This window comes from Aristolochia californica, unplaced genomic scaffold (assembly GCF_029961685.1).
Source record: "Aristolochia californica isolate CCGP_79_NKW_82.1479 unplaced genomic scaffold, dmAriCali1.0.hap1 SCAF_6, whole genome shotgun sequence".
NCBI lineage: Eukaryota > Viridiplantae > Streptophyta > Magnoliopsida > Piperales > Aristolochiaceae > Aristolochia > Aristolochia californica.
In genome coordinates, this window is record NW_027182257.1 from 43,242,701 (window position 1) to 43,453,354 (window position 210,654).

General features: G+C 38.5%; 23 protein-coding genes and 1 pseudogene across 38 annotated transcripts; 13 read left to right on the top strand and 11 right to left on the bottom strand.

Annotated features, from left to right (window-relative positions):
* The first annotated feature begins 340 nt into the window (after window positions 1-340).
* LOC137934382 (AP-3 complex subunit delta-like) lies at window positions 341-3,310 on the top strand. Its single transcript, XM_068778670.1, has one exon. The coding sequence runs from the start codon at window positions 477-479 to the stop codon at window positions 3,144-3,146; it is 2,670 nt and encodes an 889-aa protein (XP_068634771.1). The 5' UTR covers window positions 341-476; the 3' UTR covers window positions 3,147-3,310.
* Window positions 3,311-4,639: 1,329 nt separating this feature from the next.
* Window positions 4,640-12,634, top strand: LOC137935469 (lycopene epsilon cyclase, chloroplastic-like; the record flags this gene model as incomplete). Its single annotated transcript, XM_068780118.1, has 10 exons — window positions 4,640-4,825; window positions 6,787-6,958; window positions 7,491-7,626; window positions 7,711-7,821; window positions 7,947-8,029; window positions 9,600-9,668; window positions 9,811-9,918; window positions 10,303-10,434; window positions 11,641-11,746; window positions 12,310-12,634. Coding segments are annotated over 5 exons (636 nt in total), but the record flags the coding sequence as incomplete, so codon positions are not given.
* A 3,535-nt stretch (window positions 12,635-16,169) lies between these two features.
* Window positions 16,170-17,114, bottom strand: LOC137935470 (uncharacterized). Its single transcript, XM_068780119.1, has one exon. It carries the CDS (start codon window positions 17,112-17,114, stop codon window positions 16,170-16,172), a length of 945 nt encoding a protein of 314 aa, XP_068636220.1.
* Window positions 17,115-19,159: 2,045 nt separating this feature from the next.
* On the top strand, window positions 19,160-20,416 carry LOC137935471 (inactive protein RESTRICTED TEV MOVEMENT 2-like). The gene is made up of 2 exons (XM_068780121.1): window positions 19,160-19,280; window positions 19,377-20,416. The coding sequence occupies exons 1-2, from the start codon at window positions 19,160-19,162 to the stop codon at window positions 20,414-20,416; spliced, it is 1,161 nt and encodes a 386-aa protein (XP_068636222.1).
* A 6,342-nt stretch (window positions 20,417-26,758) lies between these two features.
* LOC137935472 (probable carboxylesterase 8) lies at window positions 26,759-28,229 on the top strand (annotated as a pseudogene).
* A 1,245-nt stretch (window positions 28,230-29,474) lies between these two features.
* Window positions 29,475-30,905, top strand: LOC137935473 (protein RESTRICTED TEV MOVEMENT 2-like). The gene is made up of 2 exons (XM_068780122.1): window positions 29,475-29,604; window positions 29,701-30,905. The coding sequence occupies exons 1-2, from the start codon at window positions 29,475-29,477 to the stop codon at window positions 30,903-30,905; spliced, it is 1,335 nt and encodes a 444-aa protein (XP_068636223.1).
* Window positions 30,906-31,157: 252 nt separating this feature from the next.
* Window positions 31,158-46,903, bottom strand: LOC137934056 (alpha-amylase 3, chloroplastic-like). Its single transcript, XM_068778256.1, has 13 exons — window positions 46,382-46,903; window positions 46,128-46,258; window positions 45,600-45,654; window positions 44,762-44,884; window positions 43,516-43,636; window positions 42,210-42,568; window positions 40,833-41,503; window positions 36,820-37,009; window positions 36,343-36,449; window positions 33,137-33,386; window positions 32,007-32,129; window positions 31,668-31,835; window positions 31,158-31,584 (listed from the first exon to the last, which is right to left on the bottom strand). Exons 1-13 carry the CDS (start codon window positions 46,652-46,654, stop codon window positions 31,426-31,428), a joined length of 2,730 nt encoding a protein of 909 aa, XP_068634357.1. The 5' UTR covers window positions 46,655-46,903; the 3' UTR covers window positions 31,158-31,425.
* An 891-nt stretch (window positions 46,904-47,794) lies between these two features.
* Window positions 47,795-57,745, top strand: LOC137934076 (uncharacterized). Of its 2 annotated transcripts, none has more exons than XM_068778290.1 (7): window positions 47,795-48,038; window positions 51,013-51,111; window positions 51,728-51,757; window positions 55,726-55,827; window positions 56,201-56,308; window positions 57,123-57,177; window positions 57,578-57,745. In XM_068778290.1, the coding sequence occupies exons 2-7, from the start codon at window positions 51,020-51,022 to the stop codon at window positions 57,626-57,628; spliced, it is 438 nt and encodes a 145-aa protein (XP_068634391.1). In that variant the 5' UTR covers window positions 47,795-48,038; window positions 51,013-51,019; the 3' UTR covers window positions 57,629-57,745. The 2 variants fall into 2 exon arrangements, with proteins under 2 accessions (XP_068634391.1, XP_068634390.1); XM_068778289.1 differs by having other exon boundaries at window positions 51,728-51,756; window positions 55,716-55,827.
* An 852-nt stretch (window positions 57,746-58,597) lies between these two features.
* Window positions 58,598-60,206, top strand: LOC137935474 (pectate lyase-like). Its single transcript, XM_068780123.1, has 3 exons — window positions 58,598-59,455; window positions 59,531-59,634; window positions 59,735-60,206. The coding sequence occupies exons 1-3, from the start codon at window positions 58,598-58,600 to the stop codon at window positions 60,096-60,098; spliced, it is 1,326 nt and encodes a 441-aa protein (XP_068636224.1). The 3' UTR covers window positions 60,099-60,206.
* A 2,957-nt stretch (window positions 60,207-63,163) lies between these two features.
* LOC137935475 (pectate lyase-like) lies at window positions 63,164-64,672 on the top strand. The gene is made up of 3 exons (XM_068780124.1): window positions 63,164-64,039; window positions 64,125-64,228; window positions 64,309-64,672. The coding sequence occupies exons 1-3, from the start codon at window positions 63,164-63,166 to the stop codon at window positions 64,670-64,672; spliced, it is 1,344 nt and encodes a 447-aa protein (XP_068636225.1).
* A 3,813-nt stretch (window positions 64,673-68,485) lies between these two features.
* Window positions 68,486-70,362, top strand: LOC137934109 (probable carboxylesterase 8). Its single transcript, XM_068778341.1, has 2 exons — window positions 68,486-69,845; window positions 69,964-70,362. The coding sequence occupies exon 1, from the start codon at window positions 68,630-68,632 to the stop codon at window positions 69,617-69,619; it is 990 nt and encodes a 329-aa protein (XP_068634442.1). The 5' UTR covers window positions 68,486-68,629; the 3' UTR covers window positions 69,620-69,845; window positions 69,964-70,362.
* LOC137935477 (uncharacterized) lies at window positions 69,981-70,310 on the top strand. Its single transcript, XM_068780125.1, has one exon. It carries the CDS (start codon window positions 69,981-69,983, stop codon window positions 70,308-70,310), a length of 330 nt encoding a protein of 109 aa, XP_068636226.1.
* A 670-nt stretch (window positions 70,363-71,032) lies between the features above and the next one.
* LOC137935478 (probable auxin efflux carrier component 8) lies at window positions 71,033-72,422 on the top strand. The gene is made up of 4 exons (XM_068780126.1): window positions 71,033-71,337; window positions 71,430-71,498; window positions 72,081-72,166; window positions 72,244-72,422. The coding sequence occupies exons 1-4, from the start codon at window positions 71,033-71,035 to the stop codon at window positions 72,420-72,422; spliced, it is 639 nt and encodes a 212-aa protein (XP_068636227.1).
* Window positions 72,423-76,712: 4,290 nt separating this feature from the next.
* LOC137967216 (mitochondrial outer membrane protein porin of 36 kDa-like) lies at window positions 76,713-79,106 on the top strand. Its single transcript, XM_068813728.1, has 6 exons — window positions 76,713-76,872; window positions 76,947-77,014; window positions 77,353-77,463; window positions 77,613-77,699; window positions 78,143-78,351; window positions 78,464-79,106. The coding sequence occupies exons 1-6, from the start codon at window positions 76,824-76,826 to the stop codon at window positions 78,768-78,770; spliced, it is 831 nt and encodes a 276-aa protein (XP_068669829.1). The 5' UTR covers window positions 76,713-76,823; the 3' UTR covers window positions 78,771-79,106.
* Window positions 79,107-79,818: 712 nt separating this feature from the next.
* LOC137967215 (hypersensitive-induced response protein 1) lies at window positions 79,819-84,010 on the bottom strand. Of its 7 annotated transcripts, none has more exons than XM_068813723.1 (7): window positions 83,743-84,010; window positions 83,537-83,603; window positions 82,006-82,209; window positions 81,098-81,218; window positions 80,879-80,970; window positions 80,662-80,758; window positions 79,819-80,534 (listed from the first exon to the last, which is right to left on the bottom strand). In XM_068813723.1, the coding sequence occupies exons 3-7, from the start codon at window positions 82,192-82,194 to the stop codon at window positions 80,173-80,175; spliced, it is 861 nt and encodes a 286-aa protein (XP_068669824.1). In that variant the 5' UTR covers window positions 82,195-82,209; window positions 83,537-83,603; window positions 83,743-84,010; the 3' UTR covers window positions 79,819-80,172. The 7 variants fall into 7 exon arrangements, with proteins under 7 accessions (XP_068669824.1, XP_068669827.1, XP_068669822.1 ...); XM_068813726.1 differs by having other exon boundaries at window positions 82,006-82,206; window positions 83,743-84,009; XM_068813721.1 differs by having other exon boundaries at window positions 82,006-82,220; window positions 83,743-84,007.
* Window positions 84,011-84,924: 914 nt separating this feature from the next.
* On the bottom strand, window positions 84,925-93,133 carry LOC137967213 (serine/threonine-protein kinase PBL34-like). 2 transcript variants are annotated; one of them, XM_068813718.1, is made up of 6 exons: window positions 92,149-93,133; window positions 91,151-91,488; window positions 90,925-91,060; window positions 88,205-88,344; window positions 87,893-88,016; window positions 84,925-85,895 (listed from the first exon to the last, which is right to left on the bottom strand). In XM_068813718.1, the coding sequence occupies exons 1-6, from the start codon at window positions 92,333-92,335 to the stop codon at window positions 85,378-85,380; spliced, it is 1,443 nt and encodes a 480-aa protein (XP_068669819.1). In that variant the 5' UTR covers window positions 92,336-93,133; the 3' UTR covers window positions 84,925-85,377. The 2 variants fall into 2 exon arrangements, with proteins under 2 accessions (XP_068669819.1, XP_068669820.1); XM_068813719.1 differs by having other exon boundaries at window positions 84,926-85,895; window positions 88,205-88,341.
* A 1,591-nt stretch (window positions 93,134-94,724) lies between these two features.
* LOC137934328 (heat stress transcription factor A-2b-like) lies at window positions 94,725-102,173 on the bottom strand. Of its 4 annotated transcripts, XR_011109162.1 has the most exons (4): window positions 100,142-100,230; window positions 96,095-96,156; window positions 95,948-95,990; window positions 95,742-95,831 (listed from the first exon to the last, which is right to left on the bottom strand). XR_011109162.1 is itself a non-coding variant. In XM_068778611.1 (3 exons), the coding sequence occupies exons 2-3, from the start codon at window positions 100,409-100,411 to the stop codon at window positions 95,040-95,042; spliced, it is 1,062 nt and encodes a 353-aa protein (XP_068634712.1). In that variant the 5' UTR covers window positions 100,412-100,547; window positions 101,968-102,173; the 3' UTR covers window positions 94,725-95,039. The 4 variants fall into 4 exon arrangements, 3 of the variants coding, with proteins under 3 accessions (XP_068634712.1, XP_068634711.1, XP_068634710.1); XM_068778611.1 differs by lacking the exons at window positions 95,948-95,990; window positions 96,095-96,156 and adding an exon at window positions 101,968-102,173 and having other exon boundaries at window positions 94,725-95,831; window positions 100,142-100,547; XM_068778610.1 differs by lacking the exons at window positions 95,948-95,990; window positions 96,095-96,156 and adding an exon at window positions 101,968-102,173 and having other exon boundaries at window positions 94,725-95,831; window positions 100,142-101,285.
* Window positions 102,174-102,885: 712 nt separating this feature from the next.
* Window positions 102,886-146,790, bottom strand: LOC137934051 (uncharacterized). 3 transcript variants are annotated; one of them, XR_011109154.1, is made up of 22 exons: window positions 146,412-146,790; window positions 144,615-144,873; window positions 138,250-138,355; window positions 137,967-138,096; window positions 137,430-137,703; window positions 136,750-137,108; window positions 134,265-134,347; window positions 132,948-133,104; window positions 126,376-126,565; window positions 120,516-120,756; window positions 118,727-119,170; window positions 115,284-115,341; window positions 114,957-115,044; window positions 113,926-114,000; window positions 110,526-110,609; window positions 110,299-110,442; window positions 109,309-109,390; window positions 104,842-104,924; window positions 104,566-104,620; window positions 103,909-104,024; window positions 103,702-103,777; window positions 102,886-103,631 (listed from the first exon to the last, which is right to left on the bottom strand). XR_011109154.1 is itself a non-coding variant. In XM_068778247.1 (21 exons), the coding sequence occupies exons 1-20, from the start codon at window positions 146,686-146,688 to the stop codon at window positions 103,950-103,952; spliced, it is 3,264 nt and encodes a 1,087-aa protein (XP_068634348.1). In that variant the 5' UTR covers window positions 146,689-146,790; the 3' UTR covers window positions 102,886-103,777; window positions 103,909-103,949. The 3 variants fall into 3 exon arrangements, 2 of the variants coding, with proteins under 2 accessions (XP_068634348.1, XP_068634349.1); XM_068778247.1 differs by having other exon boundaries at window positions 102,886-103,777; XM_068778248.1 differs by lacking the exons at window positions 102,886-103,631; window positions 103,702-103,777; window positions 104,842-104,924 and having other exon boundaries at window positions 103,915-104,024.
* A 458-nt stretch (window positions 146,791-147,248) lies between these two features.
* On the top strand, window positions 147,249-161,703 carry LOC137934181 (lysine-specific demethylase JMJ31). The gene is made up of 15 exons (XM_068778436.1): window positions 147,249-147,380; window positions 147,481-147,558; window positions 148,215-148,298; window positions 148,414-148,581; window positions 149,123-149,191; window positions 152,125-152,251; window positions 152,413-152,485; window positions 152,657-152,773; window positions 153,006-153,125; window positions 153,315-153,333; window positions 155,827-155,905; window positions 156,548-156,903; window positions 157,799-157,914; window positions 158,002-158,095; window positions 161,376-161,703. The coding sequence occupies exons 1-15, from the start codon at window positions 147,303-147,305 to the stop codon at window positions 161,430-161,432; spliced, it is 1,635 nt and encodes a 544-aa protein (XP_068634537.1). The 5' UTR covers window positions 147,249-147,302; the 3' UTR covers window positions 161,433-161,703.
* Window positions 161,704-165,016: 3,313 nt separating this feature from the next.
* On the bottom strand, window positions 165,017-168,023 carry LOC137935083 (protein indeterminate-domain 12-like). Of its 2 annotated transcripts, XM_068779732.1 has the most exons (4): window positions 167,869-167,886; window positions 167,618-167,821; window positions 167,104-167,503; window positions 165,017-165,860 (listed from the first exon to the last, which is right to left on the bottom strand). In XM_068779732.1, the coding sequence occupies exons 2-4, from the start codon at window positions 167,781-167,783 to the stop codon at window positions 165,155-165,157; spliced, it is 1,272 nt and encodes a 423-aa protein (XP_068635833.1). In that variant the 5' UTR covers window positions 167,784-167,821; window positions 167,869-167,886; the 3' UTR covers window positions 165,017-165,154. The 2 variants fall into 2 exon arrangements, with proteins under 2 accessions (XP_068635833.1, XP_068635832.1); XM_068779731.1 differs by having other exon boundaries at window positions 167,618-168,023.
* Window positions 168,024-169,834: 1,811 nt separating this feature from the next.
* On the bottom strand, window positions 169,835-175,659 carry LOC137934566 (protein TWIN LOV 1-like). The gene is given in 8 exon segments (XM_068778991.1): window positions 169,835-170,167; window positions 171,513-171,576; window positions 172,290-172,345; window positions 172,458-172,537; window positions 173,389-173,453; window positions 173,556-173,763; window positions 174,611-175,184; window positions 175,186-175,659. Coding segments are annotated over 8 exon segments (1,239 nt in total). The 5' UTR covers window positions 175,228-175,659; the 3' UTR covers window positions 169,835-170,017.
* A 1,460-nt stretch (window positions 175,660-177,119) lies between these two features.
* LOC137934567 (mitochondrial import inner membrane translocase subunit TIM14-1-like) lies at window positions 177,120-180,770 on the bottom strand. The gene is made up of 3 exons (XM_068778992.1): window positions 180,624-180,770; window positions 179,413-179,591; window positions 177,120-177,406 (listed from the first exon to the last, which is right to left on the bottom strand). The coding sequence occupies exons 1-3, from the start codon at window positions 180,624-180,626 to the stop codon at window positions 177,250-177,252; spliced, it is 339 nt and encodes a 112-aa protein (XP_068635093.1). The 5' UTR covers window positions 180,627-180,770; the 3' UTR covers window positions 177,120-177,249.
* Window positions 180,771-182,441: 1,671 nt separating this feature from the next.
* On the bottom strand, window positions 182,442-201,655 carry LOC137933957 (putative ion channel POLLUX-like 2). Of its 2 annotated transcripts, none has more exons than XM_068778099.1 (24): window positions 201,249-201,655; window positions 199,972-200,051; window positions 199,259-199,416; window positions 198,731-199,017; window positions 190,961-191,032; window positions 190,403-190,478; window positions 190,196-190,294; window positions 189,748-189,902; window positions 189,450-189,554; window positions 189,190-189,276; window positions 187,862-187,946; window positions 187,259-187,406; window positions 186,548-186,624; window positions 186,374-186,454; window positions 185,891-186,079; window positions 185,663-185,776; window positions 184,776-184,868; window positions 184,550-184,676; window positions 184,408-184,484; window positions 183,719-183,766; window positions 183,543-183,612; window positions 183,345-183,418; window positions 183,026-183,136; window positions 182,442-182,940 (listed from the first exon to the last, which is right to left on the bottom strand). In XM_068778099.1, exons 1-24 carry the CDS (start codon window positions 201,332-201,334, stop codon window positions 182,836-182,838), a joined length of 2,604 nt encoding a protein of 867 aa, XP_068634200.1. In that variant the 5' UTR covers window positions 201,335-201,655; the 3' UTR covers window positions 182,442-182,835. The 2 variants fall into 2 exon arrangements, with proteins under 2 accessions (XP_068634200.1, XP_068634201.1); XM_068778100.1 differs by lacking the exon at window positions 201,249-201,655 and adding an exon at window positions 200,675-200,817.
* Window positions 201,656-204,564: 2,909 nt separating this feature from the next.
* Window positions 204,565-209,340, bottom strand: LOC137934090 (transcription factor UNE12-like). Its single transcript, XM_068778309.1, has 7 exons — window positions 208,752-209,340; window positions 208,088-208,183; window positions 207,141-207,263; window positions 206,376-206,441; window positions 205,873-205,938; window positions 205,393-205,470; window positions 204,565-205,080 (listed from the first exon to the last, which is right to left on the bottom strand). The coding sequence occupies exons 1-7, from the start codon at window positions 209,031-209,033 to the stop codon at window positions 204,850-204,852; spliced, it is 942 nt and encodes a 313-aa protein (XP_068634410.1). The 5' UTR covers window positions 209,034-209,340; the 3' UTR covers window positions 204,565-204,849.
* Between the last annotated feature and the right edge of the window lie 1,314 nt (window positions 209,341-210,654).

Sequence of the window (210,654 nt, forward strand, 5' to 3'; positions counted from 1 at the left end):
GTGGAAAAGAAACCAACCGGTTCATAAATCTCTTTTCGTCTCCTGTGTTTTTCATCAACTTGGTGTTGCCGTCAGCAAATGCTGAAGAATCAAAGGGAAGGGAGTTCACTCACAGGAAATGTACGATCAAACGGGCTATATGGGCCTCTTAAGTTGGATATAACTCTACAAGATGAATCAATCCATTGGATATGGATGCTAAACCCCCATTTTTCAGAATGAGAGCAAGATTAGACCAAGCCCATTAAAGACGAAAACAATCGGAAGCCCATTACGTAACCAGCCACTCTATTTTCCCCGCACATCCTCGGGGAACAGAGAGAAATGTGGAGAGCAGATCGATCGCTCCGGCTCTCTCCGAGATCCAAAACTCCACTTCTCCTTGGGGAAAACAGGGAAGACGACGGCGAAAATCCCCATCAAATGAATTTGGAAACAAGATAACATCCAGAGTCAGGACTCTCTTTATAATTCTCATGGCGTCTTCAATCATGGATTCCCTCTTTCAGCGATCTCTGGATGATCTCATCAAATCTCTCCGCTCCCCGGTTGCTCCTCCCTCAACCATCATTTTAAAAGCCATGGATGACATCCGTCGGGAGCTCAAATCGACTGATCTAACAATGAAATCCATTGCCCTTCAGAAAATCACGTATCTATCCTGTCTCCACTCCGTTGACATGTCGTTCGCCTCCTTCCACGTCGTTGAACTTATGAGCTCGCCTCACTTCTCTCATAAAAAAATTGGGTATCTCGCCGCCTCTCTGTCTTTCAACCAGTCCACCGATGTGCTCCTCTTGCTTCCCAATCAGCTTCGCAAGGACCTCACCAGCCCTAACGTCTGTGAATCCTCTCTCGCGCTCGAATTTCTCTCGGTTTCGGGCACCCACGAGTTGGCTCGCGAACTTACCCAGGATATCTTCGTTCTCTTGTCATCTGCTAAGACACTTGTTCGTAGAAAGGCCATCGCCGTGCTGCTCACATTTTACGACAAATATCCGGACTCTGTTCGCGTGACATTCAAGCGTTTGGTGGAAAACTTGGAAAGTTCGGATCCTAATGTAGTCTCGGCGGCTGTTGGGGTATTCTGCGAATTGGCTTCCAAAGATCCCAAATCGTACTTGCCGCTGGCCCCGGAGTTTTATAGGATTTTAACTGATTCGAAGAGTAATTGGGTTTTGATCAAGGTGATTAAGATTTTTGCCAAGCTTGCCCCACTCGAGCCGAGACTGACTAGGAAGGTCGTGGAGCCCATTTGTGAGATTATGACAAAAACTGGAGCAAAGTCTCTTATGTTTGAATGTATTCGTGCGGTGGCGTTAAGTTTGTCGGATTTTGATTCTGCTGTGAAACTTGCAGTGGAGAAGATTAGGGAATTGCTAGAGGAAGAAGACTCCAATTTGAAATGCCTCGGTTTGCAAGCACTCACTTTTCTTGGGGAGAAACACTTATGGGCTATTGTGGAGAACAAAGAAACTATCATAAAGTTTTTGAGTGATGCCGACCCGAACATTAAACTGGAAGCATTGCGTCTTCTCATGGGGATGGTATCTGAAGACAATGTGGAGGAAATTACTCGAATTTTGTTGAAATACGCACTTACGTCGGATCCTGATTTCAGTCATGAGATTCTCGGATCCATTTTGGCGACCTGTAGTAAACAGGTTTATGAAATTGTAGTTGATTTCGATTGGTATGTTGGTCTTCTTGGGGAGATGGCGCGGAACCCACTTTGTAAAGTGGGAGACGAGATTGAGCGTCAGATGATTGATATCGGGTTGAGGGTTAAAGATGTGAGACCACAGCTTGTTGGAGTTGCTCGGGGTCTTTTAATAGATCCAGCATTGCTTGGTAATTCATATTTATACCGAGTAATGGCTGCAGCTGCTTGGGTGTCTGGGGAGTATGTGGAGTTCTCTCAAAACCCACAAGAACTTGTTGAAGCCTTGTTACAACCACGTACTAATCTTTTGCCACCACTGGTAAGGGCTATTTACATACAATCTGTATTCAAAGTTCTATTATTTCTTCTACATTCTTATTTTGAAGGTTTTGAGATTATGGGATTTGAGGTTTCCATGAATTATGAGGCTGATGAGATCTCCAATTCTAGAGTTGAATGCAAGGATAGTGCTCCTAAGGAGACTTTCACATATGATTCGATTGTTTATTTGTTAAATTTGATCAAAATGGCTCTAGAACCACTTGTGTCATGTGATGAGGTAGAAGTGCAGGAGCGAGCATGTAATGTAGTTGGCCTGATTCAGGCAATAGAAGAAGCAGGTTATGAGAAACAAGAAGGGAAAACTTCACAAATTGTTAAACTAATGCTCGATGCCCTCAGTGAAGAACTGGGTCCAGTCTCTTTAAATGCTCAAGAGAGAGTTCGGGTACCAGATGGGCTTACACTCAAGGAAAATCTTGCAGACTTGGATAGTATGATAGGAGATGAGTTCTCACTTCCTAGTACATTTTCCATTACTGGTCATAAAAATAAACAGATTGAAGGTCTTTCCCTAAGTGAACCATTGTCTAAGTCCACATCTGTACTGGATGAGCTCCGGAAGAGACATGGGTTATATTATCTACCTGCAGATAAGGATGAAAATCCAGCAAATGACTATCCTCCTGCAAATTACGACCCAGTTGTTGAAGCTACTAGAGAGCTTGTGAAGCTTACTGATCAATCATTAACCACAAAGAAGCTGAACCGTGTAAAACCTCGGCCAATGGTGGTAAAATTAGATGATGGAGATGAAGCACCGGTTGTAAAAGTGGTGAGGGACTCTAAAGATGATCTGCTGTCCGGTGCAGTGCGAGATTTACTGCTTTCTGATGAACTAAATCCTAATGCCAAATCATCCCAGGGGAGAATGAAGGAGAAGTCACCAATTGCTGAATCTGTTTCTAAAGAAAACCTGGTTGAAGTAGGCAGTTCCAGGAATGGAAATCCAAGTTCAAGAAAAAGCAAGCACCGGCGACACGGTAAAGAGAGACATAAAAGCCCACGGAAGAGTGAGGATAACGAAGAGAGGTTGTTTAAAAAAAGTAATCATCGTCACGGTAAGCACAAGGCTCGGCACAGAGCAGATGACCCTGTTAGTGTAGCCCCACAAGCTCCAGCCATCCAGGATTTCCTTTTGTAAAATTTGGTAACTCCAGGTACATTGTGCAGTGCATTTTCTTGTTGTTCTTGTTGTTGCTGCTGCTTTGTAAGATAGTTTTGAATTTTCCGGTGTGTACAGATATACATTGTCACAGAGAATTTGGAATTGATTCTAATCAATATTCACTGCAATGGTTACTTGAATTGTTTATACTCAAGATAAGGATTCTATGATTCAGGAGGCTTGGTCTAGAATTTCCTTTTCTGATACAAAAATGCTCAAGTTACATAAATTGTGCTTTCTCTGTTTGATGTTGAATGCTACAGTGTTACTGCAGAAGTTGGCTTGGCAGAGGGATTTTGACATATTTATTTTCATTTTTTATGAAACGATGCTGATTTTTATTAAGACAAAAGCTCAAAAGAGCAATTTACAAAGGAGAGAAGCCTTCCCAAACAATGAGAGATTGCTGGAAAGTTCCGAATTTTGCTAATTTATCAGCCAAAGAGGGATTTTGACATTAGTAGAAAGTTTCCAAAGAAGCTTTCTTGTTGAGGAAACCATCTTTGTAGGACCAGATGCTTTTCATGGGAGGGTGGTCATTTTAGTCATTTTGTTCTAGAAGGGTGCTTTTGTCATTTCACTTAAAAGGATAATGGCTTCCATCAGTTTCTACAGTAATTGGTTGATGTCTGAGGGCATTTGGTCTATTTCTTTGGTCTATTTCTCATGTGTACACAAAATAGCATTAGCTTTTAAAAAAATAAAATCGTATTTATTATTTTATTTTTAAAATAAATATTAGTACTATTTTGTTTGGTACTTAAAATAAAGTTGGGAAACTCGTTGAGTTGACTCGGAACTCAATTGAGTCTACTCGAATCAGATAGAAATATGAGCAAGTTTTTGTAAAAATTGGCCATACAAATCAGAGAGGTATTAATTTTTTTTATCATATCAAAATAGTTAAAGGGCAGAGGTATATAATTAATTAAATATTATTATGTGTTTTTCGGAATTCATGTGTGATTAAGTGCCATAGAACCTGGACTAAAGCAGTTGGTTCAGTTAACCGACTCTTGTCCCTTGTCCGAACCATGGGTCTATTAGACTCAACGACCCTCTAGGAGGAACAACCCCTCCCCCTAAATTAGGTCAATGGGGGAGGGGCGGAACAAAGAAGGCGAATTGATTTTTAAATTTTAATTATTTATATTTATTTATAATGTTAAAATATTTATTTATAATGTCTCCTTTTCCTCACTCTCTGAAGCTTCCCACGCAACGGACCGGATAAATAAACAGAAAATCTCTCTCCATCTCTCTTCACTTCGACGTGTCTGCTTCTTTACTCTACTAGCGAATCAAAATCTCTCTGTGCATTTATGCGCCATCTGAAACAGCGGTTTCTTGCTTACTTCGTCTAGTCTCTGGCGTCAATGACGTGTATTAGCATCCGCCATTCCGCTGCTATTGCCGTTTCTTGCCCCGATGGGAACTTGTTCTGGCGGAGGCGGGGCTATGGCGGGTGACGACACTGGGCGCAGAACAGTCGTCGGAATGGACGGCTGGCGCTCCGGCAGGAGGAGAGCTGTGCGGTGTCTGTAAAGAGCGGTTTTGCTGACGAGGACTATGTGAAAGCTGGAGGCTCTCTTATGCGGTTTGTGGAAATGCAGGAGCAGAAACCTATGGAGGAGCAGGGGAGGATATCGGATAAGGTGAGGAAAGCTTCTAGACCTTTTTTTTTTTGGGCGTTTGATGTGATTAATCTTCTTTAAACTTACTCGTTAGCATAATAATTTGATTAATGGAGTGGTGGATACTTTAATCAAGTTGTTCATGGAGTCTGTCACTTTTTGTTATTTTTGTATATTACCGTAGGTTCCTGATTTGGTAGGCCCATCTGCGTCGCACTTTTTTGTTGGAGTGAGACATCTGTACGCTTAGAGCACTGCTTGAGACTTGAGCGCAAGCCGTGGTTCTGTTTCCTTGGATTGATCCATCAGTTTTCCTTTGAATCTTCGTTCCCTTATTCTTAACGCAATGGTAGTACTCACATTGAAATCTTTTCAGCCTACGCGATCGGTGTCCTAGGTAAAGTTTGATTGCCTAGTGACAGTGGTAACCAGCAGAGCGAAGCCCGTGGAATGTAGTCTTTTAGTTTTTTCTGAATCAGGATGACGTCTCGCTGCCAGCCATAGTATAAAAAAATAGTAGATACCTACTATTAGGCTTTGGCGACGTCAAGGTCGTCAACTAAAAAAAAAAACAAAAGAAGAAAAGTTATGTCCTGTGAGCCTATGTACCCTTCTGGAGATTCAACGCGCTCAATTTTAGTTTATCGTTCTCTTTCTGCTCATAGCTAGTGGACCTGCGGTGATCTGCAAGAGATCCGTATGAAAGGATTCCTTACAGGACGTATCGTCTGAGAAAGTAAAGTCCATGCTTTACAGAGAAAATGAAGATTTCTTTAGGAGATCAACTGGCCTGGTCTTTCAGAACTGTTGGCGACCCGAGTTTATTCTAGTTTATTTCTTGAATTTAAAGGTGGATATCTGTTCAATCAAGCGGACCTTGCTGGAGCAAAGCTTTCATATTATCATGATAAACCAAATTTAACCCTTTAATGTTAACAATAGGCTGGACATAGTTCAGCACATTGCTGAATACCATATGTATCGCTTTTGGCGGTTCCCCATGTGGTATTCGGAGGTCAAACCGCCCTGAACCCCCTCCTGCGAGGTCTGGTGCTCTGATAGTATTTGTTAGGTTTAATTCAGCTATATTTAGGTTGCCTATTGTAAGACTCACTTTAGAGGGTGTATATTATGGTTTTTTTCCAGTTTAAATTATTGATTTAACTTAAGAAGAACTTATTATTAAATTGAATAGTTAATTTATAAATTGGCAGAGATGAAAGTTTACCATGTGCTTCTCACAGTACGCGTATGCTCTTGTAAATAAAATTCATATCATAGCTGATATGACCAAAAAATATTTTCAGGTAAACCATTAATAGTCTGTAACTTGTTTCCAATTAATCTAATAAAAAAAATTTTGTTTTGTTTTTGAACGATTAAAAACTAGAAACATTGAAGCACTTTAATCTAATGGCTACATAATATCTATACCACATTTGTTTTTGAAATGATGCTAATATCTAAACCACATTAATCTAAAATAACGAGCAATCAATTTTATTTTCCTTTAAAAGGCAAAACTTAATAGAATAAACAATATTGAAGTGATTAGGACATCAGTCCATAAATTTGGTTTTGATTAAACGAGACAGTATTCACTGTTCGGATTCAATAATTAATTGCACAAGTTTACAAACACACAAAAATAAAAATAAAAAGACCAAGTGATATTAAGTGCATTCTGAACTTAACAAAAGACACTTATCTTTATTGTCCTTTTAATACTGTCAAATATATTTGATATCTTTACATCATTGGCTCACTTTTATGTTTTCTGTTATTTAGTTTCTTATAAAAATATTTTACGTGTGCAATTAGGATCTTTGCTTTTTTGGGTACTTCATACTGTACATGGACTGCGGTTTCGAGAGTTCTTTTTGAGGAAGGCCAGAATTTTATTCCTCTGATTGATTAGACTTTGGAGTCTAATCATTGTTTTAGTCGGTATCATAAACATCTTCTGTTGTTTTATCTTGCAGTTGCCACCCATTCCTTCTGGTGAATCTATACTAGATTTAGTAGTGATTGGATGTGGTCCTGCTGGCTTGTCACTGGCTGCAGAGTCAGCTAAAAAGGGTTTAAGAGTTGGCCTCGTGGGGCCTGATCTTCCATTTACAAATAATTATGGGGTATGGGTGGATGAATTTAAAGGTATTTATTTTGCTGGTATTTCTGACCTTAATAAGTTTGTTTTAATTTTATTTCTCCTTTTCCGAAGAATATTTGCTTTGGGTATAACTTCATGTACTAGGCATTACATCTGTGACTCATGGTGTTATTCTATTTGTAATTTATATTTACAAAGAAAAGATAAATTCATTTCTATGATAGGAAATGTCAGCTTTCACAATTATTACAAAGATGGTACTTGGGGGCCATTAACAAAGAAGAACAATACTCATACCTCTTTAGAAGAGATAAATCTATACCAATCAAATTGATTTCAGTTCTGGTTAATACCCTATTTTCTGAAATATCTAAGAAATGTAGACAATCTAAACGGTCATTCTATAGGCAGTATCTCTTTGTCTATGTTGATATAAATATATGATGGATATAGTGAGAGTACCGATAAAAATCCTGGACCAGCAAAATTCAAATCAAGTTCCAAAGTTGAAACATAAACTCTGATTTTCGCATCTTATTGTCTGTATATTGAGTTTAAAATCCTTTCTTTTTGCAGATCTTGGGCTTGAAGTCTGTATAAAGCATGTTTGGCAGGACACAATTGTATATCTCGATACTGATAACCCAGTTGTGATTGGCCGTGCTTATGGTCTAGTTAGTCGGCACTTGCTACATGAGGAGTTGATAAACGGGTATATGAATTTCCTCAGTCATTTAGTTAGTACTTTTAGATTAGGATGTTCCATAAAATTCTTATCCAATAAATTGTTCTTCAGGTGTTTTGAATCAGGTGTTTTATATCTTAATTCAAAAGTGGAAAGGATCACTGAAGCAAGTGATGGGCATAGTAACGTTGCTTGTGAAAGTCATATTGTGGTTCCTTGCAAGTAAGTTCAACTTTTAAACTGAATATAATTGCAATCCTTCCTCATTATGTCACACTGACAAACTCACTATTCCTAAAATAACTGCATAACTAATGATAACTTAATATTGGCTATTGTTGCATCAGATGCAGCATCAGGAAAACTACTGCAATATGAAGTTGGTGGTCCACAAGTTACAGTGCAGACAGCATATGGTATGGAGGTTGAGGTAAGTCATAACTTTGTTTTTTAATGAATGTGAATGTGTTTCTTTGCCTATTTTAAATCTTTTGCATATTCATTTCTCACAGTGTGATATTTTATCAATACAATTTTCCTTTTGATACTCCTTTACAAACTAATAAAGTGACATTCCAGATGTGCATTTAGCTTTCTAATCATAAAAATGTAACCTTATGGCATTCATTAAATGTTTTAGCATCCACCTCCATCCCCTAATAGATATGTTGAAGAGAAGAGAAAGTAGAAAATCTGGATATTGTGGAACTGGTCTACAACCAAACTCAGTTGAATTTTCAGGCACAGGCTGGCTAACTGTGCAGTAAGAATTACCAAACCATGAAAATCGCCTTTCCTGATGAAGAGAGAATTGTTGTAGATGCTTTCATATCATTGAAGAAAATATGTGGATCAAATATTTCCAAGGATACCTACCCCTGAATAGAAGAGAGAAATTTCAAGTCCCTGGAGATAAGCCCCAATTTCCATAAAAACTATCAGTTTTCTCTCCTACAATCTGAAGAATTCCTTCCTTTCCACTGGAAACTCGATTGAACCAACTTAACTTAGTTTTTTCTATTGAGATTCTTATTCTTAGCTGCTAAAAGATGTGCTTGTGCACCCATACAAGCATTGAGTCTGAAATCCTTCTAGCAGTACTTGTCAGCACCATGTTGGAGTCAAGGCCTACTCGTTTATACATTGGTTTTGCATCCAGTGTGTCTCATTCTCAAGTAGGTTGCCTCTTTACTTGTCATTAGTTATGATTACTCGGTTTATGGTCTCGTTTCTAGGTTATTTGAACTTGTTCCTATTTTTGTTAAGTTCTTGCATAAACCTTTAAGCATCTTCAATAAGAAAGATAATGTAAAAGAGCTGGGTTAGGTAAGCTGCTTCGTTGAACCATCTGGGTCATTAGTTCTGTAGTGCTCATAATGGCTCTTTCAGTTGATAGCCCTTATCAGGCATTATCTGAGTATCTGGCTTCAACAAATGGAATTCAATCATGCATCAGTCTGTTATTTTTTTTTAAATGTAGACCAGTTCATTATAACTAGTTTCTAACTTGTTTGAATGGTCAACTTTTAACCTCCATCGGTGGTCCAAAGCTCTTATGAGAGGAGGGACCACTTTCATCAAAGCAACTTAATCCCAAGCTTTGCAATTTGCAACACTTTTTATCAAAACAAGTGTATTGGACCACTTAAGCCCATTATTTTCCATCCTTCATACAGATTCTTGAAGAATATCATGGAAGTTGTTCTTGTTGATGGCAGTGCTAACGGTAATTTAAAATGACAAGAAAGTCAACCCAGCAAAATTTGCTCTCTCTGTTTAGAAAGTATGCTGTGGTCTAGACTCTTTGTTTGAGACATTTAGCCACTTGGCTGATTTTTAAGCCTTTTTGTGTGTGATATGTTATACTCAAAAATTTAAACCGCCTTGCAATACATGTCAGCTGTTTTACCTATTCAGTCTATGAAAGCATGTTTTGTAAATGTTAATATTTTGGCATGTAACTTCTCGCTCTCTCTCTCTCTTTTTTGTGAAACATTTAGGTGAAGAATAGCCCATACTACCCTAGCTTGATGGTTTTTATGGACTACAGAGATTTTACAAAACAAGAAGTAAGGTGCCCAGAAGCAGAATATCCAACTTTTCTATACACCATGCCTATACATTTTTCGGGGTCTGAAGGCTACATTCTAAGTCCATATTTTCGTGTATCTATTTGTTTCAGATATTCAATTGATTGGAATGTTATTTCAGGAAACATGTTTGGCTTTAAAACATGCCGTGCCCTTTGATCTGTTAAAGGAAAAACTTCTCTTGCGATTTGAGACCATGGGAATTCAAGTTACTAAAGTTTATGAGGAGGTATGCATCTGTTGTGGTTTAAGTCATTTAGGAAGAAAAAAATGGTTTAAATACAACTCTTCTTTTTTCTCTTATCATCATAGAGTTTTTGAAAGTTATATATGAAAGAAAGCATGTAAGGCTTCTCAGAAAAAAAAGGACGAAAATGGCATTTTTGTAGTTACAGAAAAAAGGACGAAAATGGCATTTGGATGTTCAGAAATAGAAAATTGTACAGAAAAGGAAAGACATTTTTAGAGTTACTTCTCTGTGTATACATTTCTTTAGGCTTTGCTTATCAATTCTTTTGAGAGAGCCTTCTGCATTTTTCATCTCCAGATTAAATTTACCGATTAGTTTTCCTCTTTGATATATGTTGTTAATGTTTTCTTGGTCTATTAGTAGGCTGCTCAGTTACAAGATCCTTATCAGAGGCTCCAATTTATGCATCCGCAATTGCCAACATACTAAAGGGTGACAACTATTCTAATCATGCTGCTCCATGGAAAAAGAATGTTCAGAATGTTTCACTGCAAGGTTGGTCAGGATTTATGAGTATAGGTGTATGACAATTCACCGTATAATAGCTGTGTCTCTCTTGTCACCATCTACAATGAAGATATTTTTAGACTCTCAGAGTATACAACTACCATTTTCCACAATTATCTTTGTATGTTTTGTGTGGCCTACAAAAACAACAGAACAAAGAAGATTAAGAAGCTGACAATTACCGCACCTTAATGTTTGCAACTATGGGAGATCAATTGTGTATGATTCACTTTGCAGAGTAGGAAACTTTGAATATATGACGTATTTTCCTCAACATAGAAGAAGGGTTTATTTAGTCAACCCACAATTGTTGGAGCAAGGTTCTGATGATGAGGAAAATGGATTCCGCACTGTTTCTAGTCTAATCCAGCTTATCTAACAAATGACTGAAAATGTAATAGGAAACTAGAAGAGCTTCTAATGAGGCGCATTATCTCCCACTGCATACAAGCTGCTGTATCTAAGACAAATAGATGGCATATAGTGTTCTGTAGCTTATTGGATGTATTGGAAAATCAGTAATTGTTTTCCACTTTTTAATGGCTAAAAATAGTAAAAGGAGAGGTGGGCTGTTTTCAGCAGAATTTTCTCCAGGGTCTACTATGTTTTATTAATGAAGGTGACAGTTCTGCTTCTACTTCTGTATGAATACAAGGTGAAACTTGAGTATGTCATGAAATGTTTCAAGTTTCTCATTCAATCTGTGGATACGAGCAATGCTTATAATATTAAGAGTTGTTTCTCTTCTTTTTTTTTGTCTTTTTTGGATTGTTGAACAAATACCATCTAAGAAACACATCAGAGATTGCAATGTCAGAACCTGCCATGCTTAATTTTCCTTTTCTCTTTGTCAAAAACTTAGTAATCTTTTTACTGAATAAATGTAGACATCTATTCCTGAATAATAAAATAAAAAAGAGCATTTTTGTGTCTTAACTCAAAATGCTGTATTTTCAGTTCAATTTTTTATGTCTAGTCCCTTCCTGACTTTCTCCCACTTATTGAATCTGTTGGACACTAGCTCTGTTAGGAGCATATCAAGACACATTTGATTGTCAAGTCTCGTTTCTGACATTACTGCCTGAGGGCGGAATTAAGCTTTAATTGTCCAAGTTTATTTTTTTACATTTTTTTCTTGAAGAGCTCTCACCAGTTTTTTACTGCTACTCTGACTGTAAATTTTTTGTATGTTAGCATGAAATACTCTTTGGCCACAAGAGAGAAAACGTCAAAGAGCTTTGCTGTTCGATATTGAAGGCATCAGAGCATTCTTCCAGACTTTCTTCCAGTTACCTGATTGGTAAATGATGCATAAAACTCTTTAGACATTATTCTTGTCATAAAATATAATTATTCGTTTCTTGACTACATTTTTTATTTGTCGTTCTTTTGAATGGTAGAATGAATTGCTGTACTGCATGTAACTCATCAATGTAACCCATTACCAACAATGACTTTTTTTCTGCACTCATTTTCTGCTAGATGGATTATAGAGATCAAATCATATAATTGATTGTCATCTCATTTTGCGAATATTGAGAAGGAGAATCCATCCATCATGCCTGAACACGATGGATCCCAGAGATTTCTCTTTTGCTAACTTATCATACCATGCAGGCCTACAAATGTTGAACTAAAAGCCTCCAGTAGTCAGTGTTTCTAAATAAAGTCACGTTGACTGAGAGTTCTTGATTGGTTCTTAGGCTCTTCATTAATGTTTCTGTTTCTTTACAGTTTCTCTACTGTATTTTGTTTTACTGCTGTTGTTTGTTGCAGTTTATCCACCATTTGATGCTTGTGTTGATGTACTCCTCTTCAGTCTTGTGTTTTAGTTTCTGCTCACGAGATGTATTCCCAATGCAGGATGGTGCAGGGATTTCTAGGATCGGGTCATCTCAACTGGTTCGCGTTGTACATGTTTGCTGTGGCACCAAACAACATGAGAATGTGCCTAATAAGGCTTCTCTTTTTTTATCCAGCCGGAGCAAGTTTAAATCTCACTCTAAATTTGCTTCTGTTCTCCCTCGTCCTCTTCTTAGGAGCTATCTTTCTCGTAAGCAGATTAATCCTTGTATTTTCCCCAATGTATATATCTTTGTCTGCAAATCACACCCCTCATTTTTTTTTTGGCCAATTAGATTCACGCCTTGTATTATACATACTTTTACCTCCAATCATGTTGATCAAATTCCAGAAATTAGTGTCTCATCTATTAAAAACTCTTTATTTTAGAAACGCCTCTTTTTCCTGTCAAAAAAGGGATTTGTTTATGACCATGACATACAAACGAATAACCTTGGAAAAAGTTCATCCTTTCATTAACTACGCTGGCCAGATTCCACAAAACTTGCTTCCAGGCGGCGAGATTTGTTTACGACCTTCATGATTCTGGTTTAGTTTAAGAGAGCAAACATAGACATTACTGAAATATTCTTCCATGAATTCCTGAGCTAACGCGTAAATAGAAATTGATCCCATCCCCTCGCATCATCTAAACGTCTTTCCTATTTGCAACAATCAAACAAATTCTTTTTGCAGTTCCCAATTATACAAAACCAACGGAATCAAGTCTAAAATCACTCTCAACGTTTCTTTCAGCATCGATTAGCTAAAACGGGCGATCTTCTTCGCCCCATTTGCTGCCTCTGGAGTCTCCGTCGTCTCCCGTTTTCCAGATGCTCGAACTTCATCAAAATTTTCCCATCGTTTGAAGGAGGAAAATGGAACTTTCAAAGGGCCTCGGCCGAAGCGTGAACTTTGTCGCGGATTGGATATCGGAAAACGACGACACTATCCGACTTTTCTCATTGTCTCGTTTGGGGCGTCTCTTTGCTCGTAATTTGTCATAAATGGATTATAAAGGGGTGAGAGTTATGACTTTGAGAATTCATGAAAACCAGATTAATTTGTAATTTGAGAGGAAGGTGGCATTAATTCTACATTTTTCAGAGAGATGAGATTAATTACCCCCTTTTTCGCGAAAAAAAAAACGCTGGAATGAGAAGGGAGTCTTTATCTTCTTCCTCTTTTACAAACTAGACAATAAAAATCATTTATAATTATGATGAAGTAATTGATATTCTTGCTTCATTCAGTCTCCTACTGGATGTAAACGACAAGATTTGGAAGAACCACATCTTGGAGACGGCATAACTAATCAAAGTTCACAACTATTTATTTATCCTGCAAAATGAGGTCATCGTTCATAGCCCTCCTTTCCTTTCCTTTCTTCTTCACCTTTCGAATTCAAAGTCTAACATTAAATAATGTAACCAAACCGTGCCAAACACGGCAGGAAACAGAAAAAAAAAAAAAAAAAACAGTTTGTTACACAAGACGAAGATGGTTCTGGGTTTGGTTTTCATATTCAAATCGGAGAGGTCAAGAATAAGACGCTGAACGTCCTCTGATCGTTCTATTATATTCCATGATTCCTCTGTACAGCGCCAGTCTATTGGGTGGTATCTTGTTCAACGTCTCATGATCCGTCTCATCTTTGTTTGCAGTGACGACATGCCGCCCGCTAGCGGCTGTCTTTGATGGCCGGAGATTCGTTTTGTGGGAATATTTACCGGTTGAAGATGATTCGATGCTTGCGTTCTCAGCGAATCGGACCTTCTTCTTTTGTCTGTGTTTATCTGCGCCTGAAAGGGATGCACGAAAAGAACAGATAGACTTTAAAGAAAAGATTGAGAGGATGTATGAAAGAGAAAGCTGTTAATTTGATCGTCTGGAGTTACACAGACGAGGAAATCTCTGCAAATTGTTGCATGTAGACGAATGAAGAGACACAGGAACACATCAGAAGAGAGATTTTGAAAGACATGAAGAGAGAAAGAAAAATTCTTCCGATTCCAGAACGAGAAAATGGAATAAAACCCACATCAGTTCCATAACCGAAAATATTTATAACAAACGCGGCTATTTTTTTTTTTTTTCCCATTTCCCTGTTTCTCAAACCGTAGATGTTCTGATTTGTATTGAAAAGAAGAAACACATACCCAGTTCGAGTTCGACCTTCTTCATGAACTCTGCAACGAGTCGCTTATGCATTTGCATGGCGACCAGAACGACGCTTCCTGAAATGGCGACGACAGCCATGACTCCGACACCGTTGGAGCTTGTCATCCCTGAAGAAAACAGACTACTCGGATTCATGACAACAATGAAGAAGAATCCCGTTCTTCTATCTCGGAAATCTCGTACAGAAGAGAGAGAGAGAGAGAGAGGAGGAGGAGGAGATAAATGCACTGGGATCCGAGGAAGAAATAGCCAGATCAGGTTTTGACTTTTTTTGGACTTTGTTTTCCTACCCTCCAAACTCTAGGTATTGACCGTTAAATTTAAACCCTTGAAATCGTTTTTTTGAAGTTTTTCCTTCTTCCCAAGGGTAGGCTGTATTAGCAATTTTTTTTGTAAGGGCCAACTCGGAAAGGGAATGCCAAGAGACGGCTGATTGGTTAGATTGGAAGAGATTGGAAAGTCTTGCAGTTTTGGTATTTGAAAGTTGAAAACCAGAGAAGAGTTCGTTTCAAGTACTTGTTACATCAGAAAAGAGCAAAAAAAAAAAAAAAGCTTTCTAGAATATAGCTTTGATGAGGCGTGCCATTCTTCAATTGCCATTGCTGTCAAATCCCATACCTTTACCTACCCTTAATTTGCAATCAAAATGGGCAAATGTATCAACTAATACATCCTATTCATATTAGATTTTTGACTCCCACTACCCAATATATCCATCACTTCTCCTCCCTTGGGGTGATCATCGAGTGGAATCCAATCCAACCAAACCCAAAGACTCTAGGTTCGGAAGAGACGGCAAAGAGACCTATATTTCCAACCGGCGGGAAAGGCTCGGATTAGGAGGAGGCGGAAATGGGTCGGGTTTAAGTCAAATTTACCTAACATAAAGAATAAACAATTTGTTTTTTCTGTTAATATGTCATTGTTGAATTTCTGGAAAAGAAAGATACTTCATTGATTTATTGTAATTTTAGTACAATGAGTCTCTATTTATAATTGAGGAAACAAGTAGAATCCATTTACAATAAAATTACACTTGTCTTAGTTTCACACAAAGTTAAACACTAAAAGATAAGTCCTAAAATAATTGAATAACTGAACATAAAGACCTCCTCTTGTGAGACTCACCACATTAATTCTGGCTATGTGAGACTTCTTACTGTGAGCATCATATAAGACTCTTTCATATCTCATGTAGAAAGTATAATGAATGATAAAATATTTTTTAGTTTGACAACATAAATATAATTTTATTTAAATTAATAATTTATTAATTAAATAAAATATTATATGTAAAATAATATATAATAATTTAATTTATTTATAAATCTTTTTAAAATTTATAACATAAATTTTTTATATTATTATGACTTAAATTGATAATTATTTTATTTATTCAAATAACTAACTAATATGAACTTTCTATGTAATTTAATTAAATAATTATAAATTTATTAAGTTTTAATTTATATAATAATCATCAATTGATATATAATAAATTTAATTATTCAAAATTAAATAATATGTACCTAAATTAAATAAATTTTCAAATATTTAACCTAATAATTTTAAAAATATATTTATGTTATTTAATCTAGTAATAAAAATACACAATGTCAGAAATCTAGTTTTTTTTTTTTTTTTTTTTGTAAATGTTCAACACAAATTACTCTCTGGCCATGAATTAACCTCTTCTAAATTCAGATATCTTCATCTTTTTGCTTCTTCTCCAGTTTCAGTCGATCTGCAGCCAAGGAATCCACAATGGGGCGAATGACCAATATCCCCTCCCCCACCAAAGCGCACAGCAGTATGGAGAGAAACGCAACCGTAGGGAGAACATCCAAGGCACTCTCATGGGGATTCCAGAAAACGGAGAGGAGGAGGCAAACTGCTTGCGTGGGGATGGCTGTAAGGACGGCCAATGCGAGGCCGTAGACTCTGACCCTGAGGGAGCGGTTGATGACGAGCTCCACTGTTCGCCAGCACACGATCATGAAGCAGACGACGTAGAGCGCCCCGAAGGACACAAGTAGGACTGTGCTGAAAATTGGGTATGCGCAGAGGACGTGATGCTCTTTACTCCCTTCGTTGACTGTAGCCTGGGAGTGTAGACGGAGATAGCCGATTAGCATCCCATCCCCGAGCAACAGGAGCACCCTTTCGGAGAAGAAGACGAAAAAGGTCTGCAGGAGGAAGAGAGGCAGACAGGAAAAGAGCAGGAGAGTGAGAGCCCGGAGGAGGGTGTGCTCCTCGTTGTCGGGTTTTCGCAGAGAATCGTTGAGAAGAAACAAAAGGGTGATGAAAAACGCCGGCTGAAACATCCCCTGAGAGGCGACGATATAGATCTTGCAGAGGCCGACGTGGCGGATGACGGAAACAACGGGGAGGATGGGAAACCGAATGAAGTTCCCTCCGCGGAATCGCGGGAGGCGGAGGAGCTCGCTAGTGGAGAAGAGGAGGGCGGAGACGACAAGGAGAAGGCGGACGGGCCACAGCGAATTGAACTCGCGAAGGCGGTAGCACTTCCTGGTCTTATGGTGGAAGTGGAGAATGAATGCGACGGAGAAGATGGAGAAGATAATGAGGAGCGTGATCAAAGACAGAACAACGAAATCGCACACGGCATAGCTCGGGGGGGCCATCGCCCATCCGGTGTTTTGACCCAGGAAGGGCTCTCATTTCAAAGTTTACATCAATGGAGGATTTTCTTCTTCTTCTTTCTTCTCTCCTCGTCCTCTGCTTCTTCTTTTTCTATCTGTGTTCTGCTTTCTCGTCCAATGTGGTGGCGCTGTTGCAGAGGGTGGCAGTGGAGGAGAAATTCTTTTTTCTTTTCTCTTTTCTTTCTCTCTTCCTTCCCAAACACCTGCACAGGCTGGTAACGGGGAAGACTCGTGGGGTTATTGGCTGTGCGTTTAGACCGCTTCATTCATGGATTTTCCTAACTGAAGGGATCGCCATTTTTTCTCCAAAAAAACGAAGAAAACTAATAGGAAATCATCCAGTGGGTTTCCTGTACATCAGACTATTGAGAAGGTGATCAACGCCATTGGAATTGGATTTCAGAAAAGATTAATGGTTTCAGATTGTCTGCCACCTGAACTCCCCTCTTGTTGCTCTAACGACCAGCAGAAACGAAAAAAAAGATTGTGAAAAAAGAACGAAGAAAGATTATCTAATTTCGTCCGCCCGTCATTCCTTTCTTGGCGCGAAGTTCGCACGGCGGAAAACACTGCAAATCCTCCGATGCTCGACTACCAGAAGATTATCTAAAAAAAGAAAAAATGGGCCTAAAAAAAGCCATGAAAACTGCTGCAAATCTCTGGTTTTGAAGAATCAGATATCCAACTCCAGATCCAGTTGGATCTTTCGCTGGAGAGAACTACAGACAGCTTCGGCAACGTAAACTCATTACAGATTTAGCATTTCCCCCCCTTGTTCTTTGCGCTGAAACTTCTGAACTAGAGAATGCGACTAGCTCTATAAGTGATCTCCCGTTTCGATCAAGGGGAGAACAGTTGACTGACGGTAAGTTTTCGATTTCTTGTTTTTGTTGGAAGCAACTGTAGCTACTGAGTTTTGAATTAGAAAATGGAAAAAGATAGAATCTACATTCCTTCAATTACTTATTTTCGGGGACATTAGTGCCTCATGTTTCCTAAACACATTTTTCTAGCTAAAAATTCTTACCGGGAAAATCATACAATTTTTCAAGTAATATTTTCTAGCCAAGATGGATTGGAAAACCATATGAATTTTTTTTAAATAAGTATTTGACAATTGATGTTGTAATACTTTCGGCACAAGGCTATTTTTCATAGTAATTTTGTACTTAACATATTATTTAACTAAGAATGTATCGGATAAGTGTGGTAATGTAAGAGATTAATGATTATTAATTTCTATTTATTTTCCTGAAAAAGTCAGTAACAAGCATTCTATGTTGTAAAATATCATTTTGAATAGAGTAATTAGTAAGTGTCACCTAGTATGAACAAACACTATAGGTGCAATCACTCACTTGAGATCATGGTCCTCCTCATTAGTTATATAAATTGATTTCTAAGTCCAAAACCACTTGAAAAGAAAACCCCCAGCAAGAGGCTTCATTCAAGCAATCTCAACATTTTGATCCAAGATTCGCTTTCTAACAGAGAAACCACAACAACAAGTCCTTCAGAGTTTCAGCACCCAAGTGGGATCAATCAATCTCTCCAACTGGGATTCTGAGAATATATGAATTGGGATGATTGAAAACTCACCTATTTGATTGCTTCTTCAGCAAGCAGTCGCAGAGATTTGTGTTTATACAGATTCGTGCAGCTGGGAAGTCGTTGGCGGCAAGAAGAGAATAAAAGCAGAGGAAAACCATCTGATGCATTCCAAAATTCAATGCCTTCAATGCAGACAAGTAGAGATCGTGCCGAAAAAGCAAAGAATTCTGCCTTTCCCAGTTTTACATGTTACAGATGAAACAAAATTGAAATAAGAATCTGGCATTCCTCGAGCGCAGGAAGCTGCTTGCCGCCCATTTAGAATTTCCAGAGAAGAAAGAAACTCTCCCGGCAGAAACCTACATAAATTGAATTTCTTCTGCAAGTTTCTTCAACGGTTTGTGTTCTGCAATCCCAACAACTATTTTACAAGCTACAAAATCAGTTGTTTTCTGTTCTTCAACCTACCCTCGATAATGCAAGGTACATCAGGGCCTGGCCAACCTGCCACTCCGCGGGTGGTTTACGAGGACTTTCAACCTAACTCTGGTTGGACACAAGACTTCAATGTCCATATCCTCCTCGTCGCTCTACCCGGTATGTTTTGTGACTCTCCCCATTGCCCACATTTTCTTTCTCTATTGAAATGAAATGGAAAAATCGGAGATCACCGCTCCTTGCTCTTGGTTACAGGTTTCGAGAAAGAAGAAATAAGGCTGCAACCGGATAACTTGGGCAACATTACGGTAAGCGGCGAGAGGCGAATTGCACCGAACAAGGTCAGGAGGTTCAGGCAGGTTTTCAAAGCGCCAGAAGACGCAGATGTTCTCGAATTTAGGGTGAAATGTGTTCAAAGTCTGCTGGTCTTATTTATTCCCAAGAAGGAGGTGGAGAAAAAGGAAGAACCCCGTGAGGAAGTCGCGACTGCTGCTGCTGGGGACTCTGGGAAAGAAGAAGAGAAAAAGTCTGAGGAACAAAAGGAAGAGAAACGAGATGAAGCTGGTAGTGATACCGAGAAAAAGAGTGAGAAAAAAGGAGTGGAAGAAAAAGATGGTGAACACGTTGGCCCAAGTAAGAAGGAAGGAGATGAGAGAGCGGAGGAGAAGGAAGAAGCGACGGGACAAAAGGATAGTACAGAGGAGAAAAAAGAGAAACTGACAAGAGAAGAGGGTAAGAAAGAGGAGAAGGAACAAGTGAAGGGAGAAAAGGTTATGACAGAGGAGAAAAAAGAGAAACTGAGAACAGAGGACGGTAAGAAAGAGGAGAAGAAAGAAGAAGTGAGGGGAGAAAAGGGTAAGATAGAAGAGAAAAAGGAGGAAGTGAAAAGAGGAGAGAGTAAGAGAGAGGAGAAAGAAGATGCAACAGGGGAACAGATGGTCGACAGAAAAAGTCGGAAAAATGATGCAATGAAGGAAAAGGAGGGGGAGCAAAAGGAACAGAAAGATAGGATTCAGGAAGCAGAGGCTAAAAGTAAGAAGAAAGATGAGGGAGAAAAGAGAGCAGAGAAAGAGATAAAAGATGGAGAGAAGGCAGAAGAAAGTCGAAAGGGGTGGAAAGAAAAAATAAACTGGGATGAGATAAAGGAGAGGATTGAGGACAAAAAAAGATGGTTAGAGACTGATTTCAATGAAAATCTGCTGGAAAAGGCAAGGGAGAATCAGGCACTGATTGCAACAGCAGTGGTGGCATTTTTTGTCGGGATATTCGTCTCCCGCAAGCTCAAATTCAGTTAGTACGATCAGTTCCATCTGTTATTGTAATGGAGTGAATATAGCTTGCAAGTGTGTATAAGCAAATGAATGAGGACCATAGCAAGACTGCATGGTAGCCGAGTAAAATAACATTTGAATAAAATATATATAATTTACTTATGTCAAATAAAATGATGACAAAAAGTTAAAATGTAAATTATAAAAATATAAAGTAAGTATAAAATTAATTTTATATATTTTCCAATTTTAGGGTTTACATGCATAACTACAAGTACCTATTGATAGAGATAAGGACAAAGATAGTGATAGATATAAAGATAACTAGTCATTGAATTGGAGATAGACTCAAATTAATCATACTAATTTTATTTTTCATTCTTATATTCTACATGGTATCAGAAATTTCAATCGATTAATTATCGAAAACAGCCCCCGTAACTATAGCCCACTGCCGCTGCCCATACCTAGTGCTTTTCTCTTCCCTTCTTCGTGCAATCGCGTCGGATTTTGAAAAAAAAAAAAACCTGTCACCGACCACCCTCGTGTCATTGCTGGCCCTGCCATTGCCACTTCACCCAACATCCTTTGTCGCCGCCTGCAGGCGACCACCCTCCTCTGTTTTCAAACTTCCTTGAGTTGTCACTATTGCTCTCCTCGCCGCCATCGTCCGCTCCTCCGACAATCTCCCTCGCTAGCACAGCACAGAACCCCCCACACTTCCTTGCTCTACCTTCACTCTTCTATCGTTGCCAATTTCTTGCTGAAATTGGTCCACCTCGTTGCCACTGTCCGCTTTGTCGACAACTACCATCGTCAGCGCCGCAGCACAAACCCCCCCGTCCACTCAGTTCTACATTTCGTCAAACAGGATCGCTTGTCGCCAAATTTTCACCTCTTTCGCTAGCAATATTTGCCAATCAACCGCAGCCACAATCGTTGCTCTCCTCGCCGTCACTGTCACGGCCGTTCACCCCTCTAGCCACAGCACTGACCGCCCCTCCAGTGTCATCGCGCGTCTTGGTAGCACCGAGATGACCTAAGGTCGTCCCACGCACGCGTGAGTTTCACACATGCGACATCATCCTATTCAGACGATGCGATTTTGTCTGCCCCAGTCGCCTCTAGTACCGTTGTTCTTCCTTCAAACGATGCGATTTTGTCTGCCCTAGCCACCTGCCACTGCTCTACTCAACCACCTCCAATGCCGCTGCTCTTTCCAAACCACTTCCCAGAACAAACATCCTCTTTTTTAAGATCAAGATTGGACTTTCCACTCGGAGCTCCATCTTGACGGGGCATGATAGAAATAAAGATAAACATAGTGACAGATATAAAAATAATTTTTGATTGAAATATAGACAAACCTGTAGAGTTTGTAATTTTATAGATAGTTTACACCGATAAATGATAATCACGACACCGTGGTTGGAATTTTGGGTGTTAACAAAAAAATTGCTTTATATAGAAGGAAGTAATGGCTTTCAATCGTCTCAGTTGTACATGACTCTTTGTTCTCAACTACCATAAACAAATCAACTGACGCCAGACCAGACTACCAGTCTCCCTCTCCCCCAGTTCTTCTTCTGTGGGAACTGGGTGTTGAGCACGGTGGAGTCTGGTCCATACCTGCGAGTAGGACATGAAGGGTGTTCATGATTTTAATTTGCCCTTTGGCGTAAGCTACAATCAAGGGAAAATTAAAATCTCCCTTGGTTCGATTTGATCTCTTCTTCTTCGTGGTGTCTTCGGAAAACAGAGAGCGGAAGAGAAAAAATCAGGGCTTTTGACGCTGTTGCTGGAAATACAACAACGCGGTACTCAGGTTGACGCCGGAAGAGCGAGGTTGTCGCCGGAAGAGCGAGGCCGTCGCCGGAGGAGCAAGGTCGTCACTGTTTTTGTCCAGAAACAGCAGCTCGGGACGTCGTCACTGTTTCTATCCCTCGGGACCGTTCTCGCCGTTGCGAAAGGAGGCTGTTGTGCCTCGTCGTTGCCGGAAGAGAAGGACTGGTCGACGCTACAGAGAAGGGTCTCTGCTGGTTGTGTAAAAGGTGAAAAGAAAAGATATTGGTCTCACTTGTATTGTGATTCCTCTAATTGAAGAAATAAGAATCCTCTGCAGCTCCCGTGGACGTAGGCAATTTGCCGAACCACGTAAAAATTTGTATCGTGTGATTACCTGTCTCTTTATTGTCATCGTTTTGTCATAACAACTGGTATCAGAGCTGAGGTTCGGCTGAGGGAAAAATGATGGCTGGAGACGAAGTGAAGGTATCGGGGATCGAGAAGTTCGATGGCAAGGACTATGGATTTTGGAGGATGCAGATAGAGGACTACCTCCATGGGAGAAAACTCCATCTTCCACTGTTGGGGAAGAAACCGGAAAAATGGAGGAAGACGATTGGAATCAGTTGGATCGACAGGTTATGGGGATTATTCGGCTAACCCTATCGAGGTCCGTTGCATACAACGTCAGTAAGGTGAAGACGACTATGGGTCTCTTAGAAGTCTTGTCAGGTATGTACGAAAAGCTTTCAGCGAATAACAAAGTTTATTTGATGAAAAAGTTATTTAATTTGAAGATGGTAGAAGGTACATTTGTTGCACAACATCTGAATGCTTTTAATACTATCACAAATCATTTGTCATCTGTTGAAATTGAATTTGATGATGAGATACGTGCACTGATACTATTGGCTTCATTGCCAAATAGTTGGGAAGCCATGAGAATGGCTGTGAGTAATTCTGCCGGTAAATCAAAGTTGAAATATGATGATATTCGTGATTTGATTTTGGCTGAGGAGGTACGCAGGAGGGATTCAGGCGAGACTTCGGGTTCGAGTTCCGCATTGAATGTTGATTCTCAGGGGAGATCACATGATAGGAACTCAAACAGAAATAGATCAAAGTCAAAGTACAGGAGCAAGAGTAAGTCAAGGCCTGGTCAGCAGGCAACTTGCTGGAACTGTGGCAAAGCTGGCCACTTAAAGAGAAACTGTAAAAGCCCTAAGAAAACCGAAAATGATAGTGCAAATGCAGTAACTGAAGAAGTACAAGATGCACTATTGCTTGCAGTTTATAGTCTAGTTGATGATTGGATACTGGATTCAGGGGCCTCATTCCATACATCCTACCATCAGGAGATAATGCAAAACTATGTTGCAGGTGACTTTGGGAAGGTATATCTGGCTGATGGAGAAGCCTTGAACGTGGTGGGGATGGGAGACATTGACATTGCACTCCCTAACAAGAACAAATGGACCTTGCAAAAGGTCAGGCACATTCCTGAATTGAAGAAGAACCTCATTTCTGTTGGGCAACTTGATGAATGTAGCCATTCAGTGGTGTTCTCAGATAACACCTGGAAGGTCACCAAAGGAGCATTGGTACTGGCTTGGGGTAAGAAAACCGGTACACTCTATTCAACTACTGGTATGATTAATACTATTGCTACTACCGTTGCAGAAAGCACATCAGATTTATGGCATTGCAGGCTTGGCCATATGAGTCAGAGAGGTATGACAAAACTGATGGGTGGCAGAACATTGAAGAAAGAAAAACTGGACATTGTGCACACAGATGTGTGGGGACCTTCCCCAGTGGCATCCCTTGGAGGTTCTCGTTACTATGTCACGTTCATTGATGATCATAGTAGGAAGGTATGAGTTTATTTTTTGAAGCATAAATCTGAGGTATTTAATGTGTTCAAAATTTGGAAGGCCATGGTTGAAACAGAGACAGACTTGAAACTGAAATGTTTGAGGTCTGATAATGGCGGTGAGTATATTGATGGCGGATTTAAAGAATATTATGTAACTCAAGGTATCAAAATGGAGAAGACCATTCTTGGGACACCACAGCAAAATGGAGTTGCTAAACGGATGAACAAAACCATCAATGAGCGTGCTAGAAGCATGAGGTTGCACGCTGGATTACCACCTACTTTCTGAGCAGATGCAGTCTGTACTACAGTTTACTTGATCAACAGAGGACCATCAGTTCCGTTGGATTGTGGATTGCCAGAGGAGCCCTGGAGCGGGAAAGAGGTCAAATTTTCTCATCTTAAACTTTTTGGTTGTCTTTCTTATGTTCTTGTTGATTCTGATGCTCGTAGTAAACTTGAGGCCAAGTCAAGAAAATGTTATTTTATTGGCTATGGAGACGAAACATTTGGTTATCGTTTCTGGGATGATCAGGGTCGAAAGATTATAAGAAGCAGGAATGTGATTTTCAATGAGAAGATTGTATACAAGGACAAGTCCAGTACAGTTGCTGAAGCAGCTCCTCAGGAGTCCGAGTTTATGAGATTGGATGACCTACCAGAGGCCACAGTGCAGTGCAAAGATGCAAGTGACGGGGAGAGTGGGTCCAGTGCACCCACTCCTATTATTCCTCAGTCAGATCCAGAGCCGTCCACTCCTACAGATGTAGTTCACAGGTCAGTTAGGACTATTCGGCCTCCACAACGTTTCTCACCTATTTTGAATTATATTCTGCTGACAGATGGTGGAGAACCGCAGAGTTATGAAGAAACCTTGCAAGATGAAAATTCTAGCAAGTGGGAGTTGGCAATGAAGGAAGAGATGGATTCCTTGTTAGAAAATCAGACATGGGAGTTGACTGAACTTCCACCAGGGAAGAAGGCATTGCACAACAAGTGGGTGTACCGGGTGAAAACTGAGCATGATGGCAGTAAGAGGTACAAGGCTAGACTTGCTGTAAAGGGCTTTCAGCAGAAGCAGGGTATTGATTACTCTGAGATTTTCTCTCCTATGGTGAAGATCACAACCATCAGGTTAGTACTGTCCATGGTGGCTACTGAAGATTTATTTCTTGAGCAGTTAGATGTGAAAACAACTTTTTTTCATGGAGACCTTGAAGAAAACATCTACATGCACCAACCTGAGGGGTTTGCAATACAGGGAAAGGAAGGTTCAGTTTGCAGACTGAAGAAGAGCTTGTATGGCCTGAAGCAAGCTCCCAGACAATGGTACAAGAAATTTGACAGCTTTATGTCCAGTGCAGGTTACATCAGATGTCAGGCATATCACTGTTGCTATGTTAGGTATTTTGACAATTCTTACATCATTCTGTTACTGTATGTGGATGACATGCTTATTGTAGGGGCTAGTATTGATGAGATCAATAATTTGAAGAAGCAAATGTCAGAGCACTTTGCAATGAAGGATTTGGGAGCTGCGAAGCAAATCCTTGGTATGAGAATTGTCAGGGACAAAGTCAGAGGCACGTTGAGACTCTCGCAGGCTGAGTATGTGAAAAAGGTACTCAGCAGGTTCAATATGGATAAGGCCAAACCAGTTGGCACACCCTTGGGCAGTCACTTCAGACTCAGCAAGGATCAGTCACCTAAGCAGAGGAGGAACTAGATTACATGAGTAAGGTTCCTTATGCCTCAGCTATTGGTTCACTTATGTATGCTATGGTTTGCACTAGACCGGATATTGCCCATGCAGTGGGAGTTGTGAGTAGATACATGAGTAACCCAGGAAAACAACATTGGGAAGCTGTGAAGTGGATTATGAGGTACTTAAAAGGCTCCTCCGATACGTGCTTGTGTTTCTCAGGAAAGAGTTTAGAGGTGAGGGGCTATGTTGATGCTGATCTAACTGGAGATATTGATAGCAGAAAAAGTACAACAGGGTTTGTTTACACTCTGGGTGGTACTGCAGTTTCATGGGGTTCAAATCTACAGAAAACAATTTCTTTGTCTACCACAGAAGCTGAGTACATTGCAGTATCAGAGGTTGCAAAGGAAATGATCTGGCTACAGGGCTTCTTGGAGGAATATGGCAAGAAAAATCAGAAGGGCACTCTCTACAGCGATAGTCAGAGTGACATATTCCTTGCCAAGAACCCAACACTTCATTCCAGGACAAAACACATTCAGATTAGGTATCATTTTATACGATCATTGTTAGATGATGGACAGTTGGCACTTGAAAAAATTTGTGGAAGTAAGAACCTTACTGATATGTTGACAAAGGGTGTTACACTTGAGAAACTGAAATTGTGCGCAACTTCAGTTAGTCTTCTAGCATGAAGACAAGAGTAGTGAGTTGCAGAGGTAGTAGATATCATGTTTGAGGAAGAGGGTGATATAGTGGGTGTACCAGTCTCCAAGTGGGAGAATTGTTGAGCACGGTGGGGTCTGGTCCATACGTGAGAGCAGGACATGAAGGGTATTCATGATTTTAATTTGCCCTTTGGCGTAAGCTACAATCAAGGGAAAATTAAAATCTCCCTTGGTTTGATTTGATCTCTTCTTCCTCTTCGTGGTGTCTTCGGAAAACAGAGAGCGGAAGAGAGAAAATCAGGGCTTTTGACGCTGTTGCTGGAAATACAGCTATGCGGTACTCAGGTTGCCACCAGAAGAGCGAGGTTGTCCCCGGAAGAGCGAGGTTGTCGCCGGAAGAGCGAGGCCGTCGCCGGAGGAGCAAGGTCGTCACTGTTTCTGTCCAGAAACAGCAGCTCGGGACGTCGTCACTGTTTCTGTCCCTCGGGACTGTTCTCGCCGTTGCGAAAGGAGGCTGTTGTGCCTCGTCGTTGCCGGAAGAGAAGGACTGGTCGACGCTGCAGAGAAGGGTCTCTGCTGGTTGTGTAAAAGGTGAAAAGAAAATATACTGCTCCCGTGGATGTAGGCAATTTGCCGAACCACATAAAAATTTGTATCGTGTGATTACATGTCTCTTTATTATCATCGTTTTGTCGTAACAGTGGGATGCCATCGCTTCCATAAATTTCTGCACAGTCTAATTCGTCGTTCTCCGAATTCTTCATGGAGATAGAGCAGAGGGAGAGGGAGAGGGAGAGCGAGACAACCGAGGACGTGTTCGAATCAGTCGTCGAACCCTCCACCTTTGACCCTTACATGGCCACGAGCTTAGTTCGAAACGAGGATGGCTCCCTGACGCGGCTGCCCTTCTTCCCCACTTGCTCCCCCGTCGGAGAAGACGAGATCCCACCTCCAGAGCCTTCTCTAAGGACGTTGTCTCCAACCTGAACCATAACATCCGGCTGCGGATCTATAGACCTAATTCGGCTCCTTCCGAGACTAAGCTTCCCATACTCATCTTCTTCCATGGCGGGGGGTTTATTTGCTTTAGCCCCGCGACAGCGGGTTATCATGTGCACGCGGAAGAAATGACCTGCCGTCTACCGGCTATCGTCATCTCCGTCGACTACAGGCTGGCGCCTGAGAACCCCCTCCCGGCGGCGTACGACGAAGCCGTCGCCGCCGTCGAGTGGGTCCGAGACGAGAGCGCGCAAGAGCCGTGGATACGTGATCACGGCGACGTCTCACGCTGCTTTCTCATAGGCAGCATCGCGGGAGGGAATATCGTCTACCATACGGCGCTGCGGACACTGCAGACCGATCTGGGTCCGGTTGAAATCCGGGATTGATATTTATCCAGCCATTCTTCGGTGGCGTACGCCGAACGGACTCCGAGCTAAGGCTCGCCAACGACATGATCCTTCCGCTGCCGGTGACGGACTTGATGTGGGAGCTGTTGCTACCATCTGGGTCGCACCGAGACCACGAGTTCTGCAATCCGATGAATGGAGCGCCGCCGGCTGAGGAGATGGGAAGCCTGCGAGGAGTCTGGTATGCGGCCATCTGGGGGACCCTCTAAGCGATCGGCAGCGAGCGTTTGCGAAGATGCTGGAGGAGAAGGGAGTGAAGTTGGTGACCCAGTTCCGGGAAGGTGGTCACCACGGTGCGGAACTCTTTAATGCAAGGGCAATGGAGACTCTTGCCATGGACGTCAAAAGCTTCGTCTCCGGATTCAGCAATGGAGTCAGTAATATAACCTTGTAATTAACAGTTCGAGTAGTTGATTGTGAATGATTCGCCGCCTCTTCTTCTACTTGCTTTTCTCTGTTTGGATTCAAAGACATGCAGGGGCTCTCAGTGCCGATTTTGAATAGGGATTCTGATCCTAAGAATTGGGAGTTCTTATATTATAATTAGAAGAATCGAGGTTCAACTCGTGTATGTCCACAACCTTAACTATACCCATTTAAAAAAAAATAATCACACTATTTATAAAATGTCTTTACTTCAATATGTTTAAAACAATGTAATTACTTCATTATATTATCACTATGAAAATTAAAAAAAATTAATAAATTTCAATGATGAAACATGAGATATTAAATATAATTCAGTGATTTAAATTTCATTTTCTTCTTAAAATCTTCTTTACTGAATCACATTTTATGCTGATTCCAGATTTGCACCTTTCTGTTTCGATTCCAACTGATAGAAACTGAAATAACGTCATTCGTACAGTGAATATGTAGCAGTGTTGTGATCTTCTCCTTTTGATATGTATAATTATTGTTAAGTTTGCACCAATATAATTTATCGAGTTCTCAGACTTCATGAACGACAATCCTTGCCGCGTGATCATGGTGACTCCTATAGAGCGACAAGAACTGGAAAGCAGATAATTCCAGATAATACCCAGCAAGAGGCTTCATTCAAGCAATCTCAACATTTTGATCCCAGATTCGCTTTCTAACAGAGAATCCACAACAACAAGTCCTTCACAGTTTCAGCACCCAAGTGGGATCAATCAATCTCTCCAACTGGGATTCAGAGAATATATGAATTGGGATGATTGAAAACTCACCTATTTGATTGTTTCTTCAGCAAGCAGTCGCAGAGATTTGTGTTTATACAGATTCGTGCAGCTGGGAAGTCGTTGGCGGCAAGAAGAGAATAAAAGCAGAGGAAAACCATCTGATGCATTCCAAAATTCAATGCCTTCAATGCAGACAAGTAGAGATCGTGCCGAAAAAGCAAAGAATTCTGCCTTTCCCAGTTTTACATGTTACAGATGAAACAAAATTGAAATAAGAATCTGGCATTCCTCGAGCGCAGGAAGCCGCTTGCCGCCCATTTAGAATTTCCAGAGAAGAAAGAAACTCTCCCGGCGGAAACCTATATAAGTTGAATTTCTTCTGCAAGTTTCTTCAACGGTTTGTGTTCTGCAATCCCAACAACTATTTTACAAGCTACAAAATCAGTTGTTTTCTGTTCTTCAACCTACCCTCGATAATGCAAAGCTGGAGAGACAGAGCAAGGCTTGGCCAACCTGCCACTCCGCGGGTGGTCTACGAGGACTTTCGACCTACCTCTGATTGGACACACGACTCCAATGGCCATATTCTCCTCCTCGATCTACCCGGTATGTTTTCTGACGCTCCCCATTGCCCACATTTTCTTTCTCTATTGAAATGAAATAGAAAAATCGGAGATCACCGCTCTTTGCTCTTGGTTACAGGTTTCAAGAAAGAAGAAATAAGGCTGCAACTGGATAACTTGGGCAACATTACGGTAAGCGGTGAGAGGCGAATTGCACTGAACAAGGTCAGGAGGTTCAGGCAGATTTTCAAAGCGCCGGAAGACGCAAATGTTCAAAAACTTAGCGGGAAATTTGAACATGGACTACTGTTCGTGACTATTCCCAAGAAGGAGGTGGAGAAAAAGGAAGAACCCCGGGAGGAAGTCGCGACTGCTGCTGCTGGGGACACTGGGAAAGAAGAAGAGAAAAAGTCTGAGGAACCGAAGGAAGAGAAACGAGATGAAGCTGGTAGTGATACCGAGAAAAAGAGTGAGAAAAAAGGAGTGGAAGAAAAAGATGGTGAACACGTTGGCACAAGTAAGAAGGAAGGGAATGAGAGAGCGGAGGAGAAGGAAGAAGCGACGGGACAAAAGGGTAGTAAAGAGGAGAAAAAAGAGGAACTGACAAGAGAAGAGGGTAAGAAAGAGGAGAAGAAGGAAGAAGTAAGGAGAGAAAAGGGTATTACAGAGGAGAAAAAAGAGAAACTGACAAGAGAAGAGGGTAAGAAAGAGGAGAAGAAGGAAGAAGTAAGGAGAGAAAAGGGTATTACAGAGGAGAAAAAAGAGAAACTGAGAACAGAGGACGGTAAGAAAGAGGAGAAGAAGGAAGAAGTGAGGGGAGAAAAGGGTAAGATAGAGGAGAAAAATGAGGAAGTGAAAAGAGGAGAGGGTAAGAGAGATGAGAATGAGGAAGATGTAAGGGGAGAAAAAGATAGCAAAGAGAAGAAACAAAAAGAGAGTAAGGGAGAGGAGAAACAAGATGCAACAGGGGAACAGATGGTCGACAGAAAAAGTCGGAAAAATGATGCAATGAAGGAAACGGAGGGGGAGCAAAGGGAACAGAAAGAAGGGATTCAGGAAGCAGAGGCTAAAAGTAAGAAGAATGACGAGGGAGAAAAGAGAGCAGAGAAAGAGACAAAAGAGAAAAAAGATGGAGGGAAGGCAGAAGAAAGTCGAAAGAGGTGGAAAGAAAGAATAAACTGGGATGAGATAAAGGGGAGGATTGAGGACAAAAAAAGATGGTTAGAGACTGATTTCATTGAAAATCTGCTGGAAAAGGCGAGGGAGAACAAAGCACTGATTGCAACAGCAGTGGTGGCATTTTCTGTCGGGATATTCGTCTCCCGCAAGCTCAAATTCAATTAGTACTATCAGTTCCATCTGTAATTGTAATGGAGTGAATATAGCTTACAAGTGTGTATAAGCAAATGAATAAGGACCATTGCAAGACTGCATGGTTGGTAGACAACTTCCCTGCAAAAGGGTTTTCAATCAATAAAATAAAATTCTGTTGTCTCCAGCACTCACAAAGTGTGAAAGTTCTCCTTTTTCATACCAGAAAAAACACTAATATCAGACGATTCATTATCAATTCCAAATAACTTTAAGAACAAGTAATTTCATCAGCATTTTTGCATTTCTCTCTGGTAAAGAGGATCCCAGAGTCTTCCAAAAGTATACATACAAGAGGCAAGCCAACAAATACAGTTCCCTTTTCTTCTTGTGGATTCAGAATCAAGCCAAATGAATCAATCATACATGAGTAACAAATTTTGTTTGTTTAAATTTTAACTGAATAGACTTATCTTACCCCTCAAATTAGGCTTTTTTATTGTACAACAGATTTACATTTTACATGTCAACGGCGGACAGTAAAGGATAATCTTTAGACTGCTTCCCAGACCTTGTAATCTCTACCCTCAGCAGCTACGACCCATTCCTGAGGACCACTGGGAGGATCATAGTGACCAGGACCGATCTTCATCTCTACTCTCTCGTCAACGTTTGCCGCATAAACATCTTGATCTGCCTTGATTATCTTGACCTGAATCATAATCATAAATTTGGAGTTACAAAGGAGAACGTGATTTAATTCTTTCAAAATGAACTTGATGTTTTGATACATACTGTACTCCGACAGTGAATCTTAGACCGATGCCTGAGAGAGATCAGTTTTGCAATTTCATCCCGATAGTGAGAGGAAATATGATCAAAGAAGACAGCAGGCGTTCCAGGATGTGTCAGGATGTAGGCATACCCTTGCATTTCCTTTCCAGACGGGAATCTCCAATGACCCTTTACCAATATTAAATAAATCAGCTAATAAGACAAAAAAGAATCAACCAAAAAGTACTCAAAACAGCACATCCCTTTACTTCAAGTTGAGTGGCTTTTTGTTTAGAACATAATCCCAGCATTAGCAATCACAGGTTCCAAGCACCAATATGACAGGAAGAAAATACAAACCTGAGTGGACCCAGTATCATGATTTTCAATGAATGTTACTGCACGGGATGGCCACCACCCAACAACCCCCGGGGGTTTTCCTTTTTCATCTGATAATCGCCAATATTCACATTTTCCCAGAGCCTGCTCACAAAACCCAGCAATGCAGCAATCAAAATGGTATAAAAAAAAACAGATTTAATAAAAATGCATCTTCAATACAAAACATTATTAACTTGTCAGTTGTGAATGTTAACATTTAATGGAATACTCAGGAAGATACATAAATACATCATTGTTCATAGAACGGTCACCATGCAAAAACTGCACCCATGATGAGGTAATTACCAGGAATCATTCTTCCAACCATTTCACTGGAGATACGGTATATTTAGATCACACAAGCCAGCTTTTTGCACTTTCAGGGCATGAGATTTCACAAATAAACTAGTTATGCTACACATACAAGTTAGATATAAAGTTGGGTCCAGATCCATTCCAAAATGACTAGCCGAAGTTAAGAGGTTCTTTCATTTAAAAGATGATGATGACAATAATAACAATAATAAGTTGCAAAGATTAGAAATAAAGCAAATTTGTCAAAAGACCGAACCAAGGGGGTCAGAGTAATGGTTTTTTGAAATCCTAGGGTTAAGAGTAATCCGCAATTAGTAAAAAATGAGAGTAATTTCAACATTTTCCTCTGGGTAAGAGTAAATTGCAATTTGTCAAAAGTAAGAGTATTTTCAACATTTTATAAACAATATCAATTGAATGAAAGAATAAGCACAAAAAGGTGAATAATAAAGATCAAGGATTATTCGGAAAATGAAGCAAATGGAGATGGTATCTTAGTTGCCCTGTCCTTAGCCAATATAGTCATGCGTAATTGGTACGCTGCATTTGAGCACACCGTTGCCCATCATAAGCCTTTTTTTTTTCTTTGACATTCAATTAGGATTATATGTTTTGAAGAATCCATCAAGAAAACTTAAATTCATGGCATAATGGTTACATACAGGCACAACTATTTTTCAGAATGCACGAGTCATAATAGAAAAGACCCCCATCCTGAGCTATTAAAATCCGGTCATCTCAATCTAAACAAAAATGTTTAAAAATAATTACTAGATGGACCAAGAGGGTCTTACCGCATGCAGGATCCCTTTCGTAGTAACATCAAATGCACCAGCTGTTCCATTTGTAGCATTTATCCAATCAATGATCCTCTGTCTGTGGGCGTCCTGATTGGGATCCATATTACCGTATGTATAACTGAGCGAATCCCAATACTCACCCACTGCAAAGTTAGGCTCAGTGGCATCCATATAATCTTTAACATAACCACCCCAGAATCCTCTCACAAAATCCAGTCTCCACCCATCATATCCAATATCTTTCCTGCATTTCACATGTAACAACTGTGAACAACAGCCAAAAGAAGGCATGTCTAAATAATAATTATAATAATGAGGAAAAAAAATTTGAATGGCAAAATAATGATAACTTATAAAAAAGAGGGAAGAGACAAACACAGAGAGCCTTTTTGAATGGTAATAACACAGAAAGAGAAAAAATAAAAATGAAAAAACATTCATGGAAAAAAATACTGTAAGTGGAGGAGATTCTTCTGCACACAAAAGTGTTGCAATGAAATTGGTTAAAAAACTAAGAAATGGAAAAGGAACTATGAATGTCCACAACCTCATCAAAATAAGTAAGACTCACCCCAAGGAGCATACATTTTAGGGCCCAATTGATAACAAAGGTTTAGTCCCTTCCAACAAAAGAAAACAAGGAAAAGAGCCACTAAAGAGTCATGGACCTTTCATGAGAACCTGAAACTCGTAGAACCACTACATTTAATGAGAGCAGATATGTCATACAGATATTACTGACAACAATCACAAGGGTGGCCTCCCATAACAATTGGCCCCCAATCTATAATCAAAGTTTAGCAGTGAGGAGGGGGGGACGGGGAGAGAGGAGGCCTTAGCCATTAAAAACCTTACTTTTGTGCAACCACTGTAAGGGGGAATATGAACTCCAAAAAAGATCTAGACCACTCTGGATTCATTGTTGTGAGCCACAGCTGCCACCCTTTATGCCATTTAGCATTTCAAGCATTTCAAGCAATCAAGTTAACCTCATTGCCAACATGAGCCTGAGTTTGGCTATTGAAACAAACTGCTCTAATTTAGGATTAGGAGAAGTGCATGTGCACCTGACCCATGTTCACACAAACGCTTATCTATGACTGTCTATTCCTATAGGAACAAGAGTTTAGCTGCATGAGCTTTGAAGTCAGCAAGCTTCGACTTGCACTTTCTCTCAGACAGACACCACATGAATAATCTGTAAGTTAAGCAAACTAGCTAACAAGCTGATCTATAAGGCATACCCACACTTTTTGCTCATAAGCTTGCCCCTGGGTCAGGAGCACAACAGCAAGTGCTTCAGGTCAGTGCAATCGGTGAAAAGAATAGTTATTTCATTGTCTACCCTTTATCTCTTTCCTTTAGATCAAGCTTTTCCCTAGAAAATAATTCATAAATAGAGCTGTCTAAAAAAGGGAACTTGATAGGTACTACTTTGTGCCTTCATACTTTGATGTTTTATGCCGTCTTGCCAACATCCACTAGTATGATCTCTCCTTGGAAATGCAAGGGGATTTGAAGACTGTTCTTCAATTGGCATGCAGCAAAAAGAGAATTATAATCTTAGATGGATTAGCTAAGCAAAGATTTCCCACGCTGTGAGCCTCATATGTAAAAATTTGGAATGCTGAAATGAAACCGTTAACCATTCCCTCTTAAATTGCCTTTTACCTTTCAATGTCTGGAGATCTTCAGCTCATCAAGGTGGATTGAACTTGTGCTTTAGAGTCATATTTAAAGGGGATATTCAGTTCAATATGTCTGCTCTGGCGCCCCCTACCACTTGGTAAGATCGTGCAATGAAGTCTCCTTGGTCATTACTCTTCAATGCATTTGGAGAGAGTCTCTGATAAATTGCACTTTGGAATCATAGTAAGATCGTTTGCAAAAAATAGTAAAAGATTACACTAAATTTTCTCTTGGTTTGATTTCATGGAAGAATTCAAAGATAGTTCTAGGATCCAGAAAATTAGAAACTGCTTGCTGGCCTATCCCCACAAAATATCCAACAAACTCACCTTGGAACCCTCAATAGCCAGCTCAGTCAAATCAAACATCAACAGCAAAAAGGAATCCAGGTCCAGCTAGTTTCATTGGCACGTTTAGAGAGAATAAGGAGAATACCACACGTTTAGAGAGAATAAGGAGAATACCACCCTTACTCCGGGACCTTGAAATAGTCAACACGATTCAAACAGAAACTTGGAACTCATACTCACCCCCCCTTGCAGTTGAAGGAGATTTGAAAGCGATTATAAGCTGGTGGAAAAACAACAGTTACCTTCCTTGGATTCTTGGCATTTCTTTGAGGGAATCCAAGAATTGGTGCATACACATAATTTTTCTAGGAGGCCTGGAAAAAAGTACTGCATCAGCAGATTGTATTGCAGTAAGGGCCCTTCAGTTCTCTGATTGACACGACTCATTACTATTTTGCTCGTTTGTAAAATTTCTTCCTCTAAGAAAATCACAAGTTTCTCATTAAAAAGAAATTTCATCAATGTGTTGAAGAACTATGTAATTTTCTATTGAAAGTACCCTAGTTTAAAATTGTGTGAAAAGAAGGGACTTGTACATAATTTAGTTAGAAATGTGGCATGCATGTAATTGGAGAAGAACTAGAGTGCTAAATTATGCAAGTGTGGCAGGAGTGCAATGTCGTTGGTGTGGTAGGTGTATGAATTAAAGAATCTTCGTAGTGTGATAGTGAGGTAGGTGGAATAGGCACCTATAAATAGACCCTATCACCTTGTTCAACACAACCAAACCAATTCTAAATCAGAGTGGAATTCTATTCTTCTCCCCCTACTTGCTCTCTTCCTTCTTCCTAGAACTCTCCTCCTCTATTCTTCAAATTCTAACACTAGGAAAAAGAGAAAAAGATCTTGCTACCACAAAGGTAAACTTGCTTGGGTATAAATGACCTAGGAATCATGCTTCAATGAGAAAATTAAACCAAGGACATTATAGGTTAGGGCTCACACTAAGAATTTGCAATATCCACTAATATTCATCTGTAGTAACATTGCCATCAAAATACAAGCAAATATTTCCACCCTAAAAAAATCATTTTGTTAAATAACAAAGTTTATGAAGTTACACAAATAATGCATATTAACTCTAGAGAATGATTCATTTCCATTTCCATTTCCATGTCATGCAAAATCAAGAAAATAAGGGAAACTGACACGTCCACAAACCTTAGCCAGTTCAGCCACTCCTTTATATCTTTCCTCACAAAATCCTGTGAATGATCTATGTTTGGAGCAGCATGAAAATTGTCTCCACTACTTTTGTTGCCCCTGCCCTGTATACAGAAAATTATGCAAGTACCCACTTCGTTACCATAACCCAACTTGGTCAAATAATTCTTTGCATCAGCAGAAAAATCACCGGTATTTCAAAAGAAATATGGAAATTTTTTGAGAAATATAATGAGAAACCAAGGATGTTCTCTCATTGTAAGGGAAGGTCTCCCCTCATGTATCATTGTTTGTTGCAATAAAATCATCAATCTTTCAAACCAAAAAAAGAAAAAGAAAACAAGGATGTTATGTTGCATTGAGTTTCTACTTGAATTATTCCAGGGCAGAGAAACTGTCATTTTACCATATGGCCTTGGTTTAGTTCATTAGCAATGTTAAAAAATTCTGAAGAAACCTTACAGAAATGCATACCTGGAAATGTGGATCATCAGCAACAACTGCCCTGTCATCCCAATTCAACCGACCCCCAAAAATGTTCCACACACCATTTTGGTTCTGAGAATGAGCACATCGGTGATTTAAGACCACATCACCAAGGACTTTAATACCCTCCTCATGCAATCTATTCACCAAACTCTTGAGATGTTCCATACTTCCATACCTGGAGGTCAAGAGAGTATAATCATGGAACAATTCTTTTAAGACATAAATCAAGTGATATGAGAAAGATGGGAGTAATAGCAAGCAACTTTTAATTTATTCACTTTAATGCACTGAAAACCCTTTTTTTTCCTTTAGTAATGAGATGCTTTATTAAGAGGCACCAGGCCAAAAAGGAGATTACAATGTCTGACAAGGAGAGCTTATCACAATGAGGGATAGATGAAAGACTCCTTATCTGGCTAGCGAGTCAGCCCAAGCATTGGCCGAAAGCAAAACATGATTCCAAAAGATTACATTGGACACAAGGTCCATAATTTAAATAAAAAAAATGGTGCAAGTGCCAAGGGAGGGGGAATGCTTAATACACCAGTTAATTACTGATAGGATATCACCCTCCAAAATAAGATTGCCTTGAAAGTGTTCTCTGAAAAGCCTGAGCCCATGATCAAGAGCAGGCAATTCAGCAATAATGGTGTCAGAAGTGCCGAAGAGACCAGCAAAGAAGAGCAGACCCCAACCAGTGCTTGATCAGAAAATCCCTCCATAGCCAACAGGCCCCGGGTTTCCTCTGGAGCTGCCGTAAAAATTCAACTTGATGCTACCCAAGAGGGGGGGGGGGGGGGTGTGGAACCCATGCTGTACCTTGACTGGTTTGGGGTCAGTTAAGGAGGCAATTTGCACCCACTTCCCACAGCTGAATCCAGCTTCAATTGCCAGAAGTGCTTCTCAGTAGTCAGCCATGAGGCGATGCTGTTCAGAGCTTTATGGAAGGCCTCACTAGGAGAGTTGGAGAGTTGTATTTGCCATGGAAGTGTCGTTGATTATGCTCCAGCCAAATTGACCAGCAGGTGAAAGCAATGCAAGCCTTCAACATTGTTCAATCCTTCCTAGCCAAAGTCGTTGACAGCAGCTGAGAGAGGAAATCTGGCACAGCAATCCAGAGCGCATAAATGGAGCTCAAAACAGCAGAGGAAATGAGACCAAACAAGCCAGGCAAAGAGACAATGGACCAGAATGTGATTAATTAATTCATCCTCGCAGTCACAGAGATGGTAGGAAATATGTGGTCGTGGATTGGGGGGGGGGGGGGGGGGGGGGGGGTGGGTGGGGGGTGGTGAGGGAAGGGAGGGAGCAGTGCCATGCTTATGGAGGTTGTCCATTGTCAAAAAATTTCCATGGAGGGAACTCCAAATGAAAATTTTGATTTTGTTGGGGGGAAGCCTGCCACTAAGATAGTTGAAACAGCTTTTCACAGAGAAATTTCCATTTGTGTCCAGGGCCCAAAGAGGGAGGTCAACACTCGCATCCACTAAAAGCATTTTTAAAATACCAGTGTATTTTGGTTATTTCCTATATTTTGTTTTAACCTAGCTTATGCTTGTTAGGTAGATAATGTTTTCATTCTATGGTTCAAGTTTCATTCAAATAAGAGGTTTATTTTAGGAGATTGGTGATTTTTTGTATCTAGGGGCATTTTTGTCCTTTTCATAGTTATCACTTAAACCCTGAAATAAAAAGGAGAAGCTCATGCCTTTCTGGCACGAACTTCAACAGCAGCCTAGGCTGCTTGCTGTTCTCTTCTTCTCCCCTCTTATTTCTCTCATTTTCTTCCTCAAATCTCTTAATTTTCATGTTATCAAAGCAATAATGCCAATCTTGGGCAGATTTCTTCCAATTTTGTGGATCTTTTCTCAATCTTCAGCAACTCCATTGAAGGTTCTTCCAATAAATTTGGACTGGTTGGGTAAAAATCTCACCTTTTCCCCTTTTCTGCCTGCCATAACCTCTTGGTTAGTGGCTACTACTGTTAATTGAATGACTATTGGGATTTGAAGTCATTCAATGCTCTCTACTTGAAGCATAGCTTCATTCCTGCCTGCATCATACCCAATACTGCTTCCATCGTCAACCTAAAAGCCTATGTCATCCTAATTTCATGTAGTTGGTTCAATTTGTGGTCTTAATTGTTGACTATGAGTACTCTGGATTGCTAATTGGATACATTAATTATTGTTTTCCCCTAGATGAGTTGATATTCGGGCCCACTTGCCTTTGCAGGCAAATTAAATCGGGGAAAGTGATTATACTGCTTATTGACACCATATTGAGTTAAATTGTAATTGTTTTGTAGAATTGAATGATTGAATCCAGCACACGAATTGTTGTCCAAAGAACATCTGAGAGCTCAGACAGAAAACACTCTTAGCCTATTCAGATAACTACAATCCAGTTGAATGGATCAAACTATGTGAATTGGTCAAAGTTTGTTTTGATGTATTTGAAGGCTAGAAGGATGGCCAAATAAATTAAAGATGATCCCCCTGTACCAATTATTGAAGACAGAGAAGCAGAAGACAATCTAGTTATGACCTGGTTGATGAACAACATGGAATCACAATTTCGTCACCAGATTTTGAGTTGTAGTACAGCAAAGGCAATGTGAACTACCTTGGAGTCTATTTTATCTCATGAAAGTAATTTGTCTCAGATCTATGAATATTAATATGAAACACAGGGATAGATCAGTGACATTATTTCACTCAAATGAGGGGGGAGTTACAAGAAATCAGCACCTTTCATCCATTTACTGCAAATGTCGAGGATATTCTTAAGAAGGAGAATCAGATTCAGGTAGCTAGGTTTCTAGATGGTTTGGGCTCTGAGTATGATACCATTTGAACCTAATTATTGGCAAATAAGGATGTAACCACCTTAGAGCACCTTTAATAGAGTTTTTCGAGTAGAAGGTGCAGTAGTAGATAAACATGATATAGATGGAAGTTTATCAGATGTTACTGCTCTTAACCTTCAATAATCTACTGGTAAGCCTGATGGTCAGTTTCGTGGTGGGAATAACAAAGGTCGAGGTTGGTCTTTCTCTACCCGTGGTCAGGGTAGAAACGATTAGAGGGGTTCAAAAATGCATTCACCATGGTTGGTCAAACCATATTTTTTATATGTGTTGAGAGAAATTTGGTAAATTTACCTGGGCCAATTCCATAGTCATAGAAAAAATATCACTTCTCCCACTTGGTCTTATAAAGAGATTTAATAGTTAGTACAACAACCAATTGACTGCACCATCTACTACGTCTCCTACTACTGAGTCTCATCCTTTATCCTATACAAGTGCCACAATGACAAGTATAGGTATGACCGCACTGAATGTATCTCATTCTCCCTCTTGGATCATTGATTAAAGAGCCTCTACCCACATGTCAAGTATGTCCTCCTTATTTATTTTTTTGAAAGGTAAGTATGTCCTCCTTATTTCAATATATTAATCCTTCTTCTTCATATCATTGAGTTACTTTAGTTGATGGGTCCACCTCTCCCATTTAGGAGGATGGTACTATTTCATACTACTCAACAAATGTCCTTAGACTCAATTCTGTTTGTTCCAAAGTTTTCAATCAATCTTTTATTTAAAAGTCATATTATTAAGTCTTTAAATTGTTCAGTAACATTTATCTTACTACCTGTGTTCTTTTAGGACCTGCAGACGAAGAAGACGATTAGTTTTGGAATGAGAAGGGAAGGTTCTACTTGTTGGATAATGTTTTTGTTCCCCGAGCTTCAGGATTTTTAGTTTACTAGGTTTTCCTGGATATAAACTCTTGCAGGTATATGTGTTCAAATCTACTGTATAATAACTAAGGCAGAAAAGAAAGTTGATAATGTATATGATAGCGTGCCTGTAAAAAAAAAATGTATATGGTAGCACACAAAAACATATATAATCTTTGAAGAACTCAAAAAAGCTGCAGAGAAACCAGCAATTAAAATAACAGATAAGAAGGGCATAAATTCCTAAGTGTTACCTGGAATTCAAGTTATATAAATCCCTTGGCATGTAGCCCTCTGGTGACACAGACTCTGTGGGTGGAGGTAACCATACTATAGTGAAACCGAGTGAAGACAACTCCTTTGCTTTGTCATCAAGTTCCAAATACCATCTTCCTGATTTGTGAGATTCCCAATTAAACCCCTGACAAAGTATTTCATATCCCGAACCTGTACCTGAACATATCTTTACAGGAGGTATCATTATCTCTGTACCAGATGCAGGTTCTGCCACAAACGTGGGCTTAGAGCTTCTAAAGATGCTATAAGCTTCTGCAGCAAGCTTCTCAATTTCTTGAAGGATCCTTTCTTGGGCAACTTCGAGCTTTGACTCTGGGATCTTATCTGAAGAAATATCACTAACCAAATTCCTTATCTCCTTGATTATTCCATCCGTATAAGCACCACGAGAACTTGCATTATCTGCCTCTTCAATCTTTTCAGATGCAGAGGTAGGGGCAGATTTGGCTACTTCAACAGTATTCTGTGGGTCAGCATTATGCACTTGGGTGCCACCAAGAGGGACAAGGAAATCACTGCCCTTGTTATTCAACCAGGTGTACTCATTAATCTTGAGGACGAAAAGCAATCCTGCAAATTCCTTATTGAGAGAGAATGATCCCCAACTTCCATCACCAGTCCTTTTTGGCTGTTAACAGAGTTCTTGGTAATGTAAGTAATGAATGCAAGTAGAAGTTAGGTGTGCATTTAATTTTATTTAACTTAAAACTACAGCTATTTTTAATAACTATTTTATGAATTTCAACTATATTGTTGAAAAATAAATGTAAAAAATAGAGTGATTTTTACATTTTTTTTTTACTGTTTGTCTCACACACAAGACCATAAACCTGGTAAGACTTGGCCAAGACTTCACATTAATTTCCCTGCCCCTATGAGGCACTGAGCCAAGGCTCAATCGTGAAAACTAACAGACTGCATCATGCACATATAAAAAGGACACATAAGAGAAATGATAATTTATCCAAATCCCTATCTACTTTAATTTTTTCAGGAATTTGCAATTGAATTTGGGCATCTTGAGATCTGACTTATCTACAACACTAACCTTGGGATTTTATCAGCAAGGTTCCTGTTTTCCATTGACCTATGATGTGGGGAAACTAGTTGTCATTATACAAGTAACAAAATGGGTGTACTTCTCCTTTTGCATCCAATAACGGGTACAAAATTACTCAAAAGCAAAGAAGTAAATGGCATTTCCATTGCATAGTCTAGTTGTATTTGTCATGCAAAATAAATAAATAAATAAATAAGTCAAGTTGTTTCCAGATCTGAGTACTTCACGTGCATGCAGTCATAGTAATAAGAAACATGGTTTTCTAAATGAATACCTGTAATACCGTCTGAAGAGCCTTTTTCCTGAAGCTCTTAGTTCCAGGTGGATGTGGGCCATCAGGTATCTCCCAATCCTCCGTATCTCTGACTCTACTGACACCCCAGTGAACCACAACTTCTCCAGGTAGATCGGTATCAAAATGCACAAGATTCTTCAGCACATCTACACTGCGCTGAATGGATACTGTCAAAAAGTTTGTAACTGGCTCTTCCTTTAGGATGGAATATTCCTCATAGAATCCCTCAAGATGCTGATTCTGCTGCTTAGGACTTTTTGCTTCACCAGCATTATCCTCAGCTTTTGATCGAGATCCTTCAGGATTGAACATAATGCTGTATATCTGACCTAAAGCCCCTGATGTTCAAGAGAACCTGTCAAATGTCAGTAATTACCTTGTTGGCTAAGTATTCTCACAGGACAAGATAGTCAAATAAAGTTAAATTTCTTATACTCTTCATTTTGAAATAAAGGGGAGTAGCAAAAAACTAAATGATGATATCCCACATGCAATCATGACAAGATTTCACAATTTTATTGTGAAAAACTGATTCTAGCCACAATCATCTTTTTTGGAAATTGAAGTGTCCAGCATGTCAAGGCAATGTCTCCTTACGCCGAGAACGATTTGTGCTTGTTTTGTATTTGATTTGTCCCAATCATCTACATTCTATTACTCTTATGTGTCTTCAGGTAATTCTAGAAAACTCTGGCTATTTTCTTGAAAATCTATGAGATACTGCCTGACCACCCAAAACAGTAATGCAGAGAGAGTGCAAGACAAAGTAACAGATGCCTCTACTTACTCTCATGGTAGACATGGCAATTTATAAAATATTTAAACTAAATTAATTGATTAATAAAAATATATGTATGTATATGTATGTATATGTGTGTGTGTATATATATATATATATATATATATATATATAGAGAGAGAGAGAGAGAGAGAGAGAGAGAGAGAGTAATATCATGCTACTTTGAGAAAGGCTCAGCACTTTGGCAGAAGTAACTAAAGCATCACCTCACCTACAGGAAGGAGATAATAAAAATACATCTTCATAAAAAATAAAAATAAAACCTACAGGAAGGAGCAAACCTATGTTTATCAAACCACCTCAAAGCTGATGAAATCTTGTCAAAATAATAATAATTTAAACCAAACTCAGAACATCAAAACAAATAAAGATTGTTTAATAAAATTAATCAAGTAAGATAACTCAAGCTGTCTACAACTCAAACAAATGACCTCAATTTTCTAAAAGATGGATCACACACTCAGTTTATTTGTGAAATCAAATAACCTGGCCAGATACTGAAGCCTTTTGCTCCACCTACAGTATTTTTATTTTCTTCAAGACAACCTGAAAGTTGTATTTTGAAGTCTCTCCCTCGGTGCTGAAACCAGGCTCCTGTTTCCTCTTCCTGTATTTAAAAATAAAAATAAAAAGCAAAAGAAAAAGACATTTGTTCTTAGAGGTCTCAAAAAAGTCCAAACTCCCAAGCAGGCAATACACACAGAATGTAGGACAAAATCATTTAGAACACTCACAAACATTTCCAAAACTGAAAATACAATAATGTTTAGTTATAAGCAAGCACATATGAAGCACTCCTCAAGATGCTCACTAGATGAAGTTTTGGCAGCAGCAATTGAACTATCATAACTGACATAGCCAAAATCCACCACGGCATGGCCAAAAAATGCACTACAAACTTTCATGTGTTTGCCACATTTGCCTGCATGACTACATTGATGCACACTGTACACTCTAGGAGGAGAAACTTCAGTAGTGCCCACCACATCTTGATAGCATAAGCACCCAAAACTTTTTGGTAAAACACTGAACACAATGAAATGGAAATGCTTCAATAAGGAAACATTTCAGTAAGGATGCAATCCTCACTAGAGCATTCAGTGTTTCCTGAAGTGTAAATGCATTCCTGGGCAAGGCAAGCGCATGCTTCCGTAAGCAGTCAAATGAGCATCAAAGCATGCATACATACACACCAAACATATAAATGAGATGTGGCACATATTTGGACATCTCAATGGATTTTCAGCTATGCACGTAGCAGATAATCAAGGCACCTTTCAGGGCAAAAAGACTCCAAATTCCATGACCATTTATTGCAGTTGCCATTATATTTAATGTGGAGATGAAATGCTTTCTTTTGTTTGTTTTGATCTATATTTGAATTATAGGAAGAGCGTATTAGAAATGCTCTTCCTATCTTTTGATTCATGTCGTGAACTTCTGTGCCTTCTAGGTTGCATTTTCTACCACATCAAATATGGTCACGAAATAAAACATACCATAGGTTCATGCAGTCAAGGACACTTATCATAGTGAATATGTTACATAACCCCATCTAAGGGAAACCTTAAGAAGCATAGTTTTGTTTCTGGACATTGCTTCATAGATGTGTTAGCAAGCCAGTTACTAGACAAATCCCATCATTTCCCAGTTTTTTGCTTCTCCAGATCTGATTGTAACTATGTATCCCACTTTAATTGTCATTTAAAATTTAAGGTCAGAGAACTAGAACCTTCAGTACAAAATTTATAGCCGCAATAGAACTGTCAACGTCAAAATTGATTTGTACTGAATGAAGCAATTGCCCTTCCAAAGTAGTTGAAGATTTGCAGAGTGGTGTTTCTATCGCATAGTCCTGAAAATGAAAGGAACAAACAAATAACTAATGTAAATTTCCAGGATTGTCAATAAGCCAAGTGAGCCAAGCACTTTCTGAGCTCAAGGAAAATGCTCTAGTCCAAGAAGGACACGCACACACACATAAAAAAAAAAAGGCATTCCAATTTCCAACCATTCTTTCAAATATTTATTGGATAGTAAATATTTATTCGTCCCATTCTATCAAATCTCTTTCTCAGCTGTGACAGGGTTGACTACATGAAAGTTAAGATACATCAAATGGTTTATACTGGCCATCAACCAATCTGAAACAGCCCTCTTTTCCCCGGAATTGAGAATAAAAATTAAATATTAACTGGAGGGGTTCATTTTCAAAAAAAAAATTCCTACAAGGTAAGCATACATTTCATATGCATGCAAGCAATTGGGTGACCAATGTAAGTGCCTCGGAAACACCTGGGACAAATGACCTAACAGACAACAGTGAATGAACTGCTCGTTATTTAAAAAACTCCCATAGATCTGATGGCCTTTGTCCAACACAATGACAAAGACTTCTCAACTATGGTCATCCATCTTGGCAACCATCAGGTGGCAAGCGCAGGCCACCTACACAGCCACCTGTGCAAAAATGTTGCTCTCAACTTTCGTTAGAACAGATCATGTCATAGTAGAACATCCATGCTCCAGCACGGCCACTAGCAAGAAAGAAGAGAGGGATCCATGTATACCTTAATAGGAACAGAACCTGCAGGTCTCATTTCAGGAGGAGCTTGGTCCCACTCACTGCAAAGTTCCAAAAATTATCTCAGGCTTCTCAGGAAGAAAAAATTAATCATACCAAACCCCAAAGATGACAAACATCTACTTTCATTTCCACCCCGTTAATCTTATAATGATTGCCAGTATCTTTTAATAACAAAATTGCTAATGCTAATATACCTCAAAGTAATCTTTTAATTATATAGCCTCCATGATTCAGACCCATGAAACATGATAACTGCACTGATCATTAGACACAAAACTTTCATACATGGCTAACACTGAAATCAGTTTTAGGAATTGTAACCAACCCAAGGAGGAGCTCAAATAAACAAACATGTAATCCAGTTAAATCTGGTTTTAACTGTCACGGCCAAGCAAACTGTTGAAGAGCTCCACAGTACCGCCGCTTACCTTCTCTACCTAGCAGTATCCATGCTATTCAACATTTAACTTAATAAAAGTAAAAAAAATTAAAATGCATAAAAATAACGCACTTTCCATTATCATCGGCATAAGTCACACCCCAGTGCAGAATCCATTTCCCCGGAAGATTACACCCCACAGTCAGTTCCCTATTCTTCTCATCACTTCCTCGAGCCAATCTCACTGAAATTCTCCCCTCTACCTAAAGATTACCAATCAGCAGAGGTTCAGAACAATGCCCAAAAAAAACAAACAAAAAAAAGGTAAACATAGAAATAAACAATTAACTAGGATGTATCTCCATTTACTACTTGTTCCCACTCACAGTTTGTGTCCGCCTCAGCGGAAATGTTTCCTTGAACAAGACAGGAGCATCCGCGTCAGTTTCCACTGAAGCCGCCTCTGTGAGACTTGACTTAATTACCGGAAGAATCAGATACCGCGAACTAAATTTACAGAAGCGAACAGAACCACTGAAGAGAGAATAATCAGGGTATTTGAAGGAAGAAAAACCCAACTTCTTCTTGGATTTCCGCGACAGCTTCGAGTTCTGTATGTCAGAGAGGCGGATGACAGGCTTCAGCCGCACGGACGACATCTCCAGAGATGCGAACAAGAATAAAGGATCTGAGAGTGGCAACGGGTTAATTATACAGGTTAACGGATATTTAGGAGTTCATGTGGCTATGGGATTCATATATAAAGCTTGTCGGAGATCAACAATTAAAAAGGTATAATGATGAAGGCGTAAACTCCGAGTTACGTATCGTGCTGCAATGTCACACTTTTTTGGAGAGAGAAATGACTGCAACTTGATTAAAAATCCTTCAAACGAGACACGACGCGATTTTGGAGAGAGTGTCGGTGCTGCCAACGGAGACAACCCTGTTTATTTTGAGAGTAAACGACGAATTGGTGTACTGTGAGTGGCCTGCATTGTCTCTGTGGGCGTGGAAATAAATTATCTAAGCATATCACTTGGGTTCAATTCTCATAGGGTTTTCTCTAATTTTATAACTTTGTTAATTTTCATGTCTTATATTGCATGCTTTTGTTTTTTAGAAAATTATTTGTTACAATGCTACATGAAGATCAAAGGAGCCATGCATGGGTTTAAAGTTTACGTAGCCTCGTGCCCTCCCTTACCCTAGAGTTGGAGTCTGGTTGCAGTTAGGGGTGACTTCGAGCATAACCGAACTCCAACTTATATATGTTCAAGTTTGACTTGATCTAAATAGTTTGAATTCTATTTTAGCTTAGAGCCAAAAATTGGAATCTTGCTCGGGCCTAAAATCTTTAACCAAGTTTGAACCTGAGTTTAAGTCGGGTTTGAGCTCTAACCTATATTTAAAATTTTAAAAAATTAAATAAAATTACAAAAAATAAAGATAATATTAATATAAAAATGGTACCATTGAACTTTTTAAGGTATTGTAGAGGAATCCAAAACTTTGTAATAGAGCATATTATTTTATAATAACCAATTTAATAGACTTAAAAGTGAGAGCAAATACCTCCATCAATAATATTTATTTTAGTAACAAACAACAACATTAAATATTGAAGCACCTGTGACGAAAACAATTAGAGTAAAAGGTATTTTCATAAAAATATATATAATAACGAGTTGGCTCACGAGTTAGTTAATAAGCCGTAACGAGCTTGTAAAAAAACGAGTTTTTTTCGTGCCGAATTGCTGTACCATGTTTATCGCATCTAATTCTATCTTCCACTCGGCCGAACTCAAGCATATGGACCGGAGAAAAGAAATTTGACCTTTATTTCAATACAGAATCGGGGTCTTGAGTCAGGGTTGGCACTGAGCCGACGTTGGCCTAAGACCCTCCCTCTCTCTCTTTCAGTCCCAGCTTCACTGCCGTTCAGCCCTAATTCACTCCAGCCGTTAAGCAGTTCCTCCTTCCGCTGTAGCCTCTCGGCTCCGCCCTTTCTCGCAGCCGTCCGAACAGCCGGCCACCCAATAGGTAACCTCATCTTCTCCCTGTTATTTTCCTTATTCTCCTTCTTCTTCTTTTCTTCCCCCTCTAATCCTTCCGACGTTGGCGATACTCGATTCAACGAGTCTTACAGGAGAGAGTAAAGGAAGGGGAAGGAGTGTTTTTTTTTTTGCTCCCTCGTTGTTTCTTCTTCTTCTCTGTTCAGTTTTTGGGAACAGCTAAACCCATAAAAAAAACTAAGATAATTTCTCTGATGAATTAAATTAATTGGTCGTCTTACTCGTTCAGTGGATCAATTTCTTCATTCTGGTGATGATCTGAATTTTCTTTCTTGATAGATAAATGGAGCGTTAAATTCCTTATTTTCATTGATGATCTTTCCCCCATTTGGCGTTCCTCTCATTCTCCTTTCTTAAGGTCCTTGGGATCGTTTTACTAACAAGTTGTAATCATGGTCATTATACTAAGTGACCAGCTTCATAATAAATGACTCCAGTGAGTTTTCTTTTATTTTTATTTTTCTGTGTGTTTGTGTGTTCTTTGAGGGATGATTTGGCCCGACCTGGAGATCGCTGAAAAATGCTCGAGCCGAACCGAGCTCGAGCCTAGGTCTTAGGGGTCGAGTCGAGCTTACATGAGTTCGGCTCGCTTGGCTCGGCTCGATGCTACCCCTTACATGAAGAGGATTCATTTGTAATGAGAAAATGAGTCGATTTGACTAGGCCAATCAAGGCGCTATTTTCTTAGAAGCACTAACATGTTTTCACTCTTTCCTGGACCTCAATATCTAGATGCTAAGATCTTTTTTGATGTGTACTTAAGACCTCATATGTATTCATAAAGGAATTTAGTTATATATATATATGCTCTGATTTTATGCTGTTTCCATATATGTTTTGTTCTTAACAGCAGAATTAAAATAAGAATACTTCATCATGTGTTTGCCTATCTGATATTGGCATAGTTTCTATAAGCTCTGTGAGCTTTTTAGGCCTATTTCTGGATCAACAATAAATTTGAAACGATATACATCCCCATGGTTCATCTATAAGGTAGTTGTTTTCCAAAGGGTCTGCCCATTCTGTAAAATGTAATACTGAGGAAGAAACTATTCTCTCCATTGTCTGTACAACTGTAACTCTATGTTAGATGTGGTGGACTCTTTATGATGTGTAGGAAGGAGAAAATCATCCACATGCACAACATGCAGCTAGGGCTGGGCTCTGTGAAACCCGACTCGACACGAACCAAAAACCTCGGGTTTGGGTTTTGGGTTTTGGGTTTCACCCCACAGGTCGGGGAAAGAAAACCTGCTGGGTTTTGAGTTGGGGACGGATTTCTCCAAACCTGACCCACGGGACGAGATGGGGATATAAAATGGTATAAGAAATAGGTCGGGGATTGGTCAGGTTCACGAGGATGGGGCAGTGATGGGTCGGGTTTAAGTTGGGCTTAAAGGGACAGTGCAGGCATGGTCGGGTTTAAGTTGGGTTTATGGGGATGGGGCAGGGATTGATCGGGTTTAAGTCAGTTTTAATGGGATAGGGTTGTCGGACTGTGATGGGGTCAGGGTCGGGTTTGACATTTTTTATATTTTGGGGTTTAGGTTTCGGGGTCAAGGTTTTGGATTGGGTTTGGGTTTCAGGAAACCCAACCCCGACCCTACCTGTGCCCACCTTTAATTGCAGCAGAGCTGTGACATGATCTTTTAGCTTGTTCTTGCAGCACTGAATCCCAAGTTTAGTGCATTTGAAAGCAAACTGAGGTGAAATCCAACTGGAGTCACTCTACTAGCCTTCTGCCCCAGTGGGAGTAACTCATTTATTCTTGTTTGCTTTAAGTAACCAGAATATCGGCCTGGTTGATGTGGATTTAAGTAGATTTTCAACTGATACGAGCTGGTCAGCTTTAACCAGTGGCTTTGGAGGGAAGCTCAAGTCATTGACATTGCAAGGGTGTGAAAGGTCATACCCAAAAAATTTGTTCATGCTGGCCATATGCCTAATTTCTAAATTGGTAAAAAATTTTGTGTTTATCTATTGCTGCCACTGCATGGAATCTGTGAAAGGATTGTAATAGGAGAATATTTGAGAACAAGTAAATGACATTAGGAGTAGGAGGAATCATTGGGAAAAACATAACATCCTTTTTTTAACTAGCAAATTGCTGGCCAAAAACTAGAAAGCGGTTATAAACTCATTTACTTATCACATTGAAAAGCTTACAGGGTGGTCACCTCCTGTTGGCTGAAACTCAAATTTGATGGTAATTCTTGAGGCTATACTGGCCTGGCTAGTGGGGGTGGAGTCATTCTCGGCAAGTAGTATTCTTCTTGTTTTCTTTGCTCTCTTTAGTCACAATGAGTCCACATAGGCAGAGCTGAGAGATCTCTTACAAGACCTCAAACACTTCATTGGCAAATTTGTGTCAGCTCTTTTTGTTGAAAGGTAACTCTACGGTGGTCATCAGAAAAGAAGGTGCCTCCAAGCCCATCTTTGACATATTTTGATGAGATTGAGCATCTTTATAGATCCTTGACTGTGACATGGAACTACTGGCCCAGATTTGCAAACAGTATTATGGTTTTTTTGGCTAGGGAAGGAGGTAACCTATAACACCTCACTGTTAGCATCTTCCATCCCCTTTGATAGTTTTGTATCTTGTTCCTCTTTCTATTTGGTGGAGCTGTCTTAGTTTATTTATTTTACAGGTGACTACATAAGCAACTTCCTTATGTACTCCTTGCTCTTTTAGGAACTCTTTTAATTCCTACTTCTCTTCTCTAAAAAAAGCTGATACCTAATACACCATGTCTATGTATATTCTGTGAACAATGATACTCTCCTTTCAATATGTGTACTTCACAGAGGATTTCAGTTTCCTTTTTTAGTCATATGAGTATGTCATGATGCTCTGTGTTGTTTTTCATTTTCTTTTAATTTCCAGTAATGTTCATTTTTTTTTTGTGAAGATATATATTAATGACTTTACATATTTGTAGGAGTGGTATGGACAGTCATAAACAGGAAAAAGTTCAAAAATTCGAGGAATTTGTTGACAGCCGCTTAAAGCCAGACCTTGTACGTGCAATTGCCGAAAGGTTCGTGGGAATCTGTCTTCTTTTGCATTCTCTAATTGTTGCGATCAGTTTTTAGTCTTCATACCGTGTTCTACAAGAGTCGGTGCATGACCAGGCTTGCCATTGTAAACGTGTGTTTATGAATGGCACTTGAAACACTTTCTAATTAGTTTTTTCTGATTTTCTGGTGAGTGAACCAAATATGAATGTACCATCCTCCATCCCTGCATCACTGCATCCTTCTCTTGGGGCTGTTGTAGAAGCACTAGGAACAGATTCTCTTGTAGAGTCGGTGCATGTTTGTTGTCTTTAATTTGGTGGGAAGGATGTAGGGATGCTTGAGTGCAACCCATTAAAAAGACCTATATCATGGATTTAGTTTCACAGATAAATGTAGAATGTGAACATAGCGACTCAAAAGTGTAATTCAGTTCTAGAAATTCATACAAGCATTTCAATTTCAATTGTACATTTAGGCACTATACTGGAAGTTGTAATTCAATCACATATAAGCATGCCTGGTAACTTACACATAATATTTATGACAGATTTTTTTTTCAAAAATATTTATGACAGATTTCTTCAAAGTTGATTTGCTTTGCAATGGGAACTTACTTGCTGCATGCTATCTTTACAGGGACAAGATCTTTGAAAAGCAGAAAATTTTGTATCCTTGTGATTTTTGTTTATTATAGTTGTTTATTTCTTTATTTATTTTGTGAATATTGAATGGAGGCCAAGATTTTTTTCATTGGGGATAGGTTGAGATTGAGTTGAACAACTGCAGCTGTTGAAGCTGTACTTTTGAAATATCTACTTCATCTTATTCTTTTTTTGAAATGAACTTCATCTTATTCTTGATGTGCTTCCTTCTTGATTAAACATTTCTAGATAAATTTTTTAGTAATTTGTAGGTAGGATATTATCTATATTACATTGCATATAGAACTCATGTGAGTGAGCTTTCACAGGACGTGTAGCATATAAAAATCTTAGGTGTACCATTTGAAAGGACTACAAGGAGGATTTTCATTTAAAATATTTCATATGTAGGTGATCCTCATGTCAAGGGAGGGTAACTGCTGGTTATATAGATAGCGAGCAATGATATTTTGAGTGAGAGCACCAGAGAACTGAGGACGTAGGAAAAAAGGTGACACATCAAAAAACGTCCTGCCATCAGTGATAAGCAGCAACCAATCAGCCTTCCTGCGAGGAAGACAAATCCTGGATTCCGCCCTCGCTATGCATGAGGTCATGCACCACTACACAAAAAAGGTTATCCATGGAGTAGTTCTTAAACAGGATTTTGACATGGTAAGTTGGTCATTCCTTGACTCCTTACTAAAAAGATGAAATTCCCGGTGAAATGGAGGGTCTGGATACAAAAGTTGCGTATCATCTGTAAAATTCTCTATCCTCAATCAATGGAATGACAAAAAGATATTTCAGTAGTACAAGAGAATTCAGACAAGGAGATCCTCTCTCTCCTTTATTATTCAATGTTGTTAGTGGGCCACTTTGCTTAATGATTTATGCTGGACAAGAACAGGGATGGTTCTTGGGGCTGCAGCAAAGGAAACAGCAGCAAAGATCCCAATTCTACAGTTTGCAGATGAGAGTGTGATGCGATGCGCGTGGGAATTAAAACATATATTAAACATCAAAGCAATACTGAATCTATATGAGATATGTCCAGGTCAAAGCATCAACTCGGAAAATCAGTTATAAGAGGCATTAATCTCAGTGGCTTCATGCAAAATCAAATGGCTCGAATACTTGGCTGCTAACTACTTCAACTCCCGTCAACCTACCTGGGCTTACCATTCTATGGTAAAATATCCAAACATCATTAGCAGCCATTTATAGACAGATGCCAACAAAGATTGGATACATGGAAGGGACAACTACTTTCACAATCAGGCCAGACAACACTAATCAAAGCCACCTTATCAGGCATCCCGATTTATTACCTGTCATTACTATCTTGTCCAGCAAGTGGGTATCAAAGCTAGAAGCACTCTAGCGTAGATTCCTTGGTGTGGCAGCTCAAGTCAGTTCAAGTACCCACTGGTCAAATAGGATAAAGTTTGTTCACATAAAGAGCATGGTGGATTGGGCATCAAAAGAATCAAAGTTATGATTGAGGCGTTTTTAGCAAAGTGGATATGGAGGTATTCCACCGAAAAAGGGGCACTATGGAGACAAATAATTATGCAAAATACAGTGGGAACCCCCAGAATTGGGCTACCACTCAATGGCCCTCTTAGCTCACAATCTCACATTTGGAAATCAATATTGAAATGGAAACGAAAATTGGAGCAGCACCTTAGATTCCATGTTAGAGCTGGATCTTTAGTCAAGTTCTGGACCGATTTTGGGATTGTGGATAGGCCCCCTTGTTTAAAATTCCCAAGGCTCTTCACACTAGCCTGAAACAAACAGATTTCAGTACTGGAATCCAGAGATTCAGACACAAGTTCAAGATGGAATCTAAACCTAAGGAGGAATCTAAATGATCCAGGAGCACAGGAAGCTGTGAAAATACTAGCACTATTGGGGGGCACATTATAGTTCAATAAAGCCTTGCCCCTCAAGACAGTTCTTGGTGGGCTCTTACTACAAATGCCAGATTTCCCCTCCCCCCAAAAACCAGTCTACCAGGTACCAACTTGGTATGGAAGCTTGTGGCTCCATAGAAGGTAATGCAATTCTTATGATCAGCCTCTCATGAAAAGATACTCACCTGTGATGAATTAAGGGGGACAACAGATTGTAAATTCTTTATGCAAGCTATGCAGTGATGTGGAAGAGAGCAGCAATCACATTCTGATGCACTGTTACTTCGGCAGGTCTATTTGGAATGCCATACCTATCAAATATGGCATCCATCTGTGCATGCCTAATTCACTTGGCCACCTCTTCCAACAATGGCTCTGGTGCCCCATAGCCTTCTGTGGGAAGGTCTTATGGAAAGCAGCTTTAGAAGCAATTGCTTGGCACCTATGGCTAGAAAGGAATGATAGAGCATTTGAAGCCAAAAGCTGCTCAGTGGGTGGAGTGATAGAAAAGGTAATCCCCAATGTATTACTATAGGCAAACAGCCTATATGGCTTACCCCCCTTCCCAAGCTCTGTCATTCGAAAGTCATTCAATTCGCTGCCCCTAGACCTTCAGTGCTGACAGAATGGCAACCCCTTCCACCACCCTGGCCTAAACTGAACTTTGAAACCTAGGTCCAGCTGGAGTAGGAGTCTTCAGAAGCAGCCAGGGGCAGATTTTATTGACCTACTCTGCTCCAGCCAATTGCTGCACATCAAATGAAGCAGAATCCATAGCTCTCTTGATAGGCCTAAAGCTTTTCAAGCATCGACTCAGTGGCCTCTAGTCATAGAGGGGGCTTCAGCTTGTTCAGTGGATGGGGAAGCAAAAAGATTTCTGTTCCCTGTAGAAAATTTATGATGAGATTTCTGATGTCCTTTGAGTGGTGCATTGCTTGGAGCAAAGTGCCCAGATCTGCCAACTTGGTTGCAGACAAACTCGCTAAATCCGGAGTCTCCAAAGCTATCCTTTGCACCGGGGTCTCTCTTGATCTTTGAAAAAAAAAAAACCTTGTTCTTGTATCTTATGTTGTATTCTATGATGTATCCTTTGCTGTACTAGTCTTGCTTTAGCCTTCTTAATAAAAGCTTCGCTCCATTTTGAAAAAAAATAGAGATAGCGAGCAAGAAGATCAATAGAGTGGTTTTTATTCTAACCAACATTTCCCAAGTTAAGCTATCTTTCCAATGGCAAAAGTGTTTTGCCATTGGATCTTCGCCAACCAGATTAAAAGGAGATTAGAGGAGAAAACTAGTTAATCTCTTTGGTAAGAAAAATTGAGAAAACATTGTGACTGGACTCAGTTTTACTGAAAAGAATGGTTATTATATTTATTGAAAAATGTAGATTTTTTTGTTGTTGTTTCTCATACACTAGTTTCTATTGCAAACACTTGATGTTTGAAAACTAGTGAAAGAAAAAAAATATCCTTTGAAGCTTATCCAAATGGGAAAAGGTCAATATGTATCTATTTCATATGAGGTTTTCTTACTGGTGCCACTAATCCTCTGTAGTTAATGACCCTCACAATGGAGGGGAGAAATAAAAGGTGATCAGTTTATATGACTCTATGGTCATCTATTGGTGGTTTTTAGGTAGAGATCTTGGGAACAAGCTTCACAGTTGTCAGGGGTATTTTGGGTGCACGGGCAGTTTCCCATGATTGCCATGTTGGTTGGTATTTTGTACTCTGGCCCATTCATTTAAAAAATAAATACTTTCATCATTTAAAGGTGGACTTTTTTAAAATTATGTGCCTGCCCAACTTTACATCAAGTTCCCTCTTAACTTTTGTTTTTGATAACGGAAAAAAGAACTTTTAGATTATTGCAGTTGGTTGTCATTATTTCCCAAGTAAGTGGCTCTTTACAAAGTCATTTGTATACATTGTTTCCAAATATTTTATCCTAATGATGTGAAATAAGGTTTATGTAACTGAATAAATTTTGGGACCACTGAAAGTTCGGGGTTTATTGGCTGTCTGGGTATTTAGTACTGGTCTCGTTGTTGCTTGACCGTGTCCATATTTTATAGCTCAGATTTGAAAAAGAATATTGAGACCTTGGAGAAAAATGGAGTTACTAGCCTCCGTTCGTCGGTCAATCTTGGTTCAGAAGTCTACATGCAAGCTGATGTGTATGTCTCCTATGCCCTACTATAGCAAGCTAGAGGGACGAGTTCTTTATCTATGTGCTAGTTCAACCTTCTTGAAGCCGTTATCATATGTGTTTTGGTTTAGAAAAAATCAGTTGCTACGTGTTTCATTTCCCTTTTTAATCAAATTTTAATTGTCTTGTTTTTCCTGTAAAACATGTGAATTGCTTTAATCTTGCTTCATAGAGCTAGTTTGTTGGGTTACTGTTTGCAATTTTCTTTGTTACATGAGAGTTATGATAAGCTGTTCTGTTTTCTTTCTTGAAATTATTTGAATCAGAATCATGGAAATATTACATTGGTTGTCAGCAAGCTATACTATTTGGTTTACTTTTTCTTCTTTTTATGCTCACAGGCCAGATACACGTCATATATTTGTAGATGTAGGCATGGGATTTCATGTGGAGTTTACATGGTCTGAAGCCTTGGAATTCATTACAGTAAAGCAAGCAAGATTAGACAAGTAAATTTCTCTCTTGCTACTTTGCATGTATTTAGTCTTAATTTCTTGTGTTTCTATTTGCTCAAGTTGGGTCCATGTTCATTATTCCCCTCTTCTTCAGGAGCTTTGTCAATGATAATTTCTCTCATTGTTATAAAAAAAGTCGGGTCAAGTCCATCACTAAATAGCTAGGATAGCTTTAATCCTGTATCGTTGTGGGATTCTTAACAATACCCCTTGTGCATGGGCCTTCTTTATGGCTGATTTATGCTCGTTTACCATGTGAAAATTTTCAGGTGGGGTCTATGTAATCTCAAATCAAAGTATCTAATTGAAGTTAAAGTCTGATTTTATTTTGAGATTATCCTAACTCTATTAAAAATAACAGGACAATTTCAAAATAACTACAATAGTTTCAAAGTTTGTAGCGATTTATGACCGGCCAAAACCTCTCTCTTCTACCCTCCTTTTCACCATCTTAACTGATATTCTAATGTACGTGAGAGAAACATGTTACCTCCATTTTGTATTGATTGGTTTAATCCTATATATACTGTACACAGATAGGCACCATCTTTGCTCATTGAGTGATAAGTGACTTGCACTAGAACCTAGTATTTGTTGATTCATTGGTTTTGGTGGTGCTTAGTGTAGATTACACATGGTGACCTAAGAAACTGATTGGCATTAGGGCTGGCCAAGAGCTTTTTAAAGTCACTGTAGATCTTTCATACCTGATATTTGTTTTTTCAATTGAAAGATCCTCTTAAGAAAACAGAAAAAAATTGAAGCATATTGATTGATGGCTGGGAATTATTTTCTTCTGATTCTGCAGGCAGTTAGAAGAGTATACGCATTTAATTGCAAGTATCAAAGCTCAAATCAAAATGGTATGTCACGTAATTTGGAAAACATTTTCTTCTTTCACCTTATTTTTTTTATTTAATTTCACTTGGACATGATTGGGTTTTTATGAGGAACGACTATCGGTGCTGATCAATAAAGGGTGAGCAAGGGTCTGTTTGGAACCCTAAGAAAAGAAAAGAAAATGAGAATTTGATTAATATTATTTTCAAAATTAATTAGTAAAAATGTGATAATAATCAAATTCTCTTTGTTACTAACTATTTTTGGGAATAATAATAGTCAAATTTTTATTTTTATTTTTTTCTTTTCCGGGTTCCAAATAGTCATTACCCGAATTGTAATTAATAAATTTTTTTATTTTCTGATGTTTTCTCTTGGAAAACCTTTTGCTAATGCTTTATGAACATCCAACTGCTTTGTCAGGTTTATGAAGGTATTCGTGAGCTGCTGCAAATTCCTGCTTTGAGTGGGTAATCCTCACCACAAGAACAAACAGCTCAATTTAACCTGTTGTATCCAATTTTTCTTTCTTTTAAGAATGATTTAATTTTATTATAATAATAATATCATTATAAATCGATGAAAATAAGAAATATGTTAAACGAACTGAATTCATGGGAAAATAAATAAATATAACATAGGATTAGGATTATTTATTTTATATTTAACAATTAAATTAAAATTTTGGTATACTTAAGTTTAGATGAATGTGCCATAATTGAAGTGTTTTAACTACTTAATTGCAGTTCTATAAACTAATCACTCTATCATTTGGCTGAGTCCATTAAGATTGATTGTAAAACAAGACTATTTTACATGTTCATGATATCGTGATATGAGGGTTCGTTTGAAACTAGCAGACGTGTTGGAATAGTGATGTTGCGATCGGTCACAGTTGGGTATTTTAGTAAAAAACCCTTTATTGTATTATATTTGTTTTTTTTATAATTTTAAAATTAAAGAAAATAAAAAAAACAAATGAACATTAACACGAATGTTGATAATGAATAAATATAGAATTATCAAATTTAAAATTGATTATATTAAATTAAAAAAATAAAATCCTTGCAATGCTAACTAACCCCTGAATTCGTTCCCCTGCTCGTTGGATCTCAAGTTTTTGTGGGTGGACTGGGTTTCCTGGTTTCGCTGGATCGTCTGTTCTGCCATTAAAATCTCCAGAGTAAAACGAATGCTTCTATTAATAGTAAAAAAATGCTCCCCTTTCTTCGCTATCTCCTACTCTTCTTGTTCTCTCTGTTTTCTCCTATAAATCCTCCTCTTCTCCTCCGTCTCTCTACTCCATGCAGCAACCGAAGAAAACACTATGACCTGTTGATCATCTTTATTGGGTTTGATGATCAATCAGGTCTGGTATTCAATTCATTCTTCGGCGATCTAGCACCAGACCTTGTAGATCACTTCAATCCAACAGAGACGAGCATGGAGTCAACCGGCTGCAAGTTCATAGTGCTCCTCTCGTTCCTCTTCTGCTTGGGCTTAGATGTGATGCCGGTAGCCCGAGCTCACATTGCAGTCATGGACGACGTCTGGACAAAACGAGCAGAGGAGGCGGAGGTGACTGCTTTGGAAGCATATAACCCTTTTCCAGATGAACTCACTCAGGAGACCAATATCGAGGTCCACCAAGCTCTGGATCGCAACAGCACCAGAAGGCATCTGGGACACAGGTACAAAGGCCGTTGCCTGGCCACCAACCCCATTGATAGATGTTGGAGGTGCCAACCCGGTTGGGCTAAGAACAGGAAGAAGCTCGCTCAGTGTGTCTTGGGCTTTGGCCGAAAGACCATGGGCGGCAAGTATGGCAAGATCTACGTCGTCACCGACTCCTCCGACAACGATATGCTGAACCCCAGGCCAGGAACGCTTCGTTATGGAGTTATCCAAGACGAGCCGTTGTGGATCATCTTCGCTAGGGATATGATCATCCGACTGAACCAGGAGCTCATGATCAATAGCTACAAGACCATCGACGCCCGCGGTGCCCACGTCCACATCGCCTACGGCGCCGGCATCACCATCCAGTTCGTACAGCATGTCATCATCCATAACCTTCACATCCACGACATCGTTGTCACCAACGGAGGGATGATAAGGGACTCCACGAACCATTACGGGCTGAGGACTGCCAGCGACGGCGATGGTGTCTCCGTGTTTGGATCTGTAAATGTGTGGCTTGATCACCTCTCCATGTATAGATGCAAGGACGGCCTCATCGATGTCATCGAAGGCTCCACCGCTATCACCATTTCCAACAACCATCTCACCAAACACAACGACGTATGCTTCTAATAATTTGAGATTGAAACGCGATTGAAATCCTACATTGTATGACGGTGGTGGTCGTTGTTGCAGGTGATGTTGATGGGAGCTAGCGACGCCTACTCCAAGGACGCCATCATGCAGGTCACGATTGCATTCAATCACTTCGGAAAGGGCCTGATCCAGAGAATGCCAAGGTAAACCAGACGATCGATCTAGTATCCTTCATGGTTAATTTGTTTGATGATTTTTTTATTTTATTTTCTGTAACTATCTTGGTTCGAAATGCCATAACAGATGCCGCTGGGGATTCTTCCATGTCTTGAACAATGATTACACCCACTGGATCATGTATGCCGTCGGCGGAAGCAAACACCCCACCATCATCAGCCAGGGCAACCGATACATCGCTCCCCCAGACTTGGCGGCCAAGGAGGTGACAAAGAGAGACTACGCGTCGGAGAGCGAATGGAAGCAGTGGACGTGGAGATCAGAAGGAGACCTGCTCATGAACGGTGCTTTCTTCCGTCAATCTGGTGCTTTGAGGAACAGCCGCCACTTCTCCAGCCAGGACTTCATCAAAGCCAAGCCAGGGAGCTACGCTCCGAGACTCACCCGCTTTGCCGGTACAATCGTATGTAAAGTAGGATGTCCCTGCTAATCCATGCATTCTGTCTAATTTGGTTCAGAGAGAAGAAGACGAGAGAGAGATCCAGAGAGCGGAAGACTATCACGAACACGAACTGATCATCTTTGATTCATTTTTTTATTCATTCCACTAAAATTATAATTACTTTTTGTTGTCACTGGATCGTTCACAATCAATTCTTCAATTTTCAAGTAGACGTTTTTGAGGCTCCAACAGATCATTCATTCACTGTTTCCAATTTTCCGTCACCTGGATTTTTCATACGGACGATAACAACGAAGCCGGATGATACCCACCAAAATGGCATAATCACGATTGATTATTGACCCAAGTTTTGAGTTTTGATTAAAAAATTTATTTTTATATACGGATTTTTTTAAGTAACCAATATTTAACAAATTTATCCAATTTATAAACTTAATTAGAAAAATATCCAATTTTAAGAGGTCAATTTGCCACATCATCATTAACTGCCACCTTGGTGCCATGTCAGCAACATGAGTTTAAGTATTTTAATATATTTCTTATTTTTACATAGGGACTACAATAACAATTTTAGAAATTTAATTACGAAAATATCCAATTTTGATGGGTCAAAACACCACTCCAAATAGCGAATTTACCACATCATCATTGACTGTCACCATGGTGCTTTTTCTTGTGTCACGTTGGCGGTCTCGGCTAATGTGGCTCGTTGACTATCAAGCGTGGCAAGTCAATATTTTGACCTAGTCAAAATTGGGTTTTGATGAATAAATTTAGAAGATGGGTATTTTACTATTTTTTTAAATGGGTATTTCTCCAAAATTATTTTTATATATTTAATCAATACCAATTTTAAAATAGGTACAATGGAAAATTTTAATACAAATAATGAAGTAAATCAAAGAAATACAAACACAAAAAATAATGAAAAAAACAAGAAAAATAAGATCACAGGCTTTTACCTATAGGCATGTGGGTGTGACAATAATCTAACACTGAAATATATTTATTATTTTGAAGTGGGCAGTCATTTTGGAATAGATATTGAATAAATTCAACAAAATATTTAAACCCGTTTCATGAGGAGTACTCAGAGTAGTCCCACATCTAAAATATGTTTTGATTTTATTGAGTTTTAAAATTTATTAGTTTAGGTAGTAGGGCTTATTTGAGGGTTAATTAGTCCCATGATCTCGAAGCATATTTAATACATCATTTTTTGATTTGGTTGCACTATCATAGAAGGCTTTTAAGTGACTAGAAATTTATTAATTAATGGAAATTTTCAAGTAAGAGCTCTGATGGTGGAGGCTACTGACTTTGGGAAACTTAATTAACAAAACGTTTCAATGTTGCAATATGTGACTTTTGTGAAATTGGGTCCAAGGTTTATCCCAAAATGATTAGTCAAATTAGAAATCTTATTTCCTACTAATGAATCCACGTCTCGAAGAATATTTCATACGTCATTTTTTCCCACCACTAATCTAGAGGTTGATTTAGTAATACCATATACACAATCCAAGGGATTTATATGAGCCAAAGGGTAGCACTCTCCTAGAAGGCTCTTATGTGACTGGAAATCTCTTAAATAATGGAAATTTTCAAGTAAGAGCTCTGGCTGTGGAGACTACCCACATTGGCAAATTTAATTAGCAAAACGTTTCAATGTTGCAATATGTGACTTTAGTGAAGTTGGGTCCAAGGTTTATCCCAAAATGATTAGTCAAATTAGAAATCTTATTTCCAACTAATGATTCCACGTCTCGAAGCATATTTAATACGTCATTTTTTGCCACCACTAATCTAGAGGTTGATTTAGTAATACCATATTTACAATCCAAGGGATTCATATGAGCCAAAGGGTAGCACTCTCCTTGAAGGCTCTTATGTGACTGGAAATCTCTTAATTAATGAAAATTTTCAAGTAAGAACTCTGGTGGTGGAGACTACGCACATTGGCAAATTTAATTAACAAAATGTTTCGATGTTGCAGTATGTGACTTTAGTGAAGTTGGGTCCAAGGTTTATCCTAAAATGATTAGTCAAATTAGAAATCTTATTTCCAACTAATGAATCCACGGCTCGAAGCATATTTAATACGTCATTTTTTGCCACCACTAATCTAGAGGTTGATTTAGTAATACCATATATACAATCCAAGGGATTCATATGAGCCAAAGGGTAGCACTCTCCTTTAAGGCTCTTATGTGACTGGAAATCTCTTAATTAATGGAAATTTTCAAGTAAGAGCTCTGGCTGTGGAGACTACCCACATTGGCAAATTTAATTAACAAAATGTTTCAATGTTGCAGTATGTGACTTTTGTGAAGTTGGGTCCAAGGTTTATCCCAAAATGATTAGTCAAATTAGAAATCTTATTTCCTACCAATGAATCCAAGTCCCATTCTATTATAACTTTAAACACATAAATTTTCTACATAATCAACATTCCTACATGATCTTGATCAAGCTAATTATCACTAATCGTGTTACGTAAAAACGCTTTGTAGTTTTCGGTTTAATTCAATTCACTCCCCACTTGAGTTGCCATTCGAATGGCAAAATTATCTTATGGAGACTGTAAATGAGTAAAGATAAAAATTAGATGATAGAATGAGTAATCAGATAAATTACTGACAAAAATGAGTACTAATTTTAGTTGGTTTTGAGGATTACAAAGATTAATTAGGTCAAAATTAGTGTAAATTATGAAGAACCACGGTCTGTAATTAGCAATTAGAAAGAGAGGACGGTCTCAATTTCAGACAAAGAACGTCTCTCAACGGCTTTGAATCTCTCTTCCTCCTTCCTCGCCTCCTTCTTCTCTCTCTTTTTCCGTCCTCGTTTGATCGACTCAGTAATTCCCCCCTACAAAAACCAGAAACCTCTCTCACCTTCAAATCCCAAACTCCTCTGTTGTAAGCCAAGCCTAGAATTATGCTCTGAGGAGCTTCAGGTTCTCCTGGTTGGGTCTGGTATTCTTTGCTGAAGTTGAAATCGCTTATCAGTGGCCTCCATACCTCTCCTTATTGCCACGACCCAACAATAAAGAGCAAACAAAGAAGAAAACCCCGAAAAAAAAAAGGATTATGAAAGAAGGAAAAACAGACGAATTGCAATCCGTGATCAAGATGAAGTTGCTGCTTTCTATCGTCTTCTCTCTGGGTTTGTGTCTGCTGCCGGCATGCCGGGCTCACATGGGAGAAATGGACGACGTGTGGGCGGAGAGAGCAAAGGAGGCTCGAGCTTCTGCTCTGGAGGCGTACCACCCGTACCCGGACGAAGTGAACGATGATACCAACGTGATGGTCCATCAGGCGATGGACAAGAACAGCACCAGGAGGGAACTGAAGAAGTACTCTGGTCCCTGCTTGGCCACCAACCCCATCGATCGCTGCTGGAGGTGCCGCCCCGACTGGAACAAAAATCGTAAGCTGCTCGCCAAGTGCGCCCTGGGTTTCGGCCGGAATACTGTCGGCGGCAAGTTCGGTAACTTCTATGTCGTCACCGACGCCTCCGACAACGACTTGGTGAAGCCCAAGCCGGGGACTCTCCGTCATGCCGTCATCCAAGACGAGCCGCTGTGGATCATTTTTGCTCGGGACATGATCATTCGGCTCAACGAGGAGATGATCATGAACGGCCACAAGACGATCGACGCCCGCGGGTTCAACGTGCATATCGCGCATGGCGCCGGCATCACCATTCAGTACGTGAAGAACGTCATCGTGCACGGCCTCCATATCCACGATATCGGCGTCGGGTCTGGAGGGATGATCAGGGACTCTCCCACCCATTACGGATTCCGAACAGCCAGTGATGGCGATGGCGTCTCCATTTTCGGCTCCACCAATGTATGGGTTGATCACCTCTCCATGTCTAACTGCAAAGACGGTCTCATCGACGCAATTGAGGGCTCCACGGCCCTCACTATCTCCAACAATCACTTCACCAACCACAACGAGGTATGATCCGCGTACAATACACAACAAAGAAAAGATAAACAGAGGAGAACCCTTGGAAATCTCTCTAATGGAGGCAATGTTGCAGGTGATGCTGATGGGTGCAAGCGACGCCAATTCTGCAGACGCCATCATGCAGGTCACATTCGCATTCAACCACTTCGGAAGGGGTCTGATCCAGAGAATGCCCAGGTAACGAACCAGATGATGAGCTTCTTTTTAGGGTTTCTGTCATTTTGTTCTGCAACTAGTGATTCCAACTTTGATAACAGATGCCGTTGGGGATTCTTCCACGTCTTGAACAACGACTACACCCACTGGCTGATGTACGCTGTGGGTGGAAGCAAGCATCCCACCATCATCAGCCAGGGGAACCGATTCATTGCTCCCCCTGATAACTGTGCCAAGCAAGTAACAAAGAGGGACTACGCGCCGGAGAGCGAATGGAAGAAGTGGACATGGAGATCGGAAGGAGATCTGTTCATGAACGGCGCTTTCTTCGTCCAATCTGGGTCTCCAAGGAACAAGAACGAGTTCTCAAGGCAAGACTTCATCAACGCCAAGCCTGGATCCTACGTCGGAAGGCTCACCCGCTTCGCCGGCTCATTGACCTGCAAGGTCGGACTTCCCTGCTAATTCGTTTCTTTTTGTGTTGAGATCATCTTCGTCCGTAAGGACTCAACGTAGATAGTAGAAAGATCAGAATGAGAACGATGACTGCTCTCAACCCTTGATCTAAGAGAATATCGAATGCGCGAGAAAGAGAGAGAGAGAGAGAGAGGCGTGAGTAGCATCAGAATTATATAAAAGAAATGTATGCCAGAACTCAACTGGTTTTTGTTTTATTAGCTACAATTAGCTCTTCAGGTGTTCTTCTTTTGGAGGATGAGTGTGAGTTACTCTCAGAACCTTAGAAATGAAGAATTGTAATTTCATCTCCTTGATGAAACTTCTGAAACCATGAGCAATTTGCTTGTTTCAAACCCTAAATTGATTTTTTTTTTAACTTGTCTACAGTTATCTGTCTACAATGTTCTTCAAAACCATTCGATTATTCAATTGGTGAGATTGTGATATGTGACAGTGGTGGAGCCAAGTCTTCTACCATGCCTTGGATCATGCAAACCATATTATACCATATGGAGCTCTTGTAGGCTCCATGTGTCATTTATGTGCCAACTCCTTTGCTTGTATAGTGCTTAAGTAGCATTTTCCTTTAATTTGGTTAGTGGCTTTGTGCAATCGACTTTATTTTGACCGTTGATGGGGCTTTAATCATAAAACTCGATTAAGATTTTGACAATTGGCGGACTTCTTGATTAAATCTCCATAGTTTAATTGGAAGGAGCTTCAACTTTGACCATTGGTGGACTAGTGATCAAGTTTCTTCGACATTGGTCGTTGATCCACATCGTCTATTAGGGTTTTAATTTTGACAATCAAATTTCTAGGCTCACATACAACCTATGTTATTTTAAAGGTTTTTGTGATAGTTGCATTCAGAACTAGAGCAATCCTTGCACATTCTAGTTATAAACCTATGAATAATCCAAAAGGCTTCCAAGATGGCAATGGTTAATGGATAGAATGAGTAAAAGAAAATTCAATTACCGATTTTAATAATCCAAAACATATTTTTTAAATTTATCTGGTTTATTTAGAATAGGTAATAGATGCTTAATTTATCTTATATATAAAAATTAAAATATAAAATGTAAAATCACAATAAATTAAATTATATACCCAAATACAAAAGAACATAAAACAATTTAAAATATATCAAAATATGAATTAAGCATATCACTAAGTTATCTTTAGCTAAATTCCTCAAGTAATCCTCTATGTACGTACAAACTTTTTTTTCCTTATATACTTACAATTACGAAAATTATATATCAGTCTTGGCGACTTTTGGGTATTCAGGCAATTAGAATTGAAATAACCTTTACTCGTATTTGCTAAATCCTTGTAATTATATTGCATAAATACTCTTATTCCTTATGTTTTCTTTTTTAATGAATGAGAAAATATTAGATCAAATATTCTAATAAAATTGTTACCCTTACATGTGAAGGTGGCTAGGATATTCACATTGACCATCATTAGGGGTGGCATCGAATCAAGCCGAAACCGAACCTACCTAAGTTCGAGCTGAGTTTGATTTAAATATTTCGAACTTGAGTTCAACCCGAGCCTAGCCTTGAGCCTAAAATTGTAATCGAGTTCGAGCCCAATAATTTTAACCATGTTCGAGTTCGAGCCAAGTTCGATCTCACACCTACATTTAAAACTTTGCATAAAATATATGTCAAATAAACTATATATAAAATTATGCATACATTTTACATAAAAATGGGCAAAGCCTGTGCTGCACATGGAGTGCAAGCAACAGACACCCTAGGTAGGGAACATGGGAAGATGGATTTTACTGATCTTTCTACTCTCTGGCTTTGGTCTTTGCTCGAAAGATGTGAAGAAACAATCAAAGACTTAAAAGCATCTGTGATAGAGGAGCTAGTATTGAGATTAGCAGATCACAAAAAGCCTTTTGAAGTGAACATTGACTCATTAGAATACGCGATCATTACTACCCAGAACGAAATTTCAGTCGAAAGTAGGATAACTACATACGGTATATATCATCACAATGTTCCAATAATAATGTACCTAATCACATGTTTGCATGTACCAAAGTGATGAAAAGTAAGTTAATATTTCAGAATAAAAAGGTATTCCCCAGTAGTAATTTCATTAATACTTCTCTACAAATGAACTCTGGTTTGGGCATCAAAAGAATGACTTCATTATAAACGAATGGAACCTCATTTGAATGTCATCGTTCAGAAAAGAGAGTATTGACTAGAACTAATGTCAGAGAAATATTTTTACATTTTAACTGAATTGGAAGTTCACCTGTGTCAAATACATACTAGATTATGGATACAGATATACAAGAAATCCGTTCAGCTATACAAGAAACCTAATGGAAGAATGAGAAACAAGAGAGAAGGGATGGAAAAAAAAAAGGAAAGAAAGTAGAAACAACCAAGCTTTACCTGGTTCGCCCAGTACAAAGACTTGATGAACTTTTTGTCTTGAGTGGGAGAAAGAAGGGAGAAAAAAAGAAAGAAGGGAGTTCCGAACTTGATTGATGCCTGCTAGACAGAGAAGAAGATACGAAAAATGTTTTTGGTTGAAATTCAAAAGACTGTAAAACGAAATGGGGAACTTAGGCTCTGGGTGTCCATTTTACCTGACTTTTTGTTCGATCGATGCCTGCTAGACAGAGAAGAAGAGAAGAAAAAAGTTTTTGGTTGAAATTCCTTACACTAAATGAAAAACTGAAGAAAGAAAATGAAGAACTAAGGCTAGGGGTGTCCATTTTAACTGACTTTTTGTTTGCCGTTTATTAAACAGAACAAAACTGAAATAAAAAATCTTAACAAATTATCTATTTGGGGTAATTCTACCCAATCTTTTTGTGATCGCTTTTATTGTTCTCCTGCCAACTTCCTGCTCTTCCATCCAGGTAATTGTGGCGAGGAAGAAGACTGGAGGAAGAAAGCTAAGAGGAAGATAATTGGAGAGGAAGAAATCATAAATGGCTATTTTGGCTCACTAGAGAACTCTGCTTCTTGACATCCCAAATTCCTGAAGAAGAAGAATGAAACCAGTTGAAGTCACTCTGGCCCTCATTAAGTTAACGAATTGGCTTGCAAGCTTTTGAACCGAACCATGATTCGCTCGCGCTCTGTTTGTTCACTTAAACAAACCTAATTTGGATATCGAATTCAATTCAAGATCCAGATAAACTGAATCGAACCGAGCCGAGCTCGAACTGATGGTAGACCGGTTCGATTTGATGCCACCCCTCTCCATCATGCACATCAAATAAAGGTATTATTGAATATATTGGGGCCACATGTTTCATTTCCTTTTCTCTCTATTTAATGCCCTTAACAACTATGTGCATAGTTGGCATTGTTGATAGCCTTAGGGTTGGCATCTTTAAGGAATCTAAGCTTCCAGTCCCTGATTCTCATTGAATGAATCTCATCTCCTTTCCCATTCTTTTAACCATTTAAAGCCACATTTATTAATCTTACCACCTACCAATCATCTCAATATTTTCATTACTCACCAGCATCCAACAAAGAGCATTAAAAGAGAGTAAACCGAAATGAAAGATTAACCCATTTATTTACATGGTCCAAGACCTTCAACACCTGATTTGATTAAGTAAAGTTGAATTAAAGCCAGATTTTCCTTGGGAAAGGTTGATTTAAATATTGATTAGCATTAAGAAACCCTTGCTTTGGACATGTTTCGAATTTACAAAAACAGGCCACCATGAAACATCTACCACCTCGTACCAGAGTAATTACACAAATTACTCGGCTACATATTCGGATCGGCTATGGATCCTTGTAGACTCCGTCGCTTGCAGAGTTCATCTTGTCACCCACAGTCGAAGTTCTATAAACCCTTCAAGACTCTGAAGCAGAGAAGAAACTACCTCACTTCATAAAGAGAGAGAGCGAGGGGGAAGAGAGGACGTTTGTTTGATTTCTCTGCAACTTAACTGCGACTGCAATGGAAGAATATGGGTCAGTGAAGAAGACTTCCAGTCCGAAGGACCCGTACAAGTTACTCAGAATCATCCGGAACCCCGATGGTTCACTCACCAGGGAGGCCGTCATGCCGGTGGTTCCACCGGGTGGAGACGATGACCAACTGTGCATATCCAAGGACGTCCCCCTCAACAAAACGCACGGTACGTGGTTCCGGATGTACAGACCTCGGAACGCAGCCACAGGTGCTAAACTGCCGGTCATAATCGACTTCCACGGTGGAGGCTTCATCGTCTTCAGCGCCGCCACAGCCCCTTTCGATGCCTCCCACCGGCGAATTGCCAGCGAGGTTCCAGCCATCGTGCTCTCCGTTGAGTACCGCCTCGCTCCGGAACACCCACTTCCGGCGGCCTACGAAGACGCCATGGAGGCACTGAAGTGGGTCCGGGACAACCACGCGAACGATGAGTGGCTCTGCCACCACGCCGACGTCTCCCGCTGCTTCATCAAAGGCAGCAGCGCCGGGGGGAACATCGCCTACCACGCCGCGCTGGAATGCTGCTGCTTCTCGGACGGTTTACACCCGGTGAATATTGCCGGGGTGATCTTGAACCAGCCGTACTTCGGCGGGGAGGAGAGAACGGAATCGGAGCTCCGGCTGGAGGAGGACAAGATCCTCCCGCTTCCGGCGAACGATCTGATGTGGGAGCTAGCTCTACCGCGGGGAGCCAACAGGGACCACGAGTACTGCAACCCGTTGAAGGCCGAAACGGAGAGGCGACTCGAGCGGCTGCCGAGGTGCCTGATGAGAGGTTACAGCGGGGATCCGCTGCTCGACCGACAGAAAGAGCTGGTGAAGAAGATGCAGAACGATGGGGTGAATGTGGTGGCCCACTTCAGGGATGGATTTCACGGCATTGAGATCTTTGATCCGAATCAGGCTCAGCAACTCGTGGTCGACGTTAAGGGTTTCGTTTTGGCCTCTCCCTCTTCTCCTTCTTGTAGTCTTTAATTTTCATTGGGTCAAAGAATTTGACCGAGTCAATTGCAGTTGGCTCTCCTAGTTTCTCTCTCAAGCCTGAATTTTAATCAAATTTGCTCCATTAGTTGAAGGGTTTAAGAGGCTAATTTGTAATCTTTTTCTCATATAAAAGATATTAATCAGGCTGCCTGATCCCTAATAAGCTCTAAGCATCAAGAGAAGAAAGAGGAGGAAGCCTTTTGAAGAAAAATTGCAGGTTTGATTACTTCCCTTAATTCATGATTTTCTTTTAAGCTAATTGGAATGCACTCAGCTGGTATAACCCAAGTCAAAGAATTTAAAATTAAGAAGAGAAATTTGTGTGCATTTTGTAGTATCCACCAATACCAACATGGAGGATTCGAAGAAATCCGACCACAAGGAGACGAAGGAGAAGGGGGAGAAGGAGAAAGAAAAGCACAATGGAGGAGGAGAAGAAGAGAATTCGACTAAAGATAAAGGGAATAAGAAGACTGAGAAGGGAGAGGATAGAAAAGAAGTGAAGAAGAAGAAGAAGGACAAGGATGGCGAGTGCAAAGAGAAGACTATGGACACAGAAAAGCTGAAGCTTAAGCTGGAGAAGATTGAAGCTAAGATGGAAGCTTTAGCAGTAAAGAAAGCAGAGATTTTAAATTTGATTGAGGCGGAAGAAAAGGTCAAGCCTGATGCTGCAAATTATTAGAAAGAATTTGTGGAAATAATGGGTTTATACCTATTTTCTCTTTTGTGGATAATCCATTGTAATCCATTTGATGGAGTGTTTTAGGTAAATAAAATTGGAAATTAAAATGATATATCTAACAAAGAAAATAATAAGAAAAAGGCGATGAATGGATGTGTTCTCCACATAGTTGTGCCATGTGAAGAGAGGAGGTTTAAGACAGAAAATAGATCAAAACCTGCTAGCCCTGGTTGAATCCCTTCTTTCAAAATTTCTCTCAGGCCATAAAAAGAACCATGAACAAAACCAGAAAGAGAAAAAGCAAATAAACAAGTCAGGTCAGTGAACTAGCAATTCATAAGCCCACAAGAATCAGATGAATTGATTTTCTGTAGCAAATAGAGATATGCCTGTTCTTCCAGGATCATATTTCTTCAAGAAACCAAAATCTGAAATTTTCAGTACTCTCAACCTGCTCCCTAGTCCATTATTTTTAATAAAGGATGCGGATGCTTTATGTCACCCAGAGAAAACAAACAATACCCATCCATCCGGTCTTTGCTTTAGGAACTCATGGAAATAGACACGAGGTTCATATACAAGAGTCTAAGACAACAGCAACTTCATGAGATCACAAAACCTCCACAAATCTCTCCCCCTTTTAGTTGCTCGATCATCATATAATGATTTCCTTAGCAGACACCTACCATGTCATTGAAGCGCTGGTCCCTCTTGTTGTAACCATGGCATACATATCAGTAAAATGGTGGCAGCTTTTCAATCCCGAGCAATGTTCAGGAATCAACAAATTTGTTGCAAATATATCAATCCCACTTCTCTCCTTCCGAGTCATCGCCAGCAACAATCCATATCAGATGAGTCTGAAGATCATACTTGAAGACTCACTACAGAAGCTCTCGGCCCTTTTTGTGTTAGCAATCCTTGCCAAAATTTCTCCCATGGGTAGCTTAGATTGGTTAATTACTGGATTTTCTGTTGCGACTCTACCAAACGCATTGATCATGGGAATTCCACTACTCAATGCTATGTATGGAGATGAAGCGGCAGAACTGTTGTACAAATAGTTGTTTTACAGAGTATCATCTGGTACAGCCTTTTGTTGTTTCTATTCGAGTGCAGGGATGCAGGGGCAACAAGTGCAAATCAACATGATGAAACCCCAGGTACAAACTCCAGTTTCAACTTCTGGTGAAGACCAGCAACTTTTTCTTCTTCCTGAGTACATATGCACTATATTGAACAACCATAAGCAAGCATGCCCTAAAAAAACAATGATCAATTTTAATATAAATTGGAAGGTTTATGGCACATGTATTTCAGATCATGTCCCCAGTAGATATGGCGGTGCTACTAATTCATGAATAAGATTTTTTCAATTTTAAGAGTTCTGATTATTTTTTCTTTAAAGCTTCTTTCAGTCATTTGGAAGCCTCTTTTCCTGTTAAGATTTCAGGTCGAGAAGTTCATTACATGACTCTCTCTCTCTTTCCACTGTAGTTGAACTGGAGGCTCAAGAAGGGGCACGAACTCAACGACTGTAGCAAGGCAAAATTACATCCACAAGTTTAAAAACTAAGCTCATTCTATCAATGGTCTGGAGGAAACTCAAAAAGAACCCAAATACTTATGCGACTTTGTCTGGTCTGTCTTGGGCATCTATCTGCTTTAGGTGGGATACTAGACTTTTGACTTTTAGAAACAACTAAAGTTTATGTGGTTTAGACTTCAAATTGATCAGTTAACCAAGTGATAAAGTTGAACCTATTTCAGGTTTGGACTAAAGCTGCCCGAGGCCATTGACAAATCTGTATCAACTTTGGCAGATGGAGGACTAGGAATGGCTATGTTCAGTTTAGGTGCAAATACTGTCCTAGATATGAGGACAAAAAACAGGTTTAGACCAATTCCTAATGTGAATCCTCATGCTTTACAGGTCTTTTCATGGTTTCACAATCTAAAATTGTAGCATGTGGGGCATGGATGGCAGTCTTATCCATTGGAATAAGGTTTCTACTAGGGCCCTCTGTGATGGCAGCTTCCTCCTATGCTGCTGGACTGAGGGCTAGACCGCTAGATGTAGCAATTGTACAGGTACGTACAGTGCAATCTTGATAGAAAAACGAGTTCCACATGATATAGGCCATACTTCTAGCAAAATAAGAAAAAACAAACGATAGGTCATACCACTTTAAAGTGTCCTAAAATGTTAAGAACCATCTCTCTTACATTATGTAACACAAATAAGAGATTCACACAAAAATCTTCTTAAGACAATATCCAACATAACTCCAGATATCAACAATTACGAAATGATTCACTTTTTCCTTTAATGATGTAATTCAACAACAGTGGTCATCAATTAGCAGCAATAAATAAGTCATGTCATGTAGTTTGCTCCTTTGCCATTAAGACCAGCATAATTTATCAAGGAATGTAGTTTGTGGATTGAGTGTTGGTAGAAGGGGTCATTAGTGTGATGGCCAAATAAAATTTGAATAAAATTAGAGGACTTTGTCATCAATGTACTACTCTTTCTTTTTACTTAATGTCTCTATACACTTCTATATAAGTAAGCAATACATAGAGTTAAGGATTTGATGGAGAGTGTAGTTATGATGACTGACAGAGGTAAATGAAGTTTAAATCTACAAGCAGCCTCTACATTAGCCCTCTTTTGAATGTTGAAGTTGTCATTTGTTATTGTTGACCAATGTGCAAGTCTGAGCTTTTTCATGTACACCTAGTCATCAAAGTTTATTGAGGAAATACTAAATGAGTTGAGAAAAGACATGAAAATATTGAACAGTACCTAAGGATTCATAATTCTCACAAAGAGGCACGTGCATCAATATTCAAGCAGAACAGATACCCTGTGTTGCCAAATATTTATCCCTGTTTGTTCCAAGTGATCAATTTGGTAGCTAACAACTGTGGCCTATATAAAAAGGAAAGAATTGTTCACATTCATCCTGGAACAGGGAACATTGCAGATTTTTGAGCTTGACCTTTTGTGCAGTCTATGACTGCTTGCCCCTACAATTTTTTTTTGAAAGTTGGACTTGTGCTCCAAGTGCAAGGGCGGACCAATGAGGAAGCCGGATTTTTTTGCATACATAAAGATGACTTAACCATTTGTAGACAGAAAACTAAGCATCCCCTAGTTCCCTCGTGCTGCCCCTCCCCCTTTCCCCCATTTTTATTGCAAAGCAGTGGTGGTTCCTGCAAAGTAGCATGTTGAAGCAGTTTTTTTTTTTTTGGGAAAAGCTTCCCCTAGTTTTCCTTTGGTGACCCCCTAATTTTTTTGACACAATGTAACAAGTTGAATTAGCCATTCAAGGAAAAAACTTTCCCTAGTTTTCCTTTCATGACTCCAAATATTTGGTTTAAGGGAAAACCTTATAAATAGTTATAGGAGAAAACCTACGTGATAAATTTAATGTTTTATATTATATATTTTATACTTTTTGACATTTTAACCAAAAACAATAATTGATAACTTAAGTTTTTTTTTTCTACCATGGCCCCCTAGGAAAACTTTCTGTTTACACACCTGTCCAAGTGCACAGTAGGATACTCATGTGAACCTGTTCCAACTACATGGAATAACAGGTTAGGCAGATTATTTTCCCCTGTTATAAGCATCAATAGTTTTTAACACTTTCAGACGAGAAACCTATCATTAAGATTTCCTTCCGACATAGCCTGTATATGACGACTGCTCTGATGGTTGAGATGTTCTGCATGCAAATGAGCCTGCACTCCATGCCCACACAGTAGAACACTCCAGTTGACCTTGGTAAATCAAAGTACATGGAATTCCATTTTAGACATAACTATTTGACTACTTGTGCAACTTCTTAAACTTATTCTTATCACAAGATGTGGGTTTATTTCCACCAACTTCCTCAATCCTTACCTTTTCAAGGAAACAGCCACCAAAACCTCATTGTTTGTAATATAAGTTTTGTATATGAAAATAAACAACTACATTTCAAGGTTTTAGCACATCAAACTTCAAACCTACATGCCAACACAATTAAACAACGAATAACAGTATCATGATCTTTAATTCAATTTTTCTTTCATACACTAGTTTACACTTTTTTTTTGTGAAATAGTGCTGAGTTATATTAAAAGGCTCAAAAGAGCAAAATTACAAGGAGGGGGAGCCGTCCCAAACAATGAGAGATTACTGGGAGGAAACCAAGAGGGAAAAATCACGGGCACCAACAATGCAAACCGCTTATAGAACAAGTCGAAGAGGGTGGATGTGTTTCCCTTTTAATGCCCAGCCCAAACTGGTTATATGCCTCTATATATTCATTCTTCCAACCTTCTCTTAGCTCAGAAGAATATCCGTACCACTGCCTGCAAATCTCAGAAGTTAGTGTTTGAAGACTAGCATGAGAAGACCATAAAAATTTCAAGGGAAAATATTTCAGGTAATCTATCTAGAGGAATATTGAGAGGGGCGACTTCATAGAAAAGCAAAACTCTGTCAGGGATGGTAAAAACAGATGATGTAGATATCCAAGTAAAAGAAGAAGCACATAAAGGAAGTGGGCAGATCTGAAGATGGTTGAACCATGCTACAAGAAATTCTATATAAGTAAATTGAAACAGCGGAATGAGTGCCAAGCAATGATTTAGTCACATAAGGTGCCTACAGTCATTGTTTTTGGTAGTTTTCTGTTAGTTGGAAAATAGAGACAATTCCAACTCCAAAATCATTCCTCAACTTAACATGCAGTCTCACAGCCAAATCTTCTAGTTATGACATTTAAGCATATCTAACCCAAAAAAAATTATATATCCATCCAATTTCTTTTTGTTGTTAGAATCTGACTACAGAAAGATAAAGAGGTTCTCATTTTTGTACTCTTCAGATGGCCCGTCAACAGCTCATCTAAATGCATGGAAATAAAGATGAGCGAAATAAACCAAGACAATTAAACTAAACCCTTGAGTAAAGGAACCGTCTTGACCATTCTGTTTCTATGCCCCTTTAAGAAATTGGTTGGAAAAAGAACCTAGCCTGGTCTCTTTTTACTAAAGAATTGCTCCCCTCAAAATGAGGAAGTTAACTTTTACTTGGCCAATCGTTCTCGTCAGCTTTTAGACTGCCTATTTTTCAGTCTCGCAGCTGTACATAAAAAAAGTAAATTTCTACAAAACAGGGCCCATCTGTTCAATACAAGATTAGTATCACTATATGACCCCATTCATAATCTTGTCTTCCTGGGTACGGATAACTACACATCAGCAGATGTTCAGCCTTCGTAAGGTCACGGGAGGAGACTCTACAGAAGGCGAAAGGATCAATCGCGAAGCAGTAAGCAGTCAGTATTTACCTAACGTCTCTAGAGTGGTTCCCCTCACAGTAAAATAAATGCACCTGAATTTGCAAAAGTAGCTCAATCTATCCAGTTTTTTTCATGATCCTCCCCTCGCTTTTTTCATGCTTCATTACCACAACAGCACCTAAGAGTCGATTTTCTAAGGTAGACTAAACAGATGTTTTCAGAACAAAAAAAAAAAAACGAAAACAAAAGAAGAGAAGAAGAAAAAGAAAAAAAGAAAAAAAGAAAAGAAGGAAAGGCGCTTACTTGCAGACAAGAGAGCAGCGGAGGAGATCGACACAGTCAAGCTGCGAGAAGATACGGTTGATGAGATCAGCACATGGCCGAAGAGCCGGAGGAGTGATTTCTCTCTCCTCCACTCTTTCACGCCCTTCCTCTCCACTCTTTTCTTCGAGCGTCCCGCACCCACTTACTGCATCTGAATTCTGGAGCCAATCAGCCATCACTATGTGCTAGCCTTCCTCTGAGCTTTGACCGGGAAAAGCAATAAATACTGGAACACGCCCCTGGAATGGCAAAATTAATCTCACCTCCTCACAAATTTTAAATTATTTCAGTACTCCCATTTTTTAAAAATATGACATTAATCTCTACTTTTATTTTTATGTTAGCTATAAATATTTTATTTTTATTTTTATATTTTTTTAAAATTACTCCCTTTTTCTTACCTCGTTGCAATTTTATTTCTTGGATAGGAACGTGGGCCGTACGATCACGATAAAAGATTTAATCGAAAGGCCGAGATTTAAAAGAAGATCAACGGCTTCGAAATGTCCACGTTTTGATATTGAAGAGGACCCACCAAAGCCTGGAGGAATCGAATCTTATCAGCATCTGCTCTTTTGTCTTTTACTAACAAAAGAATGGATGAAAAGGGGAGAGAATTGGTCGCCACGCTTTCCCAGGCATTTCTTCCAGCAGCTACTTCAAAGTGTAATTATCGACGGTTAGTATGCCTCTGATCTTTTCTTTAGTAGATCCAACGGGTTAGATAATTTCTAAAATAACTGAAATTCCAGTCTCTATTTAGGGTTCGGTTTCATTTCCGCGCTCCGTTCTGCCTGTTCCTAACCCTCGGGAGCGAAATAGAGAAGTTTTGAATCACTCACCGTCTTTCCTTTTCTCGAATTTGATCCTTCTCCACGTCGCAGCAATGGTGAATGGGCCAGGGCTGTACATCGACATTGGCAAAAAGGCCAGAGGTATGATTTTTGTGGAATCTGTTTCGTTTTTTGGACTTCGCTCGTTTTTAAGCTTTTTTTGTTGGCTTTTTTAGATCTTCTCTACAAGGACTTCCAAACGGATCCGAAATTCAGCTTGACGACCTACACTGCTAATGGAGTTGTGAGTTACACATTCTTTTTTTTTTTTTTAGGTTAATTCTTTTTAGGCTTTATAATAGCTGTTATTTGATTGACGGTCTTGAGGTTACACTTTTGTTATTTGGTGCATCTTGGTATCCTGTTTTTTTTTTTTTTTTTTTTTGTATTCACAAAGATGAGGGATTGCTATTTATTGGCTGTCGGAATTTGGTATCTAGTTTTGAGAAAATTTCTATTTGTTTGGCACTTGACTGGATCGGTTGCACCGAAGGAGGGGTTGGATTATTGAGAGGGATGAGCGTATCTCATCCGTAACTTTCGGATTATGTTATTTGTTGACAGTTAGTGTGTTATTTTTAGGCAATTACGTCAAATGGATTGAAGAAGGGTGAGATCATCTTGGCAGATATCAATACTCAGATTAAACACAAGAATATCACAACTGACATCAAAGTGGATACGAACTCCAATGTAAGATGAATTCGTTGAGTATGTTATTGTGCTGCCTATCCATTTAGTAGTTTCACATTGAAAAAGAACTACTATCTTAGTTTTGTATTAGAAGTATTTACATGACAACGTTGCATGTGTAACTAAGACTGTACAATGTTTCTTTTCAGGTTTTTGCTACAATAACTTATGATGAAGCTGTCCCTGGACTCAAGACAATTTTCCGTTATACTGTTCCTGATCAAAGGTCTGGCAAGGTAGGACAATTTTTGTCTGTTTATCTCTCATTCGTTAGTAAAATTTTCTCTGTTTTATCTTGGTTGTTTGTTATTTTAATATTCTTTCTCAAATATCGTAATGCTATTTTTCTGTTAGTATTTATCCAAAAAATTTCTAGTCATCTTTTTTTTTTTCTCCCTAAAATTCTTTGTTCAGCTTTCTCAGCACTTCTGTTCTGTAAGTACCCTCTGTGTTGGTTCATGAATCTGAAAATGATGCCATATATTTGTTTGAAAGATATTTAAACTCGCTCTGTTTATGTAGATGTGATATAATTCTTTTTGAATCTGTTCCCAATTGTTATACCGTAAGTTCAAACTTCATGTTTTACAAGTTCAACAAAAACAAACGGTACTATAGAGCTTTTGGTTTCTCACATTTGTAATACTATTGGTTGTTGATGTTTCTTGCTTTGTTGCAGTTGGAAATGCAATACTTGCATGATTATGCAGGTATCTGTGGCAGCATTGGGCTGACTCCAAACCCAATTGTTAACTTCTCAGGTGTATTTGGCACCTCCGCTGTTTCAGTGGGTGTTGATGTGTCTCTTGACAGCACCACTAACACCTTGGGTAAGTACAATGCAGGGTTGAGCTACAGTCACTCGGATCTTGTTGCTGCTTTGACATTGTGAGTATCATTTTGTTGTTCTTTTCACTCTCCCCCTTTGTACTACATGTAGGTCTGCAATTCTTTGCACACATTTGGCTGTACGTAATTCTGTAGTTAACTGTATGTGTAGGAATGACAAGTTTGACAACCTTACTGCTTCATTCCACCGAGTGGCATATCCTGAAACAAATACCGCAGTTGGTGCGGAGATGACACACAACTTTTCAAGCAACGATAACACCTTCACCATAGGAGTCCAACATACTTTGGATCCTTTCACTGTGGTAAAAGGCCGGGTGAACAACTACGGTAAGGTCAGCACTCTGATCCAGCATGAATGGAGGCCAAAATCAACCTTGACCCTCTCTGGAGAAGTTGACACGAGAGCCATTGAGAAGCCCACAAAGCTGGGCCTGGCACTAGCTCTCAAGCTTTAAGGTGCTTGGATGCTATAGTCTGAAATGAGAGGTAAGGTAGATGTGCTTCCAATATGACTTGGAACGCAATAAGATGAACAGGAAATGTCACAAAAACGTGAAGACTCCATTTTGTTTGATTCTTTTTGTAGTACTGTTATTTTTTAGTTTGTTAATAGACTCTTGAATTGTGCCGCGGTTATTAAATGTTTTGGTGGTAGTAGGGGATCGTAAATCGGCTTATCAAATGTTATGGTGGTAGTCGGACCATGGAAATGAAGTCTTCCATGCAGTTTTTTTTCTGACCAATTCTTGAAATATTTCTCCCTTTAATGAAGATCAATTAATTGTAGTTCAGTGAAATGCTATACTTGTTTAGCCAGCTCAGTTTGGGTTGATGGCGCTTTGGTTTCTTTGCTTCTGAAAATTAGTGTTAATTCCATGATGAATGTGTCTGGTGCTCTTTCTTCCTCATAAGTTTATCTCATAGCCTTTATTTGATTCAGGCCCTATGGCATGTCTGGAAATGCCTGGGTTATCTAATCAGAAAACATGTTGCATTTCACTAAAATCAACTAACTCTAAGAAACTTTAGATAACTTTCTCCTGCTAACAACACGAGAAGAAAATGATGGCTTTTGTGGATTCCACAGAAAAATGTTTCTCCAGCTTTGGACATCTCTTCACCATCATGGATTACAAGGAGGGTAGGTTACAGCAAGTCTAATTGTAGAAAAACTACTGCTCAGGTAGGTTTAACTCTAGAAAGTATTTCTGAAATAAATGGGATTGCCCCTTTGTTGATAGTGGAGTCCACCTAACAACAAACAAGTATTTCTGAAATAAGAAATGAAGACAAGATCTCCATTTTCCTTTTGATTGTCTTTCGTTTTGCTATCTATCTTTGGTTTTCTTTTGCAAAAGGACTAAAAAGGTAGCAGGAGAAATCAAGATTTATAGGAATTTACACAAGAGGCGGAGGAGATTGAAATGATCAGAAGAGATTAAACAAGTGGAATTTTAATAGTAATACCAACTACAGCAACAACTTGAACAGGAAGCCAAGAACTCGAAACGAGAAGCTATGGTCGAGGGGAATTTTAATAGTAATACCAACTACAGCAACAACTTGGACAGGAAGCCAAGAACTCGAAACGAGAAGCTATGGTCGTTTAAGGCATAAAAAAAAAACAAATATTTAACACACTTCTGTTCTCTGATTTATGTGGCTGTATCAGAATTCAGATGAGAAATAATACAGTAATAGAAAAAAGGAGAAAAAACCTATTTGACATGGCCACACTCACCAGTCCAAATCCAAAACACCATTTTAGGATAATTGCACATGATTGAAACACTAGAGACAAGCAACATCTGGAACTCTTTACATAAAGTTTGCAATCAAACCTTTTGAGTTGTTTCTCTAGACGTGAGCAGTTGATGCCTGAAGCAGCCCTTCACGGATCTGAGATGCAACGTCACGAACAGCACCTGGCCCATGGGGGATGAATACCGCCGATGATTTGGACGCCGCTCCGATCTCCTTCATCGTATCGAAGTACTGGGTGACCAAAACCATGTCCATGACGTCCTTTGCTGTGGTTCCTGGCACGTTGACTGAGAAACCAAGCACACTGTCCCTCAACCCATCAACGATGGCTTGCCGCTGACGAGCAATACCTAAACCAGATAGGTATTTTGATTCAGCCTCACCCTCAGCACGCTTGATTTGGAGGATTTTCTCAGCTTCAGCCTTCTCATTTGCTGCCAATCTCATCCGAGCAGCTGAACACAAAAAATTTATATACATAAAACTAAGAGTAATCCAGAGAAACTGTTTCAGCTTTAAAGGTTTCATTAGAGCAAAAGAAGTGATAAAAGCTTCAAATCTGATAAAGGGGAATATTTTTACCAGCATTAATTTCATTCATGGCTCGTTTGACATGCTCATCAGGTTCTATATCAACAATGAGTGTCTGAACGATCTCAAAGCCATATGCAGACATGGCCTACCAGATAAAACAAGGATGGAAAAATTAGGGCTTGTTAAGTGTAATAAAATATATTAATTAACTGGTACAGATCTTTTGCATCAAACAAATTGAATAATCTAAACCCATGCTGATTACTTTTTCAAGCTCCTCCTCAACTGCTTTAGCAATATCATTCTTTTGCTCAAAAGTGTCATCCAGAGTGAGCTTAGGGACACTGGCTCGAATTACTGAAATGGAGGAGCATTCTCAATTACAAAGAGATCTTCAGTGGCCAATAATATACTTCTAGATATCAAATCTAATATACAAGCATGCAACCAAGAAAAATTCAAAGTATAGGGTTTTTCTTCCTACCATCAAACACGTATGCCTGGATTTGGCTCCTGGTATTGCTAAGCTTATAGAATGCATCACTTGCATTGTCAGCCAAGGCACGATATTGCACAGAAGCTACCACATTAACAAAAACATTGTCCTGGAGAAGTTTATAAAAATTTGCAAATTTATAAGGTATGTTGGAACAAATTTGCGAAAGAAAATTAAATACAAAATGAATCCAATTTAAAGAATATTATGTTAAAATATTTTGTTCCATTTATGAACAACAGTTATATATGCATATATAAAAATACACGGCTGATACAATACGAAAAACCATTTGGTGTGAAACATGCGAAACGGCTATCTCATGATCGGATAGCTGAGATAACCGTTGATCGGATGGAGGAGATAGCCATTGATCGGATGTTTGAGATAGCCGTTGATCATAGCGTTTCGCATGTTTTGCACCAAATGGTTTTTCGTATTGGATCAGCCCTCTCTCTCTCTCTCTCTCTCTCTATCTATCTATCTATCTATCTATCTATATATATATATATATATATATATATTGTGATTCCATATGTTTCATTTCACCATGGTGTACCCATTTTTTGGGTGAATGACTGTTTACGCCCATGGAAGAGTAAACTTAGTATGCATTCCACCAAAAAATTTTAAAAGGTATGAGGGAAAAAGTTGCTTCAGAGTAAATTCTAAATTTAACTCAATACAAACTGTAGAAAATATAATCATATCTTCTTGTCCTGCCTAACACACTAATAACAGTGATTCAATAAATTTAATATCTAGAATTGAAAAAGAAGCACGAGTATCTGAGCAAAATTTTGATTAAAAAATTTATGGGACACACAAAATCATAAATATCTTTCCTTGTCAAAACTCAAGAATCAGTACTGCTAATCGAGAGGGTTGAGGCAGACCTTTGTTTTTGTCTCACATTTGACATCCAGCTGCTGGAGCCTCAGAGAAAGATGTCCAGCCACCTGACTACCAAAGCACCAGGGCAAACAGTGGCATCCAGGCTGAAGCACTTCTTCAAACTTTCCAAATCTTTCCTTAATAGCTACTGTTGATTGATCTACTTGAATACAGCAGAGAGCTTGACCCATCGTGTCTAATCACTACTGATGTCAAGCTTAAAAAAGAGAGAAGAATAATTAGTAAATAAAAAGAAGAAGAGAAGGAATTTCATGAAGGGCGTCTAACCTCGTCAAATTTGTAAGAATCCATCTCAAAGACTTTATTGGAATAAAAAGGGTGTTAAATCCATTATCATTTGAAAGAAGGAATCTCCATATCTATATCGAATGTCATACTGGAATAGTTAAACAAGACCAATCCAAAACTAGATTACTCCATGAAGATAGCCAACTAAAAGTTTCCATTTTATGAACTGCAAAGACAACTTCACTGCAAGTAACCAGTTACTTCAGCACACAAATATCTAAAGCAGTATGCCCAACTCCCTATGGTCCAAAGGATCTTAAAATTCTACTGAGAACTTCAGCCAAGCTATAATGGAAAAATCAAAAAGATGAAAGAACAGAGATCAGATCAAATTTTTTTTTTAAAAAAAAGTGAATTGCAATAGCAACCTCAGAAATTGTATGTTACAAGAACCAACTTATATGCTCCAAAGAGGTCTTAAACACGCAGCAACAACCTATTCCCAAATTGTCTCAGAAAATCAAAGACAAGAAAGAGTAGATTAAGGGACAAAAACTAAGATTTCCGCATAGTGACCACAGACATATATGTTAAGAAATCCCCCACGAAAAAACACCAAATGCACATCAATAACAGATAGCAAAAAACAGATGAACGGAAAGCTCTATCCGAAATCAATGAAAAACAAAATTTTGTAAGCAAAGAGTCTGTCACAAACAGAAAGGAAAGGTTTAGAAATATGCACTCACCAAGCACAAAGAACAGAGATAGAACAAGGGAAAATTGAGATCACAAGAAAACGAGAGAAAATTTTTATATAAGAAATGAAGGGTATGCGACTCTCCACAGATTCCTGCCAATGATGGAAAGGAATACATAGTATGCGTATAAATAAGGCGTCCCACAGACAGCTATCTAAACTACCTGTTAATTAACTGTAGCCGCTGACAGCGATGAACACCTCAGAAACTACATAAAGTCCAAAACATCAATAGTATAACTATAAATCGAATGCAAGTATTGCAGCCCAAGTCAATTCAATCATAAATTCCACGGATAAACCTCCTAAAGATGTCCAATGGCATTGAGAATATAAAACAAAAACCTAAAATTCCCATTTGGTAACTTTTTAAATTCGATAACAATGACCGGCCACGTCTTATCCACGTCTTAAACCCACGTCAATCTTTTCTCATTGCAATCACAGGAGGAAAACAAAAAGGGGCTTTCATATCTTCTTCTTCTCCGCGTAGGAAGAAGAAACGAATCAAACCCTGTACACACCTTGCAATTGCTGAGTAACTTCTCCTCAGCCTTTTCGCGTTGGAAGCAACAACAGTTGACCTCCGGTCTTTATACACAACCACAAGATCAGATCAGTGGACCCCAATTACCACGCGAAATTATTCCGCCAGAGAGTTTCCTCGCAAGCACCCCAAAATAAAAAACAAAATCATAGGAAAGTACTCCCGAGTTTCGATCAAACTTGCCTTGGTTTGTTTCTTCCGCGAAAACCGATTCCCCAGAAAGCAAAGCAGACTTTTCTGCAAGGCGCACTAAAGGTTTTTTTCTGGATAGGCTTCAACCTCCCGTGGACCCCTGTATAATTAATAATTTAAAAAATTATATTCACATTTAGTTACTCGGTTTTGGGGTAATTGAAGGGGAAGGAGGTCGTCGTCCTTCTCCTCCAATATATAGAGAAGAGCCTCCACCATTAACATACGAGGGACTCCACTCCTATCGATGCCAAAAGAAGAGGCGAGAATGGTCACCCCCCTCCCTTTCTTTCGATGTTATAGAACTCTCCAAGCGACCCAAATAACTCTGTCCAACCAGTTAAATTTTCTGTAAATGAATCCACAAACCCAGTAATAATGAACTTTAAGCAACTCAACACGATTCAACCAACCAGTCTGATACTAAAAAAATAAGCATCCAATAAGGGGTTGTGAGTTGCTTCCTTTGACATTAAAAAAACTAAAAGAAAGTTGCTTTCAAGGTCCATCTAGGAAGAAGTTAAAAATGAGGATATTTTTTCTTTTCTAAAGAAAAGTATCCCCACAAACTTCATTGTTGCTTCCTACTCGAGCATAAATCCACCATCCCTTGCCAAAACTGAATGAGACATTTAGATTTTTTTAGCAGTCAACCTCTTGAATTGTTATCATCTGGTCGGATGATTTCCACCCTTCAAGCGCATTTGCCATAACTCTTCCCAAGGTCACTTTGACGGTTCTACCTCATCTCGATTCCCTGATAGACAAGAAACCAGGGCAGCACTGCTCTTTTTGCAGTCCGTCCTACACAAATTCAAAACTCGAAAAAGACAAAAAATAGAAATGGAAACGTTGGCGAATTTTTTTATAGCAGAACAGGGCACAACACTCTTTAGAAGAACAAGGCGAAGGACTAATATCTTTTACCAAATGGGGAGTTCAGCTCTTTTTCAATAAAAAAAAGGCTAATGATACTACTCGGCCAAGCAACAAGCACGTAAACGAGTAGCATTTAATGTAGTCTTACTCATGGCCGCGTTCAGCTTCTGGATAATCCAATCCTTAACAGAAACATTTCCGAAGTTCTCACTGATGAATATTTCAAGCATCTTCTCTTGAAGTACGAATATTAGATCGTCAATTCTCACTAAAACATCTTCTTTTTGAAGTACGAATACTGGGATAATGGAAGTAATGAATCTGCTCTTTTTGGATCTTTCTTGTTTATCTTTTACTGGCATTTCACATAAAAAATAACTTGCCTCCGCATAAACTAAGGAAAATTTGGAGAAAGAGGGAAGGGATCTGCAACATTTACTCTTACCTGCAGTCACTCCTTCGGGTGGTCGGGCTACATATGCAAGTTGACAGGTGCTATCATCAGAACAAGGTTTTGGCAACAATATTAAGTGTTGTTCAGGGTTATATTTTCAAATAAACGATTATGAAACATCAGGTGGCACCCAACATCTCCTTCTCCTCTACAGCAGCCACCTCTTGAAGCCCACAAAACATCAACAAAGACACATCACCGCAAATCAACAGACTCCCCACAATTTGTGCAGCTCTCTTACAGACAACCAAATTCCCATAAGAGCAAAAATGAAAAACTTGACCTAACCCATGTCAAGGAAGTTTACCATTAGGCTTAGGAGATTGGTGGTGGTGGTGGTGGTGGTAAGGAGAAGCATGCGCACCATTTGAGAGGCTCCTCACAGGCTGTTGTCCATTTCTCACCATTACACCTTGTATCTTGACTCCGTTTCTTGCGTTTGGGTTTGCTCCTGTTCGCTCGGTTTGCATGGTCTGGAAGTAATATGAGGAGCTGGCCATGTCCTTGAGGTTTATCAGAGGTTTGAGGGCTTCAACAACTTCACTCATCAGTGGTCTGGCTTTTGGATCCCGGCTGAGACAATGGTGAGCCAGCTGAGCAGCTTTTTGCGCTCCTTTGATTGAGAAATGCCCCTCCAGGCGGGGATCTATGAGGCGAAAGAAATGCCTCCGCTCTCCAAGATGTGGCCGGGCCCACTCTACAAGGTTGTGCTCCCCATTGGGCCGATTTTTATCCATGGATCTTCGGCCAGTAAGCATTTCAAGAAGGACCACTCCAAAACTGTAGACATCACTCCTTGATGTCAGATGCCCTAAGGAGGAAGAATTGGTCAGACTACTCCACGGTGATTTCTTGTTGCTTTGAGACAAATTAGACACAAAATAACATGACTTGATTGAGCAGAATAACTTGCTCAAGAATGTGCTTGTCCTCCTAAGGATTTCAAGCCTTCCAACAGCAATAATTCATTTGATCCATTTTTTCATGGGAATGGAAACTATGCAGCTAGGTGGCAGGGAGCTTCCTATACTGATGCCTATTAGCAATAGTTTGTGCTACATCTGCATCTAATATTAAAAAGTGAATCCTTTACAACCTTCAGGATTTAGAACTTCATGCATTGATAAAATAAGCATAACACAATGATCATAAAGCACACAAGTTTCTGTAAACATATTCTGATTAAAGAAGACCCTGCTTATCTATCATGCTCTCTTTTGATTTTTATTTGAATACATACCAAACAATTTAGGAAATTGCAGCAAGTTTTTACTTTAAGAACCTACTTTCCAACTATCGGACATATTATCACATTAAGTACATAGATCAGAGGGATTAACCAGAATATGCACCATTGGTGGTTTCTAAATTTGACTGCTATTATAAGCTGTTAGTTTTATTAACAAAGAGGGAGAATAGCAGAAGTGAGAACATTGAAAATTTGTAGGAGACCTAGGAAAGAGAACTAGCAATGAATTCATTCGAAAACAGGTAGTAGTATTCATAAATGAGATAATCAGAAAGAAACATTCAAAATGACTAGTTTTTGTTTAATAGATGTTGATAAGGCACAGCAAAAAAAATTGGCCAGTTATCGGATGTACCACCAAAATAGATGAATATAAAGATATTGACAGGATGGAAATGGTTAGGAAAGACTTGAAAAAAATAACGTAACAAAAAAGCAAGTAAATGAACGAGCAGAATGTGCCCATTGTCAACATAATTGGGATAAGGCACTGCCCAAGACAATAATAAATAGTTTAGATAGGGCTCAATACCTTTCAAAAGTATCATCAAGCAGATAATGAGGGTGTCACAGACTTCCTTTTTATCGCAAAGATTTCTTCATAAGAAGGATAGTTTGCAATCACAAGAAACAATCTCTTAGTTGGGGTTCCTATGATTTCTGTTTGGATTTGCGGATATGCCTATGAAATAATAACACATACTCTACAGTGAAATTTATCTTTCTTCTTCGTCTTCTTTAACGTGGACTGGAGGCTTGGCATTAGTCTCCTATAATCTAAATTCTGCAGCACATAGCCCTTCAGCCTTCTCTTTGCACATTCTTCCAGGTCATTCTTAATTCATTGATGACCTTCAGTACAAGCATATATTAGAATATTATCCTGGCATGGAGGGCCACAATTTGTCTCATTACTTCAGGAGGATCAAAGAGCTTAAAGATAAAAACATTGGCTTTCAATTCATCCTACAAGTTTGTTTCGATTTCTTGAACTCCCACAACTATGATGAAACTTATTCGCAGAATCTAGCTCGCAACAGAAAGGAGGGATCCATCTGTAGCTGGAAATAAACTAAGGCAGTTGATAAGGGTTCCACTAAAGATATAAAAAAATAGAATAAATAGGTTGATTTTACACATCATCACCATAAGAATAGCACCAAGTAAGATTTTCTTTAATGATCTAAACCCACCAATGGCGTACTAAGTGAAAAAAAAATACAAAAACACAATAGGAATACTGCCGAATAATTCCAAAGGAAAGCAGTATAAATGTCACAGACACCCTTTTTCTGACCAAAAAGGTAAAACAGCACTTTTTAAAGGAGATAAGGTTCGAAGAGAAATAGCATCCCAGTGACAGGACAGCAGCAAACCCTATACAAGATACACAAACAGAAGCCAACCAACATAAACATTGTCTAACATTTTTTTTAGTTTTTCTTTTTTTTTAGTCAGGATCTCTAACTTACTTGCTAAAGAAGCTTAGGAAGCTAGATGTCTTAGAATATTATTTCCTCGAAGTCAGAGCAGATGAAGCACATTAATCATATGCTTACCTGTCATCACATACTCTGGAGCAGCATAACCATATGTACCCATTACACGAGTGGAAACATGAGTTTTATCGCCCTCAGGACCATCTTTAGCAAGTCCAAAATCAGATAGTTTGGCATTATAATCCTGGAAATAGCATCTTCATTAGACACATAGCAATGTGAGATCAATCAAAATATAATGTTAATGGCAACCGATAAAGAGAGTTGAATGCCATATACTGGCAGAGCTCTCCTGCATCAAGCAAATAACTATTCGCCCCACCAAACTACAAATAAGCAACTTGGGAATGAAATCTCCTCAGCAAGTCATACCGCATCTAACAGGATATTGGACGTTTTGAAATCACGGTATATAACTGGCCTTTCAGCTTCCTCATGAAGAAAAGCAAGACCCTTTGCAGCACCAAGAGCAATCTTCATTCTGATAGACCATGGAAGTGGCAAGGACCCTTCTGTGCATAAAATGGTTGGTACCATAGAAGATCAATTATCATGCAGAAAAAAGGGGAACAAAAAGGACTAAAGTACGTAAAAAACGAGTATTCCAATGACAATTTTGCACCAGAGAAGTTAAAAGGAAAAGTTTTTTTTTTTTTTTTTTGAGAGAGAGAAATTAGAGAATTCTTTAAGAAGGCCCAAAGAGTGCCAAGAAAGTACAGTAAGGGGGCAATATATCAGAAGAAACAAAAGCAAAAGCAAACAGGGGTATAAAAGAAACAATAAGAAAACAAGACATCATAAAAGGAAGGAAGTTCCGATAGCATAAGTAATGGCGGCTTAGCCAAACTATCTGCCACTCTATGAGCGCCTCTAAGGACATGCTGCTAACAAATGTGTCTGGATCTAGCAATGTCTTCAATTTCATCATAATACTCCAAAAAATGACCTGGGGGGGAGGCTTTTGCTCCAATGCCAACATATGACTGCAACTGAGTCTCCTTCAACAATCAAGGGGCCGTGAACCTCTCAAAATATAATGTGAGCCCCTGCAGGAGAGCCCTGAGCTCCGTTACCATGGACTCAATGTGTCCAAAAGGCACAGAGAAAACAAGAAGAACCACACCTTCACCACCAGCTGGCCCAGGAATTGACATCGAAGTTATGCTTAAACCAATTCTCTAATGGAGGAGTCCACGAAAGCGGCAGAACTATGTGGTGCAGGGCTGACTGAATGATTAATCGCGAATTCCTCCTAATGACTGAGCTAGGCAGGTAAGAAGTATCATTTAATTTGCTTGCCCAGAAAAGGATGCAATGCATAGTATTTTCAATTATTCCTCCTAAGGAAGTGTGTTTGTCCTCAAACGCCCTTTTATTGTGGTTATTCTAGATATTCATGTTATTGCAGTAATTGTGAGGCCTTAGAATTTTGGAAAAGGAATTTTATTGTACCATAAAGACAGAAAAGAAATAAACTACACAACACAAAAAACCAACATTTTACATAACATATTGCCTTGAGTTAAAGAAGAGAGGAAAACCACAGAAGGCTATAAATTAGTAGCCACAAACTAGCTAATTTTATGATGACAAACTGAAGAAAATAATGTCAGAAGGTTGACAAATTCAGATCATATTTCAATTCTAAATATTGAATCCCTTCGAGTTTTCATATTTGTCCTCTTATAGAACCTCGCTTGAGCTTTTCTAGAGGTGATTAATGTACATCAAGAGTGTGCTCAATCGTCTCTATTTTTCTCAATATACTTTTGGGGGAAAAAATTCTTCTCCAAATCATGGCACCCAGTCTTCCTGTTCCTCCTTTTTTATATCAGGATACCTATTTATCATAAACAATATTTAAAAGACGCCAATAGCACATAAGAGGTTGAAAAACCAAGAAAATATGATTCAAGTCTTTTGCTTTAAGCCAGGTAATAAAGAATAGAGAAATTGACCATAAGTGTCATTTTCCTTTTTTCTACATATATTGATCATACACAGCCCTTTTCCTAAATACCCCAACACCTGTGAGACTAACTTGTTGTAAACAATTACATGATTCAATTATTCTAACGATGTCACCACAACTCGCTGGATAATCAAAGGGGCTTAGATTATGCAAACTGCGTATTAGGAAAAATGCAGAACTGAAGAACAGGAAAAACAGAAGTGCTCTCTAGGTGAATATAACTATTAGCAATGAAATCCAAATCAAGGAACTAAATAAGTTTGCATTCATTAACAGATCTTCATTATACAACAGAATTTGTAAATGTAGAAAATGAATCTGGGTTTCAGCACTTTGGATACTAGTCTAAGGCACCTGTTTTGCCCAAGATAGACAAAGAAAGTTGAGAAACACTTATTCCCTGAATATAAAATTATTTTAACTATCCAATAATGAATTAACAGAATCACAATAACATTTGATGCATAGTATCTACATCTATTCACTTCCTGATTGGGATAAGAACATGCAAAGCCTTCGCAGTCCAATAGAATTAATTTGGAGATATAGATGCCGCTAGTCACTTAAAATCTGATTTCCATACTTGAAACCTCAGTCAGACTAGTGCACCCACACAAGCTTCGCGCTGCATACAAGTTACGAAAAATACGACAGCCTTTAATGATCCAGTGTCAAGTGATGTGGCAAGAGAAAAACCTTCTCAGGAGAACTTACAAAGTCAACTTCCAAATCTGTCTATTTGATCCTTTAAGAACTTTTGACGTGAGTTCCAAAAAAATTTCACAAGCATCGCACTAAAACATAGCACAAATAGCACCCCACAGCAGAGGGGTTAACCACTAGATAAATAAAGAGAAGACAAATAGAGAGAAAGAAATTTGGAAGATACGAGGCGGGGCAGGCAAAAAATAGATATAAAAAATATTCAGGCCTCACAGCTAAAACTTTCAATACATTATCAAAATTGTTAATTTCAAACAATAATTCTTGTTTCTTCTGGAATAGTGTGTTCAGATGATGATTAACATAAAAAAAGAATGCCTAAACTCAACCATCAGGATAAGATATCCAGAAACAGACATAATAAATTATAGGAACCAAAAAATGGTTGAGAACGTACTTCTGAAGAGATGGTTTTCCAAACTTCCTCGAGGCATAAATTCATATACTAGCAACCTCTGATTGTCTTCAATACAATAGCCAATCAACTTTACTAAATTAGGATGGAGAAGATCGCCAAGAAAATTCACTTCAGCCTGCAAAAAAGTTAACATGCCAAACAGCCATTAATGAAAATAAAGTAAAATTAAAAGAAACTAAACCGAAAGCATTTAATTAATACATACAAGCCATTCTTTGTGCCCCTGAAGTCCATCGTGGTTGAGAGTTTTAACTGCAACAGTTAGCCCTGTGCCAGGCTTCACTGGAGCAGTCCCATTTTCCTCAATCCAACCTTTAAAGACACAGCCGAATCCACCCTCACCAAGAAGACTCTCTGGCCTGAAATTTCTTGTCGCAGCTTTGAGCTCATTAAATGTGAATTTTCGCAGTTGAGAAGCAACTTTCAGTTCCTCACCCATTTTAGGTGTGGATGGGTTGCTTTCTGCATTGCTTGTGGTTGTTGAGGAGATGGCAGCAGCAGTTGGCTGGTCTCTACTAGCGTCATTTGTTGATTTACTCTCCGCTGATCCATGCATAATATAATACATTATTAATAAGAATTTAATATTCAGTGTATATATCGAAATAGTACAATAAATCCATTGTATCATAGATTTGAGACACAAAGAGCGAAAAAAGCCAAAATACACTTTGGTTGAATGTTATACATGTTGCCTTTCTATTGCCAGCAACAATGAAATTGCATTTTAGAAGGTCCAATGTCAAATTAATGAGTTGGCTATAATTAATAAACCTCTCCTCCATTCAAGAACTTTTCAGAAAAAAAAAACCTAAAAATAGATTCACAGTCATCATAGCATCATGGCAGCCAAGTCACAACCCAATATATATATATATATATATATATATATATATATATATTTTTAAATAAAGCCCGAGGAATAAAAAGGAATCATCCCAAAATAGAATGCGAGTTCACAGTAGAAGTTCCAATAATTCGTGGTCACTTAATTTTTAGAATTTGTAGGTGTCATCGCACATCACCTAACCATCCAAAAAAAAAAACTCCCAGAAAAGGAGTACTTGGAGGAAATGACAAAAATCAGTAAAAATTCCCCTCAATGTGCAAACTACTCTTCCAAACACACGCCGATGTACCAAAAGACAACGAGATACACCCTAATATTAAATTTTATATCAAAAGAGTTACAAAAGGAGTTACCATAATTAGTACTGCTGCTGCTGATAGAGTTATCGACTTTAGATCTCGACGAAATGCAATTTCCCATAAACCTGAACTTAATCCAACATCCAGTTTCTTCAGATTCCACATCTTTTTGCTTTCGCCCTTTCGATTTGTCCACGTGCCCCCAACTATCCACCCGAATAGCCTCAGGGCCCGCTCCCATTTTCACTAAATGCTCTTGTCTAATCAACACTCATTCCACAGAAGACCACTAATCTGTAGAACCATCAGATATCCGCAACAAAACCCGCTCGAAACAGGAAGGAAGTCGGCCTTTTATCAATGCCAGGAATTCTGCTCGGAAAAAACAAGTCTTTCGATACAACCGAGTAAACAAGTAACCATCTTTACCAACAATCTGGTAAAATCTCGTGTATCCCCGGATGTCGAATAACTGCCAAGCGTCCGGCAGCCAACATAACCCGGAAACCCCAAAATTTTACTTCAAACCCTTTCATAAATACCAGAAGATCACGCCCGATACTTACCACAACCCTTCAAAACTATCAGAAAATCCACCTCGAAAGCCCAGATAGTCCAAAAGCCATCAAAATACTTCCCTGGTTCAACCACTAAAGTAATCCCCCAAATTTCCTTTATTCCTTATCACCAAGCAACTACCCCGAAACCTCAACCTCAGCCAAAACACCCAAACACCAGACAATCCAAATCAGAACCTCAAATCCCAAAACACAACCAAGTAAAAAACAGTTAAAAAAAAAAAATCAACTCCCCAAATTCTCTTCTCAGCACAAGCAGACTCAGCTCAAAAGATCCTCCAAACCCCCCACTCGTTCTCACAAAAAAAAAAAAAAAAAAACAAATCAATCGCGACTCAGTGGACCGGCAAGCAGCCCAAAGATCAAGCCGTGCAGCTTCCCCGTACAGGCACCCTTTTAATCATTATCGAGGTGGCGAATAAAGCAGCGAGAGCAAGGAAGCGTTAAATCAGAAAGAGGAAAAAATGGGATTAGGAAGAGAAGAGAGCGTGGAAACGGATGGCATATTTTTAGTAGGGAGAGAGAGGAAGGGAGGCGGGCAGGACGGGCAGGAGGAAAGCAAAGAATTGCCGCTTCCGGGCAGAGTGTGTGGGGGTGTCCGACACTGACCCCCTCCTTTTCCCAAGATTTCTTTCTTTAATCATCATTTATTACTGAGCTACCCTAATGGTGAAGGAATGATATAAATTGGTAGGGTACTTGGGCCACCCTATAGTAATAATTTCATGATTGGGGAAAAAGACCACCTGGGGTAAATTCCAAGTCCCAATCATCTTTGCCCTCCTAACCTACATAAAGTGGGCTCCATCTCACTCAAATCCATCTCACATGTTTAAGACACCCACCCCTAAAAACAAAGGGTGGGAATTTAGAGAATTATGTATAATATCAATGCACATGTGTCTTAATTATATAAATAAGACTTTGGAATATATGAAAATATAAGAAGCCTAGCATTGAACATGTGGGGGGGATAAACATTGACCATAGTCCCAATTTTAACTATAAATTGATAGAATCTTTATTTTAAAAGGACTAGTTGGGTTATCCTCCTTAGACCTCCCACATCTCAAGTGACTCTCATCATCAAATTAAGTAGACTTTTCAAAGAGGTTTATGATTGACCCTGATATTAAGTTGATCATTATTAATAAATTAAAATAAGTATGGAAGGCAAAATCTCTTCTCAGTATAGTGATGTGTATAGGTCGGATCGAAATCGAATTTTCCAAAACCCAAACTTGAGCCTCAACCGGAAGAAACATGAAACCTCAAATCGGTCCCTGTATTGCGCCTGTAAACCCGACTTAAACTTGACTCATCCTTGCCTCATCCCAACTGGTAGGGTTTGGGAAAACCCATTCCCGACCCAAAATCTAGCTGGTATTTTCTCTAACCCTGTCCTTGATATGTGGAGTGAAACTCAATCTGAACCCAGGGTTTTTAAGTCGAGTCGAGTTGGGTTCTTCACAAAACACCACTTAGTGTCCTTCCTAATCTAGGTCACACTTAAAAATGCAATGAAACCTATTTACAAAGGCAAACAAATCTTAGTATTTCTTATCCTATAGAAGTAGTTAGACTTATATAAATCAGATTTTTACCCCCACCAATGTTTTGCCATACAATTGTAAGACCAATATTTACTCTCATTTGCTTGTTTATCATTAAATATTAAATATTTTATTTTTAATTTTGGATAACTATGTTTCATATAAGTAAGGATTATAGGAAAAAGAAAGAGAGAAAGTAATTACCCTAAGAATATAAAAATCCATTTCTGTGAGTGATTTAATAATGAACATCAAAATAATTTGTGAATTTAACTTATACAATGAGCTTGATTTATCTGAAAATTATATAATATGCGTTGATTTGAAATATTTTATTAATAAAATTTTATTTCCAATTTCATTATCATTAGGCAGTTGATAATATCATCACCTATTTTATTTTTCAATTGTAGCCACCAACTCATGGTTGGTCGATGAAACCCAATACTATCATGACCAGGAGATCCTAGTTTGTAAAACATAAAACGTTATGCTTGATTTAATTACCACCTGTCAGGAAGCACTTTGAAGTGCTTTCTCCCGATGAAAATCCTAATAGCTTGTAACAACTGTAAATGGCCGTAAACGATGTGCCCATTTCAGCAACTTCTCTCCTTCGCCTAGCTTAATATACAACAGAAATTCAAGAATGTCACTAACCCAAAAATCCCTCTCTTCCAATCAACAGAAAAAGCTAACTCAAGATGATTGCTTACAGCAATGAAAAGCTAATTCGGATTAAAAAAACCCTTCTCCCTTCTGCGTCCTTAACATAGAGAACTGACCTCCCAACCCCTCATCAGTCAGTTGAACTTCACTTAGGACTGGAACCGAGGTAGCCTAATCTTTCTGCTAAAATATTCACATCTTCATCATCTTCTCTGCCATCAGCATTACTTGGAACCTTTCCATCTTTGAACAACTGTTCCCAGAATTCGTCATCCAGTTCCCTATCTTCCCCTTCTTCTACTTGAGTTGCTGCTTGGCCTTCTTCTTCTTCTTCTTGATTCCTTCTCGCTCTCCTAAAACCCTGCATTTCCAAAGCAAGAGTCTCCAGCTCTGAGACTTGAAACCCATATGGGTCTTCCTCGAGAATTAACTCCTCTCCCTCAATGATGGTTTTCAGGTCAGTCTCGAGGTCAGTCTCAGAGCCGGGCCCAGGATGAGGTCCTTGTTGAATGGGTCTCCTCCTTTTCTTGGTAATGGCCTCTTCAAGCTCTCTCCTCTTTTCCCCCTGTTGAACCAATTGCTGTAGGAAAGTGGGGTTCTGCATTGCCCTTGCGAGGAATGTCATCATCTGTTGCTGCTTCTGTTCAGTTCCTTGGAGCCTTTCTTCCATGGCCTGTAGATTGGCTCTTGTATTTTGCTGTTGCTGCCGAAGCCTCACCAATTCTGCTACAAGTATGGTTTTATCTTGTCGTAGTCGGTCAATCACTGTCTCTGTTCCAAACCTCCCAACCTTCACACAAGGGCCAATAGACTGGTGCAGAGTAGAAGAGTGAGCAGGTGGCTTCCTCCTCCTGATGTTCTTCAGAAGATGCTTCTGACCCTTGAGAAATTCCTCATTGGCGAACTCCCACTTGTCAGGATCTACCTTCCTAAAGCCCTGCACGTAGAATCACAATGACCATCATATTTGAAACCAGAAGCAAGCACAGAAAAGAAGTGTGTTCAGAGGATGAATGGACATCAGCTAATTTAAGAGGGACTAAAATTAACTACTTATTGAGGTACCCAGAACGCTTCTTTAACTGCCACAGAACGCCTAAAACACAACGAAAGACAATTTGATCACTACAAAGAAAGCAATACGGGCATATAAGGAACAACAAAAGAAGATCATTGTAGGCCATATTTGTATGTACATACTTCCTTCACGCGAACAATCATAGTCTGAAGTTAATTTCGAAGGAGCCACGGACCATCTTCAGCTATTAAAGAATAAAGATAATTTCATTATAACATTAGAGTATCAGAATGAAAGCGCATGTAGCAGGTGAAAAATTATAAGCTCTGCAATCAGAAATATACTAAAAGCTCTTGTCAGTGCAACCTAATTACTTCAGCTGACCACAGCCCAAACAAAGGCAAGAATAAAAAGAAAAAAAGAAAAAAGAAAGTACAACACGACCATCAGACAGAAACCAAGAAAAAAAATGTCCACACAGTCTTTCTCCGACATTAAAAATAGAAATTATTAGTCAGAAAGTAGGGATGGGTACAGTGGGTTGGGTTTTTTAAAACCCGGAAGTGACCCCAAAGAAAAAGAAAACCAAACAGTCCCCCATCCTCGCAACCTATCCCTGTCCCATCCCTATCCCATCCCCTCCCCATGTCCCCAGCCCATCCCTAGCTTGTTGATTTCTAAGGCCAACATATAAACACAAGAGAGCTCAAAGGAAGGAGAGAAGAGAAGAACTCTAGCTCTTGGGAGAGAGAAGAGAAGAAACCAAGGAGAAAGAGAGATGTATAAACGAATTTGAGCCAAGAGGAAGAGGTTTGAATTCTCTACCCAATGTTTTGATGTTGTATTTATAGTTGTGTGAAAATGTTTACAATGACTACAATATCCTTAGGGCTACATGCATCAAAAGAAAAAAAAAACATAAGAGGCCATACACCAACTTGCATAATTACAATTATATGTCATCTCGATGAAAGTTTTTCTTATTTACTAACCATGCCACCCCTACGCACATGGGTGTCTCTTAACACTCCCCCTCGAACTAGTGTTTGTAACTTCACTTGCAAATAATCTTGGTCAAGAAACTTGTGTGCTTAAAAAAAAAATTGATTGCCTTGCTTTGATTCATCTTGTTTTTATTCACATCTTGTTGGTAGTCTTCATCTTGTCTCCCCCTTACTAGGATATTGTAGTCACATAAACTTGATTACCACAACACTTGGAATTCTTCATTATCTTTTTTGTACTTCTTCTTTTACTTCTCCCCTTCAAACTGAGGATCTTTTTGTTCTTTACCAAGAGACCCAACTTGCACAACATAATGGTGAAAGAAGAAAAATCACTTCTAGCCGTACAACATAGCTTCGTACACTAGTCAAAATGGTCATAGTCTGAACACACACCTCTCAATTTCAATGCTGAAAAAATAGCCCAACTTTAGGGCACAACAAAGAGACTACTCATTTTCTAAGGGTAGCTCAAACAAAAAAACACCTCTTGTGTGAAAAATAAAAAGACTTGACTCAAACTGGATGTTAGGTATACTCTTATACTTTTAGGTAGTAGATCTATAGGCATTGCTTTGAAGTGAATTTAATAAAAACAAATTGAAAAAAGTACTTTGAGGAATTAAAGGTATGAATTAAAAAAATAGCAACTCTTATACTTTAAAAGGAAGGAGGTGCACAATGCAGTTTTTCATACTTCCAAGTAAGAAGGAGGCACTTTTAAACCAATAGATGGATAAAAAGTGACCAAGATTTACTCAAGAGGAATGTAAAAAACAATTCTTCTATGGACATGAAGATTAAAGAAACTTTTAAAAAAAACCCAATAAGAATATTTTGAGATGGAACATAATAATAAAAACTTTCTAAACATAGACTTCTCGTATACGACAATTATCTTTTAACACATCGTGACCAATTTGGAAAGAAATATTCAAAAGATAAATTCTAGAATAAGGGAGGTTTTAGGATACTAAGATTTGGAATTTAGAATGAGAAAACAAGACTTCTTAATTCAAAATTTTCAGACTTTGTCAAAAAAGGAAACTAAATTCATAATGGGAAAGACTTCTCTTAAGGAAACTAATGTAATATGAGATCAAACAAAAGAAACTTTTAAGGAAGGAATGATACGCAAATTAATAAAATCTTGCCTAAATTTTGATAACAAATAGGAAACTTAACCAACATCAATAACTCAAAAAGTGAACCAAAAAAATTGGTTTAAATTTGGATTTGTACATTCAACAAGATACTAGCATAACCTTTGATTCTTCCCATGTGGATATCTTTCTCCAGATATATTGGATTGAGAAACGGTTTATGGGGATAAAAAGTAGACTCACTTAGCTTTCTTTTGAGATATAATTCTCAATATAAATGCTCAATCATGTTGGTACAAACCGTTGAGGAAGTTGAGGTTTGCTGCTACACGAAATTTTTCTGTTGTTTGACCTTTGGTGCTTCAAAATGTCGATTTCTCTTTCTAGAAAAATTTGATTTGAATGCTTCATTTTTCAGTTGGAAACTAGGCTCAAATGTCTTTCCAACGGTATATAATTTGCTATAGGAAACATATGGTAAGAGAGTAAAACATCTAATAAAAAACAAGGATTGGAAAAGAAAGACTTAAGTAAAAACGAGAATCTCCTTTTTTTTTCTTTTTCTTTTTCTTCTTCCACCATTTCTTCTCCATCTTCTTCTTCTTTTCCATCTCAAATCTTTGCCCGCTTTGATACCATATTGATTTCTTAAGGCCAACATATAAATACAAGATAACTCAAGGGAAGGAGAGGAGAGGAACTCTAGCTATTGGGAGAGAGGAGAGCAAAAAAAAGATAAAGAGAGAGAAGTGTATGGACAAATTTGAGCCAAGAAGAAGCGGCTTGAATTCTCTACTTCATGCCTTGAGGCTGTATTTATAGTTGTGTGAAGGGGTTTATAATGACTACAATGCCCTTAAGGCTACTTGCATCAAAAGAAAAAAGACATATGAAGACATACACCAATTTGCATAATTACAATTCTATGTCATCTATATGAAAGTTCTCCTTATTTATTAGCCATGACACCCCTACACACATGGGTATCTCTTAACTGGCTCATGGTCCAATCTACCATACATTTAATATTTTAAAATTCTAAAAAATATTAATCTATACTTTATAAATAAAGAATAATAGAAAAGCTCCCTAAAATTAAATTCTCTTTCTATATTTAAATATATATTAGAATTTCAAAAAAGGTAAATAAGTTAATCAGGTTGGGTTTAGGTCGACTTTGGTAAAACCCATCTCCACCTTGAACTTGTGAGTTTTTTTTCCAACTCCGTTCCCACCCCTGTAGGGGGTGAGAGAGAAAACCCAAACCTGGGTTTCGGGTTAACTTGGGTTGGGTTGGGTCCAACCCCCCCTAACAGACCTCATGCTCACCCCTAGTGAGAAGTCACAAAAACAAACATACACTAGGTAATTAATAAATAAACAGATTTCTTGTGGCTATAAGGAATGCCTATGTACACAACCCAAAGATAGTCTTTTCACTTTCTTGCAACTGCTTGTGAAGAAGAAAAACAAATATAAGACAATAGTCTCTTCTCTTTCTTGTAACAGCTTTTTCTGTTTTAAATAGGTAAATTTTATTTAGTGGGCAAAAGAACAAAAGTAAGGAAGGGCCAGAAACCACGAGAGATCAGGGTCACCCATTTTTAGCAAGAGAGTCAGCCAGATGATTGGCTGATCTGGGCAAATGACTTCAGATCTGTTTAAGTTTCGTAAAGGGCTAAATATCCTTATTCATAGCCATTGAATACCTAGTAAACAACAAAAAAGGCTAGCTGAAGCAGGAAAAAAGAACATAATACACTGCCAAGTGAAAACATTGAAAGAACCAACAAGACCGTTGGTCAGCAAATCTGAAAGACACAATAAACAAAAGAATGGTAGATTGGAAGTTCAGAACAGGGAAAATGACACTGTTCAGAGGCAAAATGTGCATTATTAGGAGTTTCCTTTGAACATATCCCAAAATTTCACGGCAAAATCATTCGGGAAAAAAGAAAATCAGATAGTCTTGTTGAAAATGAAGAACATATAATAATACTACTGGTTTGAGGTAGCAGCACATGTTGATTATCTTCATCTTCTTACGCTTCCAGAGCTCACAATCCTGAGAAGAACAATCAAATCTATCAAACGGCGAAAGTAATCAGATGGAGACACTCACATAGGTATTCAGTTGCCTCACAAAGCTAGAGAAATTGCTGTGCTTGAAGTGTCTCGGAAGAAGACTGGTGGTGAAGGCATGGACGTCCCACACTACGAAGCTATTTCCAGTTCTGCTCCAGGATACAACCTCATTCGTATTTGGGTCATCCACCATATCAAACGTTTTCGTCAGGAACGGCGGTGGTCCTGCGTCATTAAGCCCCTCCATTGGCCGCGGAGGCGAGAGCGAGGAGCTTGACCCTGGAAATTCCTCCTTCACTGGATTCATGGCTACTAAGGAGAGGAACACTTCAGAACTTCAATAGCAGTTTAATGAAATGAATCAATCCCTTCTTCAACGGATTAGCTGAATGCAATATTTTGACCACGTTTGCAGCTTACAAGACCCAAAACCGAAAATCAAACTGAAAGGGGTGAAATTAGGCTTGAATTACAACAGCGAAACCCCAAAAAAACAGAGTCCAATTTGTAGTAGAAGGGATTTCCACGTGAAAGGAAAAACAGACAAAAAAAATGCAGAGACAGATAACCCAGACCAGAAAACTCGATGAAATGCAGAGCACTGTGCACTGGAAACAATAGAACGATACTTACGAAAACCCAGCAAGCACATAAGTCCCAAAGACGGAAAAAAAACGGAGAACAATGAAATGCAGAACAGTAGACAGCCAGAAACAAGTCAAATTAACCGAACCATACTTACGGAGAAAACAGACGATACAAAAGACCCAAACAGACAACACGGAGATCAGTAAAAAGTGAAATGCGCGACCACGACCCAGAACCAAATATCAGCGAAGAACTCGTATGTATGGAATTTTGAAAAAAAAACGCATCGATCAATTCCTTGACCCAACACTCCCACCAACTGATACAACAAATCTTAAACTTAAAACCTTCAAAATTCAAATAACCCTACCGGTATTCAGCCGTTTACCTTCTGTCTAAAGAGATAGAATCATAAAAGCAGAGCGGGAGCTAATATAACAGAGATGGATTCACAGAAACTTCCGGAGAGGTTCGCAAGTTGCAATTTTTTAAAACGATTAGGCCGAGGAAGGAAAGTTCCAGAAAGTTTCAAAAGGAGAGCAATGCAAATGCTCCGAGACTGGACCCATCTCCGGTACAGACCCAGCATGGCCCTGAAAATGATTTGAGCTTTAAATAAAACAAGTAAATCTGAGGCTCTGAATTGAAATGGGGATTTCATTGTCAGTATCCGGGACCCCTGAAACCACCTTTGTAATATCATTGGATCATCCCCATTTTTGTATTGATTTTTTCCTGAGGTTCTAGAACAATTAAGTAAAATAAGAAGCTCCAATACTGATAAAAAATTTAACTGGACACTCGGTGGAGGTGGGTGGGATTGCCACAATCTCATACCCAATTTTTATATTGTTTACAGAATAAAGAAATCTAAAATATGTTGATATTTTGGGAAGTGAGATATGGATGTTCGTGTAACAGGTGTTTACCCTAGGCATTTCCACATTTATAATTAGAACAAATTGCACCTAGGACTTCCCAAAACCCTTTGAGATTAGGTAAAAAAATTCAAAAAAAATTTTGAAAGGATTTTTTTATATATGAAGGATATTCTCATTAATGAACCTGATGATGCTTAGTAATTCTACACCCTTATCCAGTTAATAATCACAGGAAGATGTGGAAACAAGTCCAAGAACCTCTGCAACACAGAAGCATATTCATAAATCAGGGTTGCAACTTGCAAGGATAGGCGGAGAGGGGATAAGGTGCAAGAGAATTGGGCGAGAAGGATTTTCTAACACAATTTAAGAAATAAAATTTTGAAACACTCACCCAAATCTGACAAGGAACAAGGCTCTTGAATCGAATCACTCACCCAAATCTGACAAGGAACAAGGCTCTTGAATCGAATCACTCAGAGGCAGTGATAGATGTTACGGTTTTCTGCAATTTGATCAAGCGACAGAGCTCATTTTGGAAGAAATTTGACCTCATGTACGCCGACGTTAATGTCAGATACACTTTCGACACTAAGTGGCCAAAATCTGACCTGCTAAAAGTTAAACAGTCCTTTTGCTCTCAACTTTTAAGGAACTTTATGGGAAAAATATGCCCAACAAGAAAGTTGAAACACTCTTGTCATGAGATTCTAACCGTAAGTTTTTTTTTTTTTTTTTTTCCTCTGTATTGAGTTTGACAACTGGTCCGATCTCCTTTTTCTTCTTTGTCCATTGAAATTTAAATGTATGAAATACAACTGATCTGATTTTTCGAGCGTTTCGTTACATAATTTTCAGTTTTCTCTCTCGTACTTGAATTCCTTCTGTAAAGCTCAGGGGAAGGGTTCACTGAAATTATTATTTTTTTTAAATGAGATCTCTGGATACGAAGCAGAAAGGATTTCTGGTGGCATGTGGCATCCACACTGATTCCAATTTGCTAGAACGCAGATCAACAAAGAATCTCTTTTATTGCTCTCCGAAGTCTTCTTTTTTTAATGTTCTTGGAATTTCTCTCTTGGATTATTCTATTCCTTAACATATTCTCGCTAAAGCTTTGTAAAGAATGGCTCTAACGTGAAATCTGCCGCCCCATGTTAGTCTGAACCATTTGCCTGTTTAATGAGTACATAGTTGTTTAGGGAGGCTACTGAATCAGACAATTTGTCAGGGTTTTTCAAACCTATGGATTTGATACAGATATTAAAAATGCCAAAGATTAATGAGATAGATCCTATCATGGACAGTGGACATAAAAAATATTAGAAGAACTCAGCTTGTTAGAACTTTTCAGATCTACGGAATTTGATACATCTGGCCGAATTTTTCAAGAAACTCAACCTAAAAAACCAAGGGACAGAGTTCTCGATTTTCCTTACAGATTGGAGCCTGCAGAGTGGGGCAAACCCTATTGGGTTTCAAATTAGGAATGGGTTTTCTCAAAACTGTCTTTTGATAAATCACAACATAATGTTAGTCAGCCACATTGTTCCATTGGGGGACTGTGTGCGGGTTCCAAGCGATATAGGCAAAACTTGTACTTCTTCTAGTCTTTCTTCTCCTATTCCTTCATTGCCATTTTGGTTCTTTTCTATATCTCATCGCTCGTCATCAGTGAAGAGCCATTACTGCTGTCCTACTGGGTCTCAGTCAATCATGCCTGGATCATCCTAAAATGACACTTCTACTTTCTCCCTTGTTACCATTCCTAGTTTTATAATAATTTTGAGTCCTGCTTTCACAATTATGTGCATGCCACCTAGAGCAGTCCTACGTCCACTTCATCTTTGTAGATGATGCTCATCTACCACCCAAGACAGCTATCTTGTGGAGTTGTACCTTTTCACTCTTCAACAGAAGCCTAGAGCACAACATTCAGCAACAATTCTACTTAATCCCCTGAATTCTTTCTTTGTGCGGAATCATCCTCGACCTTTCTTTTGAAGAATTGAACTTAGACAACAGAAGAGTCTCTTTAGGGTATGATCCGAAGTCAATCTGCATACAAGACTATCTTTCAAATGTCCATTAAATTTCCACCTCGTATGCCAAGTCTTATGTTGTTTACCTTTAAAGATTTTGAATTCTGGACCCAGCTTTCACATTGCCAATTGCTCAGATATAGATTCATCAAGTGATATCGTCTGCAACATAAACCAAGGGTTGGAATGAGTTGTCAACTTGTCATCATCACTGTGAAAAGATAAACACAAGCTGTCTTCGAACAATATTTAGAAAAGAAGGGTGGAAATGAATTGCAGATACAATGTCATACCACTTGGAGTCCTATAGAGCATAATGCACCGACTAGTCCATTCACCTACTCATGTTTTGCAGTTGTGGATGAAAATATGGATGCTGAAGAGCTTCATCCACACTCAAACGATCCTCCTGCAAGTTCACATTATGTGATAACTATAGATTATGCAGATTCTCGCTGTACACAAGTATCGTCCAAGTTAAGAATATATTCATAAATCAAAATGTGATAGTAAAAAAGCTAGGTAATTCAGTAAATTAGCACTAGAAATATGATAAGTTGATATTTCTTTACACTGATCTCAAACATAATGCCATGCTTCACATTTGAGAAGTTCATTCCTCTTTTCAGTTTCATTCAGATTCTATTATACAAGTCAAACAAATTATTTGTCGCAGATATTTACATAGCTAAGCGTAGAGCAGAACCGAGAACCCAAACCCAGAACAGTTGGATAATGCTCTGATGATAGATATATTCATCCAGTACAAATATATACCTCCTGTTTTTTGCAACTACCATATACAGCATGAATTAGTTGCAAAAGGTAATGCAACATTTGTAACACTATTACATAAGAAAGTGCATTGATCTGGCAGGATAAAACTAAGCAGAAGATCATAGTATTCTAGGTGGCAAGATTACTAATATAATGAAATAGTTCAGGCTTACCGGATGCCATAGCAACAGCTGCCGCACCAAACGCAAAGCCCATATATTTGGAAACCTGATAAGAAAGTATTAGGATGACCAAAACACCCCTCATATATTCTCTAAACCTTGTGCAAATATAAAATATTTCTCAATGGGAGAGGATTCATATTATAAAATGTGATGAAGGTCGATAAGATGGTTTCCAACATACCCAACACAACCCTCAACAAAAAGCTATAACAAAAGTAAAAATTTGGAAAGAAAAAAGAAAAGAGTAGGATAATATAAACTAACCCAAGTTGGAGAGGATCTCTGCACTTCACAAGTTTTGAGAAAGACTCTTCAGAGCATTTCCAGGAAGCTGGCCAAACCCCAAGCTTATTTCAAGAAAGATGATCAGCTGTCAGGACCACAAGGTAGATTCTCCCACAGGGAGCCCATTGTAAATGTGACCACTAAAATAACCTCAAATATAACTTTACTTCTAAGGGTATATTCACTTTCTTAATTGAGTAATCATCTCAGTACAGCATCAATAAGGAAACACCATTATTCCAATTCTATGTCATCCTCAAGGTAGTCAGCACTTTATTCAGATCTCAGTCAATACGTAAGAGTTACATTCAAAAGACAACACGTTTGTGGCTGGTTGAAGCTTGTATTCAATCTGCCAGTCCTACTAGGGAATTTCGTACCCAGCAGTAATACAAGAGTCTTTGCCTTGATTGTTCTCTTGTACATGGTAAAGGTGGCCGCACCATCCGATGAACTGCTTCAGAGGTAAAATGTTGGCTATTCGTTTCCAGTTAAATTTTTTCTCTTGAAATAATTGGAGTTCATATCATGAACTGTTAAAAACAGTCCAACATGGTTCTAGGATTAGAAACTCATGTGGTTATTACTTAGAAAGAGGTCTCCTAATTTTAACTAGTAATTTTCATAAACATTTAACAGTGTGGCCTGCTCGGGGTGAGTCCCACACTTGTCAAAGGGAAAGTCCTGATTCTAACCCCAGACACCTTTATAGAGTTTACACATCTAGTGGTTCACTAGCACTTTGACCAAAATACTTTGCAGACTGATTTGCTAAAGCTAATCTTTGATAGAGGCTCATATTGGAATCCACAGGCCAATAAGTGATACGTCAACAAAAAGACAACATATGTAACAGCTCATATTGGAAGGTACAGGCCAATAAATGATACGTCAATCAAAGACAACATATGTGACCTGAACTCATTCAAAGGTAGAGTAGAAAGAACCACTCAACCTTGTCTCTTCTGAGCAAGCAACTTTCCCCAGCTCGAGCACTTGCCTGGTACAGTAATAGGTGACAATTGAAGATAGATGATTACATCAGCACCCCCCTGTTTTCCTTTTCCAATAAGACAGGATCAGCAGAATCTGAAAGTAGTTTGACAGAAATGGGCCAACTATTGAGGTTGGAAATAATCATATCTTTGCTGGTATCATTGGTCTAATTCTCACTGTCCTTCAAACAATTGGGCAGCCAATTGCATCCGAAAATAATCGAGCAGTATCAAGAGGCTCTGGTCAACCAGAGGAGAAGGCACGCTACCCTGTTTTCTTATTTAAAATCTTCCACACCCACTCTGCTGTGATGCTTGTACTACTAACAATCTCCTTGCATCTTCAACCCTAGTCAAACAAATAAATCACAGGCCTAGGACGTGAAGCAAAAGGACAAAGAATAGAAAAACAAAACTGGGCTTGGACTAGCTCCAATACCATGATAAACTGAGCATACTTAATCTCGAAATGACTGACCAATTTAGGAGGCATATTACAAGATTCCAAGTTTAGGATCATACATACAACAGACAATGAAGAACTTTTACCTAATGATACCCCCTCTCACAACCCGATGGACCACGGACTTTCTTCATTCTCTCTCACAACCAGACAGACCCCACACTTCTTTCATCTAATCATCAGTAGAATGAAGAGTAGAAAATCAGAAGCTCTTTTTTAGCAAAATCAGAAATAGAGTTTACAAAGGAAAGAGAATACAAGAAGCACCTGAAGATGCAAAGGTTACAAGAAAACCAAGAAAAGGGCAAAAGGATTAAGAAACTTAAAAAAAAGACAAATGCACAAAACTAACGGGAAAGATGCTAAGTTGAAGGGAAACTCTAGTCCTTGCCAAGGAATCAGGTAAGTGGTTGGCACTCTTAAGGGATGTCGATCCAGGAAAGAGTCAGCAGCCTACACAAGTCCTTGATCTTATTAGAAACAGGAACTTTATAATTACAAAGAGCTTTCTATGTTCACGTGTCCCAACTTGGGGTGTAGGCACCAGGTTGGTCCAGCCTGGTATTAGATAAGTTCCTTACTGGTCCTCCATTTAAGGGCATCGTTTTTCACATTTCATCAACTTTGGAGCTTTTGGTGTATTAGTTTGGTGCCTAATATTAGTATCAGAGCAGGCACCAGGTCACGTGTTCGAATCCCAGAGAGGATGACCTATGACAAGGGCTACACCGTGTTGGAGTCAGAGCTGTCACAAAGGTGAAAAAGGCTATATGATATGGAGTTAGAGCCATCAAAGAGTAGGCCTTCGTAGATGACAACTCAAAATTATGGTGGATTGTTATAATCCTATGGGGCCCAACTTGGATATGGGTGCCAATTAGATAGATTTAAGTGCCTAATTTCCCACGTTCCATCGACTCTGGAACTTTTGGCATATTGCTAGGTATCTAATATAGGACTTTTAAGTTTCAAAAAATTCTAGCAAATATAAGTATGGGTATTTTAGAAATTGGATTGAAATCTCAAATTTCAAAGTTACTAAAGGCTTCCCTTGTAGGTTGTTGCAATAGAGTTAACAAAAGTCATAAAAAGAGCACTTACATCAAAGTTGAGCTTAAAGACACCAAGGGTTGGAGGTTGTCACTCTTTCAGAGTGGGGCCACAGGAGGGGGCGGACATTTGAGTAACAGTCCGCCAATTGCTGCGAAGAGGGATCCCACCAAGGTGTTGTAGTTCTTTCCTTGAGTGAATCCTAGTAGTGATTTGGCCAATGATGCCAATAGAGATGTCATCAGCACTAGAGAATTTGCAATTGAATCGATAGTTATTCCTCTCTTTACATAAGCCTCGAGGGCCTTGCGCAAGGCAAACCAAGAGGAGGAGCTTGCCCAACTAAGGGATGGGGAAGTTGAGCAGAAGTGACAAGTGGTGGAGAGATCACTAGGAAGATAAATTTGAATACCAATCATGTCGACCAGTCGGTTCCAAACTTTCCAGGTGTAAAGGCCAATGGAGAAGGAGATGGGAGATAGTCTCATCATCAGCATTGCGAAGGGGGCATAGGATGGATGAACCCAAGTTGCCTCTTCTCAGAGATTGTCCAAGGTCAAGATCTTATTGTGGAAGAGCAAACTCCACATAAGAAAAAAACCTGACCTTCAGAGAGAGAGGGTGTGGGGGGGGGGGGGGGGGGGGTGGCTGTGCAATAGCAGCATGATGAATATATGATCAACGTTCTGGCCCAAAATGTGGAGATAAACCGAGGCAGTCGAAAACGAGCCACTGTCAGCTGGCTTCCAAATCAGCATGTCATCAAGGTTACTTCTAATTTTGATTGAAGTGAGATTATTGAGGAGCTTACAAACATCCTGAGTCTTCAAGTTATTCATACCTCGACGAAAGTAGAGATTCTGGTAACCGCCGGGATCCCAAGAGTTGACCACTGAGATAGAATGGTGTCGGCTAAGTCCATGCAAGGTAAGATAGGAGGCATTGAGGGGCCCCAATCCTCTATTACCAATCATTCCAGAATTCAATGCAGTCCCCATTCCCAACATAGAGTCAGATAGCTACTACAAAAGTGAGTGTCACAAAGGAGAAAGTGTGTGACGCAATCCTCCGAAGATCCACCAAATCAGACCTCATCAGAGCTTAGAAGCAACCATGGGTCTCCAAATGGTTTTCAGAGAAGTATTGAATTTTTTTAACCACTTGACAAGGATTGTGGAGTTCATACTTTGGTGAGCCTAATCCCGAAACCACCTAGAGTCTTTAGCTTGCAAATGTCCTTCTAATTCACAAGATGGTACTCAAAACCATCATCAGCCACCCGTCAAAGGAAGCGGTTCTTAATGCTCTTGATTTGATTGAAAACGGAGGCTAGGTAGGGGAGGAAGGAGAGAAAGTGAATTGAAAGACTAGTAATGCAGGAGTTTAAGAGGACGAGATGACCAACATGAGTGAGTAATTTTCTGCGCCAAGTGGCTAGATGTCAATAAACCGGCAATCTTAAAGCACAATTTTGGAAAAAACACTATACCCATAAACATGTGCTTATAATTGTATTGAGCCACTTCTATTGTCCATCACTATCTCATTGAAACATTTAGATCTTATATGAGACAAATGTGAAGCTTATGTGCTATTATCTTCCTTGATGAGGATCGTTTACGCAAGGGAGACAAGTTAACTTGATTATTTGGTTCAACACGGAGACAAAGTTCAATTTTCTGCAGTTTTAGTAAATTAGAATTAGGGGTCTCATTTATAATTTCAATTTTATTTCAAGCGAATATCTTTTTATAAGTTAAGTTTAATTGGGATTTTTCTCATTTTGAACTCAATGTTTAGTTAGGCCTTTGTTCAATTAGGATCTTAGGGGATTCTTTTTAACCTTAGCTTTTGTCATATTTCCTTGTTGCCTCCGAAATAAACAAGAAACTAGAGATCCTAGTTGATCAAGAAAAAGGTATAAAACATTAAACTTACATGATCTTTTGATCCATCTCTCCGGTGATGCTGGGGTGAACTCCCAGGGGCCAAAATGCACATTTCCATAAGTGATCTCAATCTGCAATAGAACTTCATCAGAAGCTATCCAACAGTTTTTTGAACATTTTTAGGAAATCTCTCCATGCATAAGATGACCAAGTACACATATTACAGAAATATAGTTGCTTTCCTAAAATAGCAGCCAGACAAATTAGGCATTTAGAATAATAGAAGAACAGCAAGATTTTATAAATATATATATGTAAGAGTGAGAATGTGTGTGTGTGTGAGAGAGAGAGAGAGAGAGAGTTCACAATTTTTTTTTTTTAAGATTAGAGCTTGTAGGGAAGAGAGTGAAAGTTCATCTAGAGTGATTTGCTTTTTCTTTTCTTTTTTTATTCGGAAATCATCTAATATTCCTAGAAAAATGTGTTTTTCCACTTAAGTGCAGACATTTAAAAATAGTAAAAGGGAGTTCCCGGACAAAATCTTTCAATTCAAACTAAGGTAGATAAATTGCCTTAACCACTCTAAACTCTCAAGAGTCAAATTAGACCCTTCTACTGAGTTATTCACTTCCAATTATTATGCTTAAAAGAGAGTACAACGAATTTTCAAGGTGACGTGAATTCACCTCCGAATTCCCACTTGACAAACTCATTCTTGTAAAATTCTCCAAAAAAAGTGAACTCTCTAGCAATTTTCTCTGTGCACTAACAGGCCCCACAAGTCATTTTCAACTCTCAGAAAACAAAGAAACCACCAAACATCTAGTATAAAATCGTGCAGAATATATATTGCTCTACAAGCACAACATGCAAGTAAATCATGCATGAGATAAGTTCCCAAGGAAAAAGCCAATAAGCAAAAAAAAAAAAAAAAAAAAACCTATGTTTAAAACATTTATTTTTCAAGACAGACATATCAGTTTTCCTTTTATTTGGTATGATTCTGAAGGGACTAGATTCAGGAATAGCTTAAACTTACTTATAAGCTAGCACTTTTGTGCCTTGGTTCCAGCCCTCAAGATGCTGATCAAGAAGAGCCTGAGTTCGAGAACTAATCTCAAACACATGAGGGGAACCTAAAATCAACTCCAACATCACAACACCCACACTCCACATATCATATCTGTTTGCATGAAGATTAATCACTCGTACTTCAGTTTGAACATATAAAGTTTAAAATATATGAGATAGATCAGAACAAATTACTTCAAGGTTGTACTTGAGGGGCCCTGAAACCAACTGGAATTTAAAAGTGCTTCTGGTGGAGCATACTCAAAAGTTTGTTCAGATCTGAAGAAATTAAACCAACAAAATAGAAGTCAATGATCTCCGACTTACTGAAAGTTCACAAATAAGAGAAAAGAAAAAGAAGTACACAAAACAATCAAGTGTCCTTGCAGAGACTGCTCCTATATAGAAGAAAATAACTCATTTGACCCCTCTATGTATAAATTCCATGTAATGTTATTGAAGCAGTATGGTCCAAATCCTTTGGCTCAAAAATAATAATGACCTCCCAGGGCAATAGCACAGGGAGATTCTAGACATCTCAAGTCCTCATCCTTTTTCTTTCTAATGCCGATTAGGCATGCGTCTCTCTTTTGATCATTCTATCACACTAGGTTAATAGATGCCCCAGACCAGGCAAGGCTTGAACCCAAGACCTCCTATTGAAATCCTCCCACGCTAACAACAAGGTGTTGGCAAGTGAAATCCTTTCTTTCCTGTCCTACACCATTGGGTGATGGACTAAGTGCCTCAAATCCATCGTGAGTGATTTCTTTCTATTGCCTGCCCTCTATATGGAAGCTACACAGTCTTAAGAGGGTTTCTACTACCTATTGTGGTCTGTGCAAGCATCTGTAGGTGTATTTTGCTGTTCTAACAGGTGATAATAAGTAACTATTGCTGGACTTTAGTATTTGTTCCTACTGCCTACTGTCAGAATTGTTGTTATTGTCAAATATGGTGCTGGTATATATCTGCGCAAACCATTCCTACATGGATTGTTCCTGATCTGGATTATTTCAGTATAGAACAGCTTAATACTCTGTGGTTAGTCACTCTGTGTGTGTGTGTGTGTGTGTGTGTGTGTGTGTGTGTGTGTGTGTGTGTGTTTTAAGAAGTGTTGTGTGTTTCCTTGTTGTGGTGGTGAGTAATTGCTGATGTTAAACCAGCCAAGGGTGATGAGTAAAAACTGAAAATCACTCGGGTTACATCCGTGAAGTTGAATTCAAGTAACTATGAAGTTTGGGACCAAGCAGTTCAGATTTTCTTGTGATCGAAAAGGAAGCTTAAGTATATGACAAATGATCCACTTGATTCTAAAAAAGAAGAATGGGAGACTGATAATTTCAGTCATTTCTTGGCTCTTCAATAGTATGGAATCTCATATTTTAAACCAAGTAGTGTTTAACAAGATGTAATCAGCGTGATTAACAAGTACTACAATCCTTTTGCCCCTTTTTTCTACCCATCAAACATCTTCAGAACCAGAGCCTTGACCTAACTGACTTAAGCGAGAGGCGCAAAAGTCGTTGCTTGTTCCTCCGGGGTTAAAATTAAGAACCACCAATGGTGGAGGTAGATGATCTTAATCAGCTAGTTGCCAGATCCAGATGCAAATCCAATTTGACCCTGTGAAGAAAACAGAAGAGAGTGCTAGCTAGCACACAAGCCCCTTTATGTAAGTGGGGCACTTTAACCACGCTTGTGAGCAAATCGCGGGTGCCACTATACCAAGGGGCGTGTGCGCATGGCAGCAAGTGGGCCCAAAATAGCAAGACCCCAAGCAAGTAGGCTCACACACAAGCCCAAAGGCTATAGGGGGCACCGCACAAGCCCCATTAGCATCTCGATAAGAACAACCATCAACTTGGTATGGGAAGAGAGTCGGTGGTGGTGGCAAACTCACTGGGGTCCAAGTGTGGATCGTCGATAGTGAAAATGTATCAAGTATCTTTTTCAAGCATCGAGTTATTTTATCACCAACTAGTCCAGAGTCATCAGCTAGTGGAACGATAACACATGCGATAAGCTTTCTATTTCTTTTTTCCAACAACTTGCTAACCTGTATGCCCTATCATTGCTGAACCAGAAGCAAAAAAATGAATCTCCCGACCAGAGGTCTGTTCAATCTTGTCTATCAATTGCTTTTGAGAGCTGAATGATGGCTCCTTCAAGGGCAATGAAAGGGATCTAGATGAAGCTTCTTTTGTTTGTAGACTTCATAGTCACCTTCATCGAATTGGTGTTCCCCAGCTTGATGCCATCAATGGAACCCCTGTGATCACCGTTACAAAAAGAAAGTGCTTTCTCGTTCAACTAGATATTCAGGATTTTTAGTGAATCGCTTGTCCCTCCATAGTCATGTGCTTTCACCATGCCTCAGTAGCACGATTGCATTTCTCCACTAAGTTACTCTCATCAAGAACAAAACAATATTATTTTGAATGAAAAAAAATCAATGGGTACATTGCTATTCTCCGTCAAGTTTCAATAATATTATAACCCATCGAAGTTACTGCCCTCTTCCCTAGTTAGGGAAATTGTTGTGGAAAGTTTAATTGGCATACACTCCCTGGAGACTTCAAAATCAAAGAAATAGAAGACATTTCAATAACATGGCTTCCTCCTTGGAGAAGATATCTGAGGAGATAATTTTTAGTCTTAAAGAGTTTGCTAATGTGTCAAGGGCCATGATAAAAAATAAAAAAAATGACTACTGGTAGCAAGCAAGCTGGTCTCCCTCGGATCAAAGATGTATTAAACTTAATTTTGATGGCTGTTCTCCAAAAAATCCAGGCCCAGCAGGCTTTGGTGTATTTGGGTAGAATGATGGATCTGCAACTCAATCATTTTCAGGGCCTTTAAGCCCAAATGCTGTTCAGAAAATATCAAAGCTATTTTTATGGGTTAAGGCTTTACCATAACCATTTATCAAATCCCTTAGCAGCAGAATGTGACTCTTAGGCCGGTATAAGATGGTGAGTAGGAAATTAGATCCTCCTCAGAGACATTGGAATATTTATCATGAAGTTTGTGATCTGTCTAAGAATGCAATGGTTAAATAGTCTCATGTTAATAGATTTGTGAGTGGTACAAGAGATAGATTAGCTTAAGGGGTTGACATGCAATATCCCTTTAGCCTTCCTTTAGAGCCAGGTAGCCTTGTATTCCTGATTGCTTTTGTTTGCAGGCCTTTCAACCCTCTATAACAACATCATTTTCTAATAATGATAACAATATTTTTTTAACAGAAGATTATATAGTAATAATAATTATAGTAATAATAATAGCTAAAGGGGTCTCCCTCTAAACCTGTAATGGAGGCCCCTTCCTAGAGTTGTTCTTTGCCTTTCTAGAAAAATAGTATTTTTTTTAAACGCTAGAAAAATAGTAATAATAATTTTTTGTTAGTGATTCTTTCCATCTTCTCTTTCCTCACTTCAATGTTTTTTCCCTCTACTTCCAATGAAGCCAAACGACTAAGTAACATAGCAGCTTACTATTGCAGCCTGGAGAGGTTTCCTAGCTGATGATGTTATTTTATGATCTAGAAACAGAAAGAATGACCAAAAGCCCATATATAAGGGCAGGCATTTACCTGGAAGGCCCATTTGAACCATAAAGATGCTTAATTGTGAAAAGGTCAATTGCACTTCCAAAGTCTATGATGCGCCTGCAAAGTCAAACAAAAACTCCATTTAGTCTGTCAGGAAGTGTAGTTTACTGAGGGTTGAACAAAAAGAAAAAAGTAAATAGACAAAGCTCTCCTAAAGAGAGAGAAAGAGAGAGGAAGACAGAAAGAGAGAGAGAAGAACTTGAAAATAATAGAAGAGATCTAGAAGACCAGATGATCTTCCTTTTCAATAGGACTGTTACTAGAAAACACCTATAATGACCTCACAACTAGGAATCACCTATAACCCCTATAGACGATACAATTGACATTCTAATTAAAGCATCCCTAGTCCTAAAGACTACTTCAAACCATATGACTATATATAAAATAGAACAGCAGCTTCTTAACAGCTCCTATACAGAAAGATTTAGGGACAAGCAAAAAAACTGCCAAGTAAAGAAGCGCAAGTGACACAGTATCTCAACTCAAAATAAGATGCACAAAGAAATTGTCTTCCTCTTAGTGAGACAACCTTTCTCAAGGGAATTAGCTCCGCTTTACCAGGATAGAAACACAAAGTAGGCTTAGGCAGTCTATGATAATACTGATGGATTAAGGGCTAGGTCCACAGATGCATTTTCGAGAGTCATGGTGAAGCCATGGGAGATGCTGGTTGCAATCAAGCTTGGCTATGCAAGAAGAATCATTTTTCATGTGTAATAGGCTCTTTTCAAATTTAAAAGAAAATAAATATTAAAGGAAAACAAAGAATATACAGAGAATCAACATATTACTGATCAAAGACTGCTGAGATCTATTAACAAAAGAAGCAAAGTGGTGATATGGGATAAGTTGGAAACAAAACCTGCAACCACCTCATTAGCAAGGATTAACTCAATGAACTGTCTAACATGGGCCTTTCTGGAGTCCCTCAGCTTACTAATTTCACTTTATACCAAGATATGTACAGAATGTCTACCAAATAAGAGAAGACACAAGCAATAGATAAGTACATTTTGATGTGGTAGTTTGTCTCTCCACTTGGAATTCCCCTTAAGCATCTCCCTGTCTTCAAGTCTTCAAAGCATATCACCATGTTCTCTTTTCAATTAAAAAGAAAAATGAGTGTCCATGATTACAGAGGTTTCAAGATGAACAAAAATGTTAATGCTACTTGATTTCTTTGTCTAACAATAGAATTAAATAGGAAAAAAGAAAAAGAGAAACACCCAAGGTTAATACTTACCTGGCCTCTTTAACTCCAAAACAAGGACATCAAGACCAGTTCATTGTTATCTATTGACACGGATCCATAACATTGAAAAAGAAAAATCTCTCACCTGGCTTTATGTCCCTGTGGGTAATGTTTCGATCATGACATGCTTTGAGAGCCAACAACTGACACAAGATTAAAAGAATGTCTCAGTGAGTGAAGTTTGTGATCGTGCAAACAATCGACCTACCATATTGTAGACAATAGTTTGAATGACATGTCACCGACCTCACACTACTAAACAGTTAATTCCAGAATAGACAAGAAAACAAAAAAAGTCAAGAAAACAGGGTTGCCTCTCTTAGAACCAAACCTAGACCTTTTTTTTTTAATAAAGCGTAATTTTATTAGCAGAAAAACAAAACAAAACAAACAGAATACTAGGAGAGTTCTCCCCCTACAATCAGAGATTGGAAGGCTCCATTTTTAGCAAGAGTATCAGCAAACGAGTTTGCTGATCTAGGGGTGTGGGTCCAATAACATTCAATCTGGATGGTAAGATCGAAGATGTTATGGAGGACACTCCAATGGCGCCAGGGAGGAGAAGAGGCAGTAGAACACTAGTTGATGATGACAAGAGAATCACCCTCAATGATGAGTGGGCCGCTGAGATGACGTCGTAAAAGGAGGAGACCATGGTAAAGAGCGGAGAGTTCCACTTCAGTCGAATCCGCCATCCCCATAGGACCCGAATAGGTGAGCAAGGTTCAGCCATCAACATCTCTAAAAGCACCACCAAAACCAGCGATGACCGGGCACCCTCTAGCACTACCATCAAAATTTAACTTCAAGAATCCAGCAGGGGGGGGGGGGGGGGGGGGGGGGGGGGTCCAGGCAGCAATGGTGGGAGAGCGGTGGCAGCATGTCATATGAGCGATGGTTGACCAATTGAGGCGCAGGGAGGATGATTGGGTTGACTACCATCCTGGGATGGCAAGCAATGAAGTTGAAGTGTCTATTATTGCGTTCCTTCTAGATAATCCAAGGAGTATGTCCAATAGCAGAGGAGATCAAAATTCTTCCCAAGGTGGGTTGATGATTCGATGTAGTAAAGTTTTGTCTATGTCATTTTGACTGCACGGTCACCCATTCTTGATCCACGTTCGAAGTTCATTGAGTTGGCTCTATATCATGGTCAATCGGCTGATTAGTCTGTGTCTTTGGTGACTCAAAGAAGGACCTCCTTACCGTGTTGTCATGCCACAAAGGGGCCTCAAAGGTAGTTTCTTCTTTGTAGTGTGAAAGCTCCTAGGTAGATGTAGCAGGTTCTCGTCTTCGATCCAGTTGTGAGGTTGGAGAAGCCGGTTCCCATCGTCGAACATCCCGTCCGCTTCGTAGTCGGTCCCTGATTCGAATTCTCTTGTGGAATATAGTTCTCTCTCTAAGTCTCACACTTGCTCGCAATCGTTCTCTCCCACTCACCATCACAATCAACAACTGAGGCCACTACACCTCTCTGTTCTTCTCCTTAATTTTTTCCAAACCTAGACCTAAATTACTAAAACAAATCAATGCAGCCAGCTTACCTTCCTATAGGTTCCTAATCTCCACTTTCCATATAATAGGATCTGCTTTCAGAGACTGTTTGAAGAATGAATCTCAAAAATTAAACTAAAAAAAAAAAAAGATAGAAAGTGAGGAAAGCATGGAACAGGAAAAAGAATTCTTAGAGAATTTTCATTTTGATAGAAAAATATGGAAAGACCATTTGGAAGGTAGCCATTGATGTGGTGCCCTAAAACTTATGGCCAGAGAGGAACAAAAGGACTTCTCTATTCACTACCACCTCACTGGATCTCATAATAGAAAAGTCACACATTCTATGGTCAACCCCACCAAAGAGAGAATTGTTATGGGCCTAATAGCTTGAAAGTTGTTTGTACAAGATTTGAATGGAACTTGTTTTTGAATATTCAATGTTCTCTCCAAAAAATGCCCCTTCCCCATCTCAGTTATAAGAAGAAACTGAATAGCTATCATGAGCTTCCAATGTCAATCACCTCCCAAACTAGTTGAATGTCCTCCCCCCTCAGCTGGCTAAAATAAAGTTTGACAGTTCCTCATCTAGAAACCTGAGCCAATGGGTTTTGAAGGCAGTTTAAAAGATCACGAGAGTGCTATTCTCATTCTCTACTTAGGATGTTTGGGTGTAAGTGACTAGATATAAGCCAAAGCAAAAGCTTTACCAAATGGAGTTTGATAGGTGGCTCAAGATTTATCTGCTCCCCTAGTCACTGAAGAAGATTCAGCACATGTAATGAGCTGGGTCATGAAAAAATCTGATACACCTTGAAGGTTAGCATATGTATTCCATGAAATTTGAGATCTAGCTTCATCTTGGAGGGTTAAGTGGATGTTTGTGCCTCACTCAGAAAACAGCCTTGCAGATTATTTAGCTAAAGACATTTCAAAAAAAAAAAAAATATTTAGATAAAGATGGCGTTTTCAAATAGCATATCGCTATTGGTTTACAAGCTAGGGGTCAATTCCCCATGAATCAGGCAAGAATGAGGTTTGTCTCCAAGGGCCCAGTTATACAAGAATGGATCCCCCCAAAGCACGGTTTCCTAAAGTTGAATTTTGACGGTTCCTCGTTGGGCAATCCCGGGATCACAGGTTTGGGGGGAGTTATCTCAGATCCCTTTAGCAACCAGCTTTTCCCGTATGTTGGCCCATTAGGCATTGCTGATTCCACGTCGGCTGAGCTTCAAGGTCTTCTTAATGGGCTTCACGTTTTCAAATATAGTTGTAGTGGTCCTCTGCATATTGAAGGAGGCTCAAATGTGGTAATTGGTTGGTGAGAGTTCGAGTATGCTTCCTCTCCCTCATGCCGCCATTGGGATTCTTTTAGAGAGATTCTCGAAATTGTTTCTCAATTTTCTTGTATTTGGTTTCACATTCTGAGATCTGCCAATTTGGCAGCGGATGTGCATGCTAGGATTGGAGCAAACCTACAATCTTTTTTTGTTAGGAATTTGCTCCTATAATTTCTGTATTTTTCTTGTTTTTATATAAATATACATCTTTATAAAAAAAAAATTCTCATGAATCATGTTCAAGGTATTGGATTCAAGTCTCACTAGAGGAAAGAGATGTAGTCTGTGTGTAAATCAACATTCAAAAAAATATAATAAACAAGTCACCATTTTCAAAAAAAAATAAAAATAGTGGCAGATAAAAAGCAAGACTGCAAAATTAGCAATAAGTCAAAGAGGCAGGAAAACAAAACAACTGATAAAAAGCAATTTTACGAACTCACTATATCACCTACAATAGCACATTTAAAACAGATCCCACCCCAGCCCAACGTCAAAGTGTGAATTTGGCAACACTATTAAAATTAAAACACATCAAAGCTTTCTCAAACATAAGTATCTCAAACACAAAAAAAAAAATATTCAGCAACTGAATTGTAACATACTTCCCAAGATAAACACACAATTTCTCACACTAACATAACACTTTTTTTACATTGAGAAACATAATAAAAACAAAAGGTTCAAACCATACCAGCTGCCATATAAGATTACACATCTCATCTCTTCCTGCCTCTGTTGTCCTCAACCAGTGCCACCATTTAGATGGATGGAGCACCTGTACGTCCCTTACCCTGTCACTCCCCTTTCTATCAGTAGTGCCTCTTGTTTCTTCTGCTGTGTATACTAGTTTTGACAGTGACAATCCCTCATTACGAAAAACAAGCCATATCTCCTTCGATTGAGATTCAAATGACTCAACAAATCTAGCAATGTGCATCAAGCCTTGATCACTATCATCATCTATCTTTCTTTTCCATTTGTCGCCAATATCATTTACAAATGATCCACTTTTGTGGCCTTCATTCGATAATTTTGAAGATACCGAGCCTCGAAGAGATAAAGAAGCATTAAGAAAAATTTCCCCAAAATATTTCTCCCGCAATCCACTTAAATAAGCAGAATGGCCTCTCTCAACCTGGATGAAACAATGACTAACAAGTATAAGCAATACAGAAGATTAAGGAGTTAAAAGATCCCCAAAGTATATTTTGTGGAGTTAATTCTGAAAACCCTCAAATAAAAAAGACCACAAAAGTAATGAAATACTGGTAAGAGAGAGAAAGAGAGAGAGAGAGAGATTTTAGCTCATTGTATTCATGTAGTTTCCATAAGCAAAACATATCAAACAAATGAGATCTGCATCAACTTTGAAAGAACACATGAACTGATAACAAGAAAAACAAAATAGGCCTCCCTCCTAGCTAATTCATTCCGAAGCTACTCCAAGATGGTGTTTGACAAAGTCCTGGGAGATTCTCAAATGATCTTTCAATAAACATTACCAAAAAAATTCAAGAAACTTGCTACATCCTAATTGCCTGAGGTGATCCCTGGAATCTTTCTATTCTGCTCTATACTTAAAATAGTCCATCACTAAGAGTCTCTTCTTCAAGTCCTTCTCACCACCTCCACCCATATCATTTTCAGCGTTCCTTTACTTCCCAGTCATAGTTGTTAACAAAAAGATTGTCTCCTCTGGTGCCCCACCAGCCTCATGTAAATATCCTAAAATCATCTTAAACCTCTCTCTCTTACTGGTAGCATAAACACCTGCTTGCCAGCACCCCTTGGAAAGCACCATGGCCAGGTTCTATGAAGTTAAATTTTGACGGGAGTGTTCGATGAAGACCGGGGGTTGCTGGATACGATGGTGCATTCTGAGACTCAGAGAGGGAAACAGCCTTATCTTCTATGCGAGGCAAACGGGAATCTCCGACTCCACCTCGGCTGGGCTCTTCGCCCTTCTCCGAGGGCTTACCATATTTTGGGATCATCTCTCTTACATCTCTCTTACTTCCTAGGACAACCTAAAGCACTGCCATCAAAGTTAATTTGATGCAGTCGCTTGGGGGAGGATCCTAAGTAGCCATGACCGGCATCTGGTGAGGACCCGTCATATAAGCGATCAAGTTCCAATTATCGCGAAGGGAAACACTCGACAGAGTGCAAATTCTTTTCTGGTACTTGGCTTGTTATTGTTGTTGGCCTTAGTCTTGTATTTTTTGTATTTCCTCTTGTTCTCTTAATGAAATTTTTATAGTTTGACATTAGAACAGTCTCAAATAATCTACACTACGACATTCTAGTTACAACTACAACTCCCAAGACTTCAATTTTGAAAGGTGAAAACATAGAGGGATAATACAGGGCCTTGTCAATTAAGAAATCGGATACATACAGACTATATTTAAAACATTACATACTTGAGGCATGAGCTGAAGCAACAAACAAGGATAGGTAATTGAATCACGAGGCATTACCATAATTCGCTTCAAAATAAACAGATCATCACTAGCAGGATTTGTAAAGCTGTCTTGACTTGATGAATTGGATTTTGTGCTCATGTTGCAGACATGTGGGTCCAAACAAAAGTTGTTTTCTGAAAAGGCACTTTTTCTCCCCATTTCAGGAAAAGAATCAATATCTTGAGAGCAATTCCAGTGAAAGGCTAACCAAACTTCACCATATGATCCTCGATCAAATTTTCTTTTCAGAACGTATCTGACAAAGAAAAAATTCTAAATTTCATTAGTACAGTTAATGAAAGATGCAAAGACAGACCATAACATAGTCTTCATTTGGATTTCTTTTTGTAGTTTTCTTTTTCTGAATGCTGATTTTTTAGAGCCCAAGAAAATTTAATTACTCAGGACCAAACACAGACACCTTTTTAGCACTCTATCTAGCCCTTACTTTGAATTGGCAAAAACTTTTCTTAGTAAAAATAGAAATGCAATAGAAGACGGCAACTTTTGAACTCAATCAAGCCCTTTTTTTATGCAACAAAACACCATGCAAGAAGCTGATACATAATATTGAATGTAAGAAAGGGCAAAGGACTTCCTCTCATTCAAAACTTGAAGGAAGCGATCTGAGGGGAGGGCAAATAGAGGGTTAGACAAATGTGGAAAGGAGAGAAAGTTTACCATCTTCTTGGTTAGCCAATGGCACAAAGTGCTTCTCATCTCCAGAACTGTCTATTGTTAGTCTTTCTTGTAAGGGGTTTTAATGGGCATAGCTAATAACTTTAAAAACTACCTAAATTTAAGCCCTGTATTTGTTGATATTGCATGTTAATCCTCAAAGTCTTTTTGAATGATGTGTAAAGTATTAAAAAAAAAGTAAAGTTACAATGGAGGCTAGAGTTTGGGCTGCCAGCCGTCAGAATGATACAGCATTTGAGAAACTAAGCAACATAAACTAAGAAGAAAAATCCATTGAAAGCTATTGACCACTAATCCCTTCCTTAGCTAGAGCATCCACGACTGAATTTACTGAGGGATGTACATGTTACCAGACATCAGAAAAGACAAAGCCAAATCAGTTATTTGAAGTATATGTCTATCAAATTCAGAGTTACTGAATATCCATCTTAAGTCTATATTTCTTTCATTAATTCACTTTGGTCTCTTCTTACACAGAATTTACTTTTTAGTTCATATTTGCTTTATGATAATGCACTTCAGCCACTAAATTCTCCTTCTTCATTTCACAAGACTTTGTTCATTATCTTCTTCAGCCTTTAAATTCTAAAAAAATTGATCCATGTCTTTAGTCTTGAGACATTCTAAAAAAAAGCAAATAGATAAATAATTATGAGTTTGATTAAACTTTCACACATTACCTTTTCTAGTATTGACTTACCAATTTCTCTTCCTTTTTCCCTTCAGTGAAGGTGAGTTTGCTGCATCTCAGTTTCTTAAGAAGATTTCTTTAACAATTTCAAACTGATCAGGATTAACTTCTCAGGTGAGTTATCAACGATTAATTACTGTCTTTGGCAGAGAACCCCCTATGCCAATCTAGCAACCACTCAAAGAACAACAAAAGCCTATGTGTAGAATCCATTAGTAGCTTGCCTAGATATACTATTTAATCTCATCCTCCATAAAACTCTTTGATCATCACTCTTTTGTTGCATTATTGTTCTGTTTTGCAAAATGATAGTTAGGCATACATGAAACCCTACTTACCAGTGATACTTTAACCCACTATCTCAGACTAAGAAACCCTCCCCATCTGACCATTGAACTATTGTTTGCAGCAAATATTACTCAAAAGCTCTGCATTTTTCCTAAGAGATACCCAAATTTTCTGAAGATAAGATCATGTTGACAGGCATTGGAAGTTTGTTATAAAAGCATCAATGCAGAAACTTGATTACCCTGAAAAAACAATCCAGGAGCAATTCAGAAAATAAACAAATTATGGTTGTAATAGGATGGAGAAAGGTCAACTGTTATAACAAGACCATCCACTGGTACCATGAGAAGTAAAGAACCAATAAGGAGACTGACACCAGTGGAAAATCAGCACCTGCTTGAGATGAAATTTTGCTGTTCTCTCATTCTCCATCTTAGGATTTCTCTGTAATTTGGCGTAGTACGAATTCACTGTCAAGGCCCACTTACAATGGACTGGCAATTAAGGAACAACCAAAGAATGCTGCAGGTTTTGATGTAGTATTAGCAAATTTGCAGCCCATAACAATGTGCTCAAAAGAATACATTTACTTGGTTGTTAATAAGCTTTTTAGGGAAGATTAGTCTATTTAGAATTGATTTACTAGAATAAACCTACTGGAAGGTCTATTACTAGATAAAAACTTTCTGGAATAAATATTTCTTTCTTAAAGAATTTCAACATTAGTGTGACATCCAAAATTACTGATTATATTTCAACATAATTTGGTGTTAATAACATTAATTGGAATTACAGAGAATTAATTACTTAATTATTATTATTATGGTATATTAATTTAATGAAAATCATCTGTAGTAATAATCAACTATATATTAATTATAAAACAACATGGTATGTTATCCATTAAATTTTTTTAATGATTTTTTTAAATTATTTTTTTTTTTTTTTTTAAGAAAAGGCACATTTCATTAAAGCTCGAGAGCAGGCTAGAAAACTACATGGAAGGACCTCTTACAATGAGAGATTGGAGAGTAACCCCCTCTCTTGCTAAAGAATCAGCAAAACTATTTGCTAACTAGGGTGTGCATCGGTCAAGTTTCACGGGCAACCCAACCCAAAAAACCCGGGTTCGGGTTACACCCCGTGGGTTAGGAATGGGCTGGTGATAAAGCGTTGTTGGGTTTTGGGTCGAGGACAGGTTTCCTCAAACCCGACCCGCACAAATATGAAACGGGATATGGACAGGTGGGGATGGGTCAGGTTTACGAGGACACGGCGGGGATAGGTCGGGTTTAATTTGGATTTATATAGATGGTGTGGCAACGAGGTTGTGGGGGTGGTAATCGGGTCAGGGTCCAGTTTGAGGTTTCGAGTGTTTTTGGGTTTAGGTTGGGTTCGGGTTTTGAGAAACCCAAGCCCAACCTAACCCATGCCCATCCCTATTGCTAACCTATGAACATGAGACCAATTATAGACAATATTCCTAGACAAACCTTGAATTTCAAAAAACTGTCGCCATTGTCGCCAGGGAGGATCCTTGCTACCAATGCCAAATTAACTTGTAATTAATATTTAAATTTATGCATTTTATAATTGATCATTTATATTAAATGTGTTATCACTAAATTTTACTTGATTTTTGTTTTTTGCCCAACAATAACAATTCTCTAAATTCTCATAAATGGAGAGCACTCTATACCATAGTATAGTACCTTCACCCATAGACGAGAAAGTACAATGTAACCATATCAAAGAACTCTTGACTCACAAGTTGAAATATTTAGGACAAATTTATAATATACTTAGACACTTTTTTTTTTAATATGGACCAAGCTTACTTTTTTTTGAATATGGACCAAGCATATTTAGTACTTGTAATATATAAAAGCAACATTTGGCATATTATTTATTTTTGTCTTGAAAGGAGGAAGGTGCCCATTCAATCATCAATGGGGACAAATGGAAAGGAACAACCCCTCCCCTTTCCTTTTCACCAGTCAACATAAATGGAATTGGGTTTGTTCATAAAAACCTAAACCTTAGGGATATCAATTTTATCCAATTATCCAAATTTCAGTTCATTGTTTATTAAACAGAATGAATACGAAACCGAATATCTTACCCATAAATGTTAACCCAATTTTACCCGTTTACACTTTAGCGGTTATTAAACAGAATAGAAACAGATAATACCTACTCCATACCCGATTACCTGATTACTCATAAAGGGTATTCTTGTATTCTCTAATATGCCTATATATTTTAAGTTTCTGACCCTAATTTTTATCTCCCTCATTCCTTGCTTTGATCATGGACCAGAGGAGACGAGGCTCTCTCGCTTTAGTCTTTCTCCTGTTTTTTATTTCTCTCCCTTCAACCTGCTCTTGTAGTAGGCTCCAGCTTCCCATTTTTTCTTCAAAGGTACACCCTCTCTACCAACTACCTATCTTTCTCAGCCCCCCTGTCAAATCCTTCCTCTCTAAAACCCTCTCTCAGTCTCTCATCCCTTGTCCTTCTCTCTGTCTCTCGTCCCATTTTATCTTGCAGCAACAAATCTCTACGGCTTCATTAAAATAGAGCAATTAAGAGAAAAGGACTTTGAAGAATAACATATCTTGTTTCAGATAAAGCCTGAGAGAGATTAATATGCAACCAGGTGTACTCCTGAAAATTTCTCGCCTGAGACAGGATAGTATGCAACCAGGTGCACTCCTGAAAATTTCTCGAGTGATAATGAAAGAGGTCCAACGAGTTGATTGAAGAGCGGGAGACTAGGTTGAGTAAATTATGGAGCATGAGTCTGGCAGCAGGTGTCCTCCACAAACCATGGCTATTTCTGCTTTCATTGGGATCCAAATTTGAGGAAAAGATAATTTTTTGGGTTGCTCCACACTATGAAAGAGATATCGTCTTCACACAAATGCAGTATCCAGATTACATGAACATTTCTAGTAGAGTGTTTCTTCTCTTTCTTGTCAATCAATTTCTATTTTTTACTCTTTCTTGCTTGCTTCCGTGCTAGAATTCCAGTTGGATCTCGATCTGAGCTCTTAGCATGTGAGTACAAATCCATTTTTGTAAACTTTTTTCTAAATACACATAGGAAGGATCTTATTATTTATACTTTTACATGACTTTTTAATGTTAATTATGATGTTATATTTTTTTATAAAATTATTAATATTTTTACCTTTTTCATTTATTTATCTGTTTACCCTCTTATCAATCGGTAACCAGGTAAATAAACAGAATCCAAATACCTCCGAATAATAATCGAATAGAACGGATACAGAAGATGCAAATGGTAGTTGCAACAGCAAACAAAATAGCTTATTCTGTTTCGTTTGTACACCATTTACATCCCTGCACCATTACCTCCTCAAACTCCGTGCCCATCAAAATCCTTGATAAAGATGGACTTTTAACCCCATCCCCACCCTATCCACGCCCTTTTCCATAACAACCAATTCTTGTTTAAAAAAATCATTCTTTAGTGTTTCAAACCATGTCATCACGTAAATAGTAAGGGGTAAAACGGTAACAAAACTCGAAGTCAAGGAAGCCTGTCCCCACCCAAACCCGTGATGGGTTTTCACATAAAACAGGAACCAGCCATGCAGAGGCAGGGATGGAATCCATCCTCGTGTTAGGCTGGGGAGGAGAACTCCTCCCTTTCCATTGCACTTCAACGCAAGGGGAGGAGGGGAAGGAGCCTTCTTCCCCTTTTTTCTATTACATGCCAACAGGAGAGCAAATGACCCTCTTCTTGCCAGTTGAGAATATAGGGGAGGATGTTCCACCCTCCTCTCCCTTACAAGAGAGGCAGGGAGAGTGTCTCTCCTCTATTTTCTCCATGATTGAGGAAAAATCAAAATGAGTTTTCCTCTTTCAGAATTCTATATCCATTCTCTAGAATGGAAATGGAATGCTAGAACTAGAAATTGGTGCCAACAAGATTCTTGTGGAACAATAATCCTAGTTGAATTAACTGCAACTACAATTGGAGTTGAATTCCAATTCTGCACCAATTTCAAACACACAACCCTCCAATAAAAATAAGTGCACCCACAAAAACATGTTTCAGGTGATAATTCATCAAGATATTAAAAAGTTCATCTTATATAGAAACTAATAAGATTCAAGTGATGGTCATAAGCAGAAACAGAAATTTGCAACTTTCTCAGCAAATGTTATTACCTGAAGTCAGGCGGGCCATTCCCAAAAGATCTGGAGGAATTGAACACTGAGTAATTGAGGGGAATTGACGCAAGTAAACCAAGAAACATTGCAAGTCCATCAGGATTTATACATTGCCCTTTGTCATCTCGAATATCATTACCAAGCTGGCATGAGTTCTCATCAAAGTATAAATCTATCATTTTTTCACCTGAAAATCACTATATTGTAAGCACACAATACCTTTTTGCACCCAAATAATCACCAGTTTTTTTACAAACTTTAAGATGAATGTTAGAAAATTGAGTCCCACATCATAATAACCTCTAACACTATTTTAAACACAAATTTTAATCATAAGGAAGTGAAAGGAATACAATGGAATGGCCCACAAAGGCCTAAATGAACATCGCAATATTACATCAAGAAAGAAAACTATATAATCAAACAAACCTTTGGAAGCTTATTTTTTTAGCTTGAAAGATCCTAAGCTTTTATTTTTCAAAATTGGAAAAAAGCACCCCCCCCCCCCCCCCCCCCAAAAAAAAAAAAAAAAAAAAAAAACCTTTGTCAGAACAAACATAGCCTCTTGATTTGACCAGGTCATTTGGAGGATATTACGATTGCGCTCAGTTCCATCCCAAAATCACTAGCAACTTATCCAGGCTTATATAACCCAATAACACTTCCTAACTCTTACCAATGTCATTTACTTAAAAAAAAAAAAAAAAAAAACTCTTACTAATTGAGACTATTCCTACTCAAAATGCTCCCTCTCACATCCAGGCTTATATATAACGAGTCTAAGAAGTGGACAAAAACTGACAAACAAACGGGACCTAAGCCCAAGTAGACATCCTGCTAGGAATAAGTCCAATTCCACGACCGAAGAGATCAATTACGCATTTCTGGCTTGAGCACTACTTGGATCCATACCCGAAAAGAATTTGAGCATTTGAAAGGCCTTCCCTTTTGTGACAATTGGAGTGCCATAGCCTAGATGTCCCTCCCCCCCACCCCCTCAAGATTTGAAGCTTAATTTTGATGAGAAAGGGCTTGGTAGCCCAAGTAAAGCTGGGATTGGAGGGTGTTAGAAGACAGGGCCCTAGCCCACACGACCAAGGATGGCCCACATATCAAAGTGCATAAGAAGATGGGCCCAAGCCCATAAGACCAAGGAAGACCCATGGATCCAAGAGATATAGAAGATGGGCTCAAGGCCCATAGATCAAGGAGAAGGCCCATATGCCCACATACATTGATGGTAGGATGGTAAATAAAGGGTCATCCCATAGAGATGACATTAATGTAATTATGTTAAAGTTCCAGGGTTAAAACCACAAACTCTAAACCCTAAGTTCAGGGCTATTATTGTAATACAGTAGTTTCATAAATCTATAAATAGAGCTTCAGGGGGAGAGTTAGGGATAATCAATTCCATAATCCTTCTTCCTCCAGTTTTTTCCCAATGGGTTTCTTTCCCTTTTTCTCCATGAGCTAAATTCATGGAGTCCTAAAAATCAACATGGTATCAGAGCTATGATTTTCAGGACTCCGACTATGGTTTTTCATATCTCATTCCCCGTTGGGTTTTTTTTCATAGTTGCTAGATATTAGTTTTTTTTATTTTTTTATTTTATGTTTTTCTACTGCTACTCTCTCCGTGAGACCATGCTAATTGGAATTTTTTTTATCTCCTACTATTACACTGCTATTTTTGTTTTTCTGGTATAAGAGACGTCTGTGATGCCGGAAAAAAAAATTACCATGCCATTTCTTCCATTGGGAGTTCTAAAAGGAGTCGAGAGACGCAATCGTCGCCGTTTTTGCCTTTCTCGGTTTACCTAGCGAGCGCTAGTAGTTTCTGCACCATGTACGGAGCGAGAGGTTGGTGGCAGTGGAGCTGGTGGCTACACACCTTACAACTATGGTGGTCTTCCTTCTTTCCCGGTGACAACGATGCCATTTCTGTTTTTACATTTCACGTCGGCGTCGGGGATGAAGATGTATTGTTGCTGTCTCTGTTCGGTTGACGGGGAAGACGACCCACCGTTGACGGAGAAGACGACTCTACACACGAGAAGAAAAAAAAGTCTGCTGCATGGTTTCTACAGGAGGACAATAACGCCGAAGTATGCAAGTTGCCGTTTCTGGAGAGTTTCTGCCGAGAGTCTGTCGGCGCCGAGAAAAAACGACTACTAATGCCGATTGCTTGCCGTTGAGACTCTGTTTCTTCCGAGATTACGTTCTGCAGACGTGCTGTTCGGCGCCATGAGAAGACGAAGTCATTCCAATTTTATCGGAACTGCTCGCCGGGAAGAGACTTTCCGTTTTTGGATGCCGAAGACGATGGCATCTTGCCATGGCTGATTGCTCAAACCAGCTGGTTTCCGTTTCTAGACGATAAAATCAGGAAACCAGCCCGCATGGGGAAGAAGAACTGTTTCACAATTAAAGCTTGTCGTAAGTTAAGAAAGTTTATTATTTCTACGCCTAAGTTCGGAAAATTGAGCGCTCTGTTCTGGCACAATTCGGACTCGCCCAAGTCAACTCGGACCGACGAGCAACGAACCAGCCTTCCCAGCCGACCGAGGATGATCTTGTTATGCTGAGTCAACTCGGTCTGGGTCAACCTGACTCGGGCCACTTTTTCTACCTCGATATACATGCCCAAGATTTTGGTGCGACTCGGTAAATTTTTTTCTCTAGCTGGATTATTATTTTTGAAGAATTGACAAATTATTCCTTGGTCAGCACATTATTTAGAACAGATATGTGCATTGGATTATTTCATGGGTAATTCTACAAGGATTAATTTGGGTCGTGTTAAATGGGCCCTAGCCAAGCCCATTTCAGCTGCTGCTATTGTGTCTCTTTTGATGAGACATAATTATTGAAGAAGAGGTAGCCTCATACTATTATTTATTATGTCCTTGTCAAAAACAATTTTTTTTGGTTGGGAGTCCATGACGGAGGAACTTCATCCCCGTAAAAAATATCAATTTTTTGTGGTTCGGAGTCCATGACGGAGGAACTTCATCCCTGTAAAAAATATCAAATTTATTTGTGGTTGGAGTCCATGACAGAGGAACTTCATCCCCGTCAAAAATATCAAATTTATTTGTGGTTGGGAGTCCATGACGGAGGAACTTCATCCCCGTCAAAAATATCAATTTTTTTTGTGGTTGGAAGTCCACGGCGGAGGAACTTCCCCCCCCCCCCCCCCCATTAATATCTTATATTACTCTACCACTTGAGAGTCGTTGTCCTGTGGAGGGACACGGTGGTGGAGGTGGACACTTCAGAGCAATGTCTTAGCGGTTAGGAGTGATTTACTCTCACTGATATTATACCAGTTGGGCCTCATGAATGAAAGCACCAGCATGAGGGGGAGTGTTAGAAGATGAAGGCATATTATACAAAAAAAAAAATTTATACATCATTTGCAGCAAGTTGGGAGTTCATGCTATTCTTTCACCCCCAGCTTGAGGGTGAGTGTTGGAAGACAGGGCCCAAACCTACGCGACAAAGGAAGGCCCACATATCAAAGTGTATAAGAAAATAGGCCCAAGCCCATAAAACCAAGGAAGACCCATGGATCCAAGAGATATAGAAGATGGACTCAAGGCCCATAGGCCCACATAAATTGATGGCAGGATGGTAAATAAAGGGTCATCTCATAGAGATGGCATTGATATAATTATGTTAAAGTTCTAGGGTTAAAACCCTAAACTCTAAACCCTAAGTTCAGGGGTATTATTGTAATACAGTAGTTTCATAAATCTATAAATAGAGCTTCAGGGGGAGGGTTAGGGATAATCAATTCCATAACCCTTCTTCCTCCAGTTTTCTCCCAATGGGTTTCTTTCCCTTTTTCTCCATGAGCTAAATTCATGGAGTCCCTGCCTTCTTGCTCAGGTCCTTTGCATATATTAGATTGTACCTCAACTAAACTCATGCGCTCCTACAAGGGCTCATCATCTTCCATGACCGCTTTAGCAGCAAGCTTCTAATTGAGGGTGACTCCAAGTTTGTTACCGGCTAGTGATCTACGCTGTCTGATCCCCCTTGGCATCACTGGAAGACCTTCCATGAAATTGTAGACATCATATCCAGGTTTGATTTTTTTGAAACCATGTTTCGAGATCAGCAAACTCTTTGGCTAATTCTTTTGTTAAGCAAGAAGCATCCCTCCAATCGTTCATTATAAGGAGAGAACTCCTTCATCCATATTGTTTTGTTCTTGGCTTGCCTTCAATAAAATTCACTCTTTTAAAAAAAAACAAATAAGCCCAGTTCCATCCTCAAATGCCAAGCTACTTAAGAGGCTCTTTTTTTGAGTGAAGTGTACTTTTATTGCAAAAGCAAGAAGCAAAAACAAAGACCTGGCCAAGATGCCCTCCCTTAACAACAATATTTAGCACAATACTTAAGAGGCTTATTGCTCAATGTTATAACCCAATAACACTTCTTAACTCTTATCAATGTGAGACTATTCCCACTCGACAGAGGAATTGGCTCAATGTCAACGAGTAATCCTATGGAAACTCTTCATTTACAACTATATGGTTTCTATCAAAAGAGTGACACTAATATGTGCTTAAAGAGGACCTTTAAATTGGTCCACAACACTCCACTTCCTACTTTTTTATGCATATAGATGGTACATACACCTATACAAATGTCATCAAAATTAGAAGTTTGTACCAGCTAAAAGCAGGGACCGGTTTATCTTCAATATGTATCGCATATCAACCGATACATATCGGATTTCAGGGAAGTGTATTGGTGTACTAGATTTCAGGGTATGCAATATGTATCCAAAAACCGATATGGCCTCCCCTGGCTCAAAGGGCCACTCCATTGCTTGACTTATAGTGATGGTCTCCCCTCAAAGGCTCTCAAGCTGAACTTTGCCATAAGTAATAAAAAACCCTGGTCCAGCAGCCTACCAAGGAATCTAATAGACTATGTCAGTCAGATCATCACTCCCCTTTCTAATATTACTTGACAAGGTGAAGGAAGTGTATTTCCATAGAGTTACTCCTCTTGCCATCGAGTTGATCTTTTTTTTTTTTGAAATATGGTGTATAAACTATTAAAAAGAGAGAGTACAGTATAAACAAACCTAACTATGCGAGTTTTTCTCCACAACAAGGTGTTGGAGCAAAATACCCAACTTAGCCTGAATGTCTGCCAAATGATTGGCAAAACGAAGAATGTGCTTCCAATTACAATTTAAAGAAGAAATTAAATTACAAATATCTGAATACATATCCCAATGATGCCATGGAGGTCAGATAGGCTTTCCATCGAGTTGATCTTCTAAGAAGAATTTACAAAAGATGACATTCTCAAGAATATTAAGTAGCAGAAAAAACCTAATAAGCTGTGTGCATCTTCTGCCAAGAAGAGAGGTTCATGGGGAAATGGCTAGACCAGTCCATCACAGATTCGTTACAAATGAAGATAGACCTTATGAAAAGCACCAAAAGCTACAAAAAAAAAACCAATATGACAAAAAATAGAAGAAAACCAAGGAAGGAAAAGAGAAAGAGAGTATCTTGCATTTAGCCATTATGAAGTATTTTTGAAACATGGACCTCCCGCCCTACTCTGGTTGCAACGGGAGGCCCTCTTGTTTTGTAAGCTTTCTTTCTTTTTTATAAAAGTGCTAATGTATTATAGAGAGAAAAAATTTGTAATCTTTCTTTTGATTAATATATATCACTTTTATAAAAAAAAAGTATCACTTAAAGCCTGTTAAAGCACAAATTGCTTCAATATGGTATCCGGTATCTACTCTTCTACTTCATGCTTAACAACTCTGTTCATTCTCACCTATGCTCATTACTTGTCTCTCTGCGTCATTCTAGCTATAGATCTGAACTCCAATATTTTAGATGGCATCTCCCATTGAGCAGGGTCAGGCTACTTAAAGCCAAGATTAACAAAACCCAAATAACCTACTAGGATTTGTCAGCTCTGCTGGTGACCAGCCATTCAGTTTTTGTTGTTGAAGCTATGTTACCGTCCCTCAACGTCTTGCTTGGGGGGCTGCCACCCTTTTCGTCGGGCTGTTTCTGTTTTTTTTTTTTTTAATGAAAGATCAGTCTGTTCTTGTTGTCTTCTTTTCCTGTTTGGTGAGACCTGAACCCAAGACTCACACTAGAAACCCCATCCCTCCCTCTCTTCTTATTTGGCTATTGAACCAAAGGCTCAATCCACATTTAATGTCAACCTTTTCCTCATCATCAAAAACAGGAAATGAAGTTATACTGGTTGATAGAGTACTACTTAATTATGGAACCAGTATGACCTTGAATATAGCAAGCACAACAAAAGGGAAACTAAGAAAAGAATGCCTAAGCACTATTCAAAAACTCCATCAGTCAATGCTTAGTTCAGTATTCAAATATCACCAATGGTTTTGAAAGCCAAACAGAGGATGACATCTTTTAAGGGTTTGAAACAAATAAAAACAAAAAGAATTTTGCTACCTTTAACCATATGGGAACAAAAGGCGTCAGGAAAGTATGAGGCCACATACTAAAAGCAAAAATGATATTGTAGACAATAGCAGGGTGACTTACCAAGATGGCATTGTCGAAGTGCTTCAGGTAGAGCATGTGGCATGATAGATACTTCACTTTTCTTATCATCTTTCAGTGACTTAAAAACATAATCCACATCTTCTTTTAAATTCTCAGATAAATAGAAACAACCTATTTTCTTAAATGCCCTTTCAACCTACATAAGAAAGCAAACCAGGAAATCTTAAGACAAGAAAACAATCACCTTGCAAGACCTACTCAATTGTTTAAAATCAAATAGGAAGCATTTTTTAGTGAGCTTTTTATTTTTATAAAGTAAGAAAAATCAATAAAAGGGAGGACTACAAGAGTACAAATGAAGGGCAGAAGCAGCCCAAAATAAAAGATTCATCCAGTATCTAAAGAGAATGAATCACCCACAATAATATCATGTAAATCAACACCCACCCATGCTAGAAACTCCAATACTGTTAGCATTTTGTGAAACATGAATCATTTATCTAGTTCAGCTTTGAAAATACATTGGAAAGATATAGTTTTCTTTATTAGTTGGAAGAATATAGTTGCTTCGTTCCCAAATGCCTTCTGTTGTCCCCGCTGGGCTGGTTCAAGCTGAATTTTGATGGAAGCTCTAAAAGGAATCTTGAACCTGCAGGAAGGGGTGTAATTTGTGAGCATTCACAGCAGCTCATTTGGGTTTACACTGCACCTTTTGGGCACCGTGATTCATCTAAGGTGGAAATTTATGCCCTCCTATGTGGCTTGTAGTTATTTTTCTAGAATTTCTCGTCCCTTTCTGGTTGAAGGGGATTCCTCAGTATCCATATTTTGATTGTCTTCTAGCCAGTTTTCTTTGCATCAATAACGAGAGGAATTATATTAACACATTCAGGTTCACTGGATTTGTATGTTACACACTGCAAACTCCATGGCAGATCTTGGCCAATACAAGGTGTTTATTTACTGGATCTCACTGTGGGAAGTTCTTTACCTTTCAATGTTCATTGATTGTATTTTTCTCCTAGTTAAAAAATGGATTTGTCTTTTTCTCTTTGTTAAAAAATGGATTTGTTTTTCACTTTTTTATAAAAAAATGGATTGTATTTTTTAATTTGATTTTGTTTCTTTTCCTCTCTTTTCTTAAAAAAAAATTGTGTATCTTTTGATGAAGACCGTTTTTCTCTAGACCTCTTTTCTTTTTCTAATTATCAGCTTTCACACTGAAATTGTCATCATTCTCAATGAAAAATCTACAGATATGAGTACCTTTGTACTAAAAACTCTAACGAGAGAACAGAATGCCAATCAATAGCAAGAGGAATCATCACAATTGTGAAGTTGACACTTCATACTCACCAATAGGCTTTTGAGCTTCATTATGACTTGATTGAAATAACCTACAGGCACAAGGTGAGACCCAGAACCAGTGGTTCTATCAACTGCAACATTTCCAAAAAGAAAAAAAGAAAAGAAAAAAGTCAGAATTGGGTACCGCGTAAGTTAGAAAAATGACAGTTGTTATAAAGAGGTCCCCAAGAGTTACAGAAGAAAAATCTGACAAAAGATTCTTGCAACACAGACTGGTAGCATCATGGCAGTTGTTATAAAGAGGTTTCCAAAAAAATTATAGAAGGAAAAACTGACAGATGATTTTCACAATACAGACTGGTAGAGTCTTCATCTTTTTTTATTTTTATGGAATGTATGAATACTTTTTCAAAAACAAGAGGAGAGAGACAACCTAACATGTGGGCCATCCTCCACAACGAGATTCTTTTTGACTGTTTTTGGTCTCTCATTCCGAGATCAGCAAATTATGTGGCTGATGCTTTAGCCAAGCAAGGAGCCTCCTTGCAATCTCTTGTTGTTAGAGTTAGTTCCTCTTTTTTGCTCTCTTAATAAAAACACATTTCATAAAAAAAAAATCCTCTACAACGAGGCTTTGGAGGGATGAACCCCTTTTAGTATGATAGTCCGCCAAGTGATTGGCGGATCTAGGTGTGTGGGTCCATTTACAATTTAGGTAAGAAGATATATTATAGATTTCAAAAAAAGTATCCCAATGCCACCAAGGGGTAGATTTGCTTCGCACACCAATCAATGACGACCTTGGAGTCTCCTTCAATGATAAGAGGCCCAGAGAGACGGTCCCGGAAGATCAATAGGCCCTGAAACAGCCCCCGCAAGCTCAGCGGTTGTGGAATCAGAGATACCTAAAAGGCCAGCAAAGGAGTAGAGGAGACAACTATTTTTGTTGTGGATTACCCCACCAAAGTCAGCAGGCCCAAGGCAGCTAAAGGCACTGCCGTCGAAGTACAATTTGAAGTGACCTGGGGGGAGGGGGGAGGACCATATTGTCATATTCGGGGCACAAGAAAGCCCAGTCATGGCGGCAATCAGGCACTAGTTCCCCCGGAAATCAGAACTTCTGAGGTGGAGGAATTCCTTCTTCGTCAGGAGCCAGCGAAGAGTTGGCTAGCAATATTCTCATCAAGCACCTCAATTGGAGAAGCTTTGAGTAGAGTCCTCATCTTAGGGGTCCATTTTGCGAGAATTTCATTAAAAGAAGAAGAGAAAATAAAAAAACAAGAGCCGGCACAACCACTAAAGTAAGAAAATAAAACAGAATACAAAAAAATTTCCGACTCCTAAATTTTTGAAAGTGATAATTTTATTAAGAAAAGAGAAGGAAAACAAGGATCATAAAAATCAACTAAGCCAGAAAATAAAGTCACCAAACAAAAAGCAAAAATTACATCAGCTTACACTATAAGGAAAGAAATTTCCCTCAATGAAATGAGCCATACAATTAGCACTATGAACTACAGAAGACCATTACACACTAATGCAATAAAAAACTTAAAAAATCCCATCACAAAAAACAAAAAGAAGAGAAAATTTCCATTCCAACTCTCAGGAGATCAAAAAGGTAGCCAAAGGAGGAGAGAAAGAGGAAAGTCACATGGTGATGAAGTACTCCATTGTATGCAAGCAAATCAATCATGTAGTAGCTGATCTTCATACAGGGATCCGCAATATGATCCATTCCAAGCTCCTGGGTTCCCCTCAGAGAAGAGAATAGCTTTCAAACCCCTCCCTTCCTTTTCCCCCTGCTTCTTTTCAAGAACAGTACGTGCCTGGAGGAGGCGAGCCACACAAGAAGGAAGTGGGGGAGGGGGCCCCTTTAACTCCCTCTTGCTGTTCATCAAGAACAGGGAAGGAGGCTTCTCTCTTCTTCCTTGTTTGTCCAGGAACACTGTACTGAACAGAACACTGCACCCCCTTCCCCCATCCTTACTTTGTCCAGGAACAATATGAGCTTCAGGAAGGGGAGGCCCACAACTCTCTAGCAGGAAGCTGGCACCCTTTTCCCTCCCCTTTCCTCCAAGGAGAGAAGGAGAAGTACAGCACTTTTTTTCATTTTTGTTTAATGATGATGATTTTATTAAAGAAGAAAAATGCAGAGAAAGCCATCACCACAACCTCGGGGAAGATGAATTTTTTTATTAGCAAAAAAAGGCAAATCTTGACATATTACATAAAGAATAAAAGAAAGGCATTTTTGTCTTTTTTGCATCATATCTAACATCTCCATGATTCACACTAATGGCATGCTAATATTTGTTCAATCAAGGCTCTAAAAATATGAGCATATTTTGAAAATCTGGCCTTTATACCATGTGTGAAATTAGGTAAAAAGCCAGGCTGAATTTGAGAATTAATCTTTTTTATTGTATTTTCATCACATATCTCCTAGAATTTGACCTGTGGAGAATGTTTTCTGCACGATTTTCAGTCACTTTTTTTCCAAATTAAGAGACAAACATAATTGATAGTTTACCTGCTTCAGCACCAAAAAGCACCTGCAGTCTAGAAGTTGAAAATTCAGCATCTACTTTTTGGTCACTCAGCAAGGACAGAGAGATGCTAGTTGACCCCAAAGGAACCACAACGGCAGCCATATTGTCCATGCTACCTTCCTCAAAGGCAGTGTTCACTATGAAATCAGCCAATGACCATAAATCTGTAGATAAGACTTCCAAACCTTTGCTTTTCAGCTTGTCAGCTTCCCATAGGAGATCACAGATATCTTGCGTGCTCATTTTCTCAAAGATCCCATCGGAAGCAACAACCAGGTAGCTATCATTAACAGTGAGAGGTTGCCACTCTGTCACCTCTGGTACAGATATAACACCGTAACTGACAAGAGTTCAGAGTAAAATCTGAATAAGAAAAACATTATAATAATTTAAATTATAAAAGGAAATAGCAGAAAGTGTTACAAAAGGATCAAATTAAAAGACTGCATTCCACGACAACCTAATGCCCATATTCCACTATAACATGAGCACACTTTCTACCTTTTTGAACATGAAACCATAGTTTTATACAGTGTAAAGAATAAAAGCAAATAGCATGGAAGAAATAACGGGTTACATATAATCAATTCATTACAAGTACCCCAGCACTATGACATAAATTAAAGGAAATTAATCTATATATTTATCAGGGTAAAGACACCTTTTATAAGGTAAATCACCAATAGCACGAGATATAGCCAGTTCACCATTAACACGAGCAATGCCGCCCCATTCTGCCACAAAACCACCAGCTGCTTCCACTCGAGCTCTTTCATCATCTCTATCCGGATGATGATCACTTGTAAGCTCCTTAACACAGAAGTATGTGGAACCATCAAACCTTGGCAACTTTATTAATTTATTATGTGCATTAGTAATAGATACAGCCTTATTACGTCTTCTACGCCCACGCCCATTATACTTTGAGAAAGTCCCTACATAAACAAAAGGTGTGTTGTAACACTTGAAGTGAAGGCTGGCTGATAAAGAATAAACCTAAGAAGGAAGAAATGCAGAGGAAAGATTGTTCGCAACCTCATATTAGGAACCATCAGATACCCAAGAACATAAATATTGTCATATTGGCTAAAATGAACTGATTTGATAAATACTGAAACTAGGCTAACCATTAAAAAAACTGTAAAAAAATTTAAAAATATATAGCTGTAGAAACTATGAAACCATAGCAAAACCACACCTGTCGGATATGTGTTTTCAGAACACAACAGAGCTTTGGAGTCGCCAATGTTAGCAACTAAGATCCGACCATCTGCTATAAGAACAACAGTAGCAGTAGATCCTGATTCAAGATTCTTTTCATAAGCCTCCTGCAAGTAATAATTTTTTTTTTAAATGATGCAAGTAATAATATATAAAAGAGGACATTAGAAAAAAAAATTAAAAATGGACAAGCCAAACAGAGCAATTCTGGAGAAAATAGAAACACTTCAGTAGCTTGAAACTGATAATAAATTACTGACCTTAGAAAATGTCACATCAATGTCATGAATAGTTCTCAGCAATGACTCCTTCAAGATTTCCATGTGCAGTGATTCATCAAAGAAAAAAGGCACTAGCCCATTGAATCTGCGGACCAGTAATCCAGATGTCAACAGCTTTCTATGAAGAAAAATAGGCACATCATTACTTTGAGACACTAAGTTGTAAGATTCTATAATACATATGCAGAAATTGAGTATGAAAACAAACAATTGAATTGAACTCCTGAAACTAAATGATTGCAAAAGACGGACAAAGAAGGTTAAAGGAAGAAACAGCAACAAGTTAAAATGATTTTCACTACTCAAACTACAAAAAATTGTGTGTCAAGTTGTAACATGGTCAAACAAACTGACTAAAGCCCAAAGTTCACCCCAAATTTCAACCCCAGGTGACATGAAAGAAACTAGCATAGGATGCAGACACTGATGCAGGCAACAAGTGCATGACATGAATGAAAGACACCAGTGTAGGATGTAGACACTGAGAATATAAGGACAGGATACTAAACACAGGCACATGAGAAAAAGATACGCGGTGAACGAGGTCTTCAAGTCAGTTTTAAAGTGCCGAATCCATGTTGGGAACATTCAGTCATTTATGTCAACCTATTAGTCACATATTAGCTCTTCATAAGAAGTTCTAACCAAGTTCCTCAAGGTGCATGCGAATTAGTCAATGAAATTTGAAAATGCGATCTCAAAACATAAACAAGATAAAAACAAGATGCACATAATTTAAACCATAGAGCTGCTGGTACCTTTTTTACAATATAAAATGTGGATAGCTTAGTCAAATTTTAGCAAACAAATACCAATTATTTCAACAAAATTTCAAGTAGCAACTTGAATGAATTCACAATGATACAGCACTTGCAATATATTGGACAACATAGAAAATTTTGGGGAAATGCTCTTGAGTTTTTGAGAAAAAAAGATGAGGAAACAGGCCTCCTTGTTCTCACTAAACTCCACTAAACAGATACAGTTTTGTCTTAAATGACAGAATTAGAGCAGCTTGCATAGCACGCTGGCTGTAAAAGACTTTACAGACATGTTTTTTCAATGAAGCACAGTAGGAAATTGTAGCAGAGTTTTGACTGCTTCATCCCATAACTTATGAGCAGTAAAGAGCAAGAGGATTTATATGGATTATGTTATTACTAATTCCACATAGATCCAAAAATCATGTGCTTATTATTTAGGAAGAGGGCTCTTAACTTCATCTAGTCATTTTGAAATGGATCTAAACCTGATCTTAACAAGGTATCAGAGCAGGTGTTTGTATGTGGACCCTACCCAAAAGTTGTTCAAGTGTAAGAGCCACAAAGGAGGCCACCATCTGAAGTGAGAATTAAGAATAGTCTCACATGGACCAAGATAAGAAATCATTGCTTAAGAAGAAGCCTCCTAATTTTGGCTAATCATTTTGGGATGGACACGGACTCAACTTTAATAGATTTTTTTTATAAAAAAAAGGAGCACCTTTTTCTCAAACTTTTCAACAACTTTGTTTGGATAACCAATTCCAACAGCTAGGACTTAAGTCAGTTAGGCACAATGTTGTGAATGTCTATAACATTCAAAAAGTTGACAGTAAAGAAGATGGAAGCAAAACTTGTGAAGGGATTATGTGATAGTGGCAATGAGAAGTTTATGTGAACGCACAAGTGCTAAGTGTTTTATTTTTTTTACTTTTTAACTTTTTTTATTTTTGACATGTTACTTTTTAACTTTTTTAAGACACTATTTCAGTGAGTGATAAAGTTTTGCAATTGGAAGACCATGATGATGCATAAGTCAAGGATGAGGAGGACAAAGGAAGAGAAAAGGAAACTATCAAATTCCAGAGCATGCAGTTACAAATAGATCAGTTCCACAGAAATCAAAGTTGCTGACTCCATTAAAAATAAAAAGGTGAAAATATCAATAGATACTGACAGCATAGCTTAATGAGTGGTTGTCTTGCCCATAAGATAGACTTGTCTACCACCCAAAATTCTTTGATTGAGGTTATGATGGATAATAGAAATAAAAAAGAATGTTTGAGACCCTACAAGGATGTCAAAGGTACTAGTTAGAGGGAACAATTAGAGTAATTTAGTATACTTACGGTTAAGAGGCTGCAGGACATGGATGTAATTTGTAGTATTATTTAAGTTATAAATAGAAGAGAAGGGTCTGTAAATCCTATTATCTCCAAAAAAAATTCTTTTAGAAAAATTCAACATGGTATGAGAGCAGGTCATCTAGGTTAGTGGGTTGATTAATCAACTCACAAAGACAATGTTTTCAATCTTCCCCTTTGTCTTCGTAGTTTATATCTGTTAAATTTTATTTTTCTCGTTATCTCTCATTCTTGCCAGTTCCTTGTTGTTTGATTTTTCAGTAGTTAGTTCATTGTTCTAATTTTGTTCAATTCAAGACCGTCTACTCGGTGTGGAGGTCATTCCAAAAATCCGGATCTGTCACCAATTGCACCTCATCAAAATTCCCCATCTTTGCTTCTTTGTTATCTGCATCCAGGATGAGTGCTTTGCTCACAGCAAAAGCTTCGACCTTTGCATGAGATCTCCCCAACAACAGGTCCCTTATCCAATAGCTCTTTTTCAGACCTTAGGCTCAGTCCTCAAACCCTGCTACAACCACTGCTAATGGATTACACACTATTTCCCTAGGGTCAATATCAAATCCTCAACCCAACGAGCATTGCCAGAGTTTCCAAGCCATCCAACTGAGCGAGTGTAAAGGCTGGGGCCAGCTTCTACTTGAACTTCTAATCCGACAATATAAGGAAGAGGGACAATTTTTACTAGTAGAAGACTTAGGTTTCTGCTGTCATCAAGGTAACAAAAAACATTGCACTATTGTTGCCATTGTTCTGAGGGAAGCGAATCTGATTCATAAACGAGTGAGCCATGCTAAGGATCAAAAAGAGAAAACAGGAATAATACCTACCACCTAGAAACTATTCCAGGTGCTGATAATCAGAATAGAACAGAGAATCAGAACATCAATTCCTAAGACTTCAATCGCTTGCTCTCTTTGTTTTGTGGTTATTTTTTTCATCCCTGCTTGGCTGATGTTTCTCTATTATATCAGATTTATTTCCTCAATCCAATGATTTCCAATATCAATCAACAAACAGAGAACAAATTCCTAATTTTTTCAAAGCAGATTTTGAGCTATTCGGAGTTTACAATGAAGAGAACAGATGTACTTGCAGCCTCCATGGTTGCTACTTTCATAACAGCCATCTCAATTTGGGGATATGCAATGGACGAGATTTGCTAGTTATTGCCCAAGCAACATCCTAACTCAGGAAAGATTAATGCAAGTTCTGCACCAAAAAAGAAAAAAAAAGACACAAGTTTAATTGCTGCTATTTAATTGGTAATTTTTTTAAATGATGCTGAGTTATATTAATAGGCTTGGAAGAGCAAAATTACAAGGAGGGGAAACCATCCCAAACAATGAGAGATTGCTGGGAGGTTCCAAAGTTAGCTAACCTATCAGCCAAGGAGTTGGCTGATCTAGGAATGTGATTCCATGTACAACAATTGGCAATTGAAGATGCTGAAAATCGATTGGTGTTATTTGATTGCTGCTGAAGTTTACTTGCTTCCTGACTGATGCTCTGGATGACGGTGGTCTGAATTTTCTGAATGTTTATTGTCTAGTCACTCAATGGCAGTAGCAGTAGCCTATTCAAAATCCTCTATAAAGTCAAGACATTGATGAGGACCATTGATGCATTCCAATAGATGATGCACCTACTATTGAACTGCTGCTTTGTTATGCTTTGCTGGAAGATTATGCAATTGCTGAAGACATTGTTTAATCAACTCTAGCAAAGAGAGCGAATCAAGAAGTTGCACTTGGTCATTTTATTGGTCAAATTTATAGTCATGCTTTACTTTGATTTTTCTTCTCTGGCTCTTTGACTCACAATAATTTTCCAGATTGCTTATAGGTTTTGTTTGTCTCCTATGCCATCTCATACTGTGAAGTTGACTCTCCTTTATTTGCTAAAGATCAAACTCCTTATTTTTTCTAGAACTCCTTATTTTTTGTTTGACTGGTTTATTATTCATCTATGGTTCAAACAAAATTATCTCATGTTTTTTAGTGTTGAGTATGTCAACCCTTTCATTTGAGTTTCTTGAGTTGGTCTTCTTATTTTATATGGGTAATTGTATTATGTCCTTAGTGACTTATTTGTTACCATTGGATATGGGTAAGTTTTTCTTACTTGAAAGGTGTTTAGGAGGCTCCAAGTGGGGCCCCAACCTATTTAAGTTATTTTTTCTCATTCAGAGTCCTAGTGTTGACTTCGATTTTATCCATCACCTATCTTTAATTTTGCCCCTTTTTTTGAGTTCTACCCTACAAATGCGGTTTCTGAGAGCCATTGCCTTCATTTATTTTCTGTTATGTTTTTTTTTTCGGTCATTGGAGGTGCTTTTTTTAGGGAGATGCATGTGTTTTTCTTCTTTGGTCCAAGATGGGTCACTTTGTGTTATTGATCCCCAGCTTGAAGGGGAGAACAAGAAGTATATAGATGTGTTGATTAAAACTTATTTTGAACCCGAAAGTGTTACTATTGGCCAAAAATATTAATGCTACAAGTAAGGGAGAGAATAGAAAATGAAGAATTTGAAGACAAAAATGCAAGCTCAAAAGCAAGAGACCTCAAAAACAAACAATTTTTTTAAGTTGTTGAAGCTACATGAAGACCAAATTGTAATTTCGTTTTTTACGTTTATGATAATTGAGAGACATTTTGTAACCTTGGGGGGAGTGTTAGAACAAATAATTGGAGTAATTTAGTTTCTAGGAAAGCAATTTTCAGCAGAAAGTCATTTCTTAGGGTTAAAGGGCTGCAAGGACATAGATGTAACTTGTATTATTGTGTTAGTTATACATAGGAAAGAGGGTTCTATAAACTAATCTCTCCCAACTTTTTTCTTGCTGCAAAATTCAACAATACTATTGAAAGGCGTCGCCTCCTTTGAGCTTCCCAGCAATCTCTCATTGTTTGAGAAGGCTTTCCCCCTTTGTAATCTGCTCGTTTGAGCTTTTGTCTTAATAAAATTCAGCACCATTTTAAAAAAAAAAAAAAAAAAAAAAATGTGTCACCTCCATATGGATCCTCACCTATTAACTTTCAGGGGAATAAGTGGGTGTAACAAATTCAGTGGTTGCAACAACTTGGACCCATTTTTAAGGATTTCCTAATTATGACCATAGAGTTCCACAAAAGAGCACATCTAAGAATTCACACAACTCTTTTACTCATATCTATGGTAATACAGCTCAAGGAGTTAAAACTCCAATTAAGAGCCAACAACGAGCATCCACTTCCATAGTTGTTAACTCTCATACGGCTACTGTTCTATAGAAGTTCAGAGACATTTTCTTTGAACCTTGGAGCTCCCCTTAAACCACATATTATGATATAGACAATCCTCTCTAGTTATCAGTTGGTGCAAGCAATCTGATGGCATTCCTCAGAGATTCAACTTTATTTTTTACCAGATTTCATATATTATTGATTGTACCTTAATTATTAGGTCTTGATCTGCTAATGGTAGGGTCTCTCTCCAACAGCTTGTTGTGAATGTTATCACCCCTCTTAATCCTTGTATCTCTTTTTCTCTTTAATCACAATTTCCAGCATTAAAAAAAAAAGAGAGAGAGATAGAGAGAGAGAGAGAGAGATGGATAATTTAGTATTTACCAAGAAAAGCATGTATAAGACGCTTAATTCGCTGACATGGTTACCTTAATTTGAAACAGCTCATAAAAGCATCACTCGTCCCATAACCCAACATATATTCTACATAGACCAACTTGACATACCCGTATGTCTACTGCTCACTTCCAAACTCTTACGTGAGTTCTCTTCATACCCAAGGTAAGGCTACCAGGGATTCTTATGGCCATACAAGACGATGGAAGAAGTTCTTTTGATAGGAATTAAAGATATATGTCAAACAGCATGTAGATGAAAAGTATAATAAGGCGATCATTGCAGAATTTTTGCAGCCTTTACAGTTGTGGAAGAGGCACTGCACCATTGGGTTCATTAAGGTATCCATGTCATACTGGAATCCAACATTTAGAAGGTGGTTCATAATGTAAGCTAATTAAGGACCATCAGTGTGCACCCCATAATTCAAACCACATTCTAGCTCTTCTAGAAACCATGGAGATTACAATCTCCTTGGAACGAGCCACCATCCCCTTATTTTCAACCACTTTGGCAATATGTACCACCAGTTAACCGCCTTAGAACACCCTAAAATCGACTAAGAACATAGCACGCATTCAGTGAGGATAGTCACCTTTCAAGATTCAAATTATGTTGAAGCCGCTCCTTATATTGGTTCACCACTTCAAAACTTGCACCCATATCACCCTTGGACATAAATCTTCCATATGATTTCTTAAATGTGATAGAATATATTCCATCCAAAAGAAAATATACATGCAAAAGAAAGTACTCCAACAGAAGTTTAGAGGCCATTTCACTAGCTTCATCACCATTATGCCCATCAAATACCGCCACTATGCCAACATTAATCTCCTTGACACCCCTCCTGCCTGCTACAGGCATAGCTTAACCGATGAGAAAAACATAGTGAATAGTTAAATGCCAACCAATCAAGCACTAATAAGAATGTGATTTGAAGGAAAATAAACATGAGTAATACAGATGATAAGAAAAGCAGAGCAACAAAATTTACAAACCTTAATTCTTCAATTCTATTATATTCGTCTTAAGACTTTTGAACCACAATGATTACAGTGAGTGTAAAGGTCACCTGTCAAATGGAGGCCTGGTAACTTGCAGAATGACATGAGATTTGAATCAATAGTCTAACATTATTTTTTCTTTTAAGCAAGGACCTTCAAGCTTATGCCTCACAAAATACTAGTCCCTAAGAATGTCCAAATTATCAAATAAATGAATGAAGAGATTAACCAAAGAAACGGAGAAAATAAGAAAGATAGAACTCAAAACATTGGAACCTGACTTTAGGACCTTGCTCCTCCAGTAAACCCACCTTCAGCTTTAGAAAGAAATGCACACATTATGTGTCATGGACTTTCTATCATTTTGACAAGGTGCCCTTATATGACAAGCATCATGGTTGTGCAACTTGCCTGGTCAACTTGAGTGTTAGGCTAGTCATCTTAAATTTTGATAATCCCAAAATGAGATAAAGGTAAGAATGGCCTAAGATCCATAGATGTGTATGGAACTTTGAAGGTAACAATACAGAGTATATTGGTTTTTACTATTTTCTAATAATTTTTAGGCTGAGGCAAACTGTTATAGCCAGATATGCAAAATGTATCCGGCATCTTGTATCAGGCTTTAAGGAATGTGATACCAAAAGAGCAACCCTGTTCTCAGTTGCCCATTATATACTGGGTCACACAATTCTGAGGCATATGTTTGACATCACATACAAGTAGAGATTGTCAATTGGTTGGTTCAAAGTGTGGAGCCATCATCTGCCTCAATTATCACTTCCAACTGTATAAATAGCACAATCGTAACATGCATTTAACCCCTCGTAAAAAACCTTGAAGTACAATTTTCCTAGACACATGGAAACGTCATAGTGAACCAAAATTGGTGAAAACAGAAAAACAATGGGGAAAATAACTCAAAAAGCTTTAATAACCGCATAAACACAAATGAAGATGCTAACGATGATGCTGATGCTGATGCAGAAGAGCTAAAACTAGATAGGAAAGCTCAGTACGGATAAGTGGGAGACCCCAGAGACTTGTGGTATACATTGCTTAGGAACTGGCCGCATTTCACGAACCTGAAGGCAAAACTTTCCGTTGCCTCACTTCAGTCAGGCCTCACAAGAAACTTTTCTCAACACTCTCGATGCCACTTCTTTTTGGGAAAAGTCAACGGTAACTTTAACACACCTAAACCACAAATGAAGTTTTACCCAACAGAGGAACTCCAGATTAGCAAGTATCACCGTCATTTTTTTTAATTGTTTGATACCACCGTTTTCTAACTCCATTTCCACATTATTCATTCAAAGCCTACAAACGGGTAGACTTCTATCAGTAGTCTACAAAAAGAAAATCAAACCAAACTTTGCACGCACCGGGAAAGGGAATTCGCAAGTCGAGAATGCATAACATGCGGTCTTCCTGATGACTTCTCCGACCCTGAAGAATCGCGGACTGGCAATTCGAGGTTCGCACTGCGTCCCGATCATCCAGCAGAGTCCAGCGGGGGCATTTTGGCGAATGGAAAACGGCAGGGGCACCTCCTTCTTTGTATAACATGAGACATGTTGACGAATCTTCCGGCAGAGAGGAGATCGGATGGAACAGTAGAAATTGCACCAGCAGGACGAGGAGAGCGTTTCCTCGTCCCATTTTTTTATCGGTTATTCAAAGTCCACGCGCGATTCAGATAGGCAGAAGCTCGAGGCCAGCTCGAGTCTCGTCTTCCAGAAAGAAATAACGCCCGAGAATGAAATACCCACTATTGGGGCGCGAAACATGGAGGCATGAAATACCCTTTATCAAAAGGCTTCACCACCTGGACGTGAGTCACGTGACGCTGCGGTTCAATCGACTAGTTTCACTGGAGGGTACCTCGGAGTGGCACACTGGCGTGGGTTGGGTTTAACGTGGACCCCACTTGACCAGACTTCATTTTCTTTCCCTAAACCCTAAACTTATCTATATTTTGTATATTTAATAATTAATAAATAATTGGGTAAAATTATCAAGTTCAGAAAAATCTTATTTTTAATATTTATTATTATATATATAAAATATTCAATAAAAAAACAATAAGTGGTGAACGCCCCGAAACATTCCTTATTGCTTTTAACTCGGGCGAAACTGGATTATCGACCGAAACGTTATATATGTAAGGATAGTATGCGATACTCGTTCTAAACTCTAATAACAAAAAAGGCGCACTGACACGCATCGCTCGCGATTGAGCTTCCCGCTAATTTCTTCCGCGTAGAAGGCGTGCGATGGATGTCAAGCGACTCGAGGAAGTCCCTTCTCTCGAAGATTTCTCATCTGAAATAGAGTACAAGAACGTACCTGCGGTACTGATGGCATTTGCACTTCGGTTTTCGTCTGGAGCAGTTCGCTCTATGTCGTCTGGCTTTGTTTTGTGCTTCTCTAACATTCAGGACTATTTTCAAGGTCTTCAACGGATGCATCAAAGAATGGAAAGCTTTTATGAAGTGGAATCCTTCAAACGGAGGTCTAGACTATTTGCAGGTTTTCTTCAGTTCTCTCATTTAATTGTGTAAAAATATCAAGATTTGTGTGGTAGAGGGTTTATGTTATATTTTGCGAATAATACGTAGTGCTTATTAGTAGACAGTGTTCTTTGCTATCAAATGCATTGGAAACTGATGAAATAGACACCAAAGATATAACGCGGAGCGAAAATTTATACGTACTCAATGTTAGTGAGAGGGAAAGTTGACTTCGGCCTTTAGCTCAATTGTCACATACGGGATTTCTAGTGTGAGGTATTGGCTTCAAGTCTCACCAGGGGTTAAGTGTGTGTGTCCATGTGTATTCGACATTCAAAGAAAATGTAAATCTCTCTGCCTGCATAAGATAACTAAATAATGTAAAGTGCCGCTTGGTAGAGCTTCTCAAAGAAACTATAAAATCAAGGACAATGGCATATCAGAGGCTGAACTTGTCAACCTCATTCCTGTTTCCTAAAAGAACTTACTAACCTTAAAAAAACAATGGCAACTGGGACTTGTCTCGATTGTGTTCAGCATTGAGCATCTGTAAATGATGTAACAAAAGCAATGAATGCTTTTAATTTCTCGCCAGTCTTGCTGTTGCTTCTACTAATGTTCTTTCTGGCAAGCTTCCAAAGTAAAAACATCATGCATGACAAGTTAGGATTGCAGGAACGTGTGGGTTCATCCACTGTGGAAGCCATGCTCTCGAAATCTGCACCAGTTTTCTATGGCGATCTACGAAACCATGAGAGGGTAAGATTTCATAATTCCCAGATCTATGTGCAGCATGTACGCATGTGAGTGTTTTCGAGTTAATTTTCCAGTTTTGGGATTTACTTTCTTCTTCATTGTCTACATTGAGCATCAGGTTTCACTACCATTTCATACTTTCATCACATCATGCAAGCAACTTTCAGACAACATGGCAGATATTAGTTCTGGTTGCGTTCAGCAAGAATTGAGTGGTGCAGCAAGGACGAATTCAAATGAACCTTGTCTAACTTCTGAGGATGCTCATCATATTTACTTGGCACAGGTTAGAGCATCTAAACTTTTATTTGCTTCTGGATTTTGTAGTACACTCTCTGTGAATATGATTGATTACTTGCTTGCTTTTCTATGCTGCATCCTTTATTAAAGGGATACAGTATCTGTGGGAGACTTGGGGATTAGTGAGATTATTATCTTCAGAGGCTTGTCCCAACTGTGTTAGAAGGGTTAATGAATCCTATTCCTTTTCTTTGAATGTTTATTACACGCATGCTACACCCCTTTGCGTAGCATTTATACCACAACATTCCCATCTTTCCTACTCTCATCTTTCATGAGGTAGTTGTGATAAAATTCTTCCCTTGTAAACCTTCCGATTCTCATCTTTATCTTTAATTTTTTTCTTCCCCTCCATTTGAAGTTGAGACTTGTAGTAAGGGAAAAAAAACAAATAGAAGAGCAGCTACCCTAACATACTATAATTGAATGGAATGAGAAAGGAGGAGGGTTATTTGTCAAGACACAATGTCTCTTTGAAATTGGTGAATACTCGTGATTTCTCTACTGAAAATTGTTGCTTTTCACAGGTACCTATTTTGAATGTTGAAAGCCAAGAGAGGTCTGCTTTGGAAACTTTACTGGATGATATTCAGAAGGTTTGCCTGTTTTGGTTCTGATAGTCCTTGTTTGATTTATCTATTTAGTTAATCCTCCAGCTTTTGTAAGCCAGGTTGTCACTTTCATTACAGTTGGTTGTTTTAAATGCTTGAGTTGTATTAAGCAATAAAAAAAATTCACAGTGCAAGTAAGAAATACCACAATTCTACATATTAAAAAAAACAACTGTCAGCTGTAATCTTATGGTATGGCTCAGTTTCAAAATTATAGTTGGATTTGCAATGGGTCCAGCAAAAGACTTAAGTGGTGTTAGTCAGATAGGATTTTCAAAACCCATGGATTTGTAAAGCTTTCTTAAGTTCTTCAGGCTCTTGTGGATTTAAAAGTCCATTTCTAGTTAATGGTACATGAATTTCCAGAGTACAAACAAGAAATTCGTTAAGTAGGATGTGCAGCCCATATATCCCTCCTGCTCTGGAAAGGGAGGGCAGGTGCAGGGGGGAGGCCTCTCATCCCCTTCCATCCTCTATTGTGTAACAAAAAGGGAATGTCGGATCCCGTCAGCTCCCTATGATTGAGAAAGGAATAGAATGGAAAAGGGGGAGACCCTCTCTTCTTTAAGTGCCCTTTGTGGAAGAGCTTAAGCATTCGAACTCGATGAATTTGCTGGATGTTGATGTAGTACATAGCTCTAATGTCGTAGAAATTGCTCAAAAGTATGAGGAAAAACTAAGTGATCCGAAATCATTGAAGGTATATGAAAAGAGGAAGCAGAAAAGAAAGAGGAAGACTGAAAAAACAACAAATTTACTATTATTGGAAAGTACCATGGTTTAGTACTTTCTATCAAAGGAAAGTCACCAATTAGAAGTTTCCTTTTTTTTTTTTTCAATTAGGAGAGTTTTATTTAAAAAAGTGTTTGGTTAGTATTTTATTTTATTAGTAGTCAATTTAGGAAAGTCCTATTATGTTCATTGTTGGTAGTGTCTATTTTAATTAGTTGGTGGGATTCTTTTCCAGCAAGTGGTTTTCAATTTAGTTACTCTCGGTTCAATTTAGTTAGCAAATCCAGTCCTAGGAAAATTCTTAGCAAAGTGATGTAGCCTATTTTGGCAAGGACATGATAATTTTAGAGTCTATAAATAGTGAGATATGCTGTAACTTTCATAAGTTGTTCAAGAATAATACAGATTTTCTCTTTGGCTGCTGGAGCACTATCGTTTTTCTTTCTTTTGCTGAAGAATGATTTCTGAGTTTATTTTACTCTTGTGCTAGTTATTGCTAGTTATAAAACAGCGCTTGAATATTCAAGTTCTTCTCTTGGAACTTGAAAACTTGGAATCTTCTAGAGTTGAGAAGATAAGGTTGGGTTACCCATATTTCAACTTTCTCTATCAACTTTATCTCTGTAATTTGGCAGCATTAGATGTTCAAAGTTCGATCTCTCCAGGTGGAACTTTCTTTTGCCTTTGTTTTTTGATAAATTTTAGGGTGTCTGAATTCAGGGCAACTGGATTAGTGCAAACCCTGGAATTACAGTAACCCCTCATTTGAGCTAATGATGCTTGCAATTTTCATTGATATTTCTATGATAAAGAATTTCTTCTAATCATCTTCAACTATTTATGTATAACCTCCCGGGAGAGTTTTCTATTAATGTAAGCAATAAACTTGCCCTAACATTACCATGTTGAAACTTACCCACAGCCGATTTATCTTATAACAGCTCTGTTAAGGAATAGTCCCATATGGATTAGTGAGTACAAGGATTTTGAGTTTATTAGTTGGGAAATAGGTTTCCTAAGTTGGCTAGTCATTTTGGGATGGGCCTTGGACCCAACTTCACATGGTATCAGAGCAGGTACTCATATGTGGGCCTATACCTAAACTATCTACTTGTAGAGCCACAAAAGAAGGCCTACACCTAAACTATTTACTTGTAGAGCCACAAAAGAGGGCCTACACCTAAACTGCCTACTCCTAAATTATCCACTTGTAGAGCCACAAAAAAAAGGGTCTACACGTGAGGGGGAGTGTTAAGGAATAGTCCCACATGGATTAGTGAGTACAAGGATCTTGAGTTTATTAGTTGGGAAAGAGGTTTCCTAAGTTGGCTAGTCATTTTGGGATGGGCCTTGGACCTAACTTCACAAGCTCAACTTTGTCAAACTCAAATAATTAACCATAAAAGACTTCCTACTGCTAATTTAGAAAAAAATGCCAATTATAGATTTACTAGCAGTATACTTTCTCTAAACAAATAGATAAAAAATGCCTTACTAATTGACCATCCAAATAACATTCTCCTAAGTAAAACTGTTTTTTGATTTTGAAGAATAGCAATTACAGGAGGTGGATATTTCCAGTGTTTCCGGAAACACACATACTGAAAATTATAGAGATTTTTTGTATTCTTTTCCTTGGAGATGTTTTTCACTAGTCTTTCTCTTCTATATCCAAGTTGTTGCATTTCCTCTTTTGAGCAGTATGCAGTAACCGTACTTAAAGAAGGATAAGAATAAAGAATTGGTGCAAAATGGACAGTGCTTTAGCCTACCAATGGAATATCTTCTATGGTGAAGGATGATCTTGTTTAATTATTTATTTAGATTCTTTGAAGAAGTTGCTGCTAACATGTCAACTGTCCTCAATGTTCAATGCTTGTAAGCTCTTGCTGGGCTGACTTCAGTTTATGATGTCACGTAATTAACTAAAAGAACAGCAGTCTGATGGATGTCGTGTCGACCTTGTGTCTTACAGCCATCATATATGGAGCCAAAGATCTCCCGTATGATATGATTTGCTGATCTCTTTGTCTTCACTTCTTTCTTTTTTACTTTTTTAATTTTTACATCTCCCTACTGAAAGATGTGGTAACATCCCGCTGTCAATAATTTTGATAATACCAACTTCAATTGGTCTCCTCGAATCCAGGTTTTCTGCTGTCTGACTATACTTGATGGTACTGCAGCCGTCATTTATTAAAACCAAATCTTTAGCATCTATCAATCTCTGGATGAATGGTGCTCACGCCAGGTCTAGTACACACTATGACCCACATCATAACCTACTATGTGTTGTTGCTGGACGCAAACAAGGTCAGATGCTTTGAGAACTTGTTGATCAAGTTCCTTTTTCTTTGTCCATTTTATATATTATATATTGCTGAGGAAAGTGAAAGATGCAACCTTTGTACCTGAATAGTTCTGTACTTCATAAATAGTGATACTTTCTGTTTTAACTTGGTGGCACATGTCAGTTGTCTTGTGGCCACCATCTGCTAGTCCTCTGCTTTACCCAATGGCCATATATGGTGAGGCTTCAAACCACAGGTATGGAGATATATATGTTTACCAATTTAGGGGAAAATAGGTTATTTTTGGTTACACAGCTAGTTGACTTCAAACTCATTTGTATTATCCTTTTTGTGACCATTTATGCAAGTAGAGATCCAAAATCATTAGGTGTATTTTGAGGTTGCTTTTCACTCTCTCTGTTGGCAGTGCTGTTGATGTGAAAAGCCCTGATTTTTTGCTTCATCCAAGAGCGAAACATGCCATGGAATGCTCTAAAACAGTCATTCTGCATGCTGGTGATGCATTGTTTATTCCTGAAGGCTGGTAATTGTCTTAGTCTTTTGTACTTCTCTCCAATTTATTACTGGATCTGTTAATAAATGTTGATAGCTTTATTTGTCAATTTCTGTTGAGGGTTAGGGAGGGGGATTGGAGTTGTTCTGTGCTTGCGACCTGTTTGCAAGAATCTTATCTACTTCACTGTCAATGAAGCACCACACCCAGTCAACAGAGGTGTCCTGATTTTAGATTTGATGTGTGATATTGTCTGAGACAGGTTTCATCAGGTGGATAGTGATGATTTGACGATTGCAGTCAATTTCTGGTGGCAGTCAAACATGATGTTGAGCATGTTAGAACACATGGATGCTTATTATTTGCGCAGAATAATGAAAAGGTTTCTGACTGATTTATACTGGTTTTCTAGTCATCATACCTCAACACTTTTTTTTGACATGATTAAATTAAGTTCTGTGTGTCTCATTAAGGCAGAGATACCCTGACATATGTTTTTTTTATTGTATGCTTTGATGCATGGCTTTTCATGATTGGCTTACTTTGGTGTCAAATGATGGGCAACTGAAAGACTGGTAGACAAGGAAATGGTACGAGATGTCTCACCAAGATCTAGTGTCTAATGTTTGATTTTGGTTTGTTATCAAGATGCATAAGACTACCTGAAGCAGTGTTTCCATTGATTTGATAATATGAAGTTAGTATGCCACCTTAACCGTTATTGATCTGCAAAGACTGGGCTTGAGGTGCCGTCTTCCTTGCTTTTTATGTTTTTTGGTTTGATTTTTTATTTCTTTGTGATTTTTATTCTGTTTGGTTTAGGCTGCAACATCTCGTAGGGATATTTTTTATTAGCCTACCTTGAGTTAAATGTTCTGATGGTTTTAACTAAGGCATTATAAAAAAAAGTGTTGTTTTGACTGGTTGAGAGAGATAGTCTCTTAATTGACTTAAATTGGTTGTTATAGTTTTCTAGCTTTCAATTTGTTATCTGAGACATTCTTTAAGAGCATTATAACGTGAAATAGATTGAGGGAAGTATTTCCTTGAACTTCCTGAAATTTTTATTGGGCATGGTCAAAATGGAGGGCAATTTGATGCACAACAGTTTTATTTTACAAAATTTGAACCCAAAAGGAATTCTTTTATAAGGAACGGATGCAATGTCTCATGATTGTGAAGTTGCTGGTTCCTCTCTAAATGACTAGCTGAAGTTAGGAGGTATTTTTCTAACTAATTAGAATAGACTCTTGTCAAACCCAACCAAATGTGGACTGTTCTCACATATAAAACAATGTCTGATTCTCAAATAATTAGCCTTGAGCCAAGGAGCATATGTCCAACAATAGGCTGGTGGACTTTATTTATTTATTTATTTATTTATTTATTTTCCCACTGAGGCTGATGTTAAAGAAATAGCTTAAGAATATTTATATATGTGAGTCAGCCCCTATGTTTTTGAAAGAAGGAGGAAAACTCAGGTTAAAGAGACTTGGCTATTTTGGCTCTAACTTTTTAAAAGAGATTTTTTAGGAGGTCTATAAGTTGAAAGTTGCCACTGCTTAGACTTTCAATTTCAACTTTGTTTAAATAGGAAATTAGAACTCATAGATTTCATAGTTTGAGGCTTTCTATTTGAAAAACTTTGAGCGTAAATAGAAAAGTCAGTTGTATTTAAATCGAGCCATTCTTCCTTCTTGTTTCATAAATAGTAGTGAACTTGTATTCTTATATATTCTTGAACTAATTAGTCAATATCATGATGTGCTGCATTAGGAACAATGAAGTCCAGCCAGACTGGTCTTTAGAGCTTAGATGTCCATTTTAATCTTCATCGGCATGCAAAGAGCTGATTTGTTGTCTTCTCTAGAACAAGTGAAATGCACTGAATATGCTTTTTAGAGTTATTGAGGCCCAGATTATGTGTCTCAACAAGTTGGTCCATCTGGCATGTCTTACTCTGTGAGAGTGCAGTTGTTTGTGTGACAAAGGACTGTCTTGTTGAGTGCTCCCTGTGGCTATGTTTGCTGAATTCAGTCTTCATTAGCATGACATGTGCCTCATGCTTTATCTCCTAACCTTGTTACTCTTGCTCTAGGACCTGAAATAGGTATTTGAGATAGTACTTTACCCCTGTAGTTCTTCTTTCTTATTGTAGTCTTCTTCACATTGTGGTCAGTAAAAGAATTTTCAACTCGGTTTGGATGCTAAACGTTATTCCTTTTTTTTTTTTAAAATGGAGCTAAACATTATTCCTTAATTGAGTTTGGTGGGGATTTTGCAGTTCCACCTGTCCAAACCTATGTCTTCTGTTCTCAGTTGAGGCCCACTTGTTGATTTTGTCGTCCTTCTTCATGAAATGTTTTATAATGGTAAAGTTTTCCCTGAAAATGTTTTATGGCTATAACTTTCCTTTCAGCTTCCTTGACTCAGAAAATTGTGAGCTACACTACTAATTTTGTTACAACCTTGTGATTGGATTCATTGGAAATTCTTATGCAGGTTATCTGATATTGTCTTGACACTGGATGAATCTTAGACGTTATACTTTTAGAATTTATACTTCAATGTATTCGAAAATTTTGAAAATTTCATTGAGAAAAAAAAAACAGGGGAATTAATTTCATCAGTTCAATTGATTATGTTTTGGAATGTTAGTTACACTGACATGCAGACCGAAGATAACCCACCTGCGAGACTAAATGGTAGACCTCACATTAAGAACCCCCCAAAGTGGCCATTGAACCAAGGCTTAATATAAGTGGTTATCGATACTGTTTTCCATGAATTTTTACCAAGGTAGTGCCTAAATATACATCTTTTCTTATAAGGCAGAATCAAATGCTAATGTTTTATACATCTGATTCTATTTCAAAAAAAAAAAAAAGAATAAAAAAAATCTGGTCCAGCCAAAACTACTATCGGTTCCAACTAGTTATTAGATGATTCTATGTTATCAATAGAGATTCCTTTCATATTCATCCTAGTTGATGGCCATCTTCTAGAAATAGTTCATCTTAGGTGACATTCTCAATTTTAAGGAATCATTTAAACAACTTTTTCTTCTCTTGGAAATAGGGCAGAATGAAATGCTGTCGCGGGTCCCTTTTGACAATAGCCGAGCTTCAAAGGATGCATGTGAGCAGTCAAGTGACAGAGCTGGTTAGCTTTTTTTACTTCTAATATGGTTGAATTTTGTAAATTCTAATGTTTATATAGTCAAGTTAGTAGTTCTTGTCACTTACTTCAGGAAGGGTGTTTCCATATTTTACTGGCAAGGAGTAGATCCAAATGCCAATTGCACATTGTGAATGGCCATCTTCTTTAATTCAGAATGTTTTCATTTTCATCTTTTCTCTCTCTGGCAGCTTTTCCTGTAGGATGTGAGGGGAAGTCATTTGTAATTGCTTGGATTTGGCTTATCTTGGTTGCCTTATGATTTTCAAAATTTTTAATGTAAAAAACAAGGGCAGCCCCTTGTAGTAAAATTGGGAATTATCAGTGCATTATGAAGAAACAATTTTTTTTTGGATTTTATTCACTGAGATTAAACAATTATATATGAGAGGGGAAAACCTTTCTTATTATTGAGAACATTTCTTCATAAGGATGGTTTTCTGTTGCAGATCTGGTCCACCAAAAGAAGCTGATATCTGAAAGCTTGTTCGGCACAATTTATTTGGCTTGTTTAATTTTTTGTTGTCGTACTGACCTTATAATGGTTTGTAGTTGCAAACTTTTATGTACTATCTGTCATACATTTAGTTGCATCATCTTCTAAAACAAAGTTGGCTGTCAAATCAGAGAACTGTACCAAACATTTGCCTGCTGGCCCTCACAACCATGATTCGGTGGGTCAGGACCCCACTCAAATTCCACATGAGAGTAACAAGAGGCAGGGGCTATTGCTTAACCAGTTGGAGCCTCATGCTATCCAAGCTCTTCATAGACTTGTTTCTTTGGTGCATGATTCTGTAAATGTTACTGGTCAAAGTCAGGAAGTGGGGTGTAGTTCATTGGAGGCCTCTGCAGCTAATGTGAATGATGGAGGCAAGCATTATTTGGCAACTAATTCATCTCCTTTGGGAGATGATCCTGTAGCTGGCATCATTCTGTCCCTTGAACCTCTTGTGCTCCGAGATGTGTTACTGTCAATGGTGGTAGGATTGATCATTCTCTATCAAAGGTTTTTCTGATACATTATTGACTGAATTTACATTAATGCAACAACTGGGGGATTGTTACCCTATGATGTGTAATGAGTTTGAAGTTTTCTTTCTTGTGCTATATTATCTAGTTATCCATGATGTTCTTGACACAGTAGGATGCTGTCAAGAGTCTACTTCCATGCAGAATGTTTTTTTCAAACAGAGGAAGTCACTGGATTCCTTGCAGCCAGTCTTTTTAGTTTACTACAAATTATTATTATTATTTTTTCCCGTGACCCTGTCCATTTTCAGGTTTTTTCTAAACGCAATCGTTTGGTATTTCACTATTTTTATACTGAATTGGTTGAATAAGTTTACAAGTTGATGTAGGAAAAAAAAATAGACTGATGATTGTACTTGATGATGTACATAACAATGAGACCTGGCTTGTTGAAGCAGTCCCTTTTTATGGACTGCTGATAGGCTAGCTAAGTGGGGCAGATCCTGAACTTCTAGTTGTGACCTGTCTCTTTTTTGTATTTCTTCATATTTTGTTTTCTCCACATTTATTCCCACACCACACCTCTCCTTGGACAACCTAGATAACTTTTTCTTTTCTCTTGAAAAAGTTTGACAAGTATAGTTTCTTTATGGCTTCATAATTCTGACTAGATCATGTTTATCGAGATTCTCATTTTCTTTCTGTAACTTCTTTATTACTTGAGAAGTATGGAAGCAGACAATTGGAGTCGGTGATTCCACTTCCTGGGTTACTCAGTTTCCAAGCCTTGCATGTTTATACATGTCTCATTATGCAGTCTGACAGTGTTGACTGCACATGTTCTTATCTTCTGCTTCAGTGGTGAGCAATGTTTAAAGTCTAACTTGATAATACGGATTTTTTCAGCATAACTTTCCAAGAACATTGGAGGCCCTTGTTCTGCATAAGCTCTCACCATTGGCCGCAGAAGTGCTCACACGAAAATTTGATGAAATGGACCAACAAAGCACAACAAATGAGCAGTAAGAAAACACTATTTATGAACTCCGGTCATTAGTTGATATTCATGTTAAGGGTTGTTTTAACTTAGATTGTACTTTCATTTTCAGGAGTAACTTCTATCAGCTATTTTACCGTGTATTTGATGATCAGTTTGCTGCAATGGATGCTATTCTCAATGGGAAAGAGTCATTTGCCTTCCAGGTAACCTACCATATAAATGGGTATGGTCCAATATGGTCCTGCTGGAGAAGTCTGGATTATTGATTTGATTCCTAAACACCTGGAAGGCATTAAATTTTTGAAATTATTAAAAAAAAAAGTAGAAGGCATAAGAAAATGAGTATTTCCTAATCCTGAAACTAAAGTTTTTTGATAATCTGCATTTAGCCAAAAATGCTTTTCATACCATGTTTCTCTTGAAAATTTAATCATAAATGAATGTTCCCCCTTCTTCTTTGGTTGTTTTTGTTTTGTTTTGTTTTATTTTATTTTATTGTTTTTGGTAGCTACTTATAGTAAAAGCAAAAACTTAAATATGCAACCCCCCCCCCCCCCCCCCCCCACACACACACACACACACCCATAGCCAGCCAACCCCGGATTCCCAAAGACGCTGCCGTCAAAGTTGACCTGCTTGTAATAACCCACTACCACTTCAACACATCAATATTACAGTTGAATACTCTTCATTGATGTGAATCTTCAAGTTGCTGTGCATGTGGAAGTTAGTTGAGTTTGTATCAAGCTAGGATAGTTAAAAAGGTTAAGTTGTTCTTCATTTCCTGTGTTAATTGGTTAATTTTTTATGGACCCCCATCCCCATCCTACGTGTATACAACAAAAAGGGTAAGGCAAAGCAAAGGAAGGACAGTCAGTTAGGCGAAGGAGCACCCATGAAGCCAATGGGACCCACCCACCTGGCAGTAGCAAAACTGTCCCTTAGAAGAAAGTTAGTTAACAGAATAAGGAATAAAGGAGTTGGGCAGCAGAGGGGAAGAAGGCAAGGAGAATAGAGTGACCTAGGGAGGATTCTAGACCCTCGAAGTCTAGACAGTGCCAGACCAACTTCATTGACAATTTTCTTCTCATCGGAATTGTCTCTCCAACACTGGTAAGTCCTTTTCTTACTGTGGTCTCCAACAATTTTCTAATTTGTTTAGGACTGGGTTTATTCTCCTAGCAAAAGGAGAATTATGCTTTCCTTCTTAATGTTCCTCCTATGATTATAAATAAAGATTGCAAGGGAGAGGAGGTAAGTTGCACAACAATCTCTCTTCCTCTCCAGATCTATTTCTAATTTCTCTCATCTTTCGTTCTGTTTCTTACCGAACCATCCTGAAACCTCTATTCACCTTGTCATTTTTCATTCATTTGCTGTGTAAACTATCGTCCACCTGTGCTCAGAAATCTCAGTTAGTACTGTTATTGCTTATACTCTAGATTTATTATTTTTTCTGCCATTTACTAACATAGGTCTTTCACTTTCCTGAATGATTGCTTAGTCAATTTTAGATGTCAAATAAGGCTCTTTTTTTGTGCCCTTGCTTATGAATATTTAGTTTTCAACATTTTCATCTTTAGAGCCTGCAGTCCTTGCTTTCCTTGATAACTTCATAATTTGAAACTATAAATCATCTTCAGAGATGTGTCCCTTCTATGCTAGGGCCGACTATATGTGTCCTCCATTCTGCTCTATCACTCTCCAACTCCCACTTACTGTCCTCTGTAATTTGTTCCTTTGTCTACTTCTTATTACGTTTGTGCTCTCTTGTGCACAAGCCCATGGGCACAGCAAGGGAGGTAGACTGGTAAGAAGGCCGATCACAGCAAAGGAGGTCAACTGAAAGGCTCCACAAAGAGGAGCGAACCAATCTTTCATACCACAAGGACTGTGTTGGCCTCCTCCTTTGGGCTAACTGCATCTGTTGTACTGACAACACATATTCTCTCGCAAAAGAAAGCACTGACCTAGACTATACCTCTTTTACCAGATCAAGAGGAAATCCCGTGAGAAGCTTGTTTCATCAAATCCATAGAACTTGCTTGGAAAGAGCTTTTCAACCTGGCCAATAGAACTGCTTAAGGAGTCCTTAAAGTGAAAGCCTCAGGGATTATTGACATAAATCTGTGCAGAGGTCTCGTTTTCAGCAGCTTCAGCAGGGGACTTGCATGGCTACTCTTGCACCAAGGTCAGAGGCGTCAAGTGCCTTGTGGAGTCAAGCTGTCTCAGTTAGCAAATCAACTATCAAACATTGAATGACCGAGAACATCACAAGATGGTTTGACCAAATTGACGTTTTCCTTGGAAAAATTATGTTACCATTTTCCTTCTACCATTTTAGCAACTAAATGTGTTTGTTGACATCTTGCGTAGTAAATCTCTTCTTTCTCAAGATTTCTTGGAGTAGTGAAATTTATACGGATTGGGGTTTTAAGTGCTGCATCGTGTTATGGGGGGATCAATGCTCTATCATATAGGGGAGGTGGCGGAGGGGGATCCACTTTGGAGGTATTCATTCACTTCAGGTTTCGGTTGTCATTGGTTATGTGGTGGAGATGCAATCGATGGCAATCTATTGATGTGAAGGGCAAGAAGAGAAAGTAAAATATACCCAGTGGAAGAGATTGAGTGCTATTGCCAGATGATAGCCTGGCAATCTTTGTGGTGTCCATGGGCCTGTGTTGGCGGCAATGGAGATGCTCCCTGTCCTTGCAAGTAAATGGTCCTCCCTTTGAAGATACATGTAACGAGGAAAAAAGGAATGACGTAAAGAAAATGGGAGCAATTTTTATTTTTCCGTTCTGATGACAATCTCAGTTATAGCATTAAAATCATTACTTGCTGGTGCATCCCGGCACCTTGCTCTCATATCCAAATAATTTTCTTGTATAAACGATTTTGGACCACTAACCATCTTTCCTGGGTTCAATTGATCCCAGTGTTGTCACAAGAATTCATATAAATTACCTGGTCTCATCATGCAGTCTTGGAACTTCTCCAAAAAATATTTTGTTGTTATTTATGCAAAGCACTTTCATTCTTGAAATGTTTACAAGCAACTCTTTGTTCCTTCTATTCATCTGTCTAATGTGTGCACGTGGAAATAGTTTATCACAGCCATATGTCATCTCTGAGAGACTTTTTGTACTCTACTTATAAATACATAGATGTTGAGACTAATATTCAAGCCAAAAAATCATCTTTTTCTGGTTTGTTGGTAGTATTGTCATGAAACAATTGTTTTTCTTTTTTGTACTACAGTTTATAGTTGAAGAACAGGCACAAGGCTAGCTCTTTGAAAAGGGTTCATGGACTTAAAAATGGCAAATGCCTTTTATTTTAATCAGTAACACTTGATGTGTAATGCCGATCATAGTATCAGTTACAACTATCTTGTTTAGAGCTTAGAATCTGTTAAAACTGACTTCTTCTTTTCTTGAGACGATGCTGAACTGCAATGTAAATTTGATTCTTATGCAGGCATTTAAGAACGTCTTGGATCAGTGCTTGGGGGTAAACGGTAACCCTTCTCGATAGGCTAGCAACCAGCAAACATCCATAGCCTTCCTTTTTGTTGCTCAACGTGTTGGATTGATGGATTTTCAGGGGGTGCCTGAAGTTACTGTCTGGCGCAACTGTTTTTTATTTTATCATAATTATTGGCGGGTACAGCTGGTACGCTCCCTTTAAGTGTTTTAGTTTCTGTGTTTATGAGGAATTTGAGTTCCTCTCGCCCTCCAGCTTGAATGAGAGATACTATGTAACGGGTGGAGCTTATATTTTATCACCAGATGCTAGCTGTTAGCTCTTTGAAGTTTTGACCTTTCAAGTTGCCAGTTTATGTTACATAATCATGGAGAAAATAGATGCCTCACAGACTTCATCACTTCTTGCCCAGTGGTCTGTTTGTGCAGGACTTCGGTTTGGGGCAGGTTTTGAACTCTTGAAACTTTTTATCATAAAATTAAACAAATTTGGGCAAAAACTATAATTTTTATTTTCTTAAAAGTTCTTTTTGAATAAAATTCTTTTTAGAAGAGAATATAAATGACCTTTTAAACTATAAAGAGCAATTTCATCTCCTTCCCCCAAGCCTCACCCTACTGGATGATTGGTCTAACTTGTCCCAACCCAAATAGTGTATAGTTCTTCTTATCTCTACTTCAAATTTGAATCAATTCTTGAGTTACCTCGTATTGTGTGAACTACATTTCCTTTAAAACATTCCCAGCTGAGCTACAAGGCAAACTCACAGGGTGAACCTTGCATTGACTGCCTCTACATGATTTTGATGGTAATACGTGACCGTTAATCAGCTTACTACATTCAAAACCATGACAATGAAACAACAGTATTCAAGATAAATGTTACTTGATTATGCTTATGTGAAGTGAAAATGAGGAGTTAATATTATAGAATCAATATCTTCATGTTCTAAAATAGAGAAATGATTTTCAGAAAAGGAACAACTTGGTTTTTAATATTTGATCATTGAAGCCTTGTCAAGAGTTATTTTTCTAGGCTAAAATGGTTATTTGCATTAAGATCACCATTTCTTTTCCAAGATACAAAGGTAAGCACCCATGTCATCCTGAAGATTACTGCATGGATTAGACTTTCGGTCCCAAAAAGTCCAACAGGGAGCATAGTTGTGGCTAATGGATTTGTATTTTCTGCCATTCTACTCATTCTCTCAATAATGGGGTTGGAATAAAAACTTTTGCCTGCCTAATAATTTACATGAACTACCCATTCTTTTAGACATCCTCAGCTGACCCCAACAATGAAACGAGCATACAACACAAATGTAATGTGTTTGTTTATGATAAGTAAAATGAAAGTCTAAAAGAATTGCATCAGGTCACACCTTGTTCCTCATTAAGGGTCTGCTTGGAACCTTTAAAAAGGACAAAAAAAAAAAAAAGAATTTGATTATTATTATTCCTAAAAATAGTTAGTGAAAATGTAATCAAATTCTCTTTTTTTTTTTTTTTTTTCAATGGGACCACTCAAATGGATTTGGAGAGTTGCCATTTGTATTTTCTGCCTTTTTACCTTATTCTAACAGGTCAGTCGAATGGATTTGACAAGTGGGAGTCGTATTTTCTGCCTTTTTACCCTATTCTAACAGCTCAGTTAAATGGATTTGGCGAATGAGATTCTTATTTTCTACCTTTTTACCCTATTTCACTTATTCTCTTGTACAAGAGATGGAATAAAATCTTTTGCCTGTCTAAGAGTTTGAGTGCTATAATTTCTTAAATAAAAGAAATATATATACTTATTATTCAACCACTAAGTGGTGGTGGTAGGCCTTTGCTTTAACCTCCATGAAGATAAAAAAAAAAGGCGGGCTCGTAATCCAATTCACAAACCGTTAGAGATCCATGGAAAAGATGAGGAAGCATGGGAATTTGCAGAGGAGAAAAGCTTAAAAAGCAAAGGGGTTTAAGTCATTACTCTCAGTCGGGGGAGAGGCAAAAGAAAGGGAAATAAAGGGGTGGGAGAGATTCCTGAGGATAGCAACAAAATTCCTCGCCTTATCCCTAAAAATCCCAGGTTGGAAGCCCAAGAAGAAACAGAAAAAAGAGAAAAGATAAAGAGAGAAGAGACAGGAAGGGGAGGCTTTTGCTTGTTCGATCCCCTGTGCGGAAATTTGAAAAGGGTCTTTTTTAGGAGGCAAATCGCATGGATTGTACCTTAAATTCTGCCACTATTTACCTACTTTCTAAAAGCTGAATATCCCACCCAATTCCTTCCTCTATCTTCTCGCATCAAATATACCCAGTTCCTCTTTTTCTTTTTCTTTCTTTTCATATCTATTCTATTCAGATGGGTATGTTGGTGATACGATTTCAGATGTGAATTCTCATTCATGGTTGCCAGGAGATCCTTCTCTTAAAATTTCGGCTGAATTTGACTCATCTTAGAATCAAGTTTTGCAACCCAGAGAGGAAATAGTGTTTGGTTTAGTACAAGAGAGGATTAAATCCTTGCAGTGTGAACTGTAGAGAGGAACTGTTTCAGAAGCATCAGAGGAGTACTGAAGCAGCATTAATGGAGTTTTTGGTATGCTCAAACACTGTTTGACGAAAAGCCTGCGAGTCGCTGGCTGGGTACACGATAGCACTGACACACGGGCTACCTCGTTTCCAAACCCAAACCCCCACCTCTTTGCTTGGCCAAGCACAGAATTTAAGAAAGTGTCGTTCAGAAAAAGACTTCTGCTTCATCTCTGCATCCAAAGACCTTCTCTCTCTTCCCCCAACGCGTTGACATCGTAATCCCTTCTTTATCTCCTTTTGCCTGTAAGTTTTCCGTTTCTTTTGCTTTATGGCTACGGCCCTCTCTTCGCCTACGACCCCTGTTTCTGAAAGCCTTCCTTTCTTTTCCGTTTTAATCACGTCTTGCCTGCAGTTTTAACCATTACTCGCTTTCTGCTGCTTGCTTGATGCTTCCTTCCTTACGTGAAGGGGACGAAGGGTGGAGCTATTAGTAATTTGAGAAGATTGTTTGGAGGACCACTGGTACGTGATTGAATGTAGTGCAAGCATGTCCACACCGAAGCATGCAATCATCCAATCATGCGTTCATACTCTTCAGAAACTAGAAAAAGAACAAAGAAAAAAGAAAAGATTGAACGTGTGCATGTGAGTGACATCACACTGGCTTTTGCCGATTAAAAAATTAAGAAGTGGGATTAAGAGGAGACAAAGGGTTAAGGGATTGGGATTTGTTGAAATATGAATAGAATTAACCCCTTTATATCTTATGATGGAAGTATATTTACAGAGGACCCTGATTATAATCTTATTTGAGTATATGAAACTCTGATAAAACTCAGATCAATGAACAATCTTAGCTGAAGAAGAATAACAAATAAAATTATGAGTTTTTCTTTGAATGATCTCTCGATCTCTAACTATCTCTTATTTCAACGAGGCTCGGAAAAGTGAAAGAGAATATAAGGGTAGCAACAGTGCTTGTACTACAGTAGGGTCCGTCTACGAGAGAAAAGAGAATAAAACCATTGATGCAGGTCTCTAGAATATTTGTTCTCTCTACTCTTTTTCATTCGAGTGGACCTAACGAAACGAAAAACTAAAAAAGGGAAATTTAAAAAAAAAAAAAGTGAAGGAAAAAAACTTACCCAAAATTAAAGAAGAAAACACAAGATCATGGGGGTTCAAGGGGTCATTATTTTAATCTTAAGAGGATTTTTCTTCATCTACGTCAATTTTGTTTTTGTTTCAGATTTTTTAATAGTCTGTCCAAGCTTGAGTCTGAAATCCAAAGGTGGGAGCTTTCATGGCGGGGCCGCGCTCGTAGGAGAAGGAATCCGGGTCTATTCCCATGCCCGTGAAGGACAGAAGCTCTCGGACGCAGACATCGTCGCTGGCGTTCTCGTCCCCTGCCAGACCCAGAAAATCCCTCGTCATCCCTTCCTTCCCCTTCATCCACGCGTCCAGGTTCTGACCCTCGATCGTCAGGCACGCTGGCGAGATCCTCCCGCCGGCGATGGCCGGCATGTGAACTCCCAGAGATGATGGTACCGCGTGATCGCTGACTGCTCCCATAGTTGCAGCTTTCTGGAGCAGTGCAGTGGCTGACAGCGGCGGAGCCGAGGTGGGCGGCTGCTTTTGGGCGTTGAAACTGTTGGCGAAGGCCAGATCGAAGTGGGTTCCCTCGGATTTGATCAATGGCGAAGACTGCGTGTCCCATGCATGCCACCGAGGCGAGTTTGAAGGCGCACGGTAGAAAACTGGTGGGAGAAGGGGCGACGATGGGTTTTGCGTAAGGTGGAGAAGAGCAGGTGGTTCTGAATCTCTGGTTATTACTGCAGAGTTAGCTATTGCTGCTGCAGAAGCGAGTGGAGTTCTGATGGGTAGGGGAGTGGAGGAGAGTCTTGCGCTTTCTTCAGCCAATGCATCACAGAAGGCTCTGTGTGTCACAAAGCTGTCTTTTCTGTCGTACAAATGCAAGAGTTGTTAGAGAAGATCCAAACACTAGAACAAACAAGAACAGTCAGGACATCTGAAAATAGATAGAAGGCACTCAATTGAAAAACTCTGAAATTTAAAAGTGGGTCAGGAAAGTTTGGCCTTCTCCCCATTGTCTTCCTTCTCTTCTCCAGATCAGTCTAACAATGGAGATCATCTCTTGCATGGTTAATTAACTTTCTTGTAAGATCTTGTTACCTCTTAAAGAAACAAGAAACAGATGAGAAATATAAAAGAAAGTCCTGCTTGCAGAATGGGGCCACAGATGAGAAAGGCTGATGAATACAACAAAAGATCACATTCATTACAGGGACAGCTTGCTTGATCATAGTACAAGCATTGAAAAAAACACAAAAGGGGTCATTACTTACCACACTTTAAAGAACTAATAAAGGCTTCCAAGAACTCATGATTGAGATGTTTCAAGAAGCAGTAAACCATGATAAAATTCTAACGCATTCAAACCGTGGTGAAGGCATCAAAAATAAAAGAATAATCTTGCGAGAAATTAACAAGCTATTTTGGACTGACAAAGAAATATAGAGGGGAAAGTAGAAGTCTCTCTTTCTCTCTCTCTTTAAGATTTTTTTTTTCACTGTTCGGAGCCATGCACGGAGAAGAAGACAAAGAGTGAAAAATGCATCGTGGTTGATTTCTAAGATGTGGCAAATCGGTCTGCGTATATACAAGAAAACAAACAACAGTCTCAGTTAACAATAGACAGTCAAACGGTCTGTTTGTCGAGCCTCGAAATAATCATCAGTTTCAGACTTTAAGAAAGATGGGTAAAAGAAAAAACCAGAAGATCGAACGAGAACTGGGTATGAAACTGAAGTTTTAGTTTTTCTACGTCTAAATGAGTTAAAAAGGCTCCATTACTCTTCCTCCATTTAAGGCATCTTATCATGCGTAACTGATAGATGCATTTAATTGTTCCCATCTGTCAAGGCATTTAATTTACAGATAGTTTCGTGCAGCAAGCTGTTTTAATTCGAATCCTACTAAGAAATATTATATGTCAGAGAAAGAAGGAAGAAATTGAAGGATTTCAGAAACGGCTGAAAATTTCCTGCAAAAGAGTAGACTTTTGAAACATGAAACTCTCACTTTCAGAAGAAAAATTAACTAGCATCGATGAAAAAAAGAAAAAAAAACATGGAAAGATGAAAGGAAGAAGAAAGAGCCGTTTAATGAAACGAGGAGGGTACCTAGAGAAAAGAGTCCCGCAGTCGCATCTGTATTCTCTCATTCCGCAGGTTTTGACATGAGCTTTCCAATCAGATTGAACAGCATATTTCTTCGAGCATTTATCACACTTCCACTTCTTTTCCCCATGTTTCCTGCAGAAGTGTTTTTTTATCCCAGTGAGATCGCCTAGAGCCCTGGAAGGGTGGTGATGGACACAGGAAGGCTCGGGGCACACAAAGACTCGCTTCCTTATCATCTCCTTGCTGTTTCTCTGCCTCAATTTCCAAGGAAGATTGTGACCTCTCCTATGCAGTTGAAGATTCTGATCTCTCTGGAAACCCTTGTTGCAGATCTCACATACAAAACGATTGGTGGCCATTAGAGACTTGGGTGACAAGGCCATCACCTCAGCATCAGGATCTGCGAGTTATCCCCATGAAACGAGATGAAAAGACAAAGAGGGTAATTAATCATTAAAGAAAGTAATAAAAATGAATAATAGTAAGCAAATAGTTTGATGAATTCTAACCACACCTGGGTTTCCCGGGAGGTTTCTCTTCTTCTTGATTTTCTGCTGCTGCTGCGGGGAAATGGCGGTGAGGGCGCAGTTGAAGCCAGGCAAGTGATGAAGCTTAGTGCCAGAAGAAACACTAGCCTCCTCGGAGAGGGAAGTTGAATTGGACATGGCGGGTGGAAACATGGATGAAGACAACGAGGAGAGAAAGAAAACTTAAGAATCTGATTTCTTGTCTCTGTAAACCACCCTTAAACAAGCACCTCCAAACCTGAGGGAGGGAAATAAAAACAAAAACTCCAACGAGGGATAAATATATAATAATGATGTACAGCTCTTCTTTTGAACAGGTGGTGCTGGTATTAGTATCGGAAAGACATCGGTCAATAGGTAGCAAAAGTAAATCTCGTGAAGAGATGATGATGGGCGATTCCCTGGCGTCTCTCTCTTCTCTCTCTCTCTCTACAGAGTCGCTTTCTGCTCCTGGGTTTGCTTGTCTGGGTATCACTGCTGCAGCAAAAATAGGCAAACGTCTTTCCACCATGCAATCCAGTTAAACTTGGCAATCAAACAAACAACCCCAAGAAATTTTTTTCTGATCCGTCTTCTCTCTCTCCTTTCTCTTTTCGTGAGGAAGACAGAATCGAACGATTTCAGCAAATGGGTATTGCAGAAGCAGTTGTTTTTATCTGAGATGGTGATGATTACAGTGGCTGACTGAAGAGGAGGGTTGGCAAAATAGAGATTTATTTGATTGAAAAGCAAAAAATCCACCTAAAGTAGCAGGAATTTTGCAAAGTGGAGATAGATGGATTAGGCCGACCCGAGAACAGGAGTTCCCTACCACCCCATCCCCATTCATAGATTCCACAGATGCATTGTTGATTGTTTTCCATGTCTGTCTCTGCTCCTTTCTGTCTTTTCTCTTTGTTTCCTTTCTTCCTGTATATAAAACACCCACCTCTTAAAAGGACCTTGATTTGAATTGAATGTATTGATTTTACTGTAAGGCTTAGACAAAGCTTAAAAGAGCTTCAGTAAAGCAACTTAAGACTCTCACAAACCTTTTCGAAAACCCTTCAAAGCATATATAATTGTCCCATAGATTGATTCAACTATGCAAAACCTTCGGGAGACTCCCAGATGCATAACGTCATTTTTTTTTCTTACCCTCCTACTTTCTTTATCTTTAGTCATATTCTTCTCCATCCATGGCCCTCCTGGTGGTGGTGAAAGTGCAGGAGATGAGGCTCACCCAGTACCCCACCATGGGGAATTTTGAAGGCTTCCTCTTTTTTTTCCTTTACTGCCTTTTCAAATTCCAAACCAAAGCCCTTTTCTGGGACTTTACTGGCCACCCCACTGAAGCAAAGCACCGATTGTATACGCCAGTCTAAAGCAAATTCCTGGGTGGGTTTGTAATTTGCATTTACGGAGAGGATTCTTCCCTTAAATGACAAGCCAGGATCCTCCCACCATGGCAGGGCAGCTCACTTCAGGTTCTGTCGACTGCAATGCGTTTTCAGCTCAGTGAGAGAAGCATTGCATGGCTCCATTGAAAAAACAGTTGTGGGAATCCAATGCTGGGGCCCTTCCCTTACTTCACTTCCATTGATGGATCTCTTCAGAGGATCAGAATGAACTCTTGTCGGCAGAGGCTCAAGTGGAAGAAAACAGAACGTATTGACACTCTCATGGTGTCTTTTCTGGCTTTCATTGAGGATGGGTGAGCTTTGAGGGTACCAGATAAACAAACAAGTGGCTTTCAGAAGATCTAAACTAATCTCTGAAGGTCCCACTGTCAACAGGAACACGACCGATTTGTTTGACATCCCCGAGTCTTTTCCCATAATTTAACCTTTAGTAGGAGAAATGGAACTTCAGGAAGTGACATCGGAGTGTTTTATTTGACGAAGCAGAACCTCCTTCTTCCTTGAGATCATGAGGGCTGAGAAAAGGTAGGCGCCTTCATATCAATCTATTTTTTTATTTTATTTAAAATTTAAATTATGTTCCTCTGAGATATGACATAAAGGAAGGGCAGATCATATGGTCATATTTGAAAATATAAGATATAGATACCAATGAATGAATTAATTATATTTAGGAAATTTATTTTATATTCTATATAAATAACCATTAACTCGTTCACAAGGGTGATTGATGAATAAATAAGTAATAGAACACAAATTTCATCCATTCCCTATGAAACGGAAGGAATAACTGAAGAACACCACCTCTTATTCAAATTTCATTTATAGATTGAAACAGTACATTATATCAATAAGAATTGATTACAGCACAAAAATGGAAACCCTTTTTCCATCAAATGTGAGAGAAAATCGGGTACAAGAGGATTCGAGCCTGCAATCTGGTGAACAACAAAACCAGCCTTACTTTTACAGAGCAGTGAGAGTTTGTCATGACTTCGAAGAGCCCACGCCCACGGACAAGCTTCTGACTGCCACCTTCACTGCACCCACAGTACCCAGTTGCCTCAACTCAGGGCTAAGACACTGCCCTTCATCCTCGGAGCTCTCCTCTATCTGCACCCCAACATAGAATGCAATCTGCACACACAACCACATCTTTAGATCATTCCTCCTTTCAATCTTTGCATCCATGCAAATCATCAATTTGTGCTCTCAAGTCTGTACTCTACAGAAATTTCAACTATAACTGGCGCTGCCTGTCAAAGGGATATGGGGTTATCATTCCATTTGATCTGCAAAGTTTTGGTATATCAAAGCGGCTGGTACATTAAGCACAGACAAGCCCAAGAAGGTAAAAGGAAGAAGATGATTAGTGGAAAGTACTAATATCAAATATTCTCTCTTTATTTGGTAACCTGGAAAGTTTGCACCACAGCATCTGCAAGCCGCTACTTGGTGAATAGAATACTATGAATCCGGGGGCATAAACAAGCCAAGTTGGGGAAGCGGTAGCAACTGAAGCTTACATGAGAGAATTTACAAGTATTGAGTACCCCCCCGCTATGCGAGTCAACCAAATGTAGAATGGAATCGAGTTGGGACAAATGGTTAAAGAATAAAAGTAGGAGAAATTGGAAAACCTTCTACATCTTTTTAATAATAGGAACAAGTGAGGAAGAGATACAGTTACTCCACAAGAGAGATATATAGATGTTGAGACATTAAATAGAAGTTTCATGGACCAATTCGACACAGAAAGACTTGTCAATAGTACATCAATTTTCCAGCAAGAAACAGCAGAGTAGATGAGAGTCAAACATACACCTGAGGAAGGTTTCCTCAGTACAGGAATAAACAGTGATGCAGTTTCAGGATTTTTACTTAATTTGAATATTGAGATAGTGAAATGACTCAGGAGTTTCTCAAGTTTAGTCGGATTGTCGAGTTTACACTGAGTTTCTAAAAACTAAGTGAATCCACAAAAACTCATTTAGAAACTGCATTCTACAAAAAGAATCCTCATGTTTTCCTACATATCTGAGTTATCTGAAGTGAGTTGAATCAACTTAGATCCAGTTTTAGAACTATGGATTTAACCTAAAAAGTAGTCTTAGTTATAATGAGTGAAGAAATATCCTTTTGCAATGCTAGACGGCTGGATACAAATAAATGCATATTGCAAAAGATTTTCATCATCTCTTATTACTGAGTGAAGTTGGAAACATTCTTTTCTTACAAGTACAAAGCTACCACCCATCAGCATTAAAGTTTTTCTCACACAAGCAACACGCTTAAGCTAGATAATAAGAGAAGGTTCCAAAATGTTGACTAAACCTAGTTTGTTATGAAGTTACTATATTACATTTAGCTGGATTTATTGTGTTACAAGGTTTTATTTCATCCCCTCAGTTTTTCTCTTTTTCTTACATGAGCTTCCTCAAGTACCTATATTAAGGAACAAGATTACCATTCATTTAAGTACCTTGCCAGATGCATTTCGAACTGGTGATATATGGAGAAGGTTCCAAAATGAGGTTCCATCTTTCCTGAAATTAAATGTGGCCAAACAGTCACAAGAATGGTCCAATCAGATAGTTTATTCCAATTTCACATAGATCAAAATGAGGCTACATGAAGTAGATGCATCTAACCTAATTATAGAAGACACATGAAAGACCATTGGACCATCAATTGAAGTACTACACTGGCCATCCAGAGAGAAATATTAGCAACATTATTACCTTAACATCCCAAGCATGGGTTTATACTAATTAAACATAAAACATTTACTTCTTGCAAAAAATAGTCCCAAGTTAACAAAATTATAGTCACCAATCTACCAACATATGAAAAGAGCCCTCCACTTCAAACTATGCTGAAAACCTTAACCATTGTTGTTTGGACATCCTCCTTGTTTGTTTCCACTGCTTTTTTTTTTTTTTTTTTTTTTGAAATATTGAATGACTTTTATTGATGGAGGAAAAACATATACAAAGAGAAGGCCCAAAGGGACCTCAGCCACTGAGGGGGAAGGAGGAGTCCAACAACCAAAGATGGGCCAGACACCCTTCCACTGCTTCTTAGTTTCACCCATAATGAAATTTCCCATTGTAAAATCCAGGTGAGAGAAAAATGCCAAATCTACCTTCATATATGGTAAATATACATCCATTCACCCTGTGATTTCCATATAATTGTCCAAACCTAACTGTGTAACTTTGTGAGAGTTCATACTTTTCTGGCAGGCATATGTACTCACTTGTAATTCAAAATACGGACTGTACATGGTTGCTGATGCTGAATACATTCCCTCATCTGTAAGAAGGAAAAAAGAAAGAAAGACAAACTCAGATTATATACACTCGAAAAGATTAAGAAATTTCAGGACCAGAGGTTAAAACGTTCCACGACAGTCCACAGAAGTTACCTGAGACGAAGCTTCAACATCTGTATCAGGTCCACATAAAAATCTACAGTTATGCCACAGTACGTCTTGTCTGGAGTAGCCTAACAAAATAGAATATAATATGTGAGCCACAAATTTGGCTTCGTTTAATTGCAAATTTTACTTGGACCCTATTACCGTTATTATTGAGACACCAGCAGAGTTTCTAGTGATAGGAAGGGGATGGACAATGCACCAGACTTTACACTCTTACATAGAATGAAGACAAGACAAGGCAAGCCTGATCTCACAGAGTAAGGCTCTTGTATAAGGTGGCAAACAAGCATTACAGTGAGGAAAGATTCTACAATAATAATCACCAATGCAGTATTTCACCATTATCGAGATGAGTTTCAAGATCTTAATCACAAATTCTATCCTGTACATGTAAAGCACCTAAAAGTAAGGAAAATTCTCAACCTAAATAGAAATGTTTTATGCACCAGGATAGTGAGCCTGATATAACGAGGTGGACATGTTACTGTCCAAAGGACCCCCATTTTTTACTGTAATGGACTTCAAAAGAGTGAATCCACACTGATCTGGGAGCAAATCGAACTTGTCAATATAAAATGAGAAACATAAATATGAATTAGTGGACCAAAATGCTGGTCCTGGATGGAAGCTCCAAACTGTTGGCTTACGATGGACACAGTGATTGTGTACGAAACCTGGACCAAGGAATACCCATAATGTACGCTGGCCATTACGAAGGAACTTAAATTATGTTTGACCTAGTAATGGTGAACTGTCTTATAAGGGAGAGCAAATGTATTTGACATTTTCACCAGTACAAACAGAGCACAGCTCAATCCATACACAACTATCCATTCATGATGAAGCTTCAATGGTGGTTACACTGCAATTGTACTACCATTGCACAACTAAACAAAAGATGGCATTTGGTATGCACCTGTTAGATTTAAAAAAGCATCACTCGCATAAACAATGGGCATGTCAGGTAAATGTGGATCGGTCCTGCATAATATCACAAATAAGTAAAAAAGGGTAAGTGAAAAAGGAAAAACTATCATAACTGTGGTTGAGGTAGCAAAAAGGAAGAACTTGTTAACAACTCACAATACAAAGCTTTGTTTGATTCTACCAAGAGATATATTTAGTGCTGAACTAAGTGGGACAGTTCCAAGAGGGTGGCATCTCTTCCCACAAACAACTTTTCCTGTTAGCTCGCTACAGTGAGTGAGTGCTGATAAGATGTTGCATACAGCTGCTGCTGCTTTTTGTTTCTCAAGTTCGCTTGCTTCACATGACTCCTCAGCTTCCAGTCCTACTAAAATATACAAGGGAACATATCAGATACCTGAATTGGATTTCAGAACAAGAGTCAACTGCACAAGTTCATCTGGTTTCTTTTCAAAGACAGTGGAAATTGGATGATAATTTTACCACAATGTCTTTCTAAAAGTACTATCAGACTCACCAATCAAGTGGTCACTTGATCCACTCATCAAAAGAAATTGTGCTACGAAAATAAGTATATCATCCATTTTCAAAAAAAAAAAAATTGTAAATCATGAGATTAAGAAGATTAAAAACAAAAGTCGACAACAGTGGAATGCATAATGGACGCATGTGAAAGTAATCACAGATGGGCATTTTCAAGAACGGTAACATAAAAACAAAGGATAAATCAAGAGCCAAAATTGAGCCTCACAAGAACAAGTATCAACAGATAAATGAGACATGAATTTGAACACGAAATGAAAGTTCCAAAACAAAAACCTTTAAAACGGAACCGAATTTCAATAGAATAACTCAAATTTATGCCCCAAAACAGATCTTTATAATAAATTCGTTCATGTTTTCTATTCTTCATATGACAAGTACATCTAACAGCAAATATCTAAGTATTGCAATCAGCCAAATGAGTAAAAAATAGCAAGAAATGAAAAAGATCTAAGCAAGCCAGCCACTTCCTAAGCAACAAAGATTGAAAGTAACCCCAAGAAGACAGGGCATAGAATTCTTTAAGTCACTCTCCTTCAATGAATCACTAAGAACTTTCACAAAGACGAGAAATATTTCCAGAATTTCCGATCTTTTAGAACCTATGGAAAGTCTAAAAGAAAACAATAACATCTAATCCTTTACAATTTAAGTTTCAAAACACCAACCTCTATTATCTGAATCGACAAAAGAATCCAAACCAGAGGGCCGTCCAACTTCTCCACTCAAATCTAAACACACCTCCCTCCTGCACGATCTCAGTAGAATCCCATCCCCGAAACAACTGGAGCTCCTCCTCGAGCATCTTCCTATCGGCACCTGCACCCCGATAAAATGAGTTACCCTCCCATCCTCCTTACTGAAAACCGGACAGAGACGGAACAAAATCCAAATCGGGGTTCCATCCTTTCTGTAGTTCAGCAAACTAACCTCCACCCCCGCCTCCTCCCGAATTGCCTCCCCAATTTCCAACACTGCTCGTCGGCTAGTTCCAGGCCCTTGAAAAATCCGACTATTCTTGCCCACCACTTCTTCTACTGAGTACCCAGACATCTTCATGGACCCCCGACTGGCGAAAACAATCGGGTGCCCCGAGATGGTGGGATCAGTGATGAGAAAATTATCATCGATATCGTCGAGCGCATCGAAGACCCAATTGGAGTAGCGATCAGTCAACGAGCGGCTAATCTGGGTATCCCAACTCCTAATCATTTGTTCCATTATTACTTCCGTTCCCTCGGTTTCCCTGGAATACTGTAACGATCTTATGGGTCTTCACTCCCATGAGCGCAAAGACCAACAACAGACGCCACTGCCCGCAGGTCAGACAGCTCCAGCCACCATTTATGATTTAACCCCGATTTCCTTTCCTCCCAAAAAAAAAAGCAGAAACAAAGAGAAACCCGTAAAGAGAGAGAAAGAGGGAGAGAGAAGACACAAACACCACTCTACATCTCCCCTCGTCTTGTATCTTGTATCACTAGTTGTCTAACCCGAGTTGATATCTGCAAGTAAGAGCGAAACGAATGAAGGAAAGTCGGCCGTCAGTCGTTTTTGGTGCAACCGTAGACGAAAACAATTTGCCCAATATTTCAGCTGGTGAAATTACCCATTTTACACGAGTTTTCGAGTTCTGCGAAATCGGATGGCGGAGGTGAGCAGTTCACCTCCAGACGGAAACCAATCTTTTCTCCTTTCCGTGCTCTAGAGAGAGACAACAGAGGACATCGCATAGAAAGAGAGAGAGAGAGTGTGTGTGAAGGTGACCTGTGCTGTCCCTGTCTCTGAGATACCTGTGGTTTCTGTGTTCTCTGTATTTCGGGTAGCCTCATCCCTGGGCCCATGCAATCACGCTTAATGATCCCGTTTACGTGGGACCCGCTTAATTATCCCAATTTTTATTGTATTTAACTTTATTTTGATACCATGTTAAATTGGGTTAAATGCCTTGTCCCAAAATGATTAGCTACTTGAGAAATCTTTTCGCCGACTAATAAATACAAGATTTGTATACTCACTTATGTAGGATTATCCATAATATTTTTTATAGAAGGTTTTTTTAATTTTTTATGAAAAAAAATAAATCAAATAAAAAATTATCCTAAAAATAATAAATAATAAATAAATGGATTATTTTCATATAAAAGATAGAAATAAATGGATAATCGTAATTTCACCACATGGTCTAACTGGTATGGTGGGCATTGTGGTCATGGTTCCATGTCATCGAAATACAAATTTGGAAACTGGCGTGCGTCTGAGGTCGGCGTTACGTGGAATCTTATCCATCCACGTCCTCTCTCTCTCTCCGGCTAAATGCCAACCTTGACACGCGGCATCCGCAAGGAGATGAGTGGATGCTGCCGGCGACTTCCGCCGCGTCAGCAATCATTGTTCGCCACGTCGCGTACTAAGAATAATTGGTTAAGATTTTTTTGTTTTTCAAGGGAACGTGCTTGGACTGGAGCTCTGACTTCAGATTTTAATCCCTAACTTGCCTTGCCATCGTACGATCATATCTTACTCAAGATCGGACGGATTAAGTGGGATTCAAATTTTTTTACTGGTGTGCACTCCTAGTCCTCATTCAAATGGGGGATGAATTAGAAATAACAACTTAAAATTACTATTTATTTGAATAAACTATTTTTATTTAAATTTTAGATTTATTTTTTTTAAATATCATGCAACTTGTTGCTTATTTATATAAAATCTATGTTTTGATTTTGAGTATTTTAAATATAAATTTTTAGATATCATATTTTCATATATTTTTTTATAAATACTTTGTTTTAAAAAACATAGCTAACCCGATGACAATAACTGTGAAGTTAAGTTCAAGGCTCATTAAAAAATGACTAACCAACTTAAAAAACCTTTTTCTTAACTAATAAACTCAAAATCTTTGTATTCACTAATTCACGTAAGACTATTCTTTAACACTCTCCCTCACATGCAAATCCTATTTAGTGACTCTACAAGTGGATAATTTAAGTGTAAACCCTCTTTTACAGCTCTATAAGTGGATAATTTTTTAATTGTAAACCCTCTTTTGTGACTCTATAAATAGATAATTTAGGTGTAGACCCTCTTTTGTACCTTTCCAAATAAATACCCTTTTCTTGTACCAACTTAACAATACCATTAATGAACTTTGGCACTCTAGAACTAGGGAAATGACAAAACTCATTTTGTTTTCTAGACTAATTTGATGCACAAAAATGGCCACAAAAACAATAGTAAGATCTGAGAGATATGGATCCAAACACTATTACGCATTTGAGCTCAAAGAAAAACGATTACAAGGTCAAAATGCAGACCCACCGCCTTTGGTCTTCCCAAGCATCACATCTTTTGCTTCATTAATCTTAGATGCAAGATAATGGCTACCACCAGCATCCGGATGGTTTGCAACCATAACTTTCCTGTGTGCTTCCCTTACCTTGTCTGGAGTAGCTGATTCCCTGTTGGACCATAAATGATTTTAGTTGAAGCTCTAAACAGGGGTTAAAATATAAAAAACATACATGAAACTAGCATTCATTATTTCACCCAATTCCCTACCTACATAGGAATTTGAATAAGCTGTACCTGCATATGTTTATTGTAAATATTTGAAATTGGGCCGGTTGCTTCACATCCAAAATAAGCTAGTTAAGGAAGAAGATACCCAACTTATACACCCAAGAGATTTCAAGAATCTAAAACAACATTAAACTTTTACTACACAAGCAAAACAGACATTGGAAAAGATTGTTCCATACCCAATTACCCCGTTACATGGATATGGAGGGGCTTAATTCGTATATTCAACTCAGGCACATACGAGATCAAGGCAAACATCCCACATGTTGGCTAGAGTGTAAGATATCTCTATGACGTGACTATATGTTTAATTGACCTTTTGACAGGTTTCATAGTTTTTATGATTCTATGACAATCATTCAGCAGAAGAACTCGACTCATGCAACATTTCGGGGTAATGTAATGAAAAAAAAGTGAATTGATATTTCAGATTACTACAGCATAACCTCTCTTGAAAGATATACATAACAGAAGAGAAAAAACAATGTTCCACTCCAACATGTAGCCAAATATACACAAGATGGGTGTGGGCAATTCTTCTTAAATGTTTTTCATCCAGGGATGTTGGTCAGAGGAGCAAGCAGCATAAAGATATATTATTTATCTACTACAATGCAACTTTATAATCCTTAAACATGATATACTCTCTGAAAAGATTGCCCTAAATTTTTACCTTGCCATATAAAACATTAACTGCACTACATCAGCATACAATTTCAGCAACTTTTTTAGAATTCAGACATCCTGAAATTTTAACAGTAAGCCAAGGCACTATATCACACTAATGACCGTCCCTTATTTTGATCGGACTTAAAATAACACTTTTATCAACAAATATAGTGTCAAATGTAAATTCAATAGAAGACTGCATTTATTAGTATTTGGTCAAGTAACAGAGCATATATATGACATGAATTTAATCTGAATAATATTTATGAAGTCTTAAGAAATGTGACAAACCATTACTTCATAGTAACATGGATGGGCGATCCCAGTTCATTTGCAGTTCTGGTAAGTGGTCTACAATTCTAAATAATATTAAAAGCCACTCAGGCAAAGTTGGATACCACTTCAGTAGCAGAAATTTTTTGAAAACACAACGGCAAAGTTGTAGGTTCTTTTGACATTTTGAGATTCTCTTTGTTCAATACATCCAAAATGAAGAAACCAGCCGCGATTTCAGAGAAGAAAACTACATCCAAGGACCCAATTAAAAAACACAGGTGTTTAACATTACACAATCCTCAATCTTTTACTTGAAGTTGGAGGCACCCTATTCAGAAATTTCATGAAACTCCTAATGCCCCTAAAGTGATGGGTACCGGCGTAAGTGGTTAGCTTTCCCTAAAATTTGGACTTCTCCACATAGCTTTAAGGAGGCATAAATAGGTTAGAGATAGGCATATTACCCCCAAACAGAAAATTATGAGAACAAGAATTGCCCATAGTAGTGCAGCACAGAGCTTTAGCTCAATGGCCACATGGTTGAGTTGATGGGTCTTGCAGTGGTTTCTATACTTCATTTTTTTTTATCCTTCTCCTCCTTATTTATTTATTTACTTAATTATATATCTTCTCTTGATATAATGGCAGTGTGGTTACATCATGATAAAAGCATGCTGCCATTGTCTAAACCCTCTTCATAAGCCTGCCCAGCAGAAATATATTACTGTTGAAAACATAATTTAAATAACTTGCTCAATTGGGAGGCAGTGTGCATCTCTGGCTATAGTCTGTCCACTAGAGAATAATTACTTCAATTATGTTAGTGTATGAAAAATTGAAGAACATGGTCGAAACTCAACTATGCGCATAAGGATAATATGAACTTATTATTCAAAGAAAAGAATGAGTTTCTTCAGTTCCATGAAAAAAGACCCATCACCTAACGCCAAGGATAAGAGCAGCCTCTCTTCTTGTCATTGTCTGCTGAAAACCACCATCATAGAACTTGCGCATTCGTGGTACAGGTGGCCGAGCTTTGAATGCATGCCAAGCTTGGATCCCATATCTTCCTGCAAGAGCAGCACTTGCCACTGCAATTCCAGCTAGCAATGGAGTAACCTGTTTGCAGATACATAATATTAGGAAGAGAGAGAGAAAGAGAGAGTCATGTCCCAACTTTGTTAAGATCGGCCAGACTAACCCTCCACTTCTATTCTACCATATCATTTACAGTTCTCATCACCACTTAACCTTGAGGACTTCCCTCACCATTACTGCCTGTTTACATTTTACTTTTTCTTTTTTGACTGTCTACTACATTTTACTATTTCTTTTAAAAAATACTAGCAAAACCATTGGTGCCCACTACACAAGATCGAACATACCCACTAATCTCAAATAACTCGCCATAGCTTCTTGTCTAGTGGTGCTGCAGCTACCTGCTTTAATATTTTCATGTCTCATTCTATTTCCCACTTTTTTTTAATTGAAAAGCAGTTTTTCCTATAGTGGTCGCATAAACACACCCATGAACCCCCTCATGAGACTTGAACACAAGACCTTAAATTAAGGACATTTAAAAAAAAAAAAACAGATTCTTCCTCGATTTTTTTTTTTTTTTTTTGAAATGATTCTTCCTCGATTTACCTCACATTAAGTTGTATACTTAAAAGGAAATTATTATAAAAAATAAAAGAGAACATTTTCAATATTAAAAGGGATTTCATTATTTTCTAGCATATAATGGCAAAGAGTTCGTCACAGGAATTCGTGTTTCAGTCATACCTATCCAGCTGAAATCTCAATCGCAAATTCTGAGACCCCCAAAAACTTCAGTAAAAACTTGTTGTCGCCTCAAACATACAGAGATCAGTATAAACTCAACCAGCTTAACATTTTGTTTTTTGTGTCAATTAAACTCAACCAGCTTAACATTTTGTTTTTAGTGTCAATTAAACTCAACCACTTCAACATTTTTTTCTGACTGCTAATTAAAGACAATAAACTCAACCAGTCTAACATAATCCGAAAAATATCATTTTCTGACAAGTAAAATAAATTAAAACGAGACCTCAAGAAACACCAAAGTGCAGAGCAACAGAAAAAAGATTTAAAAGAAAAATCTCAAGTAAGTCGTAGAAAATCACTCACCATTTCTCTTACGACAAAACGAAGGGCATCCGACTATAGTATTCCTCTGATTATAGACCTCGCGCAGCAGAAATTCAGATTCAAATGGACGAACCAATAAGGAGGGAAGGTAACGGCTGACGCACGCCAGTCGAAAGGAAGTGCGTCTCTAGCTCTTTCGCAAACCCAACAGAAACCTATCGATACTTATAGAACTCTCCAACGGGGAAATGGGAATCTATTGGGCAGGGCTTTTCTGGATTAAGAAAATGGACTCATGTGGGCTTAGCCCATATACCATCTAAGACCTTGTTTACTGGCTACTGAGTATTTATTGGCGAGATGCTGCTCTCTCCGACGAACAATAACTTGCAGAGCGACTCCCGGTAAGAGTTACCAGGTCGGGGACGGAGAGGAGAGAGGGTTTCATCAAGTTCTCGTCGAGGCAGGGGAGTTGTCTGTAGCTTTTTTTGTAGCAAATTATTTTTCGTCTCTGGGTTTGGTTGGATGTTATCACGGGGAAGCAAGGTAGACTCTGAATCGGGTTCCATCCGTGGTATTATAGAGATCCATGAAGCATTACTTCATGCAACAAGGAAGAGAGCTGATGGCATCAACATCCCATCTGTTCATTGTTACCGATCAAAGTTAGCAACATTCAGTAGATTGAACAAACACAGCTCTGTGTATTCTGTCAAATTTATAATTTGGAACTTGATCGTATACCTTGGCAAGGCAGTCTCAAAGGGTTCTCTAAACAAAATCTTGCTTGCATTGCCAGGCAAGGCTCCATCTTCTTTATGCTGCTCTCAAGGTGTGTAGCAGCAAAGCCACTCGCTTCAACAAGTACATCCTCTCCTTCAATACCCATGAATGAAGCTTCATCGAGTGCCTGCATGCCTCTTATGCATTCCACAGATTACGGTCTGCTAATTCTTCTGCTTGAGACATAAAATGATGCAAATCACACCCACCTGGAGAGACAAAGTATCCCTGTTGTCGCAGTAGTCGGAATCCAAGAACTAAATCATGCAAAACGTCGAAGGTGACGGCGTCGCTGAATCTGATGAGATATAGTCTTAAAGTCTTAAGAGAGAATCGATCTTTTCTAAGGGTACTTTTTGCTCCGTCGGATTCTTGACAAAGTTTGGCTTTATGTAAATCAAACTCAACTCCATTACAATCTCAATGCGAAACTACTTCCTCATACATGAAATCCAAAAAACATGGACCAAAATGATACTACCCAATACTTGGTCAATATTAAAATTTATAAATTATTAATAAAATTATTAGAAATATTATCATAATAGAGTAATTTTCTACAGTTTAATTAGATATAAGTAAACTAATTTGATTGGAGTAATTATTGATATAATATACTTATAAATGATATTGAGTATGTAATATCAAATAAATACCATCCAATAATGATGGAATAACTAAGATAACTGTTAATCGGACAACTGAGATAATCATTGATCGGACGGTTTAGATAGTAATTGATCATGATCAGGCGGCTGAGATAGCTGTTGATCATGATTGGACGGATAAGATAATTTTTCGCATATTTCATACTAAATGGTTTTTCATATTAGATCAACTCTAATAATAAAAATCGGGGCAATTTATTAAGACTTTTATATATTACACTACAAGAAGTTTGGCTTTAGACATAAGACAATTTTTTTAACTACCGAATTTTTCCACCATTAAAAAGGGCAATCCTGAGCAAAAGTACATTTCACTTGCGTTGAGCTGCAACTGTAATCAATAAAATATATAACTGGCTGATGCTAACCATCGATTCAGCACAACTTCCGCTTTGTATCGTCCATCTTAACCCATAAAAAATGTTTTCCTTCCATTTCATGCTAAGAACAGATGAATTTACAACTTCTTGTTAACTTCCGTTTCTTTGTACTACAAAAGAGTGCAGAGCTTACATGGTTCACTGAACCTTTGGCTTGCCCTGAGAATCCTGTCCACTGTTGGTTACAGATGGTTGAGATGGTGGAACGATATATGAAATCCTCATGGCTCAAATTAGCTCTGAGAAATCTCGGTACAGAGTCAATATCCATCAGTAACTGCACTAGGAATGAGAGACCAAAGAAACCAATGAGGTAGTCATCTCACTAAAATTTGCACCAGGTGGGCATTCTGGAAAGCTCATAAGAAGATGAACTTCTTGCAAATAAGTGGCGGATAGATAAGATATAATGGATTCATGTTATGGCAGAATGATTGGTTGTTCCCCCTCAAGCTCAGATATTACTATTAGTGAGTCTGACATGTCAAGTGAAAGTGGCTCTGATTTTGGATTTGGGTTCAGAACCTGTAAAGCACAGACTTGAAATCGTGAGATTGCAAACTCAGGTAATCATGCATCTCCAAAACGACACCACAATCTGAATATTCACCTTCTTATTGTTCTTTACATATCCAATAGCAACCTCCCTACGCAAATGTGCCCTTTCAGAAAGCTCGGAAAATGAAGGTCTCTCACCCTCTTTCATGTAGAGGTCAATGTCCTATCGGCATAGCACAAAATGACAGCAAAAGCACACATAAAGGTTGGATTTCAGAACACACATAAATATGGGAATGACAAGATAATTGTGGTCATATGATGTAAACTTTGTCGCAGGATGGTCACAAAGCTCTTTGTTTTACTTCGAGAGACAAGATGCTATTATTTGACGACCAATCACACCATAAGCTAGGTGAAAAGGGGTTTACCTTCACATAAATTTCATCCCCCTCTGCATTGAGCAGATCTTTCCAGACTTCATTCAGTTCGCCATTCTCTGCCACTGTTTTCAGAAAAAGGGTATCACTTATTCTGGCTATTTGCTGTTATGCTAAAAAAGGATAGTCGAGTAGACATAGAAATGTTAAAGGGGAGAGACAAAATAAGAAGTTCAGAACACCCAGAACCTTGAGCAGTCACTAGGCTCATTATTTCTTCTCCACCAACATAGGTCAGTGTTGGCTTTATTCTTGAAATCTGCAATTATAACAGAAGATAATTATGATCAGGTGTATGTTTTTACAAGAAACAAAATGCACATCCAAAATTTGTGATAGTTTTTAGAAGGAAAAGTATGGGTTACTTGTTTTCCCAACTTCGTGTCCACCATTTCAGCAACCAAGTTTTCTACCTGTATATACCGGTATCGGTAAAAAAAAAAAAGCAAAAATGAGATGAACAGCTGAAATTCAGTGATCATGTACCTTATTTATCTCTTTATAATGAAGGGATTCCTTTACTATTCAGAAAAAAGGGCTTCTTATTGACTACCAATATAAAAAGGGAGCTCATAAAAGATTGGTCAAATGATATATCATAAGCCTGGCAGTCGTTAACCTTAAACATAAATTCATATGAATAGCTATCAAGTATGAATAAAATATAATAAAAATCAAATTAGATTCTTTTTTTATCTATTCAACTTTTATTTATCCACCAAACAGTTGTTTAGGGCACTGATGTACACATGCTTCACTCCTAAGGAATAACTTCAACATTCTACAGATTAGTTTTATTTGATTTCATCCGGTTGTTATGAGCAAATCTTTATTTGGCATCAAATCTAGTTGAAAGCAGCATTTTTCTTCTCAAGTATTGTTTTTTGGAAGCTTCTGACTGTTACACATCTTGGAGTCCTATATATTTTTTCTTCCATTTTGCCTCTCACCTTCCAGGTTAGTAAATGCCCCTTGTATTATCTCCTAATAAATTTTCTTGACATTCAAAATTAAAAAACAAAAACCCATATAGCTAAGTCAAATATGGACTCACCTTAACCCCATGTTTCTGGCAAATAGTTTCAGCCAGGAGAAGAGAATATGCCAAATGTTTGTCCGCTCTTGATGGATCTAAAAGAAAAACTTTATATGTAGGTTAATTCCAAACAGAAATAATTTTCATTAACTGTTATTACCTCCAGCTAGCCATTCTCTGTCAGATATTGCAACAATTGAAAACGGAATATCCTCTTTGCCCTTCAAAGAACTCTGTATATTGAGTATAGATTCTTTTAAGATATCATAGTTCATGGGATTTCCTACCTGACAGACATGAGTAAAGTCAGGTATTGTCATAACTCAGAGAGAGAGAGAGAGAGAGAGAGAGAGAGAGAGAGAGAGAGAGAGAGAGAGAGAGAGTACCCTGTGAGAAACATGAACATTTTTTAGTTTATTTAGACCAACTTGATTAGTGGCTTGATTCCTATCTTTAATGGAGGCAACAGATAGTATTTCCTATGATTTCATAAATCACATAGTCAGAAATGAATCAATTCAGAAAAGGAAATTGATAAAGTAAGATCACACAGTCCTATTTATGCATCAGATGCTCTTTATTTATTTGAATTGACTAGTAAAAGCTTACGAAATTGGTCAGTGTCCTAAAATAAATAAATAAATGTAATAAACAAAAAAAAAAAACAGGTTATGATACAATAGATAAATATGCTCATATTAATGATCTTTTTAGGTCACAGATTCACTACCTTCTTCAGAAAGAATTCATTTTTGACATTATATGAGCAAGAAAAATATTTTGAAATCACACAAGTAGGAAAACACTGAAAAAAAAACTTATATAGAAGTCATCACCTGTTCTCTTACAAAACAATCATCATTAATGAAGTCATCTAATTTGGCCATTCACCGTTTAATAACGAACTCTAGAAAACATGTCCGAAATTTGCCATCAAGACATCCTAGTAACACCTTTCTTTTTCCCCATTTGTTTGCCTATGCTCTTTTTCTGTCCTTTTTTTTAATGCTGTGTAATTTTTTCTATGATGATTATTTAATTCTTTTGACAAATAGGCCAGTTGGACCTTTAACAAAATCATCGAAAAACCCATTTTATGAAATATTTTTCTTCAGTTCATTTCCATGATGCATTCACCCTCCAAAACTTATTCCTCCCTCCCAAACTAGATGATCAATTCTCCAAGTAAATAAATAAAAATTAGAAGAAAAAAAATGCACAGGCTTTTTATCAACAATCTGTAGCAAAAGGGCAATAGTGTGAAATTGAGTACCAATTTACTGCCAGGTCCAAGATAAGCATCATATTCACGAATCATTTCATTGACATTAGGGCGCCATCCAAGCATAAGTATGCACTCAGTCGGGCCGAGAGTCCAATCAGATGTCTGAAACAAGTAGAAGATATTAGAAATTCAAATATCAATTTTTTTTTTGAATATTTGATATCAAAATATTTTAATTCATCTGATATCAGTGATCTTTAATCCCTAAATCAATACCTTTGAACCAGACTTTGAAGGGCGTTTTACAATATTCTCTAGTCGTGCCTTTGTCATCTCAGATACCTGTGAAATAAAATTGCTTTCCATCATTGCCATATTTTCAGAGGTATCCCTTTCAAGTTCGGTAGCATTTGTTAATAAAAGTTGTGTCCTCTTTTTCCATTGAACTGGGGCAATAAACAACACCTACAAATCAAAATAGAACCTCATTAATAACTTTGGAAGAAGTTGCTAGCCTCCAAAGAAGGCTTATCAACTATTTGCAAGTGATAAGAGAACTTCAGAATAGTTCCATTATGAATTTAAAATTATGCCAGAAAATATAAACAGGTATGTACATTATCTCAAATCATGTCACAGATGAATTACAAATCGTCAAGAACACTTTTTATAATTATATTTCCTAAAACACTAACATAAATCTATGTTCTTATGTTTGTCATTATGTACGCATAGCATCATATCTGAATGTTTATATACTTTGTCAGTTTCTTTCAGCACTTCTTCATCATTCGGGTGAAAGTTTATTTTCCCATCCCTGTGAAGGCCACAAACTACACCCTGCAAACAAACAGCTAAAACTAAGTAAAGCAATTCATGAAAAAATAACTTCTTCCAAGAGATTCTTGTTAAATTTTGATATGAAAGTATGACCTCGTGAAAGCCGCATCTAACTTGCTTATATGTATATCCTTCAAAGTTAGGGAAACTGCATAGATTGAATACATCTTCTGCAGAAATGAAGAAATTGAACAGTCAGACCCATAAGAAATAAACGCTTAGCAGCAATAAGATACTCCCTTTTGTACTCGCAAAAAATTTAGTAGTCCTCTAACCTATTTTGAGTAAAATTCATATACCAGTTTATGGAGGCTCATTTTTCTCATGAAGTTAAGGAAACTTGCATTCCAACCTGATTACATTGTACAATGTGAAGTGGGAAAAAGTCCCACATTGAGAAATCTTAAGAGAAGTGATGAGTTATAAGGTTGAGCAATACGCCTCCTAATTGATTAGTCATTTTGAGATAGAACCGGACTCAACCCAATAGTGGTATCAGGGCAAGTTGAGTCCATGGGTCGAGGACCAATATGTGATACCTAGGTTTTATGAATATTGTTGGCTCCATGAGGTCAAGAGTCAGGTTGTTTCTCTATTGTGGACATTCCGCAGGCCCATTCCATCCCAAAATGACTAACCTCTTATGAGGCATATTGTTCAACCTTATAATTAAATCATTTTTCTTATACTTCTCATTGTGAGACTTTTTCCCATTCAACATAAGAATGTTGAAAAGTAAAATGAAACAGTAAAGAAAAAAGAACTGGCATCTTGCAACAGTTCCTCATGGAATTAAGGAAGTACTTTGATAGTTAAGCAAGTGCCTGTAGATTTTTATAAGCCCCTTTTGCCGAGAACACTGAACAAACAACTTAGATGCAACATTTTCAACAGGCTCCACCTTTAAGCCTGAGATTGATTTCAGAAGTTCACCCGTGCTGGAGTCAGCAACCTACAACAGCATGAGCAAAAACGTTTAAAACTCCATTTTATTCATCACTAAAGCTTATAAAGGACCAAGAGAGGCACTATTCATATAATAATTACCTTACATCTTCCCTAGAAACATGTTTTAGTGTTTCTTTTTTAGATGAAAATTGTCAAACTTTTCGGATCAACTCCAAAACAAAGTTCTCACACATCGATACTAAGTCTAATCCAAAAGAAAAGCATTAACATTTGCAGTAAAATTTCCTTATTGATTGGAAAGGAAGCAACACAGCTTCAATTAGAAATATGTAAATGTCTTATCTTTCCTGACAGATGTATATATTGTTTCTAGCAACCCAATTCTTAGATCTAGTCCCATTAAGAAAAAAAAAACAAGAATACAGTGAAGTTCATCACACATACCACCATAATACTGCACACTACAAAAATCAAATAGATAGAAGTACTGTCACATACCTCAACAATTGTTGGGACAGATGATATCTTCGGCAAAGGCTGAAGAGCTAAAGTAGAGAGGAATGCATCTGTATTAACTTCATACCTAATCAGCATGAATATTCCCATGAATAACTTTCCCAAACGTCAAAAGCTAAATGATTAGAGGAAGACATAAAGCGAATTCAGGTTGTCATAATTGTAAATGGTAAAGCTAGACACATAGAAAATGAAGTGCATAATAGTAGACAAGTTAACAGCAGTAAAGACTATCCAGTTTGCCAAAGTCATTACTAACATTTGTATAGTTTATCCTGTTCAACTGTTTAAAAACCATTGGTCATTCCTTGACATATAGGTACAAATATCAATTTTTGTGTACCTCCCAATATGCAATATATAGTTTTTTTGAAACACCAAAACAATATTTCTCCAGTGTCAACTAGTTATGAAACCAATTTCTCCAAGTAGTACAGTCAAAATCAAATAGCAATTTGTCAGATGCTTGGCCCTCTTGACTTATTTGAGCACAAATGGACAACTGGATCACCTTACAACACAGTAGGCATTTTTGTCCCTTAAATGAATCAGGAAAGATCATGAGGCCATTAGTTGAAAAACAAGTCTCCTAACTTTGGCTTGTCATCTTGGGATAGCCCTATACCCATCATTAACATAGTATAAAAGCAGGATGCCTGTTCTGTTAGGCCTAGTTCATGGCCTGTTTAGTTGCCCTCAAAGTAAAATGATTAGAAAACAAGACTCCAGTCCTGATTTTTCAATTAAGGTAGATGTCTCCCCTCTTCTCCCCTCTAGTTATGTCAATATCCTTTTCTTTAGAATTTCACATTTTTGCACACATAAATACTAAACTTATAACTACCAGTGAACTATGCCGAACAGAAACTAAAACCTTATCAGATATGGTTTGGGCTTCCAAACCATGATTGTTTTTTTCCCAAAAAGTATGATTTTTTGAACTTCACTCATGAGTAACATTTGACATCAGGTCATACAATCAGGACAAAGGAATGTCAAGTTTACTCCAAATACATTGAAAATAAACTCAAAAGGAGTGAAGGAAATTTTAATAAAATCACCTCAAGTATTCCAATACTGTTTGACTTTTTTTTACTGTTGGTTACATAGACACTACACTCAATACTCCCTTGGTGAGACTTGAACCAATACCTCACACTAGAAACCCCCAATTTTGCCATTGAGCCAAAGACCCAATCCACTTATTTCATAAATTTTTAACAACTAAAATGCATTGAATTGTCAGGTGCAGATAAAACTATTTGTTTTATTTAAGTGCACATAACATAATTGAGTACCAAAAGACATACCTATCACCCTTTGCAGGCAAAATAATAATAGATCGAGCCTCACTAGCTGCTGCCCGTTGAAAAGACTTTGTCAAACTAAGGCTACAACTGCAAAGATCAAACAACTACATGAAAACAACTCTAAGAATTTTTTTCATAACACAGGCATAGAGCTTCACATATTTCGAGGCAAGGGTACAATGAAATTGCCATTTTTTCCTTGTCAAGGAAACAAACATGAGAATTGAGAGTTAGTCAATGCATCTCAGATAGCCACCTACCTCTTAGTAAGGAGGTCAATATGGTTTAGATCTTTGGACATGCTATCTGCAAGCTTTTCCATCTGCTTCCGCGGTAAGTCAGACAACAGAAGAATTCTTTGCCTCCTGCATACATGCATGCAAAGAAGCATAGTAACCGATGAACAAAACCCTGAGTAATTTTTGGAAAATATTATCTGTAAGAAGAAATGACTATAAATTCTGTAAAGGGAGCATATGATGAATGAAACAAATAAAAAAAGAACACTTTTGAGTAAATTAACATTTGTTTGAGTACTACATCTATTGAAGCATATACCTGGCTGTAGCAATTCCCAGGCGAACTGCAAATTCATGATATTTATTAAGCTGCTTTAGTATAAATGTCAAGTGACTGTTTACGCCACAGATAATGATATGATCACTTTCCATTACTTGAAGTTGAGCTCCTTCTCTGATTTTTTGCATGTTATTCTGTCCACAGACGGTAGCTGTAAGGATGAGAGTCATAACAAATCAGACAGGAAATGTTAGATACTAGTCTACTGTGGGGTTTAGTCAGGCTTAGAGAGTTCATCAGAACTCAAAGTTCGAAAATTATGTCTAGTTTCCTCCATTTCCTTAGACAAGAAGCAAAAATGGTTGAGATGTTGAAGGGCTTTACTGAGGAGCTGGATGCATGAACATTTTAGTCATAGCTTTACCAGTACCCCCCAATTGAATGGCCTAAGAAACTTGGAAGTAATTTTGGTAACCCAAGCACTCACTCTGAACTGTTCAGTCATGGTACTCAGCAAGCGGGAATAAAATAGGATACCCCAAATTGCAAGGACCAGACCAATAACACGTTCAACACGAGATCGTTCCTGTGAGAGAAGAAGAAAAGCATAATATCAAGGAGCAGCCACGTAAGCACAGTAAAAGTTTATAACCAAGTTTCATTTCTGAAGTGGTTAGGCATTTAAAAATCACACCCTTAAATGAGTTGACGACGAGCATAAGCAGGCCCAGGCTTCCCAAAAACAGTCCTCCAGAGACTGCTGGCGGTTCCTGAATGCCTCAACCATGAAAATTGAGTAATTAAACAGATGCAGCAAAAAATGAGGTTAAACAAAGTTTAATAGCAAAGGAAATAGTGAACCGTGAACCTTGTTAGAATTTGAGAAACTTCATACAATTAACAGTGACACTTTAAGTAATATTTACTTCTTAGGAGTAAATGTTTCATTTGTCTAGTTTTAACACTAGTAGAGATTAGCCAAACCCGCCAAAACCCACAGACCGCATAAAACAAATAAATCTAAGACAAAGGGCTAAGAATACCTAAAGCTACAGCAGCTTAAGGGTTCTAAGCATAAAATAAATGTAAGTGCATAATATTATATATCTATATTTTTTAACTATCAAAAAGACATAGTCCTCATTCTACACTATTGCTGCAAGATATAGCTCCACAAATTTCTTTGAAATTTGAATGAGCAGCCCCACAACTATTATCATTTGAGCTCATAAAAAGGTAAGAAGAAGCTAACCTGTATCTGTAGAACAGAAAACCTCCAATGATGACAACTGAGAAGCACGCCACAAGCAACACAAAAAGAAACCTAATACATATAGAATTCCACAGTTAAAGAAAAAATGAATTTGCAAATTGCACACAGGCAAGCACAGGAAAAAAAAATTCACGCGCAACAGGATCGGTACAATGCTAACCAAGTTAATACCTTCAAACCACAACAAAGGGATCAATGACATCCATTATCCTTACACTGTCATAACATACTATTTAAGGTAGGAGGAGAAGTAAGAAAAGAAGAAACTCACTGCAGCAAGAGTCCAACAAATAGTTTCAACTAGGTATCCATGACTGGAAGGTAATGAAAAAGAGTTCAAGACAAGGAGGTAAATCTGATTCTATAGAACAAAATAAGAGCTAGTTACATGATCTGTACCTACCACAAGATGCATTTTTTAAGAAAATACCCTCAAAGAACTCAGCTAGTTAAGATGCACTAATTTTTTTTTATTTTTTTTTGTTAAGAAAGCTAGAAAGACTATGTGAACTTTTAACTGCAAAAAGCGGAACTGTATAATAAAACCTTTTTTTTTAAATGATGCTGAATTTTATTAAGAAAAAAGCTCAAAAGAGCAATTCCGAATTTTGCCAATTTATCAACCAAAGAGTTGGCTGATCTAGGATGAGTAGAAGATACAATGTCAGCAATACTATCAGTGATGGGCCAGTGGTGCCAAGGGGGGAAGCTGTCTTTGGAACACCAACTAATAACCGTCTTCGAGTCTCCTTCAATGATTAATTTGCCATGGAGACGATCTCTGAAGATTTGGAGGCCGAATAGCAGAGCACTAACTTTAGCAGTATTAGAATCGACAATGTCCACCGGACCAACATAAGAGAGAATAGGGTCTCCATTGTGACCTCTGAACACACCACCTGCTCCGGCCGGCCTAGGACATCCAATAGCACTACCATTAAAATTCAGCTTAATGCAATCGCAATGGAAAGGATCCCAGATGGCCATACTCGGAGTTCTGTTGGGGCTAGACATATGAGCGATCAAATTTCAATTTTCCCAAAGGGAAACCCTCGATAAAGTGGCAAAATCCTTCCTAGTATGAAGCCGGTTCGAGATGAAGCCAATGGTATGAGAAGTCGTGTTGTCCGGGGAGCTAGCTTTGGAGTTGAATCTCCGGTTGTTCCACTCGAGCCAAATGCACCATGGAACATGCGCAAGACAGGCCGAAAGTATTAACTTGCCCAGCCGAGGAAGGAGAATCCCTCGAACCATCTCAAAGGTGCCAAAAAGGTCCTAATGCAGCCCCACTTGGAGCCCAATTTTCTGAAAAATCTCATCCAAACTTGCCACAAAAATCCAGTGTAAGAGGACATGCTGGACTGTCTCTTCGCAATCACCACAAAGGGGACAAGAAAGATCGGGAGTGGTGAAGCCTCTTCTATGAAGGTTGTCCAAAGTAAGAATCTGTTCTCTGATGGCCGACCATACGAAAAATTTGATTTTGCTTGGCACTAAGAGTTTCCAAGCCAGATTCGCCTTGTGCTCATGAATACTATAGTCTTGCTTTTTGATATGAGAGTAAGCAGAAGTAACAGTGAATCGGCCATTATTGTTGGGCTTCCAAATCAGGTTATCAACTGAGTACTCCCGGATAATAGTACTGTTGAGTCTGGTAAGGAGAGAGCAAAAAGCCAACGATTCCTCATCATTTAATCCCCGACAGAACGGGAGACTCCACGACTGATCACTCCATGAATCAGCCCCAGGAAGTCCTCCGAGAGGGATTGGGGGCCACACCATTCATCCGACCAAAAGAGAAGGGTCCTTCCATTGCCCATGTGAAACGAGGTAGCATCTCTGAATACTGGAAGGAGCTTGAAAATTGATTTCCATATCGGGTATAGTAGGCAAGCGACGTCACCCTCTCTCCACCAGGCACCCGAAAACTGAAGGTAGAATTTCACTATATTCCTCCATAAACTGTTATGCTTATTGTTGAAATTCCAAATCCATTTGAGCATAAAAGCTTTATTCATTTCTCTTGTAGTCCAGATGCCCAATCCTCCCCTATTATGAGGCATGCAAATATCCTTCCAACTAACCAAATGGTATTTGAAGGTGTCTTCTGAACCTCTCCATAGAAATCGCTGACGGATGACATCAATTTTGAAGCAAACGGAGACCGGACAGTACATGAATGATAACAAATAATTTGGCAGCCCAACCAGACAAGACTTGAGGAGAGTGAGACGCCCCGTTGTTGATAAGAGTTTACCCCTCCAAGTGGTGAGCCTCTTTTCAAATTTCTCAATGAGGGGGGACCATAGTGACGCCGAAGGCCGAGAATCAAAAAGTGGGAGCCCAAGATATGTAGCTGGCATATTTCCCACAGAGCATCCCAAGTAGTTCGCCATATCCCGAAGCCCAGGTGGAACAATGTGACAGCGAAGAAGAGTGGTTTTTCCCCAATTTATGTTCTAACCGGAAGCCAATTCAAATAATCCCAGAACAACACACAATTTTCTGATATGATCCATAGTACCAACCCTGCAGTAAATAGTATCATCCTCAAACTGGAGAATCAAAATATTAAACGATCAATGCATCCATTCTTGAGTAAATGCAGCATTCGAAGATAGGAAATTTGCACCCACTACAAACTACACTCTTAAAGTACTGTTGAGAGCAATGTAGAATTTTGTCATATCCCATATAAGTTTTCCTAGCCGCGACTCGGCCAGGTCGACACAGGTTTTAACCGGGGCGGGTCGGGTCGGGGGGTCGAACTTGCCTCTTCTATTTTGGGCGAGTCCCCTCTGAACCACCCTGAGTTCAGAGTCCAGCTCTGGACTCGGGTTGAGCTAACCCAACCCGGATTTTGAAGAACCTGGGTCATGTCCCCATTCCAGGTAAAAAAACCCTAATCCTATATGGACCCAGACTCGGATCCGAATGGCTTAAGGGGCCATTTTGTTATGCATAACTAACTAAGGTCCATAGACCAAGGGCAGCCAAAGGTGATGTCCAATTTGAATTCAGTTGACACATATCTTCTGTATAAGGTTGACTCAATCCTGTTCCAATCCTTAAGTTTGTTTTAAAAATGAAAATCAGACAAACATGGTAGTGCTTAAGAAAAGCCAGAAGAAAATGTGAAATCAAACAAGAAAGGAAGAAATAAAGTTCTTCTTTAAAACTATCAAAAGAGGCATTTTTTAAAAATTTTATTCACAATGTTGACACAAATATGAATTTGTTAGTGGTAGGAAAAGGTCCACATTTCATGGTCTAAGCATGTGATCCACATCTCAGGCCAGCGGTCTCATAGTGGGAGAAGTAGTTGTAGGAAAATAGTCCCACACTAATTTAGCTTGGAAGATCTTATCCTTACTGGTTGGGAAAAAACCCACTAATTTCAACTAGTTACATTGGGAGGAACTTACCCCAATTAAAATAGTACCTAAGCAAATGAAATCCTAGGTTTGTGTCCATTATGCTGTCCATATGTGTGTTTTATGTGTCAAATATGGATGTTGCAATTGTAATCCTCACTGAAACTAAGCTGCAAAGTTTTGATAATTCTGATCATGGGCTCAATGCCTCTGTGTTGCTGCTGCATCTGGAAAGGATTCCATTCGGCGCAGTCTTTCTGAGTTTGATCTCCTCGAAGAGCAAAGATCACTCTCATCCTCTGAACTTATACTTTGAAATCATTTAAATTTTTATCTTTCAAATCTTCTTCAGAATGAAACCACTTCCATGTCGTTGCCTTAGCTCATAGGAGAGCAAACCGTATCTCCTCTATTCACCATGAAGACGAGGAGATTACGAATAGCATCTCCATTGCTAATGTATGTGTGATGTTTTTTTCAGATCTCTATACAGAGGAGTCCTTCAACCGTCCTACTCTCGATCAGCTCGAGTTCAATCGTTTCTCTGCCTCATAAGCTGCTCTTCTGGAGCGCTCTTTCTCTCCAGAGGAAATTGATGCGGCTGCGCTTGGTCTGCCGAAGGATTGAGCCCCCGGCCCAGACGGGTTCAATGGAGAATTTTACCACAAATCTTGGGGAGTAATCAGGAATGATGTCCATGCCTTTGTTAACAACTTCCATCAAGTTGGCATCACCCACAAATCCACCGGGGCCTCTTTCATTGCCCTAATCCCAAAAAAAGCCAACTCAACCCTCCCTCAAGACTTCAAACTTATCAGCCTAACCACCAACGCATACAAAATCTTAAGCCGAATCCTTTCCAACCGTCTAAGGGTTATCCTCGACCGTGTTATTAGCCCATGCCAAAGTGCCTTTATCCGAGGCCGCAATATCCTAGACTCAGCAATGGCAGTTCACGAACTACTTCACTCTTTCAAAAAATCCAGTCAACCTAGAGTTGTCCTCAAACTTGACTTCGAGAAAGTCTTTGACCGGGTCAACTGGAAGCTGATCGACCACCTCTTCGGTGAAATGGGCTTCACCACCCGCTAGAGATTCTGGATGAGAAGATGCATTTCTAATGCTTCATATTTTGTTCTTGTCAACAGTAAGCCATGTGGGTATTTCAATGGTACTAGGGGTACCCGCTCTCTCTTTTCATCTTCACCCTTATTGGGGAGTACTTGTCTCCCATGGTTCGACTGGCTAAAAGATCAGGATGGCTCAAACCCATCTCCCCAAATCCTGCACAAGACATAGCCCTACTTCAATATGCGGATGACACCATCTTCTTTTGTGAAGGTTCTTTAAAACAAATACACCACATTAAAGCCTTGCTTAACCTATTTGAAATCTCATCCGGCCAAAAAGTCAGTTGGTCAAAATCATCTATTACTAGATTTAACATTGAACCAAACCTGTTGAACTCCATGACAAGTTATCTTGGATGCAAAGTTGAGATGTTTGCATGCACTGATCTGGGGCTCCCCCTGACCCCTGGATTACACTCCAAGTCTTCCTGGCAACCAATCATTGAGAGACTAGAAGGGCAATTGGCATCCTAGAGAGGAAACTTCCTCTCCAAAGTTGGAAAACCGGTTCTAATAAAATCCTGCCTCCATGGAATCCTCAGCTACTATCTGTCTATGTTCTGGTGCCCTACTTCTATTAGAGACAAAATTGAGCTACTTAAAAGAAGATTTCTGTGTGGAGGGCCAAGTGGTGAAAAAAAATATCACTTAGTAAAATGGGAGGAGGTCTACATCCACTACTAATTTTGCTCTTCTCCTTAAATGGATTTGGAAGTCCAACCTCTTCCCTGATCTAATCTGGAGAGCTTTAGTTGCTACAAAAGCCAACAAGTAATTGGGTTGGTGGACGGAGGGGGGAAGACACTACCGACTATCCCCAGCCTGGAAAAAAATCGTTTTACTAGTCCCTGATTTCAAGAAAGCAGTCAAGTGCTATGTTGGCAATGGAACCTCAACAAAATTTTGGTCCGATTGATGGACTGGCCACTCCAGCCTCAACTTTAGCTATGAGTCTATCTCAATCCTTGCTAGAAATACTGATGCCTCTATCTCAAAACTTTGGTCTGAAACTGGGGAATGGAATTTGAACCTCAGAAGAGATCTCTCGGATTCTGAAGCCATTCTGGCTTCTAATCTCCTACCGAGCCTACCCTCAGCCAAACCCATACACAACCAAGATACATTGATCTGGACACCTTGTACAAAAGGTTCATTCTCTACTGCTTCTGCATACAACTTTCTCTGTAACTTCTGCTTAGATCAATCAAATCACCCTGCGGCCACTACTTGGAATCTCCTTGCCCCGTCTCGAGTAAATTTTTTCATCTAGACCGCCTGCAGGAATAAAATCCTCACCTCTGACTCCTTAATTTGGCGGGGAACCCTCGTCCGGGACCCCTTGTGCCCTTTCTGTCAAAATGCTCCAGAAACAACCAATCACATTCTCCTATCCTGCCATTATGCCCATTTTAACTGGACCACCCTTTTAAACAAAATTGGGCTCCAGTACTGTGCTGCACAAAATTTGTCATCCACTATTCTCTCACTCATTGACACTCGCCTCCCGAAGCTAGGAAAGATGATTCTCTCGTGCTGCATTGGGCATATCCTATGGGGACTATGGAAAGAAAGAAATGGGAGGAAATTCAAATTCAAATCTTCCCCCCACTGAAATTCTAATTATAACATTACGGGTCAAGTAACTATCTGGCTCCTAAACCGAAAAGAATTCAGAAACTTCAGCAACTCAAACTGTAGAAGAAATTGGCAGCTGGTTGCTAGGCTACCTCAGCCCTCTCGCCCCCCGATCATAGCTATTTGCGCCCCCTACCATCGGGCCACTTCAAGCTTAACTTCGATGGAAGCGCTCTTGATTGCCCTAGTCTTGCGGGATATGGAGAAGTTATCCATGATGCAAACGGTCATCTCCTCTTCTCCTTCGCAGGCCCACTTGGTATCTCCGACTCCACAATAACAGAACTCTCAGGCTTGCTGAATGGAATTCAAATTTTCTCTAGTCGGCTCACGGGCCCACTCTGTATCGAAGGAGACTCAAAGATTGTCATTAACTGGTGTGAAAATTCCATCAGACCTCCGTGGCGTCACTGGGACATGTACTCAAAAAAATTTTAATTTAATTTTCCATTTGAATTGTAATTGGAAGCACATTCCTCGTTCTGCCAATCATTTGGCAAACATTCAGGCTAAGGCGGGTATTTCACTCCAACACCTTGTTGAGGAAGAAGGTCCTCTTTCCTAGGTTTGTTTGTACTACCCTCTTCTTTTAATAGTTTATATGCATCATTTCAATATATATATATATATAGATGTTGCATCTCACTTGCGTCTACCGTCCATGTGTTCGAAGAGGTTGTTCATTAGGGCTGGACTTAGAGAGAGTATTGGCCAGTTAAAAGTCCTATTTCATGTCCAACATATATGGGCCACATCTTAGGATTAGTTACCTCTGATGATTAGTCTCACACAGTCTCTGGGACTGGAAGATCATGATCTTATCAGCTGGGAAGAGGCCTACCATTTTTTACTAGTCATTTTGGGAGGATCCTCTCAACCATTTTTTAATGCACAAACTAAGCCCCTTTATATAGGTGAAATCAACAAATAACAGCAGAAATTCCTCATATAAGCATCTCAGAGCAGTGGAAAGAAACTGATTATGTGGGAGAAAGTAAATGAAAATAGGTCAAAGAGAAATAGGGTGGCATTGCATAGGACTACTATTCACTTCAATTTTGTTCATCTGGACCCTTACCAGTTACCACCTTAACTGGACAACTTGATAAACCCAAAATTTAGCCACTTCATCAACAAAGTCAAGTTCAGCTCAGGTCATACAGTGACACCCATACATATAACTAGAACAGTGTCCAAGGTCTTAAATACTGAAAAAAAAAAACAGAAAAAGAAACACCAAATGAGCTTCGGGATGGACTTCAGATTTCAAAGCAGTTGTGTTTAATCTGATTATAGATCCAGATTTGGAGCCTGATGTTAACCAGATATCAGGCTGAAATGAAGACCATTACTAATTGAACTTTTATTGGATACTTCAGGTTATTGGGTAATTGGAATCGTTGGGATTCCTACTACTAGTTGAACTGCAGGCAGTGAACGTTCAAGAATTCTGAAGTGGACAAAAGACACTTCTTTCCACATCTAGAAAAAAAACACAATCACTAAGGCACAAATAGCTGTGAAGTAAAACCAATTAAAAGTAAAATCATATACGATTTAAGAAAAAAGATAAGTGGGCAAACCATAGTCAAATTGTAAGCACTACTTACATTGCTATGTTCCTCTCAAGTTGTACATTGAAAAGATAAAGCAGCCGTGACAAGAACCATTTAGCATCTTGAAATGAAGGGAAGGAAACATCCAACTTGAGTGGTTGGGGCCTATTCAAAGAATTGGATATACAAGCAAAAGGTGAACCAGTTGACGCACAAGCACCAGAAAGATAGACCAACAATTTTGGGCCTATCCGCATGAATATGTTTATTTGGTTTATACATGCCAATCTGTGTACCAAATAGACTGGCAAAGATAGCACAAATAATCGAGCTTGCCAAACCTGCCATTGATTAAACAAGATAAAGAAATACTGTTAGAGGGAAGACACAACTTCAAGTTGCATGACATAGATAAAAAAGAATGCCTAACAAAAGAACAGCATCGTGTTTGTAGATAAAATCTAATATATACTGAAAACATCTCAACAGCACTACAGAGTAATTAGCTATTGAAGTACTGAATTATACCCATCACTAAGAATATAGGCAGCAGAAATAGAAAATTATCTGCAAGGAGAATACCGAATAAGGATTGCTCCTCCATTTTTGTGTCGGATCGACGGCTTCATCCTTAGAACCACATTGTGAAGCAATATCAATGGATCTACCACCCATAATGTTGAAACATGTCCAAGAATCCTTAGTGCTTGATGCCTTTTGAGAACCATCATCCCATTTTCCTAACAACAAGTGAAGTAGCTCACTAGGATAAATCATTAAACTCCCCAGACATTTCCAATTCTTATGAAACCTTTTTAAGACGTCAACATCCCAAAAGCCTACAACAAGCAATATTTTACCAAAAGCACAAGATCATATAGCTATGCAGTCTAATAAGTTGGCCCAGATCCATTCAAAATGATTAGCCACCTTAAGAAGCTTATATACCAACTTATGAACCATAAAGATCATCATAGCAGATGTGGGACTTTTAACTGAAACAAATACAGCCCAACTTTCAGAATCCCTTCACTTCACCAGAAACAGTAAAGAAGTAGAAAACGCCAAATGGATACACAACCAAATGCAACTTATGAAAAATAAATCATTGTAAACGATTAGTCATAACCAGCTCGAAAGTTGTTTTTCAGGTTTTGCTTATAAATATAATGAGATCTCGATTCAGGGTATATTTCTCACAAGATTGAAGCTGAATGACCGCTGAACAATATATACCAAAAATGTCCAAAAAAAAATGTTAATGTTTTAAAAAAACAAGGCAGTCTAAGCCCTACCATGAATTTGTCTGGATGAAAGATGAAAATGTGTCACTGAGGTTTGGATCCACCAATATCGATGAGATGATAGAATATTCCTGCAAAGAAAAGCTAAGCACATAAGCAACCAAATTTCAAAACTTAAAAAAGAAAAGACTTTTTGTATCAGAATATACATTTGCTTCAAAATACATAAGCTAGGAGCTAAAGTAGGATGATTCAAATATCATACTATGTATTCCTCTGCTTTAGAAAATCGTGCCACAAATAATCTATGCATATATGACTTGTGAAAACATTTTACTGGAGCACAGTACTGGATGAAAACATCAATTGTATCAACTTTGCAGCATCGCCATAGTGAGAAAATGTTTGGCAAACTTGATTCTTACCATGAACACAAAGGCACAACAACATCCCAGATAAAAGACAAACAAAATCTTGAATCGCACAAGAACATTTAGACATAGAAAAGAACTGCTCAGTCCATTGAACCCATACGATAGGCAAGTGGTACAAAAACATTTTTTAATGCTCCTTCCAGTAAGAATTGGAATAGGGAAGACGCATGGTTATTGTTGTACGGTTCAACTTATTTCACTAAGAGCATGGCAATTGCTGTAAAGATATCACCAAAATTTAGTTCTTTTTGGCAATTACTAAAAGCTATGATAACCTCTTAAAGCTAGAACAACAACATCTCTAAGAGAATAGACTATACTCGGGTCCAAGCATAACGAGAGCTTCATAGCAGGAAACGAAGAGCAAGCATAAGGTGACCAGTCACATCTCCTGTCCATGCCAGCACGTATGCTTGAAGATGTTGGTCAAGTTGTAGACGACAGGAACTATTACTCAAACGGTAACACTTCCCTCAAACAAGAATGACCTGAATCAATCAGCATCCACTGGCCAGAACTTCAAACTTTAACTAGTCCTATTATGGAAATCTACCCAACAACCGCTCGGACAAGAGACAACAGCTCGGGGGAAACGTAGTCAAATTTGTACACGCAGAAGCTGGATACAACATCCGTGACCCTCCTATAAGCTGGAAGTCTGACGTGGTATCCACTACTGTCGAGACGAAAAGAAAAATCAAATCAAATCAAATCAATACATTGCAAAGAACACTCTTGTAATTCAACAACCATCACGATTAAGACATGATAAGAACAGGAGCTATCCAACGTTTCCCAAATCTAAAAACAAAGCCTAAACAAACCGCTGCACTACACATTCCAACTTCACCATCAAATAAACTTCACAAAAGGCGCAAAAAGAAGGACAGAGACCTCTTCGAAGAAGCTCTCCTTCTGTCGAACGTCGAGATTCGAGGAGGATTCAATTGGAGAGAGGCGGGCAACTGCGTAAGAATCATTTCCAACTATCTCCTATTCAGACTCTTCAGTTCTCCCGGAAACGCATTTGCTTCACACTCCAGCCTTCAGCTGATTCTTCAAATTTAACTTCATACTGACAGAAGGATCTGAAGAAGACACGGGCTCGATATGACTCCCGGTAAGACGACAGAGATGTAATTTTCCTGTTCTGAAAAGGCTCCATGGTACGTGGAGAGGCGTCATGTTATGTTAATGCTGGCTTCGGAGAGGACCACCGGCACCTTTCAGGGCGCGGGTACACCCTCACAGGCCCCATGAAAGCCACAGCTGCACGGCCACCTCGGGACTTCTTCCCTGGCACGTCGTTACTCGTTAAGAGTGAAAAACGCCGGCTAAGAAACCTTTTAAGGCCTAGTCAGCGCGAAATTTAGGGTTTCGTTTAAACGAATTTTTATCTAAAAAATTATTTATAATATTGTATTTTGAAAAAATTCACTAAACGATAGAATTAATTATTTTAGCCTTTTCTTGATGATAATTTATTAATATTACCTCATAATTAGATGATTATAAGTTCTTATTAAATTATCTTAAAATAATTATATATTTTATGACAACAAAATTTATTGATTAATTTTATGATACGATTCCATTATTCCATTAAGAAATTCTAATTTTATTATTATTATTATTATTATTATTATTTAATATCTTATATTACTCTATAATATAAAATCTAATAAATATAAATTTATCTTTATTTTTAATGATATTTAAGCATTTAATATTTATTCTTTGTTACTTATTTGAAGATTAACTTTTTGGATATAAATATTTTAATAATGGAATTTTAAATTTTAATTAGGATAATTAAATTGTTATGAATTATTCAATAAATGGTATATTAAAAAAGGGGATGAAATAATATTTTTGTCACTTTTTACGAAAAAATCATCAAAGGATTTATTTTTTAGACTTTTTTTTTTTACGTATATTTTTTTTTAATTGATGTTCCTCAGGGCACTTGCCCTCCTCTCATATATAAATAATAATAAAAATTCCCTCGACCAAGATTTATTTTATCAATTTTAATCACCGATAATTAAACCCAATTGACCGAAGTTCAACCAAACCCAAACATTTCATTGGTTTGATCTTTGTACATTGATAATAACATAAGTATTCATAAAATGCAATCCATACCTTCATCAAAGGGGCAAAATGATAAACAATCCATATGAGCCTATCTGAGCATTAAAATTCTTAAAAACAGCATTAAGATGTCTCCATTAATGATATACATGTGGCATTGTTGGTACTTCATTGAAAAAATAAATTGAGTTGATAATGTAGAGAATTTTGGTAAATATTTGTGATTTTTTAATTAAAATATTTTTTTATATTTTTTTTAAAAAACTCATTGTAAAAGGGTAAAATATAGATTTCTTAAGTTAATATGAGTTACATGCACTTAATTATATATTGTAACCATTATATTTGAATTAAATGTTTTAAGACTTATTTTTCGGCTATTTCTTATGTAAAGCATTCAATGATTAATGTTTATTTATTTATTTTTACCTATTTTAATTTTAATAATAAAATAAATAATTTTTTTGTAAATAGTATGTTTTTCAATGAAAATTGAGGTTAGCTAGGCTTGATTATTTGATAGGTCATAGTAAATAGGTAGATTAAGGGATGAGTTAATTATGAAAATAAATATATTAATAGGTAAAGTCAATTAAAATATATTAAAATTGTGTCATTTATTAAACATATATTAAATAAATAAAAATGAATAATCTAGAGATAAAACTATCACATACACAACATTTAATCTTTTTAAATTATATAAAAGAAAATGGATATTTAAAAAAAATATTTAAATGGTTAAAAAAAACAATTGGACATTCTATTTAAAATTTTCAAGCAAAGAAGTATCTTAAATGAATCAAATATAATTAAAAAATAGTAAAATATGTTTTCCTTCGACCAGTAGTAAACTAGAACAAATTTCCAATCTTTTCACGTGTATTGTTCTATCCTTGTCAAGATAGACCTTATCTTTAAATATGTGATCAGGTTTCAAAGGACAAATCTCTCTTCCTCCACCCAAGGTCCCCCCAAGATACCTCTTCAAGTGGAGAGGGTGACACAACTTTGAAACGTCACATTCTTGTTTGTGGTACCGATATTGTCATGATACCCAAGGCCTTGTATGACATACAAAAGGTTTTTTACTGTATATTTGACTGCTTTCGCAATGTTTAAGGACAAACTCTCCCCCCTCGTCTCGTAATCGAACTCTCAAACTACTTAGATTTGTGAGTTTTTACGGGTCTTATCCACCCTCTTCGTATGATTAAACGTACCGATTCCAATATCCTTTGTTTTGTGTGGTCTGATTCAGTGCAATAAAACAGGACCTTCTTCAAGAGAGAAAAGCAATTCCAATTCGTAGGAGTCTAGCTTGAAGAATTGCTTAAGAATGATATCAATCTAATTACAGTCTAAGTTTCCGCAGAGAAAAACAAGCTTGGGTGACATGCCAAAACATTTATTTTTTTTCATAAAAACTAAACTTCAATGAAATTGAATGTAAAAACTTCTTAAAATTTCCAAACTGTTATCAACACATTCCTGAAGTAGCCCATAAGATTTTGAAAAAACATATGTTTTTGACATAAAAAAGAAAAAACGAGTTCCCTGAAAATGAAGTTTTTCATAATCACAGCAGTTTTCGATAACTTCAAAAACAGAACAATGTGAAACCCTTTCACTCTTTCATGGATATTATTTTTCTTCAAGGAAGTCTCTGGTGACGGAGGCCACTACTGAGTAGTCCAGCCGTCAGCAGTGACTAGAGGAAGAAGAAGAAGAAGCACTAATAATTCTCCCTCAATGATTCAAAGAGACTTAAAAAAGATGTTAGAAACTCTTTCAAAACACACCCCACTCACAGCACTCGTTGTGCAATCAATATCCTTTGACTGCAACCTTCCACATCACTTTGATAGAAGAAAAAACAAAGACCCAACCAATTTATCCATTTCAACTGCCTTTCCACTCCTTTGAATAAATATACTCTATATTTACCAATAGTGTCCATGATATCATCCATCATCCTTTCCTGAAGGTCCCACCACTCACTATAGATGGAAAAGGAAAAAAACTGTCCCCACCAACAAAGTGCTTCCGTAAGCCACCACTACAACAAAAAAGAGAGAGACAGAAAAAAAAAAATACAGAACAAAAGATAGATGGGGACAGAATCAACAAAAGCTTTGACAAACATGGACTTATATCAGGAATATCTGTAAGTTTTCTAGGCAATACATTACACCACGTTTGACAAAGGAAAGAAAAAGGACAGGAGGTAAAGTAAGACAAAAAAAAAAAGGAGAGGTAAGCTGAGTTGTGGTGTCTGACTTTGATTGCAATTCAGGAGTGAGAATGAGAGGGATGTTAGGAAATGTGCCCAAAGGAAGCATGTGGGAATCGCTGATGGGCACAAGCAAAAACTAGTGGGGTTTCTTCCGAGTAACGATGTCTATGAAGGGGCATTTGGCTCTGGCTTCACCAGGGAAGGAGTTTCTGGTTGGTGAGTGTGGTATATAGCTGTGGCAAGGGATATTGGCATTATGCAGAGGGCTTTGGATTGGAGAAATTGCATGGCAGCACCGACATCTTCTTCCATGAGCTTAGCAACTTGCCTTTCAGTGCCATCGCTCGACCATTTCTCCCATGCCCGCATATTGCTTCCTCCTTCACACGCCTCCCCCTTAATGGTGAATAGCAAAGGTAAATGCCAAAACTAAAGTGAATAACGGAAAATACATATGGAAGAAGAAGTTATAAAGATCCAAAATGCTCAACCACAACTGTGTATTCAAAAAGCACAGGATCAAGTATTAAACAGACGGATGCTCACTATGTTAGAACTAATCAATGTGCTTGCTTTATGAGGCCCACACGTTCATGGATTTGTTTAACCTTGACTGGAAGAGCATTCTAGGAGCCAGAATTTTTTTTTTTTTTAAAATGAATGAGCCAGAGAAGATGATATGAACATTAATATACTAGAAATAACTACCTCAACAGACTGCAGTGGGATGTCGGCCACAAGCTGTGCCACTGCACCAGCGGCACCCAATCTGCTCATGCTCAGTACCTGCTCATTTTAAAAGCAAAGAAAATGTTGCTCAAAAAGAAATTATGGAAAAAAGAATTCTTGACCATTAGCAGCTTCCCACTACAGGTAGTTTATTGGGTATGGGTACAGTAGTAAAGTGGTATTTTTAGACAATAAATAATGCAGAGGACCTTTATGAACCACCAGTCAACAACCTCATTTAAACATAATATTGGCACTACCTATGAGGTGATATGGTTATTATTCAAACATTCCATTGTCATAATGCAGATATTTGATCCCCTTTTCAAAGAATTCGAAAAGGGCTGTTTTGGTTGAGCTTGTAGAAAATTAAGTCACGATTGCTAAAATGCACCAGAAATGCTTAAGATGGTCCAACAAATATCTTCTTCTATAATTCTCACAGGGAGGAAAGTATACCTTAACTTGAAGCCTGAGGAACTTAACATAGTCCACGATTTCATCAAGCATTGCTGCTCTATCTGTCTGCACAAACAATTCAAACTATTTAAGACTGCAGTTGATGTTACTACCACCAAATTCAAATAAACTGCTCCTAAATAGTTAGCCTTAGTGGCAGCCTGATAATAACAGGAGGATAGTAGGTTGCTGATCCCTAGCGCAGAGCAATGTGCACAAAGATTCTTAATTACAGAATTCATTTAGGAAAAGGAAAAGCGAAATCTTGTTGACAACTTACTTTTTTTTATATAAAAGAGATAATATATTAACAAAGAAGAAAACTACAAACTAAGGGGACGTCCCATTGCAACCATTGCGGGAAGGAGGTCCCATGTTTAGCAAGCCCGTCTGCCAAGGTGTTGACAACTTTTGTTGGAACAAAATGCACATACAGCGACCACAGCATAAAAATGAATGTATAAAGGAAATACAATAACGAGGAAAGTGTTGAGGCAACTAACCTTGTTTGAACTGGGAACCAGTTCCTGCAAAGCCTTCATCCTTTCTGCAATTCTTTCCCTACGTAGCTATTCCCACAAAATGTAATGCAGCAGACTGTTAGAATATAAGATTGGAAAACATCAACAGCTGTAAGAACGTGCTTTGGGTCCTACTCTACTTTAATACTTTTAGGCAGATATTTAACCATGAAAGAGATGAAGCAGAAATATAATGCATGGGCTTAACAGCCACTTGTCTCCAATAGAAGCACACTGAGATACAACGCACTTCCTACTTTTACTTTTATCAACTTGAAACTTAAAATAGAAAACTATTTTGTTCAAATGCATTAATTCTAACAGCATTGTCCCTCAACCAAGAGGGTGTACTTCGCATTTAGGCAGTAATAGTCTCTCAACAACTCAAGAATGTTGACAAAGCAATTGTGATGGATGATTATGTTTGGCATATTAAAAATCACTCCATGTCAGTAGGGTGAAAGCTCCGTTGATAGGAATGGGTGAGTTTTACCTAGCTGAGTAATTTATGAATATGACACGATCAAGCAATCTTTACAATTTGACTGATATCAGATAAATGTCGTAACTCCATAATTTAGTTACAGCTATCAAGCAACTAAGATGAACTTTGTCAAACCAAGATGCATAGGATTAACTCCGAAGCCTGAACATCAAAAGTGGGCAAGTTGCAGCAGCCAAATGCATCAAATAACGAGTGGCTAACAAATGGCTTTTTAGAAAAAAATTGCACAAAATAGAGCTTACCCGCTCGGCAATACTATGTGGATCAGTTGCTTGACCCCTTCTTGCACGCACTCTTGGACGAATTGCCGGGGGGTGTGGGCCCACAGGAACCGGACCTTGATTCGCTTGCCCATGAAAATGTTGCTGTATACACACCACATTTCATCAGCTGAAAGCCAAAAGCACATCACACTGAATCCAGATTAAACTACAAAACCCCGAAGCATACAAACTACAAACCTGAAACAGAATAGTAAAATGATAAAACCCAAAATGCACCAGAACAGAAAATCAACAACATCATCATGAAAACACAATTACCCCCAAAAAAGGGGGAAAACACAACAAAAATGGCTAAATTGATATCACCCAAGATGCATCAAAACAGAAAAATCAACAACATGAACTGGATGACAGACCCAAACGACTGGACCACAGAGGTCCAAGAAGTCCACAACGACAAGCCAAACCGACAGAATTGCCTCACCGTCCGCTCAGTGGGACCCATCTAGCTGTCCCCGACAACAAACCCTGTTCTTATGGGCATCTAAAAATCACTCAGCCAGACAGAAACTCTAACCCGATAACCCCCAAGAGGCATTTTGCGCAGATTCACCCAATAATGGCGATTCGATCCGAAAAGGACAGCGGAATACCCGAGTCAACCCCGGACAAACACGAAAATGACGGATTCGGTCCTTTCCCGTTCCACAAAAGGACAAGAAAAGTCACGCGGCCCACACGTGAGCGCGAGGCACGCCTAGGTTAGTGGGGGGTCCAAATGTTGCTTTTCTCAGGTACTCGCCACTAAGAAAAAGAAAAAATTATCACAGAAAAAAAACACTCGTGAGACGCCACAAATATCGGAAATGCCATTGCGTGGAGCTTTTCGGAAATGCCTCGTGAGATGCCACAAATATCGAAAATGCCAATAGACCAAAAATATGGTGGCATTTTGGTAAATGTACCTGTTGCGACGGAGGGTTAGGCCGGAGTGTGTGCGGCGGCTGCTGTATATGTCCGAATGTTGGGAACAGGCTTCCTAAATGCACGGGCTCCCTCTCCTGCAGGAAAAAAATTAATACAAAAATAAAAAAAATAAAAAAGAAGGTGAATAGACTAAAACATCCTTAGATTTCCTGATTTGCCCGGGGTGTCTCGGGCTCGTGCTTTGCCGCGAAATTTGGGGTAAAACGGAAATTCCGGTGTCTCATCGTCTCCTCACCAGAGGACGGTGGAATGGACGTGGTGAAGTTCGAACAGAACAAGTAGGATTATTTAGGAAACGGGAACTGAAGTTTTATTATTCGGTCTTTGGAATTGGCAAGCAAAATGAGGGAAATGGTTACTATTGGGAAAACGACAAGGTTCTGTAATTAAAACGAACTTGGCTTATACGGCGAATAGCGGTCGGCGGGGGCCCTTGGGTTATCATTCAGAAGGAGAACAGGAAAAAAATAAACTGAAGGCAAAAAGGTGTAGTCAGAAGAAAACGAAATTCTGTAACGGAAACGAACTTGGACTGTATAGCGACTACCTGCAGTCGGCGGAGGCTCTTGGGCTTCCACTCGGATGAATATAGGGGAAACAATAAACGAATGGCGAAAGGGCGAAGTGAAATTTTGAGCTTACCATCTTTCCAGATGCAGTGGCTTTGCCTTCCGTATCATCTCGGAAGCGCTTCCCGCTCCCATGAGCATCCTCCGGCTTCGGGAACCCCTGCTCTAAGCTGAGTCCGAGAGGGAAAATCGGGGAGGAGAAACTACCCCCGGCTCCGGCGACATGACCGGAGCTCTCCCCAGCGGAGCTGAGCTGTAAAACGGCCAAATTAGAGTCATTGGCAGCGTAGGCAGAAGGCATGGCGAGTATCTGATCGAGGAAGTCGTCAGAAAGGCCTTCCGGCGGGTTGGCCATGCCGGGAAGTGTTCGAGGGGTTTTCGAGTAAGAATTTCCGGCGAGCGAGGAGCTGAGAGAGGGAGGAAGAGCTAGGGTTTATAAAGGGCATCGAAGGGAGGGGGATTTAGGGAGAGTGGCGGAATTGTCTGCGGAAGGGGTTACAGATCCGTCGCCCGATAAGCCGGAAAGTTCGGATTCCCAGAGGGGATTCGGATTTCGCGAGGGAGATAGAGAAGAGAGCGATAGTTGGAACTTGGAGCCCCCACGCTGTCACGGCAGCCGTCTCTTTTCGTTTCACGGGCATTTATAAGAGAGGAAAAAACAGAAAGAGTCAAGAAAGAAGGAGAAATCAGAAATGAAAAAGCCGTTTTTCTTTTAAATTTCAGAGTTGTTTTCTATTCGATATCCACCCAAAAGCCCGGTAGATCGACATTATTTACGGTCATGGGAGGATTCGGTGAACGCTGCAGCGTCTAGAAGAGCCGGGTAACGGAATAAGGCGGGGCAGAGATTTATTAAAACGAAGGATTCAGGTGTGACAGAGATTTAATGTTCCAGCAAATTCTAGCCCAGTTATATTATGAAGGGCTATTATTTAAGATATATTCTAAATTTAAATTTTAAAATTTTAAATATAGAATATATCTTAAATTTTAACCGAGTTTGACCACAATTAGAGCTCCAACCACTAATAAAACTATAAAAAAAATTATAAAAATAAATAAATAGAATATTATAATGAACATAGTACTATTGAACTACAAGCTATCACAGAGAAATCAAAGATATTACAATGGAACATATTGACATATAATAATCACCTTAATATACCTAAAAGAAAGAGCAAACGCTTCCATCAATAGTGTTTATTCCATTGGTAAACTATAACATTAGATGTTGAGAGACCCAAAAGTGTGAAGATCTATTGTCTTTGAGGTTTGAAGTAAATAAGAGCAACTATCAACCAACTAAAGATGGAATGGACAAGATCGTATCGAATCTTCTCTCTAATTATCAACCAATTTGACATTTACCCATGCATATGTTGAGGTTAGCATATGAATCTTCTCTAAAAAAAAAAAAACAAATTGATCAATTGTCTTCAACCAAATAACTAAACAATCTAACTAGTCCAATTTATAGATGAACTGATCCAATCGAGTCCTTTAAGTGTAAAGTAAAACTGGTTATTTGCACATGGAGTGGGTTGGGATCGTGCCCTCTTTCCTTACGTAGAACAAGAAGGGAAGGGCTCAACTTTCCTCCTCTTACTAAATGGGAGGGAGGGAAGGATGATTCTTCCTTGTTCTTGATTTTCCCTTAGACGCTAATTTTAAATTTTATTCTAAAATTATTTATTTTAAATATATAAAATAATATTTTTTTATTAAGTACTAGGTACAATATGATCTAATTATTGGATGTTTTTTTTCTCCTTGAGCTAGTGTGTATGAATGAAAATTGTAAAAGAACCAATCAAAACAAGCAAACATGGAGTCTGGAGTAGCTTTGCAGAAAAAAGTGAGTCATCTCATGAAGGAGCGAATCATCTTCAACTCCATTGGCTTCATGAGTGAGAAATGCCTGCCATCAAATTTGTGGACAAGCACGTGAAAGGTGAAACCTTGTAGATATCAGC

Coding starts and splice junctions, on each gene's coding strand:
- LOC137934051 (XM_068778247.1), bottom strand. CDS start 146,688: ATGGGACGAGGAAACGCTCTCCTCGTCCTGCTGGTGCAATTTCTACTG. Junction 115,342..118,726: donor GTAATCTTATATGGCAGCTG/GTATGGTTTGAA, acceptor ATCTTGTGTCAG/TTGTTGGCTCTCAAAGCATG. Junction 114,001..114,956: donor ACAAACTACCACATCAAAAT/GTACTTATCTAT, acceptor TTGACTTTGCAG/GCGCATCATAGACTTTGGAA.
- LOC137935478 (XM_068780126.1), top strand. CDS start 71,033: ATGGCATACATATCAGTAAAATGGTGGCAGCTTTTCAATCCCGAGCAA. Junction 71,499..72,080: donor AACTCCAGTTTCAACTTCTG/GTGAAGACCAGC, acceptor AACCTATTTCAG/GTTTGGACTAAAGCTGCCCG. Junction 72,167..72,243: donor AATGGCTATGTTCAGTTTAG/GTGCAAATACTG, acceptor CATGCTTTACAG/GTCTTTTCATGGTTTCACAA.
- LOC137967213 (XM_068813718.1), bottom strand. CDS start 92,335: ATGGGAGCGGGCCCTGAGGCTATTCGGGTGGATAGTTGGGGGCACGTG. Junction 88,345..90,924: donor GGAAAACCATCTCTTCAGAA/GTACGTTCTCAA, acceptor TTTTATGCACAG/AAGGGTCCTTGCCACTTCCA. Junction 88,017..88,204: donor CCAATATCCTGTTAGATGCG/GTATGACTTGCT, acceptor TGCTATTTCCAG/GATTATAATGCCAAACTATC.
- LOC137934056 (XM_068778256.1), bottom strand. CDS start 46,654: ATGTCGTCCGTGCGGCTGAAGCCTGTCATCCGCCTCTCTGACATACAG. Junction 33,387..36,342: donor GAGTGGCTGAACTGGCTAAG/GTTTGTGGACGT, acceptor TGTGAAATGCAG/GAAAGATATTGGATATGATG. Junction 31,585..31,667: donor AGATTCACTGTCGGAGTACA/GTATGTATCAAA, acceptor ATTATGATTCAG/GTCAAGATAATCAAGGCAGA.
- LOC137935470 (XM_068780119.1), bottom strand. CDS start 17,114: ATGGCCCCCCCGAGCTATGCCGTGTGCGATTTCGTTGTTCTGTCTTTG.
- LOC137935475 (XM_068780124.1), top strand. CDS start 63,164: ATGAAAGAAGGAAAAACAGACGAATTGCAATCCGTGATCAAGATGAAG. Junction 64,040..64,124: donor ACTTCACCAACCACAACGAG/GTATGATCCGCG, acceptor GCAATGTTGCAG/GTGATGCTGATGGGTGCAAG. Junction 64,229..64,308: donor CTGATCCAGAGAATGCCCAG/GTAACGAACCAG, acceptor CTTTGATAACAG/ATGCCGTTGGGGATTCTTCC.
- LOC137935083 (XM_068779731.1), bottom strand. CDS start 167,783: ATGTTTCCACCCGCCATGTCCAATTCAACTTCCCTCTCCGAGGAGGCT. Junction 167,504..167,617: donor AAACCTCCCGGGAAACCCAG/GTGTGGTTAGAA, acceptor GATAACTCGCAG/ATCCTGATGCTGAGGTGATG. Junction 165,861..167,103: donor TGCGGGACTCTTTTCTCTAG/GTACCCTCCTCG, acceptor TTTGTACGACAG/AAAAGACAGCTTTGTGACAC.
- LOC137934382 (XM_068778670.1), top strand. CDS start 477: ATGGCGTCTTCAATCATGGATTCCCTCTTTCAGCGATCTCTGGATGAT.
- LOC137934181 (XM_068778436.1), top strand. CDS start 147,303: ATGGATGTCAAGCGACTCGAGGAAGTCCCTTCTCTCGAAGATTTCTCA. Junction 147,559..148,214: donor GAGGTCTAGACTATTTGCAG/GTTTTCTTCAGT, acceptor TTAGGATTGCAG/GAACGTGTGGGTTCATCCAC. Junction 152,252..152,412: donor TGTTGCTGGACGCAAACAAG/GTCAGATGCTTT, acceptor GGCACATGTCAG/TTGTCTTGTGGCCACCATCT.
- LOC137934567 (XM_068778992.1), bottom strand. Junction 177,407..179,412: donor GCTCTTATCCTTGGCGTTAG/GTGATGGGTCTT, acceptor ATGGTCCAACAG/GGAATCAGCTACTCCAGACA.
- LOC137934076 (XM_068778289.1), top strand. CDS start 51,020: ATGGACAGTCATAAACAGGAAAAAGTTCAAAAATTCGAGGAATTTGTT. Junction 51,757..55,715: donor CTTTGAAAAGCAGAAAATTT/TGTATCCTTGTG, acceptor TGACCGTGTCCA/TATTTTATAGCTCAGATTTG. Junction 57,178..57,577: donor TCAAAGCTCAAATCAAAATG/GTATGTCACGTA, acceptor CTGCTTTGTCAG/GTTTATGAAGGTATTCGTGA.
- LOC137934109 (XM_068778341.1), top strand. CDS start 68,630: ATGGAAGAATATGGGTCAGTGAAGAAGACTTCCAGTCCGAAGGACCCG.
- LOC137967216 (XM_068813728.1), top strand. CDS start 76,824: ATGGTGAATGGGCCAGGGCTGTACATCGACATTGGCAAAAAGGCCAGA. Junction 77,015..77,352: donor CCTACACTGCTAATGGAGTT/GTGAGTTACACA, acceptor TGTTATTTTTAG/GCAATTACGTCAAATGGATT. Junction 78,352..78,463: donor CTTGTTGCTGCTTTGACATT/GTGAGTATCATT, acceptor CTGTATGTGTAG/GAATGACAAGTTTGACAACC.
- LOC137967215 (XM_068813723.1), bottom strand. CDS start 82,194: ATGGGTCAAGCTCTCTGCTGTATTCAAGTAGATCAATCAACAGTAGCT. Junction 81,219..82,005: donor AATGTGAGACAAAAACAAAG/GTCTGCCTCAAC, acceptor AAACTTCTCCAG/GACAATGTTTTTGTTAATGT. Junction 80,971..81,097: donor CCAGGCATACGTGTTTGATG/GTAGGAAGAAAA, acceptor CCTCCATTTCAG/TAATTCGAGCCAGTGTCCCT.
- LOC137933957 (XM_068778099.1), bottom strand. CDS start 201,334: ATGATTCTTACGCAGTTGCCCGCCTCTCTCCAATTGAATCCTCCTCGA. Junction 189,277..189,449: donor ATTGACCTCCTTACTAAGAG/GTAGGTGGCTAT, acceptor TGATCTTTGCAG/TTGTAGCCTTAGTTTGACAA. Junction 185,777..185,890: donor CTTCAAAGTCTGGTTCAAAG/GTATTGATTTAG, acceptor TACTTGTTTCAG/ACATCTGATTGGACTCTCGG.
- LOC137935471 (XM_068780121.1), top strand. CDS start 19,160: ATGCAAGGTACATCAGGGCCTGGCCAACCTGCCACTCCGCGGGTGGTT. Junction 19,281..19,376: donor CCTCCTCGTCGCTCTACCCG/GTATGTTTTGTG, acceptor TCTTGGTTACAG/GTTTCGAGAAAGAAGAAATA.
- LOC137935473 (XM_068780122.1), top strand. CDS start 29,475: ATGCAAAGCTGGAGAGACAGAGCAAGGCTTGGCCAACCTGCCACTCCG. Junction 29,605..29,700: donor TCTCCTCCTCGATCTACCCG/GTATGTTTTCTG, acceptor TCTTGGTTACAG/GTTTCAAGAAAGAAGAAATA.
- LOC137934328 (XM_068778611.1), bottom strand. CDS start 100,411: ATGAATCCAGTGAAGGAGGAATTTCCAGGGTCAAGCTCCTCGCTCTCG. Junction 95,832..100,141: donor TGAGGCAACTGAATACCTAT/GTGAGTGTCTCC, acceptor TTCTACGTGCAG/GGCTTTAGGAAGGTAGATCC.
- LOC137934090 (XM_068778309.1), bottom strand. CDS start 209,033: ATGGCCAACCCGCCGGAAGGCCTTTCTGACGACTTCCTCGATCAGATA. Junction 208,184..208,751: donor CCACTGCATCTGGAAAGATG/GTAAGCTCAAAA, acceptor TTTTTCCTGCAG/GAGAGGGAGCCCGTGCATTT. Junction 205,081..205,392: donor TCCCACTGCAGTCTGTTGAG/GTAGTTATTTCT, acceptor TTCACCATTAAG/GGGGAGGCGTGTGAAGGAGG.
- LOC137935477 (XM_068780125.1), top strand. CDS start 69,981: ATGGAGGATTCGAAGAAATCCGACCACAAGGAGACGAAGGAGAAGGGG.
- LOC137935474 (XM_068780123.1), top strand. CDS start 58,598: ATGGAGTCAACCGGCTGCAAGTTCATAGTGCTCCTCTCGTTCCTCTTC. Junction 59,456..59,530: donor ATCTCACCAAACACAACGAC/GTATGCTTCTAA, acceptor TCGTTGTTGCAG/GTGATGTTGATGGGAGCTAG. Junction 59,635..59,734: donor CTGATCCAGAGAATGCCAAG/GTAAACCAGACG, acceptor ATGCCATAACAG/ATGCCGCTGGGGATTCTTCC.